Consider the following 288,358-nt stretch of genomic DNA (forward strand, 5'->3'; position numbering starts at 1 on the left):
TTTTCATTTTTTTTAAAAACCAACAAAAATAATAACACTTTACACCGCACATTCAAAATATTACACGCAGCCAAATAATTTTTTCACTTTTTTTTTTTTTAGCAAATTAATGAAGCACATTGTGTTCCATCCTTTCAAAAAAAGAAAATAACCATCACTGCTTTTGCACTGTGGCATTACATCCACACACCACAACACCTCTGCTGGTCGTTTTAATGGCTTTACCAAACCACATCTATTCGTGTGTATCACTGGGGAGGGCATTACCTCAGATATTTGTTGCATGTTTGGATGTGGATTATGATGTAATGATCCAAATGTTATCGTAATTGAAGCAGACATTCCTTAATTTTTTTTATGTGTTCCCCCCCTCCACTCCTACCCCACGCTTGTCAGCTGGTTTGGGTTGAGTTGGATTAGCTGGAATGCCAACTGTCTCCCCCTGCGCAAAGCTTGTGTAACTTTGGCTACTCTGTGAGTGACGCTGGGAGGGGTAGCGAGGGAGACAAATGTTGCATAACATTTTATGGCTTTAACTAATGCTGATATTGACCAAGTACAAATGCTAAATGGCCCCACTCACATGTCCAGAAAATAAATAACTGCACACTGAAATGCATTGTTAGTGCACTTTGTGTCAGATTTAACTTCATAATGCAGAAAACATGCAGGCATTATAGCACAAACACTGTTTTGCTACATTATCTTAGTGCATGTCTAAGATAATCCCAGCCAAATTTAGGTTGATGTCATATCATGCATAACATACAGAAAATGGTGACTGTAATACCCTTCTTTGTGCACGATAAACTGTGTCCTTGTTCCTTCTGATGGTCTCATTTGCCCTTCTGAAATTGCATTTACTGACTTAGATTGCATCCAGTCGTCTCTGCTTACAGTCAATGCCTCAAGTGGACATGAAACAGTTCATATCCCCTTTGCTTTGCTGGGTATTGCTCATGCCTCACAGAGGCAGGAGAGCAGCACCTTGTTTCAGCCCCAAACTTTATTTTTTGCAGGAAAAAACAATTTATTTTGTATTTATCTTGTTCTTAGCATTTGTATAGTGGATTAAGCAAAACTGATTATTATACTTAGTCAATTCTAAATGCAAAAGTGTTAAAACAGCAAACCACATGGAACTAGATAAAAACAAACAACCTAAAATTTTAACATAAAGTAAAACATGCAAATTCACTCTTGTCCTATGACCGACGACTTTAATTAAACTGTGATTGGGTCAGGGACTACGGTAGTGTTGTAATAGGATTGTGAGCTTTGGTTTGTGTCCAGTTGAGTCCAGCAGGGTATCATGGAGCCGAAGGATAAGGGTGAGGTGTTGGACAGGGACCAGCTTGAGCTGTAGGGCTTGCTTAATCTGCAAAAGGACTTGAACAAACAAAGAGCATTATCGGTCAATAAGATAATTATGGGAAAGTGGTTTTAGGATTGCAAATAATATTCTGAGCATTTTAGAAAGGGCAGAAAAACAAATATTGCATACTACTTAATACTGTTAACTTGGAGAAGAATATTTAATATTTATATGGCCTCTAAGTCGGGGCCGAGTCGGGACCGACCTCTGAGTCGGGTCTGTTTGGAACAATCACCTGTAGAAAGTACAGAGTACATTTCTTGGACTTCCTACAAAATTAATCCTCCATTAAGAGGCAAATGTTTTCCAGTCTTCATACAGGTGCGTCCTTGTAATTCTGTTTTGGAAAATCCTGTACCAGACAATACTGAAAGTCAACAGAACACCAAATGAAGACCCTACACATGTGAACATCTGTGATACCATTTTGGAAGATATTGAATCAGCAGACTTTGAGGACTAGGAAATAAATGAAAACTGCTCATATGTGAACGTTGGTGATGTAGTTTTGGAAGACATTTGGAAGATATTGAATCATTAAACTTGGAAGACCCCGGTCTGACTACTGTACAGGCCTCTGAGTCGGAACCTGCCTCCAAGTCAAAATTGTCCTCCGAATCGGGACCGGCCTCCGAGTCCGTACTGGCCTCTGAGTCCCTCTGAGTCGGGAGGAGTTGAAAAAGACAGAACCGTTCCCCTATTCCTTCTGATAAAAACGGTGGGTGAATGAAATCCAAACCTTTTATGGTTCCTGAGATATCAACATTTGTTCGGAGGCATCGTTTACATGGTGACTACAAAAAACATGCCACATGCAGCACGTAAAAAAAAACAATGTCAAAAGCTCAAATTATTCCCATGTGTTGTTAAACAGCATAAAAGCTGTTAAACTACTCAACTTCAAGGCTGTCATGCCTTGTGTCCTCCATGACAGCCCTGAAACTGGATGATTGATTGCCATTAATAGGCAGGACCTAAAACATCCACTGTGAAACACAACGGACATTTTATATTGTAATTCTCAATTCTGCCACAGGATGGAGCGGTTTCCCCCATGGGGTGAAACTCATAAAAAGCTGAATATTATAAAAAGTATGAGGTTTATGAATACCAAGAGATATAGCCGGCATTAGGAGATAGCTGTATAGTATAAAAGTTGAATGGTGAAAATAGCGCAAAGTATGCAGGAGAAGAAGCGCGGTGAAATTTTCGAAGCAACCAGAAAAGTGGAACTCAATAGTCTGAATGCCTACAGCATTCACACCAATAAAAACTTATTTCTGCATTAATTTTCAGTTAAAACAGCAAAACATAAGAAAATAAGCATCCTGCCACTTGTAAGTACACTACTCCAGAGTGAGTATAATATACTGTAGAACTAACACACACAGCAGGATGCAGCCAGTCCTAATGCCATACTGGGCTGAGTGCCTAAGCTGGATGTCACCCAGTTTTTTCACCTGATCTAAATTAGCTCAAACACAGAGACTTTAGAGATGATCACTTCAAAAGGTTTTTATGGAAAAAATGTTTGGCACACTTCTACAAACTTTACGTACAATGTATGAAAATGATTAACCTCTGGGCCCCCATATCACAATTAGTAAAATCATAACATTTTATTTGTGTAATGAACAGAATACTGTATTTGTACTCAAAGAATAAAGCTTTCGAAGCTACTGCCTTGCCGTTGCTTAATTTCTTCTTGAACAACCTTGTAGAAGAGAAGAGAAGTGGACAAAGTTCAACGCAACACATGGCACAGCTCAGATAAAGCAACTCAGCTACATGCACCTTTGGCCGGGGGAAACATATGCCTACATAGTGGATCAGGTGTTGATGGACCATTGACAGCCTTTCACTGCCTAATTCCAGATTTGTGCCATGCACAATGTCCACTTGCTAAGCGTAGTAATCCCAAAGGATTGGTAAGTATTTTTAGTAATGGATTTACTGACGTCCGTTGATCCCTTGATGGGGAGCGTCTTTCAGAACAGTCATGGAGGAGTGTTCAGCCGCCCAAGCCCAGCTGAATAAAGTGTTCATCAATGCATGCGTCAGTGTGAGGCTTGCAGATTTGTCACTTAGTTGCTTTCTGCTGGCTTAGGAAACCTGCATCAGGTTGCAACAAGAAGCTGCAACAAGAATTCTGCAACTTGACAAAAATTCTGCAGTACAAATCATTTTATAAAAAGACATCCAAATGGTTTTCATCTGCCTGAATGTTTGTAAATTAGTATAAGCTACAGAACTAAAAGCTATTGTCAAATAATTTTCCAATGAGGACTTTTTTGAAGAATAGTCCGAGTCACAGTCCAATACCTAATTAGAAACAATTATTTATACTTGAAAACTCAGTGCATTAAAATAACACTCTACATTTCATCAGTATTACATGGCCGACATACTGTAGGTATCATCATTGTGTTCCACTTAACTAACTCGCTGGTGATGCGTCAGATGCTGCAGTGTCAGCTTTTCTTGGGACCAGCAGATATTTTGTCTGGAGGACAGACATTTGTTTCCAAATAGATATTTGACTAAACACAACATTTTCTCTCTTTATTTTTTATTCAATTTTTGATTATGGTTGAGCAAAACTTGCAGAAAAAGTTGTTTTCCTGCCTTCTAAGCTTACAACTGGGCTTATTGCTTCAGAAGTGTTCCACACATCTCTCCTGAACACCCGACATGGTCAAAGCACAGAAGAGCAGGTCACATGACAAAAATAGAAAATAGAAAAATAGTCTCTCTTCACTGTGAACATCACCGATGTAGATTAGGGAAAACTCAGACCCTTGGTCCAACAAAAATAATGTGCCTAGTATAATATGGAATTTTGTAAAATATACGCATTGAAGTGCCAGTTTTAAAATCAACCAACACATATTGCAGCTTTATGGGGCTCACTGGATCCAGCTGACAAAATATAAAAAAGTAGACCAATAACAGTTATTGAAATTTAACTTTGGACTGAGATTCAGGTAGAAAATACTTTTAAAAATCCCTTAACTTTCAGCAATATTCATGCTAGTTAAGTGTTTGCGTGGCTAGTCTGATTTAGGCACTGTTCAAGGCATCTTATTTTCTACTGTATTTTTTTGCAGAACTCTTAAAACAGGGTGTTCTAGATTGAAGCTGCAATTATTGCCAACACTGCTGTTGTTGCCATGTAAGGATGCAGAAAGTTAGTATTGTCAATGTAAGCAAAACAATATTTAAGATTCTGTTTTAAGAACTGTTCATCTAATTGGGCTGTTGTCAAAGCCTAAAGTTCTTTTTGTACCTGCCCCAACCTGATATAGAGAGAGTAATAGCAGAATAGGCAAACCAGCAGCATGGATCTAAAATTTCATATGTTCATAAGTGTTCTGTGAACTGTAAAATTACATAAAGTCTAAAAAGAGAGACGGTCTCCATGTCCTGCACGGTGATTCTGGCTGACGCATGATCGTTGATTCCCTCCCCTGCCTACTAATGCAGTTTTCGAACGCCGCCGTCCTGCGTGTGGCCAATCAATAAAATATTTGTGACAATTTCACAAACGGCTGCGAGGCTGTCATAACATGTCAGTTCCAAGTTAGCGAGCCTGTCAGTGATTGGTTTCTGTAAAAGCTCCTGTGGACTACGAATATATCTCACAGTGGAATGATTTTAACACTAACTTTAAACACTAATCTTTTCCATGTACTGTAGTTTGATTTAAATAATTGACTTATTTTAGTGAGAAATATTTTTTGGAAAATACTGAACACAATGGGAAGAAGCATGTCTGGGATGTGTGCACGCTGTTATGAAGATAAAGCTCCAGAAAAAACAAACAAAACCAAAAAAAAGAACAGTAGCTGTGTTTCTGGCTGGGGTGAGCCTGGGATGAGTCTGAATGTTTATTTAAAGCTCAAAAAAGTCAAATCGCCTGAACGCTAAAAGCCAGAAATTTTTGTGGCCGTTTGTAAAATCCATTAGTAATCCTCAGTGATCTGAAGCATAACTGAGCAGTGGAAAACACAGCCAGCTGCAGGCAGACAGACATCCATGTTTGTGCAATTGAGGCACTGAACGAGAGGAAGGATTTTTGTCAACTGAATGAACACATTGTGTTCCTTTGTCAAATTTGGGTAAACACTGTTCCGCATTGGGTGCTACGTGCAGCCGGTGACGTCACCTATTTCCATCATCTGTCTCCTGCCTTATCCGTCTTTCTTCATCCAAGTGGTCCTCTAAACTTCTCCCCCCCCCCTCTTTCCAACCTCCTGATACCTTTTCGGCCACCTCAGCTCTCTCCGTTTCTTAATTCTGTCACGGCACTAAGGCTTCCTGGTGTTTTGGTCTGCTGCCTCAGCAGAAGACCAAGGTGAAAGCTCCCCAGAGGAAAAGGCTCCCGGCAGGTTTACCCATTAACACACACGGCGCCCTCACCTTGGAAGAGTGACAGCATTCAGACTTGATTATGTGTTTCGCATTTGAGCATAGAGAAAGCATGGAAATGAATGTTCACCCCTACGAATGCTGTTGTGTGATCAGAATTTCAATAAACCCTTCAGAGTCGGTTAACGCAGAACGTGTCCTATCACTGCACTTAAAGGTGTAAACGGAAGGAAAATGTCCAGTGCAGAGATGATTGATGCGAAATAGATGCTCTTAACCTCTCAAGTTGCATGTTTCTGCTCAAGCGATGAGAAAAAATAACTTAATCCCAAAATGGCCTCAACCTAATACATTCTTGAAAGACTCAATAATACCTGTGTCCCAGATGCACAACATTATCAATAAAACTTATGTGAAGGCTTTAAATCTCAATAAAATGTTCATATTGATAGGTCTACTGAGTATAATTCATTAAAAAAATACTATTTATTCTTAGAATAAATACTACTAAAGTATACAATGAATATTTCTGATCTGATTTCTATAATAGTCCCAGTGAAATGCAGTGCAATAGTTCACCAATAAATGCATAATTATATCATCTGAACATCCTTAAATTTTTATTATTTTTAAGTAGCATACTGTGTCTTGCAAAAACATAAATTCTTCTTGAGAAGGTTCAAATTTTACAATTATTTTTTGTAAGGTTACGTATTTCAATGGGATCATGATTTTCCCATAAATAGGTAACTTTTTTTTTTATTATTACTAATGAAAACTTTAAAAAAATCTGGTGGTCATTATGCCTTCATTCTCCTGATCCAATATGTCCAAATCTCAGTAAAATGTGAAAAAAATTGGGTTGTAACTAAATTACAAGACAATATGTCTAGAATGACTGAAACAAGGACACAGAGGGGATGGATTCTGTGCAGATAATCCACACACTGTAGCGTCTTCTGCAGTCGTAAGAAAAACAGGAGACGGGACGAGAAAGGACCAGAGCAGCTTTAACACCTCAAACCAACACTTCCAGTGTGTGGTGTTGGGCTGAACTACTGTTAAATGTTGGGTCTAGTCATATCAGTCTGATGAGCTAAGTGAGTCATTATTGATTGAATCATTACCTCCAGATTGAACTGGGGCACCCTGCCATTGTGGAGCACTTAATTATTCATGAGGATGAGCTCGACGGGCTTACACCTGGATTTGAAGCTTTGTCCTAAAGACATAATAACAAATGTAAACCATGTTAATTAAAAGAAAAATGAATTCCACCACCGGCAAATCTAATTTATTTCCTCTATTTAGAGGACGTGAGATGTGAGGCCCAAACACAGCCCCATGGTTACCTTCTAATTCATCTTTAACAATTTATAATCATAAGCAACTTATCCTAAATCACCGAGAAATAAACAACAAATCACTTCAGGAAATTACATGTTTAATCAGAGGTGGATGTACTTCACCAAACCAGATTCTCGAAGGTCAATTAAACATTAAAGGATCCTGATTGGGTGGCTGTGACAAGGAGGTTCTTATCGCACTTTGTGAAGGACAGAGGACACAATAAATATTCTATTGGCTTAGATAGCTGTCGCAATTCAAGACGGGTTCCTGTGCCAGCACCTGATTATTGAGATTCGGGTTGTAATTAGTTATAATGTTTATGTGGACATGTTTAAATTGAGTCTTAAAATATTACAACTTATTTCTGTGCTCACTCTGAAAATTAGGGGAAAAAAAGTTAGCTCATAAAGAAATTAAGGTGGACATAATAATGGGGCACTCGAATCAAGAACACCCTCTCAAATTAGGACTTGACGATCGGAGGAAAGTTGAAATTTGTGATCCGTTTCCACTTTTTTCTGTCTATGCAACTATACATTCTCATAGAAATGTTTCTTTGTTGTTTGTTTTTAATCTACTTATTCACATTTTAAGAATAACTATATGGTACAAAAACAGAAACACACTTGTTCACTAAAGCATTGAGCATGTAGGCCTAAGGTATAATCATCTTTACTCAAAAACATTCTTATTTGAAGAATGTTGCTGAAAAATCTTGCCAGAGTCTAGCCCTCTGATGAAAGGTTAAGCAATGGTTTGTTTTAGCTGTAAAAAATTAGAGACTTCTGAAACAAATTTTGGCAATTTTATGCTTGGCACTGTAGGTTGATTTTTTTGCTCTTCAGATTTCAGTGGCATATAGATCACACTTTGTAGCCTTGTGCTACAAAGAGGAGCTTGTTTTTTGATACCTGGATTAGCAGATCATTAGGATTAAACCATTGACATGAGCTGGAACTTCTGAAATCTTTGAAAGCGTTGTTGGATTGATCGCCACAGCAGCATATCCATGAAGTTGAATGTGCCCTGCAGCAGGCTCAGAAAATGTAAATGAGATTATACGGAGAAATTCAGCAGACTGTCATAATAACTAGTAAAACCATGGCTCAGGAGCACAAGTTATTGGAACATTAATAAAATGTCTGACTCAATGCCCACTGAGAAGAAATGTCAGGTTTTATTGTGTTCCTGTCCATTTATTCCAATCTCTCTCTAAAACGATAAAAATAAATTAATTTAATTTTTTTTAAAGCAGAAAAATTATGCATGGACATTTTTGTATTTTTCGCTTCTGCATGGTACAAGGTGGTTTCTTTAAGGTACTAAAAATGTGTATCTCTGCTGGTTTCAGCATAGCCAGGTAATGATACCATGTTCATTGATATAATTAATGCTTCAGTCATAGATGATTACACACGTGGTGCTGCTTCTAATTAGCACTAGGACTGCTGTAATTTTTCCAGCCGGGTTCTCCATGCTTGTCGTTTGCTTCATGCAACAGAAGATCTCAGCAGCAAGCTTGAGGAGAAATTGCTTTCCAGCTCTGCTCTGATACAACATTCTTGTTGTTACTGGGAACAAGATAATCAAACTGATCAAAGTTAATTCCTGCTGCAGAAGAGTATACTGTTCTGACTTGAAAAGCATCAGTGCATCTTTTGTGAAGTAAAAATTGTTTTATTATTTCTCTTAATTTTATTTAATTATTTTATTCATTTAACCATATTAGTATTGTTCAATCTGTTAGAGTATGTGGGCTAGAGAGTTTCTGCAGAACCAGTCAGAGGGTTCCCTGCAGCAACTGCAGCAGGCTGATAGCAACAATGGCTCACCATACATGCCACAGCAAGGCGCCAGTATTTATTAACAGATAAGAACAGATAGTTTATAGTGTAATGGAATAAGCCCTGAGGCTTTACAAGGTTCTCTATAAAATGTCACCAGCTCAGAGTTTTGAGAAATTGATGCACCTGCTGGATATTCTGGTTTGACAATGTACTTGTTATGCAAAATTGTTCCATTAGCAAACCTGATTTTTGGAAACTCACATATTTGAACAAGAAGATGTTTATCATCCAAGGAGTTAACTGACCCTCCAGTGAGAACGAGGTTGTACTCTCCCCACCCTATGGTTACGTGACCTGCATGAAAATTGTTCAGCTGAAACTGGAGTGACCACATTGTGTGTCATGAGTTCTATATATTGTGAGGGCTTGCAGCTCCAAGTCAGAACTCAGAGCAGCTCACTGCTGTGTTTGTTCTCAGTCTGCAGATGAACTAAAGCTTTGCTCTTTGCCATTTGCCAGTCTCAGCCTGATATCAAACAGATTTTGTCCACACTTTGTTTGTAAACCCCGCTCTTCTCATGCCAATAGGAATTACTTGATGACACATTTTGAAGAGGAAAACAAGCGGTCTGTAAAGTACCACTTTTGCATATCGAATTAAAATGTATATTTTGAAGGATGGTCGGCTAGCTGGGAGTATAATGCTACATTGTGTTATCTTTCAAATCACTTTCTTAATTATTTAGTAAGAATTTCACTTTGAAGAGGCATCAATTTATTTTCCCCCATTTTGTTATCCGTATAATCTTATCCAGTGAATTCTCTAGTCTAAGAGTGAAGTGCACATATATTTTAGTAATCAGATTTACTGCTAAATGGTCATGAATTAAATACAGTATAATGGTTGCCATGGTTTGGGCAAGAAGGTTTCCATTCATGGCCTTTTTTGTAGCATTGAGATGCATGGTTGGTTGTCACCTGTGTCTCTGTTGGGCTTGTGATCGACTGGCACCCGTCAAGGGTGTTTTAGTTTTGTGTCTTTGCAAGGTCTTTTGCTTTTGTTCTGGGATTGATTTGCACATTTCTTAAGCAATATACACGAATCTCTGAACAATGTGACGATTGGATGTTTCCATGGTTTCTATGGGCACATAAAAATTTACATTGAAAGAAAAAACATTTTTAAAAGTTCTCCTTTGAGAAGTTATTTTGGAGGACGGACCTAAAGCAAATGAATAAATAAAGTCAGACTGTGCAAAAAATGGTACAAAGTTTTGGATTTTTTAAAATTATTATTATTAAAGTCTTCTGTTCAAATGCCTTTTAAATTATCATGAAGCTTTAGGCTTTCCAGCTAAATTTCTTTGCCTTTCTGAAACTTCAAGAAAGAAGTATGACCAGTCCTCCCAGTTTGGACATGGAATTAACTACTAATAAAAAAGAAATGTATTGATACCAGTTGTTTTCCATGGCTTCCTCTTGACTTTTACATTTTAATCAGTGTCCTATAGTAGCAGTACAAATGCCTTCAATTCAATATTTGAAAAAGTCACATTTTGACAAGGTGTGTGACTGTTGGTAAGAAAGAGGAAAGAGAATGTAATTCTCATACGATCTTTGTAGTTTTTAGTACAACTATTGCTGGGGGTTGATTGTAATTATTCCAAAACAGTTTTTTGTTAAAAATACTGGGATTTAAACAATTCCTCTTTTTGGAAATTATTTACCAAATGAAACCCTTTGTGCAGAGTACATTTGATGCTGGTGGCCACAAAAACCCCGACGGCAACCTGGACAAGGTCATGGATAAAATCTCAACCACTTCCTGAAACACTGCAGGCAGTGCGGCTTCAAGCTTAATTGATGATGTAATGTGCCGCAATGGAGAAAAGCCTCAACAAATATTTCTTATTTTGAAGCATCTGGATAGGACGTCCCATCAAAACCTGCACTCTTTTGAAGTCTTTTCCAATTTTAAATACATCGCTATAAGCCAACATAGTAGCAGGTTTCTGTTCCGTATGTGAGCTCTGAATGCACCACTCCATGGGTATGCTGCTCAATATGTCATTGAGTGATGAGCTTATCTCTACGCCCCTGAACACATCTTCCGTGTGTCAGGAAGTGAGTAGAGGGTTTGACCTCAAACCCAAAGGGCTGCGCTGGTAGTAGAGAGGTCGAAGCGAAGCTGCTAGCAGCAGCAGCAGCAGCAGAAAAGAGGCAAAAGCAGCAGAGTGTATCAAGATGCTTTGCAGCTCATGTAGATCACGCAAATTATTAGGATATTGTGTGAATTATTTAAATATTTAAGTAATATCAAATACATTGGTGACTTTTGTTCACTGCTTTTATAAAGAAAAAAAAAGGATTGCACAGATTGATTGCATATTGTAAAACACATACACCATTGTTAAGGTATCAATGAAATCAGTGGTACAGCCAAACAGCTTTTTTTCAGGCAGACCCCTCTTATCAGCAGTGAGCAGTAATTACAGGTGTTGATGCTTTTCCAAGCTGATTATACACTACCTGGACAGAGCAAGGTGGCAGGAAGCCAACACACACAAACTCCTAGAGAGGAATGGAAAATATCTGCCTTAACAAAAGACTCATAGTTTTCTAAGCGCTCATTTTCTTTGCCCCACTTGTAAATGTTGAGCTTACATTCGAATAATAGCACAAAAACACAATGTTTAGTTAATGCTGTCCATAAAAAAAAAAACCTCTGGGGATTTCTCAGCAGTTTAATGAGCTGAACCTTTTCAGCTATTTGCACTTTGAAAAATTCATTGGGTTAGACATTCTCCTGTCTAAATATTTGGGAAACAATGAAACACTATTGGCTGCAGGCCAGGCAAACACCCTTTGGGGTTCTTTTCCGAACTTGATCATAATCTTAATTGCTTCAGTCTGTATGTGACTGTTCACTTACTCTTAAACTCCGCTCCACTGAGTTCCTCAAAATTTGCTCAATGTTGTTACACATTTCAATGTTCTTTAATGTAATTTGCTTTGAAAACAACTAATTTAGCCACAATCTTTAGCAGCTGTTTATTTAATTATTTAAGAAATGGTGATATGACAGCAAACTGGTCAGCTTTTATTGGAAAATATTTCATCTCTCTTCAAAGCGTCCAGCAGCAGTGAAAACAAAGCTGTTCTTCCATATTTACAGCACTGCATGGTTTATGGAAATTACTTTAATCTGTTCATTGGTATAAAGGAACTGCCATTTTGATAATTAATCTGCCTAGCTTAGGAGGGGGGGAGTCGAGGCCCAAACCCGCTGATGACGAGGTCCTGTTATGTGAAGGGACGGTCCTGTGCAGATGTCTGATTTGCTGCAATGTTTTCCAAAACACAAGCTGGGAGGTTAAACGGGCAACAAATTATGACATAATTCCCTTATATAAAAAAAAACTTCAAAGCAATTTAAATATATGGATGAAGTAAGCAATCTGGCAATATTGTTTCTAGAAATTATTTGAGTTTTCTTAATATATATAATTCCTAGCTTGTACTTACAATGACTTACAGAAATATTCTTAATTGCACTTTGTTAAAATTGCCAGAGTAAGAAAGAAATTGTGATGAACTCACAATAACTCTTGCTAAATAGAAAAAATAAACCTAGCAGGACATGGGAAGACCTAAATTGAGGCAGACCTCCATGGCAGACTAGCAGAATTGCAAAGATACACACTGAGGAAAGATCCATTCCACACTGCTTACTTTAAAAAGCTCTTTAAAAAGGAAAAGATGGCCAGTATTTTTTTAATGGAAAACTTGCCACTTTCCAGTCATATTTGAAAGAAAGCCTCAAGAAGTCTTGTTTAGCGTTTCTCCTGATGTATGAGACACAAGAAACATGTAGAAGCAAGTTTTTCTCATCAGATGAAACCAAAATAAAATTTGACAGCCCTGCTCATCACCCTGAGTGGACCATCGCTATATGAAACATGGCATCATACTGCTGGCATGCCATTCTTCTGCAGAGACAGGGTAGCTTTTAGGAACTGAAGGGACTACGGACAAAACTAAATACATGATGAAGCTTGAAGAATCCCAGAGCTACCCTGGAATGGTTTAGATTGGAGTACATCCTGTGTCGTACTCAGGGAAAGTCCACAATCTTACATCAAGGTGTCATGGGTACCATGTGGAAATGTTTGGTTCTGCAGCCAAAACCCAACTTGCAGAACACTACCAATTTATGGGCTACAGCTCCAACGAATACAAACTGTCGCAGTATATCAGAGTCAGCGTGGGCCGCTTCCAGACACTGACTGATGTTATAAACATGAGGGGGCTTTCAACAAAATTAGCTTTCAGAGTCAGGACACAGGCTGATGGATTGCTCTCAACTTTTTTTTCAATTAAGGATGTTGGCTACTAAATTTATAAGAAGGTTCTTTAGAAACTAAGTGGGAAATTCTACAACTCAAGAATGGAAGCAGCATGACATTTGCATTATATTCCGTGATGCTTCCTCAGTAGTTTTGCCTTATGCATTCAGAGACACAGTTTTGGATTGCGGCAAGATGAAAAACTCACTGTGCAAGTACTAGTCCGTCCTGCAGATTGCAACAAAAACAGCAGGGAAAGAAAACAACAGCTGGGAGGCACATATGACTGAGAGGCCACCACGGGGAGTGAGCCTTATCGTGACTGATAAGCCCATACATTGGCCTAATTGATGGCACTATTCCAGGCAGACCTATCAGTTTGACACAAACACATATGCACACGTTGGCATAAAAATGCATGCATGAATAAACACCGTTCACCAAGCGAAAAGCACAAACACTTCCCTCAAAGCAGTTGACTGTATCCGGTCGCCGCATTTCATGTTCTACAAAATTCCTTCCTTTTGTTATCTCTTACACAACGACAGAGGGTGCCTGTCACGGTATTTGGTTTGACCTCATCATCGTGCTAATAACGCGGACCCATGTAACACGTGGTGAACATCTGGTGTAGCTACCAGTCCATCCCCTGTCTGCCTGCCAGTATCCTTACCCCGGAAGGTCAGCTGCCTACCATTTGCCGTATTTCATCTCATTATGCAACAAAGCTTTTCTTTTTTTTTTTTTTTTTGGACTTGAAAACATTTTCCCCATTAATAAATTCCAAGGAGAGGTTTATCTGAAAAAGAGTTAATCCTTTTTTTTGCCTCTAATTATTAATATCTGGAGAACTTTAGAGTGTTTTTTTTTTTTAAACTAACAGGACTGAGATTGCCTTGCAGAAGTATCCACATGCCATGAATTTTTTTTTTCCTGATTTTGTCACGTTGCTACCCAAAAATTCACTGTTTGGAGAATTTATGCAAGTGGCACAAAGTGATGCATATTTCCAAAATGTAAGAAGTCTCTTTCAAAATTCTTGAAACCAAAAACTTATGTTCAGCCACCTTCAGCACCACCCTTAACAGCAATTACATCTAGGAGTCTATTGGGTCGTTCTTTACAAGCTTCTCATAAAGGACAGAATTTTTTATTTGTTCTTTTTGTTGCAAAATAGCTCAAAATAAGTCTGACTGGATGGAGCAGCATCTGTGAAAAGCAATTTCAAGTCTTACCACAAACTCTCTATTGGATTAATGTCTGGACCTTGACTGAATGCACTTTAATCTAAACCACTCCACTGTATCTATTGCTGTATGTTTAGGGTCATCCTGCTGGAAGGTCAGCCTTCCAGCAGGATGGAGGAAAAAAGTTAAAATCATCTGACATTTTTCTTTCACTTGACAATTCTGTGCTATACTGGGTTGGTCCACATTAGAGGTCACAACTGCTATGAGACAAAAAAAAGTGTATTTTTGTTGTAATTCTGTATTATGTTGACTAAATAACTGATCCCATTTAAAGGCTAAAAGAGGTCAAATGTTTGAATCACATGAAAATGCTGAATCCATCTATTTGATATTAATAAAAGAGATGTATTGCAGAGTTATGTTTATTTTCAATGGTTTGGGGAAAACATAACCCTGCCCTGTACACTGACATGTTCTAAAAGGTCAGCTTGAGTCTAAGATCTTTACACAGCAGAGGCTACAGGTCCTTATCCGATCAAAGATTTATATTCATCCAATAGTCAGGTGTCCTCCACTGCAAGAGATCGTCACTCTGTGGGAGATGTCAGCATAAGTCTATTAACTTGACTATAAAATGTTAAGTAAAAATAAAAGATCTCAGAAGACATACAAGTTACCAATCAGTTGTGATTGCAATTAATCATCTAAAACATAAAAGATAAACTGAATAACATTTGGATATTTAGTCAAGCGATGACAAAACAACATAAACATATGAGGAGCCACTAAAAAACAATGCACCGAAGAAATGACTTGGTAGAAACAATGAATCTGTCATCAAAACAGCCAAAAACCAATGTATTTCTCTCAACTACAGCAGAATGCTTGTTTGAAGAAATTGTATTTTTAACATATTCATAGACAAATATGGTACATCTTGCGTACAGCAAATAAGGTACTGTTCCCTTTGTTTTCAGTCTGGACCAACAAACTAAAACAAGGGAGTTGATTTACTGATCCCAAACTTCTGCTAGATGTCAAATGTCTCAGTGCACAAATATTCCAAAATACTAAGCAACACAAAAAATACTAATCAACGTTTAAGACTAGACTTGCCAGTGAAAAATTTGGTAGACAGGCGAGCAGCTGAAATTTGAAAATCTTGCAGTAAAATAGAGAGATGCAAACTAACGTAGAAAATTTTCTACAGCTGTTTAATTGAACAAACTATTTCTGAATTTATTGTGAATAATAATCCCACACTGCGCCCTATAAGGTCCTTGGCATAATGTAGTTAAATGACTGTATATACAGTGAGAGGAAGTGAAAGGAGGAGTTTCCTCTAAAAGCCCATCAAGAGTCTCTAGAAAACCTGCTGGACCCTGAAGTGAAAAACTGTGCACATTTTCTCATTCTGTCAGTCTCGTAAGTGTAAAACAATGAAAATCTATTACTAAAATAAAAGCGCTGCGAGTAAGAGTTTCACAAGGAATGGTTCTTCTGGCACTAACCATTTTCTTCTGTGTAAATTGGTGGTTTTTGTACATCGTGGGTGGACTGGGATTGTTCCCAGTTCTCCTGGAAAGCTGGGCCGAAGCTCTCGAGTTTCTCAGCATTGCTCATCAATGTCTGTCAGCCAGGTACATCAACAAGTACACCGAGTGCATCTGACACTCGTCTGTAAGCCTAGAAGCGTGCCGACTGCGCTGCGTCAGGGTAAGATTTGATCACAGACTCTTCAAGTGCAAAGAAAGGACAATCCGTGTGAGCCGATACTACATCTGCTGGATTATGATTCATATTTTGTCCAGCAGATTTACTTCTCCTTTCAAACATGCAATGGGTAGCTGCATTTATTTTGGGTGTGTTCTGGTTTTAGAAAAAAAAAAATTACTTTGAAAACCGTGGCTGAAATTGTTTTGGACAAGATCCTAAAATATATGTCTGAAATTAACCTCCTTTATTACTATGTATCTATTTATAATATATTTCTATGTTTTTCTGAGTTTACAATAGTTTATTTTTATCATTAAAACAAATAAGAATTGTTGCCATAGTCTGTGTATTCTTTCATCGAGTACACTCTTTTTTAAATTTCTTTTTTTAGTTTTATTTTACAGTGCTTGTTGCCCTGAATCTCTGATCAAGTGTATTAAGAATATTTTATAAATCATTTATGCTACTGGAGCGATAAAGGTCACAAGCAGATAAAAAAAAGATGATGAAAAACCTCTTTCTTAGGGAAAGCTCCATAAATTATCTGACACAAGCAGCCTATGAGGTTAGCCTGCAGGAACTGTCCTGTAGTGCAACAAGGCTGCTTGGTGGCCGAGTGTGTGCATTTGGAAGTTCCAGTGTGTTGCGTACTGTTCGCGGGGCTGTGCTACATGTGCAATACCCCAGGTGTCTGGTTCATGTACTGTAGGAAACAGGCCCACTTTGTTTGGTATTTTAAGCACACAACGACCTAAACTAGGTCTCTTTCTCCTGTATCATCATCTCTCTGTTTCAGTGTTTATGGTGGAGATTTATGAGGTTGTTTTGTCCCAGAAAATATATGTTTGAGGGCCTCAAAGCTAACACCAGGTAATACAATAAGACGCATTCAGGCAATACCTCATTTATCTCAAAGAGAAGTGGCATCGGGACAACGTTTCTTTTTTTCATCAACATCCAGCTAAAATTTTTGTGTTTTTACTTTTTCCCCTCGTGTTGGATGTTGAAACATTTTTTGATCAACTTTGCAAAGACAAAAAAAATCCTCCTCTGACACTAGCTTGTACATTTTTAAACATTACATTGCTTTTTGATCAGTCATTATGGTCAATCCCATGACAACCGCCTGGGCAGATGGCACGCAACAGATGTTCATGTTTACTGAGAACACAAAATGTTTTCCGAATTTCAACCTCATTACAAATAAAAAACGGAGAGAGAGAGATGCGGGGAAGAGAGAGAGAGGAAGGAGGGGAGGCAGGCAGAAGACATTCCTGTTCCTATAAGGTCTCTTGCACAGATGTTGTTGCGCAATAAGTCATTGAAAATGAAAGCTCTCTTGTTAGGATGGAAACTGCCAACTGGATGGTGAACTTTGCTTTGACAGCTGAAGGAGGAAAAAACCCTGGTACTGATGACTAACTGTGAGCCTAAGGGTAAATGTAAAACATTACCCTTTGGTTCCCAAATTAAACTTGGTATGATATAAAATACAATTGGACAAATAAAAAAAGTGTTTTCTGAAGGAATAACCGTAGTTTTGGAAGATATACAAAATATTTGAGAGCAAATTTTGTCCTATTTTAAAGTGAAAAACCAAAAGACATAAATTTTCAAATCCCAAAAAGTCTTTCAGTTGTTTTTGAAAGCAGAGAGAAAAGTAAGTTTTCTATCTGCAATAAAATACCTCTTGTTATTAAAACGTGGTGTATATCAGACATGATACCTGAAAAGTGGCCTCCGTCTCTTTAAGAAGCTCCTGCTTTTTTCTGACACTCCCCCTTCAGCATATCACCTCAACGAGGCTCTTCCATAATGCTGTTTAGAAACGCTCTTAGGAGAGTTGGACTGAGAAGTAGTTCTTATGACGGCAGGAAGATTTCCAAGAATTTCTCAAACATGCATGAAAGAACCAAAGCAACATGATGTAAAGCTCAAAAAGTTGATTTTGCATAATACACCATCTTCAAGATTTATCCAAGACAGTAAAGACTGTCATAAATAGCCAAGTATAAGGTTCTCACTTGTTCATTTGTTATTTGTTTTTTAAAAACTAATAGATGGTATGTATTGCATCATGGTGTAAAGCATTGAGCTAACAGATTGACACAAGCTCAAAGCTGCAAACAAGTTGATAAATTAAACAGGTCCACCTGATAGTGCCTGAAGTGTTAGAGTGATTGTTCCAGTCATTCCAGAGAGCTCGCTCTGCCTCCTCAGACTCTCATGCATTATTTATGAGAGCAGTCTAGGTTTGCACCTCTGGAAGTCACATTAAACACCTCGGGTTTTTAACAGCGTTTAGAGACAACAACAATCAAACAGAAGTGTGAAGGTATTGATACAAAGTCAATGAATCGATGCAATTAATAAGGCTTCTTTTCAATTAGTAACTTAAAAAATTGGGATTATTTCATCCACTGAGTTTGACTGCATTGTTTATAATTAGAGTTGAATGTGAGTACAGGTACTTGGATCTGAATCTGACGATAGGAATAGGAATCAAATCAAATGGATTAATTTGAAATTGATTTAAGCCATATTGAATCTTTTATAATTAGATACAAACTAGACCTATTTGTGTTGTAAAGTGGCTTGATAGGACATCATTTGTTGGGAATTGGTGCTATATAAATAAACCAAATTGAATTAATAGCACAGTATATGTATGACTTTGCAAAAGTTTTTAATACATCAAATAACTACCGGTAAATACTTATTAGTTTAAAGATCAGCTTAACAAAATGTAAACCTTAAAATTTGAACTTATTTTTAAAGGTTACTTTGCATTGCATGAAACTATCGGTGCCTAAATAAGAGTCTTGTCCACATGAAATTTTGATTAGTTTACGATGACAATTTAAATTTATTAGTACAGTACATTTAAGTAGTAATTTTTGAAATGTAACATTACTGATATGTAATAAAAAATAATTCAATTCTTTTAAATTTTAGTATTGGAGTATAATTTCCTGTACAAAGTAAATATTTAAATCTTATGTCATTATGAAAACACTTCACTCGAACTGTAACAACACAAATTACCTCGACACAAAATAACAAAATACAATATGAAATCAATTTTCAAGAGTCTGCAACCTGATGAGGGCTGTATACTGCATCTGTTGTCAAATCTGTCCTGTTTCCTGTCTGGCACACGTCGGACCAGCCTCCGTCATTTTGGCAAGGAGACAGCTACACCCACATGACATCACTGACTGAAACCAGAGTCTTGAGTGTCTCTGATGTACACGGGTCAAACACCGCCTGTCCCATCCTGTAATCAGAGACAGGGGCGATGCCAACCAGTCAGTTTAGTCAAACAATCCCATCACAGCCAAGGCACACAACACATCACAGCTATTCATTGACCCGCAACCAGGTGCCCTTGTTATTACAGCAGCACACATCCATTCACTGCTGAGATGAAATGAGCTTCTCTGATTTTGGAGGGGGAAGCGGGGGTGGTAGTGGTGGAGGAAGCTCGTGTGCGTGGGAGGAGGATCAGGTGACCAGTCACATTTCTGTTTTGTCTCAATGAGGTCACACCCTCCTTTGACGAAATTATTGACGAAATTAAAATGTCAGGAAGGAGAAAACAGCTTCAGTGAGATGCAATATGTAAACAAAAGTTAGATCTCAATAAATAATAAAATATACTGACAAAAGAAATCTATTTTTTTATATATCCAACTTGTTTTTATTTAGTTAAATTTATATCAAAATAATTACAAAAATGCAACAGATTATGGGTGAGTAAACTAAATTATAGCTGCCTGCCTTTTCTGATCTTTTAATAGTTTGTCTGATTGAAAACAAGGAATGACCTCAACCAAGATTCTTTCAAAATGTTTTTTAAATTCTTTTTTTCTATCTGTACTTTTCAAAGAGTTTTTAACATGTCCACTCAGATAGACACATCATGTATGTTGGACTTTGCAATACGATTGTGACAAAACATATTAGAAATGCTACATATCCATTGACAACGGCCCTGAGATGGACTACCAACCTCTCTACTGTCCCCCACCTCTTAGGCATTGATAACCGGACACATTCCTGTCCTAATCCCCCGATGACCGTATGACGATAAGAAAAAAAGATGAATGTATGAAAACAAAATATAAATTGGCCCTTGTTTTACCAATATTGATTAATGTAACTAAAAAAACGTTTATCCTTTATGCTCCTGTGTTGTCCCTCCCTCAGATCATCTTCACTTCCTCGTTTCTTCCTAGTTCCCCCTTCTGAACTGAAATTTACATTCAGTTCAGAAGGTTGTTATTGTGTAGAAATCCACATTTCTACACAATAACAAAAGTATCACTCATGCCCCTAAACAAAACAGAAAGGCGATTTTTTTATTTTACAATATTATAATAGTACTTTCAGCGTATGAAGGGATAATATTTCACAGTGATTTAGGGAAAAATCTAATGCATTGGAAAAACAAAATCTGCATAGGAAACGCAAAGAATAGCAGGAAGAATATTAATCATCTTAATATTTTTCCAACAGGTAACAAAGCACCATTTATATTGCCTCTGACCAAAGTGTGGAAGCAACTAGGATGGAGCTTTACTTTCTGTGACTGATTTCATTTTGCAACCAAATCACGTTTTAAATGAGCACCATTACGTCTGAATCCAGACAGAAGCATGCATCAGTCCAGCTGAGCTTTGAGCAGGTGTCTGCGTGGAGCAATTTGACCGCAAGCTGTTTAACATCCAGCCTGTTGTCATCCATTTGTCCTGATCAAATGAGCTGAGTGGGAGGAGCAGTGACAGAGATTAGTTGACAGTGATCTGCATCATCAGCTATATGCTGTGCTTGCGTGTAAATGATGACGCCTGCTCATTCTCAGGTCTCTCCTACGGCTTACGCTCAGAGCTGAGGTCGAGTGCAGCAGACACACTGCCCTCATGTGGGAAGAAAACATACAACAGCTAATTCATGCCAACAAAAGTAGTTCCCAGCCAAAAAAACGTCAAATTCTACTTTGATTGAAATCCATTCAAGTTTGGATTTTCACACTGGTTACAAACATATATTCGATATTATCAGAAAATCCATACAATGTATCTAAATTACTTATGAAAAATCTTTGCACTGCTTTTCCCACTCATGATAAACAATTTGATACACACAAGTAGATAAAGATAACGGGAAAATCAAGCGCTTCTTTCCTGCAAAGTACCTTCAAGTCCAGATAATCCCTTTTTAAAAAGAGATCTGAATCAGATTAAAAACGCTGCATTGTTCCAGCATGTAATTCCTGCCCAGATATTGTTGTTTTTGGCTGCGTTTGGGAAGAAATTATCTGAATTACGTCTCAGCGTGTGCTTATGTCCGCTTGCATTTGCCTGAATGCCACCTGTGTCTACAAGCAGGATATTTAATACAACAAACCCAAGTCCACACCTGCTTCACTTTGTGTACGCTCAAGCCAAGTCTCAAGAAGCTATCTGGTGCATATCTGCACCAGATATGTGAAACAAATCCCCAACCTCTATTTTTTTTCTTCTTCCTCTTCTTCTTGCCATGGCCTTTCCATAGTTGTGTACCTGTTCTGTTGATAGATGGACGTTATATTTATACCAGGCGAGGCTTCTCAGGAGAAAGCCTCCCCTCTCAGCTGCAAGGCTGCTGACGGCAAGCTGAATTCTGCCTTTCCGGCCACACAGCTCCCAGCGAAACAGATGGGTAATAAGGTCACAGCAGACGTCTCACCAGCATAGACAAATTGCAGACACACCAGCTGTGCTGACTCAGGACAACATTAAACTCAGGGGAATTAAATTAAGATCTTTTTTGGTAAATATATATATATATATATATATATATATATATATATATATATATATATATATATATATATATATATGTATATATATATATATATATATATATAAATATATATATATGGAGATTTAGGAGAAGGGAGTTGTTGCTCTGTTTTATTGTCATTTCATCTGGAAATTACTACTAATAGAAATACAACAAAAAAGTTCTTTAAAGCTCATTTGTAATAGGCAGCAGCATCAACAGCAAACTTCTCTACTGTGCTCTTTTCATCCAGTTCCTTCATTAAGATGTTTAGCATCACCTTGGAAAGACGTGCAACATGCATGTGCATCTCAAGTGAATTAAAACATCATTGAAAAGTTCACTTATTCCAGTAGCTGAAGAAAGTGAAACTTGTGCGTAACAGATTCACTGCACACAAGGTGTTTGTTTATTCTAGTTTGATGACTATGGCTTATTAAAATAAAACAAAATAAAAAACAACACATTCAGCCTCTCTAAATTCAAATATTTAATAAGACAAATTGAGATACCATTATTAACACTGACATTGTCATTCTATGACCAACACCATTGTGTAGATAACATGACAATTGCCAAGCAGTTTGTCATTAATGTCCTACAAGGATAAGTAGCCACAAAATCTAAATGTTAAAAATACTGTATCCAAGTAATGGAAAGTTGAGTGGGGGGGGGGAAGCGCAGAAGATTCACAAACAGGTACAACCAAAGACTACAGACGAGACTCCAACTGGAGTTAGTGCTTCGAAAGCCATCAAACACGCAAGTAGGAACATGTAGCAATCAACTCAAACGGAACCAAGTAGTACCGAGTGCGTATAGTATATACTGTACATTGTGACAAAGTGGTTCGGTTTGTGTTTACCACTTGTCCCTTAAATAGATTTCTAATGTATTTAATCTTTCTGCAGCTGGTCATGATGCTTTAATTTAAGCATTGCTGTTGTAACTTTGCTTCACTCATTATCCCGGGTTTGGTTGCGGTAGCATTACGTTGCAGTTTTAGTGAAAGATAACAATTCTGAACCATTGGAGGAATATGAGTGTTTATTTTGGTTCAAAGTACATTGATGGTAAATTTTTAGTTTTTCTTTTTACTCACCATTGCTTGTCCTTAGATGCTACAGCCTGCGCCGGTGTATAGGAGGGGCCAGCCCTGCATTTCCTGCTTAAATGGGTGTATGACGTCACTGATTGGGTTTTTTTGTATTGTTTTTTTTCTTCTCTCTCTTCTTTAAAGCAACCTTTTGAGTTGCCCTGTATTAAATGTCTTATTTTTCAGACAATTTAGTTAGGTGGATTAGCTTGTAAATTAGATTAATAATCTTATCCATGTTTCTTTGTTTAGATTTTGTTGTTTGGTTTGACCTGTTTTATTTTGGTATGGTCTAATAAAGTGCAGGTGTGTTACCAATTTAGAATAAGACTAGTAAGAATCAAGGTGCTCCAGATGGATTACAGGGGCTAAACAATAAAATTCACCAGAAGAACCTGGAACCTCACAAAAACTGTATACTCAATGTAAATCAGAGCTTTGGTTAGGAAGGGCCTTGCAGAAGTATCCGGATCCCTTAAACATTTTCTCATTTTGTCACATCATAAACTCCAGACTTTGACTGGGCCAAACACATGACTATGCTTTGATGGAAACCATTCTACTGTAGACTGAGACTCAACAGGAAGACTGGCTCTTTTGCAGTCGGAGAGCTGTGGTTTCATTTCTGGCCTCTTCACTTGAGTTGATGTGCCCTTCAGCAAGGCATTTAAGTTACATACTTATATGGCTTCTGATCTGTGTATGAATTCAGGCGCATTTGTGAATTTGACTCAGACATAAAACTGATTGCCCTGCGTTTAGCTCCATCCATCTTCACTTCAACTCTGACCAGGCTACTTGTTCCTTCGTTAAAAACAATCCCACATCATAAAGCTGCCACCACCATGTTTCACAGACAGAATGGTGTGTTCAGCATCATGTGCAGTGTTAGTTATCCGCCACATATAGTGTTTTCCATTCACCGAATTTTGAAATTATGTGATGAAAGATAAAGTACAAAGGGGATGAATACTTTTGCATAGTAATGTATAAAAATGATGGCAAAGTTATTGAAAATTTTGAAATAAACTACAAAAAAGTCCATATTTAAACACTCTTCATTTTAATAAATAATAGTGACAACAGTCAGTGTGGTAAACCATCACATTTTTACATAATCTCAAACAAACAGGCACATTATACTCGTCTTATTGTGGCTCAGTTGCCTATATTAAAAGTCTAATTCTTATCCCTGTAGTAGCACTGCCAGAATTACAACACTGTGCACAGTTTGAAAAGTCAAAATGCTTTATCTCCTTAAATAGACCAACATATAAACAGTACGCTACCATACAAGTTTGGCAAATAAAAGTCTGTATTCAGTGCATAATGTGCATGGCATTGGAGAAGGTACATTCACGACCCCGTGGTCTTCAGCTTCACTCCTCCGTGTCTGAGCTCTCTGCTGGCTCCGTGTTGTGGGTCAGCATGTAGTTGTCCATGTCGATGGAAGTGCAGTTGTGGATCGAGTAGCGCAGACGCTCGGCGAGGATGGCCTGGCTTGTATAGGGGGGCAGGCGGAGCAGGAAGAAGCAGGTCTGAGCAGTAGGGAGTCCGTTGATGGGCTGACGTTGAAAAGAAAAAGAAACAAATATGTGCTGAGGCTTATTTTGCTATTTTGAATAAATTAGCGGACAAAGCGATGTCTCACCCTGTCGACCTTGATGATTTGGAACTTCTGCGAGATGTCAGCCAGGTTGGAAGGCAGCCGGGACCTGCCGGAAACAAACCGCAGGAAGAGCACCCGCTCCTCGTTGGTGAACTCCTTCAAGCTCTGCCAGAACCAGCGGATAAGCTGGTGGTTCTCTGTAATGTCCCGGTAGCGCACGAGTTTCTTCAGCATCTCAACAGACACCTCTGGCAGGCCGCAGACCAGCTGCTCCAGCTGCTGGGCCGTCAGCAAAGAGAGCAGAGGGACAGGGATGATGGTGGACATGCCCTCTCTGACTGCGTCCACCTGGACAGAAAGGAGCAAACTCAGCTTTGAGGACAAAACTATCATGTAGATGCAGGGTTGGTCACATTATTTATGGCATCCTTAAAATAGCTTTGGATGTATGAGCAAAGTTTTTTAGTTAAAAGTAAACATTCAAATATTTTTCTTCTAAACATGTTAAAAGTGTAATTCTAAAATGTTGTGTGGATTTAAAATAAAGAACTAAAAAAGAAAAACATATTAGAGTTTAGGTGATTTCACCTGGTATTTGACTGGAGCATATTTAGCAACAGCACATGTTTCTAGGAAACAGCCTCCAAACCTGAGACTCATTTTCAGATATTTCTGTTAATTATTTGCAGGATCAAAATCTTAAATGTTATTAACTGATTTTTCTTCTTCTTCCATATTTCCCGAAGAATTGCACCACATAGTACAGGCTCATTGATTTATTTTTTAAGGCTTCTAAACCTCCTAATCAATTTGACATACTTAAACTCCCAAACCTGTGAGTCCATTTCATGCAGTCTGTAGTCCAGAGCTCTCTCTACGTATTCAGTGCGGTTGGAAAATGTCAAGGAGATGTTTTGACCTCGAGGGACCACCGGTACCAGCCTTCCATCTGCACTGTGGGCCATGAATGAATCTAGAGGGATCATCTACGGAAGGAGAGTTGATACAGAAAAGGAAACAGTTGAAAAACAAAAAACACCCCCAAAAAACTACAAATGACACATTATCTATGTAAGCATTTGGTTTTAACATCTTCGCACCACGTGGAAGTTATCCGCTGTGATTCCACTGTTTTCCAGGTGAAGGATGCCTTGGAGGGTGCGGTAGGTGAGGAGGTCCACCTCCTCCAGGTCAGCTCCTGACAGCGGCATACAACATAGCTGCTTCCACACCCAAGGAGCCAGATGTAAATCCAGAGGCTTCTTAGTGCGTATAGCCACGGCCATCAGGATACCCAGGAAGCGAAACTGTACCATGTGATCCTCTGAGTGAGCCCCCGGGTTAAGCAAGAACCTACAAGCGTTTGGAGTCATTACTAGTGGTGAGACCGTTTCTGACAATGAGATATTCTGCTTTAAGAATAAAACCTGTTAGAATTTCACCTGTCAGTGTTGCAGCCCACGTCTGCAAAGCTGTTGGGAGTATGAATCAGGAGGTCCACCACACCAGACTGCAGCTCCTAGTAAAAAAAAAAAAAAAAGTTTTACACTATTAACTTACAGGAAGTACATCATTTATCAGCTCTGTCGCTTTCAGACTTGTGCGGTTTACACCTACCTGGCACATCTCAGTAATGGTGTCATCAAACACTCCACCGGCATCGTCAGCCCCCTCCCCAACCAGTTTCACCTTCCAGGCTCGGGATGGCAGCCGCAGCTCCAGAGGGTTCAGGTTCACCACCTGCTTCGCGATCTGCACAAAGATGGGCTTGCTTGATCGTCCTCTGTGGGAGGGAATGAGACTGGGTTTGAAACAAACACGATGAAATGATTCAAGTAAAACAATCAACATCCCAAATAAAGGTCCTAAAATTCCTTTAGGACGTTGGACATGGTTGGTCAGCTGAAAACACAGCATGCTGTTAGGGCACCCAAGCGTCTTTGTTCCAGAAAAAAACCCTTAAAGACATTCCGGTTTAGCCACTGGGCTTTACAACACGGTCATTACCTTGTGGAAATCCGCTTCACTGTGATTTGCGGCCCATATGTTTTGCCCTGGGTCATGGTCCTGCCGATTGAGCGCACAAGAGGCAGAGTGTTGACCTTGGGGGACAACAGACCTCTGAGTTCACCCCGGATGACGGCTGTTGCTCCCGAAGTATAGCGTGAAGTGGAGATCTGGACAAAAGCAAAGGGAAGACAGGTAACGTAAAAGCAGAATGGTGCATTACGGTAGGAAAAGAGAATTGCAACATCCAGTGGTGGACAAATTTGTTGGCACAGTGTCCTAACATAATTTGATTTTCAGTGCAGTAGCAAGAATGTAGTTTTGTGTTCAGGGGGAACATCATTACAACTCAACTGTTGCACAATTGTCTTTTTGAGATAATTATAACTGAAGCATTTGTTTAAATCCATTCCTTTGTTAAGTTGACTGAGATTTCAAGAAACTTACAAGTATACATCCACGACTTTCTGCTTGTATGGACACAAGCTGACATAAAGACCTATCTCTCTTAGTGATACAAGTAAAGCAGATGTGATTTGATCTGGATAGGTGAGAAAATGAAAATTATAAAACAATGACTCATCTAAACATGCTGGTTGCAGCGCAAACAATAAAATGTTTTAAATTGGAATTGGGCCAAACATGGCTGGACGAGCAGCAGTTTAACTGTCCATCATGCACACTGAGGGGAAAAAAGTTAATTTGCAAAGGCCTGCAGCAAAGAGTGACATCTTGAGGACACCAAGTCTCCATAACAGCTGCTATACACCATCTGCATGCAAACCAGCTGTTTATGAGTGACACCCAAAAATCCCCAAAATGAAATGCAAACATGGAGCTTGCTAAACTCTTCTGGGATTTTTAGTGCTTTGATCTGATAAGATCATATTGAGTTTTTCAGAACTTCAAGCAGGAGTGAAGTAAACCAAAGAATGTTTATCTTTCATGGCAACCTTGTTAGAGAACACTGCTTAATGAATTCAATGATCATACGTAACTTAAAAGTAACTTCACCTTGCCTTAAAGAGGCCTTTGTTTTTATAAGAAGCTCCTACACTTTCCGATACGCAACAATCCTCCTCCTCGTTTACAGCTGTTCATAGGGATGTTGGACTGAGAAGTAGTTTGTATGATGAGCTCAGCAGGCTAGCGGTTCCAAGTGTGTGTTAATTGCTGCTGCCACTAGTCTGGTGGAGCTGTCTGGGGAAGGGATGCTGTGTGAGGCAGCAGCTAGACTGGGGACTGCAGCTCCAAGAAGGAGCTTCATGAAAATAAACAGAAGTTTGTGACAGCAAGCACTGATGCATCCTGAAATAGCCAAAGTAAAACTCCAAGTATGTTTTTGATGAAGGAAATAACATCATAACATGATGTAAAGCTAAAAAAAAAAAGTCAATTTTACATAATACAGTGATCCCTCATTTTTCGCAGGGGTTACGTTCCAAAAAGAAGCAAAATCCATGAAGTAGGAACCTTTATTTTTTTAACAATTATTATACAATGAAATACTCCATAATACATTTAAAACAAAGAACAAAACCTTTTTTACAGGGCCAAACATTTTTTTAACAAATAAAAGTACTGTATAAACGTTTTTCTTTTTTTTTACAAATAACTACTATACTGAAAAATAATTTTTCAGTATAGTATATAATAGTTTTCTTTAATCTTGTAAAATGTTTAAGGGAGTGCTGGAATACAGATAAAAATGGGTTGATGCAAAGCACTAACTGCAGGGGTGGCAATATTTTTAAAAAAATGTACTGAATAACTCAATAAAAAGGTTTGATTTCTCTAAAATCTGTGAGATCAGTGTGAGAAGATTTTGCTAATGAAAAAAAGCTCCCTTTTATTTTTTTACACACAAGGCATGTCTGTGCTTGAGAAGCACAGCAAAGGGATTTAACGTACCTGACTCTTGGTGTCCAGATTGAGCAGCCTCCAGGACTTGTACATGAGATCAGAGAAGTGGTAGAGCACCCTGAGGCGCATGCAGAGAACATCAGGGCTACAGTCCTTCAGAGTGTTGTACTGTGGAGGAACTGACTGGGGAAGGCCAAGCTGCAGATGTCCAGAGCCACCTGCCAGTGCAGATAGCATATGGGGGTCACAGTTCTTTCCTTTTCATAGATCAAAAAGTGTTTGTGAGCAGGAAAAGTAGGACTATACCTGAGTTTTTTATCAAGACAGAAGGGGTTGTCCAAGCAGCACTGTGGCAGCGGCCAGCAGAGACCTGCCTTATGTTTTTACCCTGCAGAGCAGTTACGAGTGTTGGCTCCTTCACTTGATTAGAGTGTCCAAGGCCGAGCTGGTACAAACAGAGAAGCAATGCAATCGTACAAGTCCCACATGTAGGAAATGCATTGAAACAACAGAACACACTCGGTACCTGTCCCTCACTGTTGCAGCCCCACGTGTAAATATCTCCAGTGGAGGACAGAGCCAGCACATGTTCACAGCCCACAGCAACGTCTTCTATAAAGAGCCCTTCCAGAGACGGAACCACCTGCGGCGTGGATTTATTCTTCAGCATGGGGTCGGGCAGACCAATCAGACGCTCTGAAGAATCAACAGAAAAAAAGACAGAATGCATTTCCTTTTCTGTTAGCAAACTTTAAATTTCATCAGGACAACAGTTCCAAAAGATATATATACAAAGTGATTTGTTGTGGTATCATTGCAAAGTATGAGGTGCAACAATAAAATGGGATGATGGCAGCCATGGATGCACAATCAGAAAATGTACTTATTTATTTTAAGTAGTGTGCCTTAAAACCTTCACACAAAACATTTATTCTCCCAGCTAGAAAGGAAAATGGCCACAAACATTGTTTCAGCTTTGTTCAATTAAAAAAATTGTCCACTTTCTACAACACAGATTTACTCTAGCAGTCAAACACACCTTGTCCAAATGTGTAAACATGTCCATCGCAGCTCAATGCCACAGAGAACTGAGTTCCACAGCAGACTTTCTTGATCCCCTTGTTGCAAAGCTGCTCCACTTTCTAACCATAAAAGAAAAGCAGACAATATTTCATCTTTGATAAAGTAAAACCAAAAAGTAACTTTCTGCAACTCCTCGTGTCTTTCCAGTCTCGTAATCGTAAAATACAATTTTAAGTTGGTTCTGAATGTTGTTTGTTGTAACAGTGTTAACATACCTGAGGATAGTATTTAGCGGTGGAGGAACCGGTCCCAAGTTTCCCATAATCCCCGTCTCCAAATGCCCAAACAACGGTTCCATCCAAAGACACCACTAATGTGTGGTTGAGACCGCACGACACCTGAGAAAAGAAAAACTTTTATTTTTTCTCTACAAAAGGAGGCGGAAGCAACAATTTAAGTTGAACCATATTTATTTCTTACCTGTCCTACATGATATCCCTCAAGCGCAGCGACCCTTTCAGGCAGCATCTTGTTAGACGTCGACCTTAGACCCAGACGCCCCGATTCACCACTGCCGAAGGTGAACAGCTTCCCATCTGCTGTGACCACGGCAGAGTGCCTGAAGCCACAAGCAAGCTGGCCAAACAAAGGATAACATTTTCAAAACTAATATTCGTAAATTAATATTCGCCATGTGTTTTGATTAGTCTAACATTTTTGTTCTCTTCTGGATATCTTTTCCCAGGGAATGGTGCATATTAAGCCACAAGCAAAGAACCAACAGAGTATTTATTCTGCTCCCAGTTTAAAACAATGTTCAATTTGTTCATAATGTTTTATTCAGGGAGCCACACCTATTTTTGGTCTCATTGTGGAAAGTGAACATGTCTGCAGAGTGTAAAGTCTATCCAACTATTTTCCTATAAGAATCTGTTGAATTTCCTCTGTATGTATTTTTGTATTTCTTGCCTTACAAAGTTACTTGTATAAAAATTATTGCTCACACCAACATTTGGGGCATTAGGTGGCTCAGTGGGTATAATTTGCACCATGTGCCGAGTATGTAGTACTTAATGCATTTTACTGCATGTCTTCACGTTCTCTCACCTGTACTGTTCCATAAATTCCAAAGAAATATTACTCAAAAAAATATTTCCTTTTTTGATGGAAAACATGTTTCCATCAAAAAAGGTTACTTCAGAGCACAAGTTTCATGAAGTAGTGCAGCTATGCTTCTAAACAGTTTGTGACAGTTGGGTTTTCCTGATAAATTTGGAAAATGTAAGACCATATAAAGAAGTTTTGGATTTCTAGGCTTTATGATTTACTCTGATTATTATAATTAGAATTAATATTATTACATGTAAATAACTCAATATTATTTTGCTTCATATTCTACCATTCAAATATAGACAAACCTCAAAGCTCTTTCTGTAACCAGAGTTCTCTTCCGATAGCGTGAGCAAGATTGAAATGTAGTGAAATTAGTGAAGCTCAGAGCTCCAGCAGTGTTTACCTGGACGACGTCTTCTCCCTGCAGTGCCTCGATCTGTTTGGGTCTCCTCTGTCTTTCACTGTTGCCATGGCCCAGCTTCCCAAAATCTCCGTCTCCCCAAGTGAACACCTCTCCAGTTTCAGTCAGGGCCATCGAGTGTCCATCCGAGCCACAGGAGGTCACCAGCTGAGTCACCACATATCCTGCATCAAAACACAACGGTTTAAAAACTAAACTAAACTAAACGCTCCAACTTTGTGCTATGCAGGAAAAATACTGAAGCAGCTTCAGGTCAGGGTTCTTAAGATAAGAATTGTACCTTGAAAAGCAGAGATGATAGTGGGGACATAAAGATCATCAGAGTTCCCCTGGCCAAGTCGACCATATTGTCCCTCGCCAACAGCCAGGACAGTCCCGTTGGTCTGGACCAGAAAAGTGCAGTTCTGACCACAAACAACCTGATAAACAAACAAAGGACACGAACTTAAGAAAACAGCAGTAAATAAATAGAAATGAAAACTATGTCCTGAGTCACACAGCAGATACCTGCTGCGTCTGTAACAGGGAGGGAGCTACTGTAGGTATCGTGAGGTTGGTTCCCGTTCCTGCTAGCTGTCCATAGCGTCCATTACCCCAAAGGTACACCTCACTCTTCCCTCCTTCCTGCCAGTCCTGAAAAACACAGAAGGTCATGTGGACATCAGAGGCTGTTTGATAGTTAAAATATTTGGTTGCAAATGGAGGGAAAAAAAGAAAGATAAAAACAACAACCTCTGGTCTGCTGGTGGCCCAAGACATCAGCTGTTCATCCATTTTGAAGCTCCACATGCTGTTGTCCTAAAAGTAATAGTATAATAGGATTTTAGCAATAGACAGTTGCATGTTTTATTATTAAGCAAGCTAACATCAGAACTCACCACTGCCTTGATGATGTTTGAGTCTTGGACTTCCAGAAGCCCAGAAACTATGAAGGATTCAGGGAAGGCAGTGCCGCTGGCGATGGCCTCTGCGCTACGGACAGTGGTGGCAAAAGTGAGCAGCCAGCTCCACTCTGACACGCAGGTTTGAGCATCAGGGTAGGAGTGGTGTGGAGGCCGTGGGGAAGAACACAGGTGTTTCTCTAAGGACAAACCAACAGCCAGGGAGGCCAGGTTCTGCAGGAAGGCGCTGTGGACAAGCTGATCTCCGGCTGCCAGATGGCTCTGTGTTTACAAGAAACACTACAAATTATGTCACAGATAACATACTGTGAATATAAATCCAACTCCAGAACAAGATTTCAGTAATGACCCTCTCATAGCTGTACTGCTCCTGCAGCAACAGTGGCAGCCTCTCTAGGAAGACGGCCAAACATGGCGCCCGGTTCAGGCCTAAGACGTTCTGGCTCCTGAGAACCATTCGACAGGATGCCAGAACATGGTTCTCACTGATCCAGTCGGGGGTACAGCAGATCAACAAAACGTCCTGGAAATGCAACAAGAGCAGTTTAAACAAACATGGTTCCTTACAGAAGTATTTATTCCTTCACACCGTTTTTTCACGTTAAAATTACAAACCTTAAGATATTTATGGTAATTTTATCTAATAAAAATAGTGAAAGGAAGACACAAATAAAAGGCAATAGCACATATAATACATTAAAAGTACAATTGACATAAATTACCTTTGATCTACCAAAGCAAGCAGCTACACCCAAATTTGGTATCCATGTAGTGCTGACAACAGAGCCGAGTCCTGTAACAGTCTGCAACACTGACCCATCCTGTAAGAGACAGAAGGTTCTGAGATGAGACGATCACATAATGAATTTTTATGTTGGATATTATGTGGTACTTTGGTCTTATTTTAAGGGATTGCGGCAGCTGCAGAGCTCATTTACCTGCAGAGACCAGATGTTGAGCAGTCCTCCTGTCCCTCCGGAAACCAGCGCCAGGCCGCTGGAACAAAATGAAAGGGACTTCACCGCTGTGATATGCCCATTAAGTACAAAGGCACACTTTGCACTATCCTGCTGCAAAAAGAAAAGCAAATTTGGGTCTATTTTAAATCATATGAATGTCAGTCATTTCCAGTCCATTGTTGGTAGCAGTCAACAGATCATTATAACGACTGACGGGTTTTAAAGCACAGAGACAGCAAGAAAATCTCCATCAAACTGACCTTGACCTCGAAGCTTTGATCCTGGCTTGGCGGGCTGTTCAGTATGTTTGGCAAAGATACAGATGTACCCCCCTGTGGCAGAGTCCAAACATGCACCGACCCGTTCTGGCATCCTCTACAGAAACGAGGAAAGAAAGGACAAAGTACCTCATTAATATGCCATCTATGTTTAAATAAGATATGACTGTCCTAATTTTGAGCAGTTTTAGCTGTTTTTCTTTTCTTAGCAAAAAGTTGCCGATTGAATGAACTCACACAGCCATCATGAGTCTGGGACTGGGTGCTCTGCCAGCGAGGGGGCACCACTCTGCAGTGTTAACAGTGCTGGTATGATACAAAGAGTGCAGGGTCACCCAGGTTCCCCCAGAGCGTCCCAAGACCTTCACCACCTCTGATCTCCCCAAACACAGCAGCAAGTGTCCAGTGGGGTCCCATTTTAGGCAACTCACTGTGTCCTATAGGGTAAAGGACAGAGGAGGTGGGATGTCAAAGGCATAAGATAGAGGGAAAATTGTATATATGCAGAACAAAATACATCATAGCATGTAAAGTAGAATTAATTAGGTATGAGAGTTAGGCTTGTTTTCTGTCTCTGAAATTTTCCATGTATTGTATGTGTTATATTTAATAAATATTTTGTCTATCAAATAAAAAACAACAACAAATAAATAAACCTCTGAGTTTTTACACTTATTTCCAGGTATATGTCATTTTTAATATGACAGAATTAAGTACGGTAAATTGTTTTGTTCATGTTAACATGCACACTGTGGGACGAACCTGGAAGAGAGACAACACTACAGGTTGTGTGTTCTCATAGCTCTCCGTTGTGCCCAACAGGATCTTCCCACTGGGATAGCCCACAGCAAAAGGCTTGTCTTCTGAGTGCCAGGCCACACAGTTGGGGGCTATAAAAAATAAGAACATCAGTCTAGGTGAAAAGATATTTTTGGATATGTCAGACAAACCGAGAGACATTTAGAGAGAAGCACCCAGAAAACGGCTCACAGCAGGAGAATGATAAAAGCTATTTGAAATATTGGTCTTATATTACAGTTCAAAGGAGAAATTAGTATCTGCAACTCAAAGCTTGTCAGAATCTATTGGAAACAAAAATCAAAAGTGTTTGCTCAGAGTATAAATTAAAGAATAAGAAAGAAAAGAACTGCTCACAAACCAAATATGCTTGTTAGTGGAATTACATCAAAAGCTATTTGCATTCCCAACTTAGAATGAAGCAAATACAATTCTGCACTTGTTTAAGACTTGTTTTCCTTTATTTTTTATCCAAGTTTGCTTTCTAAACTGTGCGCGCAACTTTCTCCTCACCCTCTTGTCTGTGGCAGTGAGCCAGTTCAGTCCTCTTCACAAGCAGATCCAGATCTTGCATGGTGACTTGCAGCCAGGAGAGGGAGCCATCCAGCCGACCCACCAGCAGACTCTCAGCAGGCCTGTTCTTACAGGCTGCAGACTGGTCCAACAACCACAGATTGAAGCTCTGAGCCCAGCAAAGAGCCGTGACCCGAGAGCTCTGATCTTCTACATGGCAGAGAGATCCTGAAATGTGAGAGAAATTATTTATTTTAAGTTGCAACTACACTGCATATCTCAATCGTTTTTCGTAATGTCTAAGATTTCTGTGCAAAGTAATTTCCCTAAATGAATTGAATATAACTTTTTTTTAAAGGTTTTATTTGCTCTAGTTGCCTTTATTTGTTAGTGAATTGACAGGAAAGTGGGTAATGAGAGAAGGGGGAAGACATGCGGCAAAGGTCACCAGGACGGGAAGTGAACCTGCGACAGCTGTGTCAAAAACTAAGGCCTCCACATATGGCGCCGCCACAGCACCGCCTGCAGGGTTGCATTTTATAGGAAATACAATGTTTATCAACTAGTATTAAATCATTGTCTATAATTATTGTACCAGTTGCAGCAATTTTGAAATTTGTAAGAATGAAACCATGATGGCATAAAATCCAGCAGTTCATACTAACTTTCAGCCTTCAATATTAGCTGACAAACCCACTGACCTCTTATGTTCATGATGTTAATGTGCTTGTTCTCAGGGGCAGCCAAAAAGTTTCCCCCAGTACTCCAAAACACAGGAGACATGTGTTGACATCTGCCGGCTCGCTCAGAGCTTGACCTGTCCGTCTTACTGCAAAATATCCAAAATGCAAGAACCTTTAATTAATAACTATATAGATACAACGCTAGAGGCCAGTTGGTGGTAACAACTGTCAGATAATGCCAAATGTTTATCTAGGATTTCCAGGATAAATTAGGGCTTTCTGAAGAGCAATACGATCTAAATGTAAGATCGAAATAAATTATGACAAATACTTTCTGCTAATTTAAAAATGTACTTAATAACACATCCTTAACTGACCTTATGTCCTAAGGTCTGTAAATGTACTTTTTTCAACTTATGCTCTTTGTTTTTGTCAAGTGAGTAACTAGCTTTAACATCAGTGTTACAAAAATATTATGCCTTATTCAAAGTGAGAGTCCTAATAGTCATTGATATTAGCTCAAAAACTAAAAAGTGATGTAGCAGATACAACCTGACAATGCAGGAGAAGGTGGTCTGTAACTCCACAGTGCTTTGGTTAACTCTCCACAACTGTACCACCTTGTCCTGAGAGCATGTAGCAAGCAAACCCTGGTCACTGCTCCAGGAACAGCTCGCCACCTTAACAGAACAAAACAAACAAAGAAGGTTCCAATTTCAATAACAAGAAAAGATAATTCCACTCTAGCAATGAAATGTGCCTCTAGAAAAGCTACTAGATCGGTTCTAATCGCTAGAAGCTATCAAGCAATCCAGCTAACAAAAAATAAATAAATCTTACTACAAAACAGACAGCAAACCCTAAGTCCTCTCCATCAGAAGAAAAGCAAAATAAAACCAAAACAATTGTAGTATACCTTGTTGTAATGTCCCTCAAGCCTCTTGAGAGGACATTTGTGCAAATCACCAGCCAGATCACTATATGTCTGGGGCCGATTTGGACTCTCTTTCCCTGCAGCTGCCAAGGCCTTCACCAGCTGCTGTGCTGCCCACTGTCGATGTTTGCTGGTAAGTCGTGCAGAAAGGACACACGCTGCCAAGGCATTAGCTAGCTCCAGAGGGCCTATTCTGGCACTTAGGTGAGGCGAAGGAGAAGGAGGCAAAGATGAGGAAGCCATCCCTTGGGTACCTCCATCTAGGCCAAATTGATACATGTGGAAAAGATGAGTAACACTGTCATTAACTACCAAACATAATGCTAGCCATCAGGAAGAGACTTATTACTCACCATTAGTTTCGTGTTCTGTTCTATCGAGGCTGTAGGAGCGGATGTTCTTGTCAGTGAGCAGAGACACCAGATGTTGTGTGACCAGGAATGTTGGAGGTGTCTGGTCATTGAAATCCCTTTGTTGCACGGCGGCTTGAGTGGAAGTTGTTAAAGTTGCTCTCTGCTGGGGTTCTGTGATGGCTCCAATGTTTACCCCGGTAGCTGCAGCCATTAAGTCCTGAAGGCAGTAATGTCAGACTGATGAGATTAAAATTCAAACCTTTTGCTCCATGTTTGCAGGGTATCTGCTAACTCGAATTTAAGACACAAGTCATTTTAATGACACCCTGAATCTAATTACAGGTGATGTTGGGGGAACTTGCTGTGTAAGAATCAAGAATTGCAAATATTTGGCTTTGTGCTTCTGATGGAGGCAAAAAAGCTTGCTAACTATCTAGCAATATTAGCAGCCAGTTACTGGTAGCACCAACCATCTCATGTCACACAATGCAATCAAGATATTTGCATGCAACTCAAACAGAAAAGCCCCCTGGGAAAAACACAAAACAATGACCTTAGATAGTCCTGGCATGGCAAAATGTAAGACCTGTGATTAGCATATTTAAGGGCAGCTGACATTTTAAAAATTCATTTAAGACATTTTAAGATCTCGATTTTAAACATGAACTTAAGACTTTTTAAGGACATGTGGTCACCCTGTGTTTAGCAACTGGAGCTCATCATTACAAAAGCTCCAGTTTTGATGAGCTTTTGTAATGAGCAGTGAAATGCAGAAAAATTTCACTGCACCAATTTTTAGATCATTCCAAATTTTATCGTCGTCCCTGAAGATTTATGACTGTTTTGCGTGCATCAAGAAGGATAAACTGATAGCTTAAAGGGATTTTAGTGGGTTTGCAAAGTTTTACACCTTCTCTGTCACTTGAAAAAGTTCATTTAGAAACAACAAAGTTCACAAATTTTAATGAAATTCTTGAACTTTGGTGTCCTTAAACTTATTTGTGAACTGGGGAAATTTAGCTTAAAAATTACTATCTACAACATTGACAGAGCAAGCTAACCTGAGTGCATATCTCCACCAGTTGCCTGTAGGCAGCGGGGCTGTGGGAAACCACGTTGCCAATGGCTGAGGTGAGGAAGCTGAAGCAGGTAGATCTGTGGCGCTCCGTCACCATTCCCTTCACTCCGAGCGGATTGTCCACGCAGGTGTGCGCCCTGCCCCCTGCAGCTAAAGTCATTAGACGCACGAGAATCCGGATGTCTGCCAGTCCCAAGGACTCCAGCCCGTTAGACTGGCTGCACACTGATGCGCTGCAAAGCAAGATGGAAATACAGCAGATAAACTACACGTTAAATAAAAATTTTTTAAAAAGTGATGAAATACAATTGTGCTGATATGTACCTCGAGGCAGTCTGAGACAGCGCCCTCATCACCATGCTGTAAGCGAGGAGAATCTGCGCTGTGCATGTGACTCTTCGTAGAGCTTTTAGTCGGTCATGCGAGTCCCTCAAAGATACAGCCTGTTGCCCAAGGCTCAGAGATGTTTTCTGGTCTACAGCGACAGTCCCTAATAGAAAAACCCATCATCATACTAGTTACCACATTTTATCATGTAAAAATAGCAAATTTTACTATATTTTAGAGGAATATTTTAGAAATAAAGATATGAAAAGTGTGTTGTACATCTGTATTCATCTTGCCTGAGTCAATACTTGTTGGAGCAAATGTTTGTACCAATTACAGCTGCAAGTCATTTGGTTTATGTCTCTACATCAGCTTTGCACATTTAGAAGCTAAACGTTCTGCCCATTGTTCTTTGCAGAATAGTTAACACACTTTATGGAGCTAGTTGACCAAAACGTCACATTTAGAATAGAATAGAATTCAACTTTATTGTCATTGCACTGTCACAAGTACAAGCAACGAGATGTAGTTTGCATCTATCCAGAAGTGCTCTACGAGATATAATATTTATTTATATTATTTGCAGGCAACCCTTAACAACAACGACAACAAAAATTATAATACCTTTAGAGGCTACCCTTGTGGGACCGGATGAGCTGTAAACAAGAGCTCCAAGAGGATCTGGTTCAGTAAAGACAATTGGATCAGGGACCAGCTTTTTCTCAGTCAGCCCCAGTGGTCTCAGCAGGAGCCCAAAATCCTCCAATCCCGTCAGTTTATCTGGGTCATCCTCAACTTGATGGCTCATTTCCCATTCATCTGAGAAAACAGAAGCATCAGATAATTTTTTTTCACGATTAGTACAATTATTACCTCATTTAAGTGCATTGTTTTTAGCAGGGATGGATCTTCCTCACCGTCTGAAGTGTTGTCCAATTGGCCAATCAAATCAGATGTCAGACCTTTGATCCTGCAGCGGAAGAACACAACAATGAAGACCAGAAAATGTGAGAACAAGAGTATGTGTAGTTTTCTCATGCACCGACAGATTCCTTTACCTTTCGTATTTTGAATTTGGATCGCTTGCATTAGCAGTCAGATACTTTTCTCTGCAGGAGCTACAGAGGAGGTAGAAGGGGAAATTGGACCCACACTCCCCTTTGAACCAAACATCCACGTAAGCTCCAGTGCTGTCGTAGCCTTTGCGAGCAGCACTTTGCCCACAGCCCGGATGTCGTCGCTTTATGTGATTGTTAAATTGCAGGGTGAAGGTGTTGCACAGCTCGCATTTCACCATCTGGCTGTGCTCTTCTCCAGCCTGATGGAAGAGCAATTTGAAAACATCTAAGGTTTTTAAACGTATTTACTAGAATAGTGAAATTTAGATATTCGCTAAGTGGCAGGAATGTGTTTATGACACCTCCACAATCTGAAGTGTATCTCTCTCCAAACTGAAGAATGACGGGGTGAGCAGGTCCTCATAAGCTTCTTCATGGTAGGGGTCATCCATGTAACTCAGCTCTGACTCCTCTTCCGTAGAGAAAGTATGGAACTCCACATGCTCCGGCCAATCACCTACTGCTGTATGGAGTTGTGGCAGTGGGTTGGGTGATGGAAGGTCTGAAAACGAGATTGTTTCAGATTAAAATGCACAGTAATTGAAACAAGTGAGTTTTCATTTTAGATTTAAAATGCATGTCCTGTGTCTGTGGGGAGTCCTTAACCTGGTCTTCGGAAAGAGGTCCTCTGCGAAGGTCCTGACCGCCGTCGCCGTGCAGGTGGAGGTCTGTTCCTAGTGAGGTGGACGTCCAAGAAGTTCTCCCTCTCTATCCAGTCAAGCCCTGGTAACAGACTGGAACCAAAACACACCAATAGGATACCAATATGCATAGGTGACTGGACCATACAGTAGTGGAGCAGCTGCCTTGCTGTCTACAAAGATACATAACTTGGAGTGAACAATGCTCCAGCTTTTCCTTTCAGTCAGTTAATGTAGCAGATGTAATTTGATTTCTAGCCAAGCCAGGCTGAAGCAGATGTCTTCAAAGTGTCAAAAAGTGTGGCAGCTTGGAGAGAAAATATGTACTCCACATTGGTACCACAGCCAGGAAATGTATGTAAATGCCCCACAAATGTCATAGCAATGACCCAGTAATAACTCTACTTAATCTAATATTACACTCTGCAGAAGCCCTGCATGCACCAATGAACATTCACACACCATAGATAAAGTCACGATTATCTGCTCAGTTCATCTAAATAATTATTTGACCTCTTGGAGGCTCTTACATTAAACTTACATCTTCATACAATAATCAAGCATGGGGAAAAAACTGAGACTGTAAAGTCAAAAAAGTAACTCAAGAAATTGAGTTACTTTTTTCACCATTCATTTAAAAAATGTAAAACAAAACAAAAACACAGCCTGTTGCAAACTGACCTGAATCCGTGTCAACAGAAATAATGCACCCGAGGACATTTGAAGCTAAACGTTTCATGAATATTTATGAACCTTACTATATAAATCTATCTTTTTGACTTTGGTCCCTTGTTTTGCAACTTATAAGTAGTGTTAATTTCTAAGAAGTTCTCTAATTTCTCACCTTTCACTTGTTTGGTTGGTGGGCCTTTCAGGACATTGCACCGTCTCTGGCCCATCAGGTGATGGGGTTTCAGCCGCTCCCTCCAGTCTTGGTGACTCAGCTGCCTGCTGGTCATCAGTCAGAGGGTGCTCTAGCATCCAACTTGCCAAGACCTCGATTGTTTGAGAATCCAAGTCACCTGCTACATCTTAAAAGGACCATGTGGAGGTTGAAATGTCAAAGTTCCAAAAAGAACATGTATCAAGAAAGCTTCTGGTTACTATCATCAGAGGACCATGCTAAAGTCCGACAGACTGAGTCTGTTCAGAGAAATATAGCATGTGGCTTAAGCTGGTGCAAAACAAGTGGTAATCATGTAACGAGAGCCTCTGAAATAGGTGGTCTATCAATCTTTTTGGGATATATCAACACACAATGAACACGGAATGTAAAAATCAAAGCACATGAAGCAAAAAACTGGCAACAAATACACTCCAAGAGCAGTACCTGCTGCCTCCATGGCCCAGTAGATATGTCTCATAGTGAATCCCATTTCTAGCAAACGACTGGTGACAAACATTTGTGTCCGTTCTGGTGATTGAGGAGAAAATAAAACAAAGTACACAAAAAGCAAGAAACAAACCAAGCCCACAGCTCCAGTTTGAAATTTACACCATTACTCAAGAGTTTGAAATAAATTGTGACACTTTAATTTGCATATTTCCATGTATTTACAACGAATTGTGGTAGTTCACAAAGAATAAAATGTTTAAAGTGCTTTCCAGATAAGCTTTATCCTTGATAATTCAAACTAAAAATCACCTTGTCTGTTGATTCTGTCCCATCCTGAAGGGCAAATATTATCAGATTGCAGAGACAAAGTTTCAACCCAGAAAATAACCCAATGCTGGAGGGATAGTTAATGATGATGATGATAGGATTTCCAGGCAGTCAGTAGTCATCCACTGAGACAATTGATCTAATACTTGACAGAGTAACCTTACCTGACAGAGTAAGCTTTTTAGGTAAGAAAAGTCATATTTCTATGACATGTTTTCCTTGAATTACCCTTCTCGCAGCAATTAAACATTTAAATTAAATGTTTAATTGCTCTCGCTAAACAATTACATTTTAATTTTACCTAACTGCAACATCAACATGAATTGTGTGACAGCTCATGTTTCATATTGTTGTTTTGACAGATACATTACATTTCACCAAAAGGTTCAAAACAGTCTAATTATTTGTAAAGGAAAATGGAGAGTTTTGGCTGCCTTAAGTTTTGGAAACTACGTTTTACACATCAGAGCGGCTTTGCTGGTCAGAACCGGCACAAGTTATCTGAATGGTGCCATAATTTAAGTGTTTATGAATTGTTATTATTATTAATTATAATATAAATTACAAGCAGATCAAGCCAACCACAGAGTGCTTTTAAATCCATGGACAGTGTGTCGGTCTGCTAGGTCTCCAAGTTATGGCTGTCAGACAACATTTTACCCGTCTTATTTAAAATGGGAAAAACTGCAGTTTTAAATTTGTCGTATTAATTGGGAATCAAGTGATCTACTTTGTTATCACTACTATTGTCTGGTGTGGACATAACACAATGCTATTAGTAAATAATGTAATTATTTCTAGACAACTTTTGTCTACATGCTCGGTTGTTTTTTGTTTCCTTTATTTCTTTTTTGACTTTTTTTTTCAAGAAGCCACAACTCTTCATAAAACTAACAGTAAAAGTGATAATATATGCCCTTTAAGATTGGAAGCAGAGAAGGTTTCAGTCTTTTCTTAAATAGTTCAAAATGACAACAACATAACTGACGATGACAAAAATGTGCCATTCAAGCATGTCGGCGTATGCATGCCTTTATGTGTCAATAGCAGATCAAAACACATGCTGTTTTGAGCAGCAGATTTGCTGTGACCAGTGACCAAACATTTAAGACCATGCAAAAGACATTATTCAGTTAGTCTATTCTAATCTGCTTTACATCTCATTATAGGATAGAACACAATAAAAAGCTGATCCTGCATGCAAAAGTGTGTATCAGTAATGTTACATCAGGATAACTTTGTTAATATAGATCTGTGTTGGCCCCCTATCCCTACTCCCTGGACTCGCTCTTACCCAGGCTGCTTCTGGCCTGTGTGCTGCAGGGACCAGGCTCCATGAAGCTGGTCTGCTGCTCTGTGAAGGCATCACACGCAGCAGCGCTCGCAAAGCTGAAGCACGGGGACAGCAAGGGGGGAGCGCTATCCAGGCCCGTAAGTGTAGGGAACCGAGTTAGCAACACGTGCCTGGAGGAGGTGAAAATATAGTATATACAGTAACAACAAAGTGGAAGGTTTAAATCTTCATGTGCGCCCTGTACTTGATGTTTAATTTCATCTGCTTCTCCATTTTAAAGATACCTAAAAATGAAATACTCGACGGTGGTTTTACTATAAATAGTTGGCATTTTAGTCAAGCTATTTTTTTATTGTCTCGCAACGTGATTAAGCTTATAAATCCCAAAAAGGCAATTCTTAGATTGAGTCTACTCCTGCTAGAAAGATCAAACATTCCCCTGGAGTCACTTTTAGGACATTGAATCAGCGCTGAAATTCTTATAGTTTGCATTAACTGAGAAAAAAAACACTCTGACATTACAGTCAGTTGGCTGGGTTAGAAAAACAAGCAGATACAGCTGCAGCCTTGGTTAAAGACAGAGCAGGTACAGCCTCTTATTCTCTTGAAATCAACAGCACAACCTAGTCTAACTCACCCACTCCCTGGACCTCAGAATAGCAACTGCTGCCAAACGATTCTGGTCTGCAGTGGTCAGTAACAGTGGAAACCCTAAATATGGTGCTTGTTTTCTTACAATTTACTGAACAACCAATTTTGTGCAAACTCCTGAAGCAAATATTAAACCAAATTCAGCTCATCTACATTTATATGCAGTTCAATACTTACTGGAGGAGGCTGATAGGAAGGAAAGGATTAAAATTTTCAAGTCCATCCGCCTGCAGGTTTGTTGGCAAAGAAGATGCCAAGTCGTTACTGGAAGAGGAGGCAGAGACTCTGTTTGATTGGCCGAAGATGGCAGTGCCCTCTGAACCAGCACTGTACAATGACACTGAGCTGGAGGACTTTGAGATGGACTGAGAAGACAAGTGACGCCCTGATTCTGAAAATACAGATGATGACGTAGTGTCAGTAAGTCTTGTGCAATCTAAGAAAAAGTCATAATTCTCGCAAACAAACAAATTGTAACTTCAGACAAAATCGTAAAGCTATACAAGAGGATTTCTCAGAAAAAAGTTGAATTTTAGAATATTATTGAGTTTGTGTTTTAAAAATGTAAAAAATATAGTGCATAGCACTTCTTGCTAATATTGGCACCCCTGGTAAAGCTGAGCAAAAAGTCTTAAAACTCGTCTTTTAAGTAACAATCTCTGAATGTCAATAGTTTCCACAACCGTCTTTGACTCTTTTTAGGACAGCAGATATTTTCCTAAAAGACTCAATAAGAAACCATTTGTAGTTTTCAGAGCTGTTGGAAGAGAAACAGACCCATAGCATCCCAGATCTTTCACTACACTCAAAAGTGTGTTTCCACATTTCAAGTTAATTTAATTCTTTTAACTTTATTAACAGACCGCCTGTGTCAGTCCCACTTGGAGAAAAGAAAGTTAAAGATTTCTACCAAAAGATGTGTAGACTGACCAATCTAAAAGGGAAGTTTAATTTACAACAATGATCAGGGTTCCAATAAGTAAACCACCAAACATTTTAAGTATTCCAACTATCATTTTGTTAAAGTTATTTCTTAACATTACATTTTCCTCCCACTAAATAAATGTATTTCATATTAAGAGGTAAGAATTGGCTTTTTTCATTTAAGATTTTTTGGCTTTTCACACATTACCAGTAATAGTGTGCCGTAGGTAAAGATGTTAAATGCGTCTTTGTCACTGTACTGGACGTGGAAACTACAGTCTAAAATGAATTCAATAAACTAGTCAAGTCAGTTTTCTGGCCAACAAACATCCATCCAGATACCTTTGCGTTCTTTGTCCTCCTGCAGTCTGCTCAGGGCGCCTTTATATATCATGACCTGAGCTCTCTCCAAATCAGCAAGAGAGACTGTTTGCTTGATAGGACAAGGCCTTACTGCCCACTTCACCATGCTCTGCACCACATACTGCAGCACTGATCTGAGCTCAGCGTGTTCGTCCCATTGTTTACTCTTTGCCTTGGCCTGGTCGGGGACTGGGCTGTGCTGAGAAATCCCAGGGGAGTTTGGAGGCTCATGCTTGGACGCTAGCAGCAAATCTGACAGCTTCTCGCAGGTGAAGAAAACAGTCAGGCATTTTAAGCCTCCAATCAGAAGATATGAGACCATGACTGCTCTCATTTCAAGTGCAAAGGCATCCATTTTTAAAGTCTGAGATGTCAATATAGGTTGAGCTAAGCCGGACAACTCCTCAGAGTCCGCCAGCTTTGAAGGAGGAGGGTCTGTCTCAACATTCTGCTCCTTCAACTTCTTCCTTTCATGTTCAGACAGCCATCTTCCACCATCTGAAAAATCTTCGTCCAGGGAGCCCCGTTTCTCTTCCTCCTTTAGTATTTCCTCAGAGTATTTCCTCCTGGGAGGTAGATATGCCCCCTGCCAGCCCTCCTCCTCCAGCAGCCTCATCAAATATATCAAATCCAACAACACCGCCGGCTTGACTCCTCCGAGGCGCGAGACGTCACAGCAGGATACATCGTACGGCTCCAGCGAGATGATGGGAGTGTCGCTGGGTGACCAAGAAGTCATGGAGCTTAGTTATTAGGAAGGATTGGAAGAAGCCACAGATACAGCATGGAGTGACACCAGGACGAATTCAACGAGGATTAATGTTTCAAGAATGAGGAGGGAGAAGCAAGGAGAAAGTAAGATCAGGGATCAAATGATGAAGATAAAGTAAAATGTTAGAAAAATAACAAACAAAATGAAAAATGCTAAGAAATTAATCAGAGTAAAGATGCTAAAAGGACTGAGGTGACAACAAAAAATGCTTGATGAAAATAATTATTGTAAAAAAAAAAAAAACAAACATATGCAAACACACTTAATTATAAGTTAGAGGACAAAGGAGAGTATTTTTGAGATACCTGACAGACAGATCTGTTTCCTCCCATTGAAGCTTAGCCAGAGAGCTTCCTTTTTTCAAGACCCCGAGCATAATGGCTCTGCGGCCACTTGGCTTGTGCAGGCACAGACCTCCAGCACGGAGGCCACTGTCCACTCCACCGATCACAGCCAGCGCTGGCCACACTTGGATGCAGAGAGCGGTCAGCTTGGCCTCTGACAGGATGTGACGATAGGCAGCGGGTTTCCCTGTCTCTTCGCCTGAAATGTCTTTGTCTTCCATCTCAGTCTGGGGTGGACTGACGCCTGTAGGAATAATTAAACACAGAGTAGATCAGATTAAAGAATACGTTCTTTGTGCCAACATCTATTAAAAGGAAATTGGATACTATTATTGTTTCAGCACATCAGTTTTCAGTGAACTACATCTAAAAGAAGCATCATATCCACACATCAGTCATCATCTGTTTTTTATGCCAGCTATTTATGGTAAGTGACAGACCTAATCAATAACAACATTACATTTTGGCATTACAGTATATATTTTTACGAAAAAAATGATGACAATAGGTGTTCACCGTAATAATTAATACTAGTCTGTCTCTGAGTAGAAAGACATATTCTCAACTATTGTCTTTTTTTGTTTATTAACTTTTCTTTAGGTAACAGTGAACATTGGAATGAAACTGGATATTGAGCTTTCACTGGAAAAATTTTATTTGAGTACAAAACTCTTAATATTTGTGTTTAGGTTCCATCTGGGAGCTTTATAAAAATCAAGGTCTATTTTCATTTTCATTCCTTGCAAAACTGCATTGTAGCCAATGCATATTCCTTTACTATTCTAATAAGTCTGGATATTCCCTTGTAATGACATCCAGTGGAAAAAAAAGACTGTATTGGGTGAGTGCTGCAGTTCCCAGTAAGTCTGTAATGCGACCATTATTTGCTGAGCTCAGGTGATATAAGCTGTATAAAAACATCCTCACCAGAAGCAGGAAAATATTTTTTTTTACAACCAGCAAAAGGTATCAAGCCAGATTTACATTTGACAATAAATAATAGAGCTCTACATGACAAAGATTCTGTACTGTCAGTACTGTTTTCAACTTTGTCTAAAAGATAAAAATATTAAAAAATAGCATTTTCAAGTTTTGTTAAGGTACACTGCCTCTACCGAGTGGCACACATGGATTAGATATTCTCTTTTCTTAAATTTACATGAGAAGTTAAACCTCCCTGTGTGAACTTTTTCACTCCTGCCTGTATAACTGATTGAGCTGAAGCAACATGAAATGATGGATAAAATATCACTAAAGCAGAGTAACTAATTGTGTCTAACCTAAGCCCTTAAAGTTTCCCAAGTCATCTTCTCTCAGGATGGTACCAATGAGCTCCAAGTGGGAATGAATGTATTGGTTAATGTGGGAGGACCAATGATCACACTGATGGAGCCGACGCAGCAGGTGCACTGTGGACTCCAGCAGCACGGTGGTCCGAGGGCTGCAGAGAGGCTCTCCGGGCAGAAGATTACTGGGCATGCCTCTCATTTGTAGGTCACGCAGAGCCACCTGTGATCAACACAGGAATACCAACAAACTTTGTTGTGACTAATTAGCATTTACTAAACAGTACAAAAGCAGTGCAATTTTTCATCATTCTCTTCAAATGAGCTTTTTTATTTTTATAGTCTTAAAAAGTCTTTTTAATCACATTTTTCTACTCGCTGAGAAGGTTTCTCAGTCATTATATGATTAATTTCAAAAGTAGGTCATTTTTTACTTTTACTTCAAATATAATCATAAGACTCCATGAAATAATATCGGGATTAGAACCGCTGTCAATGCAACGTAAATGTGGGAGGCAAAATAAGATAAATAAATACAAATATAATTAATAATAATAAATATTTATGTGTTTTTGTGTCATTTCCTAAAAGATGAGGGCTCAGTGTATTTTAGTACCTTCTCTCCAGGATTACTGCTGTAGAACAAAACACAGGGGTAAAGTTCAGAGGCTACTACGCTCTCAAACGCCAGCTTTGGCTCCTATAAAAAAATATGTATATCAGTAACTGAACAAGCAGGAAAAAGCAATGTGAGTGAAAAGAAAATTATGGTCACAGAATTATTATACAATTATAATAACCTTATCATTCTTTGCAAAAGATATAGTGTGGGCTTCCATGTCCAGGATGCAGGTGATGGTGTCGCCCTGGGTGAAGGAGGGAAGCGTTCGGACCAGCTCCCCTCCGTGGTACAGGTTGCCACTGTAAGCCCGATACAACCACATGTCGGTGGTGGTGTGGTGGTTGTGATCTCTGACCGGCCAGCGTGAAACACCGATACACGTGCCCTCGTTTCCTCTGTTCTCTTTGGTAATGTAAAACTGCAGAGGCAAAATGGAAGAAATGCGTTGAATAATGAGGTCAGGATTAAATCTGCTCACTGATCAGTTAAAATATTTATTTTTACCTTCCAAATGAAGCACCCAGAGGTAATGCCAGTGGTTGCCAGACCATAGCCTTTTCCAACTGAACCATGCGACAGGATGTTCCCACTCTCCAAAGAACAGCACACTATCTTGTCTGGGTCAAAGGAAAAATCTCCAATGGGGATACACTCATCAAGATTGCCAGGACTCTGCAGAAGAAAACAGATACAAAGTAAAACAACATAATATAAGCAAGAAAGAAAGCATATAGCAGTAAAACGGACACTGGAGCTTGAAATGAATAAATTCTATCATTTAAAATGCATTTTAAACCATATTCACTCATTTGAAGAGTGTAAATCTATAAAGGGCATATTTTATTCCTATTATAAGCAAAGAATAAATAAATAAAAACACTGAAAACTACTAAATACTAAATTGTAATATAAATTAAAGCCCAAATAAAGTTTTGTTGTGTACAAAACATTATTGTAGTAAAAAAGATATTTTATCGACACACATATGCGCTCTTTTTTTAAATTTACATGAGAAGTCAAACCTCCCTGTGTGAACCTTTTTACTCCTGCCTGAATAACTGATTGAGCTGAAGCAACAAGAAAGGGAACAAATAGAATTTAAACATCAGCTGTAAGCCACAATTTCCTGGGTTTAAATCTGCAATTACACTCTTTGTGACAGCTAAAAAGACTTACTGCTGTAGAACAAAACACACTGAATTTGCTTAAATATTAAGCAAATTCAGAATTAGATACTTTTCTGACATGATGAATAAAATAGAAAACTGCTCATGCACATTGTAACACTGTAATTTAAAGGGCAAACTTTAATCAAACGTGTATTAATAGTGTTCATACCGCTGTCTCTTTTTCAATCGTCTCTTCAGAGCTTCGCTCCGCATGTGGTTCCTCCCACATATACACAGACAAAAGCTGGAAGAGTTGTTCGACAATCTAAAAGACAAGAATCAGTCAACACCATTGCTTATGAGAACATCCAACATCCAAGCATGCATCTCCAGGCTTTTCCTGAAGAGTTAATACTATGCCGAGTTAGTTCAGCTGAATTTTTTTATCAACATTTTGCTGTACCTGCTGAATCTGAACCGACTCGGAACAAGCGGGTAAAAGTCTTTCTAAAACATGGAATGCCAACAGCTTAGTGCGGAGATTCTGGAAGCATAGAGATCCTAAAAAGAACAGAGTGGTATCATGAAGCACTGCGACTAATATTGATTCCGGTTAATATTTTTAATGACCTACCTGAAGAGCACTTGGGTGAAATAATGGCCATGAGTGGTTCAATCCATTTAACGAAGGTGGAAAGTCTTTCCAATACTCTCAACGACAAGACTCGCCGCAGAAACACCAACAAATCCGCAAGCTGAGATTCAGTCACCTTACTGCTTTCTACTAAAAACCAGTAAGCAGAAATGCTCAAAAGAGGTTATTTTTTAAAGCAGACTGTGATTTGAAGATGCTTTAACTTGCAATAACTGGTTTCCTACGTATTTCTAATTTAACTCACCGAGTTTTGTGCTCCTGCTGTTGGTGTCCAGATTGGCTGCTAATCTCTCTGCTATCTGTTGTTGGTGGAGATTTTGCAGGAGGTTTAAAAGCTGCTCACACATTACCTCCATTAGAGCATGGGATACTTCCAAAGGTAGAGAATCCTCACAGGAGCTTTGGATCAACATGACACAAAGTAAAAGACAAATACCGGTGACAGTTTAGGAAAGTTTTTTTCAGGCTTCAGAGTCTCACCTTGCAGCTACTGTCAGTATCTGAAGCAGGCGGGCGCAGGCTAGTTTGACCGACCCACTGAGAAGCATCGATTCAGAGGTAGATGCAGCCAACCACCCCTGGTTCATCAGTGCACAGCTGTTGTTGGTTAACATGGAGAGGATTTCCAGGATGCCACATTTGATAATCAGCACCAGATCCACAGGTTGGTAACAAAAATTCAGTGCAAACATGGTGGCTAGGAGGAGGTGCTGGGAAGACCCTGAGAAGACAAAACACATCAATTTCAGCTCCCAGAGGAAAAACTCCTTAATGAAAACTTGGTGTGTCACCCTAATGTCCACCTGAGGGAATCAGACCTTTTTTGCTTTAGGTTGTGGTTACATTTGGAAATGTTTCCACAACGTTTCCAAATGCTGTAAATGCAGCAAGACAACTGCATTTAAATTTAATTTAGTTCAATTATACAGTACCAAATCACAGCATGCTTTCTCAAGGCACTTTATATAAAAAAAGGTTATTTCAACATGATCATACATACATTTCAATTGATTCTAGTTTTCAAACAATGGGGTCAACTACAATTGAGTATTTAGAATGACTAAAAAGTTGTATTTTTATTGAAAGAAACCCAGCAGATTGTTTGGAGTCATTGGCTTGCAGCATTCACAACTCCTGGATGAGCACAAAGCGACAGCAGACACTCATCTGAAAATAACTTTTATTCAAACGTTAAACATACTTTTAATATTACATTTTAAAAAATTGTTCTGATCAAATATTCTAATCTTCCTCAAAGTGACAACAAAAGTAGAATACTTGATGGTGGGGTCCTTGCTCAGTTGAGTCCACTTCTGGTACCGTTTTCTTAAATGTCATGTTTTATTACTACTTTATTCTTACTAATAATACTACTACATTTATCATTTAAATGTGAAACAAAATATACTGGATACCTGGATGGGCCTTTTCCAGTTGGACTCTCAATCTGAGAACATGCACCACTTGCTGGTAAAAGGAATGGGCTGCAGATTTTAGTGCTCTCTTTGTCTCCATAGAAGCTGCATTAGTCCCACACTGGGTTGACATAGGAGAGAAGCTGAGGTTAAATATTTTGCTATTCAAGCAAATCCTCAGATATCCAAGGCAAACAACATTTGAGGTGGTAAGTTTAATGACTGCACCATGTAATGCTGGGTCTCATAATTGGTTCCTGAGTGAGATCTGATGATTTGTGTTCCCAAGGCAAAACATCCAGACAGGAACTGGAGCTGCACAGACTGCAGCAAAGCAGGAAAGTGTAGGGAGACGGAGGATCGAGTGTTCTTCTCTTCCATCTTAGACAGGAAGGCAGACATCTGACAAAAGGCCTCCAGACGCATCTGATCAGAAAAACAGAGTTAGGCGTTAGCTATAACTTACAATCTTATAGCACTTTAAGTCTACTTCGGCTCCTGCATGTGTATCTCATTTGAAAGGATTGTGGGGGTGTGTGAAGCATAAATTATATTTTACAGCATGTAAATGCAGCAGAAACACATCCACACAGTGTGGCTGCCTTTAATCGCCACAGTGTAACAGAATCACTCCTTAAAAGCATTCACAGAGGGCTTATATTGTTATAGAGACAAAAAAATCTCACTTGCCTCAGCTCGCTGTTGCTGATGCATTATTGCTAAAGTGATGGATTTTGGATCTGCCTGCCCACAACTCTGTATTCCAGGAAAGGTTGGAGAGGAAGGTAGGAGGATCAAGCCTCCACAGGTGAAGTGAAACACCTGGTGAAGAATAGGCAAAGTGTTGTCGCTGCTGCGGGACATGGAGCCGCCAGGGCTGATGCACTGCCGCAAGCGATCCCAAGCTTCTTTCATTATCCCCAAGGAACACAAAGGTAAACCTGAAGAGGATGGAACAAAGGTTTTCCCAAAGGTTTAAATACACTCATCATTTGGGGCTTTTAACTACTTATCTCAGTGTTTGTTTGTTTTTTTTAGAGTTGAAAAAGCGATGGAAATGTTTCAAATTAACATGGATTTCTCAAATCTACATAAAGTCAAAATTACACATTTGCAGGCTCACCCCTGCACATAAATACACCAGCGCTAATATTTAATTAAAAGTATCTTAGCAATCTGCTAACATGCTGACAACATGCTTTTTAAAGACACCAGCAAGGTTCTAGCATTGAGAACGATTCTAGCTCATTTAAAGTCATTGTTTTTTCTGGCACAGACTTGGCTTTAAGCACAGTTTATACATTTTCAAGAAAGTTATGAAGTCGAGTCATTCCAGAAGCTTCATGTTATCCATTTGATTCACCCTGAAACCAGTTTTGCTACCTAGCTAGCAAGGGTAAATTTTCTACCTAGCTAGCGAGGTAAATTAGCAGCTAGTTACCAGTAACCACAACCACCTCTAGTAAAGATATTGGTGAAATTTTTGCACAACAGTAAAGTCCTGAGAGAAAAAAAAGAAACCTACATAGAATACATGTCATTAAATAATAATATCACAACAAAATTTAAAACCTGTGATTAGCATTTTTAAGGCCACCTCATGTTTTCTACGAATTTAAGACTTTAAGGCCTTAATTTTAGATGCACTCTGTATTAACACATTACTAGAATCAATTTCTCGAGCTCATATTCACTGGAGGTGATTGTATAATGTATTTATAAGATTCAACTACATCCTACAGTACTATTCCAACCAAGCTTAGAAGAGATTATCCTGTCTGACGACACCTTCTGCACTTTAAAGTATCATTTCAATGAAATTATGTTCAGACTTAAACATTCTCCACTCACCCATTTTATTTGCAGAAGTCCCAGGGGGGTTCTTGGACAGGTCAAACTAAATCATATGGAAACAACAAACAACTGAAATGATAAGAAATTTCAGAAGATAATGGGGGAAATATTCTCTCAGCAGACAGCTTACCTGCTTTCTTCCATGAAGAGACATAGTGAAAGACTCTGACGATAACCTCCTGAAGGAGGAAGGGATGATGCAGATGCTTACTTATCCAAGAAACATTAAAAACAAACACGCCCACACACACTGCAAACTCTACCTTGCAACAGTATTCACAGCTTGATTATCTTCCTCTTCACTGGGTTCTATCCAAGCAGGCCTGACTCCCAGCAAAAGGAAGAGGCATCGGGATATCACAAGCTGGCAGGCGGCAGGAAACGACAGACCTTCATCTGATTCACAGCGATTTTCCCACTGTTGTTTGGGATCCGGCTGTGTCTCCGGGCTGACCGGGCTCTCCATGCTGCTGGGGAGGGTGGAAGTGCCAAATGACTCATAGACCGTCACATTCTGCTGCACTTGCATGGCTTCCCGTGTTGCCATGAATGATTCCAAGACTTCTGCAGAGGTAGAAAACATTTAAGATCGTGATCGGTATCATATTACTGTGCAGGTTGAGTGTCTTTAACTGCAGGAGAAAATAGCAACCTATTAACAATAGACAGAAATAATGAGTCCAGACCTGACAAGTACATTCGACTGCTGCTAAATCGGTCATCTTCTGTCAGTTCTTCATGGTTGTGGTTCGCAGTCGGAGTCGGGGGCACTTGCACCTCCTGGTTACAGTAACCTACTGGTTGCTGCTCGTGATCTTTTCCGACTTGCTCCAGGGACATGCTCGGCTCTTCACTGTCAGCACTGGGACTTTGGGGAGACTGAGAGTTCTGCATTATACCAGAAAGAAAATACACATATATATATATATATATATATTTTTAGATTTAAATCTGAAACAATATATCAGTTTATATTGTTCGTCAGTGAATTTTTAGTAATGTTACCTGTTTGGTTGAGTCTTGCCTCTGAGACATTTTTGGAGCATTTTTAAGAGCCAGAAGAGAGCTTCTTAGTTTAAAAACTGTTTCATAGACCTCAAACAGCATCTCAGAAGGTTCCTCTCTGTTTCAATAAACATGGATAAATGGAGAATATTAGCAGATTGTTTTGTAAGCTCATCATCACACATTAAAAAGATGATACCAGAGAATTAACACAACACTTCAAAAGTTTCCTTGTGTGACGACATGGGAAAATCAATAGAAGTATGTGAGGAAGAGAACTGTGGACCTCATCTTGCATCTTGCTAACTGAACTGAAGGAGGAAAGGCTTAGTGTGATTTAATGTCAGACACTAAGAAAAAAATTTTTATATTGGATAAGTGGTCAAGTCATTGATCAGATTAAGATTCAGTATCAGCAAATGCCTGACCTTATATAACTGATCAGTATTCAGGACATCCTTAATATCATTCACCACACAGAAACTTTTGTTTGATAAGTACATTGATATGTGTGGAGTTATCTGACTCACCTGTCCTGCCAACAGGCCTCATTCTGCAGCCCTGTGTGTTTCAGGAGAGCAGCAAGACTGCAGCGGCAGACGATGGGCAGCAGGTAATCCTCAGAAGAACCTCCATTTTCCCATTCTGCTCTCACAGAAAACACAAATGAAGTGCAATAACGTCAAAAAAGCGAATTAATCAGAATTCTGACTCTTATTATGTAAATAGGAAATTTGATTTATACAAAATAAATATGCACACGAGTAAGATTACCTTTACCAAGAGCGTACTCCTCCATCTTCCACCACATGATGCCTGCAAGTCCCCTGGTGGAGCCCAGGGCCAGCTCCAGTAAGGTCCGGGTGTCCTCAGTTAGATTTAACTCCATCTGTTGGGCATCGCTGTTGCCCAGCAACACAACCTCGGTCAACCAAGCCATGGTAGAGTCTGCGGGAGACCATATCGCTTAACCCACTTATGAAAACCACAACTTGCATCAACATTTACAGCCGACCTTCCCACTGGTATGAAAATTTAATGGGCATCTGATACATTTAGGGACATTGTTTAATACATCTGTGACGCCTCATAATTTAAGAGAGGTACATCACATAAAGAAGATGATTTGCAGAAAATTCTGTGCTACCGGTACCTCTTAATTTTCTAAGCTGAAAGATTTGTCGTTTTAACAAACAGATTATAGGGACATTTATATAAATAAAACAAATGATGAAGCATCTGCTCTGTGCAAATGATGCGTTAAAAAAACTGAAGAATAAGTTCAATAGTTTCCTACCAAGCTGTTCAAAGTCCATCTCCAGACCATTCCTGAGAAGGACGTTCGATAACCACGTCTCTGACATTTTCTCATGGAGGGAAGGCGGTGGGCCTTGCACCATACTGCCAAGGCACCGTCCAACGGCCAATGCTACAGATCGCTCCAAGTCCAGTATCCAAACCCATCTGCACTCCTCCTCCTGTTGCTCCTTTCCCAGCTTTGGGCTTTCCTCGCTGTTTTCTACAAGATAATCCCTCTCATTATTAAACTAGACGTATATGTATCAACTGAAATGACAGAGAAACCTATAGAAATAATAATTCTGGGTGAATAGGAAAAGTAAAGGGTAATTGAACTGACGAGAGGAAGCTTTCTGAGCCTCTACTCCCAGTTCTTGATCCTCCAGGAGGGACGTCTCAGGCAGCAGGCTGTTCAGATCATTCAAGTGCTCCAACAACGACATCAAATGGTTCAGTAGAGGTTGAACGGTGTCCAGTGGCAGCAGCAGCAAGGAGTACATTGCCTGGCACAGCAAGCTACCCGCAACCGAATGGTACAACACAGCTAGGACCAAAGGTGAGACAAAAGAAGAGGATTGAAGTCATTTAGCACACTAAAGCTACTGTGAAAAGAGAAAGAGTCCTAACACCAAATCGAATAAGCTTCAACAACAAATTTGGTATTGCTATTATTCTTACTATGCAGCTTCTTAATTATCTGTTTGTCATGGGAGCTCTTTTTCAGCAGCTTAGTGGATCTCTTGAGAGTCTCAGTGGCGCAGGGAAGCAGCAGGTACAGATGCTCACGCAGCAAGGTTACACTGCCATCATCCTTTCAGGAGCAGAAAGAACCGAATTGTAATCCAAATACAATAACTGGCTAAGAAAAATAAAAATGACAATGCTTTATCAAAAACAAATGGGCAAAAAAAAACATTTATAAATGAGCATTTCTGGATGTTTATTCCAGTAACACTGGCCATTTGAAATGTACATACACTTTGCAATATGTGTTTAACTTCAGGCCATTAATTACAAATTCAGACTTGCACTCTATCAGGGAGGACTGATGATACAACTTCAATAAATTTTAAAACCAGGGATTAGATGGACAAGTTTAAATTTATTGTGGATTCCCAACAGGTTAAAATTAGACATAAAGTTTCAAGTATGTACATGCAAAACAACTAATATTTGAGGTAAATGTTATGAAGTAGCGTTTTGACCACAAATGTAATGACGAGAGTAATTAACAAGCCTTTGACTTAATTCTTTAAAACAATTAGCATTTCACACCTACCAAAGGTAGAGTAACCCTTTAAATGGTCAAAGTTTGAAAATAATTTATATACACTAAGCTTATGCAAACTTCTGGAACAACAACTTTTTGTTGTTCTGACTATCTGACTAATTTAGTTTCTTACCTCAGGACTGGACTGAATGTAGCAGTGGGCGAGCAGGTGTTTGTGAAGTCCTGACAGCAGCTGGTGGAACTGAGAAGGAGGATCATTTTGTCCCTCACCACCTCCACATAGCTGTTTGTCACTGTTTTTCTCCAGTTCTCCAAACTGCTGCTCCTGTATGAACACACATAGGCAGATGCGCAGCACAATCACTGTCACATTACCACATTTATGTTGCATTTTTAACAAAAGTGCTGTTCCAATTATAAAAAACTTATTTCAACTAAAAGATTAATACATAAAGAGTAGTTTCCCCTTACTACATTACTGAAACTATCAGCACTACATTTCATGATTTAAGTTCTACATACACAAGGTCCTTGAATTCGTACCGTATAAAAGCCAATGCTGAGCAGCAGCGTTCTCAGCAGGACCTCCGCTAAGTGCAGTGGGTCATAGGCATCAACTGAGCTAGAGGAGGAGGGAGGTCGGGTCGATGCAGCGGGCGTTAGTGGAGGTCCGAGGCCCGTCACCTCTCCAAAATTGCTGTAACCTAACAGAGAAGCTACATGGCTCTGATCCTGAAGGCTGCTGAGGACCATGTCTAGCTGCAGCCGCTTTAAACAGACACAGAAAGACACTTAGAGGAGGAACAGTTTTCACAGTTACATATTTTCGCATTGTTCTAGCACTCTTTCACACATGCAGCATTCCAAATTGATAAAGTGGTTAGAGAATCTCCAGCTGCATCAAGCCAGATAGCAAAAAAATAAAAAAATAGAAGCTCAACCATTATTTTCCTCCATATCTCCAAAGATGACACAATAAAAATATGTGGTGTTTGTTTATATTGAACCCTCTTTTCTCTGATACCCCAAAATAAAACGATGACTATATGCCCAATAAATAAATAATTCTTTATGATACTTATACATACCTGGCCTTTGGAAAGAATATTTAAACTCTGTGGGCCTTGGGGAAGGAGGGAAAGGAGCAGCTCAGTTCGTTCCCTGAGAGGAGGCAGCAGCAGGGAGGCACCAATGGACAGTGTGTTTAAAACTGCCTGTGTAGCGACAAGAAAAGACAAAACATCCAATATTACCATTAACTGCAGTGCATGCAATAAAAAATATAAATTAAAAGCATAAAAACCTCTCAGCAAAAATACTACACAAGCCGAAATCTGGCCTTTGCAGGGTATTTGAAACATGACCTCTGTCATGGGACATTAGCAGGATATCTTTTGGCTGTTGTAAGTAGTGAGGCACTACCACTAATAAACACTTTAAGCTTATCAGAAACATTTTTAACCACTGTGCAATTGTCTGCTCCTTCTGATGTTTAAAAAGAAACTAGGTGTAGCAAATATGCCTCCATTCAAACTACAAACTATTGAAAGGCAGAGCACGACCCTGATTTTCACCCACATTGACATTGGACTTTTGAAGGGGAAAAGTGATCTGTGCATCTACTGTAGGAAAATGTATAACTGCTGAAAATTAAAATTACAATATTGATAGGGATTAACTCACTTTTTTATTTTTACTCTCTGTAAGAGTTAGTACGTCAGTCACTAAAACTATACATCTGGTATGGGCATTAAGGGTAGTTTGTTCACCCAACAGACTAGTTTGTTCACCCAACAGACTAGTTTGTTCACCCAACAGACTAGTTTGTTCACCCAACAGACTAAACATGTTATTGATATGCGGTTTGAATCCATGACATAATCTCTTTGGCTACCAAAGTCAAAGAGTTGTTGTTTTTTTTTTTTGCAATATTCTACTCATTGACATTGTCATGAAAATATTGTGCAACTCTGATCTACTCTCAGAACTATATTAGAACAGAAACTCAGATTATTTACTTGTTGTATGGACTCTGGTATGTTGGTGTCTATGAGCCTGAACAGCAGATTTCTCAAGGGCCTGCCCTGAGCACCAAGAACCATGGCTCCTGTGCCGCCTGCATGAGCCAAGGACAAGTGGATGGACAGCAGCTTCATGCACAGCAGAAGGAAATGATGGTGATCCCTGAGGAGCAGAACCAGACAGCTTTAGAGGAGGGGATTAAAGGAGCAAGTGAGGAAATGTGATTGTCAACATGCCCTTGTGATGGAGGTGAAGAATTCTCCACATCCTCTACTTTAACATCTTATGCTTCTCAAGATTCAAATTTCTGAGCTTTCAACAGATTTTATGACATACTGGATATCTGAGTGGGTCAAATTTCAATCAAGAAAAAATATTCCTGAAGTTTGATTGTAAGTTAGCAACTTAGTAAAAGGTTTTTTTTCATGTCACTTTTTTAGGCACTTACTTCGAACAAGTTTTAATATTTATGCAACTTAGATTTGTAAAATCTGGTATAGATCATCTGGTGAAGCACAGTTTGCGATCTATTACAACTTTATTTTGTTTGTCAAAACTAAAAATTGCGATGCTTGAACAACAAGCTAAGTTGGTCTAGGGGCAAAAAATAAATGATGGTGTATTTATCTGTGACTTATATCAGTAATCCAAAAGCATGTGGACAAATGTAACAAAATAATAATAAAAAAGAGTTGTGGTGTGGCAAATCAATGAGAAAGGGTATATACAAATCTTAAAAAACCGAAAAAAAAATTATTTTTCAGAAATTCTGTTTTTTACATGGAAGAAATTGTAATAAATTCTGGAAACCCATCAATTTTTCTAAATATAAAATGTTATGTGTCCCATATTTATCCAGCCTTGGATAAAATCAAATTACATACTTTTGCAGGCTTTTTAAGCCTAGTAAGAACCTTTGATTGTATGCTTTGGGCACTGAACATAGTAACAAGTTAACCTCATACCTTTTAGATACAAATGGAGCCGGGGGTGTATCGTTACCAATGCCGTCACAGTACATTTCTAGGAAGTTGCGTAAGTAGGTGAAAGTGCTTTCCTCCAGGTCAACACAGAAGGGTCTGTGCCATGCCACGAGTTGCCTGGACAAAGAAACAAAGCAATCTAAAAATCCCAGGGAAACATCTCCATAGATACAAACACAATCCACAACACAAAGGAAGGATTTCAAATGGCAGATACTATGAGTTGGTTTTCACTAAAGAGACAGATCCTTTTAGTCACTGTTCACCTGTCACTTGGAACTGCAGTCCACGCGAGACTGTGAGAGGTGCCAGCTGTTATTTGCTGAATCGAGATGCCCTCTAAGCCAAGCACCTTCCTCGGTTTGGTTATTGGTGTAGAGGTGTGGCCTTGCCCACACTGGCCCATCGTATTGTTACCCCAAGCATACACTTCGTTCTCTGATGACAGGAGGACACGTTTCGGTGGTCTTTAGGCATTGTGTAGAAATCATTTAGTATGAAGCAGCAAACTGGTGAAGATTTCTCACCGTGAGACAAAGCCAGACAGTGGCTGTCCCCACAGGAGATGTCTATGATCTTGGTGATGCCCAGGTCTTCTATGAACCTGGGTCTTAATGAGGTTGTTTCAGAGGAGCCACAACCTAAACACGAGCCACAGCCCCAAGCAAACACCTGAAGGTACAGCACAGGTAAAAACAAAATACATACAAATGATGAAAAAAATAAATGCTGTTAATGTTTTCCGATGTAATCAGGTAACTGATTTAACAGTTCCAGTCGAATTTCTGGGATTGGTCCGTATTTATTTATTGTATTTCACTTTCACATTGGGGTATGCAGATTTCAGAGTCTCGTTTCGGAGTTTATCATTAACGTGGTTGACTGAGAACAAGCTCTGTTAAGGATGACACCAGCTGGCTCAGTCAAAAAACTTAAAGATAATGCATAAAATACATTTTAATACATTTCTGTCATGTGCTTTTTTACATAAATTGACATTTATTAAACAGCGTTAACACCGAAGATTAACAAACCCTGTCTAAAACTGACCGGGTCAATCGAAAGATGTAGGTCGGCTGAATCTTACTTGTCCTGCAGATGTGAGGGCTAGAGATGACTGGCTGCCTGCACACACTTTCCTGATGATAAATCCATGAAGGGCTTCAATGACCTTGGGACGATACACACGATTCGTGTCTCCATGGCCTAGTTTACCTGCAAACATGAGTCATACTTCACAATTTTACTGCAGCTCAAAATGCTCTCATCATAAAAATGGAGACTGCAACTACAACACAAAAGTGCTGATGAGTTAATTTCACAAAAATAAGCAGAGTTTCTGATGTTCATTTATGAATAAAAACTGTATTTCCAGGTGTTTTCAATCAAAATGTCAATAAAGTGGCGACTTTACCATTGTCTCCGCCACCAAAGGACCACACCGTACGTCCATCCTGCGCCACAGCAATGGTGTGGGAACTGCCACATGTTACCTGTCCCACTCCACTGATATCCCTCACCAGTGTGGGCATGTTTCGACTCTGGCTGTCACTGTGACCTGCACCAGACACACCAGGTAATCAGAAATTCGTTGAAAACTTCATAATTGTTGAGATAGAGTAAATCTGAGTGTACCAAGTCTGCCAAAGTCTCCCTCTCCCCATGTATAAAGTTCTCCATCATTGGTAACGGCGGCACTGTGTCTGTAGCCAGCAGACACGCATAGAACAACCTGTAAGAAAAAGCAGAACATGTCAAAAACATGCTGGAACACGTAAAAATATAAACACATAAATAAAACCAGACAAAAACAGATGTATAATTCCTTTTGTCAAAAACAGGTTGCTTTTCTGCAGACTCACTTTTCCTGACAGCGGTCCTTGTATGATTTTGGGGTATTTCTGTGTAGCACTGTTGCCATGACCAAGTTTTCCATATTCACCATCACCCCAGCTGAACACCTAAAATAAATTTGTGTTTATGAATTGAATCCAATATAAAAAAACATGCACATGAGTCACTAAGTGCAAACATAGGTATAGTAATGTAATGCCAGTTGACAACTTCAAAAATAGCAATGCTCATCTTAAATATGCCCAATACTTCATTCAAAGGGCTTTATACCTCTCCCTCCACAGTGATGGCCAGAGTGTGTCCATCCGAGCCCTTGGAGGAGGACACTTTCTTCATGTTCCTGTGTGGCTCCAGCACCAGTTTCTTGGGCATGGACTGATTGTTGGAATCCCCCAGACCCAGACGGCCATAGCTGCCTTTTCCACAGGCTTTCACCGAACCATCAGCAGACACAGAGAAGGTGCAGTACTGGCCTGCCTCAATCTTGAAGGAGCCCAGAGTAGACATTAGACGATACACCAAGTTTTAAAGGTGGAAATTGTAACATCTTTTTCTTACTTAGGTCACAGGTACTGCACAAATTAGTGAACTAATGTTTGCTTTGGCATTAGAGGTTGTGTAATACTAAATAATAATACAAAATACAAAATACAAAACTAAAATGACATGAAACAGCAGAGGGGCAAAAGTAACCAGCACATATTTGAAATATGATGCGTGTCACAATTCAGATATTTAAAAAAAGGGAAACGGTTAGTGCAGAATATTATGCCAGAGAATGAAGTGAAAAATCTTTATAGACTCATGACATCCTTTTCATAACAGAAAAGAAAAAAATCTAATTATTTGCATTTGTCAAACCTACCATCTGAGCATCACTGAAGCCCTGGGTCACTTTTGGCAGGAGGATTTTCTCCAGCGTCCCCTCTGCCAGCTGATGGCTGCTGTTGCTGCCCCAAACGTAAACCATCACCGTGTCGCTCTCTGCACCGGGAGCAGCTGTGTCTGTGCTGCAGGAGCACAGGCAATTCGATGCCAGGTTGCATATCTGTGAAAGTGGAACAAGGTACAGTTAAAGTTTAGGTATGTTAATGGAACAAATTTGTCTTATTATTATCATTGTATCATATTGTAGGAATCCATGCTGTGTTTTACCTCCTCAAACAAGAAGAGAGCCGCCTGGGAGAGTAGACAAAGTCCATCTGCGTCCTTTGTTAGCACCTGAGTGTTGATGGGATCCCCACGGAAACCCTATAAAAATGGTTTATTTTCCACATTTAAATACAAGGATGTCTTTAAAACACTGCACTGTGTTCATGAAAACGAAATCCAGATCATGTTTAAATCTCCGTTTGCTTTCCAGCTAAGCCGTTTGATAAATACAATGGATAAAAATAATTAATCAAAAAGATTATTACGCTGGGTACATTGCCTTATCGCATCACCTGGACAAAGTATTATATAGAACCTGCTGGAAACAGCTATCTCTGGTTATCATTTGTACAAAACTACTGCAAAGCTGATTAGGATGATTCAATATGAATAACTGTGGGGGACAGGAAGACTGGCTTAGTGTTAATCCTTATTTGCACACTAATGCATCACTCCAAACTTAAACAGAGAATCTTTGTTTATATGGCGGCATGGAGAAGTGTCAGACCAAAATGATTTGAACAGAACAACTACTTATTAAATGCTATTTTGTAAATAAAGCAAATACTTTTACATTTTTAGATGGATTACATCATTAGAAATTATGGTTTATTGAATTTTAGTATGTGGTAATTAATTAAAAAAATACTACTTCAAACTTTAAAAAGACATTAAAAACAATGGTGAATTCTAAGCATCTAGCTTAATAAAAACTTTGACACTGGCCAAGGCCAAGGACGCAGAACACCATAAGAGATGCATAATCAATCAAAACACAATTTTCATCTCACATCCATGTGTGCAATATCTCAATAGCAAAGGACTGCCTGAATGAAACATTTAGATGGATTTATTTTAAATGTCATTCGCACAAATTTTACAAGCCAATAATACATTTGGTCCTTTGTGTGGACTTTCCTTGCCCTAGATGTCCACACTGGATGTATATTTTTAGTGGCTGAGATGCTACACCTCAGCTCAAGAGTAGTGGGAACAAAATGTGATGAAGGAAAACAAATATTTCAGAAAAATACGAGTTATTGATACAGTAATCATAATATTCTTCAAAAGAATCATAATTACATCCATTCCGTTGCCCTTAAATGTAAAGTAACATCTAATTTTCAGTATCATGCTTTTCACACATTAGGTCCTCTTGTAATTCATAAGTCATTCACTGTAACAAAGATATTAAACTGACAATAGTATGCATGATAGCATTTCTGTATTGTAGAGTTAGAAGTGAGGCAATAAAGCTGCCTTTTGCTGCTATGCATTCTTTTTCTTTTTTTATTACATATTAAATGGCCGCTGTCACCATTAATATACTCTAGAAGAAAAAAAAAAAACATTTGGTGCAGTATGACACCAAAGTGAAGCTGAAAAGAGGCAAAGTTAGCTTCTAGTATCAGTAACATCTGAGCTGATTTTATGCTCTGGAAATGTTACACTTATATGTGCAATATATTATGGGATGTCAGCACAGACATATTTAAATTAGTTAAGAGGTTCTCTTATAAATCCCACAGTCTCCAATGTACTGTACATTAACGAAAGCATAAGGAAAACAGAAGACTGCCGTGAAATGTATTACTCTGCCACTCACAGCTATGATAAAGATCTGTCAGAAGCTTTAAAATCAATTCATTTTTATTGCTGTTACATAACTTCAAGCTTTTTTTTTTTAACAAAAAAAAAAGAATCTGTGAGCTTTGGTCAAATGAGACTGAATTGTATCTTTTTATGTTTTGAGGCACAAGTGGTCTTTACAGGAAGAAGGGCAGAGAGAGAAAGAGAAAACATGTAGTAAATGTTTCAGGTTGGGAGTCGAACCCAAGACAGCTGTGGTGAGGAGAATTTTACAACAAACACTGTTGGTTTAGATTAAAAGAAAACACACCAGGAGAATGTGTGTTCTCATGTCCTCTGTTCAGTGTGAGAGAGGATCCATAGTGATATGGGCTTGTGTCCAAACTATGTGTGACTACATGACATCATGAGGATTCTTCCTGGAAACATAATCTGGATTGTCAATGGGTTTGCCAGCAGCATAACGATGCAAACCTAATAGTCAAATACATAGAAACAGTTCACCAGACACAAACCAATCGAACTTCATTGCCATCCCAGCCCAGCCTGCAGACCTAAGTCCTAGAGATAGAGAAACATTTTATGGGGAGCAGAAAAGAAAAATGGATGAAGGAAGAGTAAGGACTATTTAGAGAGATTGCTCAAATAATAATGATCAAACATCGCTCTTTCTCTATGTTCCAATCCAGTGAAAAGTTAATGTCATGTTGACAAAAGATTTTTTGGAAGTCCTGCTAATGCATTAAGGCTGATTTCACATTTTAATTGTAAAAAGAAGAAAATGTAACTGGTTAAGAAGAACTGACTTACTGAATATTGCCTCATCTGAAGAAGAGTTTGCTGAATAAGTTCAAAGCCCACGCCAGGTGATTGCTGAAAGCTCAGTGAGGAGGAGGAAGACAGGACCGCGGTGGAGGAGGGCATGGAGGCTGCCAAAGCTACCTCCACCCACTCCAGCAGGAATTTCAGGGAGCCTCTCTGCATGGCCAGGCCAAGCAACAGCTCCAGAGCCAGCCTCCGACCAGTCGGGTCTGCCCCGCTGCTCCCGCTGCTCACCGACGTCTTCTTCAGAAAGTCAGCCACCTGTCCAAGGCAGTCCAAACCCACCGATGGGATCTTACTTTCATTAGCTAGAGAAAGCGGTGGCAGAGAAGCCAGGACAGACGAAGCGGTGGCGAGCACATCATTGCAAAGCACAGACTCTGGGTGCACAGAGGCCGCGTACCTCCAGTTCTGCTGCAGCAATGAGAAAAGCAGACTCAGACCCGTCCTTACACCCATTTCTATCAGAACGTCTGTGCCGGACTTGATTTTAGAAACTCCACCAGGCAGACGAGGTTCTGAGGCCAGCTCAATCGGCCCGCTCTCTGCCCCGCTGTCGGTGGACTGCGAGGGCAGCTGCAGGCGAAACTTGTCATGATATTTGCTGTGAAGTGCGTAGTAGATCCTCTGCAGAACTACCAGTCTTTGGTGGAGGCCCAGGGTGTAGGAGGTTTGCGTCAGCATGCGGTGAGCCAGCCATCGCTGACTGTGAAGCAGTGATGAGAGGTATTCTTCTTTCTCGGCTGATGTGTTGGATTCACACTCAAAGTCGGGAAGTCTTGGGCTGGCCAGTTCTTGTACAGGCTGAGCCAGAGTCACCACTTCCTTGTTGTAAAGGAGCTTATTGTAGAGAACGGCTGCCCCGTGCCTCCTGGCTGTCTGCACGCTGTCTTCTGCAGCCCAGGAACTGTTGAAATGCTCCTGCCACTTCAGCAACACATGAGTTTGACAAGGCACCATCTTTGTACATTATCTAAACTGTATTTCACTCCTGAAAAACAGAAAGAGTAGAAGAGTTACAATGGATGCAATTTTATTTTGACACCTACCGCTCCCTTACACCTTCATCACTTTACAAGCATTTCTTACTAATTGGTCACTTTATTATGTTGTTCTCTCCCAATTACATTCAGTGTGAAGGTGAAAAGCTTTGTCTTTGGAGCTGGCACCTCTTCACACAGCAGTCTACATCCAGGTTAATAATACAAGCCCAGTGGGTATCAGTGAAATAGGTCAGCCTCCTCCTAATGAGGAGACTTACAAGACACAAAGGGAAGTAGAATAGCAAGACTTTCTTTGCCATAAAGTCACTGATTAATGATTTTTTTTTTGTTCTGAGCACCAAAGTTAATAATCCAAGCCAGCAGTTAAAAATATATATATACTTTGTTGACAGATATTTAATTCTTGAGTTGTTTTTATTGATAAATTTAGTTGATTAATAACGTTAGATGAAAAATCCGGGTATATTTAAAACAAAGTGGAGGTGACTAACCGAGGTTTTGATCCAGATTATAATCTGATTTATCATTTTCTTTCAAGTAACTATAAAACTATAGATTATCTGACTGCTCTTTATCGTCATTTTGTTAAAGTTACAGTCCCTTTATTTATATACAATGCTATAATAATGAAGCAGTGTTGTCATTCAAGTGATAGTGAGTGGGGGCTCATCTACTTTCACATTGTACAGCACGAATCACACCCTCCCACTTCCAATGCTCCTGCTGTCTCACAACAGCAAAAATAGACTTGATTTTCACTTCAATAATTGTATTTCTAGTGCTGCTTGTTTAATATTTACTCCAGTACACAGAGACTGAATTATTTGATGTTGCCCAAACAAAAAACACTGACTTGAATAAGTTATTATGATGCCAAAGTATAAATCCTGAAATTAAAACCTACAACAAAACATGAAATGCGCTAAATCGCAAAATATTACCAAGTGTGTGATTATAGTCTGAAAATCTCATGTCTCTTGCCGAGCCAAAGGCTTGGGGGGGCTATACGGTTTCCACCCAGTCCAAAAATAACAGCAAGCTTAGATATAGCAATAGACTCACCAGTGAAGCAACCAAAGCAAGAAAGCTCCAGAAATGTGAAGTAGCAGATATGGGGCTAATTGCAATTCCCTCTTTTATCCCTCCCCCTCCCCCAAATAAAACATTTAGTTTCTCATTTGTTCTGGAAAATGTCCTTTTGTGATTACTGACTATAATGACGTCTGGAAATAATGCACTCTTCCAGGACCATTATGAATTCAGCTTCATATATCTTTTCAGCAAGAACAGCATCCATATTTGAGCTGAAGAAAAACAACAAGAGGGCATGACACCACCACCATCATCTTCAATCTGCCTGTTTTCCAATTGGTTTTCCACAAATTACTATTTTAAAACATTTTCTGGTCTCATGTCCCCCAGTGTCATTTCTTTGTCTCAACCATGGCTTTGTTTTTGTCCCTGTCCCATACAGGCTGTGGAATGCATGACTAATCACTGTGCTGTCAATTTGGTTTTTTACCTGGTTCTGGGTGTCTGCAGCTCCTCTACAGTTTGCTAACTAGCAGGCAGAGAAGTCAAAACCAGTGCACGGCACACTTTTCCAGACTATTCTTTGTATTGAATTTGAAGTGTCATTTACTGACTTTTCATAATTATGCACCACTTTGTGTTATTCTATCATGGGGAGAGAAATGTGAGACCTTGTGGAGGCTTATCTTAAATCTCTAGTGTAACCAAAAACCCAGAAGAGACATAACTTAAAAATGGAATAGCATCTCATTTCACTTCATTCATAGGTTACCAGATACTTCTGGTTTACCTCAATCACCTAACCACCTACATTTGACATATAAAGGTAAATGCTAAGATCAGCTGGAAGAGGATGCTGACTTATCAGTTTAAGCTGCTGTTTCCAGGACGACCGGATCCACAGCAGGTACACTCTGGCTGCCAGTCAGAAGCCAGCTACAGATATTATCAAATTGTTTATCCATCATCGCCACAGACTCATATTTGAAGAGTTGCTGGGAGAGTGGTGCCTATCCGCAGCGATCACAGGTCGGGATGTGGGGTGCATCCTGAACGGGTCACCAGGGGAAACACAAGACAAACAACCAAGCACACACACTGATAACTAAAGGTAATTAGGGAGAAACGTTGGATTGTGGGAGGAAGTCAGAAAACCTGGTGAGAACACACACATTCATAGGGAGATCATGCATTAACCCTGGCCAGTATTTGACCTCAAGATCTTCTTGCTGCAGCGCAAAAGTTCATAACCAGGCAGCTACATGTCAATAAAAATATTAATAATAATAATAAGTTTTTGAGGTACAGAGGACAACTGTATTCATAATGGCCAAATGAAAGGTTAATAAGAGTCGAGCAAATAGGCACAAACGAGCAGCCTGGAGGATAATTTAATTATTGAAACATAACGGCATTATCCTCCTGCGCTTCAGGTTTCAATCTTTCTGTACATTTATATTACTAGTGTTTTTGCCAAGATATCAGTCTTGACATCCCTTTTCCTGGCTCGGTGCCTGGCGGTTGCAGCAACATAAACACTGAATTGCTCAATGGGAATTTGAACAGCGGACACCGCCGTGTCATTCAGCTGGTGTAACACTATTCTGCATCTGCGGTGACAGCTGAGCTAACGCTGCTGGCTGGCTGGCTGCACTGCAGTTGCCTGCTAGGTCTGCTTCACGTTAAAAGACCGACAGACCGAGCCCCACCTCCGCTTCTTTTCTGACAGCTCCCAGCAGAAACACCTCGCTGTGTAACAGTGAAGCTCGGTCTGCGTCTATTTTACCTGGCTGTGATAGAATGAAAGAGGGCCGCAGGCGTGTCGGTTACCTTCACGGCGAGCTTCCGAGGGTGTTTGCTTTGCGTTACCCGTCCCGTCCCAGTGAGGTCTCCCTCGGACGCAAATATCATGTCAGCCTTCCCCTGCGTTTCCCTGCTTCTTCTGCGGAGCATTATATACTGATGCAAGGGGGCGGTGGGCTGCCACTTTAGCGCCACGGCGCGTCTCGGAGTGATGGCTCACAAATGTATTTGGTTGGTTTAAAATTGTATTTCTAACACTGACAAAAAACCCCAAAACGACACAGTCCATTCACAAAATAGAAACAAAACAAGTAATCTGCTGAAGTATATTCTTCTCATCCGACATCTGTTGATGTAGAAGAAATTATGCTGCCAGAATTTTTAACTTTGTCCCCTAAGATTAGTTTATCTCAGGCAAAATGCATTTTGCCCTTTGTGGCTCTAGAAGCGCTTGACAATGCAAGGCTAACTTTGCATCATGCAAAATCCTGCAGGCTTTTCATGGCAAAGCTTTAATCTGACAGAAAATGACTGTTGCTGCATGCATTGTTTGGGCTTCAATCAATGGAGACCTTTTCGCATTTTCTTCTATTGTTGGCATTAAACTACATTCTTGTTGGAAAAAATTGCACAAGTCTAACTTTAATTAAAGACAAATGTTTGCTCTCTAAGAAAAACATGAAGTTTAGACTGAAGTTTTGCCAGGGAAAAGTTAAACACCAGAACTTCCATAATAATATCCCTTATATATAGAGAAGTCTAAGATTGAAATGTTTTGATAACAAAGCTGAGGACATGAATTACATGGGGCAATAATTTGATTATCACCAAAGATCACAAGATAGCAGCTGATGACCATAGAAAGTAAACAATTAAAAAAAGCAGAGCAATATAAGAAACAGAAGCTGCACCTTACCTGCAATCTGTAAAATCCTTTGCATTGTCTACTTAGAGAGAAAAGTGGAGAATTTGGTCTAATTGTCATTGTCGTCATATCAACTTTTGTCACCATGGTGACCCAAAAACACATTCTGGTATATGGCAGGAGCAAGATTCTGAGCGCCCCAAATAAGGCATTGAATTCAGTAATGAATTAGTAAAGGTTTATTAGTTTCCCCTTGCAGCCACACATGATTTGCTATTTAGCTTCACTGCTGAGGTTCTATCAGAAGCATCACAGAAGAGAACCGACCAGAGTCTGTCAGATAAATGTCACTGTTGAATGAGAGTTAGTTGGTGGTAATGTTGTGTAAACAAGTCACAGGGTTTCCCCCCCAGTGTATTAATAGCCTGCCGGTCACCAGGTTAAGCATTATTTATTTATTTTAAGTTTTTTTTTTAACAATTGTCTTTTTTTAAGACTTTATAGTCAGAGTTTAGGTATTAATCTTCCAGTCTTCCAATAATACCTAACTATCAAGTGATATTTTCAAATTTCCTGTCAACTATAAACATTTTTTAACTCAAAAACATGAGGAACTGCTGCATGAAACTCCAAGCACCGGGATTAGCATGTTTTCTGGGGGAAACCCTGAATTCATGTCACATTTAGGCACACACTATTAAGTGAAACAGGTTAATAATTTCTTTTTAAATATGTTTATTGATCATTTTTAGATTTTTTTTCCCTCCTTCACATCACAGAGAACTGCACCCCGATGGACCAGCTGTTACTACTTTGAAGAATGAAGGAGATATTGTCATGGTTCATTCAAAAAATTCAAAAATATTTTATTGATCCCAAAGGGAAATTAAATGTCGTTGCAATTCATGTTAATTAAAATTCTTAAAAGAGTTCTTGTAGATAGTGATGGCTGTTGGCTGGAAAGATACAAATACAGTCTGCTTTCTTCTTTCTTATAGACAGTTTTGCTGTTGCATCTTTTTGGTGCAACATAAATCATGCTGTAATTAAATGATTTTGTTTTTCAGATATTATAAAAAGATGACTGACTACGTTGAATATTCACTGCCATCAGTGAATATTTAATATTTACCCTCACTGCTTGTTGTTCACAGAATTTATTTAAAATGTAAACATGGCCCTCATGACCTTTGCTTCCTATCAATTATTTATAAGAAACTTGTGTGGACAGGGGAACAACTCCACATCCTCCTGGATGCTGCCATCTGACGCTGAGGTGTTCCGTCACTGAGACAAAAACAAACCAAAGATAACTCATGACATCAGGTCCTGCCAACTTCAGTTCCTGGATGGAGGTTCCCAGTTGATCCCACTTCCAAGCCGGATTTCTAAAAAAAGGCTGCTGGGCAAAGAAAAAAAGAAAAAAGAAAGAAACACCGGAATGAGGAAATTGGCCATCGGCAAAACAAAGTTGATCACTGCTGATAACCGTACAACCTGATGAACCGCGGGTCAGTCAACCCGAATCGTTCAGGCGAGATCACGGCTGCTCCTCTCTCATCTTCCCCACATGCTCTATCCAGCCACCCCGCGTCCAGTGATGTCCCTCCTGCTCCTCACGGTGCTCTCCTCACTCCTGCTGCATGATGCTGAGGCGTGGAGCGCCGGCGTGAAGTATGCGGTGAACTGCCCGGACAGATGCAGAGGGGATCGCTGCGGCGACCCGCGGGGCTGTACGCGGACCGTCCTGGACGACTGCGGCTGCTGCCAGGTCTGCGCGGCCGGCAGAAACGAGCACTGTTACCGCACGGTGTCGGGGATGCACGGCGTCAAGTGCGGACCGGGGCTGTTCTGCGAGTTCTACAAGGATGAGGACGATTATGGAGACGAATACGGGATGTGCAAAGGTGTGACCTGAAATCTTAGTCGTTTTTTTTGAGTACTGCATCTTATGCTCAAAATCCTGATTCTTTTATGGTTTTACAACCTTTTAACGCTCTGGTCAGCAATTGTCCATAGTCCCATAGTCGATAAATAAGCCATATCTCCAGACCTAATTTGATTATCCATAGTAAAATGTTGCATTTATATGCACTATCGTTTCTCCACTCAAATATATCTTTTTTAATTTGGGCTTTTGTGACAAACTAGTGTTTTCCTTTGCAGACTGCCCATATGGGACGTATGGGGTTGAGTGCCGCCAGACCTGCGGCTGCAAAGGAGGCATTTGTGACAGGGAAACTGGAGCTTGTCTTACCCTCACATTCTTCGCCAAAATTGCCAGCAAGCTCAAAACTGGACCACAAACAGGTGAGTTTGTGCTTTAAGACAAATCGCTCTCAAATGACATTACATCACATTAGATCTCAGTATATCTGAAAAGAGGATGACAAAGTAAACTCTCACTTGTTTTCTCAGGGTCTGAAGTGGGATCAGTACAAGCGGTTGCACAGAGCACAGACAGATCCACTGCTCCAAAAAGACTGAACCCTCGCTGACAAAAAGAGAAACAACCCTTCAAATGTTCAGTTCACATGTAGCATTAATTTATGAATAAACCAAAATGTATGTTTTAACTAAAAACTTTTTGACCAGCATTTGAACGCTTGTTAGATTTTTTTTTCATCTGTTCTATACATATGGAGTGTTATCTCTGCTCTTTAATTATTGCTTTTATTTTATTTTATTTGTTCCATTATAAGGTTTGGTAAAGCCTGTTGTAATATTAAATTAAATCAAAATGCACATTACAGTTCCTTATATTTCATACTGGCTTGAAGTCGTCAGAATGAATATAAAACATTTACAAAGCCAAATTTTATGACACCAATAAAATGTACAGAATTGTTAAAGCAGGCTGTTATACTATAACTAACAACTTGATAGTGGAAATGTCCCAACATTTCCAGGATTACTAGATTTCCATGTTGCAGATGTAACATTAAGGTCAAAAACAATATGCCTCCAAATCAGAAAAGCTAAACATGACCTTAGATGAAGTATAAAGTCCATAAAAGCAAAATTGTTAGAAATTTTTACAGGAGTTTTACATGACTTATTTTGTAGAATTAAAACTCTCTTCAGAGATTTAAATTAAAAAGAGAAAAATGCATTCTAAATGTTCACATTATGTTGTTAATTTTTTCCTATCATTATTTTAATAACTTTTTAAATGTTGATACATACTGACAACATTTCTTAGTAATGTTAGTAATGTTAGTAATGTCATTGGTTAGAAGTAGGTGAAATAAGTGCTACTTCATCCAACAACGTTTTGGTTACTTTTGGTTTATAACTAATCTGATGACTTGGTTGTTTCTTCAACAAATGACTGAAATAAATATAAATGAAGGAAAGTTTGATTCCTCTTGGCCTTTGTGTTTTCTGGTGATCTTTTATATTGTATATTGTTTCTCATTAAATGTAACTTGTAGCAACATTTTTGTTCATTTAACACTTATTTCCATGACTGTCCTGTTTTTATAGGAAACAAAACACATCAAATATAGCAATAAAAACGTATAACTGACTTTTGTCACTTTTGTCAATTGAAGTCTTATGTGTATGTATATTGCTGAAGCTTCTGGAGTTTGCATGAACAAGTGTCTCACGTTCATGTAAACTTTTAGTTGAACATCTTCAAACATTCTTTTAGTATTTCTGAGTTTTCCTGTGCCAAACTTTAGTTTTGAACTCAGATATAGTTGAAGAAATGTCACGGGAAAATAATATGTCTGCAGAGGAACTGTAAAGATCTGCTTCACAGACAAATAAATAATAGAAGCTTTGGTGTTTAACAAGCTGTGCAAAAGATGGCAAAGAAGGGTACACCTTGAGGAAGAAGAGATTTTTTTTTTCAAATTCTCATGCCATGATACTGAAGCTGGGGATTTTTTTTTTTTTTACACATTCTTGACTTTGAAATAGTGAGGTGGCCTTACATCCAAAAAGGTAGAAAATCAAATAAATCGGTGTTCCCAAGCAAGCAAAATGTCTCACTGATGTAAAAGTCTGTAAAAAGTGCTGAAATACAAAGACATTATGAAAGAAGTGTTATGAACTTTTACTTAATCTGGAAAAAGACAAATTTCTAACAAACCTATTTATTCATACAGCATGTTGCCAATATTATGAATTATTAAATAAAATATTTAACAAGCCTTTCATAGATTTAATACTGTAAACGTTGTCACTTTATAATATGCTGAGGCTTCTCCACTAATATAAAGTGCAGCATTGTTAAAGTACTTCAAATTCAAAAAAGTAATTCCAATAAGTAATAACTGACAAATTTTCACAGTAATTCTCCCTTAGCTATAAATAACTCCTATTAACCTCACCTCTCACCCTTTCTGGTAGGAAAATATTTTCCCGTATTCAGGCTGTTTATTTCCTGTGCTTCCTGACACCTGTGAAAATGGTCCTTCTTCCTGTTGTTGTTGTGTCTGCCTAGGAATTTAAAGCAAGTTTTGTTTTTTCAAAGTGACACTGCAAGAGCTTGGAATTTATCAGTGATGTATGACTGCTATGGCTCAGTCGACTGTTTGAGCGTTAGCTCTTTTTATTGTTATTGCCGAACTGAGAGCTGACATCTCAACATCAAGTGAGCAGATTGCTTCCAAGAGAAAGCGTTGACATATTAACATTTATGAGATGAGCAAAGTTATATGTAAATTCATGATAAAAAGAAAAAGCATTCATTTGACATGACCCAATGTGAAAAGTTGAGATGCAATGTTCTTAAAAAAATAGGAAGTAAAGACTTTTCCTATCTTTATGTCAATCATAAAAATTTGGTATTTGCTAACCTAATTTTAAGGAATTGTGTGCAAACTGATAATCTGAATTTTACATTTAAAAACATATAGTAATACCATTTCTAAAGGATTCAAGTGGAAAAAGGAACTGACAAACTAAGAGGAGGAGAGTTAAAAAGAATAATAAAATACATCGAAAATGTACACATTGAAACAGATTGTCATTTATTACAAATACACACCCTATATTGCTTTTTTTTGTTTGTTTTATTGGGGAGTCAAAACGGGTCTTTAAGGTCATCAAGCACGTTTTGATTTCAGTGAATTAAAATGGAATGAAGTTATTTAAACCAACCTGCCAGAATTTTAATTTAGGAATTTTCTTTGGTTGACCACAATGTTTGGAAAGTTGAGTTCAGTTTCACTAGTCACACCCATGTCTGATTGATTATGGAATAGCTATTGTTTAATACCTGTCAATGTGAAGAAGGCTAAACTCTCAAAAATGTCAAGCCCTGATCTGAAAAAACAAACAAAAAAACTCAAAAGCAAAAGAAAATCAAAGCTATTGACATTTCACAGCCTGGGAAGGATACAATGACATTTTCATGACTTTGGATCTTCAAGTACAGTGATAGCCAGGATTCACCGGGGAACAACGTTGAACCCTTCCAACCACAATAACTCCAGGAGAGCATCATTCAGGGGCCATAAAAAGACAAGAACATTTAAACCACTTCAAAACTCACAAACCTAATTATTCATTATTTATCAAAAAGAAAATACTAATATCTTGAGGTTAATCTGAGCTTCGGTGGCTGCTCTGTGTCACGGCTTATAAAAATTACGGTAAATTTGATTAAAGTTGTCAAAAATAGAGGAGAGGAGTACTACAGTAAATTCCAGAGGATTGGAACTGTTAAAATATATTTAAAAAGCAACATTTGCCCCAGAGATTTCGAATAGCATGAATTCAGATGCTTAGCCGTACAGACAGATATGGTGGCCGTCTATATGCGGGCAGGAGCGTTCTCATGTGCTCAGACTCAAGTGTTCCTCTAATTCCCTTGAGAACCAGCAGGTCAAAGTCCTGCAACCAAAACAAAGGAGCCTGGAAAAAACAGGAAAGCATTGGTGAGAAAACCTCTTTATCTGACTCCCTGAGCACGTCACTGCGGCCTCTGTAAAAACAAAGGTGCGTGAATGAAGTAGTAAATAACACCGATTTTACTAATAATAGATGCAAATAGATGTTCTGGTATTTACAGTGTGATCCTAGCCTCAACAGGTTGTTTACCAGAGCAGTGGAGTGACAGGATTTATTGGAAACAACACATACGCAGTGCAAACAAGGAAATTAAAGTATCGATTGATTACATTGATTAGAAACATCAAAACAGAGGCCAGTAAAGAGAAACAGGAAATGCATCATTGGAATGATGGGAACTCATGCAGATGAATACATGTTTTTGGCTCCCTCCTTTTTTCTCTTCAACTCTGTTTTTCATTTTTTGCTCGTGTTTCCCAGAAAACATTTAAGCCAGCAAAAAGATTCTGTAGCTTTGACCTTTGTGACTTTGCAGATTTCTGACCTAAAAGTGACTTTTCCTTTGATTAGACAACACAAGGAGCAACATTTCTCAGTAAAAACATGGAGAATAGCTAGAAAGGCAAAGTGTACAGAATCTCTACCCAAGTCTGTGGTGTTTCACGTGTTTAGGCACAATTTTTCTTTGAGTTCAAGTTCTTGCATAACTGCAATGCAACAAAGTGAGTAAGCTGCTACCAAGAATATTCCTGCATGTAAGAGTTAGTTGTTGCTGACCAATTTACTTTTCATTTTGCAGTTTGAATGTAGCTGATTGTGGATAACTTCTAAGGTCATAAGAAAGATGAAGATTGGTAAGGCTTAGAAAATGTTACTTTTTTATTTACTCTTGCCTTCCACATGGTGGCATCGTTTGAAAAGCTGGATAGGTTGCCATTTTGGAAGCCAATGCTCGTTTGTTCGGATGCTGAAAAATAAACAGAGCCTAGAATTTTCCTAAAGGAAATCAACTTATAAATGAACATGCAGACCATAAATACACTTTGGGCACAGTAGGCTCAAACACGTTGCTGTTTTCGTCTTTAGAGTTTGAGACAAGAGCTTAGTCATTGTCTTTGTGGAAAAGATTACCGTGAAAGATGGAGCTACAGTAAAATTGTTTCCCCTTCTTGTTGCATTCCACCAGACTTCCATCTTGCATTGCAGTTTCCAGACATCCTACTTTCCAGGCAAACACAGTGTGAGACATGCTTGAGAGATCAGCTGAGTTAATGGTTGCCACAAGATGACTACAGCGAGAACTTCCTCGGGATAAGCAGCCTTTTCTGTGAGGAGCATCAACATGTGGAACTTCCTACTTCCTGACTCCTGAATTACTTCCCGTCTGGTATCATTTTGGAGCTATGCTGAAAACATTGTCAAAAGTAACACCTATGCAGATATGGATGTTTGCAATCATCCTTTATTCAATTCGATGGTATTATGTTTTGTTTTTACTTGAAATTGCAGGGCTTTATGTTAGTTGAGTGTTCATAACTCACTTTTTGCCACCAAAATGTAATGCTTTTTAACATAAATAAACTGCTCACACGTTTATTTGGATTATTAGAGAGGTGTTGTCTGATGTCAAATCATTGATGGAGTCACATTTTGATCAGATGTCAAAATGTGATCAGAAAAATTGCCACTTTTAAACCTATTGTTCGCAAAAATTTGTAAAATATCTTCCTCATTGAAAGAGAGAATGGTTTCCTGGAAAAGCGAATGTTTCAAGCATACGTGTAGATAAAACCGTTACCTAATCTTAACAAAATTGTAAACTGCACAAATAAAAAAAAATCAAAAAATCTTTGTTTTAATTACGTGACTGCAAGAATTGCAACTACAAAACCCAGACAGAAACCTGCTAACCCTTTTCATCTAGATTCTCATATACATTCTGAGACGATTGTAGTTTATTATGAGACATAAGAACCACTGCTATATAAAAATGTGTGCCGGGGACCGTTGATGCAAAGACGAACATTTAAAAGCAAACTTGAAACGTCTTAATAAATAATTTTATAATTCACCAGGAGAGGGCGCTGTTACAGCATGCAAAAAGTCAGACGTGACCTTGAACAGAATGAGAGCTTACCCTAACTCTGGGAGGATAATGGATCATTATTACATCCACATATAGCTGCTCATAGATTATTCATGTGCCATAATACGGGCATGTGTACATTTTATGCGTACAGAAATCCAAGCGGGTTGGATTTGTAAATTTAATGCAAAGAAATGGAGAGATGAGACTAAGTATTTCTTTCTTGTTACTGCAGAGCTATTTGAAATATCTGAAAAGACTCCATTATGGAAATGGATAAATGGAGCCAGTGAATGATTTACTTATTGCATTCAATAAGTAAATTTACAAAAACGTTCTACAATATATATATTAATTAAAACTAGGACTGCTTTGTTGGAATGCTCTGTATTAATATGTTTCTCATTTTGAATCATTGTCTACTCCACTGGCCAGCAAATGTTAAGATTGCTTTGAATGCAGTACAGCTGAGAGTCATGCAAGACTTTTTAACAGCCTGAAATGTGTTTAGATTCTGATTATGCTGAGCAGACTGCAAGCAGAAATCCCAAAGCAAGCGTCTTTGAAGGTGTGGTGACTTTAGGGATAAAATTAGGTTTAGTTTATGTCAGTGGTCTGCAGAAAATAGGGTGTTTTATAGTTGTTCTTTCTTTCTCTCTCTGTTCCTCTCTCCCTCTGTTTCTTTCTTTGATGATCCAAGAGAGAAGCTTATGTTGAGTAATTTTAAGCAGATACAGACTTTTTCAGCCTCTTTTGACATCAAATCCAACTTTAGTCCTTTTGGATGCCATGTTATATACTATATGTGACATATTTTTAGTGTATTTTATTTTTCATTTTACGCATTCAAACATAAAATGAAATGTTTTACATTTGAAAGCCATATGTTTAGAAAGTAGAGCTTAGTGATACCCTCTAGTTCAGTGTAATAACAAAATTCCCAGCAGTGGTAAATATGTAGCTTACTACTTTATTCTGCAACATCAACTTTGCAGCGTTCTGTTGCTATGTTGTATTTATCCTGGGATGTCATCCTTCGCCCCTCCAAAAATAAAGAGTGGTGACTTGCAGAAGTCGAAGGTCCCTGAGTTCAGGTTCAGAGAAAGCGTTGTTGCGGTATGTATGAACTCTTGAGCCTTTATTTACAGTATGAGCATGCTCATTGTCCTTTGCTATTCTTGGGTGTGATGTTATTCCCACATCTATGCGCCAACTTTCAAAACAAATTAAGCAGAGCCTTTGCTGGAAAAGCAGGAAAGCATTAGAACAATTGCTGTGCTGCTCACTGCTATTAACAATAAACAGAAATAAATAAATAAATTGAGTGATTTAACTTCCATCACTGACAAAATATGATTACATCAAATTTGAAGAAGACATACATGTCTTAGTTTTTATGTGATAAACTTTTATTCCCCCCAAACTGTAACAATGAATTAAATACACAGCAGCCAATTTGGATATTGAACTTGGATCATTTAGGGAACTATTAATTTCCCAAATCTATATTCAGATTTCTCTCAATTCTATTCTTTTCAACTTGGACCTCATGCTTCATTCGAACTACAAATAATTTCAGTCCTCTAAACACGCTGTGTGGAAGGTACTCGCTCAGCTTCTGCTGTTCGGTGCACATTAAATGCCTTTAGGGAATGTTCCAGATGAGCATGAATCAAAACAATATATTAATTATTATTATATGTCGTAAATTCAAAAATGATTTCATTAAAATAACTTTGTTCCAACCCAACAGGAAAACCCTTTCGTCTGCTTGGGTCTCCAAATATTCAAGTCATCTCTCCAGAAGTCACCGCCTGTCCAAAACCTCTGACTGAAAGGCCATGAGAACCCCAGACTCATTGGGGAAAAAATGCAACTCCCAGAGGCTCATTGTATGAAGATTCACTCATTCTGATCTTATTAGTTGTCCATCAGACGAATTCTTTCAGAATCCTCACGGGAGAAGTTGCAGCTCCAGTTTGTTTACAGACGACCACTTCCTACGCCAATGAGGTCACAGCGCTTCGTGTTCAACATTCTTTGTGCTGCAAATATAATAAAACGGGCTGAAGGACGACCGAGCACATATGGTTCAAAGCCCACTGTTGTTTATTCTCAACACTTAATTTGGAGTTAGTATGGTGGGCTTCTTATAACACCCAGCAGACACACCCTGTGGGATAAGCTTGAAACTGTGGAAGTAAATTCCTGATTAAAAATTGTGCAATGTTAGTATAATGCAGTAACTCAAATTATCACACTCAAGAACCAGAAAAGATATAATATATATATATATATAAAAACAACTGATTTCACAAAAGTGAAGAGAAAATTAATAATATGCTGAAAACGTAAGGTTAAAAATGCTATTTAATCATATAAAGACTTCCATCTATGCTCAGGTCCCATTGACTCAGATCACAAAAGCTCAGGGCTTATATCTATACTGGCAGCGGAGCTGGGGAGCCATCAAAATGTGAATGTGAAACATTTTTTGAGAATTGGAAAAAAAAATCTTTGTGTAGCAGGTGATAGTTTGTTCTTGTTATTAGAAATCTGCACCAAGCTGCGAACAAATGCAATATACAGGTGACCTGTAGGGGCACTGTGGAGAAAATGATCTCAGACCAGGCTCATGTCTCTCAATGAGGATCCACCTGCTGATACTTTAACTGAAAAAACTCCTACTAACCTCCAACTACCAATATAAGCAATTGTGGTAATTATTAACAGCTTAGATACATTGAGAAAGTGATGTTTTTGAAATTGCCATTCTAATCTTTCTTCTTTTTTTGTAATAAAAAAGGAAATGCAGTTGCCTATACTAGTTTTTTTTTTTTTTTACAGCTTGATGAGTGTAATTTTCCAAACTCCAGACTGATGTGACATCTTATCTGCAGAAACTAGAATCTGGATTGAATCCTCAGCATCCAAGGAATCATAGGATGCTGTTTCCTCCAGCGAATCAGCATCCCATGGATTCTTGTAATCTTGACAGATTGGAAATTAACACAGCTTGACTTTTACTCATCATTCTGACAGTGCTAACAGTTTGAGATCTGACAATTTGACACTATATAAACGAGGTGTTTAACAGAAAAGCTGATCAATGATAGCTACTACCACCTAGTATCACACATGAATAAGGATTTGTGGCCAACTGTATGAGGTAATTTGTTTGTTTTTTTTTGTTTTCCTATATATTATTTCCTAAATATTGGTCAGACCAAAAGTAGCAAAATGTTTATGCAAGACTCAAAGCAGCTCATCTCTAAGCAAAACTAAAGTTTAATGAAAATGATTTGAGGGTGAATTTATCTGTGTTGGTCAACATAAAGAAAAAATCGTATGCAGGAAATATTAATGCAACATCTAAGTAAATCAGCCGTAAGGTAAAGCATGTGACTTCAAAATGGCAAATAACTCTAAGCATGCCACCAAAGCTGCTCTTTGTGATGAGCAGCCATCACAAAGAGCTGGTCTCAGTTCCATAGAAAATCTGTGAGCAGAGCACAGAAAGTGTGGTTGAGCCAAGAGGAATGGGCCAAACCTGCAGCAAATCACTGTAAGATAATTGTGAGGCAAATGTTTGACCAAAGTCAAAAAGTTTGAAAAGTTCTTCCTTCAAACAGAGGAATTTTATGTCAACTTTAAAAGATGAAGAAATTAAAGTCAGAAAAAATCTCAAAAGTATTCTCTCAAAATTCTGGAAATTTACAAATTTACAAATTGTTATTGATCCTAATTTCAACTCTATATAATAATTTTTATTTTTGTATGTATGCATCCAGAGGGAAAATGCTACTCTTCTGTAGAAATGTTCTCGAGAAGGAACCATTGCATCACTATGGAGCGAGAAAACATTTAGGGTAGTCCCAAATAAACAAGACTGGATTTTCCGTGGTGTGTATACAGCTGGGTTTCCACCACAGCGAGGGCCGAGACTAAATAAATGTTTGTTGAGCTGCATTTACACAGCCATTAGTTCATGTCATCATTTTGACGACACCTTGGAACTGTGCTGACTCCCTCTGTCTCCCTCCACTCTCTGTGTTCGGGGTTAGTCACAGAGGATAAATGGAAAAGGCAATTTTTTTTATTCCTCTTTATGATTCATAGAGAAAGAAAATTCTCGGCTGTTGATTCAGATGTTTAAAATGAGTGGAAGACCGTTTGAAAGGTCAAAAGCTCCCTTTTCCGTCTGTTTATTGTGGAATACAAGAGAAAGTCAGATGCACTCAGAGCTGGTTTCCAGCACAGCTCTCGTTCTAAGGCTTCCTCAAACATACTCATGCACTCTTTTCCCCCTCCTGCTCCTCCTTCCTCCTCCCTCCTCTTCCTCCTCCTCCTCTCTGTAGCCAACTACACACAGCCTGAGCCTCACCAGGAAGAATGACTGGAGGAGTTGGGGCTGCATTTTGCAGTGCCTGGAGTGAGACTTGTGTGCGTGTTTTTGTGACAGTGCAGGTCTCTGGGTGGACTTCAGCTGTAAGGGTGCTCCCCTCCCCAGGTGTGTGTTTGACCGCGACAGTCGTCCTGAGCACAAGGTAGACTTTTCTCAGAATGCAGATGGCGTGAGCAGTCAGGGGAAAAGTTTCTAACAGCTCACGTCTGAGCCTTGGCTAATTCAGTCAGTCCGCTCTGCACAGTCTGACTCAGTCAGGGGAGAAACAGCAGCAGCCGGAGCAGCTGAGAGGGACTCCTACTTGAGCTTGTCTCAGACTTGGATTTCTGTTGTTGATCGATTACCTGTCAGTGGACTGGAGACTCAAGCCGTGCATCCCCAGTCAACAGACCTGAAGGATTCAACAAGGCTGTCTGTGTAGAAGGTGGGTCTGGCTCTGTTTCGGTGGTGGTTTTGATCTCAATTTCTGTTCTTCGGAGGCGTAAATATCTTCAGTTCTCCAGCATCATTCACATAAGACTTATCATATGAATGAGAGAATCCGAAAGGGAAATATGTAATATTCACCTCCACGTAAAAAAAAAATCAGCTGTGACACATTTTGCAGCATTACAGCATTTGAGAGAACTACTCAGTACAATAACTTAGTTGACTAAAAAAGATGAGCTGTCTGATCAAGAGTTGACAGTTTAATCAAATGATCGATCACGTAATGGTAAAGCGACATATTATTACAGATTAAAATCAGTGACACTGCCAAAAGGACAAAAGTTATTAAAATTCACAACACCTGTGGCTTCATTAGACCAGAGCTTTACAGCCTTCCAACAGATTTCCATATATTTCTGGTGTTTTACATGAAGGCTGCAGGATCCTTATTAGATCCATCCAAAGCAGTGACCTCTGTCTGTCTTTTGGGTTAGCTGAATATGCCAAAACTCTATTATCTCTGGATTAATGTACCAGTCGTATACCAAGTGCCAGGATCTCACTGATTGCAAGTGCTGACAGACTGGACTAGACCAAACTAAGATGTGGAAAATTGTTGAATGATGTGAAGATAGACTGCACCGGACAGGTCAGAGATGTTGATAAAATGGCTTAAAGGATGGAAAATTCATCTCTGCAGCCTGTGTCTGCCAGCCGGCCTCGTGGGTTAATGGAAAAGGGAAGATGTGAAAGCAAACAGGGGACAGGCTGAGGTAAAAGGAGGGATGATGACCCTCCTGCACTAGGAATGTCTGCAGCAGACACAGGCTGTGCGGCTGGAAAGCCACAGGGATCAGGTTCCCTGTGTCAGCTGCTGGGCTCGACTGATCCCTGGTTTAACTTTATGATATCTGCTTATCAAGAGACAGAGGGGGAAGAGTAGAACTTGAACAACATGGGGGTAGAGATCACTTTGGCGATATGAAAAAAAAACATAAAGAAAACATTTCTGGAAACACTTGTTTGTGTCCTGTTAGGTGAGTGCAGAAGACAAAAAAACCCCCAAAACTGAGCAACAAAGTTTCAAGAGAAGGAGCTGACATATGACACACAGGTGCCAGAATTTTGGAGGTCACTTGATAATTGCGTTTCTCACCTGTGTTTCTTCCTAGAATGCCTTGCAAAGGGTATTTATAGAGCTTGTGCTGTTCTACATTTTGTCACATCAAAAGCACAAACTTGAATGTATCTTATTGAGATTTTATGTAACACAAACACATAACTTTGAAGTGGGGGTAAAATGGCACGTGTTCTCAAAATGTTGTATAAAGAACAGTTTAAAAGATGTTTTTGTAAATCTGATACCTTTAAATCAAATGTCAATCAACAAATCAACAAGAAACCAACTAACTGATAGACTGAGTCCTCCTGTGTGTAATTTAATCTCACTAAAAATGAAGCTGTTATGTAGATTTGTGGGAGAATATTAGTGAACAAACAGATTCACCAAGACCAAGAAGTGTTGCAGACAAGTCAGGGAGAACGTTGTAGAGAAGATAAAAACAGGTTTAGGTTATAGATTATCATTTCAAGTCCTGGGCATCTCACAAAGTGCCCATCAGTTCATCGTCTGCAAATTGGAAAGAGTATGTAACAATTGCTAACCCGCCAAGACAAGAATTTCTACCTAAAAAGACGTATGGGGAAAGAAGTGACTCTGGAGGAGCTGCAGAGATCCACAGCTCAGATGGAATTATCTGTTGGCAGGTGCCAGTGGGGTGGCATTAATAAAAAAAACATGCCACACTTTTCAGGTTTTCTTTATTTTCTGCTCCACAATGATCCTTTACAACGAGTTGTTCCATCACATAAAATTACTATAAAATATTTTAACCTTTGTGGTTGGTGACAGAATGTGGTAAGGGTTAATGGTTATGAATTATTGGGCAAATCACCATGTTGTCCATGAATTGTTCGCTTTCTACTTATATAATTGCCTCTGACTTACCTTTGACTACCTCTTTTCTCATAATTTGACGTGTATGTCATTAATTTGAGAAAAAGAGAAAGAGTTCAACTGTAATTGAATTTGCATTAGTTGGATTCTAACTGCATGTGTTTCATTTTTAAAATAAAAAAATTCACAATGAGGGATAGTTAAAAAAAAAAAAAAAGCTAAACATTTTACTATATTATCAATATGAAATTGTTTCATTAAAGCTAGTTTTGCTCTCTTTGCGTCAGTGCACTGTAGGATCCTTTTTACCCTTTGGCCAAATATCTGATGTGTTTCATCATGTGAACCACTGCTCCCAGATCTCCAGGGGTGGCGGTGGACACATAAAGACTAAAACCGAAAGGGAAAAAAAATACCCTGAGTAATTAAGCAGCATGGACCAACAGCGGGGCGTGGAGTCACACAGCTGAGAGAGAGACACATCCATAGTTTAGAGAAAAAAAAACTGAGTGCAGCAACAACACAGAAACCCAAACAGAGCTTAAAGGAAGAATGGCATACAGCATAAAGTTTGTTCACATAGTGAGACACAGCAGAGACACTGGATGGTAAAGGAGGACAGGGGGAGAGGTGAACAATATTCATCAGAGTAAACTGAGACTTCTAACAGTGTAAGTCCCTGCAGTTTACTGGTTCCTTTGTTATTATCGCTGATAGATTGGAACCTGTGGCTAATGCACAGTTCTGAGCTGAAGCAACAGTAAATATCACTCTAATTAGCATTTTTTACAGATTCTCAAATGCCAAGTGAGGCAAAGATGCAGAGATACATCTCACAGCTTTAACATTCTTCTGCATTTACTCTGCAATTACTTTGTAAATGAACATCATTATTATTAGTCATGCTCCTAGCAGTCTGAGAGGACATATTATCCTATAAAACATCCCTTAATATAAGCTACTGGTTTTGTGTGTGCTGTAATTACTTTGCTTAGCGATGAAAGGACTACCATGGCTTTTGGCACAGTTCTTTGTTGTTGCAAAGTAAACCTAAGATGTGAAAGTGTGAGAAATGTTCAGTGCAAATGTACCTCTATGCTTTGAGAATATTTGCTCTGCTTCACCCACATCAGTATTTGACTTGCGCGTACTGTGTGTTGTGCAGTTCATAACACTTAAGACTTGCCACATTTTAACATGTTACAACCACAAATTTCAATTTGTTTCACTGTCTTTTATGGTAGACTGATTTAAGAATTAAAGAAAAGAATTGTGTATATATATATATATATATATATATATATATATATATATATATATATATATATATGTATATATATATATATATATATATATATATATATATATATATATATATATATATATATATGTATATATATATATATATATATATATATATATATATATATATATATATATATATATATATATATATATATATATATATATATATATATATATATATATATATATATATATACACATATACTGTATATTCTTACAAATATACATGCAAAACAATCTGGATTTGTATGCAACCCTCCTTCAGTATAATAACAGGAGAAGGTCTGATGGGACGAGTTTTACACCTGCAGACTTTTCTAGAGACTCATATTATTTTTTCTAATTCTTCATTCCAAAATACATCCAGGTGAGTCAGGTCAGATATGAACATGGTAATTACTGTTAACATCATAAACTTGCTACAGATTTCCAATCAGATTTAGATCTGGACTTAATAATAAAACTTGAACATGCAATGATCCAAACCACTCACTAAACCAGTGAAGAAAAGTGCAATATCTGCATGATGCCGTCACAATGGTGTCTTTAAGGGTGCTGTCAGTGTTGATTTTTCTTCACATATACAATTTTGCATTGACTGTCTTAAAAAATAAACAATATCCATTGTTTTGTGGCAATATCTTAGAATCAGTTTAGTTTCTTACACACAAATAAATGCAATACGATCTTACACAAAGCCTTTTTTGTTAGACATTCTTCATACGTCTTCCAGGATTCTCATTTCAACAGACAGCCACATCAGCAGTAAACTTCATTCAGCTGGAGTCGTCTGTCAGACACATGTAGAATGAGTCAGCCAGTCGAAGTCAAAGCGTAACCCTTGTCTCTCCACAGGCCTGCTGCTCAGTTACCAGACATGCATTGACACATGGCAGGGCAGAAAACGGGAAAGGGTGAGCCGGGGGTGTCAATGTATCACCATGGAGCTGGAGGAGGGACACATGTGGCGTAGACAAAATAGACAGTGACTCATCAGTGAGCTTACTGGGAACACTATTCTCTATTGAATTGATCCTTCTGTGTTTGTGATATTAAGCACCTCACTGCCTCTCATCTCTCCCCATTTCTATCCATCCATCTACTTTATCGACTCTCAGTGAGCTGTGTGGGTAGCAACTGTTCCTGAACAACACCCTCACCCCTAATGAAGTCCCCTCTCTTAAATCATGACCTCCTCGTAGCCTCCTCTTGTATTAAATAATACTGGACTTCAATTATGTAACCATTAGACGAATGTTTGCTTTCATGTGTAAAAACATTCTCATCTGAGGATGTTCTGAAAGCCCTTCCTCTTTCACGTCCTCCCCGATGATTAGCGCAGGAGCAACACAGCAAGAAACCTGCTGTCGTCTCACCTCTGTGTCTTTCATGGCAGGACTCTACCGGCAACCGACTGTGCTTGAAGTGCAGCAGCTTTGGCAGGCAAGGTTTATATTTGTCTTTGACACATGTGGGTCACAGGGGCCGTATTTTGTGCCAGCTCTAAAAGAGGAAGTTACTTGGGGATATTTAAAGCGCTGACAGGACTGACTGACAATGTATGAATTATGTTTCCACTTGTGTTTTTTTCATGTTTTCTCACTATTTTTGCTGGTTTATTCACTTTCCTCTGTAAAACAAGGGAAAATGTAACTATTACGTATAGGCAGGGTCTGTCATTAAGATGGTTCTGCCAACTGAAACTTGCTAAGTAACTGAGTAGGTTGGGTTTGCAATAGGACATTATTCAAAAAAATAAGGCAGTGTGCATTTAATTGCTGAATGTATATGTAATAATAGTAGACATTAGTCAATACATGTTGATTATTGTATTTTACATTCGGTGTGGACTTATGGCTTATGTGTTTGGGCTTATGCAAAGTAGTAGCTTCTGAAATGAAGACAGTATAAGACAACCACATGTTGCTTAGTTTTAAGTTGCTAAACTGTTTAACATCAGTTTTTACAAACATTTTGAGGCTATTAGTAAGTTTTATGTCTTGGACAACAGAGTAAAACTGATAATTCAGGTGTCAATCAAAAAAAGACAAAGATGTTAACATCCTGTAAAAATCTGCTTCTGTTTGCTGGTTAGCCAATTCAGCCAGTTCTTACAAATGCTTCTTCCTCTTTATGGCTGAAAGGGGATTGGTGGTCTGTTCCCTTCTTCTCTGTACTCAATGTCATTGAAAACAGGAAGTGAACAATGTTCCTCAGTCAGCTTTTAACCAGTATTACTGAAGCATATGCACTCACATAAAGCTATGTAGGCGCTGCAAATAAACTGGTGCAATTTCAAAAGCAAATATAACAAAAATGCAATTTTAAACAATGCAAGTGATGGAAAAAACTTTAAAAAGTATCTATTTTTTCTGTTTGCAGATTAAAAAAAACAGTACAATACAGGATAATCTGAGCACAGCGGCACAAGCTGACAGAGCAGGAAACATTATGTATTTGGATATTTTGTTTTAAAAAAACACTACGAAACTGAAGAGCATAAAGACTGAGACTGGCCATCAGGTTCAGCATGCAAGCAGGATTTTAGGTTGGAGACAAAATAGGCCTGAAAATAGTATTTGTCAGATCTTTGTTATGAGTCTTCAGACGGCTCATATCAGGTGCAAAGGTTCACATCATCGTCAATTTCATCATTAGATGACATGAGGTTATCGTGGCATATACAGTGGTCCATATTTTCCAAATTGTTGTTGTAAAGGTCATTCTTTAGGCATTGGACAGGTGCGTTTATGGTGGGTGGTGGTGATGAAGGATTTCAGGTCAAACCAAGCTTCTTATGCATGTGTATTTTTTCCAAATGCATCCAGAATGAATTGTAGGTTTTCTTTTGAAATTGATACAAGGGCAACGTCATCAACTTCCTGAATGAGTATAGCCACAACAGCACAAGAGCAGAAGTATTGAAAGGTTGCTAGTTAAAATCAGTCATCAGTCATTAAGTTTTACTGCTTCAGTCTATGACGCTGCATAACCACCAATTCATTTTGTCCTTAGATGTGCAATGTTTTGCTGTTGTAATCGGCCACTTCCTGTGGTCTCAGAAATTTCCAACTTTGGCCAAACGATTGGAAAACTGTCTTTATAGTCTTAAAAAAAAGCTTGCACAAGTTTAATTTCCCAAAGGATGGGCTGCTCTCTGCAGAGGCCTCAATCTACGTTCTCTCAGAGTCACACAATTCAAATAAAGATGTGTCAAACAGCAGGCTTTTGTGTGCTTCAGGCCACAGGACTTTCCCATATAGAGAACAAACAGTCCGTGTAAGCCCTCAAACATAGCAATCTGTACATGCTGCCTTTTTGCTTGATCCTGTTGAATTATTACTGAAAGATCTAATTTCAATGATCCATAATGCAGCTAACATCTGGTGCATATGACAATTGTAAATGTAGTACTTGGTTGTAGTAATGGTTGATATTGCTTTCATTAAACAGCATTTGATTCATCACAGATCGTTTTATAATCATCAACTGTAGAAGTCAAATATAGGATCATTTATTATTACTTCAAAGAGCAGCTGTCATAATTACATAAGTTATTAAATCTCTGTATTTATGATTTCACAGACAGACGGTTATTTTTAAATCAGCATGCAGCAGACATCCCTGAGACTGACACTGACTGTCTGCTCATGGGTTGCTAGTCGACACAGATAGACATAAACTTGGTCTTAATCCTTCTGAGCACAAATAGAAACAAAATGACGACGACTCAAAAGATATGTTGCTCTCAAAGAAAATACTCTCCATTCTCCTCTCTTGTACTTGAGGATTTTGAATATGTCTGGCTTAATGTGACTGTAGCCACAAACTAGCATGCACCCTGCAAAGAAATTACATGCCACAACTCCTCAGAGGTCTGATTTGCAGCTAAATTTGTGCTGTCCTCCCGGACGCACAGTGTTTATGGATGCATTGGTCTCTGCTGTATACTGAGCTGTTGTTGTTTACAGAGAAGGTCAGAGTGGCTCTTCCCACAGACTTCTCGGAATGGTGAAAGTTCGGAGGCATGCTGTGAGAACATCCTGGAGCATGCTTTGACTCAAGATGTCACTGGATGCTGTTTCAAAGCTGCAACAGGAAAACAAAAATGGTCAAAGATGCTATCCAGTGGTGCAAAAGCAAACCTGGAACTCCAATGCAAAATTTTGTAAAATGCAAAGTTCTTAATTAAAAAAGTTTGCTGAATGTGTTTTGCTGGCGTTTGGGCCAATGATATCCAAAGGGACTGAAGAATCAATGACATGCTTTGATTTGTCAGCTTATCAGTGATAAGTTGATATTGATAAACACTATACCAGATGACCAAACTTCGACTTAGATTGAAGTATTTGAGCTGATGTATTTAAGCCAAATGTGGATAATCTTCTCCCATCCTCACAAACTCTGAATAGCACAGCTGAAGCAAAACGGTAATGATAACAATAAATTGGTTCAGATATTTTGCACAAAGTTATTTATGTCCCTGTTATAATTATTTTCATCTGATTGGCATGCATCACCTTCAATAGTTATGGGATTTACCAGCAGAGTTGCACTGTCTGCTTTCTGAACTGTACTCTAGCTTTAGAGTTCCCAAATCCTTTGGCTTCTGATCCAATAAATAACAGTGGACAAGACAATCTCGACTTGTTGAATTGCAGCCCAAGTGGAGTCCCTACCCCAACATTGGGAACCACTGGTTTAGTTTATTGGAGCTATTGGAGCAATTTTTCTGTTTGAATGATGCCATTGTTTCTGTCTTTTACTTACCAAGGCCGACTGGAATTAGATGAAAATATAGACTGTGCAGTAGGTATGTGAGTGGCGATGATAACTGGTAGGATTTCGCTCATTAAATGTCTGCCTGTCAATTTTTGTTTTTAAAGTTGCACAAGTTCTGCAGAAAATTTTTTTGGTACTTGCAAATCCTCTTTATGGAAAGCAGTGAACAGCAGAAATGATTTTATAAAAAGCTGATTTGAAAATACTGCGGAAAATAAGTTTTCTGAAACCCCTGCAGTGTTCTCACATACGATTCAAAGGTTTTACTGCAGCTGTAAGAATACAAGTAAACAACTGATAGAGAAATTTGAAATTTAAAAAATGTATTTAAAAAGACAATGCAGAAGTAAAAATGCACATGGACATACTAGAAATATATCATATACTGTATGTGAAATATATTGTGTTTCCAAGATATGTGCATGTGGAAGGTTGCTTTTTACGAGGGTGGATTTGATCTTAACAAACTTAGAACACAATAACAAAACAAAGAGAAAACTGATTATTTGTTGCTCAACATGTGACAAGATACAGTCATATTTAGTAGATGAAAATACTATTGAAAAAATTTAAATTAATTACACACAGACTGAAGTTGTAGAGATTAGTTTGATGTTTATGTTACAAAATAGCCCAGTGATGGATGGATGGGAAAAAATCCCTCATTAATTGTTATTTAATCATAAGCTTTTGTTTTCAAAAATATCTCATATTTGCCTGGTGAAGATATTCTTTAGCTAGCTTTACTGCAAGACTTATTATAAACTATCTTGTTTCGCTGCTTATTTTGGAGACTGTGACTCAAGGGGGAAAACGCTGCCATAAATAGGCTGCACATACATCTACACACAGGTGTTTCACAGGGACGCAGCAGACGTCTCCAGCACGCTAGTTTCAATCTGCTGAGTGGACACAACAGTCAGGCCATTTTGGGTTTATGCAGTTGTTTCATAAAAATGCTCAGAGCTACATCTGGCACCTTTAGGATGGTTCACAGGAACAAAGATTAGCTTCATATATATTAGAGTTTTGTAAATAGATCAGCCAATTTATCTTTTGAGTCTGTTAAATTGTAAACAAGACAAGATGATGTTTTATTTAAATTAATTGACTTAATTAATTAGTTACAAGCCCATGATTTGCACACCAACTGACTTTCTGTCCTCAATATATGAGTATGTGATTGTCCTGACCAAAATGCATACATTTCTTTCCACTGATTCCTTTTATGCTGTTATTTATACTCTCAATATGCCCACAAAAAATTTATGAGAATGTATTTCCTGTAGACAAAGCCTCGGTGTGATGTAAATTTGAACTTATATTGCTACTGTCAGGCACCTAAAAGTTATTTACACCAAGAGACGCAGGAATTGTTTATGGTTTCAATTTATACTGCAACACAGATCAGTCCCAGCAGAGCTGTTACAAAGTCCTGTGCAGAAAACATGATGTTGTGGAGCTGGGACCATGCTAAATGCTATAACTTTACCCACACATTGAAAATTAATACAAAATTGTTTGCCTGATTTCTGTTCAGGTATGTATCTGTTTGTCTGGCATTTATAAACCAGAATTGGAATAGTGGAAACAGATGAGTCCCATTGGTGCATGTTGGGTAATCTTATAAAATAAGAAATAATTTCTTCCACGAACTTATCCTACTTTTGAAAAAAGATCTCACCCTGCTTTGTACCCAACATATTTAAAGATTTCAAAAGAGAGGAATGGAAGGTAATCTATAGATTAAAACTTCACAATGTTGACTTGAAACAAATATTTCTTAGAGAAATTCAGAGGAGTGAACATACAGGAACATATGATTCCCTTTATCCTTATACAGGGAATTACAAAAGTATTCCCTCCCCTTGACCACTTGAAGGTTTTCAACATTTTGTCACATTAAAACTACAAACTTTAGTGTGTATTACTGGGATTTCATGTTACAGAAAAACATAAAGCTGTGGACACCCCTAATCGTGCAACCAGATGCAATCCAATCCACCCAAATGCCTTCAGAAGTCAAGCAACTGGTGAAAAAAGTTCAACTGTATGAAATCTCACTTTGGTGTATTTTCAGCTATACAGTAAAGGACTTAGAGGTTTGAGGGAGATCATCACGAACCAAGAAACAAAGCTAACACGTCATGGCTAATGTTGTGGATGAATTTAGAGCAGAGTAAGGCTATAAATTGCTTTTCCTAAGATTTGTTCAGTGAAGAGTATAAAGAGTATAAAACAAATTCAAACCTACCAAGACATGACCAGCCACCTAAATTCATAGGTCTGTAGCCAAGAGGGGCTTGATAACTGGAGTAACTAGAGAGATCCGCAGCTCAGGTGGGGGAATCTATCTATCTTTCAGGAGAATTGACATTTATAGATGATGCTCACAGCTACTCTTTATTCTGTCTAACTAAGCTTGAGCAATTTTGGACAAGAGAAGCAAAAGTTTCAGGCTCTGGAAATATAGTCCTAAACTACAGCAAGAGGCAGTTCTGCAGAATACAAACACACTTTTCAGGTTTTTATGTGTAAAAAAAATAGAGTTATAGACCCACATTTTTCTTTCACCTCACAAATATAAGCTACTTATTGCTGATCTGTTCCATTGAATCCTAACAATACACTCTGGAATCTATGGCTGTAACATAACTGTAAAAAAGTCTTATGCTTTCGCAAGCCACTGTACAATGGGACTCTCCATGACCACAGAGAGTTATGATTGCACCACAGCAGACTTGTCGCACTTGCTCCACTTCTGCGGAGCGGCATCTGGTCCTCATCTGGACCTGGGGGCTGGTTGGACATCCCCCAAGCCAAGCACAATGAGCGCCACTGACAACATGGCAATGCTCAGAGCTGACAGCCGCAAACTCAGCACAAAGCTGAGGTATGTGTGTTGATATGGAAACAAGATGTGTAGAATGTTTTTTTTACTCAGTGCTGTATGTGAAGGGGACCGCCAATGTATCATAATTGCAGATGTGAAAAAGGTCAGCGGTAGGTTAATAGGTTAACTGCACCTAAATTATGCTAAGGTGAAAACAAGTACAAAAAGTCATCCCCAACGTGCTACATCTTGTGGTTGCATTAAGAAATTGTATTTGTTTCTACTGACACTATTTCCAAGAGCTAAAATAATGTTCAAGATTAGAGTGTTCCAGTAATCTTTGAGACTCTTGTGGTTGTTTGTTTCTTTCACTTTTACAACTTTTAGTTGCTTTAATATACATTTTTTATTCAGTAACCAGAGTCACTTGCAGGATTTACAAAATCCTTTCACAACAATAAGTACTCGTTTCACCTTTTGGATAAAAAAAACCTGCCATAATGGTGATTTTGGTGAATATATCTGTACTGAAAAGTTAGTAGACAGGGTTTAAGACACTTGCAGAAAAATAGATAAGCCACAACAACGAAGCCTGACAGGTTCAGCAATTCATTGGAAGAAAAAACTGAAGGAGAGGCTTGGTCTGTGCACTTCTTATTTGCTTTCAGTTTTTCCTCCTCCCACAATTTCATTTCTGCCTTTGTGTCATCGTGTCTCTCAACCTTCACTGGTTCAGCCTCCATAACATGAAAACACACAATTAGACTTGCACAAACGTTCATATCATTAACAAGCAAACTTCAGAAGACAAAATCTTCAGCCTCTGCAAGTCAAATAACCTCTATTTGTTTTTAGATTGAAGCTGCTGCAATGGATGACCAGAGCGTGTCCCAAAACAGCAGTCCTCAGCGCTGCGGAGGTCAGTCCAGTTCTGAGGGTCAGAGGTCAAACGTGATCAGGTGCGGTTGGCTCAGGAAGCAAGGAGGTTTTGTGAAGACATGGCACAGTCGCTGGTTTGTTCTCAGAGGGGAGCTGCTCTACTACTACAAAGATGAGGAGGAGATCAAACCCCTGGTAAGACTGAATTTATGTCAGAGATGCTCATTGAAACTTTCTTATTTTGAGTTTTAAACAAGCAAATCAAAAAAGGAGAGAAAAAAACACAAATATAATCCATGTTATCCTGTTTCAGCTGTGCTTATTTTGGCAAACCCATCCATCCAATAGGAAATGATTCACGCTTTGTGAAATCAGTAACTAAATGTGAATACATAAAAAGGGTAAATGCTTAAAATGAATTTAAAAGCTTCACTATTCTAAGCTATCATTGATTAAACTGAAAATGAAACAGACTCTAACGTTTGTTGCACGTTAGAGTCTGCATTCTCCTAATGCCACAACATAAAAGGTGTCGGGTGAGCTCTAAGAACTAACACACACACCCAAGTCTAAACTGGTGGTTCCAGATACACCGTAACATAACACAGAAGGGCGTGCAGCTGGGAGAGCTGTTAACATATTTTTGTGTAGTATTTTTTGTTTTTGCTTTAATCACACTACAAATGAGAAAAATTATATCCTTAAAGTAAACACTACATTTATTACTATCTTCGGTAAAATAAAAAAAAAGTAATAATATTCAGATAAATTAGCTTTTTATTACGTTAGAGGGCAGTAGTAGTGATTTAGGAGGTAAAAGCAAAAATGAAAATGTCTCTTTACTTTGAGCATTAAACTAATTATTAAACAAATTATTTAATTAATTCTAACTGGCCTAAAAAATAAAACATTCAAAATGGTAGCATGTCTGTCTGTACAGTAACTTATGAGTAAATATCTGATTACATTGGTGCAGTAATCCCTCTCCTATCTACATTCTTGTGCATAAAGACTGAAATTGTTATAGGATATCACAATTACATCACATGTTTGCATCGTGTTGAACATTCTGCAGCATTTTAGCTTTCATTGGAATTCAATTGTAAAACCAGCGCTTTAGTCTGCTTTTGTCTGCTTTTGTCTTTTCACACTCACTCTTACTTACGGTACTCGTTAGGTGCTCAATGAGGACTGTTACGAATTTGTATATGTATACAGAACAGAAGCTCTTCACAAATACGCAAGAGACCACATCTTTCTCTCTTAGCTTTTCCATCCAAACAATATCCTCCCTCTTCCAGAGGAAACTCAAGCATAATTCAAACTTTCACTTTGCTCATCCGCACACACTTCTTTGGCTGATTTCCTAGCACGAAGTTCAGCCAAGCCGAAGCCACATCGGCAGTAAAAGTATCAGAAGGTTGAATCTCCAGACCCGAAGGTGGGCTGCTGGCCAGACAGGAGGGAGAGTTATTCTTCACTGTTAGTTGAGGGAGCTCTGGGTCTCGGGGCGTTCATTTATAATGGAAGGTGCCTTTATATGAGGTCTTAGTGAGGTCACTGTCCCAACGCTACCCTACCGCTAAAGTCGCTTCTAATGAACGCTGAAGCAAAATTACAAAACTGCTTTTGTAGCCCATCTTCCAGTTTACTCTTAGCAGATTTATTACTGCACCTGCTCGCTTTACCACCTGGAAAACATGGTTTGCTGCTTTCCTCCTCTGCCCTACTTCTCAACCAAAGCCATAATGAACACCTGAAACTGCTACGTTTTTGCAGCGAATAGAGGTTTGTACTGAAACTAGGTCAGGTGTAGAGGAGCATTCAACATTCTGATACCAATGTGACTCTGACCTCCAACTCAGAGCAGCACTGAAGGTAATAAAAGTAAAATTTTTCACCCAAACATAGTATTAAAACGAATGTGAGAAAAGTATCCCAGTGTCATTACTTACCAGAAAACAAATGTAGGACAAAGAGGAGTCTGAGCACAGGCTGAAAAGTGTCCCATCATTTAACTTCCCCCAGATCAGGGAGAGAGCAGGTCAAACCCACACACATAAGCGCCGAAATCCGCCAAGACACATTTAATGATCGGCTTGTCACGAGCTACAAACTTGATAAAACTGAGGTGTGAAGCCATATCCAGATCAGCTATTAATTAAGTCTCTCCCCTGCTGTGACGTCTCTATTTGTTCTGCTTTACATTGCCCTAATTGCTGCCTCCCCCAGTTATAAAGAACAGCTGCCCTTTTCTGTTGCCTGTGGAAACACAAAAACATGAAAACTGCGACCTGATTAGCCAGGTACTACCTGTACTGCACTAATCTGGTGATCCATTTTTTAAATGAGGGGAAAACAGCGCAGAGTCATAGAAGCAGAGCTATTTCAGTGATTTATAATAGTAATTTTGTTTTTGCTTTTGTCAAAATGCTGTGAAAACTACTAAAATGACAACTAAGGTAAACTGTTTTAAAACTAAGGGGATAATCTGTATCCCTATAGGAATGGGATTGCAAATTTTTTACGGAGGAGGTTAAAACGGCAACTTTTTTAAAACCAGGGAGGAGTCCATGCCAACTCTACAGTCAGCCAAATTAGCATAAAATTTCAAGAGCCACTTGGAGATTTAAATAAGAATTCAAATTCTTTTTAAAAATCGTACAATTACTCAGCTAATAAAATGACTCTAAGAAATTATAGCATTATCACTAAAACTGGTGAGGTAATAAATTCAAAACGAAATTCTGGGACAACTCAAGCTTCTTTGAGAAGAAAAGAAATTAGTCAGGCAATCACCTTGCCTTTTCTCCAGTTTTATCTCAAAAGTATATTATTATTCAATATTATTAACATATTCATTGCAGCCTTATTGCGTCCAGGGATGATTCCTCTGAGGAATTCAGATCTGCTTAGATAAGGTTATTTGAGAAAATGTGTCCTTTTGGCTGCTGTGGGCTGGCGCACTGGGGTCCTTTACAGTTGGGCCAAACCTCTCAGAGCAACGTGAGGAATCTGAAGAATGAAAGTCAGATGGAGGTGAAGGGTCACCGAAAAGCACGCAGAGGGCAGGAGCACGTGTAGGCTCAGCATCAACATGCCATCTGCCTGCCCTCACTCGTCCGTGGAGATGTATGCACGCTCAAGCATGCGTGTGTACTCACGGAGATCGCGAGAAGCGCATTCACACACGTGCACTCATGTTTCATCTGGCTTGAGCCACAAACAAAGACACCACTCATGCAGCAGCAGAAATGAGATGATTATTGTAATTTAAGCCACTCAGGATGGGATCTGTGTATGCCAGCGAAGCAAGAGAGGGACAGACGACATTATGACTGAACAGAAGAACTGTGGGTGAATACATTAAAACAATTTAATGGAATAAGAAATCAGGGACAAGTTAAAATTTTATTAAGATATTATAATTCCAGCCACAACAAGTCTGGGGGTAGATAAATAATTAAAATTCACAGAATTGAGAAGTCACATTGAACTCAGACAAAATGAAAAGTAGCGACTTCTTATAATGAATTACATCACATCAATAATTCAGCAGCACAATGAAGCTCTGAAAGTGTTTTGTTTTCTCTGCATAAAATGGAAACTGCTTGACCTTGGCATTTAGCTGGGGTACATAAAATGCCACTGGAGTTGTAGGATCATGAGTTGTGCGACAATTCGTCTTTTCTCATATTTATCCATATTAAAACAGTAACTCTGTTGTCACTTTGATATTGACCATCACAGAAAACTAGCCGCAAAACTTGACAGCACTATAACAAAGGCCGAGTGAAATGCTAAGAAATGAACATCCCCTGATCTGATCTGATTTGATTTTGAGCCACAGACTAAATTACTAAGTTACTAAATTCTCTGTAATTTAGTAACTAAATTCACTTTCTGCAGCAGCCTAAATACACTATGTTGTTGGAAAGCCTTTTATTATCACAAAGAGACACTTCACTTTCTTGCTGTCCATGTTTGTAAAACAGACCCTGAAGTATAATTACTGTTTTCAAAGAAATGTTGTCTGGGGACAGCTTTGTTTGTCACGCTCTGCATTTTTGTGTTGGAAGGAAACTTGCAGCAAGTTTGTGCACGTTCAGATTTGTCCAAAAGATGACGTGACAAACTGTCAGATACACAGTTAGGTGTAGCATTTTTATTTTATTTTTTTTCAAACAACATGAATCTTGTCCAGGTTATGTAACGTTGAATTCTAGGTGATGTATTTCATCCTGCTGTCCACCGGGGACATTTAAGTCACATCTTTCTGGTAGCGGCTGCTATTGGCAATAACATATCAACGGTGAAAGTGGGATCTTGCTACTATTCATAGATTTAAGTGGAGCTGTTTTTATTGAAAATATCATCAAATTATTAATTTAGCAGGACTGATTGGTCTTTTTTTTTAGCAAACCCACGAATTTGTTATTTTCAGTTTGAATTACAATTGAACTCCTGCTAAAAAAGTAACTTCACAAGATTCCAAGAAGAACAAGCAATTTCCATGAATTTAATTTGGTCCTATTCTTATTGTATGCAGTATGAACTGTATAATAATATTTCGAATATATTTCATCCATATTTGGTCTTCCTTTTTTGATTAAACAGAAAAAGAATAGACAGAATGAACATCAGTGGATAACATATAAGATCAGATAACATCAGTGGAGTTAAGGAGAAGCATTTATCACTAAAATGACATAACATATTAACATATTAAAAACATGCAAACTAACGCAAGGCAATAGAAATAGTGCATTAAATATATGATTTTAAATCTAAGCTTTTGTTTTTGGTATTTTGGCCGAAAAGCTGACTCCTGCAAGATATTAGACAGCAAAAAATGTTTTCAAGATATAAAGTGGGTATAAAAGTGGCTATTATTGCCAGGTATCATTTGTACTGCTACACAACATCCCATGAAATTAATACTGGAAATTTCATCTGTGCTAACAGGGCGGGATAAGAGCTCTTATGAAAGCTATAAATTTTCATTCTCTTTAAAACTCAATGATATTTCTCTGGACCTAAGCTGATCCATCACATGGCACCTCAAAAGGTGGTAGTCACATTCTGTTCCCTGGAGGTATTTACTGTCCCCAGATTAATCTTCTCACTGTAGTAAAACTACACCTGACATGTAACTATCTCAGAGTGCTGTAGTGCTAAGCTTTAGTCTCCTATATTTGTATAACCATCTGGTACTTTTAGTATCTGAATGCGATTAATATTTGCAGTGTGTATACATTCCATTTTAAGTGTTTCCATTCAGCTTATGATGGTTATTAGTGTGATAAGCATAAAGCCTAATGATATGGAGAATTACTTGTACTGACTTTAGTGATTACACTCAGCCAGTCCTTTATTGTGTCTGGACATATTTCTAACAGAAGGAAGAGTTTGGATCACTTTCATTTTTTCATTGCACATTTTTTCATTGTTTGAGTTGTACAGGGATGCATAGTGATTTCAGTATTTGATTATCACAGTAAAATTGTCTCGTAGGAGATGTATTTCTGTCTTTACAACATTTTATTGACTTGTACATTTGCTACAGTTTAAGGCTACTACGAGGGACTCATATGATCATCTATTATTCAGTGCTTTGATATTTGTATCAGATCACAAAGAATAATCTAATATCTTGCGGAGTATACAAATCCTCTTGTAAATCTGTGGTTCAGCTAGACTGAAGCAGAGAACTAATTTCTCCAGAAAACTATTGACGAGCAAGATCATATTTCATTTCACCAGTGCACCTGGTCATTCAGTAAGCCGTGCATCATCCTGTAAGTGTCGTCTACCGAAAATGGAAACAGGAAATGCATTGATGGAAGTCTAAGTTTTACTTTGCAAACATTTTTATTTCATTCTCAGATCTAAGCAAGTAGATATTACACACATAGTTTTAAGAAAGTGGCTGGGGGTGGCACCATGAAAGAGTTCTCCATCAGTATTCAGTTTCATTAACATTCTGTCCTTGCAAAGTGAACAATTGCAAGATATCAAGTCGAAAAAACTCTTTGAATTTAACAAGATTAGAATAAATGGTCAATTCCATGGCATTATACATTATTAAGAAACTTCTGTGGTGTGGCAGGACCATTTATTTGTCCTCTTTTCTGTCTGTTTTCAATTTTATGATTAAAGAAATCTTCAAAGGAGGAGATTTTCTCTCACAGTGGAAGAACTATAAACCTTTTAGTTAATGTCCTTTTGTTTTATTCAAGGTTGCAATAATTGCTTTGGCTCTGGCACTGTTTTATAGAGTAAAATAGGCCAATTTCCTATTTTGTGTGGCTCAGGATTTCGCTCTTATTTTAGACTTCTTAGTTGCAGAGACTTTTGCTTGGGATGCATATTGCTCCTCTGCACCATTATAGAAATCTATTTTACCAATTATCCTACAACTGAATGGTAATTTGAAATAGTAAAATGAGAAACAACCAAAAGTGGGCAGAGTAAGCAAAAAATTGTACTCAAGTGAGAATATCACTACTTCAACATCTTTCAACTCAAATAAAAGTAAATAGTAGAAATTCAAAAACTGAGTAGAGTTGGAGTAAAAAAGTATTTCTTAAAGGTCCACTCAATCAGAACATCATGTAATGTTACAAGGATCAAACAGACAGAAAAAAAATAATGTGCAAATTCTGGTACAAATAAATAATATTGTTACAAAATACCAGAAAAAGGCAGAAGAAACACTTTTCCAGTTAACATTTCAAAATATAATACTTATAAAACTAATACATAAGCACATGTTAGAACAGGATATGGTACTTCTATGAACAATAAATAGTGTTTACTGTATTGTCTAGATGTCCAAATGGCTCAAAAGGCACGGCAGACAAAAAAAACACACAAGACATTAGAGCAAAAAAACGTGTCTACAAACAAGATGCTTTGGATTCCTATAAACTGTAGGTTTGTGTCTACCTCTGGTGCATGTTTGTTATTTAGCGATGTCACTCACGGTGGGTGGATTGTCCAGTAATGCGACTCAAGTAGGAAAAGCGATACTTCATAATAATACTCAACTAAATCTAAAAAAGATGCTATGTAGTAAAATTATACTGTTAAAAGTTTTGTTTTTTTTAAGTTAATCAAGTGAATGTCTCTGAGAAAAAGTTAAGAGAAACTACCCACGTCTGGAAACAACAATCTCAGTTCTTTAGTCTCCAGTAAGGAAACTAAAGAACTGAGATTCTTGCTGCTCTTGGTGACGGTCTGAAAGGTCACGAATGCAGAAGAACAGTAATTACTGGGTTAAAAAGACAGCTGATCAATGAACACTCAAATTACTTGTTACAGCCGAGGTTTGTGGTGTATTGACTTTAGCTGGAGATTTTGTCTGTTGACAGTATAAATCTGGTTTCACCTATAAAACAAACCTCTGCTTTTCTGTGTACTGCGTCTTATCATTAGGATCAAACCTCTAAAGAAACTGAAGCTATTGCTACAATAGTTACTTCTTATCATGATATACAGACAATAAAAGAAAAACACATTTTCATATCTCGATTGTAATGATTGCCGTGATATATCACTTAATTACATGTATTATCAACTGATGATGCAGCTTTTTAGCAAGCAGCTGTTTATTTTATGCTCATTTTGATTCATTGTCACCACTCTCAGGAATCAAGATCTTCTTTCTTCAGTCTAAAATATTAGTTTCACACCTGCTCTGAATCACCAAACAGATTGAGAAAGCTAATATGTTGGGGGTTGGGGGATAGAAATAATGGAGTATTTAACATATCCTACACATCAGAGTCAACATTTGATTTTAAAAGGGAAATTGAGCCTTTTGAAATGTCAGTCCTACATCCTATTGGATTCCTGAACTTGTTAGTATAGAACTTCCTGTTTGTTTTTTATTATAATTGCAAGTCTCACTATTCATTGCAATATCAATGTGTACAATACCGCAAATGGCTGCTTGGATGGATTATTTGGTTGGTAACGTGGCATTTAAACTCTGTATGCCAACATAATATTTGAGCAGATGGATAGACTCAGCATAATTGATGCACGCAGTTTATATATATCCATATAGATCAGAGTGAGAAAACTGTCATCTCAATATTCAACAGCAATATTGTCTGAATGTTTTCCTAGCATTGTGCTGTAACATTTCAGATGAATCTGCAATGCATTTGTTTTAATGTTAGAAATATGCCATAAACCTGTTTTAAATAGTTAAAATATTCTTATTTCATCATATAATTTGAAATAGGAAATTTCAAATAAATGTTTATCAAACTGCTGAGACTGACTTAAAAGAAGGAAATATTGCTCCAACAGAAGCACCAATCAAAAGTCACCTGGACAAAATTCATTCATCAAATATCATCAGGGAATATCTTCATGCCGGACTGTTGATCAGCTTCAGACAACAAAAGGCTCTAAAGGTGACTGAAGTGCACATGCAGATGATGCACTTACTCCAAAGCTCTTGTTTCAATAATGCCAGGGAACGATTTAAACAAGACTGCTGCATTTCAGTTCCAAGAAAATAAAGTCAGGGAAGAACTTACTGTGCCTTGCAGAAGAATTCATATCCCATTAAATTTTTTTTTCCACATCGCCGACTTGCAATTACAAATGTGGCATGGAAGGGGAAAAGGATGCATAGTTTTCCAAAGTGTTTACACATATAAAATCTAAACTATGCTGGGGCATTTCTATTCAGCCCACTTTTCTTTAATCCCCTAAAAAAATTCATCTTAGATTAAGTGGTTCAGTGGTTTATAAAAAACATAAAAGTTTTAATCAAATTAGGATCTTTATATATATATATATATATATATATATATATATATATATATATTTAGAATTGTATTACTTCTGCTCAATAATCATTTGGGTTCATCACAAGAAGCCCCAATGAAATGCATTAAAATGTCTAATTTGACCAAAGGTAAATTGCTTTGATATGACAGGTGTTGTTTTACATGATATCTCCTAGTGAAGTGAAACAAAAGGCTTTATTCTTAAAATATATGTAATCGGCCTATCAGTAATAGAACTTTGAAAGATAGTAAATGACGTGGGGATAATAGCGCCATAATGTGCCAACCACATAAAAACTTTTCAGTCATTAAAAAAAAGTTGTATTTGTTGTCAAGCAGTGAAGAGGCAATTGGGATTTTACAACAATCTCTGTTTTTTTTTTTTTACATTTAGATAAAATAACTAACATATGGATCTAATTGCTCCAGTTTGAGCAGGACGGTCAGTAAACTTGTGAAAATGTCATTAAAAGAACAAAGTCACAGTCAGCATCCCGGTACTTGATTGTAGTCTGAAGAAAACACTGAATTTGTTGAAATGTGGAGCGAGCACAGTGTTGGGCGCAGCCTCAGAGACAACTTCCTGATGAGCTTACAAGCCTCAGCCTCCTGCTGTCACTTTTCATGCAACATATTTCTCTGATCCTCATGTGACTGCTGTGCATGTGTTTGAAGTTTCTTTTTTTTTTTGGTCTGAATATAAAAGATAGTGAGTTTTGTGTTACTACACAGACTCCCGAAATGATCTCTTTCTACTTAACAACTTTTGAAAATGCAAAAAATTTAAAAAAAAGGAAACAGTTGGGTTGAGCTCTTTAGTGAGTAAATATCACTCTGCCTGTGGTCGCAAACAAGAGGCCACCGGGTACGACATATGGAAAGTGTGACGGTGGCTTAAAGCAGAATGTTTGTGGTATTGTCGTTTTAAGGTTTTGGAGGGACTAGACAGACATTTGTAAAATCAGTGTCCCAACGTAAAAATGCTGCATTGAAGTTATCTCTTGTTTCCTTCCAATCGATTCAACGTGCGCAGTGAAAAGATCTGCGTTCAATGAAAGCCTGCCCTGAAAGCTCCTTTTTAATCCAGAGTTATTGAAGCAGAGCAGATTCTCTTCCCGGCTGCCACTTCAAACGGGTCTTTTCCCTCTTCTCTCCTCCACTCCGGAGCATGCCGGGCTCGTCTTTATGACAGCCTTTAAAGCACTTCATCTGGGGCCTCAGGTAGGGTTTCTACTTCCTGGTTGTCACAGTTATGGCTCGTTAAAAAGGAAACTGACTCCCTCTCAGATCTTTATAATGTGTGTAAGTCCTCAGTACTGAAGTTGTCACCCAAGCACATCTTGTCTGAATTAGCATTAGCCCAGATAGAGGTCAGTGTAATCACAGGCAGATGCTGCACTCATGAACTGAGGTTGTTAATAAAACTAAATTTCTGCGGATTCTTCAGTAAAGGGCCAGGGGAAAAACTGTTAAGAGGACGGAGAACCCAGTGTTATTTGGTTATTATTTATTTCATAAATAGTGTTATTTCCTGACTTTTGTTCTCTGAAGAATCCAGAAAAGGTTATTTGATTGTGCTTTCTGAAAAAACAATAAATTTTTATGTCTAGCACTCTTACAATCGTCACATTTTTTCTGTTACAAACTGACCCCGGCCCCCCATCAGAGAAGGGACAAGTTATGTGGCCCTCACAGGAGAAAGTTTGGGGATCCGTGCTTTAGTTCCACCTGCATCATCCAATCGGCGCGTCCCGCTCATCGCGCCGACCTATCAACGCTGGACCAAGCCACGTCACGTCCAATCACAGACCAAAGTTGTCATGTTTTGGTTTACTCGATTAACCCACATGCGCAGAACACACTAGAGAGACCAAAGTAAGTTCAATGATTTATTATAAACACGGTGCAAAAATGTGAAAGACATCCAGGATGGGACACTCGGGAGGGCGGAACCGGACCAATGGTCTTCCTGAAGAGGAACACAGAAGTGAGAACAGAGTGACGGGAGGGAAACGGAAGTTCAGCGGTTCGAGACCTTACTTGCTGGTGGAAAAAAGCGGAGCTGAGAGGGATAGGCAGCACGGTGGATCAGGGGTTGGAGCAGAGAGGACGGGCGACTGCGGCGTTGGAGGGCGGACAGGTGAGACAGGTTCTTCGGGAACCAAGGAGGATCAGGTCGTGTGGTCTCGATGATTCTTCCGGCTACTGGGAATCCAGACGGACAGAATGCCGGCAGTTCCGCGGCAACAAAACCTGAGGCGAGGCCACAAGAGCAGAATATTAGAACAGAGCTGGTGGTCTGAGGTCAGCAATAAACTGGATCTACCATTTACGAGCTAACACTCTGGCACTAGAGTGTTGACGATGTCCTCCTGAAATACTCCTCCCAACAAGGTAAATGGCAGCAGGTGTGCCGGTAGGATCCGCCGACCACGCCCACTACGATGTTCCTGAACGCCCCCTGGTGGAGAAGGCCGCAGGAACCTCATCCAGTCCTCCGGAGATCCACAACAAACGCCCAGTTGATAAGGACCTCCATCCATGGCATCTTCCGCTTTCCAGCTGCGCTCAACCCAGCATCCTGCCATTCTAACACTCTCGCTGATAAGCTATCTCTCCCAGCCCTCGTTCAGTCCAGTCCAGCTACTAGACAAAATAATTTATTTCAAACCCTTATCCATGCCTTGCACCGTAATTTTATTCCCTATAGTTCCTCAGTTTCTCATCCTCATTTCCAGTCTTAGCTTCCTCTTCATGCTCATCCATCATTCCAGCCCCCGCATTCTCGCAATCTTGAGGTTATAATTTATATACGACATCATTCAACTCTTTAGATCACGTTTAACCAGTATTCAAGGTATTCTCTCGACCTTACGCCAACAGCTCCATAGTCATCTTCAGCATTCTCTTCATATAATTTTACGTATCTCGTCTCCGTCTTCATAGCTTCCCTCAGTGCCTGATGAGCACTGCGCAATTGACTGGTGGTGGTTGGTCAACCTCACGCAAAGTGCATACTCTCATCCAGCAAATGTTATGCTCATCTTTCCCCGTTGTCCTTCACTCCCCCATTTTAAGTTTCATTCCAGAATGTCCCCATATCTCGCTCGCATCCTCTAACGTCACCCTGCGAATCTAATCCTAGTTCTAGCATCTCACCTCCAGTAGCAGGCAGCTATCTTCTCACGTTCTAATCTATTCCCTCTCCCATCCTATTCTCGCTATCTCAGTAACACGCACCTGACCTCTTTCCTACAGCTAAAACATCATTTCAGCCGGTCTACTCTACAAGCATCCTGCCATTCCACACCCAACTATGTCTCCAGCTGACCTTCATCCACCGGCTTCATATCATTTTCCCCTACCATCAGTAACGTCACCCTGTATAGACTCCTTAAAATCCCAGCCCGTAAGCCCCTAGTTGGCGTAGCTTCCCGGCCTTTTCTCACTCTCCCAGTCTCTAACTCCCAGCTTCGGCCCTAGCCTCAGCTTTCATTTTTTGGGGGGATATTATTTCTAATTGGCATACTACGTATTTCATAGAATCACCACATTACCCCAGTCAGCCTTCATGTACCAACATCCTGCCATTTCATCATAGCGGCGCCGCCAAGTTGGCCCACATCTTCCAGCATCCAGTCTTTTCACACATAGCGGCTTCCCCAGCTGGCCTACATCTACCAGCATCCAGTCATTTCACACATAGCGGTGCCCCCAGCTGGCCTACATCTACCAGCATCCAGTCATTTCACACATAGCGGTGCCCCCAGCTGGCCTACATCTACCAGCATCCAGTCATTTCACCCATAGCGGCGCCCCCAGCTGGCCTACATCTACCAGCATCCAGTCATTTCACACATAGCGGCGCCCCCAGCTGGCCTACATCTACCAGCATCCAGTCATTTCATGCATAGCGGCGTGTTTTTTCCGTCTGAGTCTCTCCAGATTGAATTTATGTAGTTCTGTAATTCAGTTGAAGTAGAAGAAAGCTAAAAAAAAGTACAGACATTTTAAAAGTCTGTTATTAGTCATTGTGATCCCCTTTCACACATTTGAACTTCTGTCTTTCGCTATTGGTAAAGGGCTAAGATGGACTCCTACATGTTAACTCTTAGCTGCGATGTAATTAATATTACTTCAGAAATTAGTGCACAAAGTATAGTAATTGGATAAATATGTAACTCCTGGTTACCAAAAGCTGATGCAAACTTGTATGTTTACTAAAATAGTTTAAACTCAATAAGAAACCTCCAAACATGCAGCAAATCAATATGAACGCACAACATTATCTTGCCACCGTCTATTCGTGTTTCTGACAGAGTTGTAAATTTAGCATTTACTTACAAATGACATACTATCCTGCTGGGATTCTTGAACCAATAAATCTATTTCAGGACCTTAGAGAGGATGCTCCAGCAGCTAATAATTTAAAACGCCTTTCTGAACTCTGGGAACCTTGCAATGAGTTAAAGCTTCACAATTTCTGTTTGCGTTAAGTGTTGCATCCCATCCCAAAAAGGCCAGTAAGATGACCTTACAGTTTAGTAAATGCGGTGAAGACTGTGCAGCTACAGATGTTAGTGTCTAGTGTCCCTTAAATGACAGTGGGCTGACAGGAAACGGGGAAGGAGAGGGGGGAAGACATGCGGCAAATATCGTTGGGTCCGGGAGTCGAACCCGCGACGGCCGCGTCGAGGACTCAAGGCCTCCAAATATGGGTTGCGCTAACCACTACGCCACCACGGTACGCCCACTACTTATAAACATTTGTTTATAATTGTGGTTATTAGCAATTGAGGTTCATGGGTGCGCCCAGGTCTATCTGTGATGTTGACAGATTCATGAAAATGAAGCAAAGAAATTATTTAACTTAAGGGGAGCTGACATGCTTTGAGCAAGAGAGAAACAGATATGACTAATTACATTAATCCCTTCAACATCAAGCTTTGTCACAAGAAGAAAGACCAAATTTGGTCATTTTGAAATTTACGATTCAAATTCGCTATTTAGTCGAACATGTAATGTTGCTGGGTGTGTCCGTATCACACACAGCAACCTCTAAAGGGCTACTTCACTTCGCATGACAAATCTTGCATTCAGTTTTCTTGAGAGTACTTTATATCAGTACAGGCTTTAAAACAATTTGACTCCCTCTCCCCAACACACATTCAGTTTCTAAATACAAAGAGAAAACTTCTTGCGTAAAGCTAGCATTAACCACATTTGCATTAGTCACCAAAACTGAGTTGTGCTGCAGAAAGTTGCTGATGCTCTTGTTATTTAAATTGTGTGATACATCATTTTGGACAGAGCTGAACCAGAGAGATGCAATCCTACGCATTGTTGTCACTTTGGCACATCCATAAACACTTAAACCGATCATCCTGGAACACCCCTGAGAACAATACAACCTTTACAACGGAAAGAAATACACATTTTTAAACTAAATTCCAGTGAGATGGGAGTTGAAAGCCGCTGAGCTCAGGAACTCAGGTTATTCACTGAAACAGCTGGATAACTCAAACAGTATGTGTGATTCAATTCATGTAAGTCAAGTTGAAGGTGTCAACTTGACCCCCTGTAGTGGGACCTGAGGCAGGACTTCATCAATGAACAATCAAGGCCAACCCTTCATTTGCCAAACAGGGAAGTGTTGCTGATGAGTCTGTTCTTTGTTTTCTGCAGGGTGTTATTTCTTTACCTGGAAACAAAGTTTCAGAACATCCAACCAACGGAGATGAAGGAGGGAAATTTCTTTTCGAGGTCATTCCAGGTAAGATCAAAGCTCACTTAATGCCTTTTTGGTTTCACTGAGCAGTGATAGTAATGCCTCGTTTCCATTGAGCTGTATGACACCCCCACTAGGCAGGTGGATAAACCCAAATGAGTACTGGAACGTCACACTAATGCTATGACAAAAGTGACACTATATTATGTCTTGTGTTTGTTGCAAATTGTGATGTTTATCTGTTCCTTAATCAACTGTGTTGTGTGAGGCCAGTAACTCCACAGTAACCATACTCTGCCATTGTCCCCTGGACCTACAACTAAAACAACTCAGGATTGGGCAATACTTGTCAGAGATACAAAGCCTTGCAAAAACTATTCATATGTTTATGAATAACATTTGAAGGCAGTTGGTTGCACTGGAATATATTTAAACCCTGATCCTAACCATGGACCATTTTAGTTAAGAAGAAAACCAGGTTAATGATTTATCACTTAAAATCCCATTAAATTCGCAGTCGTGACATTGCAAAGCCTGAAAAAATACCTTTGCAAGGAGACACAGACAACATTGAAAGTGGTAGATTGCACCATAAACGAAAGTTGTCCTATCCCACTGAGGGCAAGAAAAAAGAATCTTTGTAAGGTAGGAGTGTCAGAAACATTCGTAGATGCGACAGAAACAGACACAGCTGTCGCTGTCAGAGAGTAAAGCTGTGCCAAAGCCCAGCAGAATACACAGGATGTGAGCACCAACCACTTGTTCTTTTTTTGTATCAGTCTGTCCCCTCGGGTGTAACCAAGCGAATACATCTTAGATGACACTAACATGCATGTAGCAAGATTACTTCTCACATAATTAGTGACCAAACATGTGGTGTGGAAGTGAAAGTGGGCTTATCAGAACCGATACAAACACAGTTCAGGTGTGGGTCGTGTTTTTTTTGTTTGTTTGTTTTTTGTATATAGCAGTTAAAGAAGGTTCATTTTCCACAGAAATATAAATAATTTTCTGTAGAACTTTCATTCTGAAATTCAAGCTTTTGTTTCTGATACTCACACAGAAGGAGTTTTACAGATGCTAGAAGCTATGTGTTTCAAGGAATTATCAGAAGCATTTTCTAAAGATAAGGACTCAAATAAAGATTAAAACGTCAAATACAGTAGATTTAAAACAATGTGCAGGTTCGTTTGTGTACAAAATTAGATCAATAGTAAGCAATTCAATAACTTTTTCTACATGTATTGTAACAAATAACCTCACTATATTGTCCCATTTGATAGATTTGAATTTAATTGAAAACTCTTTATCAAATTTCTGAAAACATAATATATAGAGGGTCTATATATCCATCTAAACCAACTATGGAATTATTTTGCCTGAAAAATGTGGTTATAGACAGAAATACACAAGTTTCTTCTGAGTAGACATGGTAAAGTCAAGATGTGGAATGGTGATAGACTTCTACAAAAGCAGATCTACTGTAACATGTATTGGTTTAGGGACTTAACATGGTTTTACACATGCAACATGTTTGCTTTTCAAGTGAGTTGTAGCATTTCAGCACGGGTGTATACATTTTTGAGAGGCATGGTGTTTTAATGCCATTTTCTTTCATAACAATTTCTGTGAAAAATGTGGCATTTTCTGTCAATAATACCAGTTGTTTGTAAGCTGATTTAAGCCACTGTTCATGAGATTAAAGGTTGCTAGCCATTGAAACGTTTGGCAACTGTTGCTGTAAAAAACAGTCTATTAAAGTCTATCAAAGAACAAAAGTGTTATGTTCCCTAAAAGAGGTGAAAATTGAGTTTTTTAAAACAAAACATGATATTTTCACTTCTCTTCATTACCAGTTAAAAATAGCCCAGCTTTAATAACCCTCTGAGCCATCGCAGGTGCAGCACCGACATGTTTTAGTCAAAGAAGTGAAACTCCAAATGTAACTATTATGAAACTAGCTATGTTAGGCAAAGAATAGCGCACCGAGCAATGAGTTCAAATGAGAAGCAACCTTATGTTTGAAATAATTATTAGAGCAGACCGGATGTATGTTTTTAATCATCCCCTTAATTACAGCACACAGAGTCCTAGCCTTGTTCACTTACTCTGATTTTCTTTTTTTCTCAGAGTGGATTTCAAAATTTCATTTATTTTCTAAAGTGAAACATAATTTCTTTGTACATAAAGTCCAAAATGTAAATTAATGCCTTTGTCTCCTTTATGTAAAGTGGGGATATCTTACTTCAATGACAGAAAGAACAAGGAAGTATTTTTTTGTGTTTATTTATATTTTGTAAATATATGTCTCGTAAATAAATTAAAGATACATTTAGAGTGCAAATTATAAACACAAAACATTTCTCTTGAATTAAATTAACCACATTTCAATTTTTCTCACTTTATTGCCACAGGAAAATTACAAAAATATGTTTCTGATCAATAGAAACCTGAGCATTAGGTGTTTCACAGTTTGTTTTAAAGAATCTGGACTGCAGTTGTTCAAAATTTAAGATAGTTTGACTGGTCAAACCTGGACTGGATTATTTTACACAGACTGAAGACTTTTTATAAAACAATTTGTGGCTTCCAAACTTTAAATGTTAAACAATTTTGGCACCTCAGAGTTTTGCTTGGAGCCTGGAATATATATATATATTTTTTTTTTTCACACCTGCTCTCCCATACATACCATTTACTCGATGTGACATGTCTACTTCAGATTGAGCCTGATCATTCATGCCACCACATTGTGTTGATGTAAAGAGAGGCAGAGCAGTTTCCCCCAGTTTGCACCATCTTTTCCTCCCCTCACACTGATGAGAATACAAGTACATGACTTGTTATGAGGCAGCTCATAAAAGAGTTTAAGAGACGCAAAGACAGCTAATGAAAGGAAAACGCCACACATTTATTCCACTGCTCTAAATGTGGTGCAGCATTTGGGACAAAACTCATACAGACGGGAAGTGGGAGTGGTAGAGAGGGGGTGGAAGCTAGAGATCCACAGAGAAGTCCGTTGTCTTTTAGTCAGTTTGGGGGGATAAATATGAGCTGGGTGTCTGCTTGGTGCTTCAGGATGACTGCTCCTCAGATTAAAAACATGGCTCTGAATTCTCAGCTGCACTGGAAAGTCTTACCCGCTCTCCTCTGTGCACTGGAGAGAAGCAGGAAAAAGTTTTGACAAAGCTCACTGAAACCATCTCTGCTACTTTCACTCACCTGCATCGAGAACTCTCAGATGCTATTTTTGTTGCTACCCCTTTTTCACGGTTCTCTTGTTCCACATCTGGTTGATGTGTGTTAAACCTGCAGAAATAGGCTAACCATACTGAAATCAATGTTTAGACTGGAAGCATAGTGTCTTTTTATTTTTAGCTGTGTAACAAAACACCACAGGCACAACTGCTCTTTTATTTGCTCACCTAAAGTAAGACTTGTTTGTGTTTCTGCTATTGTTTTTTTTTTCTCTGTGCCAACATGTGTGTGCTCAAAAAGTTAAATGCGAGGATATTCCTGCCAGGGGTGATGTTTTTGTCATAAAATGTATGTTTTTAAGATGAGGTTTACATTTTAGAAAAAAAACAAAAAACTATATTGATTTATAAATGTACCCTCCACTTGATTACCTTCTTAGAAACTCATGTTCTAATAGGATTTTAGGAAAAAAAAATAGACTTCCTTGTAGAGTCTTTAATAAACAGGAAGGGATGCCTAGGAAAACATTAGATATTTCTCTTATCTGAAATTCAGATCACAACTTCCTGCCACTCAGGTTCACTGTGCGCTTTTATCTTCAGCTTAATCCTCTAAAGAATGCCAGGACACATCAAGAAGAGTAACCTAAAATTAACTCCGAACACTACAGTGAGCAAATAAGGAATTTAGACACATGATTCAAACCTTTTTATTTTATCATACCATCAAATATGAGTAAATAATGATTATTTTCTGCATCCAGTGGTGACCTGAACCATCTTTATGCTGGAAATCATGGCAGGGAACAGTCCCTGCTGTGTTTTTAATAAAGAAACAGAGTGCTTACTTTTACCCAAGCCCCAGTAAACTCTATGCTTTTGCTGTATTACGAGTTTCTTTCTGTTAGCCTCGGGCCCAGTCTTTGGTTATGCATCTCTTGGAAAGGATGGCTGATTGAATAATAGAAAGTAAAATGTTGCAGTCTTTTCCATCTCATAATGCTGGCCTTCGTCATTTGATTAGTAGAAAAATAAAATCAATTCTTAAAAAACCCCAAAAAACAAGAAAGACGTTGCTGTGTACCAGCAGCTGAAACATTGTTTAGCTCCAGAACATTGCAATAAAAACAGAACAAAAATAATTTTGCCCATTTTGAACGGAATTGAAGTCAGTGGTGATTGGAATTGAAAGGTTATACTGCCCTCATGTGTCTGTTTAGCATATAGCAGTTCTAGTAGTTATTTCTAAGTTTCTGAGCAACAGATTGCTGCAAAGAGACAGCAGCAACTTTCAACTCTGGCAGGTTTAAGTAAACAACATTTTCAAGGGGATAACAACAAAACAAACATTTACAGTAACTGTTAAATTTCATTTTAAAACCATTATATTCCTTATTTGACTTTCATTTAGAACTACTGCAAAATCATGATAGTTCTCTCAAGAGAACATTCATGACCAAAGTGGAAAACTTGGCTTCCTAAGATGAAATTTTGTACAATCTATTGGAATTTAACATGCAATCCCTGAACCTATCTAAGGCTTCTCATTAAAGAACCCTGAGTGTTAGTGGCTGAATGACAGGTTAATGCAACACATAACTATTGGAGACTGAAGACAGACATGCAATTTTCTAACCACAGACAAGGCTACTGTTTTTAGCAACAAGGTAATTTATAGTCTGGCTAAGCTGGCAGGATGACTGAAAGCACCAGAAGCCGATGATTAAATGATGGATGGAAGAATTTAAATTAAACAAATCAGCAGGGGAGACCTTTAATTTTCAGAGCAATTATTCATCTTGTTCAGAGAGAAATATGACAGACTGAGAATTTTGCCCTGCAGACGCCAGTATTTTAGGTGAAGTAGTGGAATATGTGGAGTAGTAAAGAAAACATGAATCTGTCACACTGACATTTAACTGTAAGGATATATTGAGGTATTTTTCAAATCAACGCATGTGTCATATTATTTATGGACAATGTGCATTGCTGACACTTACTGCACGGATGCAAATGTGTGTGTGACCTTTGAGTTTCGCCTCCATAAAAAAGCAAGTGCAGCTTAAATTTTTACCATTGCTTATTTATACATTCTTCCACATCCCTACTGAACCATCCTGCACAGTGGAAACTCTGATTTTAACCACCTGGTTGAACTTTCTCTTTTAATTTGGCTATTCCATGTTGAATAAGCACAATTGCCCGGCATATTGTGATATATATACAATATGTGATATATATGTGATATATCACATATATATTACATATATATGGTATATATATATATATATGTATATATATATATATATATACATATATATATGTATATATATATGTTAAATAAAATTTTTTTATTTTTTTATTTAACAGCTATGAACGACATTGGTCAATCTCCTAAAATACCATAAAATTGAAATTAAGCTTATTGTTGTAAAATGTCAAGATCTGGACATTTGAAAGCTGCGCCATGTGCTATTGTATTTCAAGGAGAAATATTGTGCATAATAACATATTCTAATCATTTTAATGTAGTTTACAACAGCCAAACATTTTAAGATAAATTTTTAAAAAAAATATCAGCTAGACAGTCTGAAAAAATTACATTTTGAAAATGTTGCTTAATGTACACACACCCATTTATAATTTGAGAATGATTTATTGCAGATCAGTTATTAATCTACTATTATTGTGAATATGAAACAATGGAAATTTTCTTGATATTACATTTTATGACACAGTAATGTGGTTTATTTAAAGCAGTGGTCCCCAAACTACGGCCCGCGGGCCAGATGCGGCCCGCCTCCACATTTGGTCCGGCCCCCTGAACAATACCAGAGTATTTTCATATATGTGCATTTTTATTTGATAAGTTGGACTTTTGCAATAAAATAAATGTTCCTTAGTAATGAACTTTATTTATTATTAACTACTAGTTAGTAACTGTTTTATACATGCATATAATTGACCCTAACCCTTTTTTTTATGTGGAGAACCCAGTGTTATTTGGTTATTATTTATTTCATAAATAGTGTTATTTCCTGACTTTTGTTCTCTGAAGAATCCAGAAAAGGTTATTTGATTGTGCTTTCTGAAAAACAATAAATTTTTATGTTTAGCACTCTTACAATCGTCACATTTTTTCTGTTACAAACTGACCCCGGCCCCCCATCAGAGAAGGGACAAGTTATGTGGCCCTCACAGGAGAAAGTTTGGGGACCCCTGATTTAAAGGGTAGTGCTGTGAGGGTACGTTGTTCAAATTATATTCAATAAGAAAAAAATGATGAAGTGTTTTTAAATCCCACTTCACAGTTGCAGCTACAATATTTCAAAACACTATCGGCTTCAATTAAATTAAAATAGGTAAATGAAACAAACAACATGTTCCAGCGGACTGGATTAATGATCAGCCATATGAGTGACTTATCCACTCAGCTTTTGTTCTTCAGTAATCTAGCAGAAACAGAAGCATATCATGTGTGATTTGAAAAGCAAAATAATATATTTATAAGATGAATAAATATTAAATTCAGTTGTTAACTAACTGCAGCTACATGTCTCCCACTACTCTGTGTCTTTCAAACCTCTGGGATGTCTTTCCGGCTTCCTTTTCTATTACCAAGTCCCTTCGCAATATGACATTTTCCAAAAGGTCACAAGCTTTTTTTTGTCTCTTCAATCTCTTCAGTGTATATTACTGTGTGAGTGAATGTGTTTACTCTTATGCACATTTAATGTTTTCCCAGTGGATACATGAGGTCAACAACCAACAGAGCAGTATTATGCATCCTCCTTGAGTTTGGCCAAGCACACTGTGCCTGACATTTTTCCTAGGCGGCTCCTGAGGAGCTTTAAATCTTTCATTATATCTTAAATCTGTGCCCTTCAGTGGGCAATGCTGTAACACATCACATGTCAGTGCCAGGAAAAAGGGGGACACTAGACACATCTGAGCTACTATTGGATTTAATATAACCCAGAAGTAACTTATGTTGTGATTTAGCTCTTGGTAGACAGCAAATGTTTGCTCCTTATTGTAAAATCTACTGTTTAATCCCAAAACAAACAAGAAGTGTTTTTTTTGTTTCTTTTCCAAGCCAGCCAGTATTTCATTAGTGACTTCGTCTGCACGGGTCAGAGGGATTGCAGTGGGAGATGTTTGTATTAGCAGCTCACAGATTAGACAAAGCATCTGTAGCCTGATATGAGAAGTTTTCAAATGACAGACATTTAAATGAAACATGCATACCGCATTATCTAAATTGTAATTGTCAGCAGAAAACACTTATAGACAACAGTGAAATTCAGATTAAACCAGCAAGTAATTCAAGAAATACATTTATTGGGGTATATTATGAAATGTGTTTTTTTCCAGCTCAAAACTATAGAATGAGTCAAATTGATATTCAGACTCATAATGTTCAATTTGTTATAATTAATTTTCTTTTCTAATCTGAATTATTTTCTCACTCATCATTTTCTGTGTTGATCCTTTTATTTTTGGCACAAGTTAAAATCTTGTCATTCCGGTCACTATCTAATCACATCTAATCAAACACATACTGTAGATGCAACTGTGGCAAAGCTTTACACAGGATCATCATGTATTTTACAACAAAAGAAATGGTGCCAAAGTTTGATTTTAAACATATTTTGGTGCAAAATGTGTTACGATAAAAGCAAAATAAATTTTAAAGATGATAGCTGAACCATTCACACTGAACCATATCTCCTAAGGTTTCTGTGGGAGGATACATACCTGCTTTCATCTGTTAAAACCAAAACCAGAAGTATTACCAGATCCTCTTTTTACCGTCAAAGTGGTTAGAGCCCCTGATTTTAAAATATCACATCTGTCATGTTCCGTGTTTTTCTGTGTGTTTATTTCGAGTTTTCTGTATCTCTGTGTCTCCGTGTTGTCCTGTTCTCCCCTCGATTACTCCCAAGTGTTTCTTGTTCCCTAATTACCCCGTGTGTATTTAGTGTCACCTGTGTGTCTGTGTTTCTGTCGGGTCCTCGTCTAATGTGCGCTCAGTCCTTCGTATTGTCCATTTGTTATACCAGTTGCTACCGACGTTGAGCCCTGGCTTCCGCTCAGTTGTGCTGCCTGTGTTTTTGGGCTATTTTGGACTTTATTTATCATTAAAACCGTCATTTCTCACTTTATCTGGGTCTGCTGCGTCTGCCTCACCACCTCACATCGTTACATGACAACATCTCTCTTAATTTGTATCTAGATTCATAATCTCAGTATTATTTTAAGCTTTAGTTTAGGTTCATGAAAATAATATGAAGTCCTTTAAAAGACTTTGCTACCTTCACCACAATTACAGGTAAAAATATCCTTTGGGGCATGACTTGGGCATATATTTCAATTTTGTTATGATTCACAGTATTAACTTTTGGGGTTTTACATGGAAAATGTTTATTGCAGAATGTGTAGACATGGTAAAGAGAGTAACATTTTAGGACAGTAATAGGATTTAAACATGGCAACATAGCTTTATAGCTTCAAAGTCAGAGCTTAAATTGATCTCCCTAAAACTTGGGAAACATCTAAACAGACTTAAACAACAGCTGTGGTTTATGTTCAAACAGATTTATCTTCCGATTCATTCAGAAGCTTGTCCAGGTCTTTCCCATACATAAAGGGTTAATTAGGGGTGAAAAGCTTGTCAGCATTTGAAGCTAAAACTCCTGCTGTCGGCATGGAAGGTGCTGTCAGTTTAAATTACGAGCCTCTGAATCTATATAGTTCTGCTTACCGTAAAGGCTATTTGCAGGCCTTGTTGCCAAGCCTGGGTTCAAACCAGAAACTGGAGACAGAGGGAAAAGATTTGGAGATTTGGATTTCTATGGACAATTAAGTATTTGCAGAGAGAGCTTTTATGGTCTTTGACTTGAAACCTAGTTTGAAGTGACAAAGATCAAATATTGTAAGCTCAGAAAATATTTACTAATATGATTTATGTATTAAAGGACTGGCTTTTGATCAATTGCCTGAAATGATTGTCATGGGGGGTTTTTTCAATGAAAAACATCTTTGAACTTCCACAGCAGATGAACTCCAGACAGTCTATTGACCAATTAGGCTGGTGGGAAGTGCAACAAGAATACGGCTGTAAATCAAGCATAGTGCCAACAGGTACTGTATGTCTGCAAGAGATCTTAGCAGACTTACTGTAAGTGAGGGGGACTCAATAAAATCCAGTGGTAGCATTATGTGACACATTTCCCTTGTAAATGAAGCCAAAGTTAGCAGTCCAAAATGTCCCAGAAAGCCAGGTGCTGGATCCAAAGGGAGACTCCGGTGTTTGGGGTTGTGGCTTTGCTTGGCTTTGGACTCTAAGGCTCGTTTTCCTTGATGTGGTTTTTTTTAAGCTGGTTTAGTATGGGCAATCTATCATGAGAAGAAACAAGCTTAGGCTGCTGAAAATAATACATACTTCTAATTATCAGGGTAAAATTGGCACATCTTTGTTCTGTAAAAAAAAAAGTTGATTCAAAAAGCAGCGAGTTAATACTCTTAACTTCATTTGGTTGTGTGGGTTAGATAAAGACCAAGACCAGATTCTTATGGTATCTCACAGAAGGTGCTTTGAATATTTGGGCTGCCATTGCTGCAGCTGGAAGCTGTTAGTCATCATAGTCTGTACATAGTTGGCGTGCTTATAATGAGCAGGTTGACTAAAGGGTGCACTGGTCTCCATGATAAGGACAGCTTCTGTGTGGGGAATGTTCACACACTGCTTATTAAAGTTGAATATGAAGAGTGTTCAGTTCACTGTAACTACACTTACCTGCAGAAGAGTCAGGGACTGACCAGAAAAAAAATCAACTATGGCAATAAAGTGAAAGAAAAAGCTTCATAATTAGTTATTTTACTTTTCATTTTATGTAGGTTATTTTATTAGCTGCATGGTGGCACAGATGTTAGCACTGTTACTTTGCAGCACAAAGGTCCTAGGTTTGAATCTTGACAGTTTGCATATAATCTTTTAATTTGACCAAAATGTGATTTTTTTTTTTTATAACTGGAGTAAATACTGATATTTTGGAGTGGCCCAGCCAAAGTCCTGGCTTGAGTCTGACAGAGAATCTGCAGAGAGAGCTAAAGATTACTGTAGTGGTAAGACTTGGATCTCATTACAAAACATAAATTCTCAAAAATACCAGTGGAAGCATGCAAAGACCTGGTCAGCAATTATAAGAAGGGGGTAATTGCTGTAATGGTAATCAGAAATTTGCACAGAGTGTAAATAACTTTCAACACGCATGTTTTTGTTGCAATAAATAAAAACTGAAATGTTTCATCTGAGCAGTGTGACTTTAAGGTCCCAAGAGGTTTTAACTCAGCCGCTGAGTGACGCCACATAAAACTTAATGCTGACACCTGCTCTGGCAAAAATAGTTTAATCATTATGGTAATGGCTTAACTATTTTTGCTGTAAGAGAGGGACTGGATTAATGTTGTTACCTCCCATAAAACCGCACTGGTTTACTGGCATCAAGCTAAGCTCTCTTTTACCAGCTTGTAATGTGTTAATTAGCGTGTTTCTGCGGTGCCTGATAATCATCAACCCATAAAACACTCTTGGCTCATAACATTAAAACTAATACACATGTCAATGCTTGTACTTGTGAAAGATTATCATACTGCAGAAATTCAAAAATGTTGAAATAATCTACCCAACTGATACATTGTGCCTCTGCGAAATATTTACACCCTTGAATTTTATAACAGTGTGTCATGTTACGGCCACAAAGTTGCAGTAGATTCCCTGATGAGCCGAGATGAATATGCATCTTTATGACCCTTCATGCAGAAAGCTGCTGCTTGTATGGCATAAACTGAACACTTCACAACACCCTGAATTTCTGAACTCTACTGCAAAACATGGTGGTGGCAGCATTATACCAGGCATAATCAATGGCAAAGCTGAAAAAAAAATTGTTAGAGAGATCTTACAAAAGAGATGAGATTCATGCAAAGTGAAAACAGCAGTGTGACATACAACCAGAGCTACAAGTAGCTTCATGTGTAGACCTATGTTCTATTGAGAATTGGTGACAAAACTCTTCAGACTGACTGCAAAACTACTGGCAGAATTTAAGCTCTTCTGCAAAAGTGTTAGTCTCTGGCTGGTAGAGATATAGAAAACTTGCAGGCATAATTAGATGTTTTGTCAGATTTATTGTCAGATTTTTATTTTTGCAAAAATGTGCCTCAGCCTCAAAATTATTCAATACTTTGTGTTGGTCTGTGACATACAACCCCGGTTAAATTAATTTAAAATTCTTATTCTAATGTAAAAAAAAGAGAGAAAGGAAAAGGGGTTCTGAGTAATGCCGCGTGGCACTATGTGTTGTCTACCACAATAATAATGTCTTAGGATTCCTGTGTTGTCTATTTTTATCAATAGTCTTACAAAGTTACTTACAAAGTTACTGGGTTTTTTTATTGAACCAATCTCACTTTTCAGCAACATTAGAATGATTTTTCCCCTGATGTTGTGTTTTGTGTTTGGTGCAAGTTTGATCATTTAGGAGCTCACAGAGTGAAACTCAGGACTAATCCAATCTAATGTCCAATGTCTCATCTAAGACACTCTTTCCTTTGAGTTTTTGTGCGTCTAAAAAGTGCTACTATTGAAAACGGTTAGTGACAAAAAGCAGATTGTTCATTCTATCCAAACAATACGCTGCATACCTCTCGTATGTTTAAAATATCCGGCTCATTCTCATGGCGACAGTATTCCAGACTGTCTTCCTCCTCCTGTTTTGTGTCCATGCGTCATTATTACAGCATTGGAGCCTGAAACACTGGGGTCTGAAAGCACGGCGGGCCGGAGGGAGTTAAGAACAGGACAGGAAGCTCAGAGGCTTTCATAACAGCCTTATTGAGGAGATCGGCATTTGACATGTCGCATTCCAATCTTCACTATCAGCCGCCTGCTTAGACCTCCATGCATGACCCCTGACCCCCATATGTATGGAGTTGGCCAAGTCTGGAGAAAAAATAGGTAAGAGAACCCTCCACTACTGCAGGATTTCTGGGTCACAGTCTGTTTGTCTGATGGGAACTCTTGATGTGGACGTCCAGACGTTCGGTATGTAAACAAGTTTTTCTTTTCCTCTCTGGATAAATATTTAGATGTCTCCACATCCAGCTGTTTTGGTTCTCTGAATGAAAACAAAGTACGGCAGTGTTGGTGCTACGTCCTCCCGGGATCAGGCTGTTTAATGGATGCCGGTGATTTGACGTTCAGATGTAAGACTTTAAAAGACAGATAAGCAGCTCATTAAAGACCGTTCATCCAAAGAGAAAAGCCAGCGTCTCAGGGCTTCCTGGCCAACAGTAGCAACTGCCTTGTCAACTCCGAATGACAGTATTTATAGAGCACTGCGGATGAGTCATTTGGCTGAGTGCCCTCCCTTCGTTCACCAGATTTACAGATCCCCACTTTGGGGAGGGCGGCTTGATTTATGATACTCCCACCTCCTTCCAACCCCGTTACCTCCCACCCGTCTCACTTCCTTCAGAAAAGAGCAGACACACCATCTTTTGCCTTCAGCTTCCACTCACCGATCCGTCTTTTCTGTGCGTGGCCCAGAAATATGCTTTCCCTGCTTTTTCCTTCAGCAAAAGTTTAGAGGGACGACTTACCAAGAGGCAGACGGACTACCCTCAGCCTGACCTCTCGCTCTGCTGCTGAGCGACGTATCGCCATGACCTGCCGTTGACTTGCACAAAAAGAAGTTGTAGGCAGAAAAAAAACAAGAAAAGAAAAAGTTGTGAGAGCCTGAGGGAGAAGAAGGCAGGGGAGGGGAAGCTTATGTAGCATTTTAGAAGAAACAAGCGAAGATAAACGTGCAATATTTGTGGCTTAGAACAGGAACAGATGAAGAAGTGGCACCTGGGGGGCAGCGGTCAGCAGCGAGAGCGTGGCTTTTTCACCCTCAAGCCCAAGCTGAGAAGGGGGCAGGTCCACATATGCTCCCCATGGATGTTAACTCCAATCCAGGTGTGTCCCTTTTTTTTGCATTGCAGAATACTAAAAGAAATGCATTTGCTATGGAGTCTTCTGTCAAAATGGTTGAATTATTGCTTTCCACTGATTTTAGAATTGGTTGCAACTAAAGGAAATGAGTTCTCATGATATATTTCACAACTGTTTTGATTTTTCTCAGCGGCTAACACAGGTCAACTGATGCACCAAGTCTATAACTAGATTATCATTGACTGCGAAAACACAAAGGAAACAAATTATTTTTATTTCTTAATATGCAACACAATAACAAGTGAAACTGTCAACCAGACTGGTTGCTAACTAATAAACTGTCACATTTTTTTCATTAGCAGACCATTTGCCATTCAACAAGAGTCAACAAGGCAAAAGTGTAGCAGCCTTCTCGCAGCCAGCTGACCCGCAGTGCAATGCAAGCTGGAGCTGCATTGGTTATTGCTTCCAAGCCAGACTCTGTCACGTATTTTATTAAAATTAACTCCAAGCCTCAGAAAAATGTTATGTTTGTAAAAGTTTTAAATTGTTAACTAATTCCTTTATCACTCCACATAACCTATAAATGTGCATTGTCAATGTTTTACCAACCTAGCCCTGCCAGTGTTTAGACAACATTCATGCAACATTAAAATTCTCAATTTACTGACATTTTTAAAAGCTGCATTTTTAAGTAGCCTGTTAACACATCACAGCAATTTAAACATAGGAAGAAAAACAACAAAGCTCCTTTAAAGTTTTCATGTTATTCAAGTGTCATTAATTTTTATGGCTCTAAAAATGTAACTTTAGTCTGAAATGTCTCCCACTCAAAGAAAACTTCTGCTCTCCCAAAACTGCATTCTCATGACAGAGTCGAATTTCACTTTGCTTGGCTGCTCGCGGCAAGATAACAGAACAAACTGCTGAATTCATCGCTCCCAGCCTGCCTGTAAATCCATCCCAGTAGAGATGTTCTCATGCGAAAAATCTGAAGTAACAGACGGGAGAGGAAACAGGCAGGAGTAATTCTGTTTCAGACAGAATGTTGGAGCGGGGACAGGATTTGACGGCGGTGTGGAAAGCAAAGAGAGGAGGAAAGAAAATTCAGGTTGAAAAGAGTCTGTTTAACAACGCAAAATCACTTGCATACAATTTTATAACTGATTTTTTATGTATGTCTTTTTTTCAATGTAAGACTTATGAGAATTTGAAAGCATAAAAACATACCTGTCACCATCTTTATGTAAAGTTAGTTTAAGTTAAGGTCTGCAGAATGAGGTCAGTTGCAAATTTATTGAAATATGTTTTGGATTATATATCCTCTTATGGGAGGAACAACAAATGGTGGCTTTTTACAGACAACAGCTGGGTAAAGAAATCCAAAATATGACTCAGTTCATAAGGTCAAATTTAACTGAAGAGTTAAAAAGTTGGTGAATTTGGGACATTGTTTAATGCGTTTAATAAACCAAACTACCTGAAAGTTGATCAAAAGAATATAGTTGGGACAGTTTTACAATAATGTCTCCACTGCAGTGACCAGTTGAAGAGATGGTAATGAAAACCAACTTGATTTTCGTTGGTATTCAGAGCAAGCAGCAATTTGCATACAGTGAAAAGCACCACGTGCATATTCTGGTACTGCAGCTGCATTGATCTCAAATTAATACTTTAAAAATCATTTTAAATGTTTAGTTTTTAATTTATTTTATTTTCTAAATGGGATAAAAACAAGTTGGCCTCAGTCGATGCTCCCCTCCATCACTCATATTCCGTAGATTTCCACATGTAATTTTGTCACATGTTGGAAATGCTGAATGCTAGTACAGTCCTAAGCAGTTTACCAAGATCTTTTACTCAACATCAATAATATTTCAGTGTGTAAACTGCTTTTGTGATTGGGCAATTAGTTAGTGGTTAGGGTTAGAGTCATCTTTTTCAGAGTAGTTTATCTGCAAAGGGTAGTTCTCTGAATGAGGTCAGCCTGGAGAGACAGGAGAGTTTCTCCAGATGATACTCACCAGTCAGAGCGGGGCCAAGACCAAAGTGCATTTCTGTGTTCTTAAAACAACTCCAGTATGAAAAATATCATAGCACTATCACAAAGCATTTCCATGTGCATGGACTCCATCTTGATGTTGCTAAGTCTGAATGGGTACTAACTGGAACTAAATTCACAACAGGCCCCTAGATTTTGACCTTTTTGGGTTAATCGTATAAAACCCATATCAAATCAAGTCATAGTAAGCCTTATTTAGGTGTTTGGTAGGTCTCGAGTGGTTAATAAGAAAAGCAATTCCCCTTTTTCCCTCGGTTTGTATAAACAATTAATATGGTGCCATGCCACGGATAATCCCACAATAATTTGTAGTCCATGTTTTCATGGACTACAAATTAGTCCTACCCCATGAGTGAATTCTGCCTTGGCATAAGACTTTACCATTCCATTACAATTTTTTTAGATAGTATTTTACAAGACACTGACTGCTTACATCCACTCCACAGAACCCCACCTTGAGAAAAAAAAACAACAATCCCTTAAAGTAAAAGATTTATCTTTAAAGCTGCAGTTTCCAAATATTCAGCAATCTGTACTTCAAAGCACACGGAGAAAACGCCGCCACCAGCATTTATCTGTCTCTGCACCACCACCTTGAATCCTTCTCTTCAATCACACTCGCCTTCAACTACCCGCTCTACACAACAGTCATTTTCGTTCAGTGGCTTTTTGACTGGTGTTGTCACAGAAAATGTTAAGAAGTGGCATTGTGTACAGCACTGCTGCCATGACCAAAATGAAAACATGCTTACTTTCCCTAAGCTAAAGTCTGCTGGAAGTTTTTTGATTTGACATTTCACAGAAACAGACACAACCGGAGAAATATTAAGCTTCGACGCAGAGGCCTCTACTCTGGAGACACATCCTGATTTAATGCGTCATGTTTTACCTCACCAGTCACTACAAGGAAAGTGATGTAATGGAAGGCCCATAAATGTTGTGATGATTGATAAACATCACTGAGATTTTGCTCTACTTGTTATTAGAAATAATGCTCTCTGATGAGGGGTCTTTCAATCTCCTAAAGCAATAATGCTAATGGATAAAGTTGATTAATGATTCAGTGTCACATGACAGGAGTGAGTTTATTAAGAAAACCAAATGAGTGCTTTGACTGAAAATCATGTTTTTCATGATTTTCACTAGAAAATGTAGTTAAAGCTAGTTCTGTACTTTACCATCTCTGACTGTCGGAGGGAGGGGAAGGCTAGTTAGTTGCTAGTCACGTCAGGATAAGTGAGGTTATCCCTGTGTGAGAGGTTCAAAGTGCTTCAGAAAGGGCTGACAAAGCCTAGCAATTTGGTTTGTGGAGAGTGCAGGTGTGCATCTACCCTGAAGCTCTCATTAGTGCTGAAAGGCGATATTACAAGGTATTATTAGGCGAAGAAGCAGATACTTTTTCAAGTCCTCTTGTTTAATTGTCTGGTGGGAAATAAAAGGGTTCACTCCTTTCTTCACATGCAAGGCTCATCTCTGTCTGTTTAATTTACAATCACGCAATGTATCTAAGAAATCCTTCAGCTCTGTGAGTATAGATTGAAAATATTTTTTTTTTCTTATTTTTTTTTTTATTCTTACTTACGTTGCATACACATAGAATCAAATTTAAGGACGATACCATTCAGCTGTTTAGTCTCACAAGTATTGTTTCTTACTACTGTGAAGTATGAGCCCATTACCAGAAGCATGCTTGTTTCATATGCATGCAGTTTGAGTGCAAATACAAAGTATAGATTTCACCTGTGAATCTAGATTTTCTTGTTTGTATTCAGGTTCTGCAACTTTGCAGACTTACTCAGCAATCGGGTTGGCTTATACTGTAACTCTTTCAACTTTTTTCAGCTATCAATGCAGGCAAATGTTCAAATGGCAGCTGCCAAGACCTAACCCCAGAAGGCTAATAAATAATCGGCGTCTTATTTTTGACACAGTGGTCATTATTTCAGCAGCTACTCTATATTTTAGATGGGACTCTATGTGAATGAGATCATACCTAATTTAATACTGTGTCATTTGCATCCCAGTAAACAAGTACAAACGGGATGGACTATTTGACAACCTATGCTGTACATAAAATTGATGTGGAGATTTCGTTTTATCTCTAATAATTATTTTAATGACACTATGGTTAATATCATTTTAGAAAGATTTTCCCCAAATATGAAAATTTATGATTTTTCTCCTACCCAGTAAGTTTCTGTTGAGTTAAGTTGTAATCCAAGAACTTTAGTACATTTTTGTTTACATTTTGTTTCTGTAGCATATTTACACGCCATTACAACCCATATATTTTCTTGCTGGTTTTGCCTTACTTTGCTTTTATATTTGTTTGAGTCCTTTTCATTTTGGCTACCCTGCTCTAGCAGAGTGTGTTTTTTTGCTTCAACGTATAAGTTTGTTCTTCATTTGGCTGTTGTCTTCGAATACATACATGTTGCTTCCTCGATCAAATCTTCTTCCATTTCATTAGCAGCCAATAAAACACAAGACGGCCTGTAAAACCCCGTCAGAATGTTGCAGTTCATCATAGAGCTCGTTTTTATTGCACTTCTGTGACTGTTTTGTGTTTATTGTGCCAAACTTAAGTTACAAGTTTGTTGCTTTGGGCCCAGTCTGAGCAGTGGGTTCACTTTCTAAAGTGGAAATTGAAACCCCTTACATAATGGTATATTTACAGCATCACTGGCAGGACACACAGACATTGCTCTTCGGCTGGCATGAAATCAGAACGGAGACACTTGGCTTTTGGACAACTCTGTGACTGCAATGAACAGACTGACCCGAAGCTTACCCCGCTCGTAGCCATGGCAATCTATTAAAACGTTCTTAGAGGTAAACAGATTTCACTGTTTATGCCAAAGAATGCTTTATATAGATACTTATTAATACAAATTTACAACCAATTTAGTCTGTGTGAGCTTTGTGGCTACAAATGGTTGAGGGATAATCTAAAACTTTCTGAATATAAATGTGGGATTGATGTCACCATTCTAATCCATTTTCCTGTGCCATGATTACCTACTTTCCCTAAGGGTACCAGTGAGAGACAGACGAGCTGAACAAACCTTGTCCTCTTTGACCTCCCCCTTGCTATTCACTTTTTTCTCATTCAGCATCAGATGGTAATGGATACCTATTGTAACTCTATGGAGTCTGTGTTCCCCACCAGATAATGTCTTTGGGGACCCAGGTGGAGGCCGATGTTTTGGTGTCTGTCTTGAGATCATGTCTTTTGATGAACAAGGACCACCATGACACCAGGAAGACAATTAGCCATCGATACCTTACCGGGGGTCAGGTGAAATGGTAGAACCATCACAGGCACACGGGAAGATGCAGCTGCAGAATAAGTACCAACATCTATAGGCAGCGGAATAGACGGCTTTTTGTGTGTGGGTGTGTGCGTGTGTGTGTGTGTGTGTAATTCTCTCTTGTGGGAAAGGGCAAGAAAAATCAATCAAATTTATTTGAATTAGCCTAAAAGCCAACTTTTAAGAAGTCATGCATAATGACTTGGAAGTACACATGTGCAAATCCAATAAAGAATCAGAGCAACATTTATTAAAAATGTCTTCTTCTGATGTATTTTTATCAGACTGCTAGCTTAGCATGAATCCATAGCTACCAATATCATTATTACAAATTGCAATTCTTTCTACAGACTAATAATAAAGTCTAAAAATATGTGCATAGGTTATGCAAGACTTCACAATGACATAAAAATAAAAAGGATACCCTTGTATTTTTCTCGCCACCAAGACATTTCTTTTAGAGATTTCCACTCATAGAAGCTAATGAATGGTTAAGGTGAAGTCAGAGTTGTTACCTTCTCTTTGTCATATCTAGTGCTAAAACACTAAGCAAAAGTGTTCCGGCACTTTCAAACTAACATTGTAAATAATAAATTGTTTTGCTTGGTGAAGTTAGTTTGGTAACAAAGGGATCTGACAGTGACTGAAAATGTGGGAGGTCATGGACTACGGCACTGAGGGAAAATGGCTAAAAGGGAACCTTGGAAACCAAGCACAGCCTGGAAGAATCTACTAAGTGTAAAACTTAAATTAGGACTGTGAGACAAAAATACGAAATGCAGTGAGTAACAATGATAGATAAAAAAAAAACACAAACCAAAGTGACAAACCCTGAAGTCCCAAAGATCATCACTATACCATTAGAAGAAATGCAAGTAGCTGGTATAAATTGATAATCTGTCATTCTGTCAATAAATGAAATATAAGTTTATACAAATTTACATATAAACCATGATGATTGTAATTTTATTCACTCCTAATATTGTATATTTATTTAATTACATTCCGTTAACTCCATGTTCAAAAGTGTTGACCGTTTTATGCAGCTAACAGTGGAAGATCTTAAAGCACTGCAGTGTGAGCTAGAGATCTCGTGTTTGCTTATGGGGTCGTGCCCTGTGTCAAAGCGTGGTGCTCTTAAGCTCAAGCCTTCAGAGAGATCTGCCTATTGTTACCATACAGTACTGGTGTGTGCGTGCGTGTGTGTGTGTGTGGATACACACAACCCCCGTTGCAAACCTCTCCTCCCTCCCTCTTCCCTTCCCTTTCTCTTTCACACCCTCTCAGCTGTGCTCACTCACTCATTCTGAGCCGGGCCAAAAACCGGCAGCACAGATCGTCCACTCAGGACCTCCGGTCCTCAAGTTAACCGGGGCAGCCGGGACTTTGTAACCCCATTCAGAGAGCTTCTTTTCTGGGCAAGCGAGGCATGGAGGTGGTTCATCAGGCAGTTCATAGTCTACCACAGTACGGAGTGTCTGGTTTGCTGCCTTTACATCAAGGTAATGAGTCTTTTAAAAGTTCAGCTTCTCTTTATTACAGTTCAATACATCAGATTTAAATGAAGATTTTTTTTGTTAAAACATATGTTTGTTTGTTCGTTTTTTAACAGGAACTGTCTAGTTTTTTAAGTACAATGAGGTAATATCTGTGAGGATAGCTTCATTTGAAAACAAAATGATTTAGATCGTAGAGATCACGTTTGTCTCCAATGTTAATCCTCCTTCCACTTGAATGGACAGACATTCTGCTGTGTAGAGCTGCTTGCTGCACAGTGACTGACTTCCTGTTATGTTGGAGGTATTTATGATGCATGGACTTCTGAGAAGACTATCATTAGACACATTATTGAATCCCTACTTGCCCTTGCTTGCAGCAAACCAGACAACTCTTACAGACAAGAGAGAATCGACCCTTTGTATTCATTTAATCTCTGACTGCTTAAACATATCCACACTCAGAGAGAATTATGACACAGATTTTGTCATTTCAACAAGATAGTTACTGGGTCTGCATTGTTTTCTGCGCCAGCTGCAGCTGCTTCCTCCTCTTGGCAGGCAACACAAACTCAGTCTGGAAGAAGTTAGCCTTTCCACAGTACAAAGTGACTTCCATTTAGCAAATACATGATATTGTAGGTCAAGTAGTGGTGAAATTAAACTACTTTAAACTACGCAACACAGTCTCTAATGTTTAAACTACATATTTTGAAGTTAAAACAGCTTTTTTTTTTTTTTTTACAACTAAATATTAAAGATTTCTGGTTTTGGCTAATAAAAACGGTCAGATTGTACTCATTAATGTCTTATTCTTTGTTGAGGCCATGACAGATGTTTCACTCAACTTTAATTCATGTAACTTCCTTTTCAGTTAGTTGGGAAGAAAACTCACATTTTGGGAATGGACGATAGTTAATATTTTGCAAAGAATTAACTTGATCAAATTCAAAGTAAAATTTGATCTGCTTTGGGTTTTTACAGGATCCTTAGACCGAGTGTGAACTGTAAAGGGGTTTGCAGGTATTTCACAGCACAGTGGGATCCTTTGTTGTCTCCCACCTGTTTTTAGACCATTAGTTAAAGTCTAGTCAGCAGCTGGCCACTTACTCAAGCCGGTGGTCACAACTGGAATGAACAGTTGTTATCTGAAGACAGACGTGCTCAGATAGCAATTATAACATGACATGACATGATAGAGATAATTTAATATAATGCCAAGTTGTCAGTCACTGGTTACTGGGAATGGAGTTGCTCAGATGTGTGCTACATAACATGCTGTTAAATTTACTCGTGTTGTTTAGCTGTCAGATTCATTAAAAAGGAGGATTTGTCCCTGCAGGTCAGGGGTCAGTCTCTGCCTTAAGCACAGGACTTAAAGTACACTGGTGTTTTTTGTTCACTAGTGATGGTAGGATGGAGCATAAGATGGATGGAAGAATTAGAGGAGCAATGTTGGTGCTGCCACCATCTCTTGTGCAGAAGACTGAGCATGACCAACAGTGAAGTTCTCAATATACAGGGGTACCAACTTCAGATTAACTTGCACCTTGGTTGATAGGATATAGATCAAAACCTGATGCAAGCACTTTATTAGCTTCCTTTGACTGACAAGACTGAGCCTTACAGGCAGAGTGAGGAGCCACAGGGGGGTTGGAGTAGTGGAAAAGAGGAAGACAATGGAAGGAATAATATTCATGTGGAGTATCTAGTTATTGTCACCATTGTGTCTGAATCTGCTGCAGTAATAAATAAAAAGCTGACGTAGAATGGTGTTCTGTACATGAGAAACAGACAAGGACTGACTGTTTTTCAACAAGGGTGCGGCACCTCTTGTTCATGTTAATGTCCTTTAAGAAGAGAAAGCTACAGTTTTGGTGTATTGTTGTAATTTTTTATGCTTTTGTAAAGCTGACAGTATTTAGCAACTGGATCAAACATTTTTGAGTCATTTGTGGAATCATGCCGTGTTGCACATTATAACTACTTCATTGTTTAGAAAATTGTGTGTCAAGATTCTTAACAGTCTGTATTGTTGAAGCCATGAAATTTACTTAGTGGAGCATAATAAATGTCAGGGAATCTGTCAAAAACACTGTCCAGTCATTTTACAGTGGTAGAAACATAACAGTTTGAAATTTGAACCAAACATTATACTGCAATGATTTGCACACAGACCTCCACAGCAGTCAAAGTTATAGACTATACTTTTCTCACATTCGCTGACAGTGATTTCTAGTACAGGCTAAATAAGTAATTGGCACTGACATGTCGGGACAGAGTTGTGAGAGTTCAGTGATAAAAACTGTAGTTTGGGATTTTTTTTGGTGCTTGCAACAGAAATTGGGTGGCTTCATATAAATGAAAAGTGTTTCCCCCATTTTTAGAAACCCAGAGACAAGCTCTATTAGACAAAAAACTGAGCATCAACAGGAAATGGCAGCAGGAACAGGAGTGTGCTGTAATGGACATGGTATGCCGTTTAATCATTTTGCTCTCTTGTTTAACAGCTTCATAATAGTGTTGTTGTTTTTCTTTTTTCTAGCGGAAATGCTATCTATCAAAGCAAGTAATGGAATTAGTGACTGAATGTAAATGTGTTCAGAGGCGCTCAAAAACGATGTCTTTGTTTGCCAACTGAAATAAGCAACGCTTGCAGGGTGCGGTGAGAAACTTTCAAGTGAGAAACTTGGAGTTAGAGGTAATTAGTGTAACTGAGTGAAATAACAAATTCCCAGCTGTTGGGGAAACAAATTGTGTTTGCTTTACAGCATTGGAAGCAGTACGAGGGAAATGAAAACTATTGTTACTTGTCCAATAGAGGGCAGGGGAGGTATAAACTTTTCATAAATGTTATTTATGTCTCTAAAATCAAGAAGTATGTGAGTGCTGCGTTGTTACTGAGCAGAAAAGTTTTACCTTTTTTTTCTTAAACTTTTTAAACATTATTCTCCCATGTAACATTTTATATTAAATCAGTGCTATATACTAAATTATTATGTTTAAAAAGTAAATAATTACATTTAAAAAACTTATGAGCTGATTTTAAAATATAAAAAAACCCCATAGCTACATTATATTAACTTTACCAGGCACATTTATGATTAAAATGTCAAAAAATATTACTTTTTACAGCGCAAACAAGACCCAGATGCAAGTTAGGTTTATGCAAGGCCCTGCTTATCAAAGAAAGCGTCACACTAACATAAACAATTTTCTGACTGATTTATAGTGTAAGAAACAGGGAGGGTGCAGATAAAAAAAAAACAGTATTTGACTGACACAAGATGAGAATATTAACTTAGACTGATTTTATTTTAGACTTTAATTCAGATCTACATCATTGAAGACAGACAGGTTGAGAACTTTGTCACACAAAAAAAAGCCTGTAATTGTTGTTACACCTCTACAGACAGAGATTTAAACAAGTATGCATGCAGGGGAATTTTGGAAAAGAGAAAGCTGCTGTAGGCCTGTCAAATGGACAGCTGTCAGCTCACTGTTGACCCACAAATGGTCAGTAAACTGTTGACCATCAAAACACAACGCGTGGCCCACCCAGAACTGTTGCTTGAATCTGAGGGAGAATTTGTGGAGGGAACTGAAGACTAGAGATCATGGGAAGGAGAATTTCTGACATCAAAGACCTGGGCCTCATCACGAAAGAAGAAGTGTCAAAAACAACAACAACAAAAAAAAAACATGCAACAACCTGATCAGAATTTAAAAGGAGTGGTTGACAGAAAATGAGAAAAAGAGATATTACCTTTTTTCAAAATGCTACTTTTACATTATTTTATTAACATTTAAGGGGAATCATTTTATATTTAAATCTGTCACTACTTAGATTAATTATGTACTTATCTTTAAACAAGGCAGTTAACACTGGATGCACCTCAATTCTATTTTTTGCTAAATCCATCAAAAATAAAAACAAACAGCTTTTTTGGTGACAATAAGACTTCATAACAGTGCAAAAGCATCAAACCGCAGCTTTATATATTTGCAAATTATATATATTAAAAATTGATTAGAACAAATGTGGTGTAACACAGTTTAACAAATTATTATCAATGACAGTAATTGGGGGGCTGGGTGCGGACACGACTTCCGGGCCCTGGAAAAACTTGCTACGGCCCTTGGCGACTATCTCTCCCGGTAAATCTGACACAGTGTGAATGCGCATACTCATCGATACGTGATCGTTTTCTCATTCTACTGAATCCAATAACTGATCTGCCACCTACCGGCGCTGATCACGTGATGAACTCCGGGCTAAAGTAAACGCTGAGCTCCGGGTCGCGAACAAAGTAAACCTGGAGCGGCGGAGCTTTGAGAGCAGCTGAAGAAACACTCCCATGTGCGAGCACAAGTGAGCGGCTCTATCACCCGGTTAGTGCATGCTTTACTGTGGGGTACTAGTTAAATTAAAACATTGTTCCGCGTCGCTGCTTGGAGGGATATGGAATGAAATTAAACTGTGGATTTGAGGAAGTCAGGAGGTGAGCCGGAGCTGCCTTTTGTTTGTTTTTCACAAATGGACGCGTTCAGTTATCATCGGGAACGGATTGTTACGTGTTTAATACAGATCGGATGTCTGCTGGCGTTTGGGAGGCTAGAGACAGGCGCCTGGTGAAGTTTAATGCCTCCACTGCAAGGTGTAGGCTAATTAATTAATGAGAGCGCCGAGGACAATCAATAGCTGGGGGTGACTAATCACTGGACTAGAAGGAGGAACCATTAGACTACTTAGACTTGATTAAAAGCCTCCCTCTTGGACACACAGCCACCAAAAAGAACGAAGCGAAACTGTTTTCATTGTTAAAGTTATTAAACTGGTTGTTTATTGTGACGTTTGGCTCAAAAATGAAAATAAATAAATAAATAATAGATAATTAAATAAACAGATATATACGGAGATCCAAAAGTGACACTATTTTACAAATAATCGTTTAACTTCTTTTTAAAATAAAATCTTAAATGCATAAAATATTTTTAAATACAGTTTCAAAAAAATCCATTGTTTTTAATACCCACATTTTATTTACAAAACACATTGAGTATAATTATTTTATTATTCACATATCAATTTGTTTGCATATTAACCAATCAGCTGGTACTATTTTGTGAACCACAATAATTAGGAATTTATTTGATATTGATGTGCTGTATATGTGTATTTTCATTTCTGGAAATTATACAGTATTTATGATTTATTCATTGCATTGTGATCTTTTTTTTTTGCGCTGTCAGTGATATTTGAGACAAATTAAAGCGGCAGATGTTAAATTTGCCACTGAGATATTTACTGTCTTCGCATCAGGGTTAAAATATTCAAACTTTAAAAACATTTTTTCCATTGGCAAGTCAAATAATAAGAGAATGAAAATTAGTTGGTTTGCTTACAGAATCCCAAATGTAATTTATTCAATATAAATCAAATTATTGACCATAGATAGAAACTATTTAAAAATGTATATTTCTATAGTGTATAGTTTATGAACTAATTTATTTTTTGTAGTCCTTATGAACAATGTGAACTGTTTAACACACATCTGAAAACAAAGAAAAATGTCCATGAAAAGCAAGATCAGTTTATCCCTGAATAAGATGGTTAATAATATAATGCAGAACTGAATTCAGTGGACTAAGTATGTAACTCAATATTTGAATTATTAGAATAAAATAAGATATACTGATATACTGTAAGTGACTGGATGAAAACGCTGATCCACCCTTAGCAGCTATGCAACATGTCAGTGTCACAATTAACTCAACTTTCCGACTTGTCCCTATGGAAAATTTTAGAAATGCTGTTTCAGAGGGATCCATAAAAATCGCACTGATTGATTTTTATGTTTAGCAAAGGTTTAAAAAATTTTATGAAGTATGACCTTTGATCATGGATATCTGACAGGGAACTCTTGAAGATGCATTTTAAGTTAAGTAAAAAGAACAACAAATTTTGCCTGCCTGATAATGTAAAGCAATATTTTGTATAACATACAAAACAGTTTTTACATCTGATAAACAGTATTCAGATTCATTATGGTTTTTTCTTAACCTGGAGGTAATATCACTTTAAGTGTCTTATTTTGAAAGAGCCTAGGTTGAGATTGTGAAGGGAGCCTTGCAGATGTTAAATGCTTCATGAGGAGAACATATGGTCTCTTGACACCGTTAATGAGATTTCATCAGGGCAGACAGTGAGCATAAATTTCACTGTCAACGTTTACGTCTAAATTTAGTCTGGCTCTCCAACCACTCAGGGTCTATGAACCCCTAAGCCTGTATGCCATAACGCATTGTTGTTTTGATCCTATCAAATTAGCGTATCATTTACAAACATGTTTCAACTGCAGAATTAATGACTCATCAGGGCTTTATTTACCTGAATGGAAATGTTGAGTTTTGAAGTTATGTTGTATTTATTGTAACCCGCTGCCCTTGCCTCTCGCGTTGTGTTCGTGTCTATAAATAGTTTTTGAGTTATTAGTTGATTTCACCAGAAGTGCATTCCTGTAAAAGATCTGGGGTCCTTTGATTGTTCACCATCTTGAAAAGCCATAAGTGCATAGATGCTTTTTAAAGCACATGTGACAAATGGACAACTTTTTGCAATTTTCTGTTGCCATGGTTGATGTATAAAGATCTAAAACAAAACTTCTATATTTTAGGGACATGTTCTCTTGTTATTCCCATATTTAACAGTGGCTAAAATAAATGAGCCTCTGTGTCACATCATAGCCATACTTTAAGGACACAGGAAGTAATGCATTAAAAATTTAACATTTTATTTGCAAATGTTACAAGTTGGGGATGTTTGCTCTGTCCCATAAATCCATTTTGCATAAAGAGATTAACGATGATGATAGACACCAGATAATTAAACTGGTTTCAATAATGTTACATGTTTTTTTTCTCTCTCTCTTTTGTTTTTCTTGAACAGGAGGAGATAGAGAGCGGATGACAACCAACCATGAGACCTACCTACTTATGGCCAGCACCCAGAATGACATGGAGGATTGGGTGAAGACGATCCGGAGAGTCATCTGGGCACCATTTGGTGGAGGTTAGCATGAATGCAGCCCTTATTTTTCCTTATCTTATCAGCAGTAAGGGAAGTTGGGAGCAACGCTGTGATACACTTGAGTTATACTTGCTGTTTTTGTCCTCACAACAGTTTTTCTTGACAGAAGCATATGTGAGTTCAATGTCATGAGGGGGTCAGTCGTGCAAATCTCAGTTTTTGTAACTTTCTACGCATATGTACAGCATATTCACATTTGAATAAAAACACAGGACAAATATTTATTCTGAAGTGTTACAAACCTAAAGTAAGACTCTTGAGGTTTGTCATTAGTTGTCTATTAGGAATGTACTTTCTTGATGTAGCTACTACTCATCAATATTGGATGCGACCCTTCTCCAACACACCTGAATCAGCAAATGAATGGCTCATTACCAGACATCTGCAGAGCTTAAAGATTGAAAACTGATGAGGGAAATCAGCTATTTGATTTAGGTGTGTTGGAGCAGGGATATGCGGTTTCTTGATCGGGATTCTTGGAGATGTAGTTACTGGTAGCAATCCTGTATTTTGTTACAGTTTGGGAAATTGTTATAATTTTTAGCAGTTACTTTGTAGTTTTGGATGTTTTAGATTTGACATTTTTTTATTGAGCACACCTGAATTTAAGTCTAAATTCTTAACATTTATTGGGTGAAATGTCATGTTATTTAGTTAAATGTTTGACCTTTTGTTGATCACATCCCATTAATTAAAAATGTTTTTTCTAAGATTTGGTTTAAGCATTATGTTTTTTTTAAGGATTTAGTTCAGGAAGAATTAACTACTTTGTGTTGAGGCAGCTAAAGTCCGTCCACATGCTGCTGGGCGTCCTAGGAAAAGAATAGGATTTTTGCCTGTCTCAGGAGCTGGAAAATGTGCAGCAACTCCTGTTGGAAATCATAGCATCATCCATCATATTTGTTATTTTTTCTTCCATAGTCTCTACCAAACAAAGTAATAAATGGAATTTCATCAAATGTGTGTCAAATAAACCAACACAACCCTGTCACTAAAACAAAAAAAAAAACCCCGATGCAGTCCATTGATGCTGTAATTGTTCTGTGACTTTGTTGGAATTATTCTGCTGATTATCGAGTCTCCCGCTGCTTCGCCGTGGTTTGTTATTGACTGTCCTGGCAGACACTGGCCTAGATTGTGCATTAGCGGGGCACAAGTGCAGCGTTTGTAACCAGACAGGCAGTTCAGGCAGCCTTCATTGACCAACAGAATAGATGAGGCAGAGTTGGCCCCTCTGTTTTCAGTGCAGGGAGTTTGATGTCTATTGCAGTTGACTGCTTTTCAAAAGGACGAGCCATTTGTCAAAGATGCCACAGGAAAGGTGGCTCCATGTTTGAGCCTCGTCGGGCTCCCCCTCATACTGGCACGCTCACACACACACACACGCATGCGCGCACACACCCCGACATACACAGAAAGATTACACACATCGGCCTTTAGCCATTTTGCAGCAGCAGCAGTTAACGACTGAGCCCTGATAGGCTGATTATGACTGCTGAAAATTCATGAAAAAGTTTGCTCAAAGTCTGCTGGACAAAGAGAAAGAGCCCAAAGTACTCACAGCTGGACAAATGCATTAAGTACCGGTCAACGGTGAGACAAGAAAGGAAGTGGTTGGGGGAAAATGTGCAGCTGTGGATTCTCTATCTGGATCCTTGGAGATCTATTTCATGGTAACTACCTTTTGATGATTTGTATTTGGGAATATTTTTTGGAGTTTTTTTCAGTTGCAGGAGATTGGGAAGAGATGTATGATGCTCTTGTCTGAAGCTATGTTTTAATGTAGCTGAACCAAGAGTGACAGCTCTACTTATCTTTTTTTTCGTTTCTCCCTATTTTTCTTTGCATTTGTTGTTTGCTGATTAAGAAACAAACTGCCCCTTGGAGACAATGAAGTTTATCTTATCTCTCCAAAAAGCTCTTTAATTAAACGTCTGCAGATGAATATTCAGAAGAGACAGAGCAACAATACTTGTAATTTTCTCATTTTTATATATTTTGTACTATTTAAGCAGCATTTGGCTTGAGTTTGCATTCAGTTTTCATCATCAACTTGTAAAAATCCTACCTTTTCGTGAATTGTAGCTGTTCAAGAAATTTAAATTAAAAAACACTAAGTCAGGAAAAGTATTATTTTTTCACTTCAGCTCTGTTGCTGTATTGACAATCAAACTTCAACGTTCAATGATGTGAGAGCAGCTTGTAATTCCTTGTGTACCTAATAGCTATCCTGGTCCCTCAACATAACAGGCCAGCTAGTTTCCCCACCTCTAATTGGGGAATAGGTATTGAGATGCTCCCATCTTTCCCAGGTTTGAATTTTAATGCAAATGAAACAAAACCTAAGAGCTTCCACTCTTATTAGATATGATTAGAAATACATTATTGTAGATATGATATACCAAAAAAAACGCTTCAACTCTTTTCTCTGCTATCAGTATTCAAACTTATATTCACAAAATACTGATTTGGCTAGTTTATGCAAACAGTATTGCAGAAATAATACAAAATAAACTGGTAGAACTCATTTTAGGTCAACATTGGTGTTGGTGCTTGCATCATTTGTGTGACTGTCAGGGCCTGAGAGGTTTGATGGAAACCCTCGAGGGCTTGCAGGCTGTTTAGAGGTGTCACTCCTGTGTGCCGAAGGTCTGCGTTTTAAGTACAACCTGTCCAGAAGGAACAGCAAACATGCAGGAAAAACACACTCGGAAGCATAAGCTGTTCAGCACACACTGTTACATGTGACCCAGGAAAACATTCCTTCACTCATGACTGGAACGTCTGGAGGGAAGATCTTGTTTTCAGTCCCCTTTTCTCATTTGGTCCTTTGTGTGGTTGTCGATACGGGAGGATCTATGATTTATTCCCAGGGTGGACATTAGCTTAATTTTTATTTTGAAAGCAGAAACTCAACTTGAAGTCATTCTTTGAGGATATTTTTAGCGTATGTTTCAGCCATTTTTCAGCTTGAAAATAACTGCACACTGTTTTATTGTCTGATAGAAAAAGGAAATGGATGTATTCTTTGCTTTCCAGCACTGCTTTAGTTTTCTTTCATAAGTTCATAGAGGGATTTTTGGGGGAAATGCAGGTATGCATGCGCCTGAAGATCTGCAACTCTGTGTTGTCGTACCATAAATTTATTAAAAGGCATTTTTTCAAGAAGCTGACTGGATCTTTAATTTTTAAGAGAGGTGAGTTTAATAGCATGCATGATATTGAGAAAAAGTGTTTAGAGCAGGATCTAACGGCAATAGATGACTCTGTGATGCAGAGGAAAATCAAAAGGGAAATATGTGCTTAAGATATGTTTTAAGTATTCCCATTAAGTCTAGTTATTCTACAGTTGTATAGCTTAGGGTGTAAAATGTGTCATGTGTATATTTGATAAGCTTTGTCTAATTTGGTCAGTGTGCCTGGTCGTCTGCATGTATGTGAGTAACCTCTGTCTGCGTCTGGAGACTGAAAAAATATGCAAATCTAAATCTCTTTGTGTGGCAGCCTTAATCTCCTCCTGTGCTGTGTTTATATGAGATGGCTGCAAATGGTAGTCTGCCTCAGACAGAGGGGAAGTGGAGTTGATCTGAAAGTTGGACTCAATCCGTCCAGGTGTACGACTTATTTTCTTTTGTTTGTTTGTTTGTTTTGTTTTTTTAATTGTGTTTGCAAGTTGGAAAGAAAACACATGTATTTTGTAGCCATCATCAAGCTTTTGGCATAATTCAGACTGGATATTTGATAGCTCTTCTTATCTAAATTTGTAGCACTCATTTTATTTAGATGGTTTCCCGAGGCAGATGGGACTTTTAAGTAAAGTCCAAAAATTTAGATTAACGCTTTAGTTTGGGCTTTTGGAAAACCATTCCGCAAACCTGATTTGTCCATTCCAAAACCAGACTGCAGATATATTTGGATTAATTGTCCTTGTGCAATACTTCATTTATCCATCTAACCCATACTATTAACCTCGGCGGTGGTGGAAAGTGGTTACTATCTTTAGAAAAAGTCAGTAAACAACATGCTATGTTCTGGAAACTGCTGGAACATCAGTGGCAGAGTTATAATTGCCATAAACTGACTGAGTTCTCACAAAGAAAGAAGCCTTTGATCCAAAATGGACACCTTGAAGCTTGACTAAGACTTGCAGTTGTTTACAATGACAACCCAGTATCATTTTGGATTAACACTTTATTCTCATCAGATAAACATAAACCCGTTTGACCAAAATGGCAAGAAGAATAACCCCAAGTTTAGGGTTTCAAACCTCAGGCTCTGTCACAGTTTTTGTTGTTGCCATATCTAATAACATATTGAAAAACTTTTGTTGAATGGGTTTAATTAGAAGACAAAGAAGGGGCGTTTCTAAAATATCAAGTCCTGTCATATCTCTGAAATATGTATGTGATTTTTGATTCACCCCGATTCTGAATAGTGTGTGAGTTTTAGGCTCAAGAGATCTTACTCTTGCCATGTTCTCACTGTCCCATTTAGTTATTTTTTCCATATTGAGTGATCAATTGCTCATCTCAGAGAGACATTTCACTGTCCTGTGATTACCCCCAAGTGGTCTGTTGACCATAAACTGAAATAATAACACTTTCATCAGTTTCACATTCAATTCAAGCATCCAGCACGTTGAGATGAGTGAAACATCTACTTAGTGTATCGTGAGATTAAGTTAAGTGACATTTGAGTCTCAGTTGGATTCTGTAGAATATTCTCCCTATGTATGCTTGGGTTCACTTTTACCACTCTAGGTTCTTCTCATAGTTTGTTTTGACATCTTAAGTCACTTGCCCTCTCTAAAATACCCTTAGACCTGAGTGGTCTGGGTTATTTCACCTGCATTTGTCTTTATGTTGCCCTGTGATTGACTAGCAATCTGTCCAGGGTGTACCTTGCCACTAAACCCTTTGAAATACTACTGATAGGCAGTGATAAATATTAAACACAATTGTTTTGTTATTTAGCAAATATTTATTATAACAAATACATCTTGGCTACTTCTTCACATTCTCCAGGGATCTTCGGCCAGAAACTGGAGGACACAGTGCGTTATGAGCGCCGGTTTGGGAACAAACTTGCTCCGATGCTGGTTGAGCAATGTGTGGACTTCATTCGCCAGTGGGGCCTTCAAGAAGAGGGTCTTTTCAGACTGCCTGGTCAGGCCAATCTGGTCAAAGAGCTTCAAGATGCCTTTGACTGCGGGGAGAAGCCCTCGTTTGATTGGTAAGAGAAGAACATGAATGCAACTGACTTTACAAAGATTTTCATTTTGTCTACACCACTGTGACAGCATATTCATATTCCTGGTTTGAATCCAAAGCATGGGCACTGGTCAATTTATGCTAAAGAGAAGTGGTCTAATTAAATGCACTTGCTAGCATAGTCCTCCTTAGTGTAATAACTATAAAACAAGCACACTTAAATATACCTGATGATAATATGGAAATTAATTTTCTCTAACCTGTTAATCATCCATGCATCTTTCAGGGTGGTGGCTAAAGCACCTTTCATGTAAAATCCTTTGTTGCATTTCAGTGGCAATGACTCCATCCATCCCTTCCCTGGTTAGCCTCTCTAACCCCTGCTGGTCTCGCCACCTGTCCCCTGTTGGATCGTTATCATCTCTAAACCCAAATCCTTTTCTTTTGTAAGATCATCTAAGCTTGCCAATGCAGGCCTCATATCTCCTCTCAAATCCTTTTCTCGTTTCCTTTTTCCCTCTGGTAAAACGTAGGGTTCTTGCATGTGTCCCCGATTCATGCTTTGCTTTTTAATCATTTGAAAATTAGCATATTGAATGTTACACTAAAACTGTATGGTATTTCAATTTCAAGAAAAATACATCTTACAGTTTTTTTGCTTAAATGTTGCAATAGTCCATTGGCAAATCGAGCAAATTAAATAAAATGTTAAATATAAGGGGAAATAAAAACAAGAATAGTTTAAAGTCCTTTTTCAAGCCTCGCAGCTTCATGTTCCTTATGCTTTTATTTCAAGTTCTGCACTAAAGGGACACTAAATATAATTTAGAGGTTGTTGTTGCTCTGTTTTAGTGACATTTAGGACAGACACATCAAAACAAAGCCAACTATTGATGCTCAAATGAATTATGCTAGTGTGCCATTTTATGTGTAGATGTTAAATGCCAGGCAGCCAAAGAGTACAAAGTGCATTGCTGAGTATAAGATTTAAACAACTTGTGATAAATCTCTGTGGTCCATGGTAAACAGAGTCTAAAATGTGCAAAGTGAGCAAATAGGAACACATACATGAATAATAGTTGGCACAAATTAACATGGTAAGAAGATACTGGTCTTATGAATCCACATAAGATCAGTGACTGTGTCTTATGTCGACACAGCAGCAATTTACAACAAACCCTTGAATAATCTCAAATGTGACCTGCAACACCAGGGAAACAGTGATTGAGTGACAGTAAACAACTGCATTTAACAACATAGAGATGGAGAGATGCACCAATAATACTATAATAAGATCTACCTCAAAAGGGGTCATTAACATTGAACAATACTAATTGGAATCAAAAAAATATATGCATAAAAAAAGCACCAACTGGTTCTGACTAAAAGCCTTTGACATAAGTATCATGATCCACTGTATCATATACTTCAAACAAATCTTTAGAAACTGTAGCACAGTAGGCATTAGCATCCATTTTTCATTTAAAATTATATAAAACTTTAGTGCTAAGCTATTTGCTAAAAGCAGACTGATATGGAAATATAATTCATTAAAAACATCACCAAAAGTCTGGGTTTGACACAATAAGCAAAAATATTTTAGCAATTTTTTTATCTGTGCCTTCTTGTTGTGGATTTAATGCTTGTATTAAACAGAAACATGTTGATGTGGTGTTCAACTCTGAAAAGCATCTTACATCTTTTTAAACAGCTACTTCTGTTTAGAAACATAATACCACATAGGCCTTATCATAGTTTCAGTGTTATCACCGTCTTGCTTGTTGTCACCACCTTATCTGTCTACAGTAACACAGATGTGCATACAGTAGCGTCTCTACTGAAGCTGTACCTCAGAGAACTACCCGAGCCTGTCATCCCCTTCCAGAAATATGAAGAGTTCCTGGCCAAAGCCAAACTCCTCGGTAAAGATGATGAAATGGTAGGAAATGAAAAATTATGCTTTTTTTTCTTCCTTGTATATTTCTTGTCACAGACTTAATCCCTGTGTCCAATCATAAGGTAGGTGACTGGTATAAAGTTAGCTCTGAAAATCCTCACTTTTGTCCCGTTAAAGCTGATTTATTTCCACCACAGTCCATGCACCGCTCTGCCTCACGCAGTGGTGGACTTTTCCTGTTGTGGGCCACATAAACAGGGTTTCTCTTGCATTGTTAAACACACTTTGTACCAGATGTTCTCTGCTGTTCAAAACAGTTTGTTATAAGCAAGTCAACATTTTTGGCTACGGTGTTGTTTGCAAATCCCGAAAACATATCCTGAACAGCTTCCCTCATTTTTTAGCGCTCTCCTGACGTTAAAGTTAAAAAGTGATAAACTGGGGAAAAGTTCTACATATACTTCAAACGTACTCCTTGAATGTTTTCACTTTCTGCGATGTTACAATCACAAACTTCAATGTCTTCACTTGTGATTGTATGCAGCAGACTATCAAAAGTTCTTCATTATCCTGTGGAAGTAAAGCAACCTGAGTCAATGCTTTGTTAAATCATATTTTGCTATATTTACACCTAGTAGACCTTTGGTATACACATCTACTAGCTAAGTAAGAGGCGTCTGTTTGATCATAAATTACATTTCACATACAGTTTTTTTTTCTGTTTTTGTTTGTTTTATATAGAGTTGTGTTTTTTTTTTAATTTTAAGATTTTAACATGAAAAATTTCTCTAACCTGCAGGGTATGAAGGAACTGAAAAGGCTTGTGGAAAGTCTACCTCCAGTAAACTATAACCTCCTCAAGTACATTTGCAGGTATGTGTTACAATAGATGAAATTTAAGCCACTGGAAGTGGTTATCAGGTAAAAGTCTGTATATATATGTTTATGTTTTTCATAGATTTCTTGATGAAGTTCAGTCATACTCAGGAGTGAATAAAATGAGTGTTCAGAACTTGGCGACGGTCTTTGGGCCAAATATCTTAAGGCCAACGATTGAGGATCCGGTAACAATCATGGAAGGTCGGTGTTAAGAACATCCAAACTGTCTGTTATGGTGTTTCCTTTATATAATGATTTATGATCCCATTTTTTTCCAGGAACTGTCCTGGTCCAGCAGCTCATGGCTGTTTTGATTGGCCACCATGACGTGCTGTTCCCCAGAGATGAAGACGAGCCGACAGCACTTGAACTCGCTAACAACAACAACATTGAACCGCTGAAGGGACAAGTCCCCACAACTACCTCAGCTGTCAGCGCCCTGTCTCAGAATACAGAGAACAACAACACGCAGCTGATGCGGCAGTGTGTTTGGGACACCGAGTCTCAGTCGCACCGCCAACAAGTAGACAACACCAGCTCGCCACGATCGGCGAGCCCGAGGACAGTTATCACAGGACGCTTTGAAATGACCCGTAGTCCGCCCCTGATGGTGAAGAAGAACCCAGCTTTCAGTAAAGGTAGTGGCATTGTTACTAATGGTTCCTTCAGCTCCTCGCCCCCAGCAGATTTTGATAAGACCCAGAACCTGACCGCAGGTGGTAGTTTGCCCATGCGTCGAAGTGGGGCGCTTAAAGGTCCGGGCACAAAAATGGGCACCAGCGGTGTGACAAGTGGAGGCAGTCCTGCTGCGAATGGGACAAGTGCTTTTCGACTGGGGATGTCAGGGTCTGATATGATCACAGGAGGTCCAACCAGCCGCAATGGTCTTTGGGTACAAAACAGCTGTGTTGCACTTCGGGAGAACAAGACGCGTGACGTCTCCAACAACGGGGATCAAACGACCAATCAGAACCGCCTGTCCACGTACGACAACGTCCAACTGAACCATCAGAACCTGCAGAACCAGATCACCAGCATGTGTCTGAACACCAGCTGCGAAGACAAGCAGAGCGTGGACAGCGCCACCTGGTCCACGTCCTCCTGTGAAATCTCCCTCCCTGACAACTCCACCTCCTGCCGCTCCTCCACCACCACCTGCCCCGAGCAGGACTTCTACAGCGGACAATACGAAGACCTGGATGGACCAGCTCAGGAGGGAGCGCCTCTGCAGACGGGCGGAGAAACAGGAGGTGGTGGGAGGAACAGCAGCAGGGAAGGGAGCGGAGATGGAGCAGGAGGGAGCAGTCGCGGCACCAGCAGCAGTGATACCAGTGAAGGTTTCACCACTGGGAATGGACCTGGGAACCACAGTGCTCTGCACAGTCTGGTGGCCAGTCTGAAACAGGAGATGCACAAACAGAAGACAGAGTATGAGGCCAGGATAAAAAGGTGCAGATTCCATTTCTAACAGTTTTCTTCCATTAGTGCCCTGATATATAGATAAATAATTTCATGAAGAAAAATAGAATAATAAGTTGTAGATCGCTTTCTTTTTCCACAAATTGTTCTGTGCTGAGATGGTTTGTTGATAAATTGTCCGACTATAATTTCTCCTCATGGTTTTTTTTTTTGCTTTATTTTGTTTTTTTCTTCCAGCTTGGAGCAGCGCAACCTGGAGCTGGAGACGGAGATGGTGGGCCTACACGAGGAGCTGGACCAAGAGAGGAAGAAGTACACCATGGTGGAAATCAAGCTGCGTAACGCTGAACGGGCCAAGGAGGATGCTGAGCGACGAAACCAGATGCTGCAGAAAGAGATGGAGCAGTTTTTCTCCACGTTCAGCGACCTCACGGCGACTGGCAACAGCACAGCCACAGAAGCCCGCCGACCGGACCGAAACAATGCCATCTGGATACAGTGAACGGCACACTGTGGTTCATTTATCCATTTCATGGATGTGAATGCTGATGGGACTTGAGACAGGATTAGGATGCTGACTGGAGGAAATCTGGGCCTGTTTTATATAAAAAATATATATTAAATAAGCGTATACAGCTAAAAAAAGGGATACTTGCGTAAATACAGTCATCACCTGGAGTGATGTCAGGCTTACATTATATTTGTACATAGCGTTATTTAAACACCTCATGGACACTTTCTAACCTTCTCAGAAACTGCAGCGGTGCTCACTCACACTGGGAAGTGGAATAAAGAAAAGCTTCATCAGTGTGTCAGTAAACTGTACATTTTATGTGGGGAATGTAAAATGTGAAAAAACATGGAAAAAAATAATAATATCCTCAACCTTGGACCTAAAAATAATCAAGTGATACTTCTCACCAATTTTATTAATTTCTAATTGCCCTATTGTGTCATTCTGTGTGGGCTCATGTACATAGGGGGAAACGATGCAGACGACTTTAGGCAAATGTTTGTAACTGAATCTGTCACTTAAATGTTCAAGATATTTAAGCAAAGTCGTCATGGTGATATGTTTTATATCAGGATTGTTTTTGTCCTTGCACTTCTATGTTTGTCCAGTCTCCACCAGTTGGTACTGAATGTTCTGTCAGTCAATCTGCAAACCATGTTAAACTGGTGAGTATATTGTGTATTTGCTTGTACTTCTGTGTAGTTATATTTACTCATGACCAAAAAAAATAGAACCTTTCTGTAAATATTTTTTAGATGTTGAACACACTACTTGTTAGTCTGCACTGTGGTTTTGATTGTTGTTTAAATGGCATGGTAGCAGTTCAAATGGAGGTTTTGTAGCTTTAAAATTGCAATTTAAGCCTGGCACAATTGGTCAGTTGCATACAATGCCAGTTAGAAGTTTACGTACACTCATCGTTGACGAGGCATGGCATATTCATTTTGGGCTTTAATTGGTGGATTTGAATTAATCCTTCCTCATGGTGGAACAATTATCCAACAAACCTCAGTAAATGTTAAAAATTTTAACATTTTTCTGTAGAAAACAAGCTTCTGTCAAAGCCAAAATCGTGCTGATGGACATAAAACGATGCTCCATGTTCAACTTGCTTACAGTGGTTGCTTATAGTGGACGGTATATTTCGAAGCGTTTATGTATAATGTTGACATAGTATGAAGGAAAGTCACAATAAATTAAAAGTTATACATCCACTAGTAGAGTTTCTTGCTAGATAATCATTCCACCTTTGTGACAGAACACTGTAAAAATATCATTAGGGCCCGCACTTAATATAAGATGTATGCCCGTAATGAGTGTAAACATCTGACTGGCACTGTCAGAGATTTAGGCAACAAATATTTGTCCAGAATACAGAATTTGAGGAGAAAATATACCTTTCCACTTCAAGAGATATGTAGCAAATTCTTGTGGAAATTCAAATTTAAACTCTGATTGAATAAAATGTTAATTGTAAAATATGATTGTATATAAACACCCATCAGACGATTTTCATTCTAACCTATAGAACAAGTGCAAAAAGTGCATCTGGATAATTACCAACACAGCTGTTTTTAACTGTGAAAAAAAAATCTGACTACAGCAAGAATTTTGTCAGCACCGATGACATTAAAAGCCCGTCTGTTAGATCTACTGGCAGATGACGAACGCATGAAGGTGCATGAGGTTCATGAGGGTTTGTGTACAATAACTTAATATGCGTCAAGTGACTTTTCTATTCACCAAGTGTATGTATGTAGCTTCAAACCAAACGTCTACACACAGTGTGGATTTGCTAATGGGTACAAGTCCGGTCGTATGAGTCATGAACACGCTTAACGCTTCTCCACCAGAGATTGTTCCCCATTTTAAACCTGCTGCTGGTCATTGCAGGACATCTGGAATGTGTGCACAGAGAAAGAAAGTCCCTGGACAACCAAATAAAGAGAGGTGACTCTAAACTCTCTTCACACATTATAGAAATAATAGGCTTTAGCCCAGCTGACGGTGCCACCTCACTCTGAATTCCACGCAAAGAGCAGATGATGGACTAAGGTGAAGGCGGATACTGAAACTCATGCAAGACGTGATACTTGATGTTCAAAAGAACCTTGAAAAAACATGACATTATAAATAAAAATGCATTTCCTGTGAGTCTTGTGTCACTTCTGGGTGTTTTTCAGAGAATAAATGTGGACTTTCTGTGTAGTATATAACTAGGAGAGTCAGAGTTGGGTGTTACTTGGCTATTATGTTGATTATAAAACAGATTCACATGTTTTGTGCTATAGCCTTTCTTTATGTTTAAAGTTGTTTGAGTCATAAAGACAGGAGTAAAATTTGAAAAATGGGGGTGTGTTACAAGGGCAGAAATGTCAAAATAAATATGCAGTGCACACATTATTATTTTGATGTAACTTTGCCAATAAAACAAAACAGGACATTAGTTATTTACAGAACTATTAATCAAGCAACACAGGGAGCATATTTATTACATATAAACTAACCACCAATACTAAAGAATTATTTTTACCTACTTTTTTAATGACTCAGAGCTTAACTGTCTAGCTGTGATTCTCTCCCAGATGACATCACTAAAGGCACTACTGCTGTTATTACCTCTTGATTTTTTAATACAGCATGTATACGCAGATCCATACTGCAGAGTTTTCTACATAAGTATACTAAATTTAATTAACTAAACATTAATACTGAAAACTATTTAGCATTCTCATTCCAATAATTATGTCCCTGAAGAGTTGCCCGTGTTGAAAAACAGAAATAAACAATGTTTTTTTTTGTTGTTTTTTTTTCAGTGGTAGCATTTGTCTCTTTGTCAACAGACTCAGCTGTTTATTATTTTTGGTTCACCTCTATTTGAGTGGGCCTGTTTATGAAAAACATACAGTATTCTTTACTTCTGAGTGGTTGAAGCAGCCACCTTGCTCAAGTATCTGTGTCTGGATAATCAATTGTCCCTGAAAATATCAAGTAATCCTGAAAATTGGGAACGGTAAAATAGATCTTATTAGACTTTTACATGAGGGATTGAAGCAAATAATAATACAAATGTATGTAAAGATTGTACATAGTAAAAAATAATATTTTCTCACCATACTCTATTTCCCACAAATCCTCCATACCCTCAAGGGTAATGTGAATCAATATGTCTATTTCATTCCAAGGTGTTCTTCCTAAACCATATTACAGTTGTTGCACTAGCCTTGATGATATTATACACCAAACTGAAAACTAATTTCCAATGTAAATATTGGTACCCCATTATGTTTGCTAATCACCAAAGCAGCACTGTTGATGCTGAGGAAGTGAAAATGATTGTATGTCATCCTTCTAATAATTCTACACTATATTGTGGTTTCCAGGAATCCCAGGAGACAGCATGGAAACTTGTCTGCTAACTTCCTTGAGGCTACGTCTGCAACCAGATCTGAACTAGAAGTGACAACATACAGGAACCTGAAAGGGGTTTTCAAACTGTGAGGTCCTATAGTGGTGTTAGGTCTTACAGTGGAGTCTGCAGGTGTATGCTATTGGAAATCTTGTCATATTCCTCCAGTCAAAACTGATGTAACTGAGTTAGGTCTGCAGCCCGACTTACTTACGCTCTAAATATGGATTTTGTTGTCCTTAAGCCACCTTATGTAAGAATTTGGGTTTTTTGTGTTTATTTTGTTCCTGTGTCGTCCACCCCTTAATTGATCCCAGCTGTGTCCTGTTTCCCCTGTTTACCTTCCCTGCTTATTTATACCCACCTGTGTCTGTTTCCCAATCAGGTCCTTGTAATAAAATTGCTTTGCTTTGTGTATTTATTCTGCAATAACAGTTTAGGAGACTACCATACTCATTCTGCCAGACAACATTCGTGATACTCGTCTACTTTTCATTTGAAAGACTTAAATTAAAGAACAAAAAATCAACCATAGTCCAAGATCAAAGGTTTTCTTTATTTTCAATCACATACATATACTATTTGTACATACACAGTTCCTTTAAAATGTTGTGTTTACAGTAACAGCTTTCAATATTTTTTTAATATTTTTTTGTGTTTGTTTTGTTCTGTTTTCATTTGCATTAATTTTGACTTTTACTCGAAACGCTATATTCTGAAGCATTGAGATCAGCGTGAAACAGATGCAGTTTCTTTTTGTCTTTAACCTGACAATGTCAAAAAGAATGACTTGTTTAAAACAGCACGGAGCAAAAGAATCAAGAGAGAAGGAGTCGGAAAAGAACTGAAGAACAACAGCACCTGATTCAGATGAGCTATACAGGGTTTCATTATTGGAGACACTTCGCCTGACCCTCACAGTAGCTTGCCTCCCTGTTTGAGTGCAATAAAAAGGTTTATTGCATTTTTTTTTGGAGTGTTATTATTTACAGTTGAGCTTGTGTGAAAGAAAATCAGTAGGTCGGGGATCACTACTACAAGACGTATCCTAACCTGTGACGTGTATTCTTCTTTTTTTTAGTATTTGCAATGTTATGGCTAAATGACAGGTCAGTCATCCTCAGATTACAGATAAAAGTCTGAGAGACATACATGTTGTTGATTTTGAACACACGAGATCACTTTGAAATATTTCCGCAAAAATCTGGATCATGATTGACAGTAAAGTTTTTGAATCCGTTGGTTAATGTGACTGAACACCAAACAACTTCCGGAACACACAACTGAGTTCGTCTTTGACATTCTTGAAAGCAACTGCAGTAAAAGTCCAGATCAGGTCACAAACTTAAAATTTATTTTTTTATTGTTTTTGCTGGTCAAATTTCAGGACAATGACAGGCGTGCTTGTGAAACTCTGTTTCTACATTCGGTGTTGGGGGGGAAACCAAAAAAAAAAAAACAGCAGTTTGTGCGGCAAAACTTTCTTCTTCTTCAGGCACATTAACCAGGATCAAAAGCACCTTTAATCACAAGAAAATTGTCCAGAGGGATGTTGAATAAAAAGATTAACAGTTCACATTCAGAAAAGAGGGGTTGGGGGAAAAGACATTAAGACGTGTCAATATTTCTACTAAGTGACCAGGAACATGTCAAGATACGGAAAAAAAGAGAGTTTACATGGTTCAAAAATCCCTTGTAGAAAACTGTAACACTACTGTGTGTATTTGTGGCATAAAGAAGCCAACTCAAACTGTGGACCTCCTTTAGGTGAAAAAAAAAAATTATTATTTGAACATTCTAAAACACAAAACATTTCAAAGTCGCACCCTGTTTTTGAAAGATTGCCCTGACCCAGACCCTGAACAGAAAGCCAAGCTAGTCATAGCTTTTTCTGGAGACGCCAACCTCAGTCGCCCTCTTCTCTGTGGTACCTACACTGCACTGGCTTCAGGAGTGTTAACAAAGTAGCTGTTCGAAGTCAGGATTTTTGTATGTGCACAGTGTTGTGGCTAGACTGCAGGAAAACAATTATGTTGTGCTGCTAAGATTGAGACTATATACCGACAGACGCCACCAACTCAGCAATTCTCCACACCTTTCTACTGTTATATGTACAATTTGTGACGATATGTATAGTGGAGACATCCTGCTGCAATTTTATTTTGACAATTTATTTAACAAACAATGACTTTAGCCAGCAGTTATCAATCTGCTTAGTTCATGCTGTGCAGTTCAAACGAGGTTGTGATGAAGAGAGCATTAACGGTTATCTTAATGGGTCACTACACTAGCAGAGAAACAAAATATGGCACTTATGGCAATGGAAATCAAAAAATTTCACATGTAATTGTTTCTTCCTTCCTTCTTTCCTTTATTCCTTCCTTTCTAGGCTTCCCTCCCTTTAACTCTCCATCCTTCTTTTATTCCTACCAATGGGTTGTCAAGCAAACACAATAAAAATGGATAGGATTAAACAAAAAAAAAAAAAAAAAAAAAAAAAAAAATATATATATATATATATATATATATATATATATATATATACACTGCTCAAAAAAATAAAGGGAACACTTAAACAGGTGTTTAACACTTAAAGTGTTCCCTTTATTTTTTTGAGCAGTATATATATACATACATATATATACATTATATGTATATGTATATATGTACATCTAAAAGAATTTCAATGTAACCATGGCAAAATACAACATACTGTTGGGCACATTTAGTTTGTTTGTTTGCTTGTTAGGATCCCCATCTGCCATTATTGTGACAATATTTAGTGCCCATTAAATTACTGAATTTAAATAATTTGCCATTTTGCCTCAATATTAAATAAACTCAATTTTATCATTGACACTTTGAATATTTATTAATATTCTTAATATCATAAGAAGCTAAATTCCTGTTCACCAATTTTGTTTGATTTCATAAAAGTGGAGGGGCTGGTTGACCTTTTGACTTTCAACCTTTCATTAATATCTTCAAAGCCAAAGCAGCACAAACGTAGTTGAGGTATTTGACACCCATTTCGTCAGATTTGAAGAAGGGGGGGGTTGACCTTTGATGACTTCTAGGAACATTTCTTTATATCTTTAAAATCATAGCAGCACAAACAAAAAATTTTGCTGCACAAACGTAGCACAACGTTTGACACCAATTTTGTCTGATTTGAAGAAGGTGGAGGGGCCAACCTCACTCAGGTAATGCAGTGTAATGTAGCAGAGTGCGACTGAGCAGTGCAGAACAAATACTAACATCTCCAAAGACTTATGATGCGACAACTGTGCATGCGCTGGAGACAAAGCTGAAAACAGAGCTAAAAGAGCTCACAATTTGAGTGGCTGAAGAACTAGAGCAATCCTGGAAAAAAGAAAATGGAGGTTAAACAAGGCCTTCCCACATCCTTTCACCAAACTGTGGTTTAGGGACTTTTTTTTCTTCTTTTTTGGTGCAGCTGCAGTCCTTTACTCCAAATAAAACTAGCCATATTCAGATTCCTCCCACTGGTATAAATAAATAGATGAGCCATCCAGTCAGGAATTATGGCAGTTGAATCCTATCCAGCTGCCTCTTTAGAGTATGATTGTGTAGCGTGCGGCAACAATAAGAGCGTGTTTATTTGTCAGGTGAAGTCACAGCTTCAAAGTTAACACTCCTTGTTTGCCCATAAACCTCTGCGCTGTTTCACCTTTGTCTCATTGAATGGTGTTTAAGGAGTCAAATATTTGGAAGAAGCCTCTTTGTGGTTGAACCACAGTGAAACATTTCCACTTCTTTCAACCGTGACGGTTTATACAGTGACATGCAACGCCGTGGGTCAGCCCATGGGGTGGTGGTGACGATGGGACCGTTTGTACACCACCAGGGGAAAAAGCATGGAGATTACTCACCAGTGCAAATGATTTCTGAGAACACTGACCATTTCAATCCTGATTTTACCATCTTTTCAGCTTGCCCGTGTTTCACAGACACACCCCTGTCCTACTGAGACCAGACCCCGCCTTCTAATGTCTGTGGTGGAGTTAGTTTACATATCACATGAATATAAGTCTCTGTACAGACTGGGGTTTTTTTTCTCTCTCTAGCATACAGTATGATTTGCGCAGTTTTAATCTAATCATGCACAACTACGGCAATAGGTAGAGGGGCAACTGAGGTGGAGAGAAGTAATGTGGCAAGGTGAGCGCTAGTCAGACAAAGAACAAAAAAACAAGACAAAAATAACTCCCAGTGTACTGGCCTTCAGTCCCAAATCTGTCTGCCCTTCAGCTGTACAGAATTACAATATTTACAAGTAGCTGTGGGTGAGAGCGACTGCACATTCCCTGAAGATGTACAAAATCCAGTAAACAGTACAGGCAAAGTTACATTTCAAAACTCATGTTGGGTGGGAGTGACTCAGGAAATGAGTTGAGGTTCAGAGTTGAATGCAGAAAAAAGGGAAATTTCTTTTGTAACCAAAAGCGATGAAGACAATGGCAGCCCACCTTGCCACAACGATTAGCCACAGATGCTTGTGGAAGTAATTAGGAGGAACCAGCAGCCGGCCAAAATGCATTTTACAGGAGGCGCGGGGTTTTTGTTTGGATGCCATATACAAGACATGTGTGGGCGTGTATGTGTGCGTGTTTCAGGGGAGAGGGGTTATAAGCAAAGCAACTAGAGGATCAGTAACATATATCTCAGCTCATTATCTTCAGTTTAATGCCACTGCTGCTTTTTGAATGACAATGCGCAGGCTTTGGGTTTCATCATGTCAGACTGTTTCAGTAGTTTATGTTTTTGTTCAGAATATATTCATTTTGATCTATCTTTTTCCATTTTTTTTGGAATTTTTGCTTTATTTTTTTAAACATCGTTTGAATTTCGTCGGTCATATCTGTTGGGTTCTTCACCTTCGGAAGAACATGGGGTTGCGCAGGCAGGCGGATAGTCACCTGCAGCACCCCAGGGGTCCCGTGGAGGTCTCCAGGCTGCTGTCAGTGTCTGAAGCCAGGGTCTGGTCGGTGGACATGGAGGAGATGTCGTTGATAGAGGAGGAGGGAGGGAGGCTCTCGCTGCTGTTCACGGCTGCACCTGTGCTACGGGAATCAACAGCAGCAGGAGGGTTAAAACGTAAAAGAGTTCTGATGGGGGCAGGTTAATAAAAAATTATATATAGCCAGAAGATACAGTTCGCAAGCACGGACAGCACAGGGGGGATGGATGCTGAGTAAAGTTGAGTTGCATTGCTGGGACAGAGATAACGACATTATTAACATCCGCTAAGAGGAAAGAGTCACAACTGCAGCTCTGATCAGATGTTCCCAAGGAGTCTTTGGAGGCATGAAGGTCAAGTTTGTTTATTGATGCATTTGAACAGTTTTTATGCCAGGATAAACAGCTAATGCAGCAAACAGCATGAGTGATTTTTAACAACAAGAATCAGGTGCAGAAGTTTAAATTTATTGTGGCGCAAAATCAAAATGACACATTCAAGTTCGAATATAAACTATAAACAGACACCCCATAAATATTTTGTTAGATGTACCTTAGCATGTTTTTCATCAAACTTCAAAAATGTTTTAATTGTGTTTCGTTTCGGGTTTAGCAAAGGCTTTGCCAAAGCTTATTCTAGCCTGGTTCATCCATTCTGAACAATGCTTTGACATGTGTCTTTGCTCACTGTTTGAATAGGTATATTCAAATTTCATGCCACTTCTTTGCTAGCATGAAATAACCAGATATTAGTTTTATAATCTTTAGTTATTCTGATATCTCATCAGGCAATTGTACAGTGTTGCTGATGACTGCTGATCAAAATAGGTTTTGAAATGTTTAACGCTATCACTAGATATCTACAATGGCCACAGGCTAACCCTATAAGATACTACATATATGTAAATATATACTATTCTTAACATCCGAACTCGGTGACAGGAAAACTGCAAATTGTCTGATGAGAATACAGGTAAAATAATCAACCAGAACAAAGCAAAAAGGTTATTGATTGCTACAAGGAAGTGTGGGTTCTCTGCACCTCTTGAAGAGGCTTCTGATCCTGCATAGATTTTGAGAAAATCCACATTATATTAAAAATGCTGCACGCAATTCCTGTTTTTAAGGATTACTGGAGTTGTATGTCTTAGCATTATTGCAGCCTAAAAAAAGAAAAAGAATAGTTCAAACCCCCAAGTCATTATGACATTCATGTGTATAAAGATTGTATCCGAGCATCTGACCAGAAGTATACAGTGAGTGTGATGAGACGAGAGTGATTAAGATTTGGGTTGTGTGGGTACTAAATGAAAGGCTATTAAAGGCTCCCCGCATTATTTAGGCGGCAGCTGTTGTAATCATTCACATGGTATCAATAAGCTCTTTCATAGTTCTCTCTACATTCCTTGATTTATGTCATCATTAAACACTGCTGAGCTGGCACAATTTATGTCAGTTCATTTGGAAGTTATTAAAAGAGTTTCCCAATTTTCTTTTGTTGATCATTTCTTGAAGTTAGAATCAGTCAGCAGCAAACTTTCGGAGACCCCACGAGAGGTCTCTCAGTTTTACCTGCTATTCTGTCGTTTCATCATTATCACAGATTAAGTGATGAAATTAAGGAGATCACAGAATGATCCACTTTCAGAAATGGCAACTGAGTTCATGTCACAGCACTTGCAGCTCTGCTGGTAATGACGCGATGGATGAGATAAATCGATTTATTTCCATCAATGACTGATAATATGGAACCGGTGCGCTTTTCTTTTAGACACGCCACCAAACTGCGAGCCTTAGGAGGCTGTTTCTTTCCACATATACATAACAACATGTTTCACAACATGTTGAATGCAGCATTTCAGGAACACAGTTTGAACTTTTTCTTGATAGTATTTCTTTCTGATATGGAACAAAATGTTCTAGTCTGTTGGCTTGTAGTAGACAATTAATACAGATAGAGTAGATTTTATCTGCAGCAGTTTCCACTGGGATCTTAAAAGGAATAGATCAATATAGTGTAGATCCAGGAAATCAAAAAGAATATTTAAATTATGTATTAAAAAAAAATATTCAGTCTGCTTTTTTATTGATTTTATTTCAAAGCACATAGATAATTTAATAACCTATATGAAACCAGCAATTGGAGCTGTGCCTTCTGAAATCGTTATACTTTTGCACATATAGATGCTGGTGTAGGTTCGTCACTTGGAAGCACTCCAGAGTCTATTACCTTGAACAAAAATTGATGTTTTCTTGACAAGAAAGATATTTCAAACAGGAATATGCCAATGGATGTGTGCAGGTTGTCGGCAACAGAAAAAAAGGCAGTGAGCGCCCTTACTATTCCAAATGGTACTTTATGCTTCAAATCTGAGTGAGCTTTATGGAAAAAGTGGAAGAAGAGAATAGAGCTCTTCTTCTCACTCACCAAAAACTGTGTTGAGAAAACGTTTAGATGATTTTGAAACAATTGGAAATTCAGCTGTATTCTCAACTACCTAATATTCACTAATTTTTTTCATGCTCTCTTACATATTTCTTGACTTAAAACATCAAAAAAAATGTTAAAGTATTGTGAGCTACAAACCTATGATTGTAAAACTTATCATATTAACATACAGGTGGAAAGTGATTTGAGTATAATTCTGATTTGTGTCATGTTAACAAAAAAACAAACAAAAAAAAACAAATTACAAAACAAATTTAAAACAGTATTAAGGATATTGTGTTTTTAACTTCTGGCCAGGGCACAATGTGCTCTCTGCTCCTCCACCTTCCTGCTGCAGTGAAATAGTGCTGCCTGCAGTTCCTGCACTGCGTCTGATACGCTCAGCATCAGACACTACAGAGCGGCCAATCTGCTTAATTGCAACAAGCTGCAACACAGGAAAGGGTGGATATTGTGTACTAGTGGAGAATAAAAAAATAAGATACAGAGAGCAAAAAAAAAAAATTGCCTAATGCTATCTTTCTTCTTGCAATGAAAGAATTAAATATAACAAAGTTTAGGTGCTGTTTAAATGACTAAATGCAAATGATGGACAGACTTTATATGTTTTTATAGTCTGAGGAAATTTATTGTACTTTACATGCACCCTTTTTAGTTACTCTTTCTTATCAGCATGCTGCTGTAACCATGATAAATCTGTTTCATTCACTAAATTCACATAGGAGTGTGACTGGATTATTAGTGCATCAACATGACTCTTTACTGCCACTCTGTGGTGGAAAATGCAGACAGCACTCACTCTCATTTCATGAATAACTCTAGAGGCTTACAATGTCAGCTGAAAACTGACATTTGCAAAGAAAACCACACAGCCCAAACCTTAAATCGTGACACATTTATATGCACAAATACAAACATTCACACATTTTTTTATCAGATATTTTCTGTACCAGAAGGTACATTTAACAGTAGCAGATTTTGTTCCATTTATCAAATAAAATAAAATGTAAAAAACACCCACTATATTAAACAACACTTAATCAGAGATGCAAGAGACATAGACACATGGTCAACAGCACAATGGGAATCTGTATTTACAAGGGAAAACTCCATTAAGGTTATAGTAAATTCACTTACAGAGCGATTAGGCTTATGCACTGAGAGTACCTGAAGGTGAAGGCTGTCCCTTCACAACGCCATTCTTCGTTCTTTCCTCAAAGTTCATCACCTCTTTGTAGATTAGTTCTGGCAAAAATAGAAAAGTCAGTAAAATGCAAACAGTGGCGAAACGTCACTTTTCATTATCCGTGTGAGAAACGTGACACGGCAGAGACAACGGTGGTTTGTGTATTTTGAAACTGCAAAACAAAAGCATAGGCATTTCTCGATGCGCTGTTAAATCCTATATTTCCTAATTAATACACAGATTAACTAGACTCATGCAATGTTGACATTTAGCTGGCAGTGTTGGTTAAAACAGGCTATTCTTACCTTTCCACTCATCTATAGAGTGTTCTCGTTCATCCAGCTGCTTGTCATAAATCTGAGGTGGAGGCTAAAGTAAAAAGCAGGGAGCACAGGAAGATATTTAGATGAACATGTATGTCACATATAAAAAGCAAAACTGGGTAGTGTTTGATCAAACACAAATGGACAGGGCTGAGTTTCAACTACACACACATACACCCCCCCCACGCACGCACACCGCCTACTCACCGCCTCCACCTCAGCTGGATCGTACCACACGTTGATGTAGGGGTGCTGTAAGGCCTCGTCCACTGATATCCGCTTAGCAGGGTCGATGATCAGCATCTTAGACAGCAGGTCTCTGGCCTGGCTTGCTGGAGTCGAAAGACAAAACACAAAAGCACCCAGCTGATTTCACACGGACAAGAAAGTATCGCTCTGCATTTCACATGTGAAAGGGAAGATTGAGACAAAACAAATCAGGAGGGGAAAAGATGAGCTATAATTAAAAACAGAAAGTTATCAGAGGTAATTTGCATCTTACAGAAACTCATCATGGCTGGATGGTAATGATAAACACTCCGGCTTCAGACAAATGACTTTAAATTAAGATTAAAATGAGACATGAAACAGTTATCCAAACACTGCGTGCACCAACAAATTCAATACTGTGAGGAGGAAAGAAGAATGACCATGAAATTTAAAGAACTGGAGAGTAATGCAAGCCTAAGATTCTGGTAAATTAAAGTTCTTAATTAAGTGCAATGTTAAATATCAGTATGCGACAACTAAACATCGATTAGTGTCATTTGTTCATTTTAAATCTGCCCTCATTTCCTTTATATTACAAATATTTCTCATTTTAGATTATTCACTCTTCTTTTTATGGTTTAAGGTGGTCCCAGTGGTTCTATGGTGATAATTCTCAGGAAATACTTATGAAACTGAAATCAGGTGAGTAGAAAGAGGTTGAAGTAGAGCAAATGCAAAAATTACCCTTCATAATAAATGTATTAAGATCTATAAATCTAGAGAATATCTCAGTTCGTTTTTGATAAAATCACTTCCTTTTAAATATACAAAATTTGCAAAAGCATTTAGCAGACCTTTGTCCTAAAAGGTTGCAGGATGGAATATTTTTTAGGCTTTCAGCTGTTTGGAATAAACAATGATGAAATAAGCTGCGGAAATAAATAAGGACATATCCATGTTACTCCACCTTTAATCTCATATTCCTCTGATTTGTTCTCTTCTTACAGTACAAATAAATTTATTCTTTCCAGTTTGGATATATTCTTTCAATGCACTCGAGGGGCAATTTTTCCTCCTCTTGAGAAAGTCCCCTTGAACTGATTTGCCACAGCTCCACAGCAGCTATGGAGTAGAGACTACAGTTTGAAAAGAGAAACGGAAAAATGGAGAATGGATTCTTCTCTTATCAGTAACTAAAACAGAGCAAATCTATGGAGCGACTCCTATATGGGCTCCTCTCCTATACATCCTCCTCTCACAGTTAGAGACTGTCTGTCAGTCTCTAACAAATATAAGATCCAAAGCACAGCGAGTGTTTCCCTCCTTTCTTCAACCTGCTTTCACACCTTCCCACTGTACCTCTCTGGGTGATTTTCCTTTAACTTCGTCACCTCAGCAGCCCACAACCCGCATACAAAACTGGTTCATGACAATTTAACAACTCTGGAGCTTTGATGTGGGAACACACAAAAAGAGGAGTTTTCTGTCTCTGGTAAAATGGATGTTCTGTTTCCTGCTTTCTCAGCTGGGAGAGCAAAATAAGGTGCACAGGGTTGATCATCTCCAGAAGCAGAGTCAAGTGGGAGCTCTGATTGGGATTTCAGTACTCAGCTCTGAATTTTAACAAGGAAGCTAAAAGGCAACAACTCAGTCACTCTAGCAGGGTTGGAAAATCTTGGGGTTGCTTTAGATTTTTATGGGGAATTGGACTTTTTTAGTTAACAGGATTAATTTATTTATTTGACTGGGTGTTTGGGGGTTAATAGGAAATGGTAGTTTCTATCCAAACAGCAAGATGTTTATACCTATCTTAGAATGTGATATAGTTTGCCTAAATTACCTGATAATTCCTTAATATTCTAAAAAAAAAAATTGGTAACACTTTATTTGAAGGGGTGTGCATAAGGCTGACATTACACAGTCATAAACATGACATAGCAACAGTCATGAACATGAAGGAGTCTTCATGGATGTTTATGACTGTTGTCATGAAGTGTCTTTCGGTAAATAATGAGACTTTTAATCAAAATAAGCATTAAAAGTGCATTGTAAGTGTCAACTTAGCAATATTTGGTAAATAATTACATTTCTATGCAAAGTTGCATTAAAACTTACATTGAAAGTCAATTAAAAGAGTCAACTTTGCATTAAGTGTCATTATTTACCGAATGACACTTCATGACAACAGTCTTAAACATTCATAAAGACTCCTGCATGTTTATGACAGTGCTCTGTCAGTCCTGTGCACACCCCTTCAAAAAAAGTGTTACCAACTTTTTTAATTTGGATTATTTACAAAGTCCCCAAAAGTGTATTTGGAGATTTAAAGGGTCCTTTGTAATTCATTTATTTCTCATACAAAAAGTTTGGATGTTGTGTAGAACAGTTCTGAAGTCCTTACACTGGCTCCCTGTAGCTCAGAGAACAGACTTTAAATAATTTTATTAGTTTCTAAATCACTGAACAGCATAGCACCAAAATGAAAGATCGGTTGTTGTTGTTGCAATCTTCCAGACCGCTCAGGTCTTCTGGTTCTACTCTGAATCCTATCAAACATGGAGAATCATCATTCAGTTTTTATGCTCCACTAATCTGGGACAAACTTATAGAATACTAGCAGGGGGCCTGAGAATACTACTACTTATAGAACAGCCGAAACCCAGAGTTTCTTCAAAAACAAAGCTAAAATAACTCACAACTGTTCAGAACTGCCTTTGATTAATAACAATTGGAACATGAATCAATCTATTTAATGAATATTTGCTTCATGATTTTGATGATAGCATGTTTATTGCTTGCTTCATAGTTGGCTACTGTATTATGTTTTTATGTTGTAAAACACTTTAAACTGCCTTGTTGCTGAAATGTGATGTACAAATAAGCTTGACTAGGAAAATATTTATGGTAAATCAGCATCAAATTTTTTATTTATTTTTTTAAATTATTATTCAGGTGTTTTACTGCTCCTGTTAACCATGATGGCAGGAATAAATAAAGAGCTGACAAAGATACTGTATGTCGTCGGAGTTAATGCCTTTTTTGACCCCACATAATAATTCATCTAAATAATCAAGTCAAAATAAATCCATTTCATTAACAGGCATCTTTGGAGCATCCCGCCAACATAAAACCTTGGCTCTCACCTTTGAGTTTGTTGTGCTCAGAGTCAGCAGGGAAAAGGCAGTCGGGGAAGAGCTTGGGGAAAGTGAGGCCCGCGTACTTTGGCCGGTTCTCCACGTAGTTCCTCACCGTGGGCTGCAGCTTCTTCATGAACTCTGGAGAGGGCGTGCCCAGCTGCTCTATCACCTTGTTCCACTGGTCAATGTCTGGCGTGGCAGGTCAAGGTTAAAGGAAACTCACCTGGAATATGTAGCATCGTATCATCTCACAGAATGTTAGGGAGATATTATGTCATAATATTCCTGAAAAGGCAGTTTAAAAAAATTAATAAATAAGAAATTCAGTTGTGTATTGTTTATATAGACACAAATCTGGTGAAGAGACTTTCTGATGAGACAGTTGTGGATCATGAGCGGTATCCTTACTGTTTCTTTTTACCAACAAATATGTTGCATCATTCTGCCAGCTACAGCTTTATTTAGCTGGGAGTCCTCATAGTAATAGCTCTTCGCTGTCACCATTACACATTGAGTGAGAGCCAGTAAAGTCCCATTTTCCCATCTCTCACAGCTTTAATCCATATTCCTCCTTGCTACAGGTTTGGATTTTGTCAAACAGCCTGAGGTGCCTTTTTTTTTTATCCTCAGCTTGTCAAAAATGCTTCCAGGCTTCCATATGAATCAGAGAGAGGAGGTGGAAGGATACGGTCAGACCCAGGAAACAGAACCGTCCCTCTTATCACCTCTCCAAAGATGCAGCCCACTGACCACATGTCCACTGGTGTCACACACACACACAAAATCACGTAAGCTGTGATGTTCCAAGATATCTTTGCTGCTTCCAGTAACTACTGAAGTTGGAAACCTCGTAATTCCTCTTGCATTTTGATCATCTTTATACTTTTAGAGAATTTTTTTTTTGTAGTTTTCAGTAAAACTTGAAGGATTAAAAATACAGTATCAGCAGCAGTGTGAGTGATTATTAGTGGGATTGGTCCGATGATGATGCTTGTACATGTTCATTGACCTTTTCGAGCAGCTTTAAACTCACCCTACGCCCCTAGAGAAATACATTTTTAAAAATCTAAACAGAGAGCAGAGTATAACACAATCAAAATATCAATTGATGATCATCTGATGTCTGCCTATTAACACAAGTGCATCAAACTTTGTATACTTCTGCAATTAAACAGTCTACCTTAAATAATAACCTTCAGATTCTCTTTGACATTGCTGTTACAATCGTTTAACATTAAACAACCACTAACCTTGTGGCCTACAGAATCGTGACTTATCTCAGTGGACAGATTGCTGCACTCCATCATCATTTGTTGGACAAAGCACAGGGTTGACCTCAAATCTCAAGGTCAGTATACTTTAGGTCAATAGCGTTAAATATGAGACACCAATCCACCACTGAGAAATGAGCTGAAAATTAACTAAATTTTGTCTGAGCGCACATTGATTCGCAGTAAAAAGAAAACTGATGATGGGGGCAGATACAGATGACAACAATTTCAGTAAAAGCCGAGACAGAAGGGATGAGAAGTTGCTGAGCTCATTGCAGGGTTTTCTCGCTGTTCAGCTCATTAATCTTCCAGGAGCTGCATGTACAAGGCCGCAGAGTGAGGAATCCCCCCCAACACCTGATGTCTGATGGCCATTAAGCTACATTAAGTCACCATTTTAAATAGTGAACATGGTCATTTTTTTCTATATTGTCAAAATGTCACACAAAAATACAAAAAAAAACAACTATTCCTGAAGCATTTCGACATGCTTAATGTATCCACTCACATCTGAAGTCCTGTGGAGGTGTCTGGGTTGATTTGTTTTACTATCAAACATAATGCTGCAAACACTGCAGCACAACCAGAGTCACAATGGTTACTGTCAAAAACATCCTAACATCCTGTATGCTGCAACTGTTTATGACACATATGGCTCATGATTTTCTTCTTTAAGCCATAATAAATCAGAAAGTTGTCTAACTTATCAGGAGCATATGTTTTGAGTGGAGGCAAAGAGGAAGTTATTTGTCCAAGGCTTCAACAACCTCATGAGCCTTTTGTCACAAATGATATTTGAAGCACAAAGATATTTAAACGCCATCTGCAGACATGAAACTGTTGTTCAGGCAGCATGCTGCATGTGGAAATAACCCAACTTCAGAGCACTTGTTTGTTAAGTAGCCATTATAAAATGTAGGGTTGTCTTTTTTTTCTGTAGTTACTTTTGAACTTTAAATATCTTATCTTTGTAGTGTACTTAATAAGTGCAGGTCTTGCAAACTACGGTATTCATTTGTTATTTATGTTTTACACAGCGTCCCAACTTCATTGGAATTGGGGTTGGAGAAATGCTGGAATTATTCAGATGCATGAATCTTCTGAGAATGCATCATAAAATATTCATGTTGTAAGCATACATCCTCTTCACAATGTCACGTAATTTAAACTATGCAATGACTAACAGATGCTCAAACTGAGTAAGCGAATGCTGTGACTCTCATCTCTAGGCTCTCATAGATGGCAAGATGTCCTTCATATGTTCACACATTTGCCATGGAATAAAAAAACCATAACATGAAGACTATTTAGCAAAAATACTGACATTCATTCTCACTGCAAGTACACACACTTAGTTTCACTCTAAAGCACACAGAGCACATTTTAAATATTCAGAGACAAGCAGAGAAATATGTATTTGCCAGGAGATGTTTGAATTAAAAGTCAACACATATGAAGAGGAAGTGCTACTAAAAGAAATGTTGGAACTACAAAGAATAAACATGTTATACAATGTTGGTCAAATATGAATGGTTTTAGTGCACCTCTGTGACATACAGCAAAAATCAGGTCTACTACTCCAGTAAAAAATCATGAAAATAATATTAAAAATGAAGTCTTATTTGCATCAAATGCTTTAGATTAAGCCTATTCCAAGTTTTCACTCCTAATAGCAACATAACTTAATATATTTTAGTGGGAATTGAGATGCTGTGAATTAATAAAGATGCAGGTTTTTCATTCTGTTTGACAAGCAGAACTCAGAGTGTGGCAGCCATTGTAAGTCAAGAACAAGGCAGTGCAAAAACTCAAATATATCTGACCATATCCCTGTAATCACCAAAAAAAAACGGATTGTTTTTTGTCTTTTTTTTCAGTATTATTTTGGCATATTTGCCTTTAATGAAGCATTTAAAATGTGTCGTACTCTGAAAGAAATCCTTGTATTTCTGTTGGTTATTTTCAGCCTTTTAAGATTGTTTGTGTTGATTAAACAACAAAAAAATAATAATTCTATAACTTCTTATTACAAAACCAAATCAAGAAGGTATCAGTGAAAATGTGTTGAAGTTCACTGTTTTTCCAGTGCAATACTGTAGATAGATGGGTTTTTTTCAAGGCACTGTCTAATTCAGCTGTGATATTTACTTTTTAGAGCAGTCTTCTCTAAGTATTTTGAAATGAGGTCAGTTCATTATAAAACTTAATGTGTGTCGTTTTCAAAGCTATCTTAAAAAAATGTAACTAAAAATTAAATAACTCTATTGGGGTACCATCACACAATCTCTCTCTCTGTATTAGTAAGGATACAATCCCGGCCAGGGAAAAGGATTTTGTGGCGCACCATTTCTCCCATGATGCACCCCACCGACCAAATATCCACTGCACGCAAAGAGGTGAAGGTGGCACACAGAGGGAGCAAAGGGAAAGAAGGGGGGAAACAAAGGTTAGAGTAGTCTACAGTGATTAGCAGATTATTCAATAGGTGAGAAGCATGTTACGACTCAACATGCACACAAAAGATAAAGAGCTGAAGGAGTAATAGTGAAAAAGAAAGTTGAGCATTAGAAGGACTGATTATCTAAAGGAAACTCAAAGCCCACAGGCTGTCATTTTAAGTTTGAAGTGTGACTAATGAATGATAGCAAGGCTGGCATTCAGTCATGTGCCTTGATGTTCTGAGGGCTTTTAATCAATGACACACTGCGCCAGCACTTCAGCTCTACTGCAATTCAACCAGAATCACGTCTTTGCCTTTGCAATGATTAAGCTAATCAGCTGCAGGTGCTGGACTCTCTAAACTTTCATTTAGAGCTGTCTGACAGAGATCTGTGACTCTACAAACACACCCTGTCATTGGCGAAGCTCACCATTTTCTTTGTATCCCATTCCCAGGATGACCTCTGGGGCTCTGTAGTATCGCGTCACCACATATGGGGTCATCATGAAACTAGTGCCCGCGGTTCTAGCCAGACCGAAGTCCAGGATCTTCAGGGTGCAATCAGACTTTACCACTATATTGCTTGGTTTGAGATCCTAGAGAGAAAAAAAAACATGTGCAATCTTTAAATTACTGAACATTATATTTCCTATTGTAGAGGAGCTGCTAAAGCCAATGTGAGATTAACACGAGTCCTCTCTAATCTAAGAGAGGGCTAATCAGAAAGAAGTATTTATTCGTCTGTACAAATTAAACACCATTTTGTTTGTTTAGATAATGAAAATATGTGAAATTATACAAAAACTACTTACATATGTGAATGTATTTTGTGTTGTTGCAAAAGGCCCTAATTTGTATTATTCTAGTTCTTTAAAGGAAAGAAAAAGCAAATGCTGATCTATGCTGGGTCACAACTGGACGTTTTTGACCTTGCAACAGACCAACACAAAACAAGCAAATATATATTATTTTAAATGTACAATGTATCTTATTCGGAAATCTGAAAATAATATTTTATTAAAACTACAACAAACTATATTTAGTGTTAGTACAATGGATCTTCTGTTATAAAATTGTCATAAATTTTATTTGACAAATTATTAATTTGTCCTATTTTTCAATACTTTTGTCTATATTAATTATCTTTATTCTGTTTGTTTTTCCAAACAGCTGAACCAGTATAATTAATACTTTTGTCTATATTAATTATCTTTATTCTGTTTGTTTTTCCAAAAAGAGTTTGCTCAGATCAGATTTTAAACCTGAATTCACTTCTTCTTTTTTTTTTAAACGAGTTGAATATTTTTCCTGTATATGTTATTGTGTTAATCGGTATTTCTTGATTTGTGAAATGATAAAAAAGATATGTACAATTTCCTATCTAAAAATTCTAAAACATAAATGTTCAACTTAGCAAATAAATAAAACGAAATCTCTCATTTGCTGTCAAAATATTGCTAATATTTATCAAGTGTACATACATCAGATTTTATTTAACCAAAAAAAGATTTCCTCAAAGATCAAATATGGCATCTAAATTTCATCATTAAAACTTATTTTTATTTTTAAACCTTACCATTTAACCTATATTAAATTTGTTCCAGTTGGGCTGTCAGAGAAATGCTTCACTGAGATGTAGTAGCGAAAACAGGAAACACTGGATCCTATTTTACATTTCACACAACTTGGGTTATTTGCAGAGTCTGATCTGCTTTGAAAAGTAAATAGACTCTCATATTACAAACAATATGATCGCTGCCAAAATATTGTGCAAGCAGACTGCAGGCTTTGCTACTTTCAACAATTGATCATCGTGACAGATTTGGAAGCACACAATGCAAAGTTAACTTAACAGGTAGAGGTGGAAAAAACACTCACTGTCTTCTCTTACCCTGTGAATAATGCCGGCTGAGTGCAGATGTTTGATACCACATAACATCTGGTAGAGCAGATAGGACATTCTCTCGTGGTCAAGCTCCATCTGAATCACCTGGCACAAATTGGCATCCATAAGCTCCATCACAAGGTACCTGGGAAAATGCCATGACCATTCAGTAAGTGATGACTTGTTTGACATTTGACGGGTTAGTTGTAGGCAGACGTCATGCATTTTAAATGTTTCTGCATGAACTACAACCAAAAAAGCTGTTGTCGTATGAGACGTATAAATCCCAGAGTAGAGGAACTGTTCTAAAAACAAACATGCTCTCATTTATGATTCAGTACGAGAACATGACGCCTCTATCGACTTTCCCTGACTACCCCCTAGTGGCTCTGCTCTAGCGATTGAGGAACACAAAATGGACACGAAATGTCCAACAAAAACAGACATTTTGTTATGTATATCAAAACAAAGATTAATAAATAAAAAAAAAAAGGAACTCACACATCTTGGAATTCCTCTAATGATTTCTGTGGCGTGAAGACATTTAATAAACTGATTATCTGAAAGAGAGAAAATGCAGTCAGAGGGTTATTATACAGGTAATCAAAAAGGGAAAATAAACTAATTGACTGAAAGTGACTGTGAGAAGATAATGACTGCTGAGAAGGACACTGGTGAGAGAGGACAAAATAGACTGAAGAGGTGGAATGGAGGCAAGAGAAGGGGATAAAGGCTGGTGACAGGAAACAAAGAGAGGGAGACAAAGTGTAGCAGTAGGGATTACAGTCATCCCTCCAAGTGCTCTTGGTTTCACTCTCTCTCACCAGTTTGCTGCAGGCACAGAGTTTAGCATGGTCACAACATTGCATGGGGGCTAGTGTGCACTTTGTAGCAGAGCGATTTGGCCAGAAATAGAATCTTTCTGACAGTAGATGTGTATTGGTTTTTTTTGTTTGTTTTTTACTTTCTTTGTCCCAATGCATAAAAAAAAACAATATCTCACATTTTTGTGATTGACACATTTCATGAGCACCAACTCCCGGTATGCCCTCTTGGCGTGGGTCTGGTTCTGGAAGGGTCTGCTCAGTTTCTTTATGGCTACATTCCTGTCCAGGACAGCATCATAGCCCGCACTGCAGAGACAGAGAGAGAGGGAGAGGGGGAGAGAGAGAGAGAGGAAAAACACATAATCATCAGCATTCTTTCAGCATTCATAGCTGGATGGTTATCTGGGTGTATGTGGTTGCACCGTAATTGCAATTTGTAGCACAAGAGCAAATAGATGATTTTCTGCATGTTGAAGTTATCAATGTAAAGGAGACCCACAGACAGTTTCTTTCAAACATATTTACAGCTGAACCAGATATTTACATACAGTATACGGAAAATACAGAACAATTTAAATGGTTCACAAAGAAATCAGTTTGGCAAAGTAAAAGGTATCCAGTAGGAAAATATGAGTCATAACTTGTTGCTTTGCTAGCACAGTGCAACCCTGACTCCAGAGACCTTTTATATTGGAGCTCCTTGCAGTCCTTTCTGTTGACTCTCAGAGAACAGGTGTGGAGAAAAATAAGGCATAAAAATGTCATTTAATATTCTGTATTTTTCCGTATCGCCCTTTGATGCTGTAAAGGGACTATCAGTGTATTTTCATGTTGTCGTGCAGAAGATGCTGAGTGCAATGCGCTGTGGTTTTAAGTGTCTCTGTGGAGAATGCATATGATGGATTTATGAAAGCTTTTATCCAATAAGGATTTTAACAAGTCATCACTTTTCTAGATGAGTGAAAGGTGATGTCATGAAGAGCTAAACTACTTAAAACCTTGATCCATCTTTAGGATTCCCATATTAAAGCATGAAAGCTCCGTCTAAATAAGTGCAAGGAAGTCTAATCCCAACATTAACATTTTGTGCAAAATATTGTAATGTTTGTAATGTTTGTAATATTGTCAGCTCCACCATAGTGGCCTTAACTGTTGTGGCTAATAAAAAAAACAAAAAAAACTATGTCCTTTTTTTCCTATATTTTCAGTCATTAACACTATTTTGTTGATCTATCTGATTTATTAGTTTTTAACCTGTACACAATAAAAAATATAATGTATTAACTGATTGGCTTATTCATGTCATGTAAGCCGCACAGAAAGCAGGTAAAACATTAGCCATAAAACTGTCTAATGTTCCAAGCAAAGAGCATTTTGAAGAAAGAGAACAATATTTTCTGTGCATTTTATCACCAACTAATGAACTGGAAACAATGAAACAGAAGTCGAATTAGCAGTGACTCATATTCAAACAGAGCAAACACAAGGTTAGTCTATGCTTTTGCAAGCTGCTCTACATTAAATCATTCTTTTAAAGTGGCAAGATATGATTTTTCCGTCTCCCTGTCTTTGATATGGCTGCCTGTCAGTGCTGATCTTTTTTGCTGTGTATAAAGCAGCTGATATACTAGCCTTCAAAGTTTTTGGCATTCAAACTATAAGTTTATAAAGTAGGTTTTTTTTAGCCAAATTTTTAATTGGAACTGCAATGACATTTGTTGCAAGGTGAACACATGTCAAATGTCATCAATTTAAAATAGAGTAAGCATGCTAGTGTTAGCTTAGCACCTTAGAAAACTGCTCTGTATGCAAATGTGTTGAAGACTAGATGTTTATGTCCTCAAAATATCTGTCAATGTCCAGAAAAATGTACACTATGCATCTATTGCATCATTAGTGAGTAAATTAACAGAGATTGATGAAATACAGTATGCTAAAAGTAGCTTCAAATTGAAGCTACTGAGCTTTCAGACACACAAAATGTAGCATATTGCACTAGAACTCAGTATTTGCAAATACTGTACCTGATTATTGGTTCAGTGGATCAATGGTTCGGTTTGTTTACCATTTGTCCCTTATTCTTATTTCTGATTCATTTACTCTTTCTGTAGTTGGTCATAATGTTTAAATTTAAACATTACTTTGCACCTTTGCTTCACTCACTATCCCGGGTTTGTTTATGTTGCAGTTTCCATCTATGTTTATGTTTTGGTTAAAGCTAACACTTCTGGATGAATTTGTTTGTTTTGTTTCAAGGAATATTTATGATAAATTATTTGTTTTCCTTTTTTACTCATCATTGTTTGTCCCTTGTAGATTCTCCAGCAGGGCCAGTGTATGGGAGGGGCCAGCCCAGTGTTTCCAGCTTAAATAGCTGGATGATGTCATTGATCACATTGCTGGGTTCAACCAATTAGAGTGCTTTCTTTTGTGTGTTATGTTGTTTGTTTGTTTTTTCTTTAAGGCAACCTTTTGAGTTGTCCTATATTACATGGTTTATTTTACATACCATTTAAATATTTAAATGAGTTTGTAAATTAGATTAGATTGTTTCTGTTTAGATTTTGTTTGGTTTGACCTGTTTCATTGTGGTTTAGTCCAAACAAGTGCAGATGTGTTGCCAACTGACTACAAGAACGGTGAGTTTTCAGCTGCTCAGGATTCATGTCAGAGCCAATAAAATGTAATAAAATTCTTCGGAGGAAGCTGGAACCGAAGGCTGATGCTGTGTATTGTTCATCTTTTTGACCCTTTGACCACACTACTTTATAATAACATGGACTGGCAACAACATTGGCAAAATAAATCTTAACAGAAAGCAAGATTTTCCTTATTTGCATGTTCTCTGGCTGAACTAGGATAAATTGCCCGATTGCATAAGCAAAGCAGAATGTGTTCTCGCTGACTTAGGCATAATCTTTTAAATCTATCTGCTTGTGTGCATGTTGCTTATTTGAGGCTAGCTGTTGGAACTGAGTCACAAAGATGTTTATGTAAATGTGATTATGTCACCCATCTGAGGTTCGCACTGAAGATAACCAACAATCTTTTTTTAAATGTTTTATCACCATGTTGAGAGCAAACTGTTATTTCAACTTATACAAAAACACATTTTTCATATTATGCATTAGTGCATCTGTAAACATCTGAAAAAGATAAGTTTCATGCTTGATGTCTCAAAGCAGTCTCTGTTTTTTTGTTGTTGTTTTTTGTCTGCTGTTACCACCAGATGACACCAGATGCCATCTGTGGGCAAAGTCAAGAAATATACAGCTGGGAAGATACAGTTTGATGTCGTCTCTACATTTGATCTCTAAAAACATTCTCCAAACCTGCCTCAAGCCAACCTGCAGCCACAAAGAATTGGTTTTGCTACTTTTTGGACCGAAGTAGCAAAAGGCAGAGATTATAAGAGGACACATGGAGGGCAAAGGTGTTGAGATACATCCTAACGCGAAACACGTCAACTTGGATCATCGGTGTGGAGGATTCTGAGAGGTTGTATATTAGCACAATGACACAGCATTAGCATGAGCATGAGTTATGGATGTGTTTGGTGGATCGACAGAGACGGTAAGAAGCATTTCTTTAAGTGGAGCTTTGGCAGTCGTTCCACTGCATTCTGACAGGGAAGACGTGAGGTGAATTACAATGAAAGCTGGCTCCCTCTGCAATCTGGATTAAGGATTCATAAGAGGACTGTGGTGATAGACCCTTAAAATCCATTTATCTACAATGCAAATAGAAGATATGATATCAGCTCACACCTGATAAAAAAGATTATATCACAAATACTGATACTTGATCCCTCTAAGGAATATTTTCTGTTTGTTTACATATATATATATATATATATATATGGCAATATGTATATAGTCATAAAATACTCTATATTGTCATAAATAACCTTACAAAAGAAGTGACTGAAACATCCCACTTTTAAAACATCAGCTGCAACTTCATCTTAGCAGAGTTTTTATTACTTGAAATAGGAATTCATAAACACTTGCTGCTGTCACATTAAAAAGTTTTAGATCAGAAGTTTTTGCTCAGATAATCATACTATGAAATGAGTTTGTTTTTCTTATTCTTAAAAGCACAAAATGAATCAGAGAGCATTGTACATTCAGTTGAATCAGCTATATAAGATATTAAAAAACCTTGAAAAGAATTATAAATGCTTACTAAAAGCAAAAGTTTATCTGAATTACTAATAAATGCCTTGAAACGCATGCTTTTATGCCATTTCTAGATCAAAAGGCAGAAAGTAGAGTTCGTAAAGGCTCTCTTTGACCAAATGTGAAACCAACCTCCACTATATAATCACAGATTTTATCAACATTTGAAGCAATAAGCCACAGAACAAGGAGACCAACAGTAAAACTGAGATGACCCAAACATTAAATATAACAAAGAGCCTCATCAAACAGCTTTGTTTTAAGCCAGGGCATACAAAACAAAAGGCGCGGCTGTGAACTTACCAGACAATTCCCTGAGCTCCAGAACCAATGGGCTTTAAATTCTGGTAACGCTTTAGAACTGTGAAGGTGGAGTCTCCCACTTCCACACTGTAGAACTGGTTGTCCACTTTGCTTTTGCTCATGTTGTAATGTTTGGCAATATATGACACATCCACTTGTTTTCCAAAACCCTGCGCGAGTCAAATACAGCACAGTAGTGGCGTTAGTCTTGCTGAAAGAGAAAGGCATGGTTTACATTTACAGCATAAAACCCCAATTACTATGTTCAATGCAATTTAGTATAATCACAAAATAAAAGGAGATATAGCATATACAATACATAACATTGTATTCAGTTTGGCAAAACTGCATTTTTTTTTTACTATTTAACAATCAGCATTTAAACAGTTTCAACACCTGATTACTTTTTTGAATTCTACGTTATACCATGTATTTCTGTTTATAGGCACAACAAAGGTAGCATTTGATAAAATAAATATCTGGTGTTGGGGGCTGGAGCTCCTGTCTGAGAAAGAACATTTTAATAGTCTCTTTTTCTAATAGTACTTTTTTAAGTACTTTAGATGTTTTATGGTTTTCTTAAATATGGTAGATTTTAAATCCCCTGAGCAGTTTAGTGGGATTCAATTCTAGGCTTTGACTCAAGTCTTTTTATTACTCAATTTTCTGTTATACTGCTGAGGTTTATTATTCTGTTGAAAGGTTCATTGTCAGTTTGACTTTTGCTTTCTCATGGACGACAGCACATTGTCATCATGTGGTGCTTAATATCATTAAAAAGAGAAAAAATGTTAAATTTGTTACTCTTAAAAAAGGCTCAGCTTCATCTGAGGATATTGTTCCAAAACGGTATGGGATTTATTTTATGTGTTAGGTCCGAAGAAGGTACATGTTACATTGCTTCACACTTATTTATGTTCATAAACTATAACACATAAATAAATGGTGCACATTAAAAGATGTATTTCTGTTCTGTAGTCACAACACTTTGACACCAATAGCTAAGAAATTCACTCTCACAGGAGCTCTCTTCACTAGCAAGATCAACAACAAATCCTTAAACAGAGGATTATGTCTTAAGACTTAAAACGTTTGCAACATTGTTGCAAATGATCCCAGTACCCTGAGATTTGTGTGCAAGGATTTAAAGGTACACTGCAAAAGGTGCAAAATCTGTTGTTGCCTTACAGAAACATAAATTCTGTTTTCTACCCGAAAATATAGGCAGCAGAATAAATACTGGCCATGTTATTACATCAGGGCCGCTAATTGCTTCCCTCAGCTGAAGACATTATTACATCATTGTGCACACAATAGTTAAGCTGCAATTACAGGCATGGAAATAGTGGCACAACAAAATAATAATTAAGTTAATTACAGACTGTAATTACTCCACCGTTCACAAACCAAATAAAAGCACACTGTTGGGTACGACTGTGTAAGTTCAGCCTTAAAGTTAAACAAGTCAAGAACCAGGAAAATGTACACAATGACATGAATACACATAACCTGTGATTTGATTCATTTTTAATGTTTGGCTTTATAGGAGTACCAACAGTGGTTGTTAAACATTAACATAAGATGCATGTGCAATCCAACATAGCATGCAAAGCTCCTGAGTAATTGCAGCTGCAGTGAAAAGGTCCAACGCAGCTCTCACACACATACTGAACGTATGGATTATGCATACTCGAAATGAGTTTGGCATTTCAGCTGTACGAGGTCAGTGGGAAGCTGGCAATTAAGCCCCACTTTAGCCAAATGTCTCAGATACAGATAAGCACTTGAGGTATTGAACTCCAGCAGGAAACTGGGTCTGCACTGGAAATAGTTTTGCATACTTAATTGTCACGGTGAGGTTAAAAGCTCTTCATTCGCTTTCATCTACTTTTGGAATTCCCACAGGAAATATACAGCGATTCCAGACCATTATGCAGGATTTTGTTTTTACATGAAATGAGAGGTTTTGTGAGCACCAGTCGCTGTAGAACCCTATCAGAAACACAGCAAACACAGCAAAAACACACATAGGAAATACGGGGAAATGGAAGGGATTGAATACTGTACCTTTTTTACCTGTAAGGAACACACACCTGACAAAAAGCTATCTTTACATCCAGGACTGGTTGACTGCAGTTATATAAGAAATGTCTGCTCATAAATACCTGGAAGACACAAACAGGGGAGAAGAGGAGTCAGAGAGTGATTGCAGGGGGCCTGAGAGACAGGGAAGTTCAAATACCTTTGCTGAAATTATTCACATGAGTGATGGCCTCAAAATATGATCTGCACATTTATGGAAAAAAAAAAAAGCTGCACCTTCATCTGGATCAGCTTTATCTTAATATGCAAAAGAGCAGCTTAACTTATGATGGAGCGTCTGAGAAACTAGTTCTGTGGAAATTTGTCTTTGCAGTCTCTCTTTTTGCTGTGGAACTGAATCCTCCAGGAACATTCACAGCTGTTTTTTCTCTCTCCCTCCTGACCCCATCGTTCTCAATAAAAATGAGAAAAACAGCAAGTCACCGCCACCCACACCTCTATAAATATAAACTGACCAATACATCAATTCTTCATCAGAGAGCAGCACAGCAGGACGACAGAGATCAATGTCTATCAGCCTGCAGATGGAGATATAAGCAAACCTGGGGCTATTATAGACAAATATGGTTTATTAATGACTTGTTTCAAGTGCACAGAGACTGATTCAATGATTAAATAAGAATATATTTATATCTCATTACTTCTCAGTTTTAATGCTTACTTTCATATCTATTCTAAATCTTTTGAAAAATCGCAAAACAGGGCTTGCACTGCTTTCAGAGTCAATGCATGTTTTTAGTCATTGCACAATTTATTTTGGAACAAAGATGAGGTACACACCAAACTAAAGCAGACACGTTTAAAGCAAAAATCTAACTCTTCAGTCATTTTTACAACATATTTATAACATCTTCATCTATTTTCTACATATTTAGTCTATAGCGACAACTACGTGACCATGAAATCTTGTAAAAGTAGACCATTTAATGATGCAACAATGATTTTTATTTTAAAAATGCTTGTACCATTATCTTTAACTGCACTGCATTAGTTTGCCTTGGTAGAAAATTAAATCAAAAATCTTTTGCCAAGATTTGTTAACCTGAATGAGTTGAAGACACTGTAAGATTTTGTTTTTATTATTGTTCCAGCTGAGGTAGGATTAGATTAAATTATTTTCAATGTGTGAAAAAAAAAAATCACAATCCTGATAGTTTCAAGACAGAATGCTCTGACATATTGTGGAAAGAGAAGAAAACATAAAGCAACTTTGGCGGAATAATGCCATAACAAGATATCTAAACAAGAAAATCTGTTATATTTCGGCTTCAACAAACATTTATGCTTGCCGCTTACTTCATGTATACATTTGTCTTTACTTGTCAAATTCATGAAACAGAAAGCAAACAAAAATGGAAGCAAATATCCTGTTTAATATCAATCTATGTTGACTTTTTGCTGTGACACTACGAGACTTTAAGGGGATGATTTGTGTTGAGACAGAGACCAACAATTGTCATTATTTGTAACAGTATTAAATTACTACCAAATACAAAAGCGTCACAGCATCAGAGACAGCACTGATATTGTGATGATACACAAACGTCAGAAGGTTTTACAGTGAAAGAAAGAAAAATGAGTCAATTTGGCTGACAAGCAGCTTTTGCCATTTTTCTGCTTTTTTCATGCAAAGGAAACAAGATACAAAAAGTGTATACATTCATAGAAGAAAAAAGTCTGTCCAGAGGGTAAGAAATGAATTAATTTCCTCACAAGTTTGGATAATTTCCCAGACCTTTTTTTTATATATATTTTTTAAAACTTTCAAATGATGTACTTTCTGAAACTTTCTGTATGACCTCGCTCCACCAGGGCTGTATTAGAGTCGCTGCTCATGCTTTGATGTCGGTACTCAAAATGGAACATAGCGGCTTTAAAAGAAGAAATGTGGGCCACAGAGGTTGGAGATTTATGTTGCGGCTTAATTTTCTGACCTTTAAAAAAGTGGCCCATTTCTTTTATCCGGGTCTCACAAGGGGTAAAAATGTAGCGTACTATGGCATAGAAAAGGACAGAAAGGGAGAGCAAAAAGGAGTAAATAAAACATGCAGGTGAAAAGATGAGACTTTAAGGACACCTAGTCAATAAATCATTCACAATCTATCACTTGTTTATAATGATTTCGCAAACCTTTGTATATTAGACAAAGCCTCATTGTCACCATGAAGACTGGTAGTGTACAGTATCTGCTGATAATCTGACTGATCAATACTAAATCAGTTTTAGTAGCAAGACAAAGCAACAATCTTTAACCATCTGTGTGCACAGTATTGCACTGCAACAGTTCAAACAAAAAGATATTATTCTGTTGTGCGATATAAGACATATTTGGTATAATGCTTATCATAAGCTTCTGTGTTTGTTCTGTATTATTTTTTACATTTAAATAAATCCCCCCAAAAATGGTGGATTTTTTGGGGGGGAAAAAGCCACCATTTTTTCCCTATTCTACTGTATATCTATCTATGAAAGATAGAAAGGATGGCTGCATGGATGTACTAAATTGTCCTTTTCAGTGTTCAGCATATTCCAAGGGAAATTTACACTGATTAGCACTCATGGTAAAAAAAAAAAATGTTTTAAAAGTAACTTCATTTAGCATAGCCTCACAGAAATACATTTATTAAGTGGGGATAGGGGGAGTCATTAAGTTGTTAAGAAAAATAATGTTTGGTTAATGAACAGTGGATGTAACTGAATTTTCTTTTTAACATCTAAAACTAATCAGAGTGTCTAAGGACTTTTGATTAGTAGCGTATGACTTTTCATTACTAAGATGTGATAAAGAGGCTGATTTCTCTCTCTCTCACTCTACAAAATAGGGAAAACAAAATGAAAAAGTAATATAGAATTGTTTTGCTTTAGTAAGTTGGGAAGGGCTGCAAGAAAACTGAAAATTGTTTAAACTTGACCTTGTCTGCAGTCAAAATGATAGTTAAAAAGTTAAAAACATCTGGAGCTGTGGCAAAAAAAAAAAAAGTCTGGATGCGGACTCAAGTTATTTTTACTTTTCAGAAATTCTTGAACAGTGTGGAGTGGTGTAAGGGAGGTCAAAGTTTGCGGTCAGGGAATTGCAGCAAAGAATGGCATCACCAGGCCTTCATACCAACAATTTATGTTAAAGTTTTTGTACAAATGTTGGTACCAAAGGCTTTCAGTTTCTGTTCATCAGCGATGAACAGAATATTATCTAGATGTGTATACTGTATGAATGTCAGGGTCACTGCACTCAAAATGATTTCAGTTCTTTTCTTGTTTAAATGTGAGCAACTTTTTTTTATTTAGCATCTATATTTAGCTGTGGAGTGCCTCAGAGTTCTAGTTTACATCACATCCGATGTTTACTAAATTTAGTTGCTCTAGGATCTTTATTGTTTATAGATCTGTTAGGTCATTCAAGCTCACAGTTCTGCTTCAGCGATGTAAATACGGAAAAGTCGTGAAGACAAATCATCTTGGATGGGGAGCAATTATTAAGGAAAATCTCTGAAGCTTATTGCTAGGAAACTGCACAAAATAGAAGGTGTCTTGGATTCTCCATAACAAACATTTAGTGTATCTTTTTTTTACTCATTGTCCTTAAAAGTGTCATTGGTTGTAGAAGGAGCTTGAAAGGACAATGTATGGTAAAAAATGCGTTTTCATTTAAATAAATTAAAGACTGTCAATATCATTTAGAAACTGAATGAGTAAGGACAACTGACATCTAGCCCTGCTATTTTAATTTTTTACATAAATCACACAGCTGGAAATAGGTCAAACAAATCTGAGTAATTATCAAGAGGAATTTATCACTGAAGAGACAAAACGAAAGTTATGTCAAATCTTTCCTCCATAAAACCGGACCTCCAGTGAACTCACTGAGCAAAATGAAAACAGCAGATTCTGAGCTTGCTAATTCATTGCTCTCATTCTGCTGATGGTGATTATGGATAAAGTGCTGTTCTCAAGTCTGCTGAGACTACACTCAGCAGCCTTCTTCAAAATACCAATTTATCATTCCAACTACATACAGCTATCCATAGAAGCTGAGTGAGAGATGAGATCAAAAGAGCTTAGGGTTTTTTTTGTAAGCTCAGTTTAATACACAATAACGTTATGTTGCATATATCTTATATTTCCATATTTTTGCAAAAATAATTTGCCTCTCATGATTAAACCAACATAAAAAATCGATGGAGAGTAATTACGGCTCTTTTATGTTTTAAAAGTGTGCGTCCCTGGAACCTTTCCCAATTTTGTCATGTTACAACCACAAACTTTAATTTATTTTAGTTTGTATTTGATGTAAGAGACCAACACAAATCCAAGGGTAATTGTGGAATAACAACAATAATTCTTATTATTTTGAAATTAAAATTTGAAAAGTGTGACGGGCATCTCTATGGCTCCCTTCACGGTGACGTTTGTCAATTCAATTCAGCGCAACCATTGGTCCGAACAAGTAAAAGCCCAGCTCTTTGCGTGCAATTTCATCTGATTACAAATTCAAGTGTTCTGCAAATGCCTCAGAGGTTTCACAGAAACCAAGATAATCTTTAAGTCCAAGGAACACAGCAGACAGGTCAAGGAAACGGTTGTGCTGAATGATCTGAACATCTCAGGAAGAACTATTCAATCACCTTAAAATGAAAGGAGTATGGCACAACTGCAGAATTACCAAGGCATGATTACCCATCCAAACTGACTGGAAGGACATTAATCAGATAAACAGCCGAGAGGCTTGAAATAATTCTGAGTATGCTCCAGAGATCTACAGCTGATGTGGAAGAATCTGTCAAAAGGAAGAAGAAGGTGCTTTCTTCAAATATCATTATAAAGCTTTTTTATATATAAGGTTGGAAACTAACCCTGCATATCATCCTGAACATATCAATCCCATGTTGAAACATGACCCTGGCAGCATCATTATGCCAAGGTCATGATGCTGACCTTGATATTGTTGATATTTTTCTTCAACATGTACACTGAAAAATGAGAATAGGTGATTTAACTTAAATAAATTGCTTTAATTGGTCACAAGCAATTGGATTAAGTTAATCAAAGTTAATTTACTAAGTTTACTAAGTTAAACAAATGTAAAATAATTACGCTGGAGAAAAGCGATTTATTTAAGTTGGAGTTGCATTCTCTTTCTTCCTGTGCATAGAGTAGCTGGTTACATACTATATTGTTGTGCTAGAAAACCTACTGGAATGGCACAGTCAAACTTTAAAAATAACTGGGAAATGTTGCAAGATTTGGAAAAAGAAAGTGGCTTACAACATGACAAAGCTTAAGAAATAGTTTCTACGAAGAATTAGAAATAGTGTCTAGCTGTTACAGTTTCTAGATGTGCAAAATTTGTAGAGAAATCCCCCAAAAGACTTTCAGCTGCAACATTCACAGGGGACGAATGCATAAGTATCCACACTTTTCAGATGTTTCTTTAAAAAAAAACAAAAAAACATTGAAATCATGCAAAATCTTCATTCCTGTTCTTAATTATGCTATACTTTGTATTGCATTAAAACTCAACAAAAATGCATTGAAACTTTTAGTTGTGACATGACAAAATGCTGAAAGGCTTAATGAATCTGAATACATTGGCAACCTTCTACAATCATTTTCCTAGCAGAGAAGCACTTACAGATTTTAGTCAATGTGTTACTAAAATAAATTACTCCTTGAACCAGTTTGTTACAGATTACTGAGAATGGAGGATTCTCGTGAAATCTAAGCACAAATCTCAGAATATTGAACAGAAATTTAGTAATTATGTATGTTTGTATTATTCGCAAACTTAAAAAAATCAGCTCATCAGCAACAACAAAAAAAATCTCTTGAGTTGTAGGGACATTGGTATCTGATAGTTTTATATCTGCTTTCGGTCAAGATAACCAAAAACAACCCTGTTTATCCCTGAAATGTGAATATTTCCAATCCCCCTGCCAGAGGAGCTTTGCTAAATGATCCAAACTGAGATAAACTGCCAGCAACAGTGACAGTTTTACAGGAAGTGTTGGGAGTGGTGGGAGTGAGTTGGCAGATGTAGAAACCATTAGCAGGAGTGTGATAAATGCTCTTGATGCAGCATTTAGATTAGATTTTACAGCATGGCAACAAATCAGAAAACTGTAGCACAAACACAAAACTTTGCATCATACCTTGTTTTGAAAATTAAAGAAAATATAATATTTTATAATGTTTTTTTACACAACCCAATTTTAAGTTCTGTAACTTCTCACAGTTGCTTCTCTCGGTTACACTAGGAAGATATTGGCAGACAAGCTCTGCATGGCAAGAGCTCAGATTTACTTTGAATTTAAAAGTTACTGACGTTGCATCAGAGTTTAAAAAGCTGTGTAACTGTAAAATGGAGAGGATTCAGATTCAGCAGTATAGATTATATATAAAAGTGCCAATTTGTAGCAGGGAGAAGGGCTCAGCTGCATTGCCACTCCCTGTTTAGTGGAATTAACAGCAGATGTCAATTCTCCAGCAGACTCAAAGACTGAGTCATTTTGAGGCCAATTAGGGAGCCCCCGTCAAACCCACTCTGAGACCATGAAACTGCTGTGCCATCCATTGACAGGAATCAAGAATATCTGGGCCATGAAATCTATTTCTGGATCAGACTGATGAGTAACAAGACACAGAAACAAACTAAAACATAAAGCGTTGCCTCCTATGAATGTTTTTATGGACTTCAAAATATTAAAAGTTGTCATGACATGATATGCAAAATCAAACATAACCCAAATTAGATCAGAAATTTTGACCTAAATCTTTCACAGATTCAGAAATATATCATTAGCACAATATATAGCAAAATAAAAGAGGTAGTGGAATAAATAAAATAAGAGCAAGTGGATAAGGAGGTAATGTATTAGGTTCTCTCAAATAATCTAAACCATAAAATGACATCCACATGTTTTGGCACCTTGACAGACGTGTAAAAATCCTTAAAACGTGTTGATAGTGAGCGTGACAGAGTTGACATCAAGAAATTAGTTCCAATACACAATCAAGAACAGTCCTGTCACAAACTCATTTCTACAGAGTGGAAAAAATATCACCTTAAGAAAAAATAAAATAAAATTTTAAATAAAAATTTTTGGTGCTGTAAATATTGAAAAACTGAAAATTCCTCTAAAAACGACTTAAAAAATATGGGAACTTTTGAGTATTAATCCATAGATTCTTCTTTCCCAATGCTTTCAGTGCATTAATGTTTCTTACATACATAGTGTCTTTTAGCCACATGTTATTCAAGTGTGGTAAATATTTTGATATTTGTGTGGAAATGGCCACAAGAAAATAGGTACTTGTATAAGCTTGAGAATATCAACAGGCAGAGCAATAATAAACTGAACTATGACAAACAAGGCTGGGAGTAAACCCATGACCATCTTGCACCAACATAGAGGAGGAACGGAGTAGAGGCAAAGAAAAATATCTCAAACTCAATGATGGAGAATTTCAGGACAGAAAGGCCTCTTAGGCACTCCAAATCTCCATGACAACCATTAGGCACTATTATTCTCAAGTGGTTACTTGGGAGTGAATCTATAAAAAGCTTTTACAGTGTTCTAAAATAACAAATCTAAGTTTCCAGAGTTTGCTTAGCTCCTGGTTGATCTGGTATGAAATAAGTGATGAATTTGTATAACGGTACCTAATGAAACTGTTGGGAATGACAGGGTCTCCAAGTCTCCATAATAATGATTTATTTCAATGGTTTTTTTTGTTGTTGTTGTTACTGCTGTTTATACATGTGCCAATAATTGTAGATGGTGTTTTACTACTGCACTGGTACAGCTGATAATTATTAAAGTCACCCTGCTGGTGAAGTTGAGTTGGAAGAACAAACAACCTAAAAGTGAATTCCAACATTTTTATCCATTTTTTAATGGGTTTTTTTTTTACAATGCTTTCCTGAATTTAATTTGTCACATAAGCAGCATATAAGTTAACTGTTCTTGACATTTAGCTTTGCAGAGGTTCTCATTTGCATTGTCGACGTTTAAAAGCATCTCCAATACGGCCAGTTGAAATTGTATCCATGTAGCCAAATGTCACGGTAATATTTATCATTATGAATTATTATAGTTGATGAATAAATAACAGCTTTTGATCACAAGAGCATTTGACAGTATAAGTATAATGTTATTTTTAAAAGTTTAAAGATGTTTTACTCCCCCACACCTCCTCCATGCCAAGCCACAAAACAACATGCGTCCAAACTTTTAGAGAAAATCACCAGGCCAGATTTATTCCTCCTCCAGGACTTGAACAGTTCTATGGGGTTAGGAAAAGGGCAGCTACCATCTCTGCAGAATCCACACATCTTGGACATAGACTGTTTCAAGTTTTACTCTCAGCGCTATTTGCAAAAACTGGCCACCACAAAGAAGGTTTCTTCCCCCAGGCTCTCTCTTTGGCAAACATAATCAAAACCGTGCACCCTGAGCTATTCAGGAAAATAATAATAATTGCACAACCACAAGCTGCCTTTTTAAAATAAATGTCTGCACACACACTTATACATACTGTTCCTATTGTTCTTTTTTTTCTCTTTCCTTTAAGGTTTAAGTGTTTACACTCAATGTCTGTGCATTGTGAACAAGTCAAAGTCCTTGTTTGTGCCTACAGTTTTGGTTGACTGATTCTATTTTGTTAGAATATGCCCTTTTACAGTAGGATGGTGGCTTCAATAAAGAAAAAACTAATAAAAGAAAGGCAGCTAATTAGATTTAAGTTTGTTAAGTTTGTTTATTTGAATCCTAGGTGCTTTTATCAAAACATGTTACACTCCAATGTATGAGGAAAATGTAAAGATGTAAATAAAAAGAAAGGTTTTAATGGTTATGTTTAGCTGTTCTTTTCTGAATCAGTCTGCAGTGAAATAAAGAAGCATGTTTTAATCTTCTATACTTCAGGATGCTTTAAAATTCCCTAAAACCATCACAATGCACATTAGATACTTTTAAAAGATAATTTTTTTGCATCGCATGAACCATTTTTGGTCACATAATAATGGGAACAAATGTTCTGCTAAGTTGGAAACCAACTACATAAATATTGTATAATTCCATGTTTGCATAACAAACTTGCGGTTCTGTGACTGTGTTCAGTAGCAACACTGTGACAGTGGTTGAAAAATAGGGCAATCTTGTGATGTAGATGATTTGTGCAGGATTTCTAATATATTTAAACTACAAGTATTTAGGATTTCTGGGTCAGCTTACACAAACTTTCCAAAATAATTGAGCTTTTCCTGTGTGGGAAGCACCTGGATATTTATGAGAGGGCATGCAGTCTCCTTTGAGTCATGAGACCACTTCACTACCAGTTGGAGAAATGTAGCCAAGGCCAATTTATTCTGCACGGTAATTCAGTACAAAATGTACTTGACTGCAGCATACTGGCACAGAGGTGGTCCTCCTCATGAGGACAACATTATTTTTTTGAAAACAAAGCAGCAAAGCCATAACAAGGAATATGTAATGTAATGTAGTTTGTAGGGCGAATCAAAATGTAGAAAGGAGCCGGGAGTATGGATCATATTGAAAAATGTTTAATGAAAAAATGACAGGGAAAAAAACTTACAAAAAAATCACAAGGAGCCAGAGCAGAACAAAAAGAAATCACAGGGACCACACAGAAGTAACAAGGTAAGACAAGAAGAATGGAGAATGAGTTGTATATATACTGGAAAGGTTGATTATTGAACAACAAACAGATGACTGATTGGAAATGGGTTGCAGGTGTGAGGGCAGAGTGTAGAAGGCAGGCAGAGGAGAGAGAGAAAAAGTGGCAGAGGGCGAGGGAGAGAACGCTGGAGACTAGGAAATAAATTTAAAACTAAGGAATAACTAGAAACATAATTAAACTAAAGTAACAAAGAGTAACTAGACACAAGACACAAACATAACAGACTAGAATCATTAAGAAGGACTGAACTAAAATAAAACAAACAAGAAAGAGACTAAGGGACACAAAATAATCAAACCACAAAACCAACAAGATTCTTACAGAATAAAACAAAACAGCATTTCTTGTTTGAACAAAAAAATCTTTCATATTATACTTTTGATTATTATCTATATTTACAATCATTTGAAAAACTTAACTACTAAGAGAAACATGCTCATATGTAATGCTTTCAGTGCAAGAAAAAGAAAATACTTATTTATGGCCCAGATTAGAAAAATAAATTAGAAGGGATAGAATGGCAACACGTGAGTGCAAAATGGCAGATTAAATTGGCGGGGTGATTTGGGTTTTCAAATTATGCCATGCTTGTGCTTAGAATTCTCAAAAACATAATAAACTTTTTAATTTTTGTCTTGGTATATTTTCCCAAATGTTGATGAGTTTGTTGGAATAATATGGTGTGTGTAATTCCAAAAGATGATCAGCACACAATAATTAGATGATCTAAGGCAAACACTGGGAATTTCACCCATGACTTAAAGATGATCTTTTTTGCATTTGATTTAGCTGAAGTATTTTTATTTCAGTACATTTATAAGTCAAATCATAATTTATCTCAGGGCAATCAATAGACAATGTAATAAACTTCAAATAAGAAACCTTTCAAATTAATTCAGTAATAGTATGATGACATTCAGATGAGTGAGTTTGATTTTATTCTAACCATCTGGGGCAAATTTCTTACACATTTGCATAAGCTTTAATCAATCAATATGTTGATGAATAGTTTAAAAGCAATTCTAGCATTGCATGGCTCATGCTGGCAGCATATTGGAGAAGCTCTGTAACATTAGTTCTGATTTGTTCTTTTAGTAGTGCTTTGTTCATATTTTTTGGGCTGAGGCATTGCATGTTTGGATAATTATTCCCTCCGTTTTTGGACGCTGTGCAGCTGGAAAGGATTTTTGCTCTTACTTGTTTTTACTTTCGACAATTTCTATGATGCTTAAAAGGAGACTTCCTGGAAGGAGATAGTGTCAAACAGTGTTTCACTTCTTGGAAATAATCAATTTCAGGACTACTCATATTAATGTGCATCTTTTTATGATGGAGCTAAACAGGCATCATCAAACTGTGCTGTCTTTTAAGAAAACACACATATTTCCAGCAAATGTGCATGTTCTCTCAATCTTCAGAAGCAGCATTCAACATTGACTCGATTTGCAGAAATGGTTGATGTATGCTGTGATGATTACTGAATTTAGTAAAACTCTACAAACAAGGTCCTTATTATGGATGAAGTGTGAAATGATTGCATATTTTGTATGAAAAAAAGTATAAAATGATGTGTGAAACACTCCCTGTTTATATAAGCATGTAAATATCGCGAAGAAGAGAATAATAAACACCATGGCATTACTTGTTATCTGTAATGGGGGCTTTTAGGTTGTAATGATCCAGCTAACTCAATGAAAGATCCTCTGGCCTTTCGCCTGCTTGAGCTACTTTTTCTGTATCTCTCAGTTATTCTAAGTGACAATTTTATTTTGATGCGGTCACACAGAGTTTAATCTGTCCATCTCTTTTTGTCTGCACTGAACAAGCTGACGGACGGCTTTAGCTGCAATGATGAAACACAATGTACTGGTCCGAATGTCCACAGCAGCCACTGTTATTGTTGGCTCTTGTATCCATCATCTCTTCCTCTCCCCTCATCGCTCTTCCTCCTCCTGCCAAAGGCCTGAAAGCTACACTCTTTGTGAATGTCACACAATGCACACCGCAGCATTGTCCGTATCCATCCATGTCTTCGCTCTCCCCTCCATCCTCGCTGATCAGGAGAACCTCCCTTTCCTGCCTCCCTTCTTTTGTCCCTCCCTCACTCCCACCACTCCCGCTACCAGGCTCCCAGGCTGCGTTGCATGCGCCTCCCCTCCCCCTCCCTCGGCGCTCCATTGTGAGTGGCTGGTTCAGCAGCCTCAGCCTCGCTTCTTCTGCAGTATGCAGCTCTGCCTCGCTGTTGAGACTGTGCAGCCTGAGCCAAGCGTGGCACAGCCTCCTATTTGGGCTCAGGGGAGGGGAAGGGAAGGGAAGTTAAGCACTTCTATAGCTGCAGGAAAACAAGACAGCGGCAGGACTCCAGAGCGCATCTACAGACAGAGAAACCCTGAATATTTACTGGCGTCTATTGATTTGTTTTGTTAGAGCTTCAAAAATGCCTTCTGGTCTCTACTGTGACAAACCATTATTCATTATAAAGAAACAGCTGACGAATCTCGCTTAAATCACAGTTTCTGAACATCTCTGATTGCCTTGACTGCAAGTACATATTGTGAAAAATCTGATTTACTTTCCCCATTTACTGAATGCATCAGATCTAAGAGTTCTCATCATTTTCTGTCCAGAAATGCATTACCTAACATGAATTATGGCGCACTTCTGTGAGTTTAATAAAAAAATCGAAAAAAAAACTAAGTTGCTGACTAAAAGGGGATAAGCCTGTAAACCATTAATTTCCTGTGGGATTCCAAAAGTATTATTTCTGTCTAAAATCCTGCAGCACATTTTTTTGTCTTTTTTTTATTTATTTATCTGCCCTTGCTTTTAGAAAGAAAAATATAAATCAATCAAAATGGAATTGGCATGTCAGATTTTGAGGAAAAGAGAAACACTGTTATGGTCAGAAAAATAATGATCTGAACAAATTTTTAAAAAGAGGACAAAAAAAATTACTTTATTTGAGAAAATTCAAAATATATTTAGATTTTGCATTAAACAGAAACAACAACTACTTCCCTAAACAAAACCAGCAGTTACTGAGTTTGTATTTTATTTAAAATTTAAGCTCTGGCTACCAAAATCCAACATATATCCAAAAAGCAAAGTGTCAAATACCTGTCAACATCTTGCATAAAACACTGTATACCAATAAGAAATATGAAAGGCTAATAGAACATTTAGTATGCTGCTGTTTCCCAGCGCTGTCATTTGTCTGGATTTAATGCCCCTCTTCTAAAATCCATCCAATGGGCCCTGAGCTGCTACAATCGGTGACCTTTGGCGACTAGTAATTCTCTCTGCAGATGTGCCCTTAGAGGATTGGAACAAAATCTGACACGGCTTTTAAGTGTTGCATTCAACCACCTGCAAAATCACACAAATACATGACAAAAAATAAAGCTGCATGTTTGGCAGACCAGATCTTCTTATGTAACTGTGCATTTCACTCTGTCTTTTTTATGTTTCTATCTACAGAAATGTAGAAAGATAAACTAACTCTCATGCAAAGTTTAATATTTAAGTCTTTGGAAATTAAGACTGTATAGAAATATATTAATTTATTAATTTCCTCAGTTAACATCATAGATCCAATTGTGTATATACGTCATCTTCCAAATAAAAAAATACTCCTAGACCAACAATTTCATGCTTTCTGGTTGCCTGCTCTGTCCTCTAACCCAACAGTCTGTTGTGTTAGATGTGGACTCCTACTAAACCTGGTTCTGCTGGGGCTTTCTTCCTGTTGTACAGGAAGTGGTTCCTCTTCACTGTCGCCCAATAATTGGATGAGGGATTACTGCAAAGTCAATGAATCAACGAAACTGGCAGGTATAAACACATTTTTGCTAACTGTTGCAATATACAATCAACTTAGAAATGGTGAGAAAATTTAAAACATTGAAAATCAATCTTCCTTGAATGATTTTAAAATATATTTGCTAAATATTGATACTGATACATTATAAAATATTGTAAAATATTGACTATCTGCGATATTTCTAATAGAAATGTATAACTTCCAGTACATTACAATCAGAAGGCTTTTATTGCTATTGTACCGAAGCACAACAAAGTTTAATTTCAATGCAGCTCATCCAAAGAAGACAAGGTACATGGTGCTGCAGCCGTTGAAGGCGCTGCTCTTTATTTATTTCAGTCTTAATGAATATATTTCAGTTTTTGTGACACTAAATCTATCAATCCCCAATTGATATACATTTTTTTCACTTTGTTCCAATATTTGAATCTGAATTTTCTGTATAACTCAAATATTTCTTTTAAATTAGCTTTTTATCTTTATTATTTACACTGTAGAACCATACTAAATTACATCATCAAAAAAGACAAGATTGTATTGGTACTGAATTTAATTGTATTTATTAAAATTTGGCAGGGAAAAATCCTCAAAGTCAGGGCTAATGCCAGTCATCATTATTGATCCCTAATCATCCTTCATTTTATACAGCTTTGACCTAGTGAATATTTAAAGGAGCAATAAATCTCAACAAATGACAAATGTAGGAAAAAATGTTTTTGATCTTGACTGTTATCGTTTTTTAGTTGCTCTTAGATGTAATCTTATGTTGTTTGGGAGAGCATTTTTTTCTAATCTTTATCTTTTTGAACTTGACTTTTTGTACCAAATTTGGGGAAACATTGTAATGCCTTTGATAATAAACATTTAAAAGTAATGTTCGATATTCTCCTCTTGGCTCCATCACAGGCATATTTGCAGTTGTGATCTTTTCAAACCTCACTTTTCAGGTTCAGAAAGGACCTACCTGCCTGCCTTGTCTCATTATTGTCCACATGTTAGTTTCTACTTGTCTTAGGAATGATACATTCTCACTTTGATGAGATTTAAAGTAAGAAACCAGGGTTTTATAGCTTCAGTAAATAATATTTCTCAGCAATGACAGACTTTTTTGATCTGTTTTTAATCTGTTATATGTACAAAACAACTGGTTCAATAAAAAAACATAATAAATGAATAAAGGGCATGAAATTATCCAAATCTGCTATTTGGATTCAGATGAAACAAAGACAGATAATTACCATGGATTATTATAAATTGTACAAATGTTACTGTATATCTCAGCACATGGCTACAGAGGAATATTGTTTATTTTGCTACTATCACCTAATAACATTCTATAACTAAGGATGGGCATTCTGGTGTTCCTAAATCTGAAGAACAAAATGGAAACGAAACACAAATTTTACAGCACAGCATAACATTCCTTTGCTTATGGCTGTTTCCATTAACGATTCTGCATTGCATAAACAAGCTACCTCTTCAGAAATCAATGCCATTAATTGCCAGTTTGTGCAGACCTGCAGAGGCAACTTTGATTATTATTTTTTTTAACTCCATAGTGCGAGAACAATTTACATACACAAGAAATAGTTAGCTTCCAGTATTTGGAAAGCACTATTTTTCATACACTTTAAGCAGGCCTAGCACAAAAATGACAGACAGATGTCATTTCCGTCAGCTACTGCAGAAACAAACCATGTAAAGCTTTGGCGAATCAAGATCCGTTCCTTGCAGCTCTTTCCCAAGCCTGCCTTCTGAATAATTCAGCAGCCAAGGTCATGGCGCTAAAAACCCGCTCTTACCTGTTTTTAATGCAGACAGTTTGTTATGACACCTTTAAATCTTTATCAATATCCCAGCAAGCCTCCAGTAATGAGCACAATGAGAATCTTTCCCCAAACAATAACAATTTAAGAGCAGGTTTAATGATGCAGCTGCAATGATACATTCTATTTCTGCACACATGTGCAATCAGTGTACTAGATCAAATGATTTTTGAGTGTAATAAGGCAGTGATATGCAATAAAATTCCCCAAAACAAAGGTAATTCCCACAACACTATATAGAACACAACACAAGACTATGGCTAAAAAACATCCTATCCATTTTACATCTTAAGTTTTCATAACAAGGCCAAAGAAATTCATATAAACCACAAACAGTAACAGCTGCAGCATCCAAACCGCAACAGAGAAGGAGAATACCGAAATAAGAATGTCCCAAATCAATCTTTTTCCATTTAACCCAACTGTTTGACTGAAAGCACTACACTTGTACTATCTATAGTTTTCTCAGACTTATGAAAGATCCAAAACTGGTCCGGCATCCTGGAGAAGTAGTGATGCTCTGCATAATGCACAAGGTGCGCAGCTGACTTCTGAGGGGGAGGAGAGACAAGCAAGCCCTGCATGATGGCCTACAGTACTTAGACTTGTGTTATGAAGGAGATTAGTCATCCAACGTCCATTTGTGGTGCCTAATCAAAAATGCAAATTGTGCCTTTTATGTTCAAATATTGCAATTTTGTAAAAGGTTTTGAGTTATACACCTATAGATCATGACTAACTGCAGTATTTTGTCTGCTTCTCAAAATGAGAAATTGTACCCCATTAGGTGATGTTCCTTTTTTTTTTCTTTGTTTGCAAGTAGAGTCCAGCCAATGAAGGAGCTCTGTGATGTTTTAGGCATTTCCATAGAGACGCTTGTAAAACATGTCCATGGGTGGATTTCTGCTTATTATTAAATCCCCTCACCAAGACACCACTACAGTGGACTTCATTAACCTTCAATTTGCAATCAATATTCATCACTCCACCTTCCTGGCAACTATAGTGCGGTGGTGATGGAGGGGGGGGGATTCACAATTTGCAGCGGCCTTACCATTCCGTGCCAGCTGATGACGATCCCAGTCCGGAGCCAGTCCCTTTCAAAACATCCCGACGAGAAACATTGCAGTGACCATCGCTGGAGGCGTAATAAACACGTTCATGCGGGTGAGCGAAAGGCGGTTTTTTCTCTCTTTTATTTTCTTAAAGACGAAGGAGCGATGAAGAAAGAAAACCAACTAAAAAAAAAAAAAGAAGCAGGAATGGACGGAAACTGAGGTTTGCTGATGCTGAATCACTCTTCCCTCCCAGCTCACCACCTTGCAACCATTGTGCTGCAAGATGCTGGCCGTACCATTGTAAGCCTACCAGAGCTCGGAGAAGGAGAGGGAGGGATGAGGGAAAAAATGGGAACGGGGAAATATGTTGCCATAGCAACCGCCCAGGAGCACGTCTGACGTCAAAGCCTCGGCAGAGGGAGAGAGACGGTGCGGAGAGGATGAGCTCACACGGAGGCTGTCCCTCCAGATGGGAGGGGCGAAGTATCTCCTCTGTTCTCACTCTGTACCGTCCAACCATCCAATTAGGAATTTGTAGTTTTGTGGTGCAGCTGTTAGTGGGGCAGGTGTGTCCGACGATCCAAATGTTTATCAAGAATCCGCAAAAACTTTGTCGTACAAAGAAGCACAGTCCTTCATTGGAGGAAAAAAAATAATTTCATAGCATAGAACATATTATTACATAGGCGTGACTTCCTGAAGGACTGGTGTGGACATGTCCCCACCAACTTTGGCCTGACGGGGACAGTCCCCACCAATATTTCCTGCTCCTGCGCCTGCATCCATGTGCGGACAGTGACTCGGCAGCAGCTGCACGCTGTATTCAAAACATTAACAAGAAATGCTTTTTAAAATTCCTTTGTAAAACGTAAATGGCAAGTCCGCTCACTGATCTAGTGGATTGGACATCACGTGACTCACTGCGCCGTTGCTTTGCGTCGAGTCACGAATTTCGGTGGTCGGGGAAATGACACAATTAAGCAAATAATCTGACAAAGGGACGCAAAGTTTTTAGATTAATTGAAAACGCTACGACGGCAAGATAACAAGGTCCAAGGGAATCACTTCACAGGTCAGTAAAAAGCTTTAGTTAAAAATGTATATAAGAAAGTGGAGAGTAGGTTAGCTATGCTAGCTTAACTTTTATCATCTTGTACCCTTGCTGTACAGTTCGGAGTATTTCGGTTCAATTAACACAAAATAAGGTGAACTACACACATTTTCTGACAGATAATCAGAAGTGTGTTTAAGTTAGCTAATCAACCACCGCGAGTATTCAGGCGATCACTGTGGTGTTTTTACGTACTTTTTTGTGAAATGTTTTGTGGTTTTTTAGTGTTAATTCCAGATGCACCTGAACTAATCTTTGTTCTGCGCTCCCGGGGCTGTTGTCATTGGTTGCCATGGCAACGTGTCTACGTGTGACGTTAGGCTGATAGACTGGGAAAAATAACACAATCACCCGTTTGTCTACATTTTTCCCTGGACTAATTGCATGATTGAACGTGGCAATATTCAGAGCAGTCATCAAATAGGATTAAATATTTCATAAAGCATAAAGAGCTAAAGTTTGTTAAATTTTAAACCATGGCTGCTACAGCGACAATTAACATAAAATTATTGGTCAATATAAAAGAGAAATTCGTTTAGTTCTCTCTTGTGTCTTCACAGAACTGACAGAAACCAAACTATTTATAGATTTGTATGCAGAGAGAATATACATATTTTACATGTCCAAACATCAGCATCTCAGCTTCAAGTCACATTTTATAGAAACCTGTAATATCGATGGTCACTCTACTAACCAACTGCCCCAACCAGACCCAAAACAGGTTTTTCTCTCTTTAATATTTGCTATATCAAAGCAAATATGCTCAGTAAATACAGACTCATTCCATAAATTAGAATATGATTGAAAAGTTACTTTGTTTGTAATTCCATCTCCAAGTGAAAGACATTATATAAATTAATTTGATTAATTAGATGTTTTAACATATTTATATTTCGTAGTATGTTTAATAGCTGCTAAAAGGTTATTCTCTAAAGGTACTATTAATCTGACAAGCCTGAACAGGACATATGTCCTAATTTATTGAATAAGACTTGTCTGGCATTCACATGCAAGTTTTGCCATTATTCTTAGCACTAAAAAATAAAAGGCCTTCCAGTACCTGTGGGTGTGTAACCTGGTTGTATTTCTGTTTTGTTATAATTACACAAAATGTCTTTTTTTGGTTATTTGTATTGTTCCTTTCCTTACCTGACTGACACACCTCTAAAAAACTCTGTCATTGTTTTAATTGTGTTACTTTAAGATCGGAAGTTCCTCCTTTTTGTTTCTTCTTCTGTGGTATTGTCTTTAAATTGTTTGCGCCCCTTAGACCTTCCCCTTTTGTCATGTCCTGTGGGAGAGGGGTGTGCTGTTTATTTTTCATCTAAATACATCCAGTTTATTTATAGATCTATTAAGTTAATTTTTGTTATGTACTTTTATTTTGTGTTGGACTGGAAGCGGGCAGCCTATAACATGGTTGTTTTCTGTATGTTGTTCTCGTCAGGTATGTTGTATAAAAAAGGTTTATTTTGCTTATTTAAAAATTGTGAGACATGGTCCTCCCACGCCCTTTTGTCATGTTGTCCTGCGGCAGAGGACTTGGAGCAGGCCGCCAATAACACGGTTGTTTTCTGTATGTTTTTCTCGTCAGAATAAATCAAGAAACCATCCTTTTTAAAGACAAACCGTGTCACGGCCTGATCAATCAATAAAATCAGCACAACACTGAAAGGATCCGGTTACAGGTGCATCAGCACCCTAGCCGTCCCCCTCGTTCCTCTTCGTCCCCACCAACTTGCAACACAAAGTTGCACCCTTGTATTATTATCATCAGATGCACACAAGGTCTTCATGAATTTGTTCATGAAGACCTTAAGCAGCGTGCTTTTCTAAAACAATGAGGAAAAAAAAGACCTAGGACACTTAAATGTAATGGACATTTTACAGAAAGGATTCCCAAAATGTCATCAGTAGAAGCAATGTAATAGCAAAATGCCAAAAGTATCTTTAAAAGATATATAAAAACCAAGTAAAAACACATCTCATGATTCAAAGTTAATTCAAATTTTGTTGTTAAAAATTTCTACCTTTTTCTTTTTAGCACAGCAGTTAGAGCAAAGCTGGTTTTGAAATCAGAGATAGAAACTTCATATACAAAGCTTGGAATTCATTTTGCAAAATGGACCTAGCTACTTGCTGTAGTTGACAGATGTACAAGAAAACTGGATACAGTGGTGGCTCATCAATCAGCTGCCTGACCAAGTATTTTAGTGATTAATGATCATTCAATTTCAAAAAATATATATTTTTAGATTCCTATATTAGAAATTATTTTTTGAAATGGATGTTTACTAGAAAATATCAAATTATGCTATTACAGTCCCCTTTTACAAATCACAGTATAAATCAGTTACTGCCTTATGTAAGACTTGAAGGGTCTAGGTGACTACTACAATAATTACCCAGGTGGAAACTGAACCCACATATGCAAAAATAAGTGCGATGTCAGTTTTTAATCCCTTCAGAGTGATTTGTGTAGATAGGCTGTTATTTCAGGGAAAGCTTGATATTTACTGCATTTACCAGGCATGGGCAGGGTCAGATACTGTAACTCTAACAATATGAAGGGCCATGTAATAATGACTAATAATCACTAGATGGCGATAGACAGATCATAACCAAACTCAACTTTGAAGTACTACGCGGGAAGGAAATACTCAGCTGTGGATTGCTTCCTGAGTGTGCCTAAAATGAATCACTTTGATGCTGTGGGAAGCCCACGGTCTCGATTTTCACTGAGTTTCGAAGAGATATCGGCTTCTACAACAACAGGATGAAAAGAGATAAAAGCATATTTTCATAGAATAATATATATATATATATATATATAGTCACCATAATGTGACTACATCGTTTAGGTACTTGCTGAAATAGTAATGATAGTTATGACAAAGAAATCTGTGATTAGAAATACAGATATAAGATCATGTTAAAACTAGCTCTATACTCTAAGAGTATGATAACCTTTCTGGTGATGTGAACAGTTTAATTATTCATGTTATATGATAAGGTGGCATCTGTAATTACTTTCAAAAAGCCATCCATCTACGAGTAAAGAAAATGTTTATAAGCCTTTTTTCTAGGCTGTCAAGAAGGGTGCCACAACAAGTGTAGATGTGGTATGTTGTGTTACTTTAAGAAATATAATCCCCAGGAAAATTGAGGGGTTTTTTTTGCTGCAATTTTGTTTTTATAAACTTGTGTACAACTTGTAAAATGTTGCCTGTTGATGTTGTTGATATGATCCTTTCTGATATTTGGATGTGCTCGAATCACACTATATGTAACTGCAAACAGTCGATAATATAATTTAACAAACTGTGTGCCTGTATGCAAAAGTAATTAAACAGGCCTTCCCTCACCATTCACCTGAGTCTACACTGAAATGCTTTAGTGAAGAAGTCGATTATCAGATCAAGCAAGGTTGTCAGAGAAATAGCCCTCATTTCAGGATGTAATAATTCCTATTTATTCAATAAATAGTGTAAATGGAATACTATGGAGATATGAAGATACTTGTTTGCTTTCAAGATTTATAATTAAACCATAAAATAGGAATCACTTCAATGTAAAAAAAACAACAACAAAACAAACTAACAAAAAGAAAACAAAACATTTAAATTTCATACATAAGCCAGAACACCGCCAAAAAAACGTTCTCATCCGTTGCTACTTCTTTTGTGTTTGTTTATGTTTTATTATTTTTGTCCCATGTCATGCTACATTTATGGCAATTAAAGGGAGGGGATTTGTAAACCACAGAAAATTTAATAAACCAGATTCTGCTCAACATTTCCCTCCTGGTTGTGTGTTGCCATGGCAGTGGTTAAAATGACAGTCCCCCAGGAGCGAGCCAATCAGAGGCCAGCCTTAGGTGTCCGGTTACTCCCAGTCAGCCCACGCTAAGCTGGCAGAGGGAGGGTTTATTCCACTGCTCCGCAGAAATGGTAACTTTGTTTCGCTGGAGGAGAGCTGGTAACTGTGCCGAAGCGAATAGACCGGATTCCCAAACAAATAAAAAAAATATTTTAATGTAACATTTTATTTATTTATTTTTTACTTTTACTTTTGGCTGAAAATAATTCCACGTAGAGGACCATTAAAGTGGAATGAGTAGCATGACCTGTTGCCTGTCTTCCTCGCCGTGTAGTTAACTACAATCCAAGATGTTGCTTTGTGGATGGGATGGCGTCTGGTGCAGTTTGTGTGCGGACTCGTAGCTTCGTCGGAGTACGAACATTTACGCCTGAATTAATTGTCTAACCCTTCTTTCCTGGTAAGCTTCGTTTTAAACTCACTTAGTTTTCAGTCTATTTTATTTGCATGTGTTTTGGCTAACTTTAGCCCAGCTGCGAAACCTGAAGGATTGAGTCAGCTGGAGTGAGACTTAAGTCTTTCTTCAGTGCGTTGACTGCTAGCTATCTACTATCCTTTAGATTGTTAGAATCACTTTAAAGTTTTTTTGTTAAATGCAACGTTATATTAAGATTATGTGTATATTTTTGGCTGCCCCACATCACTAAAGTAACAGCATTTTAATTGGGAGGGAGGGAACACTACTATAAAAACAACATGCCATGTAACTGAAACATCTATCACTTGTGTAGCTTGGCTAATATTGAAAAAATAAACCACAAGTTTAATGTTTTAGCATGCATTCTCTCCCTGTTACCAAAGCATTTAGAGCCATATAATCATTATTGACTAAAGGTTTTATGGATTGGCATGTGAGAAGGTATTTAGGCCCCCTTCCCCCTTCATTAACATCGAAGTATACTGAAGTTAACTCAAAGTGAAAGGTCAGGGAAAGCTAAGAAAGAAGGCTGTGAGACGGGGTGAACTTTCTCATCTAAGCTGTCATGGAGAAGGTGATGAGAGCGTTATTCACAGGAAAAAATGAGCAAAATAGTTAAAGGGTAGGGTTTGTGTGTTGGGAAGAAGGCAAGCTAGAGTGAAGTTTGGCTAAAAAAAAAAAAAGCTCTCCATGTCACAGTTCTCATAGCAACCCTGTGATTAACAGAAATGGAGCGGATGAGGTCCAGACCAAAATGAGAAATAAGGGCTATTGGTCCAGAGCTGGGCTGATAACCAAGGAAATAGTCATAGCACTTCAAGACAGGCTTCACTGAAAAACAAAAACACTGAGTGGAGCTCACTGGTTTGTGAAGAAGGAAAACAGCCCCGTAACTAGAATGTGCAATATTCAACGCTGTATTTGCCTGTGTTTTGTGTAATCTGGAAAAGTACCTCCACTAATGCTGTAGATGGTACGTAGATCACAAAGAATGTGAACTAACCACTGTGTTTTCTCTTTTATTTAGGTGAGTCACTGCTGTTGCTAAATCCCTACTACTGTTTTGTTCACATGAAACACATTTAAGACCCAGCTGGGAAACTTTAATTCTATTTTTGTAATATAATATTAGAGTAAGAAAAAACTTACTGTATGCAGAGCCAAATTATTCTTGACTTTGAGCAAAAGGTTCCTATAATTGGCTGCAGCTCTGATCATGGAGTGTGTGTGCGCGTGTTTTTGTTTGTTTTTTGTTGTTAATTACATATACATTTTTAAAACTTTTACCACATGCTGGTCTAAACACACCAATTGCTTTTTTAGTTGAATAAAAATTAGACAAATGTTAGTGTCAGATCTTCTGACATATAAATATGACAATTTTATGATCACATTTTTTTGTTATCAGAAATATTTTGCATATATTTTTGCTCTTTTTGATATAGTGGTTTTAAAAAAAGGGTCAAAATCAGAATTGGCACTGCAAATTTAAAAGAAAACCATAAATCGTTTTTAACTAAAGACATTTCCTAACTGGTGCTACTCCAAACTAATTAACAAAAAATAATAGTAAAGGCATACAAACATTAGAAAAACATCTTGGTTGTATTTGATGATGTGTGTTGTCATTTAACCCTATTTTTATTGACTTATAATAATGCTCATATGTTCCTAATTGATACTCGCAAGCCTTTTTTACTCTGAACAACAGACCTTGAAAATAATCTGAAATGCCCACAGCTTGATAAACCACATTTTATAACGTTGATCTTTCATCTCAGCAACATCCAGTTGTTTTGCTTTATGATACCACATCAGACACAAGCAACTAGATGAAGAGACACGTTTGAGATTTGCCTTTTACTCTGATCTATAAAAAAGTTAATATAAATTAAAACTAAAACTCTCTTACTGAAATTAACATACACTTCGGTAGATGTGGTGAAAACAATATTTGAGGTACCAAGACAATAATGCCTAGCATCTCATTTGTTTGCTTCTGCAAGGGATTATAATCATAGAGAGACTTAATGCATTTTAGAAAGCTGTTTGTTGAAAAATCTAAAGGTTTTGCTTCTAACTTGACTCCTATGTTGCAGAGGCTATAAAAAAACAATAACAAAATTGATACACTTGCTTTTATGTAACAATATTTCTATGCAAATGCAGAGCTGCAATAGGCCTATGACAAATGGATTGTGGCCATTTTGTCCCTCTTTTGAGTACAAAAAGAAACCCTGTCACAACAGTCACTATACCAGGCCTATAGTTAGCACCGGTTGCTTTGTGCCTGCTGTGATATCTAAAAAAAAGTCTCCTTTTACATTTTACTAATATTTTATTTTATGTCAATCAGCTGGCTGAAACATGGATCAGAACTAAAGTCGTGGGCTATTATATAGGTGATTTATTTTTTTATTTTTTATTTTAGCATTTCTAGAGTGTTACATAAGATTCCCATCATGTGGAGTGCTCATACAAATCTTTGTGTTTGCTACTATGATGCAACATGCAAACATAGGACTGCAGAAGTACAGAACATGCAGTTTTTATATCTAATATTATAAATTATAAGATTTAATTTTAGTGTCACATAAATTGTAGTGTCTGGCTATGTTTGCATTTCTTTGTGCTGCTCCCTTGTGATGTTAACATTTTTTACCCAAAATTGTGAAGAAGGCAAAGTTCTCCTGTGAACATTATGATGCCCTTCTTCAGTTTACCCAAAGTGACTTTCTTTAATTTGTATTCCAGGAAAAAACTACAATGCATATAAACACACCACCACTTTACTGTAATTGTCAGTGAATATTCCAGATGTGGCTCTGCTTCAGAATTACTACATTGCATGGTAGATGTACTAGTCCTGGGTTTCCATGTCAGTAGTTCAGTAATGTTCAACCTGCTTTTGATTTGGTATGAATATGAAACATTACCCCTATATATCTCCAGATATGTTGGCTAAGATTATAACCTTATGAAGGCCACGTGTGCTCATGGTCTTTCTAATTCTAAGAATAGAGTAGTTGGAAGTAATGGCAATAGTTCATTTTAAATTTGTTTCTGAATTTTACTGGCAAGAATAACCTTAGGAACATTTTTTTAACCTCTCTGTTGGCACACCTCACTGCTTCTGCTTTTTCCCTTCAGATGCACTTGCCAGCTCAGAGTACAGTTTTGGAGGATATTACCAAATTCATTCTCATGGGATGTATGCTGTGTTTCCCAAAATTAAAAGCTGAATCTCATGTAACTTCGGTGGGCTTGTCTCTTTAAGAGTTTTAATGGGGGGGGGGGAATTTTTTTTCTGTTTCTTGAAAGGACAAACTGAATAACTGATATATGTAGCACTATGAAGTTGAAGGACATTTTTAGGAAACTGTTTTCAAATCCATCCAATGGGTTGCAACTCCATTGGGTTCTGTCACACACAGGAAAGTGGGTGGAAGTGCTGAGTAAAGACCTCTGTCACGTTTCCAGGCTTATTTCTTTAAAATCCTTGTGACTGTAGTCAAAACTCTGAAACTCTAACCAACAACAGCAGTCTTTAGTTGGTATTTTTCTTGTTTGTTTTTGAAGGCAGGATGTTTTAATACACAGAGAGACCTGGGAACAAAAACCCAGATAGTTGGCAAACCTGAAAGAGCAAGAGGCTCTGCAGTGGTGAGGGCTTTCTGCGTTTAGATTGCCGAACACCCTCCGTAATGAGCAGAACCAATGAGAGTAGTTGGCCTGTATGGCGGTCTCAGTGCGGATAAAAAACATTCCACTGTAGGTCTCTGCTGAAATAACAAGGGTCACAAAACAATCAGCCCTCACAGCACCCGCTCTCCCCTTTCTCATGGGTAATGAACTAGATGGTTGGTATCCCACTTGTCCTCAAACTTCACTCCTCCCATTTACTAGAATGGTTAACCTGCATTCCTGCATAAACATTTAGGCTCGTGACAGGTTTACTCATTAGCTCTCTTCTGAAAACTCCAATTCATAGGAAGGACATTGTTTCACATATTGCTTTCAGAAAAACAAAACAAAACAAAAAGTGACTAATTGGTTTACTGGCCCAGTTTACTGCAAGGATTTATGGATAAATGATATGCACACATTTAGCCTTTAGTGTCAGATGCAGCAGAAGTGTTTTCATCGCCTCCTTTTGTGACAGGCTTTCAGGAGACAGCAGGGATCTAGACTGAAGTATGTGTGCATTAATTTGATGGATTATCATGAAATTTTTGGAGACATTTACGGTCCTTGGAGATCTCAAAGTGGGTCCGATTTTTCATCTGTTCACCAAGATACAGTGCATGTTCACATAACTACTTGATTACACTTTTAACTTTGCTGACCGCTAACTTCTTTACTCTTTATATTACACTCTGAAATCCTAAAATAAAGACATTATGAAAAGTAAGTTGAATTTGGATTTTGCAAACCAATATTCATGGAGCGCTCAGAAGATTGGTCTAGAACATGGGTGTCCTCTTTAGGAACAAGCCTGACATTTACATTTTAATCTGACAGAAAATTCCAACATCGCTGTTCACAGCATCGATTTACAGTTTGGGCTTTTTTTTTGCTTGTGTAACCCGTGCGATGTAATAAAATCTTTATTTGTTCCTTCGGATGTGCAACTTTACCGTGGCTCGAATAGTTTCTGCACAGCCTGTTTGCAAAACTGGTTTGCTTACATTGGTGTCATGCCATTGATGAATTAGGAAGATTAGAAACCATTGTCACCACTGCAGAGCAGCGGCTGGAGTACAGACAGAAACTGTGACACATCGGGAACAACTTTGCATGCGTCTTTTATCTCATTCACATCCCTGTGTGAATGACTCGACTAGGGTATAGAATGAAGCACACATATCCTGTTTTAAATGGGGGTGAGGGACATTGGTTAAATAAATTAAAGGCATGTTGAGTTTCCTAATGTAACAGTGAAATGTTGTGTTTTGTCAGCCATTGAGGGACTGGTTTTGTTCTGAGCCTGACCCAGTTTCAGGTTTTACAACATGTAATCAGAAAACAGAAGTTTACATAAGACACAGCAAAAAACAGCTTTAAGATCGCAGTTAAAAAAAAAAGAGAAGAGTCATTTATATGACCTGATCAGGTTTATTTTTAAGCATGCAACTGATCTTTGTCTTATCTGCAGTACTTCAGTGTAACAGATAAACTTTAGATTATAAAATATAAAGGACAATATATGCATAAATGTGTAAACTTCCACATTAATATACACAAGTTTTCTGAACTCACAGTATTATTAATTAGTGCCTTTACCAATAAAGTTTGGACCTTAAGAGTTGGAGGGACGTGTTGATGATTTGCTTAAAGGAAACCTCTTGGAAATTGATTTTTAATTTATGGTTGTAAGGCAATAAAACAAGAAAACTTCAAAAAGGATTTTCCAGAGGCCGTAGTTGCTGACATGAACAGAACTGTGACTCGGAGGTGCTGCCTTTGCATTTTCTGTGCTGTGCTGATCTGCTTCGAGGTTTCCTTCCCACAGCTCTGAGGGGTTTTCCTTTTCTTCGAACAAGGCAAAAGTCAAAATTATTATTTTTTTTCTGCTTGGTGCTCCTTATTAAGGTAACAGGACAAAATGTCAACTAACTTGGAGGAAAGTTGGCGTATGTTAAAGAATTTTATGGAATTTTAAACGAGAAAACAAAAACTGCACGTTGAAGAATGTTTGTGTTAATATGTTTGTAGGTGATAACTGTGTGTTTCGCTACCTGTGCAGGGAAGATGCACGTGTCTCTGGCAGAAGCCCTGCAAGTTCGAGGGGGGCCGCTCCAGGAGGAGGAGGTATGGGCGCTGCTCAGTCAGAGTGCAGAAAGCCTCCAAGAACTTTTTAACAAAGGTATGATGTGCAAAGACAATTATTCTTTCTTTTTCTCCTTATTTCTTTCTGTTGTGTGGGCCAGCTTTATTTTTCATGCATAATTACTTGCATAGTGGTTTGGTTTCACAGAACCTTAATATTGTCTGTAAAGAAAAATAGCACTGAAAAGCCTTTTTCTGAGAGTTTTATACTGCTACTGGAGCAAAGCTAGTAAATCTTTGACCTCCTTTAAATGAAATCAGAACCAGAAAATGCTAATTTATATGTAATGTTTTTTATTATTATTATTCTGATGGCTTCATTTGCTCATTTTTAATGCCTGGTAGACTTTGAGATAGCCCTGGCCATTTTAATAAGTTTTGCCATTGCCGGTGAGGCTATCTAGTTGTCCTTGGCGGCACAGGCAGATGAGGAATTCAGCTTCCAGAAATACTTTGTTTTTTGAGAAAACTCAAGCAGTGGGTGACTGAGGCAAGTTTAACTTTAGAGACGCTAAAGAGGATGCGAGTCTGCAGAAATCTTGCCCTTGATTGTCACTTTAAAAACACTTTAGGAGGCTCCTGGTTTCACTCATCATTCCAGTACACCTGATAACACAAACTAAAACTATTGTCTAAACAGTTGTGCATTAAAAATTTCCACTAAGCATTAACTTGTAGCCAAGTCTATGTTTCTGGGGAAAATCAGCTTGTCTTCACTTTCTGGTTTTGCTTAGTGAAGCTTGGTGATGCAAATCCCATCATGTTGCAGAAAAACGTCCTTATCAGTGAATGCTTCTAAATATTCCTCAGCAGCCGAGGTCACATTTATGATGAAAGGATTTTGCAGAAATGATCTTGAATAGTGTCTTTGTGAAGGCTTATTTGATAAGCCAAGAAGCAAAGCTGGATACTTGAAGGTTTTCTTCATTATTTTGTCTTACGTTTGCTGCATTCTCCGTTGTACTTAAAGCACAATTTTATCCTTTCAGTGTGTAGTTGTACTGTGTAACTTGTGGCTGCTGGTGTGTGGAGCTTTAGACTGCTGAGTGAAGTTAAATTTGAATAGCAGATGTTGGACCCAGTAATTATAGTTACTGAACTATGCAAAGTCTGTTTGGAACAAGAATGTGTTATTAATGACAAATATTCTAACTTTAAATTTAGCCTTTGTGCTGTTTTCTTTTCATCTGTTTATGCAGTGAAGGTGAGCATAAAGATTAGGAGATTGTCTTCAAATATGAAACTAGTAGATTTTTCATGGGCAAACTGCAGTGGTTACTGCGTTTTTGCTTAAGAAGGATTTGTTTTAGTAATTGATATGAGTTTGTCTGATTAGTGAAAGGATTTTACTAGTATTCTTCCATGTTTTCTTTGAGTATGTTGTCACATTTGTCTGCTTGAGTGTTCCTGCAGTAGCTTGCAAAGCCATTTATATCTTTTGTAATTTTGCGTTTTGTCGCATGCAAACCACAAATGTCATGTATTTTATGTGACAGAAGGAGGATGATACACAGTTTGAAAAATATATTTGTACAAACACCTTTTTACTGCAGTCAAACCTGAAAGACTTTCAGGTTTTGTCTTTGTCAGCTCTGTGCTTCTTTGCAAAAAAAAAATCAAGTTCAGTCAGATTATATGGAGATAGAATGTAATGGCACATAGTGTTTAAAAGTACCCAGATCATTAGCAACTTCTTTAACTTTTACTGCTATGACCGTGTTTTTTAAAGTTTCTGTCCTGCTGGAAGGCAAACCTTTGCTTTATGATTTTTGTCGCTTAAGTTCTAGCAAGTTTTCCTCCAGGATTTCCATGTATTTAGCGATTTTCATATTACCATCAATTCTGACCAGCGTCCCTGTCCCAGCTGATAAAAGGGATCCCCACAGCATAATGCTTCTACCTCTGTGTTCACAGTGTGGGTTGTGTTCGAGCCACACAGTCTGTGTGCCTTCTGTCACATAGACTATTTTGCATGCAGACCAGGAAGTTTAATTTTAGTCCATCCACTTTACAGTTGTGCAAATGGTCTAATCCAAATAAAACACATGGAAGTTATGGTTGCACTGTGTAGAAGCTCTAGGGGTGTGAATACTTTTGTAGGGAAATGAAAGTCGGTCCAGATCTTTATAATCACTCTCCAGATGTGTTGTTGCTTATCAGCGTAGCAATAAAAATGACCTAGAATGTCTGAACACTCAATTTTATAGAGTGCTGATTCAGAATCATTTCTTGTCAGTAAGACTTTAGTTGCTCATCAAACAGCAACAGCATATTTTCATCATAATTATCATTATAATTTATTGAAAATCATGATTACTTTTTCAGAACATCTTTGTATTTGATACTTACCCAAGTCAAATATACAGTAAGATCTTTGAATGATCAGATGGGTTTTAAACAGGAAACCTATATTTACTTAGTAAATTCCAGCTTTTGAAAGCAATTTTTTCCCCCAGTTCTTCAAATCGAGCTCCCCTTTTCCTCTGCTCTTCTCAGACTAAGGTATGAGTTGAAGAAAAGAATTTTGCAGCACTGCTCAAGCATTCCTCTGTATATTTTTAAAACAGTCTCTAACCAAAGCACTGCCTGTGGCTTTGTAGGAAAAGAGAATAGTACTGTGTAGTCATTCCTTTTTGCTTCCATGCTTCAAGATTTTATTTTTTATTTAATGCAGGCCAGGAAAGCAACATGTGTTTGTGTTTACTTCAGTCAGCTCAGATATCCATAAATGCCAAAGCCCTTTGCAAGAAACAGCCACTGTGGTTAGATATGTCTAAGTGTGAGGCATTTGGGCTTTAAATGTCTGGACAGAATATGATACTAACATTGAGTTCTAGAACATTGTTTTTTAATGCTGTGGGTCTCTGAGCTTGTTTGGCACCATCTAAAAGTTTATCTGAAGAAAACCAAGTTTTCTTTCTGTCTTATATCCATGTCCATGTTTTGAATTGTCTGTTTCCATCTCCAGACCCAGCAGCCATGGGCTTCATCATCTCACCCTGGTCCCTCCTCCTCATGCCCTCTGGCAACATTTCATTTACAGACGAGTATGTCACCCAGGAGGACTTAAGAGCTTTCACAGCCCCAGAGGTCATGGAAGGCAACCCCTTGAATTCAGTTTCTGACATTGAAAAGGTATTTAATGCTTAGATCATTCACACTGGGACAGAAACATTTAACATTCTTTGTTATATCTTTGTCTTGATGCATTTCTGACCAAGGTCTTTGGTGCACTCCCTTAAATAAACCAGAGCAGAGATGTACCAATCGAAGCTTTCTGGGTCATATTGTTCTCTTTTACCTTGATAACAAAGATTCTTGAGAGATTCCCAAAATGTCTAAATCCTGCATAATTCATGAAGGTCAAAAGCTTAAAAGGATAAAACAGAGCAACATTTCTGTGAAGTTTTTATCATTCTGTTATCTGCTGAACGTTTTCCTCCTTTAAGTAGCAACATAATTCAATGGCCACCATACCTCTGTAGAAAACATGGTTTCTTTTTAAACAGCCTCCAACATCTTTGGTCTTTCTTTTATTTTATTCATTAAAAACATTACAGATATTGAATTTAGTAAATACTCAGTAACAACTTTTACTTCGACGTGTGTTACTAATGCTTGAAGTTTGGTAATCTAGGTATAAAAGTACTTGACTTAAATGTCATATATAAAGCTACTAATTTAATTTGCTCAAGTTAGTTTGTTTAGACTTTTAGTAGGAATATTGGTCTTAAAAAGGACTCGACATTCTTTTATTAACCTTAAAGAAATTTGTAGTAACTCTTTAAAGAGAAAGCTGGAACATCTAATTCTTTCTTTGACCCTTGAGCTGACAATTATGTGGATTTAAAATGTAAATTAACTCTAGCGTTTGTCAACAGAAAGCAAAGCTGTAAATGACTATCAGTTGTGCATCTATTTTTAGTAGTGTGTGTGTATGTAAATGATAGACGGTGTAGTGTGGTTGAACTTGTCCTGACTTAAAGTGTCAAACTGACACGTTGGCAGAAGCTATGTCCGAAGTTCTGAGGAAGCATGCCTCCGTCTGTAGTTAAAAGACTCACTGCAGCCCTCCCATTTCAAATCTGCTACTCTGGTAGAATAACTGAAACCTTGCACGACTGAAAACCCATCTTTGGCTCAGCCCCACTAACCTCAAACAGCTTTGTGCTGAGTCAGTTTTCCAAGGCTGGATCTGCCTCTCTAGCTGAGTTATTTCAGTGCAGAAGTTATAATCCGTTTCCTTCATTTTAAGACTGAGTGTAAATACATGTCAGCTGCAAGAGCCAAAGCTTTCTTTTACTGTTTTCAACCTGGTGTTCTGTGCTCACTTTAATTCCTCACTGTCCCGTCTTCCAGATTTTCTGAAAGTGTTAGTGTGTCTTTAGATTTGCACTCTGTCTATTCCTGAAGGACCTCAAAGGGTACGGTGCATTCTTTGGCAATCCCTGAATTATTCTTTCCTCTACCAAGCCCAACATTCAGGGGAAGTATTTTCTCTCCAAAGCAATGAGTTGAGGGTAATAACAGGAAAATGGAAAAAGATTTTGTGATTTACCATGAAAGACCTCATCTATGTTCTGTGTGTGGAAAATTAATTCAACTTTAATCCTCTTTGTTTGTTTTGCCTACTTCTCCTAAATTTAACCTTGTTTTTGTCTACAACCATCAACCTTCTTAAGTCATTTTTTTTTCTTTTTCATCAGCTTGTTTTGTCTGTTTTTTTGTTTTTGCACATATAGATTTAGTTGTTTTTTTTTCCTTCCACAGATGCATATGTATTCACTGGGAATGACATTATTTTGGGGAGCAGACTATCAGATCCCTCCAAGCCAGGTAAACATCATAAATCAAATAATCATAAAAAAGGCTTCTGTTAATATGTAAAAATCACTTTTATTATTTTTCAAAGACTTTAGAGTCTAATATCTGCTGTCAGCAAAACTATTATAGTCCTATTTCCTTCGGTTAATATTTTTGCAACATATAAAACTCCAACCTAAACTTGTCACTTGCCTGATTACACAGTCACAAATACAGCGAGTAAAAACTTGGAAACAGTCCAGATGCTTCATAACAATGCATATCAATATTTATTTTTATTCTCCCATGACACTATCTTAAAGTCTAATCTTGATGAGGAAAAAGTGCTGCCTGGAAATGCTGTCTGGAATGCACTTGGAAAATGAAGATGGTCAGGTTTCCCCCGCATCTTCATGACATGTAGAAATACATCCACATTTATGAGGAAATGCTTCCCACGGTCACCATGACTAGCACTGAGGTTGACTTCATTGCAACTCCAATATGTGTCATGAAACAAATGTAGTGTCTATTTGTGTAACCATTTACTTTATCTAAAAACAATCTGATCCGAATTATTTAAATGAGAACTAAATGACAACTATTTTGTTGGAATGCCCTCTATCTATTGCCTTGAAACTAAAAATATCAGAAAAAGGAATTTAAATATTACTGCGATGCGTCATTTATTCTGGAAAAAGGCGTCCTATGAAATACCTGCCTTAATTGAAATAGTTGCACCTTATTTTATATAATGGAATTGTGAAGGATAGCACAGATGATGTGAATTTCATAAGCTTTTAAGCAAACAGTTGTTACAGGAACCTTTGATTCTGAAGATAAATTACCTGCTTTTACAAAGGATGAGTTTACCTCACATAAAGACCTTTGGGTTTGGAGTCCTTTATGATCAGTTTAGGAGAAAAAATTTCACTTTTTGTCACTAGAGTTATGCTTATATGGTTATAATATCACATTTCCTTTTATATAAAATGCATATTAGATTACTCTTTTAATGTAAGGTACTTTAGTAATGCTTACAAGATGATTTAGAAAACGAATGATGATTTACACTATCAGATCAGATAAAAGTCCTGCCCTTGGTAATGGTTTCATTCTTCATTGGGTTTCCTGTGCAGCCCATGAAGCTGGGGGAACACCTTAACGGTCTACTGCTCAACATGTCTGATGACATTACATTGAGTCGGATGTCGCTACGCACGGTGCTGGACATCTGCAGCAAACACATCAGGAACTCCACCTGTGACCCTCCTTTCTCCTACATTAGAAAACTGGTGCGGTTGGTGCTTGGCAGTCTCTCTCAGGTACACACTTCAATTTAAATCGTTAGGATGATTTGTGGATCAGCTGCAGAGAAATGGGTCTCTCAATCATGAAAAGATTCCTTTTTCTCCACCAGTTTTACCATCTTATCATTTTATTGTTTTTTCAACTCTTCTTTTCTTAGCTGGATGGTCTGCTGACAGATAGAGAATCTCTTCCAGAGCGGAGTAAGGAGATTCGAGAGCGGTTGAGAGGCAAAGGCTTGCCATCCGGTAAAATGAGCTACATTTCTACACTATGAACACAAAGTAGCTAAAGTCTTCTCTGCCGTTTGAGTTGCCTAAGTCATACTGCAGTGGCATATGGAGTTATATTGATGTCTTTTTGCTTGATCCTTCTGTTATATATGGCATTGTTGGCCAAAAAAACTTATTATTTATTCAGTCAGATAGGTATGATACATGATATGTTTTAAGTTTAAGATGTACTTTACGTTTTTAGATGGTTGCAATAATGTTATTTGCATGTCAGATTGTCTTACGGTGGTACCTCAAGGCTAAGCGCTAGAGGCCTTTTTACTTGTAATATAACTTGAAAATAGGCTTTAATGGAGTGAAACTGATAACTTCATGATCTGTTTTCTTTTCATTGAGTTACGAACGGAAGTATTTTCTCCTTCAAGATCTTAGTTTAGTTCAACAGATCTGTAACAGCAAAGCAAATAAATGCAGCTTCCACAACTTACATTCTGAGGAATTACTTTTAGAACAGAAAAGAACACACCAAAACCTCTAATTTAAACTAAATTCAGGAAAATATGACTGAACCTCCTCGGTGGTTTTTGAACATTCCGGCATTTCTCCAGGCCATGGAAAGGACAGCCAGAGCACACTCATGGCCGTCATCCAGATTATGTAAGCGCTGCATGATATTGATTAGATTCATATTTTGAGTCACCAGTGAAGCTGCTGGTCTGCTGTTTGTATCAGTGTTTTGTTTGTCTGGCTGAACACAATGGAGCCTCAGGGAAAGTACATGCAAAAGAGGATCACTCCATTCCTTAGCATCTTTCTTCTAATGGAGCAGCTCCCTCCCTCCTGCATCCTAGTTGTTTCAAGTTGTAGCTGCTGCTCAGGTTTCTAGTTATTTATTTTTTGCCCAGATAGACACTGTATGTCTCTGTTTCTTAAACTACTATGCTTTACAAAAGTTTTGATACCACTTGAACTTTTCCAAAGGTTCTTAACTTAGAACCACATACCTTTTTTAATATAAAAAGTATCACAAACATTTGTATTCAGTCACGTTTGCTCGGACACCCCAAAATAAATTCTGGAGCAACAAACTGTTCCAATATAAATACAGCTGTCTCTTCTCTGTGAGGAGCACAGGCAGGACAGGAGTAAAGTTGTCTGGAAGTTTTATAGCAAAGTTATGTTATGAAACATTATTCCTGAAGTTAAACATCTCACAGAGCAATGCTCAGTCTTTCTTCTGAAAATAGGAGTAAAGCACAATTAGGATTGATAAGAAAAGCATTAATCAGAAAACCAGCAAAGATGATAACTGAAAGTTGCAGAGATTCACTGCTCAGTCTGTTAACAGGGCAATTATTAGTTGTGTACTCGACAGTCCTGAGCTGAAATGAAGGAGTGATGAGAAGAAAGAATTTGTTGAATAGAGACCTAAAAAGTTGCTTTCAGTCAGGTCATAGCCAGAGCAAAAATATGGAAGAAGACACTGTAAATCACACTGAACACACCATCCTCACAGTGAAACATGGCGATGGTAACAGCATGGTGTCATGATGTTTTTCTTCAAAATCAGAGTTGGTAAGAGAACAGAGATTACCCAGTGAGAGTGAAAAAAAACACAAAAAAATGTGCTGGAGACTTGAGATTAGAATGGAGGTTCACCCTCTAGCAGGACAGCGACCCTAAACAAACAGCCAGGGCTACAAAGAACTGGATTAGATCATTGCATATTCTTGTGTTATAGTGGCTCAATTGAAAGTCTGTAGCAGGACTTGAAATGTGTCAGTATGAAGACGTGTGAATACGTTGGCAAGACACTGTCTTAAAAGCCATATGGCAGTGACATCCAAGTTGTGCAGCTGAACAGCCATCGAAAGAAAAAGACGTCTAAATCAAGTCAGCTTAAAATAGCAAGCTGCCTTGAGCGTCCCTATGTTTTAGAGCAGTGTAGAAAGGCTCCCATCCACAAATATACAAATGATATCACAGATGAAAAATATATGGAAGCTAATAATTACTTTTTTATGAGTTCACTTCTTGTGAACATCTCCATGCAGACATAGTCTAACTACCTTTACTTACTTCTAGCTTAGGTTATATGACCAACATTTTAAGCAAGTTTACAAGGTTGTTCTGATTGCTACATTTATTGCCTTGTTTTTGCATTTACGTTATCTAGAATATCAGATTTAAAAATTGGGAACATCTAACTGGTTTTACATTTTACGTTAATGTAAAGTAATTAATAGCAGAGCTAAGTACTCATTGTGAATGCGTCTGTGTTTTTTATTTATATCTGTCTGTTGGTTGTCATCGATACTTAAGTTAAAGAATGAGTAACTCAGCATTTTAAAAATGTGACTAATTTGTCAACTTCAAAAATTAACGACACTTTCTTTCTCAGGGAGGAGTGCCGCCCCCAGAGTTTTGGAGCGCTACAAAGCCAGAACTCAGGAGCAAGCGGCTCTCAACCGGGGCCTCAGTCGATCTATGGGCTCGCTGCCAATACTGGACTTGCTGAAGGGAGATGAGGGTGCAGCTCCCCACAGTTCCCTGTCTGAGTATCACACAAACTCTGACTCTTCCACAGAATTCTACTCCAAAGCCCCCTCACTCCAGCACCAGCTTTCTTACCCCTATCTGCACCCGCTGCATCCCCAGATGAAGGGGCGGCCTGTGGAGCTGGACCGCAGGTCTTTACCCTACCAAATCACAGACAGAGGGCCGAGTCAGCCCAGAAAGACCTGGGCCTCCTCTGTGGACTTGGCTTACATTGACCCAGAAGCTCTTCGTTTTGGAGCTTTGGAAGATGCCCGGAGAGGAAGCAGTGTCTTAAGCACGCATTCTGTGGGGAGGCGGAAATCACCTTTGTCTGTGGCCAAGGAGGTGGATTATCGGTACTCTGAGTTTGGTGAGCTGAAGGGCAGAATGCCTCATCACTTTTCTGCCCTGTCTGTCGGCTCCGGGCTCCCTGCCGCATATGACAGGATCAAGGAAAGACAGAGGAAACTCCAGGCACTACAGCAGGCGGTAAACGGTGAGTAATGCTGTCATAAATAAAGTATATATGTACTGTGCTCTGCACAACTGTGAATCTTCTGCTGTCACACTGTTTGATTCAGTCCAGATCCTCGAGTTCAGCTCTAGAGTGAGATTTTCATAACTTCTTCATGTGTAGAGGGTTTTCAAAATGCAGAACTGAGTCACTTTGAGTGTTTTAGTCGTTATTCAGAGTATTTACATTTTTAAATTGTTTACAAAGTACTAATAAAGTATTTACTCAAGTTATTCCATGACCAAGTACTGGTAAGACTGTTGTCAAACATGTGTGCTGCTGCTCCTTTTCTGCTGAATATCTATATTTAAACCAGGCTTTCGTCATCATGTGATTAAAAACAATCACTCTTTTTGCCAAAGGATCATTTATAAAGTTACAATATGCTGTTGGAATCTCAGACAACTTGTTAGACTTTGTGTTTGAGTCACTCACCGTTTTAAATAGAGCATCATCTTAAAACCGAGACGCTCTTACCTTTTACCTTAGTTTTGTACAGCTCGATAATACAGGCAGTAATAAAACTGTCTTTATCCTAACTTTGAACTTTGTCCGTTCTACAGCAGTGAAATTCAGAAGAAACCATTATTTTACTAATTTATGTTTCATTCACTTATTTTTGTTCAGAATTCACTGTGTACTGTGCACTGTGGCTGTCTTTAGTCAGAAGCTGAGCACATGACATATTTTTTTAACTGTATTTCTAAATGTGTGGTTTTTATCACTTCTAGTTTTCTATGATTATAATACATCTGGAAAGTATTCAGTTCTTCACTTTTTCCACATTTTGTCAGTTCATTCTTCTTACTAGTCATATAAAATGAATATGTCCTCAAAATTCTTCAAACAAATGGCCATTATGACAATCTGACATGTTTTTGAGTGTTTTGCAAATTTGTTAAAAATGGAAAAGTCAAAAAACACATTTGCATAACTGATAGGTATTTTGTTTACCTAAATACGAAGAAAGAACCACAGACAATGTTTATGAGTTTTCAACCAAGCTTCTGCAGAAGGAGAAAACATAGCAAACCACTTCTCCAAGGTGTTTACCATGCGTTCTGACTCCCTGCAGCAGAGCCTGTGTTTTTATTAAGCAGGAGAAAGAAGGGAGTCGAGAGTGAAATGTGGGAGAGTGATAAATCAAAGAATGGCTATTCTGAAACAAGGAAGAACATGTAAACTAACACACAGGCCCTTTAAGGAGGATCCTTGGATTAGAAAGCAGCTGCAGCTTCAAGGTTTAGGGAAAAAGCAAAGTTTTGTCTTTCACACGGTTTAACAAATTCCTCCTCTCTGGGGTGTGAATACTAAATAAAAAGCAAACTGGTAACTACTTATGTAAGAATGACATCAAAACATAATTATTCTAACAATAACTTTTCACAACCTTTGCTTAATTGAAAGAGATGAAATTTGAACTGTTTTCACTGATCAACCTTGAGATGTTTCTGCATCTTAAATAAAGGCCACCTGCAGTAAATTCAGCTGATTGGATGTGATTTGGAAAAACTCACACCTGTCTATATGACAATAATACATGTTTTTGAGTCATGTTGTTTAGAATTCACTGTGTACTCACACTTGAAAATGGTCAAACACCAAGCATGAAATAATAAAAAAAAAATGTTTATAGACCTCTGAGACAGGATTGTCTTGAAGTACAAATCTGGGTAAGGATCCAGAAATATTTGTGCTGCTTTGAAGGTTCCAATGAGCTCAATCACCTCCATTATTGGTAAACAGAAGTTTGGAGCAGCAGGACTCTTCCCAGAGCTGGTCGAAATCGAGCAATCTGGGAGAGAACGACCTTAATCAGAGAAGTGACCAACAACCCAATGGTCACTCTGACAGAGCTCCAGCGTTCCTCTGTACAGAGAATACAACCTTCCAGAAAGACAACCACCTCTGCAGCAATCCACCAATCTGGCCTGTAGGGAAGAGTGGCCAGATGAAAGCCACTTTTTAATAAATGGCAAATGGCAGCAAGTCTGGAGTTTTACCAAATTGTATATGAATGACTTTAAAACCATGGGAGACAAACTTTTCTGGTTTGATGAGACAAAGATTGAACTCTTTGGTGTAAATGAATGGGTCATGTTCAGAGGAAGCTAGGCACAATTTATCAACAGGACCATACCCGTCCCTACAGTGAATCATGGTGGTGACAACATCACTTTACAGAGATGTTTTGCAGCAGGAACTGACAGACTAGTCAGGATAGAGGGAAGATTAACACAGCAATGTACAGAGACATCCTGGATCAAAACCTACTCCAGAGAATCTTGACCTCAGGTGGATCATTTTTCAGCTGGAAAATGATCCAAAACATGTGGTAAAGAGCTCAAAAGAGTGGCTTCATAACCACCCTATAAAATGTCCTGGAGTGACCAAGCCAGAGTCCAGAGTTGAAACTCATTAAACATCTCTGAAGAGATATGAAAATGGCTCCACAGATGTATCCACCCAACCTGACGGCGTTTGAGAAGAACTGCAAAGAAGAATGAGCCAAACTTCCTAAAGACCAGCTAAGCTGGTTGCATTATATTCAAAAGGACTGGAGGATGGAATTGCTGCCAAAGGTGGATCTACTAAGTATTATGCAAAGGCTGTGAATACTTGCATAAATGTGATTTCTTGGTTTTCTATTTTTAATAACTTTGCAAAAATATTTAATCAACATTGTCAGAATAGGGTATTTTTGTGTAGAATTTTGAGGAAAGAGGTTCATTTAATACATATTAAAATAAGGCTGTAACATCAGAAAATGTAGAAAAAGTGAAGCAGTGTGAATGCTTTCCAGTTGCACAGTAATCAGGCCCTTTGAGATCTCTCCTCCTTGGAACATTACTCTATCCCAAGTTCTTCTCTGAAGACAGGATTTCCTTCATTTCCTGTTGTATATTTTGTCTATTGATTACCCTCTCTGACTACTACTTCTTCCTCTAAATAAAAATCAGTTTTCTTATCTAAAATGAAACAAAATGACGGAAATCAGTTTTCTAAAAAATATATTAAATGCCTATTTAAATATTAATTGCATAGCTTTTATTTTTGGAAGAATTATTTTTTTCTTTGTGTAGCATCTTGTTTCCATTAGACAGTGTCTTTGTATTTTCGGGTGTCTTTTATTTCACAAAATTTGATTGTCGTACACCATCAGTCTCAGACGATAGTCATGAAAGCCTTTGTTTAAATTTTGTGAGGTTCTTAACATTTGACGAGTGTCCTGCTAAGTTTAAATCAACAAACTATTGTTGGCGTTTTCTGAAGGTTGTCATCGGTTACACGGCGCTAAAAAACAGAAAAGGCACAAATGACGTACATCAAGTCTTTCACCACCTACCTTTTGAATACAGGCACTGCATTACCTGCTTCATAACAAATGCTTTGTCATTAGATTGCACAATATGGGTTTTTGTGTGAAACACTATAGCTAGGTCGTGTTATCATTTTGTAATAAGTGTTTAGCAGAACATTGTCTGAACTTGAACTGTGGTCCTCAGCGTTTCAACCCATACACCATGTTATGTCTTGCTTCAGCCCTGAGACTTAATTTTTTAAGTCAGAATATTATGAGGATTTCTGTTGTTATTCAGCATAAGAAAAATGGCAAATTAGACAGTGTAATTAATTAGCAATTTAAAGCTCGTTATATTTGACAGATGGAGAGAAATATGAACTACAGTGGGATGATGAGAGCAGCCAGGCACTTGGCTACCAGCTGTGTATAGGAGTTGAATGGCTATATGGGTTCAGAACTGATTATTGGCTTGAAGGGAGTATCATTTGCGTTGGCCGCTCAGCGGTGTTTAGACAGAATGAGTCAGTGGCACGAAAGTCACCCAAATTACTGATTCTAATTAAAGAACAGCATAATTCTAGCCTTTACCTTATTGTCACACATGTTATGTGCAGCTATTCCTTTGATACACCTCTGTTGCTTACTAACAGAGGTATAGTGGAAAAAACTGTACCGTTGCATGCTTGGGCAAATCACAATTGTTGCAATTGTGTAATTACCTAGTACAAAGCCCCCCAGAGTTTCTGTTTCTCTCAAAAGCTTTTTGTATTCTTGGTAAAAGCTCCATAGGGAGGCTGCTTTTAGTCGCTGACTCACATGTACCTGTGTGGGTTTGAAGGTCATCTGGTGACTATGAAGAAAGCATTAGGGTTCAAACAGGCATGTTGGCTTCATAAACTAATCTGCTGTCTTTTATACTTCCCTTTCCTTGCCTTATTTTTTCCAGACCCCCACCACTCCTTTTACAGTCTGCTTGTAGCCTCCTTACTTTGCCGGCAGCTACTTTTATAGTAGCAATACAACATTATTTTCTATATCCTTAGGGGGAATGCCTTTCTTTTCTCGTCATCTTGATCGCAATTGGATTCCGCATTGATATGACAAAATGTTGTTAAGACACAATTCCTTTCCGTATACATGATAAAGGAAGTAATCAAACTATGGTTACTATGTTTGTCCCGTTTTTGAATATACAGTTTTCAATAAAACTGGCTCTGAAAGATAATTGTTTTTCCAAATGTTTTACATTTTACAGTGCTTGTTAAACATCTATCACTCTATTTCGTGTCGAGCCACAGCTTGTAATAGTCAACTTTTTACTTGACGTAGGTTCAAACAATGGTGTTTCTTAGTAAATCATTGAAAATGTTACTAGAAAGCTGCATAACATCAGAACAGAGAAGATTATTACACTTATTTCAATGAGATTGTATTGGATTACTAAAATCCCTAAGAATCACGCTCAGTATTTTATGAATGCTGTCTATAACTTCCAGCATGTCCCTTGATACAGTCACACACACAGTGTGATCACCAGTTTATCAAGATTCTTTTTGAACCTATTAAATTCTTCCGTCGCTGCAATGTCTCAGCACATTTTGGCAGCTGCAACAGGTTTCATGCAAATGCCACTCAAATGTTACAGAAATTGGCTAATATTAGCCTCTCTTTGTGTCATCCTAAACACTCAGTTCAGGTCACACGAATGAAAATTTGCTCACCTTCCTTGGTTCAGCTCCAAATGACAGAAGTCCAACCTACCTTTTGATTAATTCAGCTATTAACTTAATTGGCACTTTTAAACACTTATACAAGGTATATAGAGTTTTGAACTTTTATCGCCATTTGCAGAAATTATCATTAAATGTGAAAAATAAAAAAATAAATAAAATGAGTCAGTTACAACATGGCAAAAGAAAAGGCCAAGACTGTTTTCTCTAAGGTGGCAGAAACAAGAACAGTGTTCTTTCTGGTCAGGGCATGCCATACTTAACAAAAATTCAAGTGTAGAACTGCTGAGACGACATTATAGGTCCTGACTTCTTGTGCAATATGTCTTAAAATTTGATGTGGTAGTTATCACACTATGAGTAGATCAGCAGTTGTAATTCTTCACCATGCAAGAAAATTCTGCTTACTATTAAGTAAAAAGTGTTGAATATTTTTTTATGATACTGTAAAGCATATTCGGTTGGTCAATTGGTTTTTATAAAACCAATTGACCAATTGGTTTTATAAAAAGACCTGCATTCTTTTCATAATGCAGGTCTTACACAAATTAGGTATTTTATGTCGTGTATACTAAAATGAAAACAACTGAGCTTCACAGAAACGTTAATCACAATGACTTCTTTCCATCCTTAACATTACAGTTTGATATTTCTGTTTCTATGAGCAATTATTATTAAGTGGCAACCATAGAGATGTGCTTTCTAACTTCTAGCAAATCAGAATATCTCCATATTTTTTATGTACTTTAATAATTTAATTCTTTTTAGCATGATATTGTCTGTACTTTGCGCTGACTCCCATCATTGGTTTTGGAGTAACTTGGGGACTTTTATCGAAAGTATGTGTTGAATTGGTTACATTTAGTTTTTACTTGGGCAAATTTAAACCACTACTTTCACTTGACCTTGAAAATTGCAACACAGTATTAGTCCACCTTTGCAAAATACCTCAGCGTCATAAGGGGGACACACCTCATGAACATGATGGGGCGTGATTTAAAAAAAAAAAAATTCTAAAATTACAGCAGCTTAAGAATAGAAGTTGTTCTGTTGAATTTTGTTGAAGGCCACGAAAAAGCATAAACATGGTTCCCACAGAGTCTGGAAAAGCATTCAGTTTGATCAAAGTATTTTCAAGGGGTGGATAAAACAAATAGGGGGGTTGAAAAAATGCTTTTATTTGTTGTCTTTGTTTTTCATCCCCTGGTCAGCACAATAAATTTGGACAGTTGTAGGTGGTATAGTTCTTTTTACCTTCAAACTGCTTTGGGTTCCTGGGTTGTCAGAATGGAAAGAGTTGATGAAGGATTTGGCACAGGCTAAAAACCAGCCCAGCTAAAACAGTATAAGACCACAGCCATAGGAGGCTGTGCAGTGTATTAAACAGAGTACCATGACATTTTTATTTTGTTTTTATTTTCCTCAAAGGAAAGTAGAAATAGTTTTTTGGGTTTTTTTAAAATCAGTTTTCAAAGAAACCCAGTTTAACAAAAGAAGGAAAATTGGAAGGATTAGATGTGTGTATTCAAAACATTAAGGATTTGAGGATAACTGCCAGAGTTCCCCATTTTTACTTGTTTCTGTTCTTTTCTGCAGAAAAGTGATGGTACAGGCGTTTGTCTCAGTTTCCACAGAGTCTTCCTCATAGCTTCTTTTCTTCCTCCTTTGTGCAAGTCTTTGTGTTGTCCACTTGCCGGGGTGCGCAGGGGCATGTTACTACCTGGCCACCTCTTTGTCTTCCAGCAAATAGACAACTCCAACCCCTGCCCTCCTTTTTGCCCAAAAATGCTTTAGTCTTCAATGAGTAGAAACTTTTCCTGGCCTACCCTGAAGCTGTAATTGGAGTCATGCATGGCGGATGAGGGAATTCCTAAGATTATTGGACTTTTCCGGCTCTTGGCAGCAGGTTATGCAGCTTTGAGCTGAGGTCAGGTCCAGTATGGAAAATGATAAAAGGATACTTGTAGATGAAAGAGGCAGGGTGGTGGTTCTGAGTTAGGGTAATCACAAAACTGCCTTACTTTGAAGATTGTACTGTAGGAATTGTTTGGAAAAATAACAGATATTGAATATTTTGTAACTATTTGAGCTAACTTTGAAATCTTAAATCATCCTAAATCTTATTGTAATGGTCTCTACAGCATTCCACAAACATTGTGAATTTTGTAAATAGACATATACTTATGTGATGCTTAAAAGTATATTTATATAAAACTATTATTTTTTTCTATTCATCTGAACTTCTTTGGAAGGGTGAGGTTTTCGTTTTTACATTTGTGGAATGAAACTTAAAATAATGCCACAAGAAAGTGCTATTTCAAATTTATTGTTTGTAAGTTGAAATTGAAACTTTTTTCTTTTACATGTATTTTAAAATCCCTTTTTGTTAGGAGCTAAATGGCTTTAATTCTTTGTCTGCGTTATATTTTTTTCTTCACCCATTAGGTTTTTAAAGAACTGGCATATCAGGTTGTCTGGGCAAGTGACTGCATGTGTGGGTAACTGCATGAGTCTGTCGGTTTTTGGGAAAATGTACACGTTTTTTTTTTTTGTCTTAACTGCATGGGAAAAGCGCACAAATGAGCCACCCTCTGAATCTTTTCAACTGCGTGATTGTGTAAAGGGAACTCATGATTCACTGCAGTAGAGGATAGGAAAATTATCTTAGGTGACTGTATGACCTGCTTCTAAGTTCACTTTAGCTGCATTTACTTTAAATGCACTTCCTGAAGCTGTTTGCCAAACTGAACAACCATTGTCATCATGAAGAGAAGAAAGCTCGGCTGTATTGTGAAACAGAACAGAAATTCTTGAGCGGTGACTGAAGAATGTGGTTTACTCAGGCTATGCAGCTGACACTGAGGAGCAGGACTTTCAGGTTATGTGAACTTAGCAGAAAAACACATGACACTTTAGTTAGGGTTCAAAGTTTATTGTTTATGTTTTCTTCTTACATCTGAGTGAAGTTCATTACAGGGTTTATGAAGCAATACCTTTTAGGAAACATGTGTTGAGCTGGTCTCTGCTTGCTGTGGTTCTACCAGTTAAGCAAGACAAACGCTAAAACCCTGATTATAAACCTTGACAAGAGACACGCCTACACACATAGGGTGAATCCGCCTTCCTGTAGCTTCATATTCCTTCTTATTAGCAGTGTTTACCAACAGCATGACTAATACCTGTATTTGTTCTCCGTTGTGCCGTCTTGTTCAGTGTTACGGAAAAGTCTAAATTTGTTTTCGAATGGTTTCTGGGGATGAAAGCATGAGTCACTCATCAATTTGTTTGTTAAATTCCCATTATAAAAAGTGACGAGGTTTTTGTTATGGAGTTTCTGTTTGATGTGGAAGGCAATCAGCTTCATCCTAACAAAAAAATATACCAAACACATCAGTGTAACCATTATGTAGTATTATATGCATGATGGTTGTGTTTCCCCCCCAGTTGATGCATGATCATGATTGTTTTGTTTCTTATTGAGATAAATGTTTTTCTTTCAGACCCTGTTCACACCCACCAAAGGTACCACAGTGATTACAGCTCATCTAGTGAAAGCCCATCAGTGGCCTCTTCAGATCCAGACTACAGGCTAGGTAAACAATCCTTAAATCTTTCAATGTTTTTGCATCAAGCATATAAAGGGGCAAAAATAAATTTAATTTAGCTTTATTTACTTACTTTAAACTTGTATTGAGTTATTAAACTAACAGCTGAGATGAGTTAAGAAGCAATTCCAAAGCCAAACCTTGTTTTAAATTTATTCATTCATTTTCTATTGAAATATATTTAAAATCATGGGAACCAAGACACAGAAAAGCTTACAGGGTTTAATTTCTCTGAGTGTGCTGCTGTAATATCATGTCACTTCACTCACACATATTCAGTGGATGTCAGCAGATTTTATTCATACTCCTGGCTTTGCCTGACTTAAGTGTTCTGTAACCACAATTCTGCTCAAACATGTTCATGCAAGTTTAATCACATCACCTTGTGGGTGTCAGGAGAGGTGTGTTAGATTGATCAAACTAAACGTGTTGCTTTGTGCTCGCTTGTGCAGCTAATATTCTCACATCTCTTGCAGCTAAGAAACCCGGCGAAGTGACGAGGTATGGCTCCCAGCTGGCGCTTGCAGAACAAGACGCCCTGTCACTGAGAAGCCACAACTCACAGAGACACAGGTAGTAAACACAGGCCCATTGCAGCTGTGTATCAGAAGACGTATTGTCCGTCACAAATTGACACCCTTGAAGTTACTGCTGCTTGGTATTCCTCAGCTCAGGGTAACTCAATCTTAGCAGAAGTTGTTTCATGCTGATCTTTTCAGCAACCCCTCTTTGCTCTCTAAAAGGTATACGTAGTTGTGTGGGAAACAGAAAACAGACCTCACTGTTTTTTTGAGATTTTCTCTGACAGGTGAACACCATCCATCTTCCCATGAACTGTGACTAGCTTTCCAGTTCCTGCTGAACTAAAGCATCCCCACTGCATGATGCTGCCACCACCGTGTTTCCCCAGTTGAGATGATGTGCAAAGTTAACTTTCTGCTAAGCGCAGCATTTTGTTAGGTTTTAGTCTCACCTGATCAGAGCAGCAGCAGTCCTTCATGTTTTCCCGGTCTCCTGCATGGCTGAGCAATCTTAATTGACATTTGTGGTCATAATATTGCAACATGTGAAGAAGTTTAAAGGGCCTGAATAATTTTCAAAGCTGATATCAGTTTATCTTTGTTTCAAACTTTTTCTAAATGGGCATAAATCTTAAAGCCATATTAGGTTTAATTTTGTCTGAGCATCTGGTTCATCCTGGTTATTTCATAACCATGAGATTTAAAACCATACAAGCTAATTAATATGCCAGAGTTGAGAATAACACACAACTTTGAACTTTGCAAGGAAGAAAATCAAATGCAAACACAAGGAGATGCAAATTCCACACACACCCACAACCGATTTAGTATTAGTATGAGTCACTCTGCTCCTGGATGTACTTAGCGTCATTTATTGTTTTTTCTTAATGAGTATTGGGAAGTCAGAATTTCCTGAGTAAATGGTAATATTATGAATAGACTGCTTTTTGCACATGCAGGGTTAATTTATTGATTTTTGTGTGAACATTCCTGTCCTGAGAAAACATGACGTGTGTATGGGTGAGCCTGTGTCGACTAATGAGTCTGTCTGTTGATGATGATGACGATGAGCTGGTATCTGCCCTTCCTACCCGCCAATGAGCAGAGCACCATCAGACAAAGCTGTCCCATTTTGGTCCTCTGGGCCACACACAGCTGGTGTGGCACAGCAGGATCGCCTCATGCCTCAACAGTGAGGTCATCTGATGTGACTTTTACATTCAGTCCTCTTGATCTCTCTAATCTCTGGCATCACAGGCCTAAACAGCCTGCTGTTGCCATGCCTTTTCCCAAAGAGAAAATCATTTTGATCTGTCCCTCTGTTGCTCCCCGTTCCTGTTGTGGTGAAAAAAAATTCCTATATTTTGTGCAGCTTGTGTGCAGTTTGCCACAGATGCCTACAAGGCATCAATCACACAAGAAACTGCTGAGCTAACCAACCAACATTTGGTTCCCTTAAGGCAAAATGAAGGGCCTGCTGATGAAAGTGCTGAGATGCTCCTCCAGAGGCAAGAAGAGGAGGTGCAGCGGCTGCAGACACAACTGGCCAATCGGCTGTCCAGGTCCAACTTCTACTCTGCAGACGAGCCCCTGCTCCAACCTCAGGCTTCAGCACTTGACCTTCAGGACCCTCTTTACAATCCTTTATCGCTCCGCAAAAACAAGGTTTGTATACATTGTGAGTCAGTGCTTAAAGATGTGCACCAAAAGAGATAACTGTAATCCATCATAAAGACAGCTTTTAAGATACTAATCCAGAAAGCCCTAAAAGCTATTATTTCTACTCCTCCCTTTCAGCTTAAACCCCCCTACATGCAAGCAGCTTGAGGCTTGTTTATAATGCAGTTTTTGATGATTCGTGTACAAATTTAAATTGCATAAGCTCACTTGCCACAAACTTGTTGATTCCATGCTTATTTGATGTTTTGCAAAAGCTGCTGACTGCAGTGTTTAATTTATTCCAGCCTTTGTAGGGTTAATTGTAAAATACATGGGATATGTGGGAACTTAAGAGTTTACTCAGACTTATTCCATCAATTATTGCAAATTTAGTAAAAATGTTTGTTGGTAAATGTAAAAACAAATTTGCTGATGTTGGGAACACATCCATGTGTGAGACATTCTTCCTCACATGTTTGTGGTGATTTTAATTAATGTGATTTAGGATGTTGGGGTTACCAGTTGGAAACTTGAATTTGTGCACAGCCACGAAAAGCTGCAAAATATACACTGAGTGAATACAGCTTTCTGTGTTTGCTTTTTCTCTGTGCATTACCGACAGAACTATCATGGACCCGAGTTTGTGAAGATGGCCAGCGAGCCACCAGTAACCTTATCTGTGCCTTCATCAATCATGGTGAGATTTTAACTCTGCTCTTTTTTCAAATAAGAATTTAACTATCCGTTTTGTAACTATTGCTGTTTCATCCCTAGCAACCGAAACGAAACAAGGTGGAAGAAGCACAAAGGAAGGTGGGTGTTGTGCTCCTGAATGGGCAAAAACTGGAGCTGGGCTGTGACCTTAAGGCAGTTTGCAAAGACGTTTTTGATATGGTGGTGGCTCACATTGGCCTTGTGGAGCACCATCTCTTTGGTCTTGCATACCTCAAAGGTAATTTGGAGATTTTGGGATTTATGCATTTGTAGTTGTATATCTCTTGTCATTTCAATCACAGTCACCTGTCTTGCCTATGTGTTTTTTTTTTTTTATCTATCTCGACACTAAATTCATCCTTTTGTTAATATAAATGTATGGTGCTTTGGAGAAGTATTCATACCCCTTAGACATTTCCATATTTTGTTACATAAACTGAAAGATGAGTTTATTATACTGGATTTTTAAGTGATCAACACAAACCAATCATCTGTCCACAAAGGAAATGAAAGGATTGTCAGCATTTTTACTCATAAAAATCATAAAATTGTTGTCTGTCATTGTATTTTGCCCCCTTTTCTTTACACCTAATCAGATTATTGACACAGACACTACTTTCTTTTCAGTCTGATTTATTTTCCATTTTCAATCTGTCACCTACTCTAATCCATTTTGTCTTTTTAAAAAAAATCCCACACAGAAACCGAGTTTTTCTTTGTTGAACCTGATGCCAAGCTCACCAAAGTAGCTCCTGATGGATGGAAGGAGCATCCCAAGAAAAGAAGAACCGACGTGCCTTTTAACCTTTTCTTGCGGATCAAATTCTTCCATGATGATGTCAACCTCATACAGTAAGCATATATTTTTACTCTGAGTGAATAACTCTGCTGCTTAATATATGCTTCCCTGGGACAGCACAATTAACATATAAAATATAAAGATCTATTTGACACTTCTTTTTTTATCTATGTGGAAAACAGGCATGCTATGACCAAACATCAGCACTACCTACAACTGAGGAAGGATATCTTGGAGGAAAGGATGCGCTGCAACACAGAAAATGCCTTGCTTCTGGCTTCCCTGGCATTGCAGGCTGAATTTGGTGACTACCAACCTGAGGTAACCAAGATCATCTTTAAACAGTTGAAATGTAAATGTAAACCGAGTTGGAAATGTATAGATATTTTTACCCACTTATCCTACCTCACAAATTCACAGAGCTTCATGTCTTTATCTATATGCATGTGGCTGGTAATATCAGTATTGAACACATCACCGATTTTCTAAGTAAATGTATTTTAAAAGGAGCCATTCACATGATATTATAACCAGGTGTTAATGTCTGTGCTGCAGCTTCATGGGAAGACATATTTCAGACTGGAGCACTACCTGCCAGTGTCCATCTTGGATAAGGTGGACCAGACAACTCTTCGGGAAGAACTGCCTAAACTTCACAGTAACTACTATGGTGCATCAGAATCAGAGGCAGAGTTTGAGTTTCTCAAGGTTAGGTTCATTTTATATGAATATATAAAGTGCTCTAATACATTGAATTAGAAACTTACTGCTATTTGGATTCTATAATGTATAAAAAATTAATAAACACAATAATAAGTCAGATAATGACTGTATTTCTTAGTAAATATTTGATAATATTTCTTAAATATTTATGATATAAATATTTACTAAGAAATACTAAGTACATACATAATAAATGGAGTTTGGTCTATATAGAAGATCCAAATTGCTAATTCTTCTCAATATTTGACCCTTTTGTGGATTTTTTTATTTGTCTCAATGTAGACTTACTTACTGATTTTTTTTTTTTTTTTTTTGTGTTGTGTTTTAATTTTGGGGTATTTAACATTTAAGAACTCGTGTTTGTCTTAAAGGCGAGCCAGAGGCTGGCTGAGTATGGAGTCCATTTCCATCGAGTCCTTCCAGAGAAGAGGTCTCAGTCAGGCGTCATGTTGGGGATCTACTCCAAAGGCGTGCTCATTTTTGAAGTTCTTAATGGAAATCGTACCCCAGCGCTGAGGTTCCCCTGGAGGGAGACCAAGAAGATTTCCTTTGCAGTACGCACTTGTCTCCTATTTTGAGTCTCTATAAATAATATCAGTTTGTCTGGAAAGATTAGATTAATTGTTTGTCTATTGTTTATTTTTTTCCTTCCTTAAGAAAAAGAAAATTTGCCTTCAGAACACATCGGATGAGGTCAAACACCTTTTCCAGACTGACAGCAACAGGACATGTCAGTATCTGCTGCAGCTGTGTTCGGATCAGCACAAGTTCCAACTGCAGTCGAAGGCACGACAAAACAACCAGGAGCTGCAGGATCTTGGTATGTCTGAAGCAGAGAGTCACAAATATCTAAACATCTATCTAGATGGAGTTTTCTAACCAATTTGGCTAGCTTATGAACCTGTTAACTTGTATTTGTACAGCAGGAGTACAGCTATTTTTTTAACACAATTTTAAAACTCTGTATTACTGCAGCTTCAGTGATCTGGGGAGAGAGGTCTCTGTCGAAAGCAATGAGAACATTATTTAAAAAGTTCTGAAATAACCTCTTAGTTAGCAATAATCTCAGATGTTACATATTGAAATTAGTTTTGAACAATAATCAATATTTGTGTGTAGCATATTGAATAAAACAGGCTGAGAAAGAAAAATGAGCTCCAGTGAGGAAAATAAAATGCAGAAATCTTTAGTAATAACTGTCAAAACTATGAGCAATAATTGTGCTACAACAGTTGTGCCTTTATAGCACACTAACTCCACGGAAGCATTCACAGAATAAAAGCTGCAAGAGCTGTCGTAAAGGAGCACTTCCAAACACAAAATTCTGGGAGTATGCTTTTTTTTTTTAAATTTATTTAATTTTTAATAAACAAAATGTAAAACATGTCCAGTAACATTGCCAGTTTAAATCTCTAGAAAGTGACTTAATCTTTTACTCTCCTCTCTCCATACCTGAATTAAATCATCATTCATCAGCCATTGATATTCTTCATGTTCTACTGGGTTTAAATGTTACATTTGCAAACAAAAACACCATTTAATCCTGCCGTATATTTAAGGGTTGTCAGGACATATCATCTGCAGAGGAGATTTAATTTAGAAGTAACTGAAATAAAAGGCTGAGAATATTCAACCAGGTAGACACATTTAACACCATCCTTCACATCGAAAAGTACAAACTTCCAACTGGTGTTTTTCAAGAGCAAATTTCTACCCGAGCAATCCAATTTGGTTCCGAATCCTCCAGCAGAAACAAGTAGAAAATATTTTGCATTTCATCTTCTTGTTCATCAGAGAACTGCCCCTTGAGCAGCATGCAGTACTCCGTAGACTCTCAGGGTGGAGACGCATCAGCCCGGATAGCACGTCCCGTCAGCCTGGCCCAGAGCTTATCCACGCGCTCCAACCCAGAACACCTGAAGAGGATCTCGTACTCGGAGGTGGCTCTCAACAAGACACCGGCCGGCTCAGTATTAGTCCACGACGAGCTCCACCTTCCAGGTTACAACCCGCTAGCCTCAACCGCCTTTACCAATCCACGATTGATGAGTCGGTCCCACCACAACCTGGCACAGATGTCAGAGTCGGAGCAGAACCCAGTGTTGGATTTGCTCCGTTCATCAAATGCTAGATTGACCCAGCCCCAGTTAAACCAGGCAACTTCCAACTTCCAGCAACGTCAGCGGGCAAGCTCAGACACTGATTCAATTTCTCATCTTCAGGACAAGTAAGTAAATAAAATGTAAATGTTAAAAGCTACATGCTTTTTCTCAACACTGAACACAAAAGTGCATATTCTGAGGAGAACCAAGCAAATTTTGCATTTTTACGGCTTTATTTTATGAAACATTTTTCCAAGTTACTTACTTAGATGGGTCCCGAGTAGGGATGGGCAATAAATTAATTTTATTGATTTATCAAATTTTCTGTTTATGATTGTTTTTTGTTGTTTTTTTGTTTTTGGTTTGTTTGTTTTTTATACCAATGCACTCTAGGTTTTTGTAGTTCATAGTGATATCAACCTGCCCTATCATCTTGTTTCACAAGCATATTTTGTAGTTTGTATTTACTTCAACTTTAAATTCAGGTCAACTTCCACAAGAAATAATTGAAATAAAAGTTAAGCTAAGTTTCTGTCATTTGACATTTATTTAAAAAAAAAAAAAAAGTGAGAGGAAAAAATTATTAGAATCTGATTTGTAATGAAAAAATTCATTCCTCCCAGGCCTAGTCCAGTGTGTGCTTGTGGGTTGTTTCTGTAAACCCCTTTGTGCTGACTTTAGTATACAGTAAGATTATTAAGTGAGGATTTGTTTCAGGAATCTAACCTATGCTTTGACTTTAGAGATACAACGGACAGATCTCTGCCTAATTGACTCTCTGGGGGGAATCTCTGTGTGTGGGGGTACACAATCCCCTGTGTCCGTGGGAGACTGTACCTGGCTCTGTGTTTGCTGGTTTATTTAGCCCAGCTAAATCAATTTCACGTTGCCAGGAACTTCTAATGCATTGCGATTGCTTCCAACATTTTTGAAAAAACAGCTGGAATCTGAGAAACAGTTGAATAAAGCACATCACTTTATATTGCGTTTGGTGTCAGTTTAGTTTTGCCTCCCTTGTTCATCCCACCAGTACTGAGCACAATCAAGATGATTAACACTTGAAGGTGGAACAACATTCCCTCCCACCACATTTTGTCTCCCCTGGCTTCAAACAGATCTCTGCAGTTATGAAATCTTCATAGAAACACTTAGCAGAGTTTTATCTCTTCAAATAGAGATTAATATTATTACATCTGGAGAATGTTTTTCATCCCTCTATTACTTCATGTTTGAACTATTTCAATTCCCTATATGCTGGTCTGTACCAGTCTTCCCTCCACCAATTACAAACTTTCCAGAATGCAGCGCTCTCATCTTCTAAAGGCAACTTTACATCCAGTGCCTCCCAGTCCATTTTAGAATCAATTATAAACTTTTATTGTTGGCTTATAAAGTTTGAAATGGTCTTGTTCCACCATATTTATGTGGCCTACTAAGCATTTACACTGCAGTCAAACAACCAGTTCCTTTTGCATGCTTCAAGGTCTAAAGTGAAATACAAAAAGCCCTGAAGCTTCTGTGGAGGCTGAAACAAAACTGTTGAACAGTCTGGGACCTTGTTAGAGCAGATGATGTTCCTTCATTTCTGTTTATTTATTCTAAGTTTGTTTTGGATTTTTTTCCAAATGATTTGTAAAGCACTTTGGTTATCATTTTTTTAATGTGCTGTATAGATAAACTGGCATCCTTCTCTCTTTCTCAGGCCATTGGGTTCAGTTCTCCAGAACAGTCCATCATGGCACCTCAGTCAGTCCAAAAAGGAGTCAGACTCATCTTCCATTGAGGACAATGGCCAAGCATATGTAGTTGGTAAGATTCATTTTTTAGATTATTACAAAAAAAATAGAATATATATGAAGAGGTTTTCCGCAAAAAAAAATTCTTGCTCAGACTGTAGACTGGATCTTTGTCTTACTCCAGCATTTACATGGCTTAAGTACATTTTTCCACATTATATTGAGGTAAAACCTACTTAACAATTGTTTCTTCAGTATCAGAAGAAACAATTCTCTAGATATCAGTTTTTCTTTTTTGAGTATCCAATTAGAAGAGTGAGCAAAGCTACATAAAAATCCTTTATTCCAGCTCTTATGGAGTCCCTCAATTCAATAACAAACTTAAATTAACTAAAAATAATCCCCAAAAAATTACAGAGATATATTTATGGTAAATATTTCCTCAATACAAATGTGTTTTATAGTTTATTTAGAAAAGCAAGAAAAGTATTGAAATATTTTCCTAGTGCACTGCAGGACTATTTTAAAAGCAAGCATAGCCTGTTCATCAACAGAACAACAAATCTCCTGTACAATAAGTAAAAAGTGAATCACTAATGGCTGATCTCTTGTTCACAGGTGTCAGTATGCACAGTTCCTCTGGAGCTCCTTCAACTCCAGCTTCTGCTAATGGTATGCATGATGTATTAAAAAGGATTTAGGAATCTGCACTAAAACATGACCATTTTCTTCTTCTGTCAGTTGACCGCACATGACAGTACAATCTGGATACAAGCCAAAATTAGAAGTCTGTAAATCTGACTTACATAATCTAGAATTGAGCCTTTGTTCTTATTCTGCTGCTGGCCTGTGAATCTGAACTTTGGCTACAGTCTCGCTATTTAATAGCTTCATGTACGTCTCTCATTTCTTCTTTATTCTCGCTGTTTTGCTGAAGTCTGAGTCCGTCATCACCACTCTGTTTTCATCTAGAGTGGATTAATGGTTACTGTGCGTTTTTTCTTTTATGTAGTCAGGGTAGCCTACAGTTGATCCAGCTAATATTAAGAAATGCCTAATTCAGAGAAGGGGAAGTGTCTCCCGACAATAATGTATTTAACTAAAAATGCTACTTTTTATTTTTTTTATTGTACAGATTCTTTGAAGAAAAAGCTGAATGAGCTGCCAACTCTAGAGAGAGAGATCACAACTGTAAACTTAAAGAAAGATGCGAAATATGGGCTGGGTAGGAATCCATATTCATATTTATTTGTGATGTTTACTTCACGAAAGAGAGAGTTTCTCAGCATACAAATGCACTGCAGTTTTATCCCAAACATAGATTTTAACTAATGGGCTGAAATAGTTTAAACTCAGTTGGATTGAATGGATTTTTGTAGGGAACATACATTTTTTAAGCCTCGTTACAAATGCTTAGGTCTGGACTTTGCTCATTCTTTTACCTGTGTTAGAACATGGCTTGTGGTAAACTTTGTTGAAATTTGCCTAATGTGAAAAAAGTTTAGGGAATATTATTACTTTTGTGAGTTTATATCTGTGCTTGTGTGTGTTGTAGGATTTCAGGTTGTTGGAGGGGAGAACTCTGGCCGTACAAACCTCGGTACTATCATTAGCTCCATCACTCCTGGAGGTCCTGCTGATCTAAATGGACTTCTAAAACCTGGTAGGAGACTAATTCATAGTGACTTCATTTTTATACCCTGCTGTAAATTACTCCTTTGCTATATTACTTTGTTGTTAACAGTGACTAATTGTTTTAGGTGACCGGCTGATATCTGTGAATGATATAAACCTGGATGGATATCCTCATGATGAAACTGTTAACATCCTTCAGAGCGCTCCTGATGATGTCACTCTGGTAGTGTCACAACCAAAAGAGAGGCTCTATCAGGATAAACGTAAGGACATAAATCTGTTAAGTTACAAGTAAAATGTCTGATTATTTACATTCCTCTTAGGCTTACATCACTTCCCTTTTCCCTTCTTTTGTCAGATTCTTCTCCATTTGTTCCCCAACCACCCAAATCATATTTTAATTCACCTAAACCTGCTCAGAGACCAGAGCGAGAGGTTGACCCGTCATCAGAGGAACATCATGGCACGGTCAGCCCCGTTCTTCCTCTCCAGGGCGCCGGCATTCCCACTTCTGCCTTCTCGCCGGCACGTCAGCTCAGCAGCCTCGGCTCTCAGGATTCTAGGACGAGCAGCTCGGCTAAAGTCAACCAGCCGCCTCGCGATAGAGTTCAGCAGGCCTTGGAAAGAGTAAAAGCTGCTGCCTCCTCTGAAACCGCTACCGAATCTCGAGGACCGGAGCCAAAGGTTGAATTGAATCAGTCGCCTCCAGCTCTGCCTCCGAAAACTAGAAGAGTCAAACTTTCAGTAGTTCCTCCAGTTTCTGAGCAGTCCGACAGGGGGGATACAGACATGGATGAAGAAACTTATTCCAGTAGTCAAGAAAAAGTGAAGGCCAAAAAGGTGCGGTCCTTGTTGTTATGAATTTAGTGCTTTAAATAATGTTTGCCCTCCATTTCCCAACATAATAGTTTTGAGAGACCATAAATCATCTTTTAGTTTTGTTGGAGCAAATCCTTCACCCATGAACACAAGCATCACAAATTAGCTACCCGATGCTTGACACCACTAACTGCCTGTGGTTAACCTTTGACCTACTGTTATGGGTGTTAGTGGAAAGCACGTTTTTGTTTTTTTGCCTGTATAGTGCATGATATGCATCTGACTTCAAATTTATCTTCTTCACTTGGCCTTGATCACCCTTTTCTCACTGCATGTTCAATTCACCTTGATGCCATGTTCTCTGTTTGCAGGAAAACATCATGGAAAATTTAAATGATAATGCCCCAGGGGTCAATAGTCTCCGTCCAGGAGATCTATTTGACGTTGAGCTGTCCAAAATAGACAGCAGCCTGGGCATAAATGTCACGGTACTGTTCGACAAGGTTTTCACCCTCTCTTTGTTTTGGCTCCTTTCTGGCTCATCCTCCTCACTGTCGCTCTTCTGTGTTTGGTTTGTTTTTGGTTGGTTTTCTTAATGCTTTCTTTTGGAATAGCTTTTGGTGATATAACTAATTTTGCATGTGTTTTGTTTTTTATCTATTCATTTTTAAAAAATGCTAATAAAGTCCTGGTATCTTTTGCACTTTGGCAATAATGACCAACAACTGCATACAAAGAGCTGCTTTGTGGGATTTTCTATGGCTGGCTTCAGTTTATGATTGATTTTTTTCTGGAGCCCCATTAATCAAACTTTTCTCTCAGGGAATTCAGAAATTGATTTGCTGGGATTTCTACTTAGAGAGAGCAACATTCAATTTACCAGTTACTAGATTATGTATTTTCCCATAAGCTGTCAGCTTTGCAATATGGTTAGTGATAATTAATTGTCTTAACATTTCTTACTTGCAGTGTTTATTTAGAATCTGATCATACACATTTTGAGCTCATACTATATTCATCAAAAGGACAAATTGTTACCTGAGTGTTGTTGATCATTTGTGCTTTACATGTCTAATGTACGTATATTTGTCAATAACATCATGTTGAAGAATGTGGTATCATTTTCAGATACATTTTTGCTGAATGATAAATGCTTCAACTGTTATCTTAGAAAATCAAGACTTATTACTCAGTACCCCAGTAGTTAGTAGCCCCCTGCTAAAGCCCTAGAATTTTAGACCCTTTTACTGCAGTGCTCTGCCACTTTCTAGCTTTGGAGATTTCTTATACAAAGTTGCAAGTCTGGCTTTCAGATTTCTTCTGTTTTTGCTTTAGATCCTCAAATTAATTCAAATGTTAGACAGAGATCATCTGAGTAAATTAACAATGCAGTTGTTAAACTATGGTTTAATTTATTAAAGGTGGAAAATTGTCCTTACTGTATGTGAAATGTTATTATCTCCCAAACCTAAAAACCGGCTGTGCCTCACTGACAGCAACAACTTACCATTTTAAGTCCACACTTTGTGTAGGCCCCTCCAGAACCTTTTAGTTTTTCAGCCATGTAAAAGTAGTTTTAACTTCCCAGACTATCACATTACCACAACCATGTTTGACAGTCAGTGTAATGTAATTTCTCCAAAACGTTGTTAGTTTTATGCCAGATGTTGCAGGATGCACACTTTCCAAAAGTCCCTGTTTTGTCTTGTTACTGCAAGGATTATTTTAGTTAGAGCTTTGCAGATCATGTTTTTCTGCAAATGTACAGCTGGGCCTTTTGTTGTTGTTGCTCAGCTGTGGTCTTAGACTTGAATTTATCTAATGGGTGTCTTTTTTTTCTTATTGTGAACTATGGACAGGAATGCTAACTGAGCAAAGTGAGGCCTGGAGTGCTTTAGATATTGTTCTGGCTTCTTTTGTGGCCTCCTGGTTGAATTGTTGTGAGAGGTCATACACTCCTAGGATTAATTCACAAGTCTGTATTTCTTCCATGTCTACATATAACTCTTATTGGAGTTCATCATAGTTGTAAAATCCAAGAAATTACTTTTTAACCCAGACTTGCAAATGACACTGGGTTTATGTAAGATGATTTGTTGTTACTTGAGTTTTCTTAGCTCACATTGTCAGATGGGTTATAGCTAAGTGATTTGTTTTTTATTCAACCAGTTTGCTGGGTGTTGATTCATAATTTCGTAACTTATTCACAATGGCTTGTTTTTTTTCGACAGCTGTTTTCACTGAAATAATTCAAAAACTGTATTTTATTTTTACTCACATTATCTTTGTCTGACATAAAAATCTGCTTGCTGTAAAACCTTTAATGTGGCAGAAAATACATGAAAAGTATCTTTCACTGTTTAGACAAGGACTTATTTAGTTTGCATTTGATGATATTATCTTGGTCTAATATTAAATTAGCTTGATCTGAAACCTTAATGTGACAAACAAAGCAACAGCACAAGAAATTTTGAAGGAGTTAAATACTTTTTCCCAGTGCTGTGCCTCCCTTGCCATCCTCCTGACTGTTCATGACAGCTAAATAAACTCTGGTCCTCATCCAGCCTTTTTTTGGTCACAGTTCCAGTTGTTTTAAACTTATTAGTTATTGTTTTGACTGTACAGGCAAATCTAGGCAATTAGCTATTTATCTTCCTACAAATGAACTGATTTAGATCCACAAACATTTGCTTCACTTTAATAACATTCTCACCCATTTTTAGGAGTGCCAAGTGGACTGTCGATGTCAGCTTTACAGCTCAGAGAAAAAGAAAGCCACAGATCACAAATTTATAGTGCTAATTCAGACTAAAGACACTATGATGCCATGATTTTGTTTAAAAAAAAATTATTTATTTGTGATTTAAAAAAAAAAAAAATTATGAAGAGGGGAAAAAACAATTTAAGAAATTATGACATCTTTACCAGAGGTGTTAATAGTTGCTGAGAGCACTGGAAAAGATCCAACACTTGTTTAAGATAATTAAAAAAACTCAATGTCTAGACATTTTATTTGATGGAGCAATTTTCAGTTAGAACTTTAAGGTAGAATAGAAAAATAAAAAATCTAACATCAGCCATTAACCCAAATAGAAACATCTTAAAAGTAGCAACTTCCTTTGGCTGAAGAGTTTTTTATTTCTTAGGGTGGAGCTAACACAACAGTGCGACATGGAGGCATCTATGTCAAAGCCCTTATACCTAAAGGAGCTGCAGAGCTCGATGGGAGGATACAGAAAGGTGAGCAGTTAAAAACCGATGCTACAAACATTAAAGTGGAGATAAATTAACTAATTATGGGTGTGTCATTGGCTCAGGTGATCGAGTATTAGCAGTCAATGGAAAGAGTCTAGAGGGAGCTACTCATCACCAGGCTGTCGATGTCCTCAGAGACACAGGCCAGGTTGGGGCTGGCGCTTACATGGATAACAAGCTGTTCAGCAGTCACCCAGATGGCTTTTTACAATATGTAAATCACGTTTTGTGTGTGCAGACGGTTCACTTGCGCCTGGAGAAAGGTCTTTCACCTGTGAACAGCAATCAAGCTCCCCTCACCCCTCAACCCAACACCCGCATTTCTGCCAGTAACCACACTCAAACAAAGGACAAGGAGCAGCCACCAGAGGCCAAAGATAAACCCGAGTACAGCTTCGTCACGCAAGGTAAGACTTAATGAGGAGGATTCTTAGATGGTGTGTAGCTTCACAAGATTTTCCTTGAAAAGCTCATTAGTTTCCACAGACTGAGGTTGTCTTATCTTGAATACCACTGATTATTTGAGCCAGCAATTTTTCAGAAATATTCACAATACAACCCTTTGTTCTCGCTCCCGGCAAAGTAACTTGCCATAGATAATGTGATTTGAAAGGAAATGAGCATGTCTGAACAAGCCATTAGCTGTGCTCTGGTGCCTATTCAGGGCTGAGCGGGCGGTCAGAACAAGCTGAACTTCCTAGAACTGGAGAAGAAGCCGAACACATTTATTCCTGGAATGACTTTGATTAAACATTTAAAAATTACATGTTTGTTTTTTATATTCACCTCGTTTTTAAGTAAATGTACTAGAAATATATTTTTTAATTAAACACTAAACACCACAAATAGTTGCATCAGCAGTTGTGCCTATGCCTCAAGTTGTTTAATAGGTTTTACTGTATGCTTCCCATTGTTATATGGTATGTGATTGGTTTACGTTAAATTACATAAACTAAGACAGCTATAGTATCATAAAATTTCACCATCTCTGCCATGCAGATGTGTTCATACTCTGATGTAGAGCATAGTTCACCTGGTTTTAAATTCTTGCTCAATCTACCATTTGAAAAACATGGCACAATTGCAAAACCTTCCAGGATGTAGCTGTCCACCTTTACTGACTGGACAAAAAGAGCTTTGATCAGAGAAGCAGTCAAGAGGCCCATAGTAGCTTTGATGGAGCTGCAGAGACCACCAGTTCAGGTGGAAGAATCTGTGAAGAGGACAACTATTAGCACTATACAAATGTGGTCTGTGTATTTAAAGAAAAAGTGGCAAAATTGTTGAAAGAAAGCTATAAGTTGGGTCTGCCATTTTCCACAAGCCATGTAGAGGACGCGGTAAATGAAATCAGCCACCTTGAATTCACTTTGATTGAATTTTTGTTTTGCAAAGAATCATCAGAAATATCAGGCCGTAAATATGGAAAAGTTGTAGATGTTCCCCAAATGGACTTGCAGCTGCAATTGCACTGAAATGTGTTTTTCATGAAGTACACTGAGGAGGGATTGAATACAAATGAACACAAAATTTTTTTCAGATTCTTCTATGTAAAAAGGGAAAAAACCCATATGTGAAAAACTTCTAAGGGTGTAAAAATGAAGGATTCAAATCTTCTACCTGTAAGAGTCGGGTTTAGATGTAAACATGAAACCTTGAGGCAGGAATTTCAGGGCATAATTGTGACTAATCAGGCCAACGCTATCTAGTCATACTTTAACCAGAGAACTGAAATGGCTGAGTAGCTTCTGATTTACTTGATAATTAGATTTGTTTCTCTAAGAAGGTTGTGCAGCCAAATGGAAATTTCGGGTAATATCACAAAGTAAGAAGAAAATCTAATAACAAGTAACTTTCATTCTTTATTAACTGAGCCTTAATCCAATCCTCAGCGTGGTTCTCACTGCAGATTAACATCTTCATTCTGACAGATAACATGTTTGAGGTCCGTCTGCTGAAGAACACTTCTGGACTCGGCTTCAGCTTCAGCCGAGAAGAGCATCCCCCTGATGAGCCCAATGGCCCCAGCCTGGTGAGAGTGAAGAAGCTTTTCCCGGGCCAGCCAGCTGCAGAGAGTGGCCGCATCAACGTGGGCGACGTCATCTTGCGAGTCAATCAAACCTCGCTGAAAGGACTCTCACAACATGTTTGTACTTCTCTTTTTTTGTGTAATTGGAATTCAAATTTCTCAGCAGCATTATTTTGGTCATTATGTTTTTTTTATCACATATATTTTTGGGGGCATTTGTTGGCACCTAGGAGGTGATATCAGCCTTACGAGGAACTGGACAGGAAGTGACGCTCCTGCTCTGTAGGCCTGAAAAAGGTGTTCTTCGAGATATGGACGCCTCAGCTTTGGTGAGCTGCTTAAAAAACAACAACAACAAAAAATACATCTTTATATTTACAGTTTGTTAAATAATAGAAATAAAAAATAACATATTTCTTCTTAGACACCCAAACCATCACCCAGGAAGGTGCCTGTAACCATTACAGAACCCAGTCTGAGCTTGAGCAGGACAGCATCTCCTCCTGGGACGACTTCGAAAACCCCCGTGGAAGAGGCTCTGGCGAGGCTGAACTTCAAGAGCCCCGGCCGACACAACAGCTACAGCGACAGCACCGACGGTGATGAGGAGGTGGAGAAAGCTTTCACCTCCAGCGCCTTTGAACACAGCTTGCAAAACTGGGACATGAGTGTCTATCAAACGCCCGGTGGCAACTCAGAACTGGGACGCTTTGACAGCTCTGGTCAGCTGGATGGCACCTTCCACTCAGCTTTTTATTCTCCGATCCTCTCAAAGACAAGATTGGACCTCAGCAACAGGTACCTGATCTGTTATGTTAACCCTTGCAATTGTAGACATTTAGCTTAGGTCCGAGTTTTCTACATGGCCCTCAACATTATGAAAAACGGCATATTTCGTCACAGGTGATAAATAAAACTGAGAAACTTTTCAGTACCTTTCTGTTATCTGCTGAAAGTCTTGCTTCTCTCACCCTTAACATTCTGTAGCTTCCCTTGTCTCCATGCTTCCTTTGATTTTATTTTAGACACTTCACTGACTTATAATTTCTAACTTATTTTTGTTTGATGAGAGTTGATGTATCTGCACCTGTCATCACGTGTTGTGCATTCTCCGAGCAGGAAGTTATTTAAGACCTGATTTCAGTCACTAGCCAGTTTCTTGATGCATCTTTGGTTGTTCTTTTTTAAAATATTTCCTTAAATCTTTTCAAATGTTTTGAAAGGAGTTCTTCATCACCTGTGGAAGCTGATATGGAGTCATCTCCTCTGCCTGTGATATCCTCTGCCTCTGCCCCCAGTCCTGATCCCCTGCCCCCTCCAATGTCACTACCCTTAAAATTTAAAGTCCCCAGCAATGGACAGGATGTAGAAGAAGTGATTCCGGTAAGGACTTGAGAAAAGAGGAACAGTGTAATTTAAAATAAGGATCTAGATCTGTCCATACATGTTCATTCCTATAACATTTTTTTTCTTTTTTGTTTAGGAAGCAGAGCTGATGATTTCTTTGTTGAAGTCAGAAAAGGGTAGCCTTGGTTTCACCCTCACCAAAGGCAACGATCAAGGGTGTTACATCCATGACATTGTCCAGGATCCGGCCAAAGCAGATGGAAGGCTTAGGCCTGGGGACCGAATGATCAAAGTATGAATTCACAGCAATGTCTTCATTTTTTTTGTCTGTTCATTTGAATAATAAAAAAAATACTTTAAATTTAATTTCTAATTAGTTCAGATTGAGAGTCGCATCTTTTTTTTTAAATTATTTTGATCATTGCTGTATCAGTATTGGATAGGTATTTAAATTAATTTTGAACTATTCCTTTTTGTGGATGCATTATTTTCTTCCAACAGGTTAACAACACAGATGTGAGTTCAATGAACCACACTGAGGTGGTCAGTCTAGTCCGTGCTGCTCCTCCTCTTGTTGATTTGGTGGTTGGAAGGATTCTGGAAGCTCCCAAATTCCCAGTAGAAGCCCATCTGCTCCCTGATATTTGCTTCAGGAGCAGCCAAGAGCCACTGGGTAAGAAACGTCTTTTAGACGTTAAAATATGTTCAATTTGTTGGTCGACTCTTTTGTATTATGAATTATTTCCTCTGTCTAAATTAACTCTTATCTCTTTTTTTTGTTTGTTTCTTAGGATTGGTCCTAGATGGGGGAAGGGACAGCATTTATGGGGTCTTATTTGTAAAAGATGTCATACCAGGTTCACCAGCCTCAAAAGAGGGAAGCTTGAAACCACTTGACCTTATCCACTACATTAATGGGGCTCCAACCCAGGACCTAACTCTGAGTGAGAGCACCAGACTCCTGGAGCTCTCCCTGAACGACCTTTGTCTGAAGGCTACACGGTATTATGCACTCAACATTTAATCTGTCTAATGTCTAGCTTGTGCTGTTTTATCTTGGTAACTTATATAATGTCTACAAAATAAATTCAGAAACTAATTTTTTTTACTTGTTCTGTTCTTTGTCTCTCAGAGATGGAATGCCTGTATCTCCTGAACATAAACATGTCACTTTTCTGGACAACATTGGCTCCAAGCTGTCATCCAGCATGAATGGTTTGTTTTGCATGTTGAAGACTTTTCGGGGGGGGGGGCTTCATTTCATCTTGCCTTTTTTTTAATGTAACAATAGCATTTTTTTGTTGCTTTAAGGGTTTCTTAAAAGGAACGGTTCCAGAGATGCAGAGGATCTCACCGGACTTTGTCCTGCAGAGGTGAGTCAGGAAACTCATTTTAAGTTTTTGTGGTAAAACTTTAACTTTTGTTATTTATTTGTAAGTAAGGCCACACATTGTCCTTCAAAGGTTTTCAGGCTCCTTGAACTTTCACTTCTTTATCTTGGCCTATTTAAATAAAATCCAATAAAATATATTACAGTTTGTGGTTTTTATCTGACAAAATATGACAAAATTCCAAGGAGTAGAAGTGTTTTTGAAAAACACTTTAAACATGTTTCAGCGTTTCTGACAAATAGAGTCACAGAGAGTTTTTGTTAAAGGGAACCCCATATTTTTCTTATTGTGATTGTAGGAGGAGATTATAACGTTGGATCTAGAGAAGCCACCGTCTGGAGGTCTTGGTCTCTCTCTAATTGGAGGGGAGAGGGGAATCTTTGTGAAGTCCATCACTCCAGGTGGTGTCGCAGAGTCCTCAGGACAGCTGCAGGTTGGAGACAGGCTGCTTAAAGTGAGTGCTGTTAGACTTTTGTTGTTTCCTATATAGTCTCTGCTTGTTTTAATAGATTCTTTTTTTAAATGTATTTCATACAGAAGCCTCAAACACAATATTCAGCCTTTTTGAGGGTTTTAATATGACCGACTGGCTTTCATCTTCTAGGTAAATGATGACCTAATGACTAATATCTCCCACACCAAAGCTGTCACTACCATTCGAAAAGCTAGAGGTCTGGTACATCTGATTGTTTCAAGACCACCTGACCAGAACCCAAACACATACCTGGCCTATCTACCTATAAACTCTGACAAGTGCAATGGTAACACAGGTACAATCCAGGGCTTCAGTGCTGCTCTTCAGGTTTTTATCAACAGCTGCTAAACTTGAATTACAATTTTATTTTTTATTTTTTTAGATCTGAGTGAGGACAGTGGAGTGACCACTAAGCTTCGGATGTTGGTTGAACAGAAATCCACCAACATACTTGCCATACCACCAATAGGTACTGTAGATAAAACAATAGAGCGAATGAACTCAGAGTGTAAAAAAACTTGAAATTGCCCTCTTAGTGTTTCTAATCTACCTTGGCAGACTACGACGATGGTCCTCTGGAGGAGAAAAAAGACACAGAGCTTTCAGAGGACACAGACTGTGATGGATCCTCTTTACCTGAAGACTCTCCTGTGGTACAAATTCAACATCACGCTTAATAAAAGTCAGCCATTAAAATGTTTCTTTATTATTAAATTGTTCATTTCTAATCCAAACAGAGTTCTCGGAAAGCAATGTGGCAAGAAGAGAGTGTTGACGACCCAAGGAATGAAAAGTATGGATTTGGATATAAACTTTAGCAAAATGAAGGTTGTATTATCATGTTTTCTGAAATGCGTGCACCATTTCTGCTCAAAACAGCAGCTACCTGCAGATGAGTGCAGTGCAGCCAGAAGATGAGGACTTCACATGGGGAAGTGATGAGCTCCCCATAGAAAAGATCAGCTCCCAGTCAACAGATGGTATGGTTTCATTTTTTTAATAAATGAAACTTAGGATCTGATTGGTTTCAGGAAGGAGATATGAATGATTTAGTTCTGGATTTATCTGTTTATTTCGCGCAGACAAGTCAATCATCACTAAGGACGAGTTGACCACTTTACCCCTTGTCAGAGTGGTTCCTGGTGGCCAGTACACAGGAACTAATCTCCACTCTAAAGTCCGTGTGATAAAGGGGCTCCTGGACCAAAAAATCCCACTTCAAGAATTTGAAGTAAGTTTGGATGTAAATGCCTGTAGTTGCTGGTACAGGACCTGTTTCTAGGGAATATATTGGGTTCATCTACAGGCCAGAAGAATGTGAGATTTCATTCTAGTTTTTGTTTTTGTTTTTGTTGTTTTTTTTTTTCTGGCTGGAACACGTTTGGACAAATATTTGCATTCCCAGACCTTACTGATGTTGACGTCGTTAGTACTGATAAACCTTGCGGCAACATGGTCAGTTATTCTTCTAGTACTTTAGCTTCCTCCACCAGACCAGAAATATGTTTCTGTTTATGAAGATCGAACTGCAAATATATTTTTGTCTACTCTAATTTGGAATCCTCTCATTTCTCAATTATCACACCTTGCAAGTTTGGAGATGTTCACCCAGAGTTTTAGTAAAGCATAACAAATGATTTTTGATAAAAAATTGAAAACATTAGTTTTTATCTTTCTATCTGTTAGAATCTTCAGAATCTACAGCCACTCGATGACTGCTTAGTTGGTCAGACCAAGGAGAACAAGAAGAAGAACCGCTACAAGAACATTATTCCATGTAAGAAAAGCATCACAGCTTTTTTCACTTATGGTTTTTCAATTAAAACTAATAATACTAAGCTCATATCTCCTAGTCGACACAACTCGTGTGGTTATTGGCAAAGATGGTGGATACATTAACGCCAACTTCATCAACATGCAAGTGAAGAATGAGCACTTCAAGTACGTCGCCTGTCAGGGACCTTTGCCCACCACACTGGGCGACTTTTGGCAGATGGTGTGGGAGCAGAATTCCAACGTGATAGCCATGATGACTCAGGAGATCGAGGGCGGCAAAGTGAAATGTCAGCGGTACTGGCCGGACACGCCGAGGACGGCGGAGATGGTGGACGACAGGTTGCAGATAACACTCATCAAAGACCAGCACCTAGACCACTTTGTCATTCGCCTCATTGAGGTCAAAGATGTCCAGGTGAGCACGATTTTATGCTGATTTATGTCTCTGGTAGATTAAATGAGATCTTTAACATCCATGTTTTTCTCTTTTAAGACTAATGAAACAAAGCTTGTAACTCATCTGAACTACACCGGATGGCCTGACCACGGAACGCCCTCTCAACCCGAGCATCTGCTCACATTTATTTCGTACATGAGACACATTCATCGATCAGGACCCATCATCACACACTGTAGTGCAGGCATCGGTCGCTCAGGGGCCCTCATCTGCATAGATGTGGTTCTGGGCCTCATCAGTAAAGATGCAGATGTAAGTGTGCAAAGTTTTGTTTATGGGGCAGGTTTGTTTCATTGGTATAATCTAATAAATGTTTTTGTTTTTTTTCTTTAGTTTGATATTTCAGATATTGTGCGAAATATGAGACTTCAGAGACATGGAATGATCCAGACAGAGGTAATTATCTTTGATGTATTTAGTAGCTGAATTTATTATATTAATATCTAAATTGTTTAGCTCATCTTTCACTGCTGGTTTTGTTTTTATAGGAGCAGTACATTTTCTGCTATCAAGTGGCCCTCTATGTCCTCAGATGCCTTAAAGCAGAAGAAAACATCTCAGGATAGTAACCATATCTTCTAGATCCTGGGTGACCAGTCAGAGCAAAGCAGAACAAGTCAATACAGGCAAAAATTGCCAAATTACACTGCTTTTTAATTCCTTAATCTGTTTTTTTCTCCAAGAATGAATCATTTAAGAAGTATATTTTCTATTTTTGCTTTTTGTTCTCTGTAGCTGCTGCTCTTTTTCACTGCATTTATGCAAGCTGCTGATTGTATTTCCTATCAAACAAGAGAACATTCATGTTTTATTTTTCCTTTAGATTTTTTATTTTATTGATGATGAAATGATTTTATATTTTATGTGGAACATTTATGTGTATTTTGATGCTTGAACTGGCCTTGACAGAATACTGTGTCAGTATTTGCTATGTAAATCTATTATACAGTTATTACATACTGCCTGAGGCAAATGATAAACTGAAAGTGTACATATTAATCCCTGGAAAAATTAAACTGGATATGTTTGAAATATTATGTAGAGGAAAATTTCTTTTAAACAAGATCAAATATTAAAAGTTTTATTTGTCTTGTCATATTTTATTGTTGCGTTTATTATTGCGTTTTACAGCTGTTGCATTCATGCCATGTAATACGATTGCAGTCACACTCCAAGCTTCAATCATTGGATCGCTAAACACAATTCTGGTGGATAACAAGCTCCCAAAATATCAGAAGAAGAAACGTTGCTGTGTTTACTGTTTGTTGCTTCACCCCTGCGACATAGATGCCATACAAGTGACTGCACTCTAAAAAGTATTATATGGGCTGAACTTGGTATGTGTTATGTTGTGCTCTATTGAAATGTTATTGTTTTACTTCAAGTTTACACAATAAACCATTTTGAGTCTGAAGACTGAATGATGTACATTGCGACCTTCACAATGTAGCAGCCTTCACGTGTCACTGAAATACATTTTTACACATATTTCTTTGATCTAGTTCTGTATATTTTAAGGCATTTTGAACCTATATACCAGAATGCAAGCATTTGAACATTTAGTGCAGACAGTAGCTGACGACTTCTACCACTATGTGGTGCCAAAATATGGATTTTTTTTTTTATTTTTTATCTTTGAGCTAATTGAAAGTATTTTTTCTGGCATATTTTGTAATATTTGGAAATTACAGTGCACAGAGTTCCTGTGTAGTCTGGAAATGTATGGAACATAATTTAATTTTCTAAGTGTGCAAAAGTGTTGAAAATATTTTTATTTTTTTGCATTTTTCTTATTTTTTTGCGTTTTTGGCCTAAAAGTTGTCCTTCCTTTGTCCCTCAGAGTTCCTGTCACTTTTCTTTTCTCCCTTCATTCCTGTCTAGTTCTTTCTACATTTCTTCCTTGTGTCCTACCCTCTCTTCCATCCAGTCTTAGTTTCTTCTGTCCTTTTTTGAGGCCTTTGTTCTACTTTCTGTCCTACCTGCTCTCCTTTGTTCCCTCCTTCTATTTTTTTTGTTTTTTGCATATTATATATTTCTAGGCCTGTATGCTGGCATATTTACTATATTTTTTTGTGAACTTTAGTATTTCATTTAAGTCTATGCGAAGGACTTGGTATTAAGAAAACGGGTCCAGAAAAGTAGAATTTTTTCATGAAAAGTATGGAGGAACTCTGTATGCAGAATCACTGTTAAGAAAATAAAACTTAATATTCACTCGTATGGCCATTTGTTGAAGGGTTCCATATAATTCTGCTTTACCTCACAGTTTTCTTATTTATTTTTTCGTTCAACAATGGAGGACTTACCAGTACATTAAATCTAAGTTAGGTGTAAAAGAAAAATTCGGACTGCCTTAGTATTTTGAAGCTACGAAAGTATGGATAGGGATTCTAATTTTAGGAATATTTAAAAATTCAATTACTACTTTTTGGATGAGTGCAAAAATCAACAATATTGTATCTGCTCAGACTAGCTGCTAAATTATGTAAACTATATTCTGTTTTTTTAATCATTGGTGCAAATAACGGGAATAAAATGCAAATGTGTGGGTTTACTACTGAGCTCAATTACATTAGCTTAGGATGGGAAATTGAAATATATTTATGTATGTGGATATGGACATTTAGTACTTTTTCAGAATTGTTATAGAATATTTTAGATAAAGTCCTAAATCCAATTAAGAAGCTATGGTGGGCAGGAAATTGCTTTTCCACAAATGCCCACCATCCAATCTGAAAAGGTCTGAGCTATTTCACAATGAAGGGGGCAGAAATGTCAGTATTTATATGTCCAAAGCTGAGTGAGATAGCTTTGGACATATAAATATGAAACTTAAGAAACTTCTTAAGTTTCTTAATTTCCTAAGAAACTTACGAAATTAAGTTTCTTAGACTTAATTGCAATAAAGGGATCTTTTACAAAGTTTTCACTCATGAGGGACATTACAAATATTTCCTTCAGTCTGCTGTATTCAACTAATAAAGAGGACCTCTCTCATTTGTCAGAATTCATGGAAATCATGTCCTCATTGTAATAAAGCTTTGGAGAGCTCCATATAGTCAACAGCTTAGATGCTTGTAGTTGAGCCACATTGCCTCCTTGTGGATAAATGGATTTAAATCAGAGCAAAACTAAAACATAGTCTACTTATTTAAATCATCTGCTGTCATAGTATAATTGATCATTTCATGAGCAGAAGGTACTTTGTAAAACTATTTAGTTTAGCGTAAGAAAAAAAATCTTTCATTAAAATGTTTACAGATATTTTTTAATGTAAATCCATCAAATTTGGGCAAGTGAATTTGTAATATAATAGCTCAAAGTAGAAATTCATGATCTTGCTTTTCCTAATTAGACTAAGAAAAAAACAAATCACACTAAAACATGCTATCCATATACCTAATTTATGGATTATTCATAGATTATCCACATGCTAATTTGTGGATCAAAATTCATTATGAAAAATGTATTATGCTCATAGACACGCTGTAGTCAATAACATGTTTGTACAACATTCACTTTAAAGGAACTTTATTTTTATTGCTCATAAGTAAGTAACTCCATGCAAAACGTTAAAAACAGGGGTTTTTTTTAACAATCAAAACATAGAACAGGCAGCTTTAAACTCGAGGTTGCAGCACTGCCAATTTGAAATATAGATATCTTGAAATTTGTTGTAAATATGTTCTCTAAAATATATGACACATTCTGGAAAAAAAATAAATAAAAATCACTGTCCCATTATTTTTGCAACACGGCTCATTGTTATAACATTATTTCATTATCTTCCCCAACGCAACATAGTTAGTTTGACTAGAAATAATCTCACTATTGATTTTAAAAAGTTTCGAGGAATATATTTTTGGTTATATGATATAACGTGTTGCCAATAAACTGTCCTGGTTTAGCAGAAAGCGGAAATGACGACCGCGTAGACGGACGTGACGTCGGCCCCCGTGTTTTGTATGTAATGGCAGCGTACACATTGGCCACGCTTGCCTTATAAAAATAGGGTTTTTTTTCCCTTAATTTTTGACACGTCTTGGTTTGAATAATCTGTAGTCATGCCGGGGAGGCAAAGCAACAAATTACCCAACAACTTGCCGCAACTTCAGAATCTCATAAAGAGAGACCCGCAGTCGTATGTCGATGAGGTAGGTGCTGGGAGGAAACACCATCATGGGTTAAAGTTGTGTAGTAATTGTTTTTAATGCTTCTCTTCGGCTCCAGTTTCTCCAGCAGTACCGCCATTATCAGTCCAATGTGGAGATCTTCAAGCTGCAGCCTGACAAAGCCAACAAGGACTTGGCGGAGCTGGTCATGTTCCTGTCTCAGGTATCCCAGCAGGTTTCGCTGTGAGACAACATGGGCAGCAGAGAGTGGGTAGAAATGTGTTGAAATGTCTCCCTGCTCTTCAGGTGGCTCACTGCTACACGCAGCAGCTGTCCACGTTTCCTCGGGACCTGTCTGAGTTATTAAGGAGCTACCACACTATCATAGAGCCAGAACTGCGAATGGTGAGAAGTCTTAAAAAAAAAAGATGTGCAGCATCATGGGATTTTAAGATGTACAAAGATGTTAAGTTGCTGTTGATGGCGTCCTTTTGCTCTTGGCAGACTTTCTGCAAGGCGCTGATTCTTCTGCGGAATAAGGATCTTATCGACCCCACAATCCTCCTGGAGCTCTTCTTTGAGCTGCTGCGGTGTCATGATAAACTTCTCAGGAAGGTCAGCCTGGAAAATATAAACACACCCATTAAAGTTCTTCACGTTTTTCATTGCTGCGACGATATTGTTTATGTGATAGACCAACTAGGAGTGGGCAATATGGGCATAAAGTTATATCTATCCTATTGTGGTACAGTTGTAATAACAATAAAAGTAACAATGATAACTATTACTTATTTTTTAGGGAACTTTATGGCTGTGACTCCATGGGACAGTAATTACAGCCCCACAAACACAAATACTACTCTTGAAAAAACATACCATTTGTAATATGATTATTTAGGATAGCAGTGATTTGTCTCTAAAGTGCACACAGTAACTGCATTTAATCATCCAAATTTATAATTTTTTTTAATACTCATTAAATAAACAGTGGGGAAGAAATGTAAAAATAACAACTCCGACAATGACAGTTTTACTTAAAAAAAAATCCTATAAATAATAAATCCAAATCTTATGTTAAATAATGTACCACAGTAAATGATAAACGATGCGATAAATGCCCACCCCCTCAGACTAACACAAGAAATGAATATGTGTGAAATGGAAATATATATATATTTTTTATCCTCAGACTCTTTACACACACATCGTGACAGATATCAAAAACATCAACGCAAGACACAAAAACAACAAGATCAACACAGTAAGTTGAGTGTATCTGAGTCAATGTCAATTTTCTGTGATCAACCAGCTTAAAATGATCATCCTTGTATTGTGCTTCGTTACAGACCCTGCAGAACTTTATGTACACAATGCTGAGAGACAGTAACCCCATAGCAGCAAAGATCTCCTTAGATGTCATGGCTGAGCTTTACAAGAGGAACATATGGTGGGTTTCATATAAGATCCGTGAAACCCGGAGGTTCCTTGTGAATCGTTGTGTCTCATTATCTGATTGTATTCCCACTCAGGAATGACGCCAAAACGGTTAATGTCATTACAACAGCATGCTTCTCCAAGGTGACAAAGGTAGGCTTTTTGTTTAGGGGGAAGGGATACATTTCTCAATCTGTACCGAGAAATAAATAAATAAACATGATGTGCCTCTCCGCTAGATTCTTGTCGGAGGCCTAAAGTTCTTCCTGGGCAAAGATGAGGATGAAAAAAACGAGAGTGATTCGGAATCCGAGGTAAGTTTGATGCATGAGGTGGTCACATGTGCAAAGAGACAGTCTTTGAAACCTCAAAGTAAAAACAAATCTTTTTTTTTTTTTTTTTGTTAGAACGAAGGAACGTCTGCAAGAGACCTGATGATAAAATACTCGACAGGCAAAAAAACCACCAAAAACAAAAAGAAGCTGGAAAAAGCGATGAAAGTCCTCAAGGTAGCAGTGTCGTGAAAATACAGAAGCATGTATTATATCTGTGCTCTTCTGAAGTACAGTCGGGACAGTCTTCATTCAAAATACTTGGCAATGATGTGGACCTAATGTACTACACAACTATGAATGTTTCCATTTTAAGTTGGAATAAACATAGGGTTGTCCTATTTTAATCCTGACCAGAAATATGCATTTTATTTACACATGTTGTTGTCGTGTACTGTTTGACTGTTAATTTGGTGTCATTTTTCTAAACTAACTGCAGAAACATAAGAAAAAGAAGAAGCCTGAAGTCTTCAATTTTTCGGCGATCCACCTCATTCACGATCCTCAAGGTATGCTGACATACTGTCTCTGTGCTCTTATGCAGTGATTGGCATTCTAGTTTACTGAGCAGCTAACCATCAAGTCAATATTTTGATCAAGATTTCTCAGAGAAGCTCTTGAAGCAGCTGGAAAGCTCCAAGGAGCGATTTGAGGTGAAGATTATGATGATGGAGCTCATCTCTCGTCTGGTTGGAATCCATGAGGTCGGTTTTGTTTTTGATTCAGCATGTCTCTATTATCTTATGAAACGACAAATCAATCAAATATTAATGTAATCATTTTTGCTATTTGGCTTCTGCAGCTCTTCCTCTTCAATTTCTACCCCTTCATCCAGAGGTTTCTGCAGCCGCATCAGAGAGGTAAGTGTCGCTCGGTGTTGTGCTGCGCTTTGTTTTGGAGATTTTTCTAACGGTGCGCTGCCGTCTCTGCAGAGGTTACAAAGATTCTGCTGTGTGCCGCCCAGGCTTCACACCAGCTGGTTCCACCTGAGGTACATCCTAAGCTCACTCTGCAATTTACAAAGATTACACATCAGGGTGTGAGTTTGCTTATGTGTGTTGCTCTCTGCAGGTCATTGAACCTGTGATCATGACTATTGCCAACAACTTTGTGACAGACAGGAACTCTGGGGAGGTCATGACTGTCGGGTAAGTAGTTAATTCACATTTAATAAATGCCCAAATAATGTCCTTTTTCACCTCTTTGTGGACAACTCCGTTAAACTGTTTTGTGATGCAAAAAAAAGAAAAAAATGACGATGTTTAGTCATTTTATAACTTCCTCCATATTTATATTTACATATTTCCTAGACAGTTAACTGAGTCATAACTAATCCTAAAGGGGAAAAAAAGAGAAAAATAAGTTTAGTTGTTTGGTTTTAGCTTTAAGTATGCACATTTAAAGTAAAAGTATGTAACTTTTATATATATTTCTTTTACATATGTTGTGAGACAGATATTCTGTGAAAATATTAAGTCCTCTGCCTTCTCCCAGTTGTCCCAGTGCTACCTAGAAGCAACTAATAATAGCCAGGAGGAGGGTCTTAGCACTGTCAGTCATCTCTGCTATACTTTGCCATAGTTTTAATTTAAGGTTGTGCACAGTAATGCACCAAATTTATTGACACATTTGAGAGATCGATCATATTTGCACTGTTTAGCATCAACGCCATCAGAGAGGTGGCAGGCCGCTGCCCGCTCGCCATCAATGAGGATCTACTGCAGGACTTGACTCAGTACAAGACCCACAAGGACAAGAGTGAGCAGATTTTCTTCTATTTATTTATTAAATCGTTTTGTATTTTCTTATATATATAATTTCATATTCACACTGTGTTTTGCCACATTTTCAGATGTAATGATGTCTGCCAGAGGACTGATTCAACTGTTCAGAAATCTCAATCCACAGTTGCTGCAGAAAAAGGACAGGGTGAGCTCATGATGTGTGTCAAACCCTAACTCTCATTAGCTCTAATACAGTGTACTCAATAAGGAACAAAAGGGACAACACAACATCACATTGAATTTATAATGTATGCTAAAAAAATATAAGTTGAAAAACTTGTTCCATTGCTGCTTTTTCAATTTTTAGCCCTAAAAATAAGTTGAGTATCTATAACTAAATCAAATTTGTTGTGTAGGGGAGGCCCACAGAAGCCTCTAAAGAGGCCAAAATAAAAGACTATGGAGAGCTTGAGGCTAAAGACTACATTCCTGGAGCTGAGGTCCTAGAGGTGGAGGAGGAAAACAAAGAGGAAGATGAAGGTCAGCTACTGTTGTACTGAGGAACTATTGGGCCTCCATTACAGTGGTTAATATAGAAATGATATCCAGTGTTGCTCTGCACGTGCTTGAGAGATTTTTGATTTTGTTGGCAATGTTGTTCCCTATAATTCATCAGATGGTTGGGAGAGTGCTAGCATCAGTGACGACGACGAGGACGGAGAGTGGGTTGATGTTCACCACTCATCTGATGAAGACGCAGGAGAAGTGGTGAGAAATGGGACACACAACCAGTGAGACTGCAGAAAGCTGGTGATTTGAATTCATTTTAAGTACTTCCGAAATTTCTCCAAGGCTGAGAAACTCCAGAGTATTCCAGCTGAAGAGAGAAAAGCGAAGGCAGCGGCGGTCAGCGGCAGCCGGCTCCTCACTCAGGACGACTTCAAGAAAATCCGTCTGGCCCAAATGGCAAAGGAGGTCAATGCTGCTCCAGGGAAGGGTCAGAAGAGGAAAATGGCAGACAGTGACAATGAAGAGGACAAGTGAGTAACAGAAAATAGAGCAATATTTAAGATCTGCCTTTTAAATTTTTGTGTCTGACTTAAAATCTTTTTTTTTACCTATTCATAAGAGATTTGAACCTAGTTCTGTTCAAGAAGCTCAATAATATACAAAGAAAACAAAACAGCATTCAACAGAGTTCTGTCTAACTTTCTTACTTTGAGTCTTTGTCAGTTGTTTTTATATATATATATTAGGATCAGATGCGACATCACACTGTGTGAGAGAACCATTTCTGTAAAGCAGGGTTTTATAATAATTTATAAAATGATCTTGATTTTATGTATTGAAGAAAAAAAATATATTTTATAGTTTAGCATCTGTTTGCTATTAACATGTGGATTTACTAACCTAGCTTTTTTTTTTGCAGTTCAGAAAACAACAGAGCAAAAATATTGAAATAATTTTTTGCTCTTTTTCTTCAAAATTTCAGAGGGGAGCTGCTGACCCTGAGACACATCGAGAAACTGCACAAAAAACCAAAATCAGACAAAGAAACCCGACTTGCAACAGCCATGGTAACATCTTACGCCTGCTTTCAAATTTCACGCTGAATTCAGAGTAACTGGATTTGTGACCGATGGAGAGAGTTTAATAACATTACTCACCAATATTATAAGCAGTTATGCATGACCACTAAAGGTATGTTTACTGTCTAGGCCGGACGGACGGATCGAAAGGAATTTATGAAGAAGCGCACCAAGCTGAACCCGCATGCCAGCACCAGCAACAAGGAAAAGAGGAGGAAGAAGAACTTTATGATGATGAGACACAGTCAGAATGTCAGAACAAAAGGCAAACGCTCCTTCAGAGAGAAACAGGTAGCTCAAAATATATATGTAATTTTTTATTTCTCTATAGCTAAAACACCTGTTTTGGCCAGAAAGAGAGAAATATTTTGACTTTTGGAATTGAAATTGTTTTTTTTGTTTTTTTTTATCCAGCTCGCGCTCCAGGCCGCCCTCCTGAAGAAGAAGAAGCAGTACAAGTAGAACAAGCAGGAGGCACTCATGCTGGCTCTGACAGCCATCATAGAAATGGGACTGGGTCAAATAATATTGTACATCTTTTAAATGGCATGTAAACATACTATCTTTATGTATTTTTGTGTGCAAATGTACATAAACTTACACTCTTGAAATAAATAATCATTGCTATTTGGATAATGTTGTGTGACTTAATTTTTTGAACATCCCAAATTTAAATAATAAACCAAAAGTTTTTGCAAAGATGTTATATGTACAGAAACAGTAATAATTGTTGCTTCCTTCAGTTTCTTCCTTTTCAAGCGAGTGTAATTCTCGTTTCAGGTTTCCTCATTTTTACAATCGCTAGCAGGAATTTGCAGACACAACTCCGATATACTGTAAAGAAACTTATGCCAAGGTGCAAAGATGTTAATGTGTAATTTTACGAGACTTTATTGCACAAGTCAACTATGTGTGCAATTACATTTTAACATTTCATGGCTTTGCCTGCTACTCTCTTAGCCTTAACTTTGGGTCTTAGTGTTCTGTACAGGAAGACCTGTTAGGCAGACTCAGTAATTTAAATGTCAGGATGAACTACTGACAGAATATAATTGATACTCTGGTTCAAAGTTGAATTTAGCATTGTTTTATCCACTGATTTCTCAGTGATCCCAATTTTGTTATGTATTTCAGAGAGACACTTAATTACTTTGGGATTTGGAGATATCCATGGTTGAATAAAATTAAATGAGTTAAAATAAAATGCCTTCAATAAAATTTCAAATAATTATTTTCACTATAATTGTCTTAAGCTTTTTTGTGAAATCTGGGGAGGGGAGGGAAATCTGAGAAAATACAGTAAGCTACACAATTCTGAGTCTGGGTAAAATTCTTTAGTCTGTTACCAAGGTATTATTTTCTGAACTACAATACCCATGAAGCACTTGCGGTTATAGCAGCCGTGCCAAACGTTCCACTCAAAGAAGCCGGCATTTTATATCTTTCTACGATATGAGGTATCTAATTTATATATGTTGGATGTAACTTAACATTTTTAGAACAATTTACTGTAATTTCTATCATTCTGGTATGAGTATTTTGATAGGTTCATGGTTAAATCCTCGCCGTTCCCTGCCAAGCTAGCTGTCATGCCGTTGCTGTTAGCAAACAAGCTAAGCGTCAACATACCGTTAGCCTAGCTAGCTTAATTTATCATGTTAATGATCGTCGAAGCGATTAATTTGATCAATTGACGACGAATTGCGAAAACTAATGGCCTAGAAATAGGGTTGTAAACTACGTGGTAACTAGTTTTTAACCGTACATGACAAATCTGTGACGTGCAGTTTAAGCTGTGATTTAATTTTAGCTTTCGTGCTTTGTCTTAACAAACCCTTTTTATAGCTGCAGTACCTTTGTATAATATATAATGTTTTTTCCCCCATGAGTTTTGAATGACAGTCGGGGTCAGCTATGCTAAGGATCCTTTTAATCATATTGATTCTTAACATTTATCACAGCATTGAATAAATTAAGATGTCCAATATAGGACATCTGAAACTTCTAGCATACTATTTGGAGGAAAGTGTAGAGCACACCTGTGAACAGATATGTTTGTTTTAAAATGGGTAACATTTTATCCATTTTATGAATGTTACGTGTGTCACAAGACATTGAAAAGATGTGAAAAATATAACTCATCCTTGTCAAAAACAGAAATACTTGTCAGCTGAAAAAGTATGAGAATCAATGTTAGCATTTCCATAAGTCTGGATTGACATGTGAAAAGAAAACATGGAATAGAAAAATATTTTGATTCTTTATCCAGTTGACAACATGATAAATATTAAAATTTCTAGAAATTTTGTGGATTTAAAATCCTAGATGGACATAAGAGTGCTATATTCATCCAAACATCTGCCAGTGTGTCTTTCCATCTCTTAATGTAAACTCTTCATCATCCCATTCCTGTCTCTCCACCCGTTCCTCCATTTTGCATTTCCAAGTCTCCTTTTGGTGTTTTATACATAATTAGACAGATTTTAAAAGTGGTTATAAATTTGAGTAGATGTACAACGAGAATATTTTTTTTTCACATATAATAGCAGGAGGCTTTTGGTTACCTGTGAGGCTGAAAAGTGCTGATCTGTTTTTAATTGAGTGGATGTAACTTGATGCCTCAAAATGTCAAGGAACTACAAAGTGAAACAGAGCTGATGGAACTCTTTTGATCCTCAGTTTGTTTGATGGGACTTGATGTTTTCTGCTCTCATAGCTGAGAGGACTAGTGATGAGGGGTGATACACTGAGCCTATTCAGAGTCTGGCGTTTAAAGCTTAAAAGATACAGTACAGCTGCCATGATGTGTGGGTGGAGTTTCCACATTGTGTTTTGTTCTCTGACTCTCAATGACAAACAAGTCTAAATGGTTTTGGCTAATGGCTAAATAGTGTTTTCATCGGATTTATCAGCAGGTAAGATTTTTATGTAATCTTTTGTTGTAAAACAAACAGCTACTGTAATCACTTTTTTTTTTGCTTTGCTTTTATCACAGGGCATCACACTATAACCCTGTTTCAGCTGCACATAAGTTTACAATATGTTATTGACCGCTTCAAGGTAGAGTTATAAAAACTTTAGTCACATTTAGGATGTTTTGATGACTGCAATTAAATGTAATACTTGTATCAGCAAAGAAAGCCTGTTCAAACTATAGAGCTTACTTTATTCAGATTGTTAGGTGACATAAAGTCCTGAAATGTCAAATATTACTTCTATCCATATCTTTCAGCTGCCCAGCTGAAATATTTAGTCTGTTCTCATTATTATGGAAATTCCTCAACCTGACCTCTTCTGTATTTGTGGGGAAATGCAACATAAGGTTGCTAGATTTCTATTTTTTTATGCATTTAGAAAATGGTCAGTGTTGGAGAAAAAAGGACTATGGTGACATTGATGCTAAGCAGGGATGTCCCAGTCTGGTCCTCAAGATCTACTATGCTCCAACTGTGAGATGCATCACTGGCTTGTTACCAGGCCTCTGTGGAAGAGCCATTTGATTCAGATTTCAGATGTGTTGGAGAAGGGAAGCATCTAAAGGTTTTAATGGTGTGTTTCTTTTTTTCCCATAAATGTGTGGGCAGCTTTAATCATAACAATCCTCTTTAAACGCAGACTCTAAGATCTGTCCAGTTGAGGTTTCCCACTCGCCTGCTTTTCCATGCCGTGGTTTCTTTCCTCGAGCAGTTTATGATATTTGTTTCTCTTCACCTTTGCAGGTGTCATTTTCTGTAGCCCACCATGGCACCGGGGGATGTGGTGCCAGAGCATGCCAAACAGCAGAAGACCAAGGAGAAACGTCCAGGAAACAAGGCACCAAAGTCAGAATGTGAGGCGGATGGGTCATTTGTGTTTGAGGCTCATGAAGCCTGGAAGGATTTCCATAACTCTCTCAGGCATTTCTATGAAGTTGGCGAGCTGTGTGACGTTACGCTGAAGGTAGACAGGGACCTGTCCTCTGTTTTCTCGCCAGAATTAAGTTAAATGCACCATGTTTTCTGTGTCATGTATTTTGTGTTTCTCCTTTTATAGGTTGGCAGTAGGTTGATACCGTGTCACAAGTTAGTTCTAGCTTGTGTTATCCCCTACTTTCGGTAGGTTTAGTTTTTGTCGTATATACACAAGATGTCCTTTGGTTTCTTTTCTATTTGTTTGAAACATCTGTCAGCCATTCAATTTTCACGTGGAAGCAATGAGCCTGATCCATTATGACAACACCATGTGTGCCACATCAGTGGTAGTTTTTAATGAGGACAGTGTGGCTTTCTTTAAATTTATGGGTCATTGTGATGTTTTTGGTCGAACATGGTACCTGAAATCAGTTACTGTTTTATCTCAATATTTTCAACCTGCTGAGTCACTATTCCACATTGTGGTATCATGATGGCAAATAAGCAATAGTAGCTGACTACTTATAAACAACATGCAAAATAGTAGTTGAAATTTCTTTTCTTGTTGAGAGGAGATTTTTTTATTTTATTTTAGGTAATAAAATTGCACCACAAAATTAACCATTTTGGTCACAGATTGGTTGCATTTTTTTTTCTTTTTTTATCTCGCATATCAAAGTTTTAGGGCTTTGTTTCTCTCCTCAGGGCAATGTTCCTATCAGACATGTCTGAAGCCAAACAGGATCTTATAGAGATTAAAGACTTTGATGGAGATGCCATTCAGGACTTGGTGCACTTTGCCTACTCCTCCAAACTCACTTTAACCGTCGACAACGTTCAGCCACTGCTTTATGCTGCCTGCATCCTACAGGTAATCAGAGAACTCGCTCTCAGTAAGTTCTTTAGTTTAATCGAATGTATAATTTTGAATTTTATGTCATAATGTGTGAATGTGCTTCTCTGCTTGTCTCTGTCAGGTTGAGTTGGTTGCCAGAGCATGCTGTGAGTACATGAAGGCCCACTTCCACCCCACCAACTGCCTGGCAGTCCGAACCTTTGCAGAGAGCCACAATCGAGTGGACCTGATGGACATGGCTGACCGCTACGCCTGCGAGCACTTCACTGAGGTGGTGGAGTGTGAGGATTTCACATGTGTGTCACCCCAACATCTGCGCACGTTATTGTCCTCTTGTGACCTCAACATCCACTCAGAGACACAAGTGTATAACGCAGCTGTGAAGTGGCTGAAAGCGAACCCACAGCACCATGAAGCCTGGCTGGACCAGATCATGTCTCAGGTTAGAGAATGAAGATTTTCGTGGTGATTTTATGGTTTTTGTCTTCATCGGCAAAGTTCATTATGAAAAATGTCTACCTTGAATACAGTTAGTAATAAAGGATTCCTACACAGCATAGGACAGTAAGGAATTTAGTTTAATTTTCTCGGTTTGTATGGAAAAGGAATGAATGCAATTATTTTAGACTTTATTTCACATGTCTAGAAGTTGTCTGTCCTTCGTTGTATTCAGTCATTCTTACTAGTGTCCTTTCTTTCTTGTCTGTTCTTTCCCTTATCATGTTTTCTTCTGGCCTTCTGTCCTTGTGTCTCAGCACTCTTCTGTCTGGCCTTTTTTCTTGTCTGTTCCTTGTTTTCTAGTTCAATTCATTTTTGTTCATTCTGTGCGTCATTCCATTAAATTGCTTTTCTCCTCATCCTGTGCTAATAAATAATTTTACACATCTCCTACCTACTGTATTTACTTAAGAATAATAATAATGATATATAAAATCTACCCTTTATAGAGAAATATTTCCCATAAATTTAGATAGATTTCTAGTATTTTAGATTTTAAACTTGAAGGAAAGAACTAACATCTCAAAACTTGCCTCTCAAGAAGTCTGGACAATTCACCTTGAAAATCTGTATCAACTCTACATATTTCATTTCTTGACTCAGTTGTTGGAACCACTGCTCTGTCCAGGTGCGGCTCCCGCTGCTGCCCGTAGAGTTTCTGACGGGAACCGTGGCAAAAGAAGAGATGATCAAGGGGAACCTGGACTGCCGTGACCTGATGGATGAGGCCAGGAACTACCACCTTCACCTGAGTAACAAGGTGGTTCCAGACTTCGAGTATTCTGTCCGTACCGTCCCACGGAGGCACACTGCAGGTACTGCTGTCATGGCAACAGTCAGTAATTTCTGCTGCTCTAAAAAGACGCAGCTACTTACTAGAAACATGCATATGTTTCTGCATGCATATGTAACAAATTCAAAGTCATGCCTTTTAAAGTTTGATGAATTAAATGTTCTTCTCAGTTTGAAATTTGTTTTTCCATATAAAATCTGAAAAGTGTGGCTTGTAATTGCCTTCAAAAGTCACTTACTATTTAGGTGACTTCTGGAGGCAATTTGTTGGACAGAATTTTATTTAAGAATATCAGAGTTTTGTAGATTTTGAAAAGCACATCCAGGGTTATGATTGTAATGTGAATCAGTTCAGTGGGTATGACGATATTTGCTGGGGCACTTTATACACCTCTACATGCTTTTTCTCGTAAATTTTGTGTTTGTCTTCAAGCTCATAACAATAATTTTTTTGTGTTTGTTTCGATAATCTCCACGTTTAGGGGTTCTGTTCTGTGTTGGGGGACGGGGAGGCTCTGGAGACCCATTTCGCAGCATCGAATGCTTCTCCATTACTAAAAACAGCTGGTTCTTTGGTCCTGAAATGAACAGCAGGCGCCGTCATGTGGGTGTGATATCTGTCGGAGGTAAAAAGAGATTCTTGTTCAAATGTTTCAGAAAATAAAGCAAAATACGATAAACATTATGTGGCTTACACAATATGGAACTCGGTATTGATAAAGTATTTGTCATAAATTTGAAGAACTCCCATTAATATTATGTTTGCCTGTTTGTTGTGAAGTTCCCCCTACATGTTGGGTGTTTCTTTCCTACCACAGGTAAAGTGTATGCTGTCGGCGGCCATGATGGTAACGAACATCTGGGTAATATGGAAATGTTTGATCCACTCACCAACAAGTGGATGATGAAAGCCTCCATGAATACCAAAAGGTACACACAATGTGACACATGTTAGAGCGCCATTTCATTTATTTGAATTCATTAAACTTAAACGTTCGCTTTTTTCAGGAGGGGAATAGCACTAGCATCTCTCGGTGGTCCCATATACGCCATTGGAGGTCTCGATGACAACTCCTGCTTCAACGACGTAGAACGTTACGACATTGAAAACAACAGCTGGAGCTCCGTGGCTCCGATGAACACGCCCAGAGGAGGAGTTGGATCTGTGGCTTTGGGGGTAAAAGCATGAGGGAAAAATCTATCATTTATTCTGTCCATTAGACGATTTGATTCTCAGCACGTTGTCGATTGCGCGTTTTCTTTAGAGTTACATGTACGCAGTTGGAGGAAATGATGGCGTGGCGTCACTTTCCAGTGTGGAGAGGTTCAATCCCCACCTCAATAAGTGGACGGAGGTGTGCGAAATGGGCCAGCGGCGCGCCGGGAATGGCGTCAGCAAACTCAATGGCTGCCTCTACGTTGTTGGTGAGAGAAATGTGGCGTCTCTTCGACTCTTGCCGGGTTATGTAACGTCGCTGGCAGCCATAAACAGCAAGTCTGAGAAATGCAGCTGAGATGTACAGAAAGTTCCCCGTTTTGATGCACACTCATCACATGCTTTGGGTTCACACCCTTCAGTTTTATACACAAAGGCTTGAGTTGAGACAAAAGTTCATGTTTTGTAAAGCTGTTTTGGTCACTTATTCACAGGCTGGGTTTTTATTGCAGAGTTTGAAGTTAAAGAGTTTCTTCAGCATTTATAGTGTTAGATTGCAATGTGAACGTTTAAGTTAATGACAATGTTATTCCATTCAGATCAGTTTCACACATAACTGTTTACATTATATACGCACTTGTTTTACATAAGGGCAGCCATCTTTTAATAAATGTATCTTTTTGGTGACGTTTCTAAGGTGGCTTTGATGATAACTCCCCCCTGAGCTCTGTGGAGCGCTTTGACCCCCGGATGCACCGCTGGGAGTATGTGGCAGAGCTCACCACCCCGCGCGGTGGAGTCGGGGTTGCCACTGTAATGGGTCGAGTGTTTGCAGTCGGGGGACACAATGGGAACATTTACCTGAACACAGTGGAGGCTTTTGAGCCGAGGATGAACAGGTGAGGAAGAACATCACTGCAGTTCTGGATGCTGCAGTATCTGTTTTTCTTTAATGGTTGATATTTATATATTTTTTTTTCCCAAAAAAGTTTGTGTAAGATGAAGATTTGTGGAAAAACATATCTGACGCGACACTAACAGCTGAAGTCTCCAATAAACAGAATGTTTGGAGCAGTTTGGTTGACTGCTTGGCTTAGTGTGTTTCCTCTCTGATCTGGTGGGTTTTTAATAATTTAGCTTGCTACATATTTCAATACAGTTTCAATATTTATCTTGCTTCACAAACTTAGCCCTTTGCTTAGATGGTCAAAATATGTTTCAGCTACTCTCAAAGCACAGCGTGTGATGTAATAGATGGGTTCAGGAAAAAAATTGTTTGCAAAGTAAGTGAAATCCAAAGTACTTCAAATTATGATCTGTTTACATTAAAACAGGGCAGGACTTTATCCTTTTAAAATTTTACTGAGTATATAAAGTGATTTTTGTAAAAATATTTTGAGAATCACATCGTCCTTAAGTGTTTTCTGAGTTTTATTTATCAACTCATTGATCTTTGTTCAGCTGCAGACTTTTAACTGTTCATTCTCTAAAGCCCCACCTCTATAAATTTCATTTTAATTTCAGATGGGAACTGGTGGGCTCTGTGTCCCACTGCCGAGCCGGAGCCGGAGTGGCCGTGTGCTTGTGTCACGTCAGCCAGATCAGAGACGTCGGCCAGGGCTCCAGCAACGTGGTCAACTGCATGTGACGACTGTCCCGCGTTTGACAAGGTGACTGACTGCAGCGTCACCGTCAGAACCAATCACAGCACAAAGCACACAGCGAGCGAAGCTACTCACTCTCACGCTGCAGGCCGATGTTCGGTCAGCACACCGTATCTGAGGATGATTAGGGAAAAGTAACAGACTTGAATTAAAAAAAAAATACACACTGACAAAATTTTATGTTTCTAAACTTCTGGTGGTATTTGCAATCTTTAATGAAGTATTTTGTACTTTTTTTTTTGTTTGAGTAGATATTATTTGCTGAGCTCTTATTTAAAGGAAACGTCTTGAGAATTAACGTATTCAGAATAAAGACTGTAACAAGGGGCCAGTATGAAAGGGTTTAAAGTTCTCTCAGAAGACGGCCGCTACTTCGCTGCATTTGCTGCATTTGTCCAGAGTGATGTGACTGATCCGTTTCTTACTGGCTCATTTTTATCAGTTAGGATGTGAAGCTGTTTCCTTTACGCTCACTCCAAGTTTTTGTTCCAGCATTTTCAATGTTTTCATGTTCTCTCCAGTTTTAAGCTGAACTAGCTGACATTTATCCTTTGATTTATCCGTTAAGGATCATTGCCGGTCAGTAAAGCCTAGAAACAAATCAGTTCTCGGTTTCAGGACCTTTAACACTCGGGGACTCAACACTCCTGCAAGTGCCAAACAGAACAAATACTGACAAATCCAGTTAAAATCTGCTGAATTAATATTGCTTCTCCATTGCTGACAGAGGTGTCATAAAGAGATCAAAGCAATATGGTACACCGCCAATACAATATTTCCCTTAAAATTTGAGATTTGTGAATGATGATAGCTGGACTGTCAGAAATCCTAATCATTTTGTTGTTTTAGATGTGTACGCTATTCAGACGAGGTTTGTATCTGCAAATGGTTCCATTATATTTCAATATACATAGAAACATTTTTGTATAATCGAACAATTCCTAACTGTATAATCCATTGCTGTTCTCTATTTTCCTAGAATAGACGTGAGGTCTGAATATATTTTTGTCCAAATTAGGAAATTTCATGTTATATGTTCATACAGTATGTCAGTTTAGCACAAGTGGTTCTGCCATATGGAAGATTTCAAATATTTATAACCTTTGGCAGAATTTTCATAATAGGACTACAAATGACTCTTTCAGATATACTGTTTGTACAAGATAAATACAAAGTGTTGCACAAATCTTGTGTTAAATTTAACAATCATTTTCTAGCAAACTTGAAGCCAGTTTTGTGTGTTTAAATGTTAATGTATGAAATGTGAGGTGTTTGACTATATTGTGCTTTATGAACATAGTGTTGGTATAAAATTATTAAATAAAGTTGTTTGAATATCATTTAATGGGGTCTGGGTTTTCTTTTCTCAGTCTAACTTACAGTAGTTGTTGGCCATATGGCAGGAATATTTCATAGTATTTTTTTAGTTTTTAAGCTATCAAATGTACTAAATTACCCTGTAAGAGTTTTTTACGAAAAAACAGCAATATAGTTTTGGTTAGTTTCTCAGACATTCATCAAGGACTTAAACGTGACTTAAAAATGTTCAATGTGGATGAAAGAATTTTAATGAACTTTAAAATTAAGAATTAGGTGCACACATTTGATTCACACAGGTTTGAAAATGATCCATAGGCTTAAATATACACAGACTGGCCCTCAGTTAAACGGCTCTTAGCAAGTTGGAGAGGAGCCGTAATGATTTTCTTGCTGTTGTCTTATAGCAAACTAATTCTCATTGGATCTGTAGATGTTTGTCTTATCAGAAGGCGTACAGGTTAAGTTGATTTCTTTTAGAAACTAGTTTTCAGTTTGTTTGTGCCATTCCAGAAGTTAATGTTAAACCAGTGTATTTAGTCCAAAACCAGTTTTGAATTGTGTTTGGGGCACTTGTCCTGCAAAAATAACCAACTGTGTGCCAGTTTCAAACATATTGTGTTTATTTTGGGTGAAGTTGAATATTTTAAAAGTAGTCCTGCACCTTCATTATTCCATTCACGTTGTGCCATACACCAACAGACCATTAGCAGGATGCTGCCATTACTGTGCTTGGCAACTGGTGCAGTAGCCTCACCATGACTCCTCCAAATATTCTTCATTTCATTGTAGCCAAACAATTACCCGTTCTTGGATGTCTTAACCAACTTTCTTTGATCTGAGGGTGACATTTTGGGTGAGATGTTTGAAACCTGGACTGAGTAGTTTGATGCTGTAACTAGTCAACAGTTGTAAATAAAGACCTAAAGTCTTGTAAGATTTGTGATCTTAACCCCAATAACAATTTTTTAAAACTATAATAAAAACACATGGTTTGTTTCAGGAAGCTAGCAAATTTAAATTAGCTCTGTGATTTCTCACAAGAGGAGTGATGAAGTATCCAGTAAAGGTTTTACTACAGGACCTTGCTTGAATATAGTTGTCAGACTTTTGCATTACAAAAGATAAACATCATTCAGTAAGTGCAGCCTTTTTGTAGAAAAGCTGAAAGGAGAAAGATACATTTCTCCTTTCAGAGAAGGAGAGAAATAAATTTCTCTTGTGTTTTTCAGAAAAGTTCCTCGCTAATAAGTTACTAGACATTTCATCCATGAAGTGAAGTTGTATGAAGTATAAACAAACATTTCATTTTAAATGTTTTGTAGCATTTTATGAAGCCTTGTTAAAAAGTAACAGGTGGAAGCCGATCTGAGCAGTTTAATTTTATTGGTGTCTGACATGTGGAGGCTTCTGGACTTTTGGGTCATCCTGTCAAAAGTATTATGTTTACTCCTACAATCATCCTGTAATTACATTGTATAATGTTTTATTATTATTATTATTATTTGTTTGCCTACAACAAAGACTTGGGATTTTTTAGGAAAAAGACTTACAGTATTTTACTTCCTGTAGGTTTAAAGTTTCCTTTGTAAATCCAGCCTTGTAATTTTCTGAAAACACTACCTGATGCTCTAATTGAGTTACTTTCTATCAGTTTTTAGCAATTCGCAGCAAGGGTGGGCAGAACTGTTTTGGTTAGGTAAGTGTGCATTATTCTTGAAAAGTAAGTTAAGTAATGTGGAGGAAAGAAGAATATTAAGAAATAAACACAAATTGTTTTATTTTACGCATAAAGTTATTTTTCTTATTCTTTCTTGCTGATTTATGAATTCTAAGGTTTTTTTTAACAGAACAAAATCCATTCTTGGAATTTCAAATCAGATCATTCTTAATTTGTGAAGTTATGACAGTATGCTTTTGCACACTGCCTTGTTTTTTCATCCCTGCTTTATTGCTTTCAGTCTTTGGACTCTGGACAAACACTGAAAAGAGGAGAACCAAAGAGAAGATGCTCAGAAGTCTGAACACTTAGAGATCCAGTACAACACACACTGATAGGCTCAGGGAGGCTAAAAAAACAACTCAATATTAGGATGCACTGGGAATCACCTTGAAAGCCAAACACACAAATTAAATAATGGCCGGAAGCATTCTTCTGAAGCTGCTCGTATTTGCTTCTTTTCTTGCTTGTGGTGAGTATATATCTCTTTCTTTTATAAAATGTGTGAATATATTTAGTTGTTTGAAGTTTTGAATTTTATTCAGAAACTTTCTCAAAACCATACAAGTGGAAACAGATTCAGTTGGATCATATATGTCTGTCTGTTTCTGCAGGTTACAAAAATGACAAAAAAATAAAACAAGTAAATAATTGTAATTTGAAGTGTATATATATATATATATATATATATATATATATATATATATATATATATATATATATATTACATTACAAGAGCAGTTTAGTTTATTTAAAAAAAAATTCACATAAAATTTTCTTATGAGACTTTTTTTTGTGGCGCATTGTAAATTTTCTCTGATAAAATGTTTTACATGAGTGGCTTCACTTTGATTCTTAATCAGAAGGAAATGGTTTCATTCTAAGGAACACAGTTGTTAAATATTTTAGCTTTTATGTGCCTGCAGCAGTGTGGTGGCTGTTGCCTTGCAGCATCTGAGTGGATTCCAAATCCAGCCTGGTACCTTTCTGTTTGGAGTTTCTATGTTCTCCCTGTACATTTGTGTAATCTCTCTGGATGCTCTGGCTCCAGAGAGTATCCACACCCAAAAACATGCATGGTAGCTTAATAAGCCACTCTGAAGTTCTCTTACGTGTGTTTGTGTTACCCTGTGATTGCTGCACAACTTCTCTGGTATGTGGAATCACTCGAGACACTGACCGCCATGAAGAGTAATTAAAGAACATTAACAGCTTTTATTGTTCTATAATTTGTACACAAAACACGAAAAAACAAGTCAATGTCTCAGGATGATAACCAACGTAAGTGGTCAGCAGTGGACTAAAGAAAGAATAAAAATAAATAATTTCTATAAGTTGACTCTCCCTATTTTTCTAGGTGGCCTTTCAGCCAGTTAAAGTCATCAAAACATGTGATTCTACTATATTGTCTGTAAATTTGTCAAACATTCACCTAAAGATTTGTGTGAGAATCCAAAGTTGGTTGACAGAGTCTGTAAATGCAAACCGGTCATAAGACTTTTATGATTGATGAGCATTTACTGGCTTTCTAAAACTATGATGTGCAGCATGTAGAATAGTCAGAGTATTTAGTGAACATTGTCTGACCTGAGGTCAGCAACTCTTTAGGCTCTTAAAAATATGCCCAAAATTATTAGAAGTGACCAGCGTTTTTTAAATAAAGAGAGTAGAAAAGACTAGTTTTAAGTTTTTTTAAATCTGGTTTTAGGCAATATCTTTTAACTTTCAACAATATAACAAAAATTTTGATACCAGAAAATTATGCAATTTTAAACTAAATGCACTGAAACTGTCAGAATGATACTTGAAATACAAGCAATGTATTTCAAGTGTTAATTTTTTTTATTTATTCTTTTTACAGTGTTCATAAGAACTAAGTTTACCTGGTGGTATATAAAAAGTTCAATCCTTGCAATGTTTTCCCTTGCTCTTAATTTTGATGATCAAAGGAATTACGTTTCTTTAATTCCACAATGAAAGTTACATTATTTTAATTAGCTTTTATTTATAAATAAATCATATTTTATTGCAAAACTAAAGTATTATTTTGGAACTCAAGACAGACTATTTGGAAGCATGCTTAACATGTTTTCAATGTGATTTTAAAACATTGTAACTTTATATGCATTTAACAGGCCATTAAGTATATGTTTACTGGTTTACTGATACAATGATTTTATTTATCAAGAGTGACAGATGCTGCCACAGCACAATAACAAGATCTCGCTCTTCCAAACTATGCTTTAAATCTTTAGCCAACCAGAAATGAAATTCTTCATTTTATTTGGAGCTTTTAACTCTCATTAAAGCATGGAAATGAAAAGAAGAAAAAGCACTTTAACCGTGGCAGTCAGACGGTCCAGTCAATAAAAATATACCTCAAAGTAAAATATCAATTGTGTTATCGGCTCGTGAAATTCTGTTGTTTTTAAAAATAGTGGTGGCACTGTCTTTTTCCACATTAATAGCCACTACAATATTAGACTACAAGACTAGACAGTGATCAGAGTCGACCAACATTCATAGAGTGAGGAAGGAGGGTAGTGAGTCTCCACCCTCTCCCACATTTCACTTCTTTCTCTCTCTTTAGCTCACAGCCAGTGTCGGGAAGGTTGGAGGGAGTATGAGAGTAAATGCTACTTCTTTTCAACTGACACCAAGACGTGGACTGAGGCGAATGCATACTGCATAGAGCAGGGCAGCAACCTGATGAGCATTCAAGACATCCAGGAAAGGGTGAGGGGTTTTAACACACATGATTGTAAAGTTAGTTTCAAGTTCATTTTTAAGCTGTTTTTTTCTGTCTCTTGTTCTAGTTGTGGGTGAGAACACAAATCGGCATAGAGATCTTCTGGATCGGTTTGAATGACCTGGTCATTGAAGGCGTCTGGGAGTGGAGTGACGGGAAGCCTTTCATAGAATATTTATCGTATGTATACACTGCTTCACGTTTTGAAGCCCAAATGAATGAATGAATATACTTTAATAATCCCAGAGGGAAATTCACTACATCAAGGGTCTAGATTTTATTTGCGGAGCGTTCAAGAAAACACTATTCCTGCCTCTTCAGGTACTGGATGTCGGGCCAGCCTGATAACTTTAATGAGATGGAGCACTGCGGTGAGGTGGTTGGATACGACTTTGGACACTGGAACGATGACAACTGCAGCAACAAGAGGAAATATATCTGCAAATACATCAATGGTAAGAAAACTTAAATGCCACTTCTACATGGTTTATTTTTATTTTATTTTTTATTTTTTTACCATTCTTTTAATTTTATTTTAGGTGCCATGTTCTACAACAGTTTTTACTTGATTACACTTTTTGTGGTGTGATGTTTGATCTAGATCCAGTATTTGATGAAGATCTATAATGTAATTGCGTGCAAAACCTATAAATATCTACGAATATAGTCAAGAATCAATTTCTTCATTAATTAACATTATTAAATATTTATACACTAGATATAAATTCCTCAGATAATGACAAACATAAATGTTCCAATGATCCCATTTTTAAATCCAACACAGAACCAAGTAATCGAAGATAAAACATTTGCTGATACGAATCCAAATTCAATGCTACATTAAAGGGAATGAAAGCATCGCTTTTTATATACGTTTTAATTTTAAATGTTACACCTAAATATCATTTGTTTCTAAAGGCATAGCTAGGTTCTGTAATAAATTCATTCTTTACACCTGATGGTGTTTTCAGATGAAGTTTGTAAAAATGCTACAAGCAAATGCTAACATGTTTTCTCTGTTTTGATATGACCTGTTGATAGTTTGGCTTGTGAAATTTCAGTGCAGTTCCAGTTAATCCAGTTGATTAGTGTGCAGAGGATATTTACAGAAAAAAAAGATGTTCCCTGCCTCGAAGCGCTTTTCTTTGAAAGATGTAAAATGTAATGACATTTCCAACACCTGAAGCATTTCCCCCTTTATTCCTGCCTTGCAGCAAATCCAGCCCCCCAGTGTGACTTAGCCAGCGGCTGGAGGCAGCACGGCTCCAACTGCTACAAGTTTAAGTCTGAAACGATGAAAAGCTGGTCGGCAGCCCGGCATGACTGTGTGGAGGAGGGAGGAGATCTGGTTTCCATATCCTCACTGGAAGAAAACACGTTTGTGATGGGAACGCTGTCGTCAACACATCTGGATTTCTGGATTGGTCTGTCCACACTGGTGAGAGGAACTTGTTGATGCATGGAGAGGGTGACCTACCGGTCTGGAAATAGATGATCAACGCAGCGCTACGTGAATGTGAAGATGAACTTTGTCTTAACAGAAATGCAACAAGATTTCATGTCAGGTTGATCCTGGGAACAGCCAGTTTGCCTGGTCTGATGCAATGGCGGTGAGCTTCACCAACTGGGAGGTTACCTCTACAGTGTAAGAAGAATAATCCATCTTCACAAAAGATCTTCTATTAGTAAAAATGTGATGAATTTAGGATAAAGCTGTAGTTGTCTAACAGAGATCCACAAGTTGGCGGGTGTGCTGCGTTGGTCAAAGGTACATCAGAAGCATTTGGAAAGTGGAGGTCCCATTTGTGCCGATATGAGCGCCCATACATGTGCAAGCGTCTACTCAGCAGTAAGCACAGCACTTTGTCTTCCCCTGGCGCTGATGTTTTTGGAAGTTCACCCCTACTGTCTGGATTTTCCTGATGTCTCTTCTTCAACCCATTCTCCTCCCCGCCCAGCCATCTGTCTTCCAGGGTGGCAGAGCTTTAATGGCAGCTGCTACTGGATTGTCAGTAACGTCAATCAGCTGACCACCTGGTATGAAGCTCTTAACAAGTGCTCCGCGATGGGGGCTCACCTGCTGTTCATAAACAGGTAGAGGATGAAGAACTTCCACTTCAAAAATGTAATCACAAATGTATTTGTCGTCTTTGCAGGTTAGAATTGCAGCCGTGGACATTATCATTATTGCATGCATGATGAGTTGAAAACGGTCACTGTTAGCTTGGAGACACAAAATAAGTAAAGCAGCTACAGATACAACTCATTTATTTAAAAAAAAATCCAAGTTTAAGTAAGTTTTTTTTTCATTAATGAAGCATGACACAAACAAAACATTTGTCTTTTTTGTAAGTTGACTAGCAGAATTAAGCAGCAACCATAAAAACCTCCGATCACTCTGCCATCTCACTAAAAGGGCTGTAAATTGTTGGAACGGTTGTTGTTTTGAAACCCCATTCTTTGAAGATCTGGATACATGGCTAAGCTAAGCAATTCTAGTTTCACTTGTGCGTTTGCTGAGCATGTAACCTTCTATCTGTTTGTTAATGTTTCAGGTGTATGCAGAGACTCACTTTATAGATGAATGAGCAAAATGGAAAGTCTTATCACTCAGTATTTATGCACTTTGAATACAATTGTTCTGCTCCTGCAGCATGACATTGTATCTTGTCTCCATGGTGTAAGTGGCAATTTGCAACTTTTATGCCACTATTTTCCAAGTAGCATTAGTAATTCATGCAGTTTAAATTTTTAGGTTTTTTGCTGTTGTTATTATTGCATATATACTGTATATATGTATATATGGAGTGGGACACATCTTTTTGTTTGTCTTTTGCATCATAAAGTCAAGAGGAGCAGTTTTTCATCAATGCGAAACTTCCAGACTTTCACCAAGTAGACATTCCTGATATCTGGATCGGCTTATCAGGTTAGGACTTTGAGTAAATCCTCTTTTTCTAATCGGATTAAAAAGTAAATTTTTAGGCCATAACATACAGTTCTGATATACCCTCCTGGTTATTTCCCTGCTTTTTCTGCATGCAGATATGTACCAGGATGGAGACTTTAAATGGACGGATAAAAGTAAAATCACGTTTTCAAACTATGGTACTGGCTGGCCCAGAAACACTGAAAACACTTGGGACTGTGGCCAGATCTACACAGGTGGGTTCTTCCCTCTGTCACTCAATTTATAATAAATGGTTCCTCTTGTTAGCTTCTAGAATAAGCCCTTTATTTCAGGGAACTATGAGGGCAAATGGGAAACAACTAACTGCTTCAAGAGTCTGGGTTACATCTGTGAGATGACTGGTGGAATGAACCCTCAACCAACTGCGTCTCCTGGTCAGTTAGTCTTCATGCTCCTTTCCCATATATAGACAGTAATAGTTCTACCAGTGACCGTGGTGTTGTTTACTTCAGATGGCCACTGTGACCGTGGATACTTGCTTTATAAGGACTCCTGCTACCACTTTGAGACTGAGCAGGTGAAAAACTGGCAAGATGCCGAAGCTGACTGCGTCAAAGAGCAGGGTCATCTGGTCAGCTTTCATTCAGAGGAAGAGCTCAGTTTCCTCACTGGTGAGCAGCTGTGACATAAAATCACTGTGGTTTAAGAAAACATAACGCCTTGCATAAATATTCTTACACCTTTGAATTAGTGTGAGCTACAACTGCAAATCTCAGTTTATTCTATTGGGATTTTATGTGATCTGACTGACCAACAAAGAGTGGTGCATAATTGTGACGTAGACGGGAAATTATTCATGGCTTTCAAAATTTGTTACCAAGAAAAATCTAAGAAGTGTGGCGTGCAGCTGTTCTGTCAGATTCACAGAAGAGCTGAATAAATTACACTACGATTAAAACTGTTTTCACTGGTTTTTATTTAGGCATACTGGAGTAAATAGAGCTGAACACCACACTGTTTATTTTTTTAATGTGTGAAAATGTTAAATTATTTAGATTTCACTTTACAATTTTGAAGAGTCGGAGCCTCTAAAAATCATAAAGGAGAAGAATTCTGACTTTAAACTCAGAATTCTAATTTTACGTCAATCTATGTCGAAATCCAAACAAAATGTAAACCTGCAATTGAACCTGTCCCAAATTTACTTGATAGATTTGAGTTTTAAGACTAGATTTGCCTGAAGGTGCATCAACAATTCAAACAATTCTGATTCTAGCTAATTATTATTATTATTTTTTTAAGTTACCCTGATCCTCTTCTATGTTTGTGCTATTGTACATTTGAATAAATAGCACTTTACAGTTTGTGGTCTCAGCGGGTTTGAACAGTGTCTGTTGACATACTTGGATGTGGGTTTTTTTTTTCTTTGCAGCTCACATGCCAGGTGAAGCCTGGGTAGGTTTGAATGACATCAATATTGAAAACCAGTTTGTGTACACCGATGGATCAGATGCAGTAAGTAGCACAAACACAGGGAATGTCACCCATTCCACCAAACTCCCATTTCTTACTGTAGGTGCTGACTGTGACAATCAGAGCAGCATCTCAGTTTGTGCCGCTCTTTGCCGATGATCTCAGAATCTCCTGCCGTGGGCGCCCAACCAGCCAGACAACTATGAGAACAACGAGGACTGCGTTCACTTGACGGGAATGACTCACCCTGACCCTGGGAAGCTTAATGACGACAAGTGCACTGCCACGAAAGAATTTGTTTGCAAAAAAGGTGAGATGCTCGTATACATTTGTACCTCCTCTAGTCTTTCTTCTCCCTTTGCAGTAAATTGTTGCTTTCTGTCATTGTAGCAAAGGGTCAAGGGCCTCCTCCTCAGCCTCCAACATCTGGACCAGGTTGACTTGACGTTATGCTCTTCTTAGATCTAAAACGCATAATAAAGCGTATTTACATGAATGTGGACGTCTGACTTGTTGCGTTTGCTGCAGGATGGAATGAGAAGTGCGGCTCGTGGACCTCTGACCCTTTCAACGACTTCTGCTACCTGTTTAACTATTTGTCGATGAGGACTTGGGCGGAGGCTCGAGCTGACTGTGTCAACCAGGGAGGGGAGCTTCTCAGTATCACTGAACCTTTTGAGCAGGCTTTCATACAGGGTATTTAGAGCTTCAAGTCATTTTTTCTAAGTTATTGTCAGTGATTGTCTGTTTGCATTGACAAAAAACTAAAAAACTAATAATCCCACTTGAAGTCGGGTTCGGATTGGTTTTATTAGGGTTTTTTATACCACACTTTTAGGACTGGTGAACATAATCCTCACTTATTTATAGTATTTCAGTGTGTGGATTCTTAATTGTTTTGTTGTGATTATTTCTTGTTGCTCCATAAACAAGTTGCTAAAATTATTTTTAATAATTTAAACTTCATGCTATTCTTACAAAGCGATCCAAAGAGGTGTGATATATGACGTTCACACACCATCACTCTCCGTCGTTGATCAAATAAAGCACATATTGGGTCCAGAGCGATACAAAAATGAATCGACTGCTGTGAAAAGCAGCCTACTGAAATGTTCATGTTCAATCTCAGGCCTGATCCAGCAGGCTCCCACCGGGATCTCCCTGTGGATGGGGGGTCATGACTCCATCACAGAGGGCGGCTGGGAGTGGACGGACGGCTCTCCGTTCAGATACATTCGCTGGAATGCAGGTTCATATGAGACTGAAAACTCTGAGTTACTTCTGAAAAACAACATCAGACAGCGAGATTTGTGTTCCCCGCAGGCAACCCAGATGATTACTTTGGTGAAGACTGCTTGTCGATACTTATTAACGACGGCTACTGGAACGACGACAACTGCCAGAACAAGAGAGGATATATCTGCAAGCGGAGAGGTGAGGAATGCTGCTTGAAATGTTGCTGATGGTGAATTACAACCAGGTCAAAAGAGAGCTAAAATGAGCTTCTTCCTTCCAGGGAAAACACCTGAGCCTCCTCCACCACATAATGGTAAAAAGGACATCTACATTCTTTTCTTTTTCAGCACGATTCATCAACACACCCAATTAAATATCCCGAGTATTAATTCTTGTTCTTTTGTTAAAGGTTTCATGACAGCAATTGTGTGCCAAGATTCCACCGCTGTCCTTCACTGCCCTCAGGAAAGCGTGATAAACATCCAGTCTGCTTTCTACGGCCGCAAGAGCAAAGACATCTGCCCACACTTTGAGGGATCAGAAGGTTCTGCTACAAATGAGTTGCAACAGATGGAAATACAGACCAGTGCTACTACAACAACATACTGTGTAATCAATACCATTTAATAAGAAAATATGGATATGATTTTGTCTGTTTTACAGGGAGCTGTACAGTCGAAGGAGTTCTTCCTCCGTACAGAAAGGCATGCGATAACCGTCCTTTTTGCTTCGCGTACGCCCGCGCTGAGAAAGATCCCTGCCCCACTATCTCGAAATATCTGGAGATAGTGTATAGCTGCGAACAAAAAGGTAATATCTTTTTTTCTCATTTTTATGAGAATGATCACTCCATATTGACATATAGAAACAAAATATTAATATCTCTCCAATCCTGACTAAGTGTTGTTCACTTGAACTTAGGCTTAGCTCTACAGACACCATCCTAATCAAAACCCAAAGAACAGGCTGAAATTGTGAGAAATTGTTGATGAAACCAGAAATAAAGCCAATGAAAATGTTGCATCAATGTACAATGTAATACTGTAGTAAAGCCATATATCCACAAAACATCCACACAATATTCCTCTGCTTAATGACTCTGCAGAAAAATAAACATGAAGTGAATTTTAGTTGATTTAGATGCATGTCAAATGAAAATGCAACAGAAACTACATGGCATATGACTTAAATCAACCTAATGTGAGTAGTCATTCACATTAGATTTAACCCACAAAGTATATAACCCTTTCAAATCAAATGATAATGCACACAAGTTCAATGATAACAAGTAATATTATTATCTGACAGTGGTTTTGGAAGAATAAAATGCACAAAAAAATACACTAGGGGTGAAAAAACTGCAGAACAGAATTTACCTTATTTTCCTCACAATACTTTTGATATGTTTTCATTACATATGCATTATCATAAAAAAAAACTATAATCAGCCATGTTTTTCTCACAGTGTGTCTGCACGGCCTGGGTGTTGAGGATGGGAACATCACTGACTTCCAGCTCTCTGCTTCTTCTTCTATCGGTTCTTTTACTGCGAACAAAGCCCGTTTGCATGGCAACTCCTGCTGGATGCCCTCAGGAAGTGGTCTGAAATAATTTTTTTCTACATCATTTCTTCAACATGACAATAAGGATGAATTTAAACTTCTAGGGAAGAGCCATTGATGGGTTGATTTCCAGGTGAAACATGATCTCTTGTGTGTCCTTTTTCAGCAACTTCAAGCTGGATCCAAGCGAATCTGGGTCAGACCAGGAAAGTAACTGGGATTGTAATCCAGGGTTGTCCTCACAATGACCACTGGGTCACTAAATATAAGTTGCAGCACAGTATGGACGGGGCAAGCTGGACTGACTACACTGCCGATGGAGATGTGAGTAAGACAGGGTTTGTACTTCATCTGCTGTGAAAAAGTATTTGTATTTCCAGAATTTATCTATTTCATCATCTGAAAATGACATCCATCAGCTGTCCAGTTTTCAGTCTCCATATTTGAAGCAGAATCACTGTTTGTAATAAATGTATTAACTTTTATGTTTGCACTTAAAAATGTAATTTTATGGACTGAGATTTGAAAATCTGGCTTTTGGAATTGTAGTCTGAAAAAGTGTATAAACCTTAATCACCATATGAAAAAACCTCAAAGTTATCATGAATTAAAGGTTTTCTAGTTTGGAAGATTTAAAAATGTGCTTTCGCTTAAATATTTATTATAATCATTCTTTCTTGTACTTCACTATTTGCAGTTTTTCCCAGGTTCAACAGACAGAAACATCCCTGAAACTCAGCTGCTGGGCACCCCTGTGTCCGCTCAGTACGTCCGCCTCCGTCCACTGGAGTTCAGCGGCCAGGCAGGGCTCCGGTTTGACGTATTGGGATGCACGCCTGACTGTGAGCAAATCATAAGACTTTTAATTCCAAAGAACACTGGAAATATTGCTTTGGTTTTTAATTTCTAACATTTTTATCCAAACTAACTCTGGTTTCACAGATGCAATTACATGTGCCAACAAGCCCAACTTCAATTTTGCCAATGATCAAATGACGTGAGTCAATTCCAAGATATTTCATTTATGCTGCAGCATTTGGATGACTATAATTTATGCTATAATCTTGCTGTATTTTTAGGGTGCATTGTCCAGCAGACTGTGCTAATACAGATTACCTGGTGTACGGCACATCAGTATATCGTGGGGTATGTAATTATGTCCCATTACTTGCATCCCTTTAAGATATTTGGTGTATTGGTGAATTTATTTTGTTTTTTCTTATTTGCTTGTTTTCACCTAATTTTGCAACAGGACTCAAACATCTGTGCAGCAGCCATCCATGCTGGAGTTGTTCTCAATGAGAACGGAGGAGACTGCACTTTGTTAAAAGCTCCTGGTCAAAACTTTTATCCCGGCTCCACCAGGAACGGCATCATCTCCAGACAGTGAGTCCACAAGTTTTATTCTTTAACTCTCAGGAAAGTTTTTATGAGGCCTGACAGCTAAAAATCTTCTGTCTGCAGATTTGGTGGAGACTATGATGTATCGTATACTTTTTCAGATGGGGGTGAGTAAAGATTTATTCATAATCAGTTTGACTATTTCCAGCTTCCTTCATTCTTTCTGCTGAATCCCTTTTTTCATCGTCCTGCCATCAGAGCTGAGATGCTCCGGGCTTGACTGGTATGAGTTTGGAGACTTCTGCTACAAACCTTTTGGAGACAAAAAGACTTGGCACGCCGCTCGGAGGACCTGCAGGAATCTGGGCGCTGAGCTTGTTTCCATCCATTCCATGAAGGAGCAAAGCTGGGTGGAAAGCTACCTCTACCTGGGTATGGATGCAGATAGACAGAAAAACAAAATGTAGAGCTGGAGATCAGAGACCAATCTTTCTATGTGTGATTGTTTCGATCTGCAGCCACCAGTGACGTGTGGACTGGTCTGAACGACCTGGGCTTGCCTGGTATGTTCATGTGGTCCAATGAACACATCGTAACTTTCACCTATTGGGCTCCAGGAGAACCCAACAACCATGATGGCTTCAGTGAAGACTGTGTTGAAATGTTACACCAGGTGAGAACTCCTCTTTGTATCCATGCAGCCAATAATGAATATTTATATTCTTTGCAGATAATTGAGATTTATTTTCTTGCAGACCGGCAGATGGAACGACGTGTCCTGCACAGAGCTTAACACCTACATATGCAAAATGCCCAAAGCACATTACCCTCTCCCGTCAGTCAAACCCACCATGTATGGATGTCAGCAGGTAGGACCGTCTTTTCCTGTTGTCTGAGTTGTACTTTGTTCTTTAAAGCAGCAGTGCATTTATCTGGAAGATGTGCTTTTCCTGCATGTCAGGGTTGGGACGCGTACGGCTACTCCTGCTACTGGATGGAAGAGTCGGCCAGGAGTTGGTCCGATGCTAAAGCCTTCTGTAAGGAGCAGGACGCCGTCTTATTGCACATCGGAGACATGTGAGGATGAATCTGTGGTTTTTCAAACAGCAGAGATATCATTGAATAACGCCATCTTCATCAGGGCAGAAATATTTGCCATGCAAACATATTCATAACCTTGAATCCTTTTTATATTTGATCACAGTATCACTTATCAGCGTAATTTTTGAGTGGGGACAATATGTGATGGACCAACACAATTTAGAGTATTGGTTGCATTTGTATGTAGCCACCTTTCACTCAATTCAATATGTTATTCAACCACCTTTCATTGCAACTATGACTGTAAGTCATCTGTGCTATGGCAATGGTTTTTGCGGAGGGTAAAAATTTGTGCCAATTATTGCTTCCAAAATAGCAAACTCAGTAAAAGTTAGAAGGATGAAGACCAACTATGAACAGCAAATTTCTAAGTCATGCCCTAAATTCTCATTTAGGGTAGGATCAGGACATTTGGTGTGCAGTTCACTAATGTTCTCCACAGGACAGCCAAGGGTAAATAACACAGAGGTAAACTTTTATTAGGCAGTTGGATGAATTGCATCAAACTCAAAGGAGCTGACTACATGTGCATGTCATAGATTAAAACAAAACAAAACAAAACCACATCTTATTTTAATTCCTCTTCAAAATAGTGCTTTGCCTTGTGTTGGCGTATCACATAAAACTCTCTAGAAGAGATGAATCCAAACATGATGTCTTTCATGTTCCACTGCAGCTACGAACAGTCCCATTTTACAGTAGCCTTGTCAGGAAGAACCAGTTTCTGGTGGATGGGGCTGCGCGCCCAGGGAGACATGAGTGGAGGGGTCGACTACGTCTGGGACAACGGCTTACCTTTGACCTTCACTCACTGGGACAAAGACCAGCCAGGTACTAAAACCGACTGTAACCTCGCCTGAAAGGGAACATGTACCAAGATGAGAAAACATTTACTGTCTTTTTTTATTAGACAATGGAGATGGTACCTGTGTGGCTATGACAACTGGACAGATTGGCGGTTTCTGGGACGACAAACAGTGCTCAGAGAAGTATGCCTTCATCTGTGAAAAGGCCAGACCTGACATCACTCCACCTACAAAGGCTCCAACTCCTCCTCCGTCTCAGGGCTGCGCTAACGGCTGGACGGCTTTGCCCCACTTCCGGAATTGCTACAGGGTGATAATGACAGTAAAATAGAGATAAAATAAAAGAGGATCTTTAAGCTAAAATTTACCTTTCACATGCTTTTGTACTTCCATTTGGGTCTCAATTGCTTCTAATAACAGCCCAGGCAGCAGTTTTTGGCAATAAATTAATGTTCTTGTGCTGATTCAAGAATGAGCGAATTCCAAAACCTCCCAATTGTTGAGTCACAATTGAGGGCACTGCACTGTTACCTAGGAACCCCAGCCCAAGCCAATCCTAGCAACCCAAGCAGAGCTCCAGCATGTTCAATCAGCTGGCTTTACCGCTGTACAATGGCTGCTGAAAATACAAGTGTTTAGTTGTTGACTTACCATCTAGAAACCACTTTCTATATTCTTGTTGATTGTACAGGGGGCTCCACTTCTGCTTTCCAAAGATGTACAGTTGTATAATTCCACAGCCATTTTCATAAAGTTGGGCGGCGTGGCCCAACTTTCATAAGCTGCATTTGCATTTAAAGTGACAAGAGGCCATAAGACAGCTGATTCTGAAAGGAGTTCAAAATAGGCAAAACTAATCAGACTAAAATCTCATTATCTAAGAAAGATTTTGTGCAAAAAATGTAATGAACATGCTTTGTATGGCTCTTAGACCTATCCTAATTTGCTCTAGGAAGCATAAAAGGTTTAAGCCATGGGAGAAACTGATTTTCTTGTTTCCGTGTGATGCAGCTTTTCCACAATGTAGACTGGTCCCAGAAAAAGAGCTGGGAAGCAGCACAGGAGGACTGCATATCCAGAGGAGCTAATCTGGTCAGTATCCACAATCATGAGGAGGAGGAGTTTTTGTCTGTGTACAGTAAAGGCAGCACTAAGTGGATCGGCCTCAGGCACAACCCTACAGTAGGAGGTGAGAAGAGACTGTGTTTTTCTCTGAATTTTAAATGGAATCTGAGATGAGAACCTAATGACTCTTCATTTATCACAGGGTATTCCTGGAGCGATGGAACTCCCTTGTCACACACAAACTGGGGCCACGGGGAGCCAAACAACCACGAGGGTCGTGAGGAGTGCGTGGAGATGGTGAGCAGCAACAACGGGACGTTCTCCTGGTGGAACGACCTGAACTGTGACGCGCATCAAGACTGGATCTGCATGATTTCCAAAGGAAAAACCCCAATCATTCCCCCAGTGCCTCCATCTCCTGTCCCAGGTAAATTATCTCCATCATGCACCAGTTGTTCCAACCTCCAGGGGAAAATCATCTAAATGAATACTATCTCGAGACATATTTGTTTTCATGCATCCTTGCCACTTCCAGCTCCTGACTGTGGCTCCAACCCTGGCTGGAGGAAGAACAACAACATCTGTTACTACTACAATGACACCGATATAGTTGACTTCCACACAGCCATCATGCGTTGCTATGCAGAGAAGGCCATGCTTGTCTCCATCCTCAACAAAAATGAACAGGCATATGTCAACAGCATGGTACGCCTTGTTTCTTTGACCTCTGAGGACATGAAAAATAGGAACAAATATGTTGATTTGATGTTTTACTCTGCCAGGTGGGCACAGGGAAGGTGACTGCAGCCTGGATCGGAATGAGGATGTTTGGCATCACAAGTGGACAGTACATGTAGGTAGATGACAACATGGAATAGAATAGAAATGGCCTTATTGTCCCACAGAGGGAAACTACAGATCCAACAGGGATGGAAGGAATTCATGTACAAGAATTAAGGAGATTGGTTGTTTTCTCTTCTCAGGTGGATAGACCTTTCCCCTCTAACATACACCCACTGGGCACCAGGGGAGCCAAACAACGCCAACGGGGAGGAACAGTGTGTCCAGATGAACAGACATCAAGGTACCGTTAACTACTATTAACTATGAAAACTTAGCAAGCCCACCCCCATGCTCACTCACTGAACAATGATCTCTGGATTTTGAAGGTGGATGGAACGATGCCAACTGCGGCCGAGCCGGAGCCGGTTATGTCTGCAAGAAGTTCCCTGGAGACGTCCACACACCTCCTCCCCCCACACAACCCTGGGAGGGCAACTGTCCTGCAGGTAACGCCTTTTGATGACAAATGCAACATCAGGAAGATTTTCTCTTTCTTTCTAGCATCCTTCTTTAGATATCAAAATGTTCATGGATCTTTCCATGAACATTTTCCTTAGGATCCATATCCTAAGGATATGGATTCGTTTTTTTCTCTTCAGAAACCTATATTGTTGGTTGTGGTCAAAGATTAGTAGAAATAAATGGTTGAAGAGGTTAGAAAGCAGGTCTTTCTTCACTCATTTCCGTCCTTTCGTCCTGCAGGATGGATGCGTTTTAAGGACAAATGCTTCATGTTTAAAGGGAAGAAAGATGACATCAAAGCAAACTGGTCTTACGCTCGTAGCTGGTGCAAAGACCAAGGAGGGGAGCTGGCAATTATTGATAACCAGTATGAGAACGGTAAGCTCCACAGAGAACCAGGAAAATATTTTAAATTAGCCTATCAGCTCATTCTTTGTTTTTCTCCTCAAGACTTTGTGGCTAGCTACCTCAAAGATCTACAGCTCCCTAGTTGGATCGGTCTGTCGGATCTCTTAGTGGAGAATCAGTACGCCTGGAGTGACGGGGTCAGTCCAGTGCTCTACACCAACTGGAATGAACATGAACCCAACAACGCAGGAGGAGCGGTGAGCTCTTTTTATTAAACTCTTGAGGATTTTTAGAGGTTGTCGTGAAACATGTTCATGATCTTAATTGTTCTACATAACAGGAACACTGTGTGGCCATGACTCATGGCACTCTCGCTACCGGCAAGTGGAACGATGACGCCTGCCACAGGAATCATAGCTTTGTCTGCTATAGAAAGAAATGTAAGTCAGACAAAAGCACTTTTTTTGTGTTTTTTTAGAAAACATTCCCAACAATTTGAAGCTGGCAGCCAAATATTTTTGTTCTGATCAGCAAGCAGCATCCAACCCCCTCCTCCCACCAAGAGCCCTTGCCCTGCTGACTACATCTCCTGGTACCAGAACTGCTACAAGCTGATTGAGAAGCCGGCGACTTGGGATGCGGCTCAGGCGGCCTGCGAGGAGCAGGGTGGCAACTTGGCCAGCATCGACATGAGCTACGATCAGGCCTTTGTGGCCGGCGTCGTCCTGCAGGGAAAGGCAGATGCCTGGATCGGATTAAGACGCCAGGTTTTACAATAGATAATATCACCTACAGTAATGTTTATATGTATGTTTCTACCCCTTGAACTTAAGATTTTGTCAAATTACAACCACAAAATTCAGTGATTTTCATTATCTGTGAGATATAATCATAAAAAGTACAAGAATCAAAGGCATGAAATATTTAACTCCATGACTAATGTATCTACGTAATCTATAAGTTTCTCTTGACAAAAACATATGCGTATATTTAGGTTTTATTTACTAATTATGTGGGAAATTGGAATTTATTTAGGGGTGTGAGAATAAAGAGGGCTTTTTGTGAGTGTAACATGACAAAATCTCCAAAAGTTCAAGGCATATCAATGTCTTTGCAAGTAAGTAAGATTAAAAAAAACATTTCCTACGGCAGAGCAACATCCTGATTTAAGTCAGAGATAAATCCACAGCTGTGTTGTGATGCAGGAGGACAACTCCTACATGTGGACAGACGGCTGGCCAGTTTTCTTCACTCAGTGGGGTCCAGGAGAGCCGAGCAACATCCAGGACGAGGGATGTGTCAGCATGCATGCTTCAATCTGGTTCCACGGGACCTGGAACGATACCAAGTGTGACCAGGCTAAGCCCTACATCTGCAAGATCTCCTCTGGTATAACAAGCCTGAGTGGCGCATGTACTTTTTCTTTTGCAACAGTTAATTATACCAATAAGTCTCGAATCGTTATTATTAATGTCCGCAGTAAAACCACCTCCCACTCCCAGCCCCGGCGACGGGAAGTGTTTGCCTTTCTTTGCTCCTTACGGCCGGTACTGTTACTTCATGTACGACGGGGCGGAGGGCTTCTCCTGGAACGACGCCCGACACTACTGCCAGTCGGTCAGGACGGAGCTGACCTCCATTCACAGCAGGGCAGAGATTGAGTTCATCAGGAACCTAAACTTCACTAAAAAGCACAACATCTGGATCGGCCTTACCCGGGACAGAAACTGTGAGTTAGCAACGAAGCAGAAACAGCAACAGTGACCATTCTCTCTTATAGAGTCCAGTACCTGCAAACAGCTCACCTGTACATATGACATGTTTTGCCACTTAGTTGGTTGGGGCTGGACAGACAAGACGTCGTTGGGATTTGTTAACTGGGCTCAAGGCGAGCCCAATTCGGCCTTCCATCCCGGGGATATCGCCGAGGAGAACTGCGTGGAGATGTACCTTGACGGGCGCTGGAATGACAACAACTGCCTGCAGAAGAGAGGCTTTGCTTGTCGCCACCGCCAGTGTAAGGAGTTCCTCGCGTCATTTCTGTGGATTTTTTATTTTGAATTTTGATTCAAAGTTTTTTAATTTTCGATTTAACAGTTTGTGTGTGAACTTTTCTTTCAGATTACACAACAGATGATGGCAAAAATCCTATCTTCCCCACTGACAGTCCAGGTGGAAGTAAGTAATGAAGTGGACAACTGTGTATACGGCTCTTTTAACATCATAGTGCATGTCTGCTGTTTAAAATTAAGACTTTCAAAGTGGTGAGACTTGATAATATATCTTGCATATCAAGGCATTCTAATCATCTAGAAACTATTAGTTGAGGATTTCACACCTTAAATTGGTCGTTGAGGACTCAACGTGTTAAGTCGGTTGTATTTTTTCCTAAAATATAGTTTTAAAGACTAAAGGTATGAAACATATGTGTATATTTTGGATATATTGTAGTCTGAAGATCAAAGAATGCCTAATAAATTGACATTATACTATTAAAATAAAAGAACAGGCGGCTTTAGGTGTGATGATCCCTGTAAGCCACCAGGGGCAGCAGAGTTCCTTCTAATGTGTCAGTGTAGGCCTTGTTCTACTGACAGCTTGAATTCTGTGATGTTGAACAATGTCAGAAAAAAAATAAAAATAAAAACAATGTCAAAACCTGAACAAAGTTAATAACAGTGAAATTCATTCCTCAAATAAGTCAGGCTTTTATCAAGCAACAGGTGAAGAGGTTTTAATACATTCAGTTATAAGGAAGAATGCTTACAGATACATACAAAAATTTAATATTATGATAAAGTTCAATAAATGTTGTCACTTATTCCAGAAAGTGAAACTCGTGTGTTATACAGATTCGTGACACAGAGTAAAATATTCCAAGCTTTATTTCTTGTAATTTTGTGTGCGGTGTGTAGAGAGTGAAAACCCAAAATTAAGTGTCTCAGAAAATCTGTTAAATTACAGTCTTTGTTGTAATTGTGTAGCCTACTGGCCCAGACTGAGAGACAATTTTGAGCCTCAGAAACATGTGGAGGTGCTTTGAGTTCATTTGTTGATGTTGTGCGCCATCATTTGCTCCCAATAGTTCACTTTTTTTATGCCGTTTGTCATTTTGAGATGTACTTGTATCTAATTTTTGAAAGCTGCACAACAGAAGTTGACAAACCTGCTGCGTCTACAGATGCCGGGGTGGTAGTCGGCGCCGTCATCGGAGCCGTCGTCTTCTTCTGCTTGATAGTGGGACTGCTGTACTACGTCTTCAGAGTGCGGGGATATAAACTGAGCAGCTTGAGCTTACCAACGGGAACCACTTCCCATGTTGATGTGGTAGGTTACAAATCAGCGCTTCTATAAGGGTGAAAAAAAAAATCCAGTTTAATTTGTATAATTTTAATGCTGGGTTGTCTTTTTTTCCCCCTTTTTGTTTCAGCCGGCTTTCAGCAACCCGAACTTTACAGGAGAATCCGACACGTAAACCCTCCTCCCGTTTCTGTAAAGTACATTAATGAGGGTCTATTTTTATTTTTTAAATCAGTCTAGTTTGAAGCTTCTGATAAGTATGTTTTATAGGATTAAGGAATGTTGTGTGTACTTTAATACAGCAGGAAAAAGAAAACATGATCTCTTTTTAGCACAGATCTTTTTTTGAGTGAAAAATATTTGTAATGTTTAGAACTTTTGTGACAAGTCCACAAAAAATGCCAGTGTTGTAGCCATTTTTCGTCTCTCCAACTCTTACCCAAATTAAGATTAAAAAAAAAAAAGCACCTCTAAGAAAATATTATTTTGTAGCTTTTACATCCACACTTATGTACTTATTTTGTTCAAGATAAGCCAGAGTAAGCACCCTCCACAATCACTCCAATTTAGTTTCCAGTGTTTATTCATCTTTGTACACTGCAACAGTTTCACAAATTTTCAAGAAATGAAAAAGAAACATTTTTCAAAAACTGGTCTGAAGATTTTGTTTCCAGTCAAAACACAATTGGACAATTAGTTACAATATAATTTATAAATTAAGCAGCAAAAACAAATGATGAAATTAGAGCCACAGGATCTGAACAGGAAAAAACAAAGTATCGAATCCATCCCAAACTGTAAAGCTTATTTGAATGACATCCTGCTGAAGGTTCTAACGTAAAAAAAATAGCTCCCGATTAGATGGCACTCTGTTCTTAACTAAAAAATATTAATTGCATAGCTGAAAGTAATAAAGCTAGGAACAATTAAGTTAAGAGACGCCAAGTGCTATTCCTACGCTAGTCTAGACCTTCTCTATCAGCATGTCATACCAAAAGCATCTCCCTTGCATATAAATAAAAAAAATTATAATAACAAAACATGTTATTGCTTTGAGTCAAACAAGCACAGTCCAGCCAGTTTAGCATGGCCTTCGCCAAGCAGATATACCTAAAATAAATTACTATCAAAATGCAAATGTTGAGAAAAAAAAAACTGCATTATTTCCTAAATTGTCCACCTCTCTCATATTTAGGTGGGATGTTGCAGCTCTATAGAATATGGGAAATATGGCAAAACATCAAAATAAATGGAAATGACTTCAGCAAAAGCCTGGCTAATGTCCAAAACTATGAAATTACAGAACTAAATTTACCTCTTTGAATCATTTTATCTGAACAGATGTAAAATTTCTTCTGGGCTGTAAAGGCAACTTTATATAAAAGTTTGGTGTTCAAAATCCAGAAAACTCTCTCTGTTAAGTGTCTTCAAGGTTCAACTAAAATCTAGTGAGAATGTTCATCGTCCGTCATTAATAATGACTATTTCGATCAAATCGAAATTTTACAACCAACAGCTGCTAAGGTGGTTGTGCACATGGAAACACAAAGCAAGGTTTTGATATGACTTGATTTTATAAGAGAGGAACTATGATGTACCAAAACAAGCCAAGTTTTGGCTGAACTTCAAAGTTGTTTCCACAATCAAACTGTAAGGATCTCTTCCTGGCCTGAATCGACAGGAGGAACAACAGAGATAAGAAGTTTCTTTATCAAAACAATTTCTATAGTTTACACGGAGAATCTTTCTTAGATTTGGTCAGATGAACCCAACACCGCAACAGTGAGATCACAATCAACCAGAGAAAACTTCATCTTCATTATGTACACCAACTTTTGACAGGAGCAGAACAAATTAAGACAAAGAAGAAGAACTGGTTTATGCCACTAGCACTCCAGCTGCACTTGTTCCACAGAGCTTTCTGCGCCTTACAGTGTTTGACAAGGACCAAACTATAGGCAGGCCTCCTCTAATTCACAGTAAGGCACCTGATTACCGTTATCCGTCGCTTTTGATTATTGCACATAAACAAAATGCAGAACCCCAGCCAAACGTTTAGCTAAAATAATAAATTAAAGACCAATTCAAAAATGTGTGGCACTATTGCAACAAACTTCGTTGGGTCACAGGTCATCAGGTCAAGGCGAAGTTTCACAATGAAACGAAGAACATGATGCTAGCAGAGACAACTGGAGGTTGGTGTGAGTTAAGTGCCCTGGTTTTCTAATTACCATCATTTCAGAGATCGTAATACTAACAAAAGTTGTGAAAAAAGGAACAATAAAGCTCACAATACTTGGACCACAAGCAGATGATTTTAAGAGGGCAAATTCACAGAGCCCCAAAATGGCACTTTTGGCAATATCTGATTTGCTTCCTTCCATGTTTGTTTACAACACACACACACACCAACACAAAAATAATAATAAAAACACACATGACGCATATGAAAGCAGATGTCTTTGTCCTTGAGAGAAAAGGAGAATTTTCTCCTGAGCCACCTCCACAGCCATCTGCCATCCACTTTGTTAATGAAATAAGGTGATGTCAGAGGCATAAACATGCGGAGAAGTCTGAGAGCGTAGGCGTCCAGCATCAAAGCTTTCGGCTGTCCAGCCTTAACCAGTTGACACCTTGCCTGATGTAGCGGACCATGAAGCTCATATTTGACATCAGTCTCAATGGGCCCATGGAGGCATCCAGCTCTGTGAGCACACCTGAAACACACATTTAATGGAAACAAAATATTCAAAAAGATCGTTTGGTGCATAGATGTATTTTTTTAAATATAAGGTTTATGGTTTAAATGCTATATTTGACCTCAGACATGTTAACACTGTGGAACAACGAGTCACTGTCACTGAGTCAACTTCCTATTGAGCTCCAATTACAAAATGTGATGCGTAGGATATTTTATGCAAATGTCCTACTGTCATGCATCACAGACCTTATTTTGGTGTTTATTCACTATACAGTTTCTGGGATCTGAGTTTTAAATGTTTAAAGTCTTTACAGTATGGACTTAAAATCAACATAAAAATGTTTTTCTATCTGAGGTCTTGTTATTCCTAATGCCTCCATATACAGTAACTCTGACTAAATAAAAATACGTTTTAAGAAATGAACATAATAAAAATAACTCAGAAGGTGAAAACCACCATGCTGTCATGGAAAAAAAAATGATCAGAACTTTGCAAATCCGATTATTTATTCGGATAATAAATTACTTATTATTTGTATATTTATTTGAGAATAAATATACAAATAAATCCACTTGTTCTATTAACTGACGTACAATAGCCAGCCCTGAATACATCATCTGTCATATAATAACTCCAACTCTTTTACAAATATACTTGCATAATTACAACCCAAATCAAATTTCATACTTATCTAGACCAGTGGTTCTCAAATGGGGGTACGTGTACCCCTGGGGGTACGTGGAGGTACTGCAGGGGGTACGTGAAGCTTTTCAAAATATCTTTAAAAAATCAGTAGGCTCCTCATAATAAGTCTTGGGAAAAATTATTTTGTAAAAAGTTCGATAAAATATAAATGTGTGTTCATGCGCTGAATTTTATATTCAGTATTTAGTTTCAATATCCTTTAAAATAAAACGGTTTGACTGGTTTTATACCTTCCTGGTGGTCACCGTCTTCTGTTTTTCTTTTTTGTTTAACCATGCAATGTTTGCAATATGGATATATTTGTCAGGTTCACTGATATAAGTTGTTTGGCTTTAATAAATCAGACAGTGATTTTACAGCACTGTACCTCTTTTTAATTCCAAAAATGTTTTGCCCGTGTCAGGGGGTACTTGACTAAAAATATATTTTTAAGGGGGTACATCACTGAAAAAAGTTTGAGAACCACTGATCTAGACCATGTAGGTACCCTGTACAGTGGACAACAATTTAAAAGCCATGACCTTCCGTGTGTGTGTGTCTAAATGTTGATAGTATACTTGAAGGTAAACAACAAAAGCATGACACCACACATTACTTAAGGCTAAAGCACAGTAGAAATGCAGACCTAGAGAAGCTAATTTTTGATTTCCAGATGTTAGCTAGCTAACCAACCAGCTGGAGAGATTTTTCTTTCTTACCGCTGCCTTTTAATGCCAGTTCCTCTGCCTGCTCCCAGATGTCATGAGCACTTAGAAATAACGTGGTGATGTTGACGTAGGAAAAGGCCACTTGCTCTATGTCTTGAGGAATCACCACAGTGCTGCTGACTGCAGCGATCCCGGAGCCGCTGTGGTTCGAACCGGTACCTGAGCTGGAGCTGGCTGGAGACGGCACGCTGGGGGATGGGTTTTCTGCTAGCCTAAAAGATGAAATATAAAAATATTAAACCCTGTGTAGGGTTGCACACATTAAATATGTTTTTTTTGGAGGGGGGGGAGTGGATGACTGACTTTGCTGAGGAGGGCTGTTTGCGTGACACCTGAGCGAAGTTCTGAAAGATAAACCGAATATTTTATAACTACAAAACAAACAGAGATAATATACATATAATATAAATAAAGCATTTATAAGTTACTTGAAAGTGATCCGTAAGAGTCTTTGACAATTTTGTTGCAGTTTTTTGTTTGTGGCGAAACATGGCCATGTGAAGAAGAGACTGGCACTTTAAACTGCAAGAAAGATACAAAAGTTACTCAAACAAATGTGTCAGAAAACAATGAGAAAATCATTAGGTGAAGACATGACATTTCTGCAGCTTTTCTATCCTTTGCAATACAGTTTAACCACCTCCCATAACGCTATCTGAGGAAATGGAGCTTCAACTTACCATAAAGCTAAAAAGTCATTTTCTGGGGGTGCAGCTGATGAGTCCACTGGGTTTTTAAGTTTCAGAACAAATCTGTGAGAATGAGAGATAAACACAGCTCGAATCAGGAAAAAATATTTATCACACCATTACTGGAAGCTTGCCTCACATCTGTAAGAAGATTTCAGTGCCCAGTGTGTAAAAAGCATGAGAGAATCGGTCCCCAAACTTTTCTGAAAGCATCCGTGTGTAGTAAGTCCCTGAAGCAGTGTCGAAGAAACATGAAGTCTTACTTGAGCAGCTCCACCGTCTCTGCAAGCATCGTGTAGGAAGAGCCTGAAATCTGTGGATCTTTCTCCATGGCAATACAACTCTCAACAAAGAACATGGCTGCCTCCAAGTAGGTGAAAGCTTTACTAAGCTTGTCCTGCTGCACAGACGTAACAGAATACGAGAGTAAAAAAAGAAGCTGTATGGAGTGTGGTGCATTAAAAGTAAAAAAAAAAAAAAGACCAACTTACCTCAGCGTCTGCCTTGTGCTTCAGTTTTTTTGCCTCTTTTATGTAATGGTTCACTGGATACTGCCTGTGAAAAAGAATTATTTTACTCTACAACTCAATGTAAGTGACAGTCTACTGACTCTTCACGATCATCCAGTAGGAGTGAACGCTGAAAGTTAATGCAATCTGCTGGATTTCCTTTCTAAGGTAATTTGAATAATTAACTGAGCTTAATAAGTAGGATCAATACATACCCGACTTTGAATCTGTGTGATCGGATTCAATTTGCTGTTTTTGTTACAAATCTGTGGTGAATTGCCGCTATATAAATAAACTGATATGAATTTTAAAAACCTATTAAGTCCACCAAAACATCTGGCATTGAGTAGGAAACATGAAGAACAATAAACACACAGTCCCTTGCAAAAAGATAATGTACACCCTTTGACATTTTCTACATTACCACCAGAAACTTCAAAAGGTATTTCATATTGTTTATAACCCAATTCTGCTGTACAACTATATCTTTAACCTTTCTGCCATGTTTATTGGTCTTTTCCCTAATGTTCTCTAACAAACCTCTGAGGCCAGAACAGAACAGCTGGATTTAATTACACAAAGGATGAAAGACTTCTGAATTTATTTTTGAATAATCAGGGCTAAGGAGACTGGAAGCAAGTAAAGACCACACTTTAAAATTTTATTTGTTAAAAAAAAACCCAAAAAGAAAAAAACAGTAAAAAGCATATCGCATTGTCCTTCCACTTCAAAGCAGTGTAACATCCCACTATAATGCACTCACATGTGTGGCTGTAAAATTACAGTATTTAGGAAACGCTATATAAAATGGCTATAAAAACTTTTTCCAGACTGAGTGTAAGGAAAACTTGGAATTGTACCTCTTGTCAAAATTCAGCAAGGATCTGTTGCTCACAGCTCCTCTTTGGGGCTTTAAATTTGACGGCACATCAAGACCGCTCTTTGGGGTCTTGGCCTGACACTGAAGAAGACGCATTAGGTTGAAAACTTTTATTCATATCTCACCACATACAGTAGTGTTTGAACAATTACCTTTTTATGACGTGAGGGTTGTGGGTGTTTTCCTTTAATTGTCTTGTGCTTGTTGGAGTCCTTACCATTGGGATTCTCCTTACTGGTCTTCAGTACCATTGCCGAACGGGGATTCTGTACCTTTGGAGCTTTAGTGGTGTCTTTGGATGTTGCCAGGTCCTGAGATGTTTTCTTAGCATTCTTTTGGTCCTTGTCTGGTTTGTTGGAACTCCTGAGTGAAATATAAATCACAAGAGTTAGAGCAGCAATGACTTCATATGTTATATTCTCATATTTTTTTGTTTTACTGGACGTACTCTACTTTCACAGAAGCACGACTTAATGAGGTATTCCAGTTTTCCAACTTAAGTTTCTTCTTGGGTGGACTTTTAGTCTCGACCTGAAAAAAAAAAAAACACAGTAAAATAACATTTTCCGATAAGAATGAGTACAATCTCTTCCGTGCCGCACAAATTCCTCACATTTTGAGACTTTCTATTGCTTTTTCCAGGTCTGTGTGCTTTAGAGGACTCTCTGCTCGCTACGTCCTTCTCTATGGCCAGT

General features: G+C 38.2%; 9 protein-coding genes across 27 annotated transcripts in view; 6 read left to right on the plus strand and 3 right to left on the minus strand.

The window, feature by feature from the left end:
• Positions 1–24,100: 24,100 nt before the first annotated feature.
• Positions 24,101–68,548, minus strand: LOC102218858 (probable E3 ubiquitin-protein ligase HERC1). 7 transcript variants are annotated; one of them, XM_023338878.1, is made up of 80 exons: positions 68,451–68,548; positions 64,573–65,575; positions 62,176–62,271; positions 61,886–62,068; positions 61,291–61,503; positions 61,029–61,127; positions 60,802–60,898; positions 60,581–60,724; positions 60,254–60,381; positions 59,694–59,838; positions 59,433–59,604; positions 59,149–59,283; positions 58,180–58,345; positions 57,250–57,375; positions 56,705–56,929; positions 56,334–56,486; positions 55,609–55,741; positions 55,271–55,474; positions 54,929–55,150; positions 54,406–54,579; positions 54,162–54,276; positions 53,632–53,749; positions 53,313–53,514; positions 52,890–53,190; positions 52,757–52,805; positions 52,624–52,669; positions 51,463–51,713; positions 51,001–51,198; positions 50,773–50,893; positions 49,838–50,078; positions 49,602–49,756; positions 49,337–49,483; positions 49,166–49,263; positions 48,932–49,027; positions 48,098–48,265; positions 47,772–48,011; positions 47,588–47,671; positions 46,966–47,194; positions 45,647–45,929; positions 44,549–45,312; positions 43,460–43,673; positions 42,632–42,801; positions 41,005–41,088; positions 40,519–40,705; positions 39,640–39,767; positions 39,336–39,535; positions 38,974–39,233; positions 38,833–38,885; positions 38,540–38,734; positions 37,913–38,078; positions 37,572–37,821; positions 36,511–36,727; positions 36,140–36,417; positions 35,776–35,903; positions 35,242–35,369; positions 34,541–34,768; positions 33,992–34,119; positions 33,467–33,666; positions 33,212–33,326; positions 32,931–33,062; positions 32,715–32,813; positions 32,342–32,515; positions 31,969–32,253; positions 31,823–31,888; positions 31,598–31,723; positions 31,371–31,509; positions 31,073–31,254; positions 30,037–30,192; positions 29,832–29,954; positions 29,573–29,675; positions 29,060–29,229; positions 28,840–28,978; positions 28,582–28,751; positions 26,671–26,840; positions 26,281–26,446; positions 26,106–26,182; positions 25,764–26,016; positions 25,497–25,649; positions 24,706–25,011; positions 24,101–24,619 (listed from the first exon to the last, which is right to left on the minus strand). In XM_023338878.1, the coding sequence occupies exons 2-80, from the start codon at positions 65,542–65,544 to the stop codon at positions 24,434–24,436; spliced, it is 14,397 nt and encodes a 4,798-aa protein (XP_023194646.1). In that variant the 5' UTR covers positions 65,545–65,575; positions 68,451–68,548; the 3' UTR covers positions 24,101–24,433. The 7 variants fall into 7 exon arrangements, with proteins under 7 accessions (XP_023194646.1, XP_023194648.1, XP_023194647.1 ...); XM_023338880.1 differs by having other exon boundaries at positions 44,549–45,288; positions 49,337–49,486; XM_023338879.1 differs by having other exon boundaries at positions 32,931–33,059; positions 49,337–49,486.
• A 1,948-nt stretch (positions 68,549–70,496) lies between these two features.
• Positions 70,497–72,817, plus strand: esm1 (endothelial cell specific molecule 1). Its single transcript, XM_005798693.3, has 3 exons — positions 70,497–71,195; positions 71,455–71,598; positions 71,707–72,817. Exons 1-3 carry the CDS (start codon positions 70,859–70,861, stop codon positions 71,784–71,786), a joined length of 561 nt encoding a protein of 186 aa, XP_005798750.2. The 5' UTR covers positions 70,497–70,858; the 3' UTR covers positions 71,787–72,817.
• An 8,754-nt stretch (positions 72,818–81,571) lies between these two features.
• Positions 81,572–147,533, plus strand: arhgap24 (Rho GTPase activating protein 24). Of its 7 annotated transcripts, none has more exons than XM_014468644.2 (10): positions 81,572–82,008; positions 93,746–93,964; positions 108,262–108,349; positions 135,320–135,442; positions 140,485–140,692; positions 142,477–142,609; positions 143,367–143,440; positions 143,526–143,647; positions 143,725–144,895; positions 145,103–147,533. In XM_014468644.2, exons 2-10 carry the CDS (start codon positions 93,761–93,763, stop codon positions 145,365–145,367), a joined length of 2,388 nt encoding a protein of 795 aa, XP_014324130.1. In that variant the 5' UTR covers positions 81,572–82,008; positions 93,746–93,760; the 3' UTR covers positions 145,368–147,533. The 7 variants fall into 7 exon arrangements, with proteins under 7 accessions (XP_014324130.1, XP_023194203.1, XP_023194205.1 ...); XM_023338435.1 differs by lacking the exon at positions 81,572–82,008 and adding an exon at positions 86,621–86,718; XM_023338437.1 differs by lacking the exons at positions 81,572–82,008; positions 93,746–93,964; positions 108,262–108,349 and adding an exon at positions 121,076–121,525.
• Positions 147,534–152,277: 4,744 nt separating this feature from the next.
• mapk10 (mitogen-activated protein kinase 10) lies at positions 152,278–190,921 on the minus strand. Of its 5 annotated transcripts, none has more exons than XM_005798633.3 (13): positions 190,477–190,921; positions 174,071–174,142; positions 171,978–172,147; positions 167,673–167,802; positions 167,171–167,229; positions 166,676–166,814; positions 165,215–165,380; positions 164,655–164,726; positions 161,080–161,262; positions 157,934–158,058; positions 157,709–157,772; positions 157,385–157,462; positions 152,278–153,867 (listed from the first exon to the last, which is right to left on the minus strand). In XM_005798633.3, the coding sequence occupies exons 1-13, from the start codon at positions 190,477–190,479 to the stop codon at positions 153,725–153,727; spliced, it is 1,404 nt and encodes a 467-aa protein (XP_005798690.1). In that variant the 5' UTR covers positions 190,480–190,921; the 3' UTR covers positions 152,278–153,724. The 5 variants fall into 5 exon arrangements, with proteins under 5 accessions (XP_005798690.1, XP_005798692.1, XP_023194371.1 ...); XM_005798635.3 differs by having other exon boundaries at positions 174,045–174,142; positions 190,477–190,914; XM_023338603.1 differs by having other exon boundaries at positions 153,760–153,872; positions 190,477–190,918.
• A 4,600-nt stretch (positions 190,922–195,521) lies between these two features.
• On the plus strand, positions 195,522–242,611 carry ptpn13 (protein tyrosine phosphatase, non-receptor type 13). 3 transcript variants are annotated; one of them, XM_023338127.1, is made up of 49 exons: positions 195,522–195,870; positions 201,635–201,754; positions 204,686–204,852; positions 206,488–206,553; positions 207,660–207,845; positions 207,989–208,076; positions 210,463–211,095; positions 219,648–219,740; positions 220,229–220,325; positions 221,734–221,938; positions 222,555–222,629; positions 222,707–222,884; positions 223,348–223,498; positions 223,628–223,766; positions 224,001–224,153; positions 224,540–224,722; positions 224,826–224,988; positions 225,963–226,395; positions 227,973–228,079; positions 228,625–228,678; positions 229,142–229,231; positions 229,562–229,669; positions 229,767–229,904; positions 230,000–230,481; positions 230,832–230,948; positions 233,607–233,700; positions 233,778–233,863; positions 233,954–234,122; positions 235,647–235,861; positions 235,975–236,073; positions 236,169–236,542; positions 236,968–237,127; positions 237,228–237,383; positions 237,593–237,764; positions 237,883–238,093; positions 238,224–238,306; positions 238,403–238,464; positions 238,781–238,936; positions 239,087–239,252; positions 239,340–239,426; positions 239,516–239,610; positions 239,695–239,750; positions 239,837–239,937; positions 240,040–240,188; positions 240,644–240,734; positions 240,811–241,148; positions 241,227–241,442; positions 241,524–241,586; positions 241,679–242,611. In XM_023338127.1, exons 2-49 carry the CDS (start codon positions 201,640–201,642, stop codon positions 241,754–241,756), a joined length of 7,698 nt encoding a protein of 2,565 aa, XP_023193895.1. In that variant the 5' UTR covers positions 195,522–195,870; positions 201,635–201,639; the 3' UTR covers positions 241,757–242,611. The 3 variants fall into 3 exon arrangements, with proteins under 3 accessions (XP_023193895.1, XP_023193897.1, XP_023193896.1); XM_023338129.1 differs by lacking the exon at positions 230,832–230,948; XM_023338128.1 differs by lacking the exon at positions 229,142–229,231.
• Positions 242,612–245,132: 2,521 nt separating this feature from the next.
• Positions 245,133–251,012, plus strand: sdad1 (SDA1 domain containing 1). Its single transcript, XM_005798636.3, has 22 exons — positions 245,133–245,344; positions 245,421–245,525; positions 245,609–245,707; positions 245,807–245,917; positions 246,492–246,563; positions 246,649–246,749; positions 246,832–246,889; positions 246,976–247,050; positions 247,144–247,245; positions 247,508–247,577; positions 247,669–247,772; positions 247,871–247,928; positions 248,001–248,059; positions 248,140–248,216; positions 248,729–248,826; positions 248,921–248,997; positions 249,209–249,332; positions 249,469–249,560; positions 249,645–249,832; positions 250,285–250,369; positions 250,511–250,672; positions 250,796–251,012. Exons 1-22 carry the CDS (start codon positions 245,255–245,257, stop codon positions 250,841–250,843), a joined length of 2,055 nt encoding a protein of 684 aa, XP_005798693.1. The 5' UTR covers positions 245,133–245,254; the 3' UTR covers positions 250,844–251,012.
• Positions 251,013–251,736: 724 nt separating this feature from the next.
• On the plus strand, positions 251,737–260,577 carry klhl8 (kelch like family member 8). The gene is made up of 12 exons (XM_005798637.2): positions 251,737–251,838; positions 254,101–254,320; positions 254,414–254,475; positions 254,977–255,142; positions 255,249–255,569; positions 256,254–256,440; positions 256,900–257,043; positions 257,236–257,347; positions 257,426–257,594; positions 257,683–257,842; positions 258,271–258,472; positions 259,098–260,577. The coding sequence occupies exons 2-12, from the start codon at positions 254,123–254,125 to the stop codon at positions 259,219–259,221; spliced, it is 1,845 nt and encodes a 614-aa protein (XP_005798694.2). The 5' UTR covers positions 251,737–251,838; positions 254,101–254,122; the 3' UTR covers positions 259,222–260,577.
• A 1,975-nt stretch (positions 260,578–262,552) lies between these two features.
• LOC102219883 (macrophage mannose receptor 1-like) lies at positions 262,553–281,935 on the plus strand. Its single transcript, XM_023338263.1, has 50 exons — positions 262,553–262,746; positions 264,865–265,010; positions 265,091–265,203; positions 265,345–265,478; positions 266,238–266,461; positions 266,565–266,668; positions 266,754–266,872; positions 266,982–267,117; positions 267,870–267,952; positions 268,069–268,188; positions 268,267–268,368; positions 268,447–268,605; positions 269,367–269,449; positions 269,573–269,717; positions 269,798–269,842; positions 269,936–270,103; positions 270,537–270,656; positions 270,731–270,841; positions 270,924–270,956; positions 271,053–271,187; positions 271,307–271,453; positions 272,109–272,243; positions 272,372–272,529; positions 272,903–273,047; positions 273,148–273,202; positions 273,285–273,351; positions 273,458–273,591; positions 273,670–273,713; positions 273,805–273,978; positions 274,065–274,219; positions 274,302–274,415; positions 274,508–274,623; positions 275,324–275,478; positions 275,558–275,763; positions 276,465–276,642; positions 276,721–276,945; positions 277,054–277,223; positions 277,301–277,371; positions 277,502–277,602; positions 277,688–277,807; positions 278,064–278,201; positions 278,274–278,428; positions 278,512–278,611; positions 278,703–278,938; positions 279,377–279,560; positions 279,652–279,900; positions 280,006–280,188; positions 280,293–280,349; positions 281,353–281,498; positions 281,602–281,935. Exons 1-50 carry the CDS (start codon positions 262,692–262,694, stop codon positions 281,644–281,646), a joined length of 6,498 nt encoding a protein of 2,165 aa, XP_023194031.1. The 5' UTR covers positions 262,553–262,691; the 3' UTR covers positions 281,647–281,935.
• A 101-nt stretch (positions 281,936–282,036) lies between these two features.
• LOC102220674 (AF4/FMR2 family member 3) overlaps positions 282,037–288,358 on the minus strand; it is a 17,442-nt gene continuing 11,120 nt past the window's right edge. The window contains exons 9-19 of the mRNA XM_023338264.1: positions 288,277–288,358; positions 288,112–288,194; positions 287,816–288,026; positions 287,644–287,744; positions 286,766–286,829; positions 286,538–286,674; positions 286,266–286,337; positions 286,014–286,107; positions 285,889–285,929; positions 285,577–285,797; positions 282,037–284,188 (exon numbers count right to left, since the gene is read on the minus strand). The exon at positions 288,277–288,358 is cut by the window's right edge and continues 794 nt beyond it. Of these exons, the coding sequence (XP_023194032.1) occupies positions 284,067–284,188; positions 285,577–285,797; positions 285,889–285,929; positions 286,014–286,107; positions 286,266–286,337; positions 286,538–286,674; positions 286,766–286,829; positions 287,644–287,744; positions 287,816–288,026; positions 288,112–288,194; positions 288,277–288,358 (1,228 nt within the window). The 3' untranslated portion in view covers positions 282,037–284,066. The remainder of the gene's footprint in view (positions 284,189–285,576; positions 285,798–285,888; positions 285,930–286,013; positions 286,108–286,265; positions 286,338–286,537; positions 286,675–286,765; positions 286,830–287,643; positions 287,745–287,815; positions 288,027–288,111; positions 288,195–288,276) is intronic.

The sequence above is a fragment of the Xiphophorus maculatus genome, chromosome 8 (genome assembly GCF_002775205.1).
Source record: "Xiphophorus maculatus strain JP 163 A chromosome 8, X_maculatus-5.0-male, whole genome shotgun sequence".
Lineage (NCBI taxonomy): Eukaryota > Metazoa > Chordata > Actinopteri > Cyprinodontiformes > Poeciliidae > Xiphophorus > Xiphophorus maculatus.

Bases quoted from the DNA above. Each gene is read 5' to 3' on its own strand.
- arhgap24 (XM_023338435.1), top strand. From the start codon at position 86,665: ATGGCAGGACTCTACCGGCAACCGACTGTGCTTGAAGTGCAGCAGCTT. The intron at 86,719-93,745 runs GCAAGGTTTATA...ATTTGTTTTTAG, and splicing joins AAGTGCAGCAGCTTTGGCAG to ATTGAAGCTGCTGCAATGGA. The intron at 135,443-140,484 runs GTTAGCATGAAT...CACATTCTCCAG, and splicing joins CTGGGCACCATTTGGTGGAG to GGATCTTCGGCCAGAAACTG.
- sdad1 (XM_005798636.3), top strand. From the start codon at position 245,255: ATGCCGGGGAGGCAAAGCAACAAATTACCCAACAACTTGCCGCAACTT. The intron at 247,246-247,507 runs GTAGCAGTGTCG...AACTAACTGCAG, and splicing joins AAGCGATGAAAGTCCTCAAG to AAACATAAGAAAAAGAAGAA. The intron at 249,333-249,468 runs GTCAGCTACTGT...ATAATTCATCAG, and splicing joins AAACAAAGAGGAAGATGAAG to ATGGTTGGGAGAGTGCTAGC.
- mapk10 (XM_005798633.3), bottom strand. The intron at 172,148-174,070 runs GTGTGTGTTCCT...TGACTCGCGCAG, and splicing joins TAAAGATAGCTTTTTGTCAG to GGTTTTGGAAAACAAGTGGA. The intron at 166,815-167,170 runs GTGAGTTCCTTT...GCATTTTCCCAG, and splicing joins TTAGAGGAATTCCAAGATGT to GTACCTTGTGATGGAGCTTA.
- LOC102219883 (XM_023338263.1), top strand. From the start codon at position 262,692: ATGGCCGGAAGCATTCTTCTGAAGCTGCTCGTATTTGCTTCTTTTCTT. The intron at 269,450-269,572 runs GTAAGTAGCACA...CGATGATCTCAG, and splicing joins ACACCGATGGATCAGATGCA to AATCTCCTGCCGTGGGCGCC. The intron at 271,188-271,306 runs GTTCTGCTACAA...TCTGTTTTACAG, and splicing joins ACACTTTGAGGGATCAGAAG to GGAGCTGTACAGTCGAAGGA.
- esm1 (XM_005798693.3), top strand. From the start codon at position 70,859: ATGCTCTATCCAGCCACCCCGCGTCCAGTGATGTCCCTCCTGCTCCTC. The intron at 71,196-71,454 runs GTGTGACCTGAA...TTTCCTTTGCAG, and splicing joins CGAATACGGGATGTGCAAAG to ACTGCCCATATGGGACGTAT. The intron at 71,599-71,706 runs GTGAGTTTGTGC...TTGTTTTCTCAG, and splicing joins CAAAACTGGACCACAAACAG to GGTCTGAAGTGGGATCAGTA.
- klhl8 (XM_005798637.2), top strand. From the start codon at position 254,123: ATGGCACCGGGGGATGTGGTGCCAGAGCATGCCAAACAGCAGAAGACC. The intron at 255,143-255,248 runs GTAATCAGAGAA...TGTCTCTGTCAG, and splicing joins ATGCTGCCTGCATCCTACAG to GTTGAGTTGGTTGCCAGAGC. The intron at 255,570-256,253 runs GTTAGAGAATGA...TGCTCTGTCCAG, and splicing joins TGGACCAGATCATGTCTCAG to GTGCGGCTCCCGCTGCTGCC.
- LOC102218858 (XM_023338876.1), bottom strand. From the start codon at position 65,544: ATGGTGCCTTGTCAAACTCATGTGTTGCTGAAGTGGCAGGAGCATTTC. The intron at 55,742-56,333 runs GTAAGAAACTAA...TGCTCCTGAAAG, and splicing joins ACATTCAGTCCAGTCCTGAG to GATGATGGCAGTGTAACCTT. The intron at 49,487-49,601 runs GTGAGTTAAATT...ACTGGTTTTTAG, and splicing joins CAGCAGGAGCACAAAACTCG to TAGAAAGCAGTAAGGTGACT.
- ptpn13 (XM_023338127.1), top strand. From the start codon at position 201,640: ATGCACGTGTCTCTGGCAGAAGCCCTGCAAGTTCGAGGGGGGCCGCTC. The intron at 206,554-207,659 runs GTAAACATCATA...TTTCCTGTGCAG, and splicing joins ATCAGATCCCTCCAAGCCAG to CCCATGAAGCTGGGGGAACA. The intron at 220,326-221,733 runs GTAGTAAACACA...GGTTCCCTTAAG, and splicing joins CACAACTCACAGAGACACAG to GCAAAATGAAGGGCCTGCTG.